At 48.5% G+C, this 266266-nt stretch overlaps 1 protein-coding gene across 1 annotated transcript; it reads left to right on the top strand.

The window, feature by feature from the left end:
• The first annotated feature begins 82270 nt into the window (after positions 1–82270).
• On the top strand, positions 82271–238391 carry LOC119402407 (probable cytochrome P450 12c1, mitochondrial). The gene is made up of 9 exons (XM_037669547.2): positions 82271–82397; positions 131603–131840; positions 160686–160876; positions 164547–164748; positions 177873–178035; positions 205681–205850; positions 219885–219963; positions 231158–231388; positions 238208–238391. The coding sequence occupies exons 2-9, from the start codon at positions 131644–131646 to the stop codon at positions 238328–238330; spliced, it is 1356 nt and encodes a 451-aa protein (XP_037525475.2). The 5' UTR covers positions 82271–82397; positions 131603–131643; the 3' UTR covers positions 238331–238391.
• Positions 238392–266266: the final 27875 nt, after the last annotated feature.

Genomic DNA, 266266 nt, shown 5'->3' on the forward strand with positions numbered 1-266266 from the left:
GTACACACACAACTTCTATTACACATGTCAACCAGTTGAACAGCAAGCACGGTGCGCAAGCAAGCTATGCGTCAGCAGTCAGTCGAAGGACGCAATGTTGAATGTTCTCGATGTTCGATAACGTTCTCGAGTGCAGTGAACCTGAACACCGACTGCAAAGCTAGCGCAAACAGTCAAGATTCACCAAATGTCGAAGTAAATGGCATCTCGCACGATGTCACTGCGCTAATGCAACTATGTTTACAGATCCGGACCTAGCGAACACGCCCGGGCGTGACACGAAAAGAGACCGATGAAGCCATGAAGAGAGTTCGCGAGCACATGGCAACATTGGCCGTACGTTTCATTAGTTACACCGCTAACCGCGCAGTCGATCCATACCTGTCGATGACTCGAAATCACTTCTAATATCCCCTTGAAGAAACACACACACATAATGCCGTTCTGCCGAGCGTAACACGGCCCTGAGGCTAAAAGATCGGTCACTTCTCAACACACGCTAGCAACGCGCCGGACGGTCTGGAAGGGACATGGCCGCCGCCACCCAATGTTGCCCCCGTGCAGCCTACCTTTGCGGTACTCTGATTTTCCAGTGACTCTAGCCCGCACGTGCTTGGCGCGTCTTCTGCGACAGCGCGGACAGAGCCTCTACGCATGGAGGAAGGAATACTAAGGAGAGACCCTATCGTATTTCAATGCATTGCGAAAAGTGTGGCGGAAGTGACGTCAGATTTATGGGGCAAACAAACCGGTATGGGGCAAACAAAACAGCAGACGCCCCGCGGCGTGCTCTCCGCGGTGGTTAGCTTCTGCGCAGATTTGTAGTCCCGGCGTAAACTTAGCGCGTATTGTGCGGTTCGCACGCAGTAAAATGTTGCAAGCAGACGTTTACCAGGCTGTTCGTGCGTGGCAGGCCCGAGCGCTGCGTGCTGAAATTCTGCGTGGAGCGTTTTTGTGCAACAGTACAGAATACCGGTACGTGCCGTGATCAAAAACGTTCAGCCCCTGCATCATTGTATTCGAACTCACAAGCAGTGACTTACGCGTTCTGCTGGGCGTTAGGCCTTCCCTTTCTCGTAGCCCGATTTCCCGATCTGTTGCCGGATCAGCGGTTCTTTGTTCGTGTATATGGAGTGAGCGTAGTAGCTATTCGGCGCAACGCCAACCTATAGTTGACGTAACTTCACGTCGAAAAGAGGACACCGCTGTATTGTGTACGCGATCGTGCACGTAAAGTTTGTAATTCCAGTACGCACACAACAAGCACGCAGCGAGCGCACACCGCAAAATACATACATCACGTAGTCCGATAACAACAACATTAGTTTATTGCCCTTTCGTTGAACGACACAGCCTCTAAAGACGTACGATGCCTTCGGCGCATGTTATGTACGGCGCGTCAGACGCCAAAAACAAAAGTTCAGTGTGTTCCGAATTGACACAATGAGTAAGAAGCAACAGAGCGCACATCCGAGACCTTCGCATGCAAATACCATGCATTAGTGATCAGCAGTGAAGCGAACGTGTACGTACACATGAAAAGTGACACCCGGTACTGTCCGCAGTGCACGCGATTTGCACTAGGTATACGCAACAGCTGGGCATTGCGTAGCTTTCCTAAAGAACACACACAAGGAGCAGCATGCGTGAATCGACTGCGCCGCGCGGCGCCGCTGGCATGGCGAAAAAAAAAAGGCTCGAATCGCGCATGCGCTTGCGAACGACACGGCGGAAATCGCGAAATGTTTCGAGGCTCCTTCGCTAGGAGATGATGCGGGTGTTTGCGATGCGGAGGCTTCACGAACGTGACGTCAGGGCCTCTCCTTATTTTTCCTTCCTCCATGCCTCTACGTACCTGCGCGGTAGCGTACGTTCGTATCAAACGTCGCGTGGTGAAAATCTGTTAGAAACAACCATACTTCTTTCCTTGGAATCCAATGAGCCGGGATCAAAGAAAAATTCGTATCACCCCGAAATTCGTATGAGCCATGACCGTATCACCGAGGTTCCACAGTAGCCCACTATCGTCGGTATTCAGGAGTAACCTTTGTATTTGGCTCTTATAGATTGGAACATTTAATTTCGGCTTGAATTAGCTCATAAAAGAAGTCTAAAACAATGCGAATGTACGGTATAGCAATATTTTGTGATAAAATTAACATCATCCTTCTGCCTCTGTCGGCGCCGTCCTCCGTCACATGCGCGTAATGGCAGCGACTAGACTTGAAGAGCGAGTGGTCCATCCTGGCAAAACGCGCTCTATTCTGGATTGTCGGCAGCGTTTTCTTGTTCTTGGCATCTATTGAAGGCCTTGAAAAGTGCTCCAGCACTTCTTCGGAGCTCGTTTTATGCCGTGCCGTTTCGGATAACCTCTTCTTCAAGGAATAGATCGGTGCCCAATACGTTCATTTCATATATCTTTTATTTCAAGTTGGTCGTCTTCGAGCGAAAGAACGACATGATACTGCAGCGCTAAACTCGAGAAAAAAAACGCTAAGAGGCAGAAATAAGTAGAAAAGTGGGCCTTTTACTCTTTATATTCGAGTTTTGCCATGTAACGTCATGTCCATCAGTAAATGCGAAATCGCCCTAGAAAAACTAATTGTGGAACGTAAGCACGATAGCAAAGCAACGAGGACACAAATGAAACAGATTGGATAAGTCCATGTTAGTTGTTTTGGTCACTATTGTTGACGCAGCGCTGGTCTAATGAATGTGGCTCAGTTCGATTGAAACAGATGCAGCATTTGGCTCATTTTTGATTAGAAACTGCCTTTTGAGTTCCCGTTCCAATCAGGAATGGCCCCATTTTGATTCCAACTGTTTTAGAAATTAAAGATACTTAAGTGCAATTTACGCTCCCGTAAAATTTTGCCCAGTTTCGGTTTCTGCATTTGGCTCTTTTTGAAAAAAAAAATTGGACCATCTCCCCGAAGGGAACCCTGATGGGATGCGAAGCAGCAGCGTTGCGCGCGGGTGGCGTCACGGGTTGAACGACGCTAACGCGGGTGCTGCGGTGGGCGCTGGAAGATTCGTTTGAAGCGAAACTCGGTGTAGCGTTTACTGGTGTAAACGTTTGTTTGAAACGTAGACACGAGAGGCGAGCGGGCGTTGGAGCCGGCAGCTGCGGGCGCTCCGGTGGGTGAGGGAGAGAGTGACGTACGCGCGCACCTGCGAGGGAAGCGCGCGAGGGGAGCGTGACGTCAACGCTCAGCTGCGGCGTGACCTACTTGGCACCGCTCCAACACCTGCGCCGAGGGAAGCGCGCTGCCTCGCGTTTGTGCGGACGGAGGGACAGCGTTACACAGGCTAGTCAAAGAGCTGCTTCGCATCTAAAAAAATGCCGCATATACTCAGCCTATCGAACCCAAAGGAAGGCTCGCAGGTGGGTCAGTAAAATACAGCAATTTACATTCGATGTTGCTCACAAGCCAGGAGCCAAGCTACCAAACGCAGATACTGTCGATACTGATTGTATCTGCAAATTCAGAAATGTGTGTTAACCAGCTTCTCTGGGATGGTACAGAAGAAATGATTTTAAAGAATAGTAGCATGCAGGTACCTAAGACGAGTCTCACAGAATATTACAGCTTTATCATGACTCTCCAGACTCTGGCGGCCACAATGGTTTCTGGAGGATATATTGGAAACTCAAGCGAAGATTTTTATGGAAAACAATGAAGCAGGATATTTCAGAATATGTCAGATATTGCCACCGGTGCCAAATATGCAAAGCAATATATAAGCCCCGCGGGAATGAAATCACCGTGACAAAGCAGTCGAACAAGCCGTTCGAAATTGTGGACCTTGATTTCGCGGAGCTCAGAAAAAAAAGTCACACTTTCGCCGCAAGGGCGAAGCAATGAATGCGATAGCAAGAAACCAATGCTATATGACGTGAGGCTCGCCAGTGGATACTCTCAGTTTGAACAGCGCTCCTGTTGCAAAGGCGGCCGAAGCAGCGAAGGAAACTAGCGTGCTTCAAGTGTCGAGCTGTGACACTTGATAGTTCGCGCTCATCTTCTGTTTGTTTGTTTAGCGGCGTCCCTTGAGCTCGAGTGACTTTAGTGCGCTCCGTAACATGAGCGCGGACATCACGGCGAAAGCTCGAAACATCCCTCTTGCCCTCACCACGAGAAAACCGCGCGAGCAGACAGCGGAAGAGCAAGGTTCTCCATGCGCAAATAAAGCGAGCGAGCGGGCGAGCCGACGCCTTTTAAATGCGCCCGTCGCGCTCTTAGCGCCATCTCGCTGGTAATGAAGGAACGCTTATAAGCGCCTGCCGTCTCTGAGTCCGTCCAGCGGTAAAGGGTGTGTATATAACGCTCGCCGTTAACTACGTAGAGGATCGGCGTTTCGTGGCGTAGTGGTTAGCGCCACTCGCTGCGGAGTAAGAGGTCCCTGGTTCGATTGCGCGCTTCGGAAGCATTTTTCTGAATTATTTTTCGTTGGGGCCTATATATATATATATATATATATATATATATATATATATATATATTATAAAGGCGTTTATTGACAGCACTAGTCGACGAAGCACAACGGCGACAGTCAAGACAGAGCGCGGGCTCTGAGCGCGAGGAGCGGAGCCGAAGGGGACGACCCACTAGAAAGCGTTCGAGAGGGCGACCCATTACAGACTAACAACGCTTCGCTACAATTACCCCGGGTACGAAAAAGGGAGCCGCCTGGCGACCTAACTGCTTGTCACTATGAGCGGGTCATGATAGGGCTTAAGGCGCTCGACGTTGACAATGTCGCGCCCTCGACGGCGCATGTCCGAAGATGGTTCAATGGGCTCGATCAGGTAGTTGACCGGGGATGTGCGTTCGACGACACGGTAGGGGCCGTCGTACTTGGGCAGCAGTTTGGAAGAGAGGCCAGGTGCAGTGGTAGGGACTGAGAGCCATACGAGTGCTCCAGGGCTGAACGTGGGCGAAGAAGTGGTGGTGTCACCGCGAATGCTCTTTTGCCGCTCTTGGTCATGCGTAGTAAACGTCTTGGCAAGCTCCCGACACTCCTCAGCAAGTCTGGCTGTGGCAGAAATAGGCGCACACTCAGACGGATCCGGCTTGTATGGAAGGATTGTGTCGATTGTGTGCGACGGGTGTCTGCCGTACAATAAGAAAAAGGGGGAGAAACCAGTAGTGCTCTGAGGGGCGGTATTATAGGCGTAGGTGACGAATGGCAGAATGGCATCCCAATTGGTGTGATCGGCGGCGACGTACATCGAGAGCATGTCGCCGAGCGTGCGGTTAAAGCGTTCGGTGAGGCCATTCGTCTGCGGGTGGTAAGCAGTAGTTTTCCGGTGAACAACGTGGCACTCTTTCAGGATGGCTTCGACGACTTCCGACAAGAAGACACGACCTCGATCGCTGAGCAGCTCCTGGGGTGGACCGTGACGCAGCATGAATCGGTGAAGCAGGAAGGAAGCAACATCGCGCGCTGTAGCCGCTGGGAGGGCGGCAGTTTCGGCGTATCGCGTAAGGTGGTCAACAGCGACGATGGCCCAGCGATTACCAGCCGACGTTAGAGGAAGTGGTCCATACAAGTCTATGCCAACGCGCCCGAACGGCCGGTCAGGGCAAGGCAGAGGTTGCAGAATTGCCGGCGACAGGTGCGTTGATGTTTTGCGGCGCTGACAATCAATGCAGGAGCGAACGAACTTCTGCACGTAGCGGTACATCCCTCGCCAAAAGTACCGTTGGCGAATGCGGTGGTAAGTTTTCAATACCCCAGAGTGTGCGCACTGCGGATCAGAGTGGAACGATTCGCATATGTCGGAACGCAGACTGCGGGGTATTACGAGTAGCCACTGGCGGCGGTCGCCGTAATTGCGTCGGTGGAGGAGGTCGTCGCGAACGGCGAAATGGTGGGCTTGACGACGCAACGCGCGAGTGGATGGTGTTGCCGATGGATCAGTCAGCAAGTCTATCAATGAGGCGGTCCAGTGATCCTTGCGCTGTTCAGTAGCGATGGTGTGAATGTCGATAGAAGAAACGGCATTGTGAGACACTGAGCTATGGGTATTGTCGTCAGGCAAGGGGGAGCGCGAGAGTGCGTCGGCGTCAGCATGCTGGCGTCCATTGCGGTACAGCACGCGGATATCGTAGTCCTGCAGGCGAAGTGCCCAGCGGGCGAGGCGACCTGAGGGATCCTTCATTGACGACAACCAGCATAGTGCATGATGGTCGGTGATCACATCAAATGGGCGACCATACAAATAAGGTCGGAATTTCGTAAGGGCCCAGATGATCGCCAGGCATTCCTTTTCGGTGACGGTGTAATTGGTCTCGGCTTTAGTAAGCGTACGACTTGCATATGCCACGACATATTCAGGGAACCCTGGTTTGCGCTGCGCAAGGACAGCGCCAAGGCCAACACCGCTAGCGTCTGTATGTACCTCTGTAGGAGCCGCAGGGTCGTAGTGGCGTAGTATGGGAGGCGACGTCAACAAACGGCGGAGCTTTTCGAAAGCGTCGTAGCACTCGGACGACCATGAATGGAGGGGCCCGTTACTTCCGAGGAGCTTCGTCAGAGGCGATATGATAGTCGCGAAATTTCGAATGAAGCGCCGAAAGTAGGAACACAGTCCTACGAAACTGCGCAGTTCTTTGACGGACGTAGGTTTCGGGAACTCGGTCACGGCGCGAAGTTTGCCTGGATCGGGGAGAATTCCGTCCTTGGACACGACGTAGCCGAGGATTGTCAGCTGCCGTGCTGCAAATCGGCACTTCTTTATATTCAGTTGCAGACCGGCGTCGCTCAAACGCGTCAAAACATGCCGTAGGCGTTGAAGATGGGTGGAAAAGTCCGGAGCAAAAACGACGACGTCGTCGAGGTAGCACAAGCACGTGTGCCATTTCAGGTTGCGCAGAACGGTATCCATCATGCGCTCAAAGGTGGCGGGCGCATTACACAGCCCAAACGGCATGACGTTGAATTCGTACAGGCCGTCGGGCGTGACAAAGGCGGTCTTCGGTCGAGCGTCGTCAGCCATAGGTACTTGCCAGTAGCCTGAGCGCAAATCGAGGGATGAAAAGAATTCGGCGCCTTGCAGGCTGTCAATCGCATCGTCTATTCGCGGCAGTGGATACACGTCCTTACGAGTGATCTTGTTGAGTCGTCTGTAGTCGACACAGAAACGCACAGAACCGTCCTTCTTCGCAGCAAGAACGACAGGAGACGCCCAAGGGCTGTTGGAGGGTCGAATAACATCGCGTCGAAGCATGTCGTCGACTTGCTCGGTGATTACACGGCGTTCTGTGGGAGATACGCGATATGGACGTTGCCGCAGTGGCAGGTGGGCGCCAGTATCGATGCCGTGTGTAACGGCCGACGTGCGACCGAGAGACGTTTGAGCGACATCGAAAGAAGAGCGAAATTCTTCCAACAGGTCCAGAAGTTGGGAACGCTGGACCTGCGTAAGGTTGTCAGCTATGGTGGAACCAAACACGTCAGCGGGTGATGAACCAGACATCGAAACAGCACTGAGCGTACTGGAACTGCGGCCGTGCGTGTCATCGGGTTCGTCCATAACTTGTGCGTCTTCGAGGGGTTCCACGCTGCCGAGACATTCCCCTCGCACCAACGTAACACTGTACGGGGAGGGGTTGATTACAAAAATAGAGGTGCTTCCCTGAGTGATTTGAACGGTCGCGAAAGGAACCAGCAAGCCTTTCCTCGTGCAAATACGGTCATATGGCGAGAGGAGGGCAACGGTGTCGGATAGACTGGCGCAGTAGACGGACACCGCCGTGGACGAGTTTGCAGGCAATTTGATGTCGTCTTTAACGAGTACCTTGCTCGCAGCCGATGGACTGTCTTCCGGCGTCAAATTACAGAATGGTGACAGCTCTATTTCGGCTGGTGCGCAATGAATGACGGCGTCATGGCGGGAGAGAAAATCCCATCCGAGGATGACGTCGTGAGAGCAGGCAGGAATTATGATCAGTTCGATGGCGTACATAGCGTCCTTAATCATGACGCGGGCTGTGCACACCGCTGTAGGGTGAATACGTTGGGCGCTGGCTGTACGGAGGGAGAGCCCGGAAAGTGGCGTCGTCACTTTGCGCAGTATTCGGCTAAGCTTTGCGTCCATAACGGATACAGCGGCTCCAGTGTCGATAAGGGCAGATGCACGAACACCGTCTACAAACACGTCTATCACGTTCGATGGGCTTCGCTGAGGGCTTTCGCAGTTCGATCGCGTCGCAGCCCTTGCCTCGTGGACTGCGACGACTAGTTTTCCTGGTCGCGTGGGACCAGACGTGGCCGCATCGGGGACAGTGAGCGGCGTCGTGGTGATGGTGAACGGCGGGTAGAGGGCGCTGGGCGAGACGGCGGTGACATAGGCTGCGGTGAATCGTAATACGGGCGGCTCGACTGGCTTGGCATGGTTGAAGCGACTGGGGGCGACTGCACGCGATTGCAATAGCGGGCGACGTGACCGGCGCAACCGCACGCAAAGCAGATGGGGCGGTTGTCGGAAGTGCGCCATCGGTTCGCCGGGGTGGGTCCCATCCATGGTATAAGACGCGGTGGACGGGGCGGCGGCTGATAGGACTGCATGGTGGGCTGCAGTCGTGGCCTAGGAATGACGTCGGCGTACGCAGCCGGCACACTCGCCTGGAAGGCCTGTGGTCTGGTGACGACTTCGGCGTAAGGATGTGGGGCAGACACAGGGATCGCTGGGGGTGGCCTGGCCACAACTTGCGCGTAACTGAGTGGCGCAAGCGCCGGAGGTGGCTGGTGGTATTCCGGCATGACCTCCGCGATTTCCTGTTGAATAGCGCGGCGTAAGGGAGGCAGCAGTGTGGTGGACGGCTGTTCAACATGCTGCGACTGAGGCAAAGTCAGTAGAGAAAACTGGCGGGCAATTTCCTCGCGCACAAATGACTTGACCTCGGCGAGCAAGCCCGAGTGATCAGAAATGGCCGACAAGCCAGCGAGGTCGGCGTCGCGTGATGGAGGTCGACGGGTCAGCAACCGCTGCCGGCGCAGCTCCTCGTAGCTTTGGCAGAGCGTGATCACCTCTGTCACGGTACGAGGGTTCTTGGCGAGCAGCATGGTGAAGGCATCGTCGTCGATGCCTTTCATAACGTGTCGGATCTTGTCAGACTCAGACATGGTTACGTCGGCCTTCTTGCACAAGTCGAGGACGTCTTCGATGTAGCTGGTAAACGACTCACCGGTCTGCTGGGCTCGTTCACGTAAACGCTGTTCGGCTTGCAGTTTACGTACGGCAGGCCGGCCAAACACGTTGATGATGGCGGTCTTGAAATCGGACCACGTGAGGAAATCGGTTGCGTGGTTGTTGTACCACAGGCTTGCCACACCCGCGAGGTAGAAAACCAGGTTGCTCAGCTTTCCTGCCTCGTCCCATTTGTTGGGTACGCTCACGCGCTCGTATATCGCGAGCCAGTCCTCCACGTCAGTGCCATCCGCGCCGGTGAATATAGGAGGGTCGCGGATGCGGGGGGAACCGGAGCATGGTGTCGGTACAGGGGGAAGCGTTTGCTGGGCGGCGTCTTGAGGCATGGTAGAGGGCACGGTACGGGATCGAAGCGCCAGGGGCATCGAACGGACCGAAGCTGGTTGGACGGCGCAGCACTCTCCACCAAATTATAAAGGCGTTTATTGACAGCACTAGTCGACGAAGCACAACGGCGACAGTCAAGACAGAGCGCGGGCTCTGAGCGCGAGGAGCGGAGCCGAAGGGGACGACCCACTAGAAAGCGTTCGAGAGGGCGACCCATTACAGACTAACAACGCTTCGCTACAATATATATATATATATATATATATATATGTATGTATGTATACGGTGCATGACGGCGGCGACGGCAAAATTCAGCCGAGACTGTCCATATAATTGCTATGGCAATAAAAAAGGAGAGGGACTGAGAAGAACACATGCATTTTTTCTGGCTATTGATGAATGTACACGAATGGTGGCATGTAAAACAGGAAAAGAAGACAGTAGCAGTGTCATATCGCTGTTCAATCGGGAAATGTTCAAAGACAATGTTATCGTTGCTGACAATGGACCCGTTTTCAGAAGAGAACGTTTGAAGGAATTGAGTGTACAGCGAAATACAGAACTAGGCTTCGCAGCGCCATATCATCCTCAAACTAACCGTATGACTCCAAGAGCCATAAGAGGCATCAAGCAGTCCATCTTGTTCGGAGACGCCCAGTAAAGACACGATCGCGGCTCGTAGCCATAACAAGAATGTCGTTTATTCGATCCGCACCCCTCCTATGTATCCGATGTCAGGGGCCGCTCCCATGCCCACATCACCATCCACTAGCGACTATACAAAGCACTCAGTGTCCACTACATCTTCCCTCCCGGGATCGTTACAGGTTCAACCTGCGCGGCGGTTTCACGGTACGGCGGTTTCACATCAGGCGAGGGAGGCATCTCTCCAGGCGGCACAAGTGATGCGCATGAAGCACTTGGTGACGATGCTTCCGGCGATGACCTCGAGGCTGGTGCTCTCGGTGGACTTTAAGCTAAGGTTTCCTGCGTTGGTGATGAAGCCATAGTTGTTTGTCCTTGGACATCTTGGTCACCCACGAACGGCGCCAGATGGCAACGGTTCCTCTGGACAACACCACTGGGAGTCTCAACCACACACGATATTGGTCGCTGAGCTGGGCTGAGAATACGACCGCTGCAACCTATATCTTTTATCCACACTTCTTCCCGTATATTGAGAGGAATCAGAGGAGTGGCACCGTGACGGCGATTGTAGTCCTGCGCCTGTTGCAACTTCGCAGCAGTATTCTGTGCTTGAAATTCCTCGTGATTAGGTAAGGCCGGAAGAAGTCGTTCCGGCAGAACCGGAAGACGAGTTTGCAGTCTCCTCCCCATAAGTAACTGAGCTGGGGAGACGCCTGAAACTCCAGGTGTGTCTCGGTATGCGAGCAGGGCGAGGTACGGATCCGAGCTTTTCTTCAGCATATCCTTCACAGTGCGCACCATGCGCTCTGCCTCCCCATTGCTCTGAGGGTATCGAGGGCTGCTGGTCTCGTGGCAGAATCCATACGCTCGTGCAAAGTTGGCGAACTCCTGGGACGCAAACTGAGGTCCGTTGTCCGTCCGCACAGCGTCTGGTACCCAAAGCGAGCAAAACTACTCTTGACTGCAGCAATGACCGCTTTTGCTGACGAAGTTCTCAATGTGACTACTTCGGGAAATCTGGAGTAGTAGTCGACAATCAGGACGTAGTCACGTCCTTCCAAGTGGAACATGTCGATTCCCAGGCGTTGCTATGGTCTTTCCGGTGTTGGCGTTGGTATCAGTGGCTCAGAACGCACGGCTCGAGTCTGAGCGCACTTAGCACATTGAGTCACAAGGTCTTCGATATGCTGATTGCAATGGGGCCACCAAACGCACTCTCGGGCGCGCTCTTGACAGCGGCGGACACCTTGATGACCTTCGTGCAGCAGTGAGAGGATGTCCTTGCGTTGAGGCGACGGGATGACAATGCGGCGATCCAGTAAGAGTAAACCATCGTACACACTCAGTCTTTCTCGCTCCTTCCAGTATGGTGCTAAATGGGTCAGAACTCTCTTCTTGGACGGCCAGCCTCTCTCACAATAAGTGATAATCGAAGAGCATTCACTATCTTGAGCTTGAAGACGACGGATCTCGTCAAGCTGACCTGCCAGTTGTGGAGGTAGATCCTTAAGAACTTCCCCTATATAGATTTCCAAGCTGCTGACCACTTTGGAAGTTGGCAAGTCGCAAGGCGCTCGTGATAGTGTGTCGGCTGTAGCTAGCAGTTTTCCAGGAACATACTTGACAGAGAACTGATAGCGCATCAGTTTGATCCGCATACGTTGAATTCGAGGTGGCAAGACGTCCAGATCTTTACTTGAAAGGAGGGCTACAAGCGGAAGATGATCGGATTCGACCTCAAAGCTTAGTCCGCGTAGGTATTGGTCGAACCGGGTGACAGCCCATGTGACAGCCAGAGACTCTTTTTCCGTTTGACTGTAGCGTCCCTCTGTAGCACTGAAAGATCTGGAAGCATAGGCGACGGCACGTTGAATTCCCGAAGGTTGATCCTGGAGTAAGACGGCTCCGAGGCCATGAGAGCTTGCGTCAGCCGATACTACAGTTGTTTAATGGGGATTGTACATAGCCATACATACGTCGGAGCTGAGCAAAGACGATGTTCTTGAACGCTTGCTCTTGGTTATAACTCCAACTCCATGCGTTGTTCTTGTTGAGGAGCGCACGAATAGGTGCAGAGATCTCAGACAGGTTTGGAATGAATCTAGCCACATGGTTTACCATTCCAAGTAATCGGCGAACACCACTGACATCGATATGTGGTGGAAGATCCATGATACCCTTGACTTTGTCCGTATCTGGACTAATTCCCTGCGGGCTGACGACAACTCCTAAGAACTTGACGGAAGGGACTCTGAATTGACGCTTCTTTTCGTTAAGAGTGACGCCCGCTTGAGTCAAACGCGTCAAGACTTCAGCTAGACGCTGGTCGTGCTCTCGACGGTTCTTACCGAAGACGAGTATGTCGTCTATCATGCTGACGACTCCAGTGATGCCTTCGAGCAATCCCGACATGAAGCGTTGGAAATACTCGGGCGCTGTCGCAACGCCAAAGGGAAGACGCTTGTAGCAATAGCGGCCAAAATGTGTGATGAATGTTGTCAGTTCTTCGCTCTCAGGAGTTCGCTTGATTTGATGGAAGCTGGATCTTGCATCGAGCTTAGAAAAAATTCGTGCCCCAGCAAGCTGGCCTAGGATGTCTTCCACTGTTGGCAGAATGTAGCGTTTTCGCTGGATGACCTTGTTAAGCTTCGTCAAGTAGACACACAGCCTGTACCCGCCCGATGGCTTCGGCACAACGACGAGGCCTGAACACCATGCGGTAGGCGTGTCAGCCTTGCGAATGACTCCTTGGGTTTCCATCTCATCCAATACCTTCTTCACCTGCTCGAGTAGCGGTAGAGGTATTCGTCAAGCCACACTCAAAGAAAAGGGGCGAGCGTCTTGAGCAACGCGAATATGGTATTCTTCTTGCACTTCCCCGAGGCCACGAAAAATTCTAACTTGGGGCGACGGAATACCTTCCACAGAGTCGAAAAACTGAACGATGCCCAAGTCTTCAATTGCCGGTAATGCTAGAAGTTGTGTCGTCTGGTTCTTGATGACATACAGTCTTTGCACAGAGACCTTGTCATGCCACTGCAAAGTAGCAGTGAAAGTTCAAAGAACTCACAATCTTTGATTTCCAGGACCAGACACCTCGGCGTCCACTTTATCCAAAACGTCTACCTTGAGGCGTGCGAGGTGACCATTCACATGAATGTCGGCATATCGTGCCTGACGCGTACTGAGCGCGTGAAGTTGAACTGAACCTAATAGCTCCATCCGATGCTTGGCCCGGCCAACAGCAATAAAGTGACCTTGCTTCTCTCAGAAATTGCAAGTGGCCTTGCGAGCTGGGCATTCTTTTCGAGAGTGTTGACCACGGCCGCAGTAATCGCAAGTAGACCGAGTTGGCTTCAATGACTTGCTGCGACGCGGTGACGCGTTCTTCGCGCGTTGTGCCGCGTCCACGTTTAAGCTGTCGAAGGCCCCGCTCTTGCTGAGACTTGCGCGGGATTGACGCTCTTTTTCGGCTGCTTCACGAATACGCGCTTGGCACAACGCTTCCTCAGCCGAAAGTTTAGTACATCGGCACAATTGATGCGACAGTGTCTCGCTCCGCAATCCTACGACAATCTTGTCTCGCACAAGTCGGTCTTCGACCTCGGCGTTGTTGTACCCACAACGCTTGACAAGATTCCGAAGTGCCGTAAAGAATTCGTCCACCGGCTTCCCTTGTTGTTGTACTCTGTGGTGAAACCGACGGCTCTCGTAAATCTCATTGACAGGGCGAACAAAATGCGAGGTAAGCTTAGCCTTGACTTCCGCAAACGGGAGGTTTTCTGGAGCAGACACTCCTAGCGACGACAAGACGTTACGTGCTTGAGAACCCATGCAATATAAGAGTGTTCGCACTTGCACCTCGTCGGTGGCTGTGTTGAGTCCTGCAGCAAAGGCGTAATCTTCGTACCTTGTTATCCATGTTGTCCGTTCCCCCGGGCTTGTGAAGTTTAACGGCAACGGAGGCTGAAGTCCCGGCGTACCGACGTGCACAACGTTGAGCTTGGAAGCATCTGCACCGGCTGTCGGGTCTGTCGAGTCCATAACTGCGCATTAGTCGCCCACTTCTGACACCATGTTCGGAGACGCCCAGTAAAGACACGAGCGCGGCTCGTAGCCACAACAAGAATGCCGTTTAATTCGATTCGCACCCCTCCTATGTATCCGATGTCAGGGGCCATTCCCATGCCTACAGCGCCATCCATTAGCGACTATACAAAGCACTCAGTGTCCACTACATCTTCCCTCCCGGGATCGTTACAGGTTCAACCTGCGCGGCGGTTTCACGGTAGGGCGGTTTCACATCAGGCGAGGGAGGCATCTCTCCAGGCGGCACAAGTGATGCGCATGAAGCACTTGGTGACGATGCTTCCGGCGATGACCTCGAGGCTGGTGCTCTCGGTGGACTTTAAGCTAAGGTTTCCTGCGTTGGTGATGAAGCCATAGTTGTTTGTCCTTGGACATCTTGGTCACCCACGAACGGCGCCAGATGGCAACGGTTCCTCTGGACAACACCACTGGGAGTCTCAACCACACACGATATTGGTCGCTGAGCTGGGCTGAGAATACGACCGCTGCAACCTATATCTTTTATCCACACTTCTTCCCGTATATTGAGAGGAATCAGAGGAGTGGCACCGTGACGGCGATTGTAGTCCTGCGCCTGTTGCAACTTCGCAGCAGTATTCTGTGCTTGAAATTCCTCGTGATTAGGTAAGGCCGGAAGAAGTCGTTCCGGCAGAACCGGAAGACGAGTTTGCAGTCTCCTCCCCATAAGTAACTGAGCTGGGGAGACGCCTGAAACTCCAGGTGTGTCTCGGTATGCGAGCAGGGCGAGGTACGCATCCGAGCTTTTCTTCAGCATATCCTTCACAGTGCGCACCATGCGCTCTGCCTCCCCATTACTCTGAGGGTATCGAGGGCTGCTGGTCTCGTGGCAGAATCCATACGCTCGTGCAAAGTTGGCGAACTCCTGGGACGCAAACTGCGGTCCGTTGTCCGTCCGCACAGCGTCTGGTATCCCAAAGCGAGCAAAACTACTCTTGACTGCAGCAATGACCGCTTTTGCTGACGAAGTTCTCAATGTGACTACTTCGGGAAATCTGGAGTAGTAGTCGACAATCAGGACGTAGTCACGTCCTTCCAAGTGGAACATGTCGATTCCCAGGCGTTGCTATGGTCTTTCCGGTGTTGGCGTTGGTATCAGTGGCTCAGAACGCACGGCTCGAGTCTGAGCGCACTTAGCACATTGAGTCACAAGGTCTTCGATATGCTGATTGCAATGGGGCCACCAAACGCACTCTCGGGCGCGCTCTTGACAGCGGCGGACACCTTGATGACCTTCGTGCAGCAGTGAGAGGATGTCCTTGCGTTGAGGCGACGGGATGACAATGCGGCGATCCAGTAAGAGTAAACCATCGTACACACTCAGTCTTTCTCGCTCCTTCCAGTATGGTGCTAAATGGGTCAGAACTCTCTTCTTGGACGGCCAGCCTCTCTCACAATAAGTGATAATCGAAGAGCATTCACTATCTTGAGCTTGAAGACGACGGATCTCGTCAAGCTGACCTGCCAGTTGTGGAGGTAGATCCTTAAGAACTTCCCCTATATAGATTTCCAAGCTGCTGACCACTTTGGAAGTTGGCAAGTCGCAAGGCGCTCGTGATAGTGTGTCGGCTGTAGCTAGCAGTTTTCCAGGAACATACTTGACAGAGAACTGATAGCGCATCAGTTTGATCCGCATACGTTGAATTCGAGGTGGCAAGACGTCCAGATCTTTACTTGAAAGGAGGGCTACAAGCGGAAGATGATCGGATTCGACCTCAAAGCTTAGTCCGCGTAGGTATTGGTCGAACCGGGTGACAGCCCATGTGACAGCCAGAGACTCTTTTTCCGTTTGACTGTAGCGTCCCTCTGTAGCACTGAAAGATCTGGAAGCATAGGCGACGGCACGTGAATTCCCGAAGGTTGATCCTGGAGTAAGACGGCTCCGAGGCCATGAGAGCTTGCGTCAGCCGATACTACAGTTGTTTAATGGGGATTGTACATAGTCATACATACGTCGCAGCTGAGCAAAGACGATGTTCTTGAACGCTTGCTCTTGGTTATAACTCCAACTCCATGCGTTGTTCTTGTTGAGGAGCGCACGAATAGGTGCAGAGATCTCAGACAGGTTTGGAATGAATCTAGCCACATGGTTTACCATTCCAAGTAATCGGCGAACACCACTGACATCGATATGTGGTGGAAGATCCATGATACCCTTGACTTTGTCCGTATCTGGACTAATTCCCTGCGGGCTGACGACAACTCCTAAGAACTTGACGGAAGGGACTCTGAATTGACGCTTTTTTTCGTTAAGAGTGACGCCCGCTTGAGTCAAACGCGCCAAGACGTCAGCTAGACGCTGGTCGTGCTCTCGACGGTTCTTACCGAAGACGAGTATGTCGTCTATCATGCTGACGACTCCAGTGATGCCTTCGAGCAATCCCGACATGAAGCGTTGGAAATACTCGGGCGCTGTCGCAACGCCAAAGGGAAGACGCTTGTAGCAATAGCGGCCAAAAGGTGTGATGAATGTTGTCAGTTCTTCGCTCTCAGGAGTTCGCTTGATTTGATGGAAGCTGGATCTTGCATCGAGCTTAGAAAAAATTCGTGCCCCAGCAAGCTCGCCTAGGATGTCTTCCACTGTTGGCAGAATGTAGCGTTTTCGCTGGATGACCTTGTTAAGCTTCGTCAAGTCGACACACAGCCTGTACCCGCCCGATGGCTTCGGCACAACGACGAGGCCTGAACACCATGCGGTAGGCGTGTCAGCCTTGCGAATGACTCCTTGGGTTTTCATCTCATCCAATACCTTCTTCACCTGCTCGAGTAGCGGTAGAGGTATTCGTCAAGCCACACTCAAAGAAAAGGGGCGAGCGTCTTGAGCAACGCGAATATGGTATTCTTCTTGCACTTCCCCGAGGCCACGAAAAATTCTAACTTGGGGCGACGGAATACCTTCCACAGAGTCGAAAAACTGAACGATGCCCAAGTCTTCAATTGCCGGTAATCCTAGAAGTTGTGTCGTCTGGTTCTTGATGACATACAGTCTTTGCACAGAGACCTTGTCATGCCACTGCAAAGTAGCAGTGAAAGTTCCCAGAACTCACAATCTTTGATTTCCAGGACCAGACACCTCGGCGTCCACTTTATCCAAAACGTCTATCTTGAGGTGTGCGAGGTGACCATTCACATGAATGTCGGCATATCGTGCCTGACGCGTACTGAGCGCGTGAAGTTGAACTGAACCTAATAGCTCCATCCGATGCTTGGCCCGGCCAACAGCAATAAAGTGACCTTGCTTCTCTCAGAAATTGCAAGTGGCCTTGCGAGCTGGGCATTCTTTTCGAGAGTGTTGACCACGGCCGCAGTAATCGCAAGTAGACCGAGTTGGCTTCAATGACTTGCTGCGACGCGGTGACGCGTTCTTCGCGCGTTGTGCCGCGTCCACGTTTAAGCTGTCGAAGGCCCCGCTCTTGCTGAGACTTGCGCGGGATTGACGCTCTTTTTCGGCTGCTTCATGAATACGCGCTTGGCACAACGCTTCCTCTGCCGAAAGTTTAGTACATCGGCACAATTGATGCGACAGTGTCTCGTTCCGCAATCCTACGACAATCTTGTCTCGCACAAGTCGGTCTTCGACCTCGGAGTTGTTGTACCCACAACGCTTGACAAGATTCCGAAGTGCCGTAAAGAATTCGTCCACCGGCTCCCCTTGTTGTTGTACTCTGTGGGGAAACCGACGGCTCTCGTAAATCTCATTGACAGGGCGAACAAAATGCGAGGTAAGCTTCGCCTTGACTTCCGCAAACGGGAGGTTTTCTGGAGCAGACACTCCTAGCGACGACAAGACGTTACGTGCTTGAGAACCCATGCAATATAAGAGTGTTCGCACTTGCACCTCGTCGGTGGCTGTGTTGAGTCCTGCAGCAAAGGCGTAATCTTCGTACCTTGTTATCCATGTTGTCGTTCCCCCGGGCTTGTGAAGTTTAACGGCAACGGAGGCTGAAGTCCCGGCGTACCGACGCGCACAACGTTGAGCTTGGAAGCATCTGCACCGGCTGTCGGGTCTGTCGAGTCCATAACTGCGCATTAGTCGCCCACTTCTGACACCATGTTCGGAGACGCCCAGTAAAGACACGAGCGCGGCTCGTAGCCACAACAAGAATGCCGTTTAATTCGATTCGCACCCCTCCTATGTATCCGATGTCAGGGGCCACTCCCATGCCTACAGCGCCATCCATTAGCGACTATACAAAGCACTCAGCGTCCACTACACATCTCACTTATCCAGACTTCTCAGGGGGGTTGGAAATGTGCTCTTGAAGCTGCTGTTCGTCATCAGAATTATTCTCATACACCCGCTTTAGGATGTAGTCCGTACTACGGTTACCATGGGAAGTCAGACTGGCTTCCAGCTGATCATCATCTTTGGCTCACAGATCTGTTAATACCTCATGGCATGGCACGGCAAGAACTTAATTATTGCCCGGAGAAACCACGGCCCGAAGGGAACGCCCCCAGGCTAAGTTGGTGGTTCCGCCCACGTAGGCATGAACGCAATAAATCTGCAGAAGAAAATGAAAAGGACAGGGTGGCCATGAAAAGGAACTATGAGCATGTTCACTCCACAAGGACACCTAACATAAACGTGGGAGATTTCGTCCTGTCCCGGAGAGGATTGCAAGGCTCAAAAGCTTCTTTCACCGGACCGCATGGTGTAGTGAAGACAGCCCACCAACAGGGAGTACTGAAGTCCATTTGGTAGAGCGGACACCACAGCACGACTGAAATGGCATCTGCTAAGAACGTGGTGCCTAATAAACCCAAGAGGGTTGACGATAAAGGGGGAGGCCTGTGTAACGGTCAGCGGAAGAAGAGAAATGACCTTGGCAAAGCGGAAAAGAAGTACGTTTATATCGAAGAAATAGTACAGAAACGCTTCTAAAGTCCTGTGTTAAACAGTTGCCTTTTCGTTCTAACAGCGAAGCACTTTAAGGCAGCCGTAATTTGCGCTGCTTGTCCTGTGTGGTCTATTAGAATGTGCCACAGAATTTGGGTAAATGCCACTACTCACCACTAGTCCACTAACAATGAAGAAGACAGCAGTTAGGCGAACATACGGGTATGTGCCACAGAAATGTGTGCGGCCTATCAGAAAACTGTCACCATCATAAACGGGTATGTGCCACAGAAATTGAGTAAATCTCACTACTCACCATTGGTCCATTAAATAAGTAGGCAACAGTTAGCCCAACACTAGGGAACGGGAAAGGCAACGGCGGTTGCGAGAAACTATCAGAATCATAAACGGTTATGTGCCACTGAAACTGAGTAAGTCCCACTGCTCACCACCTGGTCCACTAAAAAGGAAGAAGGCAACAGTTAGCCCAAAACTAGGGAACGGCAGCGGTGGCTGCGAGAAGACTCCGAAGCGATGGAAGGCCCGTATATCTATGAGAGGTGCAAACGCTTGATTTCAGCGCGAGTTTGTCTCTGGTTGGACATCCATGTCGTATCTGACTGTAGAGAGGTGCGAACCCTTGGTTTCAGCGCGAGTTTCTGTCTCTGGAGTTTGGACATCCGTGTTGTGTCTGTGATGGTGTGCCGTTTAACTCAAACCTGTCCGCGCTGAGAATCAACGTAGAAACAATCTAGCATCTTGTTGCTAAGGCCTATAAACAACCTAGAAGCAACCAGAGCAGTCTTCAGAATTGTCCAGTTTCGCTATTTCAAGGCTTGCGCGGCTTAGTGCTTAGTGCAAGCTTCGCCAATTTTTTGTTCGATATAAATTACAGGTTATCATTCGGGTGCTCCAATGTTCTTTTAAAGCAGCAAAGGTTTAGTTTCTTACATGCGCGAGCGACGGTAGTTGAAGTACATCACAACAACGTTGTTTTGTTCGTCGCAGTAAAATCAAAACTTTGTCAGCTTCAAAATTTATACACTTGTTCATTTTTATCGTCATTCATTCAAAGAAAGCGTCACATACACGAAAAACATTGTTCTCTCCCTTCGAGGACCATTTGTTCGGATTTTAATTAAAGTGCTCCCACAAATGCTACAGACTGACGCAGTCAAGCCGAAGAATGAAGTCTGAATGAAACAGACACCACACACGCCGACACTCGCATATTTCTGAAAAAAAAAATTACAAGCACAGAATAGACTCCAATCTGATGAAAATATGCGTCGCTTGTTACATATGTCGTATGACATAACTTAAAAAAGTAGAAGCACGGAAAATAGCGCAGCTGCATGGGGGCCATTTCAATAGCAAGCTGCAGCCCACGCGCCGTTTCCAGAGGTTTATTGCGACCACGTTGCATTTTTTTAAATGTAGCTTTTCAGACAATTAACAAACAGAAGAGGATCTTCTTTGTTACCAGAACTCGATATTACCTTCCTCTTGGGACATATTCACACAGTGCGTAGTACTTTCTGGGTTTATCCCATTTTTGTACCCTAACGGCAACGTTCAAATGAAGGTTGGAAACTGGGACAAGCGAAAGCACGGCGGTGTGAATAAGGATGAGTACCTCAGATAATGAACTACGTATCAACAATGACAACCCCGCATTGCTTAGTTTTACCAAGAATCGGCCTCTTGTTGTGCTTTATTAAGGCGTGCCACTGTTACAGCTATCATTTTCGTAGAAGACAAGGCGGTGGAGCGGAGGGCTCGGAAGGCAGCAGCAGCGTGGGCTGTCCATATCAATGTGTATATAATTGTAAACTCTGTATATTGTTCATCAAAATTGTAAATAATAAAACATTGTGTATATATGTATATATAACAACGTGTGTTACGTCTTCATATGATGGCAGAGAAATGGTACGGAAGATTCACGGTTCTTCCCGACCTTCTCCTAGCCAGCTCGTCAATCATCATTCAGTTAGTGGATATGGCGTGATTTTTTCTATTAGAAATATTAGTATGGAACTTGGTTGCTGCATTGGTGTTGCGTGAGGATATTATCGGTGTTGGAAAACGGATAGCCAGTATAAGCAAATACTTAGCCGTCGTTAGCTATTGCATTATTGCATTATTAAAGAGAAAGCATTAGATGCCTCATCAAAAGTGAAAACTGACCGGTGTGCCGCGTCGGCGTGCCCCGTCAACACGACTGATGCAAAAAATCATCATGTGATGAAGTCACCATCCCGCCAGAGTTCGCCAGAATTTGTATCTAACGGCATTATGGCGTCATTATGACGTCACAATGGCGTCACGTGACGTAACTTCAAGCGATGACGTTATCTCATGACATCGTAGCTTGGTCAAAGGTGGGCCGATCACGGAGGCAGTGCAAAACCAGGTGAGGTGCCTCCGATGCTGGTGGTGGTGGTGAAAAGCATTTATTTACAAGGAGAGGCGTGGGACCTCTTTAGAGGTTCCTACAGACTAGGTGGAGTCTTTATTCCGGGACCCCATTGGTTGAAGCCGCCGCCCTGGCTCTCTGTACCAAGGCCTGTTGGGCCTGAAGGTCTGAGCAGCCGAGCAGGGCCGCCTCCCAGTCCTCTCGGGTAGAGTTCGGGTGAGGAGTAAGGGCTGAGTTGTTTTGACAGGCCCACACCATGTGGTAGGTGTCCGCCACCTCCCCACAGTACTGGCACTGTCCTGTGACCGTAGGGTCGAAATGTTTTATGATTGCAGGACATAACATTGTGTTAGTCTGGAGTCTTAACAGGATGCGCTCATCTGCTTTCTTCAACCCCCTTGCAGGAGGAGGGTAACGGCGATGAATTTCCTTATAATATTCCAGAATTTCCCTATACCGGAGGAGAGGGTAACCCTCCCAGTCTGTCTCCATTGGGATTGACGGAGGAAACCCGGAAATGAGCGCTCGGGCAGCATCTGCAGCCTCATTTCCCCGCAATCCCTGATGACCCGGAGTCCAAATAATACGTTTCGGGTGAGGGTCCGCGTTCCTTATGCAGTTGCGCAGTATTTTGTAGGCTAAGGGTGAGATGTACCCTGCTACGTAGTTGCGACACGCGCCCCGCGAATCCGTAATAATGCATCTGGAATTACTGTGAGAGGCCGCAAGGGCAATGGCGACCTCTTCAGCCTGTGTTACAGTATACGCCCTAAAGGTTAGCCCATCCACCTGTGTTCCTTCGTGAATAGCAGCGGCTGTGTACCACCCCTCAGGGTTTGGGCCAGCAACGTCCACGTAGTAGACACCGCTCTTCTGTCCATATTGTAGCTCCTGCCTCACGTCGTGCGGTGTGTTCATCACTGCCCATTTTAGTGGGGAGAGGTCGAACCAGAAGGGCTGTGCGCCACAGTTCTGGTACCTTGACCCGCTCCTGTAGGTGGAAGTCATGTTTTATATGCAGTCGCGCAATTAGACTTTGGCCAGAGTTTGTTTGGGCCAACCGTGCATACTGGTTGAGGAGATGGGCTTCCCTAAGCTCTTGATATGAGTTCACCACACCCAAAGCCTTGAGACGGCTGTTGGATGTAGAGATAGGAAGATCAAGAGCCCTCTTTAACGTCTTCCTAATGACTGCTTCGATTTTTTCTTCCTCATGTTTGCGGAGGTAGAGGTAAGGGACGGAGTAGATGACCCTGCTGGTTACAAAAGCGTGCGCCAGCCGCACGCATCTTTGCACCGAAGTCCCCCCCCTCTTGTTGGAGACCCTGCGGATCATGCGACCCACCTGGTCACCTATTTTCCTAAGTTTGGTCAGTGTTGTGTCAATTCGGAGCTGTTGGTGAATGTATAGGCCAAGGACCCTGATCTCCTCCGCTCGTCTGATTGGGCCCGTAGGAAGCTTGATGGAGATATCTGTGTTGTCTTTAGACATGCCTCTGATGTGAAGGAATTCAGACTTGTTGGGCGTGCATTGGAGCCCGCAGCGCGCCGCGTAGGTGTGTACAATTTCTGCAGCTTGTTGCAGGCTGTCCTCAATGTTACCGAAGTTCCCTTGTGTTGCCCAAACCGTGATGTCATCTGCATAGAGGGCATGACGAATGCCCTCTATGCCCGCCAGCTGACGTGGTAGATGCATCATGGCGATATTAAATAGGATGGGAGAAAGGACAGCCCCTTGCGGTGTCCCTCTAGTACCCATTTGATACGGTCCGTATTCTGAGATTTCTATGCGGATCAGGGCGGCTCTGTCCGATAAAAAGTCCTTGACGTAATTGAACGTTTTCTGTCCAGAGTCGGTGTCACTGAGGTGTTCGAGAATGACGCTATGTTTAACGTTATCAAAGGCCCCCTTCAGATCTAAGGCTAAGATGACCCTGTCGTTGTATTTCATCACCACCGATTGGATGACCTCTCGGTGTAGTTCCAGGAGTACATCCTGTGCCGATTTATGATGACGGAATCCGAACATTGTAGGAGCAAAGGCCCCCTTCTGCTCTAGATATTCCGAAAGTCTGTCCCGCACCATCGTTTCCATCAACTTGCCCACGCAAAATGTTAGAGAGATGGGGCGAAGGTTGTCTGTGTTTACTGGTTTACCTGGTTTGGGGGACGCTGGAGGCAGTGCAAAACCCCGTTAGTTGCAGAAAGCTTTCGAAGGTTGGCAGGGCAGGACCAATACATCGCCTGGGAAAGAAAATAAGATGGATTTCGCCTTCCGGTCGCTTTAGGTGAGTGCATAAGGGACCCTGTAAGTTGTTCCTTTCTCCACCGAACTTACTGTTGTCTTGCCAGTGTGCTGAGGCATGTAGCTAACATATATACCGGTTATTGATGGACGAATCGTCATTTAACTTGCCTCCTTTGACGCTCACGTGGCCAGATATCCACCACACATTTATTTTTTCCAATTCTTTCTGCGAGTGGAATAGTCTCCGCGAAAGACAGATTGTCCCTGAAAACCAGCGATGGACTGGATTACATCCAGTCCATCCAGTCCATGATAGAATATAAAAGCTAACTTGTCACTACTTTTTTATTGTTATAGGCTGAAGCAAGGTGTGAGAGCGGGCTAGTTGGTATTCCATAATACTAAAACTTTAGCGCAAAACGAGCACGGCGGACAAAGAAACGACGAAGACAGGCGCTGTCTTCGTCGTTTCTTTGTCCCCCGTGCTCGTTTTGCGCTAAAGTTTTAGTATTATAGGCTGAAAACGGTTAAAACAGCTGTTCCCATTCCAGTATTTAAACACGATGATAGTACTCATTCGAATAAGTACAGACCTATGTCACTGACTGCAATTTATATTAAAATGCTTGACCGGGTACCCTACTAGCAGGCATTGACTTATTTAGACAATAACTATTTACTCATAGAAAACAAGTCTATTTTTCAGAAAAAGCGATCGCGCCTAACCCTGTAGTACGAGCGGACTACTAATCACAATACAGTGTGTAAATCTGTCTCTACAGATTCTTTAGGTATTAACTTTGCCAAAGGTTTTGGCGAAGTGCTTTATCAGAGCTAAGTGTTCAATGTTCAGAATTTACGCTTTGAAATCAAACAACGTGCTGGAACTAACGATTCATCATTAACAGAATTCAAGCCGTTTTAAGTGGCGAGTTGAAGTATAAGCGCCTTAAACACCTATCGCGAGTGCCTTGCGTGTCAATATTGTCACGTGGTCGTGACGTCGATGAAGACAGCAGCCGGCGTGTTCAAGATGAAACTGTTTATTTGGCGGAACTCGTGGCCGGGAAATGAAAAGTCAAACTACAGCAATACACGCTATCCACTGATAGCGGCGAACAGGGCGTCGGCCGTCGAAAAACTGCTCATGGCTGGGATGCGCCGTCTTTTATACATCATGCATCGAAATTTCCAGTCTTATCACTGGTTGTCGCGCAAGCACTGGATTAATCTAGACTATTCGCGTCCCGCGCGAAATCTTAACAAAACGATCTACTACAATCGCGAAGCTTCTCGAACACTGCGGCACGGTCAGCTTCAGGCGTTGATAACCGTCCTTGCTGGTCAAACCCGAACACATCAAAATAAATTATTACAAACTTGGGCTTCTCCTCTAGAGAATATTTGTTCGACTCTGTGGACGCTTCATTATTCTACCTGTTGCAGAAAAGTGTCGACTCAGATTGACGGCCGCGTTCGGTTGCTGTAATCGACGGGACGCAATATCTACTGATCCAGACTTCGACAACAGTCTAAGCGACTGTTTCTGCAGCAATATTCGTAAGGGGCACTTCTTCCAGCGAACGAGCGAAATGGTCGATGCAAGCTAATATGTATCTATGCTCTTGCAGAAGAGGCAAGGGGCCAATGATGTATATGTGGATATGGCTGAAGCGAGCATCTGTAGGTGGAAAAGCGTCTATTGAGGCGACTGTATGCCTGGGAACTTTGGCCTACTAGTATTTCAAGCAATTTAGCGCCCAGATCTGAACATCAGCTTTTATACGGGGCCACACGTATTTAGTGGTTACTAGGTAATCCGTAGCTTTCATTCCCGGGTGTGACAGGGAGAGAAGGGCGTCAAGAACGGCTCCGCGAAAAGCTGGTGGCACGTATGAACAACAGTGGTTATTTGAAGTGTTACCGACAACAGGAATGTCACTGCCAGGCATGCCAACTTCTTCAAGAACATGTGAGGTATCTATGGTGCGGAGCTTGCGGAGATGGCCAACATCGCGCTGGAAAGTGGACAAGTGTATGAAATCCACGTGGGGTCTGGTGATGGAGGTCGAGGCGACGTGCTGTCGAGATAGCGCATAGACAACAGCGTTGTCCTTGCCATTGACGTGACGAATGTCGCTGGTACACTCGGATATGTACGACAGGTGTTGAAGCTCGCAGGGACTATACAGGGTTTTTTTAGACAATACAGATATTGTATGTGAAAATACTATGACAGTCGGGCTCCTGTCGTTTTCGCACACGAACTGTGTGTCGAAGTAGAAATACTTGGCTCAACTAAGATGACATTGACGCAACAGGAAACTGGTTAAGTAAATTTTCATTATTTACTTGAGCGCAGTTGTTCATATTAGAAAGTTCTAGTGCATGATAATTTGTGGTATACCCATTTTTCAGAAATCACAAACGTTGCTCGTAGCTAGAGCTATTCGTAATCGAGTTTCAAGAATGACATCGAAACTGATCGCGCCTGGTGCGCACGAAGCGTGGCAACTCTGCCACATTGGACCAGTAATGCTCGTAACAGGGAAGTAAAAAATTTGAACCAAGGCGCGCTGAAGCAGAATTTGGTCAGAAAAATCGGGAAGCATTCTTAAATACACAAGTAGACGGCTTATTGTTTGCGTGCGATGTGTGGTGTTTGTCTGTATCTTTCTTAAACTATAAAGAGACGCGAAAATTTATTTCGCCTGTCTGCAAAAAGAAGGGCAGCAGTGGCTGCCCTTGAGTTTTATGCTTCCCAGACAAAAAAATGGTTGATATTCCAGTTTTCTTGTGCACAGCTTGAAAGAAACAGATAAACACTACACGCAAAAGTAAGGCAATGTGCTGGCGCAAGTGAGGCGACTTGCAGGTTTTCACGAAATGATACGGCCGGGGAGCTTTCATTCAAGTTTCATCCTTTTCCTGTCACGGGCAGTTCCAGTCTGACATAGCAGGGTTGTTGCACTTCGTGTGCGCCGGGTGCGATCACTTTCGATCTCACCCTTGAAATTTGATGATGAATATCTCGAACTACGTTCAAGTTTCAGGATTTCGAAAAACTGAGTATGCCATATATTATCATGCACCACAACTTTCTAATACAAACACATGAACTCATATCAATAATTAAAAAGTTAATTAACGAGATTTTGTTAATTAGTTGCATCAATGAAATTTTAGTTGAGGCAAAGTGTTTCCATCTCGACATAGAGCACGTGTGTAAAAGTGACAGGTGCCTGACTGTCATAGGATTTTTATTAAAAAATCTATATTATGGTCAGACACCAAGTCGTCTGAGCACAAAATGACTGATAACGTTAACGCACAGCTTACGCGTCTGTTAGATGTAGGTTATTCCCGTGATGGAGTGGCCACTGTCGCTGAGCGTTTAAAGAAGTCCATTGTGTTCAGAAAGAGATAGGAAGAAACGTGTCGTAGGTATACCGTATATTCATTGCGTATCTCACAGGCTAAAGAAAGTAGGAAGTAGATACGGCGTTAATGTTGTTTTCATGGCTGCCAATAAGCTAGGTAAGATGTGTGCCGCTGTGCAGAGGAAGAATGAGCGAGTAAAAGACGAGAAGCGAACCGATATTTGTTTCGTAAAACACACAAACAAATTCACTGATTGCCGTACAAGTGTGGTGTGCAGTAGAACCTCGGTGATACGGTCACGACTCGTACGAATTTCGGGGTGATACGAATTTTTCTGTGGTCCCGGCCGAGTCCCATTAGCTTGCAATGTAATGGAGTACGGTTGTTACGAACCTATTTTCACCCGGTGACGTTTCATACGAACTTACGCTACCACGCAGGTACGAACAGGTGCTGCCCGTGCTGTCGCAGAAGACAGGGCAATCACGCGCGCCGCGCATGACCGCGCGTGAGTTTGTCAGAAGTGGCCATCAGTAGCGCGTCGTAACCTCCGAGACATCCGAGACGTTGCGTGCGAATCTTGGAGGCCTCAATGCACCTTCATGTACCTTCGCGTTTAGATTACAGATGATGCTAACGTAGCGCTTTCTCTCTCTATTTAACACGTCGACGCGTGCTGCTGTTCTCGAGGCAGCGCCAGTGTACTTTGGTACACGTGCCTGCCACGTAGATGCAAGTCATGTCTTCGCTAAGAAGCTAGCCCTAGCAATATCAAAATGCACAACTGTCGGGGACGCGCACACCTGCCAACTCTTCCATTTCCACAGGAGATTCCCGAAGTTAGAGCAAACCTCCTGATTGTGCGGGCACGGCCGCAAATCTCCCGAAAAACATTCAAAACACCGCCGCGACAAGAAAGTAATAACTACAAAAGAGAACGCTCCTAAATTTTTCTGGCGTTCAATCGTGTGCAAAGCGCTCCATAAGTCATTTTGGACGCAGCACTCTGATGTCATGCGAAATAAGCGTACTAAGATTTGAAAGGGGCTACTAGCTGTCACGGGTCACAGAATACCTGGTTAATTATTTACACATGCGCGCACGCGCCGCATATTTACGAGTACAAGTATGATCATTGACATCTAAAAACATTACTGGCGGTCATTCAGAACTGTTCATGACGTTGCTGTGTCCCTGAGAAACAATAAATGAAAACTTACGTCATCTTTCTTTTCTCCCATATTAATTTTGCATGTTTTTTGTTGATGCGAATTTCGGATGATACGAATATTTTCAGTCACCCCGCGAGGTTCGTATCACCGAGGTTTCACTGTATAAGGTTCCTTTCAGCTGCGGCCGCTTCTACGTAGGACAGACGGGCCGCTGCATTAACCAGAGATTATTAGGACATAAAAGATCACTAACCGGAGCTTCACCTTCTAATCTATCTTTACATTGTCGAGAGTGTAAATACACGCCAAAATTTAATGAATGCGCAGTTTTGTACCGACATACGAATGAAGAAACGCGTCTGATGATTGAGGTACGGCGTATCGAGAATAGTGGTAGAGCACGTGTGAGCCAACCGTCGATTAACTTGCATAAAGATGAAATCAAATGCCTTAACAGTTATCTTTCGCGTAGGCCGCCACGTGTGCCTGATTTATAGGTTCATCTATTGCATGGGCATGCCCTGATAAGTTTTCGTGCCTTCTTTCTTTTCCGCCGTTGTGCATCTCTTCAGTTGTTAGTCGGCGTTTGTGGTGTCCTGACTTCATTCTTGTGTCCGTGTTTGCACCGCCTTGTCTTTTTAGAATGAACACTTACCAACTAGCTCAGCTCTCTGTTATTCTAACACAAATCCTTGTAACTCCGCTAGTACTTGACTAATTGTAAAATTTTTTGCGCCATGTGATTCGTAAAGCGTCATGCACTAACAGTGAGACTATTCCAATATAACTAAGAAAAGTGTCATTTTATACACATTTTGCAGATGTCACATAATTCATCTTCCTCGTCGCATCCCGTAGTTTTTACTTAAAGGCCAACTCCGGCGATTTTTTGGCCATGTCAAAGTAATGGTGCTTTTATATTCCTGAGACGCTCCTGTCACGGGTCCGATAGCAGAAACACTCGGCAAATTGGAGAATAATTTTAAATAAGCAAAAAAGCGCAACACCGAAACCGAAACCCAACCGAGCATACTGTCTTCGCGTGACGTATAAGTGGTTACAAAACCGGAAATCATGCAAGGCATGCCGGTCCCGCCAGCGCGTAGTATGAAAGCTGCGAAAGCGGCGAAGAGCAGACGCTCATTTGAAAGGTGACTCCGTCGGAAATCTTGTGTGTGACTGACCGTGTCACGTGCACAAGCTGAGCTGTCGGAAGATGACAGCTGCGATTCCGACGCATTTGGAGGCCAACTGTAATGGCCATTCCTCTTTGATGAAGTGGAACACACCTGTTTAGCTCTTTGCTTGCCTGGTTGCACATTTCACCGCCAGATGGCACCACCTGTCCAGGGAGCTCAAGTTTGTGGGGCCGTGATCGGGTAAAATGCTATCGCTGAGAAGTTCGCGGACTAACTAAAGCTTCTTAATATTGCTATGGGAAGAGTGCATAAGTTTGGCAATAGCGGCGTTCAACGTCGCGTTGGTACGGCCGAAGGAACTTAACATAAGCCAAGTATGAGCCACCTTTCGCACCATTAGGTTACGTTGTTTCGCACGATGCGAAGCTCACCGTATACCGATATAGGACCAGTCACGGTGCACCCTGTATATGCTACGGGAAGTGTTTCCGTGGTGTTCACGCATGTGCATTCTTTAGCCGGTACGGTATTACCGTACTTTCCGTGCGGTAAACCGGCATTGCTAGCTAAAACACTCTAATATAGAGACGCAGGGTAATCGTTAGGTACGAGTGTTTCGTGACTGCCAACGGGGAATTGTGTGCAGCCCACAACGCGACACCACTTGCCACCCATCGCACGCATTACCACAAGGAACTGAAATTCACACGCCCAGCCAACGAAGCGCTCGCCAAACACTCGCGATTGTTGCCTTGCGGATAGCAGACGCTCTAGGGGCCCCTCGGTTCCGTCACTTCCGCTTAACAAAAAAGACGTCACGCACCCAATGTTGCCAATAATTTTGGGAAGCGAGGTGGGGAGAGTCGGGGCAATCAATAAAATTCATTTGCAATGAATCTGCATATGTCTCCAGCTTGTAATTTGGCATATATAACGGGAACGTGAAAAGGAACGTACCCAGCGAATTTTATTGAGATCCATGGACCTCGAAAAATCGCCGGAGTTGGCCTTTAAACCGTATGCTCAGTAATGCCTGCGGCTGTATCTCAAGTTTAGCTAACTTGACAGAAGAGCGCAACTTATTTCATCATCAGGTTTGATGTACTTGCTTTGCATTTCGTATAACTCTTTGCCATGCGATATTGTGGTAACCTAACTTTTTATGCTGCAACATGCATTCAGTCAAAGCTTGAAGAAGCATCCCAGAACATGCATAATATGGGATTTGTTATTCTGTTCACTTTGAAATGATTTGTACAGTACAGAATACGAGACGGGAAACAAACAGTGCCGTGTGCTTCTTCGTTTTCCCTCTCGTATGTACAATATATTTCTAAATGAATGATGACCAATTAGCCCGGCTGTGCGTTCTGTTATTCTGTTTGGTATATTGGGTTTGTTTTTTTAAGCATTGCTAAGTGCACTTTGATATCTGATACATATTTTTGTTTTTCATGTTTGCTGTTTAATATTTTTCTCTGTTAAAAATTGACACAAGTACTCTCCCGGACAATTTGTGACATCGTTGGTTTTAATTTTAATTCTGTGCAAGGTATCATAATGTCATGTGCAATGTAAGCTCTGCAATAAAGTCCTGCTGTGAAACCAAGTTTGAAAGCTAACGTCATTTTTGTGGAAGGTGAAATGTATATTAAAATATCACCACACCTTCTAGGAATATGTATACCATAATGTGTAAATGACATATTTTAGTGCATTTGGCCTTCCAAGATCAAACATCCAAACAATGTAAAAAACGTCCCGCATTGAAATTCATACAACATCCTCTCAGCGTAAACAAAAGCGTGTAAAAAGCACATATGCTGTTTTCCACGTAAGGCACCACAAGTCGGCTTCGCCGCGACGCTCGGTCGCGTTGTGGCGGAGCTCGATCACAGCATCTAAAGTAACCCGCTTAAACAGGGGCGGCGCCAGCGGGGTGCGCGGGTCAGCTGCCTCCCTAATATTTTCGCCTGCCCCCCCCCCCCCCTCTCCCCCGCCGACAGCAAACATATTCAAAACACAGACGTTCCCTGCCCCTATGAAGGAACTTAATTTTTTTGGCTGCCTCCCCAATAAAAAAATATCCTGGTGCCGCCCCTCCGCTTAAAACGAGCAATAGTTATAACTGTTCGGTAAATATCGCGGATGACTAGAGCTAAGTGCTCTGGCTGTGCTAAAATTATCACAAAAGGCACGAACAGCCGGTGCATGTATGAGCAGAAAATGAAAAGCACGGGTACGCACGTACAGGGGCGATGCAAAGAAGCGCGATCAGCGCGGCGCGCTGTTTTCATCTCGCTCTGAGCTTGATGGGTATAAAGAGCTCCTAGAGTAGACCTTGATTGTACCACAGATGACTCTAGTAGCTTTTTATAGGCTACAACCGCTTGAAAAGAAATGCAGAACGCCAGGTTGCGTAGATGCCGTACTGTGTGCGTTTCTTTCCATCGCGCCTGTATAGGCCACATGAAACTGCACTATGAATGTTTAGCTCCCTCCTCACTGCGCGCCAGTCAGCAGAAAGTGAAGCCCTTCCAAAATAAGCGCCAAGTGTGGCGCCTCTATACGTGGCCCATGAAAGCAAGCCGCCTGTGGCGCAGTGGGTCAAACCATTATGAAACGCGCGATCTGCTGCTGTACCATCAGCGCTCCATGGCACGCTCACGCGTGTAGCACCGTAGGGCTACGTGACTAGAGGCTAGGGAGATATCACTCGGAATATTCTAGGGACAACACAAAAAAGTGGTCTGGCAACTTGGGCGTTTTTTGGTGGCTTATAAGTCGCTCCCTCCGAGGAGGAGGCGCGGGGAGGTCGCGCTCACTCACTAATCCGTGACATCGTAGTCACGTGACCCGCAATCCCCCCGTCTCCCCCACGGATTTCTCCCTCGTGTGAATACCCCTTAAACGACTCCCTTCTCGCGTTTCTTTCTATCTTTTTGCTTTTTTTTCCTTCGCGCGCCCATGCGTCGCTATGCTTTCTACTCACTCGCTGATTGTCCGATTTCCTTGCACTTGCCGACGAGCTGGCGGGCCGCAGCCGCCCGAAGGTCCAACGGCATTTTTTCTCGCTTGCTCCCGCTCACAGCGGCCGCTTAAAAAGAATCGCGTTCTTTTTCCTTTTTTTTATTGCGTCGGGTTTTCTCAGCACGGAATTTTACGCCGCGCATTAAGGCAAGCCGCGTCTGGCCAATTCGTTATCTAAAATTGTATACTGAGAGTGCATGTCGTGCCAATCAGTCACATCGAGGCCTTGCCGGCTTTCCCTTTTAGCTTAATTTTGATTTGATGGAAAAAGGACGTAAGAAAAGTCATTCTGTGGTTGAAGTGCTGCGTCAACTCGAGCCCAACGGTCTAAAGTGTGCCCTCTGCAGCATTCCGTTCGACAATGTATATCAGTCTACGAAACCAAGAAATCGTTGTTAACGCGTTCATAAATTTATTAAGCATTCTCAGAATTTTGTCCTTTCATATGACAACACATTTGTTCCTCCTGCACAGATGCATGCCCGCCAGCACTGAAGCAGAGTGAGCTTCGAAAAGAAATAAGAAGAAAAAAAATTCGGCAGATCTCACGTACCGTGGGAGTCGATGTCATGCGAAGCATGTGGCGGGTAGGTGACTGTGGCGTAACTTTTTTTACTGAACGACACGTTACAAAAAGACGCTAGAGATTTTTATATATTTTACAAGCACACATATATATGTTGAAGAGCCGCATATGTGTTAAATAACCAGTTGTTTACGGTTGGGTAACGCTGCCAATGGCAACGTGGGTATTACCAACACCGAAGCAGTAAGCTGATATGTAGTGCTTATACGTGTCCCGAGAACGCACGCACGTTTCACGAACCCGTGCGCATGTGTGGAAGAAATTCTTGACAGTTCTTGAACAAGGGCATCATCACTGTGATCAGTGAGCACCAGCAGCTGGTCATGACTTGTTACAGGATCCGGTCGTGATCGTGGTGACGAGGGGTCCACGTGTAGTGAAGTATGTGGTATAGTAAAGCTGTTGAAATTTGTAGATGCCTCGTTCATTTCGTCGACAAATTATCTGTCGACAGAGCCGGCGACATGTCCGAACCTGAAGCCACCCTTCGTGCTGGTGAGGTATAGGCCGTCGAGGCTGGTAGGCCTGGATAGTGCTACGTAGACCAACTTCAGTGAATGGTGTTTGTCATATTCGTAGACTACCTGGGCGTATGTGGCCTACGTATCCCAGTCTACAAAGCGGCTGTCAATTAATCTGGCATCATCCTCGGTCAGCATGAGGCCATCGCCCAGCCTCGTAAGAAATGAAGAGGACACTGCGTCGTTCTGGTGGACTAAGTGCACTTTACGGTGCGGTGATGTGGATATCATATGCAACATTCGGTAATGTATTCCTCCGGGGTCGAGCAATGCTTCAATATAGCTTGCTGAATCACAGGAATATAAATGTAATGTTTATTAGACTGCTATAAAAGAGGAGCCAACACTGGAACTACAGACGTTCATCTGATATGACGCCTCTATCGTAGGAGTACACGTCGTAGGAGTATCATGTAATGTTTATTGCTGTCTTGTAAAATTAGATAGCCAGCACCACAACCACAATTGACGTTGCACCGATAGTACGCCTGCGTAGGCTGTTTTTCCAAGCCAGTTTATAGACCTGGCGTGGCTCAGTGGTAGAATACCTGATTGCCACGCAGAATGCTTGGGTTCGATTCCGGCTGGGATCGTAATTTTCATGAACTCTAGAAGGGTACGCATTTGGGCTGGTTGGTTCATGATTACGGGAGAAAAACAGCGCTAAAAAGACGGGACAAGAAAGGTCACGAGACCACGGCGCCGTGGTCTCGTGTCCTTTCTTGTCCCGTCTTTTTAGCGCTGTTTTTCACCCCTAATTTTTATTATTTCCATTCGTTGTGTCAACGCTGCCGATGTTGGTTTTCCTTAACGCTCTAGCATTTAGGTTACCAACGTCTGTTCTCGCCGTTCCTGGGTAGATATAAACTGTCAGTCACCTGTGGCGCATACCCGTACACCGCGGCCCGTGGTAAACGGGTATGTGCCACACGTGTCTAGTGGAAAGGGTTTGACGACGTACGCGACAGGATTTTAACGTGATTCATCACATGACCCGGTAATCATATTCGTCAAATCCAATTACCCTCCCATGTAAAGTTTGGTCTACACCAAGTTAAGGAGGCGATCATGAGAGCACCCAGACGTAGGCGGCTAGATAGATAGATAGATAGATAGATAGATAGATAGATAGATAGATAGATAGATAGATAGATAGATAGATAGATAGATAGATAGATAGATAGATAGATAGATAGATAGATAGATAGATAGATAGATAGATAGATAGATAGATAGATAGATAGAAACGCTCAAAGTGCCAGAGGTTCGCTAAGAAATGCTTCGCATTTTACATGACAAAAGAAGCAAAATTGGAGTTTTTGTTCTCGTTCGTGGTGAATAACGTCGGATCGGGACTGTAACTCCTTACTCCCACCTTTTTTCCACATAAATGCTTCAAGAAATCAAATTGAGGACGCAGAACCTTATTACACAAACATAATTAACCGTAAGGGACTGTGGTCCAGATGCAGGTAGTATTAAGGAAGATTGCAGCCTAATCGGGCGCAAACGCGCGCTTAGGCTAATTTGCGTTTGCAGTGTACCACACACAACCTCTGTTTCCCCCGGTCATTGGCAGCCGCCGGTTCGCGAGTTGTAGACCTTAGTGGTGTGTCACTATAGGGGTCGGAACCCATCTCCCTTGTCGTACGCTCAATCCGTGCTCGGAGCGCGGGGCCCATCGGCGTGCTGTTACGCCTGCTGCTGACGCACGCGCACAATCGAAAACAAGCCGCACACAGAGGACATAAGCATAAGTGCTTCCGAGCCAGTAGGCGTGCGACCAAGGGAAATCCAGCGGATTAGGCGACTGCATGAATGCAAATACATCGCGTCGGCGCCTAGAACCCAGACGCGGTACACCGCGCCAGACCGCACAGCGAGAAGCAGCCGACCGGAACTATGAGTTGCCAGCAGCAGCCGTCAGCACCGCCAAGCTACGCGGAAAGGAAGCGACACAACATTGAAGCGAGGCGAAGTAATGCACTGAGCGGGGCAACTCGAACGGCGCTGCCCTCTCCTTCGGAATGAAGCGAGTTGGGAGGGAATGCGTCAGGTAAAACTAGCGATCGCTGTATCTCTGGTCCTACTTTCGATTTTCGAAAAATTCTTTCGGCTGTATATTCCTGGGAGGCGTCCGACTCATTCAAAGGTGTTTTTCACGCCAAGCGCGAGGAGTGGTTCATGATTCCTTGAAGATCCCTAAACATACGTAATGAAACCCAAAACTCAATTTGTAATCATATCTAACTGGTCGTAAACAGTGCGTAGTCCTTGATGGTTGTAGCTCATCGCACATAACAGTAATTTCAGGAGTGCCCCAGGGCAGCGTTCTGGGGCCACTGTTGTTTCTGATATACATTAATGACGTTGTAGATGAGATAGAGTCCCTTATTAAACTACTTGCAGACGACCGTGTTGTCTACAGAGAAATTAATTCAATATCCGACATAACAATCCTGCAGGCCAACCTTGATAACATAGCAAATTGGTGTCAGCGCTGGCAGATGAGCTGGAACATTATTAGGTGTAATCATATTCGTTTTTCAAATGAAGGCTTAGGACATCAAAGACAATACACAATTGAAGACACAAAAATAAAGACAGTCTCAGAGTGCAAGTACCTCGAGGTGTACTTTACTCTAAAACTTAACAGAACGTAGATGTCCAACACACAATATCTAAAGCAAGTAAAATGTTTTTATTCGCAGAAATTTCAAATCAGCGTCCAAGGAAGATAAACTCTATACTTTTTACATGTTAGGTGTACCCAAGATTACGCCTGTATGATTTGGGACCCTTATCAGGACTATTTGATACAAATTATAGAAAAACTTGAAAATGAGGCTACACGATTCGCCTCCAGTAACTACAGCCATTTTCAAAGTGTGACTGAATGAAAGGCATTGCTAGGGTGCTATGCAGGATAACCCGAGTTTGGCGAAACTCGGTATCTTTCCGAGCTCTGGCGACACCCCCTTTTGAACGAGCTAATAGTACGATAAGGTGAGATCCATCCCTCAGCGCGCGCTCCGTTCCATTGGTTACGATGGAACGCGGCATCACGTCAAGGGCGGTCGAGAAAGTTGGGTGGTGTCGTAAAACTAGAGGCACCTTCTTTCATTTGTTTGTCGTTCCACTGAGTGCAGACGTGCACCCATGCAGGAAAAGTGGCAGAAAGCTCTACTAACTATAGTTTTGATGTGTGCGTGGGCCGTTTGAATTCATTTTCAAGCGTTTAATGTCTGCAGCAAGTATCCTTTCGAATAAGCAGCACCGTGGCCTCCGAGATTAGTTTCGACCGAGCGCCTTACAACACCGCGGCTAGAGCTAATCGCCGAGGCCACGTGTATAATCACCATGGTCGGCCTGTACATTCAGCGCGTTGCTCGACCGGCGCTCGCCCTCGTCGTTCTCTTCTTCATCGTCTGCTCGGTCCCAGAGCAGGTGCGCCCGGCTGATTAGCTAATTGGCTGGGCGGTATACCTAGCTAAGTCAGGACGTGCTATGGTTAAGCTGATTAGGCCAAATCTTGCTAAGGCCGAGCTAACTAAGCCACGTCTTACTAAGACCATGCTAATGAAGCCGTGTAAAGCTAAGAACAATGTAATTGAGATCATGATAAATAACATGACGGTAATTAGGATCGTGTAATTAAAGCCAAGATAATCAAGACCTTACTCGCCGAGATCGTGTTAATTAGGATCGTTCTAATTACGAATATGCTAATTACCTCTGTACCATTCAGGACCTTGCAAATTAAACCAATGTAATTAGGGCCGTGGTAATTAAGACACTATTAGTTATGGTTAATTAACACGACACTAATTATGAGCGTGCTAATTAGGATCGTCTCATTAGGACTACGCTAATTACCTCTACTATTCAGTACCTTGCGAATTAAACCTGAGTAATTAAGGACGCTGTATTTAAAACATTATAAATTAATGCTAATTAACACGAGGGTAATTAGGAGCGTGTAATTAAAACAAATATAATCAAGACCTTACTCACCGAGGACGTGTTAATTGGGATCGGGCTAATTTTTATTATGCTAATTACCTATGTGCTTAATTAATGTCGTGGTAATTAAAACATTCACAATTAAGAAAGGACTATTCACTATCACGTTAGTTAAGACCTTCCCAAGCAATAGCACCAATATTGAGACCGAACTGACACGGTGATTACACCGAAGCAGACCAAGGAGACTGAGTAGACGAGCCACGTAAAAAGGTGGAAGAAGCTAGGTGACCACAAACTCCACCGATGGCCAAAGCCCTGCGCAAGCACTGCAAGCTGAACAAATTATTTTATATGCAGAGAAGCTGCTGAGTAGCGTCCACCGCATGAAACACTTGACAGGCACACCGGCACTATGACAGTCACGAGTTGAACTGGGGCCTTTTCAGAATCAACGAGTTTGTGCCCGAGTTCGCGCGTCAATAAGTTTGATTCATAACGCCCGCGGCGAAGAGCGGGTCCGCCCACCGCGTTCCCTCTTGCCGAGGAGCAGTGCTCACGCAACAACGCCAGCGAGCGGCACGATTCATCTATGAGCTTAATCGCACAGACTATGCACACACGCACGAAGAACTAAACGTTATATCATCACGTGGCTACGGTGCCTCGCATTCAGTTTCACCGCCCTCACGACGTACCACTCATAGCTATGAAGCAAGTGCCCCTGGTGGGATTTGCGGCGAGAAATGTTACTATTACTTGTTTGCGGAGACACTGTTTCTACCTATTCGCTAATACAAAAAATGTTCATACGTGTAATGTAAGTATAGCAGTAGCCTGTCCATATATTTATCTGTAATATTCCAGAGAAGCGAAACGAGCTGCGCCAGAGTGCTGCGTGGTCGCCCTTGTTGCCTTCGAGAGTGGAAATTTCCATGCATTAGGTGGAACGAAAGAATTTTCCGAAAGAGGACAAACGCCCACGAACACGCCCGTGGGAGACGCGATCATCAGTTGGCAAAAAGATAGCGCGACAATCACGCTGACGTCGCTGCACTGTCAAAATGTTGACTGAGTGGCGGCGCTGACGCGTTCGCACGCGGTATTCCTTTGAAAACCGCCGCAAATGCCGCGCATGCGTTTGTGACGCCATTCTCGTTCTTGTAGCCGTTTTTATCAACGATTCTATCGCGCGCTCCGCACTGTCTTCCTATCACGACCGTCGTAGGGCGGGCTCGGAGCAAACTCGTGTGCCCGAGAAGCTCGGGCCATCCTGCATAGAACCCCTGGGCTCGGAAACATTACCAAGAAGAAGAAAAAATTCGGCATATCCTGCGCCTTGTGGGAATCGGTTTCATGCGAAGCAGTCAGCGAAGAGCTGTCCATTCTGCATTTTTTTTGCTTTGAGCCAAGCGTTGCGAGTTGGATCGACATGTTTTTGTAAGTGGAGTAGTGTGCAGATTGTGGGCTTACCAGTCGCATCGACTTCACCGCCGTTTAAATGGTAACTTATGGTATGACGGAACGTCAGAACTCACGTTAGACCAGATGACGTCAGTTTTATCCAAACGAAGTGCACGATACGATGGGATCATGCGAATATCATTCGTTAACGAATTCCTCTGGGGTCGAGCAACGCTTGAATGTAGCTTGCTGAATCATACGAACACGTATGTAATGTTTATTAGACTATTCTAAAAGCGGAACCAACGCTGGAGACACAACTGACGCTAACATGACATGACGTCTGTATCATAGGAGTTTATGTAATGTTTATTGCCTTGTTATAAAATTACATAGCCAACACTTCAACCACAACCGGCGTTGCACCAACATTACGCCTGCATAGGGTCTTTTTCCAGAGCAGTTTCAAGACCTGGCGTGGCTCTGTGGCAGAATACCTGACAGCCACGCAGAATGCTTGCGTTCGATTCCTGCTGAGATCCTAATTTTCGTTCTTTCCATTCGGTCAAGTCAACGCTGCCGATATTGGTCTTTCCTAACCCTCTCGCGTTTACATCACCAATGTCTGTTCTCGCCGTTCCTGGGTAGATATAAACTGTCAATCACCCGTGGCGCATACCCGCATATCTCGGTCCATGGTATACGGGTATGTGCCAGAGCTGTCTGGAGGAAAGAATTTGAGGACGTACGCGACAGGATTTTCATGTTATTCACGTCATGACCAGACAGTCATATTCGTCAACCCCTCTTACCATCCCATGCCAATTTTGGTCAACATGAAGTTAAGGAGGCGATCACGAGAGGACTCAGACATGCAGGCGGATAGATAGATAGATAGATAGATAGATAGATAGATAGATAGATAGATAGATAGATAGATAGATAGATAGATAGATAGATAGATAGATAGATAGATAGATAGATAGATAGATAGATAGAAACGCTAAAAGTCTCTGTGATTCGCTGAGAAATGCTTCGCATTTAAAAACTTTAGACTCATTCCTTCACCGTATCTTTCATAATCAAACAGGCATTGAAAGCCGCACCTACCTCTCAGAACCATCCTATGTTTCGACTAGGCACGGCCACTACAACAAAGTACGCGCATTCAATTACAATACAAACCATTGTTCCATATCCTCTTTACCACAAACCGCACGAGATTGAAACGTGTTACCGGAAGACTATGTTTCTGCATCTGATAATCATTATTTTTATTCCCGCCTTTGTTTGCAATAATGCATAATTGTTCTAGCATTGTTTGAGCTTTCTGTTATCTTGAAAATATTGCCCTTCTGTCTTTTTCACCTTGTTTACCTTAGTGTTAACCTTCGTTTACATATTTTTATCGTTTATCACTGTAAAACGTGTAGAACATGGTACTAAAACTTTCTCCTCTGCGTTAATGCCTACGAGGCAACGTATGTATACTGTAAATAAATATATAAATAAATCTATCTAGACGTCTACGACTATGTGCTCTCCAGCCCGTTTCTTAATGGGATGTATTCCAAAACTGGTATCGCATTAGATGGCTGTATGACGAATATAAATGACAGGTCATACCATGAAAATCATGACAAGCATGTCATGAACCGCATGATTTACACGCCACTGTATTGGTGCTCTTGCGGCCGCTTCGGTAACTTTATGTGTACCACAATTGTTATGGACGGATAAGAGTGTACGATGAACGTGACTGACTGGTCCTAACGTGCAAATCATGACATGCATGTTGTGAACAGCATGGTTGGCAAGAAGTGGTCTCGGGCGCTCGCGGCCGTTTTTTTAAATGGATATATACCAAAATTGCTATGACGAGATATTGCTGTATGACGAACGTAAATGACATGTGATAACAAGAAAATCATGACATGAATGTCATGTACGGCATGATTTACATGCCACGCTCATGGCGGGCTCGCGGCCGGTTCGCTAGCTTGATATACACCAAAATTGGTATTGCGGGACGTTTCTGTATGACGAACATAAATGACAGGTGTAAACATAAAAATCATGGTGCGCACACGGCCGGTTCCCTAGCTTGATAACACAAAAGATGGTATTGCGTGACGCGACTGTACGACGAACATGAATGCGTAGGTCGGCAGGCTCACTCATGAGTGAACTCACTTAGACTCACTCAGACCCACATTGAGTCATGAGTTTGAGGTCAAGTGTGTCCGGTTGAGAAAAATGTTCGTGAGTCTGAGTCCGAGTTAGTCTGGATGAGGAAAATTTTGGTGAGCCTGAATCGGAGTGAGCCCAAAGCGCGAAATACATTTCTGCAGTGAGTCTGAGTGAGCTCCACATTTTTTGCCGACATATGGTCCAACTTACTCAACTGCAGCTTTACTGTCAGCTTATGTCGGCTAACGTTTATACTCACAGCCAGTCGAACATACTTCAAAGCACTAGCTTGCCTACGCCACCTCCATATTAATTGATCAGAGGCGTGAGTCATAGAGGGGGAGGTTCTTTTGACCTTCCCCCGTAACAATCTTTGACGGGAATTTGTTGATAAAGATTTCTCGTGTAAGTCATCTCTTTCAAGAAGTGTCCTTACTGGAATACAACCATTGCTAACCCTTATTTGAAGGTACAAGATTGAAAGACGCCAAATAAAGCATCAGTTATTTGAGATTTTGTTGTTAAAAAGAGCATTGACGCTATGGTTGAAAAAGTTCAATATACGGCAACGAACTCATGAGTCGACTAACTCTGACTCACTCAGGCTCAGATAAAGCCGTGAGTCTGAGTCTGAGTGAGTCCGAGTGAGTAATGTTTTGGTGAGTTTCAGTACTAGTGAGTTCGGTTGGGGGTAATTTTTGTGAGTCTGGGTCCGAGTGAGTCCGGATGAGGAAAATCTGGTGAGTCTGAGTTCGAGTGAGCCCTAAGACCTATATATATTTCATGAGTGAGTCTGAGTGAGCTTCACATATATGCGTCGTATGGTGGAAGGGACACCGTAGCGGCTAATCCACAGAGCGACGAAAGCTCGGGCTGTGGACTCCGCAGTTTTGTTTTGAAGAGGCATTGCTTCAGGCCGTCTTGTGAATCTGTCAATGCAGGTTAACACGTAGCGATCGTTCCCGCATGGAGGAAGGGGACTAACAAAGTCGACGTGTAGGTGGCTGAAACGAGCGTCCGGGGAAGGGAACGTGCCAAGAGGAGTGACAGTGTGACGATGCACTTTAGATTATTAGCACCTGAGGCAAGCACGTGACCAACGACGGACGTCTGCTATAATGTTCGGCCACACATTACGTGAGGTGATGAACCAAGGAGTGCTAGTCATGAGACTACTCGACGGAACGGGAGCTGTACGTAGGGACGAGAACGTCCTATCAACGTATCACAAACAAGGGGCACGTCACAGTCAGGCACCAAGACGTCAAACAAAACTAGAGATGTGCCCCGGTTTTGAAGCAGCTGGAGCTCCTCGTCATTCTTCTGGGCGGCAGCCGTGCCTGTGAAGTCGATGCTCGTTCGGCCGTATTGTGTTGCATGGATAGCAACGCCAGAAAGCACATCGGCAACGGCGTTAGTTTTTCCACTTACGTGGCGAATGTCGCTCGTGTATTCCGAGATGTATTCAAGCTGTCTGATTTCGCGGGGTGCGTAGGAAGTGCTGGTGGAGGCTAAAGCAGACATCAGTGGTATATGATTCGTAAGGATGTGAAAGACGCGTCCCTCGAGGAAATGGCGAAAGTGCTTCACAGCCAAGTAGATGGCGAGTAGCTCTCGGCCGCAGGTGCTGTAGCGGCGCTCGGTATAGGCAAGCTTCTTGGAAGAGAAGGCGATGGGCCGCCAAACGCCAGCAAGGGACTGTTGCAAGACGGCGCCGACGGCAGTCTCAGATGCGTCTACCATGACGAATGTTGGGGCGTCGCATTTAGGGTGGACGAGGAGCGTAACGCCGGCAATGACTTCTTTGATGTATCTAAATGCACGCTCAGCAGCATCGCTCCAGGGTTCCGTGGTAGTCGACCTTTTGACGCCCGTGAGAAGGTCGCTGAGAGGCTACAGTATATCGGCGCAGCGAGGAATGAAACGACGATAAAAGTTCGCGAGGCCAGGAAATTCACGCAGCTGCCTGGTGGTGCATGGCTGAGGAAACTCACGAATGGCAGTTACACGAATCGGTAGTGGACGAATGCCGTGTGCGTTGACGCGATGGCCGAGGAAGTCCAGCTGCGTGCCTCCGAACTCAGTCTTAGGGCCGTTAACAACGAGGCCGAACTTGCTCAGTCTCTCAAGCACTTGGCGTAGATTGTGCTTGTGAGCTTCAGTAGAGGTACTGAATACGAGTATATTGTCGAGATAGGTGAAGCAGCAGGTCAAGCCACGTAACACGTGGTCGACGAAGCGTTGAAAGGTTTGTGCCGCGTTGCGAAGACCAAATGACATGCATAGGTATTCGAACAAGCCAAAGGGTGTTATAATGGCGGCCTTCGGAATGTCTGCGGGTTCGACTGGAATTTTGTGATAGGCTTTGACCAGGTCGATCTTGCTAAAAATGGTGCAGCCGTGCAGTGCCGAAGTGAAATCATAGATACGGGAAATCGGGTAGCGATACGGCACAGGGGCCTTGTTAAGAACATGGTAATCGCCGCATGGGCGCTAATCACCAGTCTTGTTAGGGACCATGTGGAGTGGTGAGGCCCAAGGACCGGAGGAGGGACGGATGAAACCAAGATCAAGCATGTGCTCAAACTCCTTTTTCGCAACAGCGAGAAGATACAGTGCGAGGCGATGAGCCCGGGCAAATACAGGAGGGCCAATCGTGTCGATGTGATGTGTCACGCTGTGGGCGCCGAGGACTGAAAGGAGGGTGGTCGGAAGACATCCGGAATCTCGGCAATGACACTTGACCAAGGGTCGGGAACGGTTGTCTGTGCCTGAAGAAGCCGGAGTGGTGAAGCGCGAAACGCTCTGGATGGCTAAGCTTGTCTCAGAGTCCAGGATACGGCTATGCAGCATGTCGACGACGAGCCTATAGTGGAGTAATACTGAAAGGCGAGCTAGTTGGTACAGATATATCTTAATAACTTTTTCTAGCGCAGACTGACGTTGGTGTTGCTCCCTCTCTTTGTCCGTGCGTCAGTGTGCGCTAGAAAAAGCTATTAAGATGAGCTTATAGTGTCATAGGAAGTCGGCTCCGTTTATTGATTGGCGCACGTCCGCGATGACAGAGAGCACATCGAAAAGTACATCTGACGCCAATGTCAAGAGTCACCGACTTTTGGCTGTAAGTACGGATAGTCGTTCCGATTACCGCGAAGAAAGTAGGGGAGTCGAGAGGATGGCATCTTTCAGCCAATGTAGGAGGAAGGACGCAGATTTCAGCACCAGTATCGACGAGGTAGTGGTTCTACGTTACGGTCGGTAACGTAGAAGAGGCGACTGTCCCTGGGGCCGGGAACAGCGGTCGCCGTCACTGTTCGGCCCGGTCGTTTCCCCCGTACGAACAACGCTGGCGACAGTTGTTTGCAGGCGACCCGTAGCGACGGTGGTACCAGCAAAGGCCATCGGGTGTAGAAGAACGGCGGCCGGAGTGATTGGGGCAAGGGGGCGAGTTCGCGATGAAGGACGCGGCTGGTTTGTGCGGAAGACGGCGACCTGAGCTGTTAGTTGTTCCACCATTCGGGTGAGGTCCTCATTAGTGTGAGGGGACGCGCGTAACTGTCACCACTAGCTGTGCTGTTGGCGAAGGGTCGTGAGGGTGACGAAGCGTGGCCATGGAGGGAAAACCAACATCCATAATCTTGTCATCCAACTGAGCCAGAGATTCCAGTGTGGATGATGAAGACGCTGTCAGAATCATGCGGACCTGTGTTGGAAGTCACTGCAGAAAAATTTCCCGAAGAAGGGCGGTGTTCGGAGACGCAGCGAAATCGGGCGCCAAGGTTTGCATGTGACGCAGGAGGCCAGCAGGTATACGATCGCCGAGCTCCCCTAATGTAAGGAGTTGCTGCAGTCGATGTTGTTCGCTGTCGGTAGTGCGCCTGATGAGGATCTCCTTAATATGATCATATGGATGATCGGCTGAAGGAGAAAGTAGAACGTCGCGAACGACTGCAGCAGTATGAGGCGGAAGCGCTCCGATGACGTGGTCATACATGGTCAACTGCGAGGTGAGTCGATGACGATGGAACAATGACTACATGGTGATGAACTAAAGTTTCGAATCCAACGGCCAGAACTTAGGGAGCTTCCGAATGGAAATCTCGGACTCGTGGGGCGGCGGCGATGATAGCGGTACCTGCTCAGAGGTCACGACCGTCGGCTTCGGGAAGGGCTTTGGTGCTCGAGTTCGTGGCAGCTGTACGCCATGCGAGGCGACTGAGGCGAGCGCAAATCAGGAAGCGAGAGCGCTCGGCGAAGTCCGGGTCACCAATTTGTGGAAACAGGTACACAGATGTCGATGCCGTGAGACCACAAATTAATATTTTTTCTGGAACCATTTTACACAGACGCGAACAAGAACACGCGCGACCGTCTCGTGCTGGGAGCTTCGTCGTCATCATCTTTTCCAGGTCGGATTCTTGTAGCCCGCGCTAATGTGCTGCAACCCCAATACTCGCCACTGTCCACAAAAAAAGGCAACAGTTAGCCCAACAACAGAAAAGGGGAAAAGCAATGGCGGCTGCGAGAAACTATCATCATCATAAACGGGTATGTGTCACAGAAATTGGGTAAGTCCCACTACTAACCACTGGTTCAATAAAAATAAATAAGGCAACAGTTATCCCAACGCTAGGGAACGGGAAAGGCAGCGGCGGCTGCGTGAAGATCCCGAAGCGATGGAAGGCCTACGCCAACGACGACGTGCCCGTATGAAAAGTGCGAACGCTTGGTTTCAGCGCAAGTTTGTCGCCGGTTGGGCATCCATGTCGTGTCTGTGAGTGTATGAGAAGTGCGAACGCTTGATTTCAGCGCAATTTTCTGTCTCTGGAGTTTGGACACCCGTATCGTGTCTGTGAGTGCGTGTGGTTAAACTCGAACCTCTCTGCACTGAGAATCAACGTAGAAACAACCTAGCATCACCTAGGTAAAGCCTAGCAATGACCTAGAAGCAACCTACAAACAACCCTCATCACCAAGCTAAGGCCTAAAAAACAACCTAGAAGCTACCAGATTAGTATTCAGAATCGTCCAGTTTCGCTGTTTCGACGCTTGCGCGGCTTAGTGCTTACTGCAGGCTACGCCAATTTTTGTGTATATTGCCTCACACGCTCCTTTCTTTCTATGTTTTATGTCACTGGCCCAGTGCACGTGTAGCTGCTGCCTTGCGCAAACCGCGCTATAATGTCTGGGAACATTCAAGATTACTTTAGGAACATCTGTGAGGCTGGACCGCGCAAACGCGAAGTTAGTGACAACTTTATTCATCAAAGGGTGTGGAGCTAACGGGGGGTTCAGGCTATGTATGCTGCCAGGCCGTGCTTCTCAACGATGTCTTCAGCTCGTGCCAGAATCCGTGTCTTGACGTCTCGGTCTGTACTGAAGGGGTCGCCCTTTTCGGAGGTGCTCTGAGGGACGGGGGCGGAGCCTCGTTGCTTTTTGTTGTTGTTTGTTTTCTGACGTCATTTTCAAAAAGCATGCGGCTGCATGGGCTGCATGCTCTTTGAAGTCATCGTTTCTTTTTTTTTCTTCTTCTCGCGCGGGTTGGGACAACACTGTGCGGTGCATGGACCCAACAGCGCCGCCAGGCTGACACGGACACATTTGATCGCAGGTTTGATACCGACCCCCGTGATACCGACATAGTCTGAGGTGCTGCTGTATGGTCAGTTTTAATCGCGATTTGGCAAACCTCCGCGCCAAACTCGATCCGTATCGACCCCGATCGCGATCAAAAGTGTCACCGGTGAAAGCAAGCTCGACGGCACGCAGAAGTTCGAGCCGTCGTGATGTCGGCCGTTATGACGGTGGCAATGATACACGGCAATGATATACGGTTTGTTGCTTTTGTTCCTGCAACATTGCTCGATCTGTTGTTCGTGTGCTTGCGACGCGCGAGGAAAGAATGGAGACGACATACGACCAGCCCGCCGGGCCACCGTTTCAGTGTTTTATATCAAAACAACCAAGTAGCTGTCAGGTGGAACGACAGCCAGCGTGATGTCTTATACGTATACAACGCTTAATCCAGGATGCGGTCGACATTGGACACGTCCTCATTAACGTATTAACATCTTTAGCGCGCATTAACTAATACTCCGCTCACCTAGCCAACTCGTTCAGCAGTTTCAATTCCAGAGTTCGTTACTGAACTCAGCTGACGTCTGGCCGGCGCTCAAGCGAGTCCAGTTTCCAAGACAGATTCTTCGGGAACACAGGAGGCTTATGTTCAAAATCGATCACAACAATAACTTTGAAAATATTACGTGCGCCTCCAACGACCTGCGTATTCACCGTCGAACAGCCATCACCACGATGGCTCGAACTGCGTGCCGTCAAGCTTGCTTTCACACCGTGCCATAATACCGGCGTCACACGGAGTACTTTTGATCGCCATCGGTGCGGTACGGATCAAGATTGGCTCGGAGGCTGGCCAAATCGCGATTAGAACTGACCATGCAGCAGCACCTCAGACGATGTCGTCATCAAACCTGCGATAAAATGTGCCCGTGTCAGCCCGTCGGCGCTGTCGGGTCCATGCTCTGCAGTGTTGTCCCTACCCGCGCAAAAAAAGAAAGAAAACAAGAATGACTAGAAAAGATGCAGCCGTTTCACGCGAAAAAGAAAAAATTAAGAAAAAAAAGAGGAAACGGAAGTGACGCCAGAAAACGAATAACAACAAAAAGGAACGTGACTCCGCCCCCGTACCTCAGTGCACCTCCCAAAAGGGAGACCCGTACTGAAGAGAAGGGCCTCCCATTGCGCCTCGGTGTAAGGTGATGAGACCAGCTCGGTGGGCGGGAGATCCTCCGCGCAAGCCAGAGGATGTGGTTGAGCGAGGCAACGCCTCCACATAGGCAGCAGCGTGAATCAATGACAAGGTGCAGGTCTGCAGTCGGCGCCAGGCGCTCTGGGACCTCTTGGGAAGACTGTCGTGAGGGGGTCGGTAGACATACCGTTCAAGGCGATAGTGCTGGGCGATGTCATGGTAGGTGACCAGGGGCTCCGGCACTACGGCGTCCGACTCCGAGGAGCCCCCCGCTCGGTTGACGTATCCTACGCTGGGCAGCCCTCAGGGCTCCCCCTTTCCCCACTACTCTGGAACGTGGTCATCGACAGCCTCCTGTCATTGCACATGCCGCGCGGCGTTGTCATTCAAGCCTACGTGGACGACACCATCATTTTAGTGCCGGCGACCTCCCGTGATGCCCTCGGCATCTTGGTGTCGGACGTCCTGCGTCGCGTCACTGAGTGGTCGCCCACCGTTAAGGTGTCGCTGAACTGCGATAAGACCTTTTGCGTGCTGTTTGTCGTTCACGTTCGTTAAGAATGAAAGACTGATGCGTTCGCTCGGTCACAAAATAACTGTTTAATTATGAACAAGAAAAACGCGGCGCGAATACACAATGAGTTAGATGCTTCTTCTCGGCACGGAGGGCGATTTGCGACTGGCCGTCACCGCGTCGTCTTCGTCCTCCCTTCTCTCCCGGTGGTCACAGCGCTGTCCGGTGCCCTCGTTCTCTTCACCCGCAGGTGCCCTGCGGTGTCAGGTTACAGCCAGGGGGGCGCGTTCCGAGCTCGCCCGGAAGGCTGCAAAAGGGACCACTTTTAGGGGCGAAGCTCCTTAAGGCGGCACCCGTTCGTCCCTCGTAGTCGTCGTCATCGTAGTAGTGCGTAACAAGTCTTACGCTTTGACCTCCAAGGTGGTTCCGGTGAGATTTCTCCTGTGCGTTGTTGAACAATAAAAAATTCGCAGCGTGCGCGTTAACTAAAAGCCGAATTCTTCTGTCTCTCATTCCCCATTAGCAGCCATTGGCATGTTCCAGTAGGAAACGTTAGTAGAAGTAGAAGTGTAAGTGTTAGCTAAAAGCCGACTTCTTCTGTCTCTCATTGCCATTAGCAGCCATTGTTTACCTCCAAGGTAGTGCCTGGTGAGATTTCTCCTGTGCGTGATTAAACAATAAAAATTTTGTTCAAAACGCCGTTGATTGATGAAATAAACCAAAGAAAGACGCCAGTTGTTTTGTAAAGCAAAACGAAAGAACGCCAGATGTTTCTAAAGCAAAGCGAAAAGACGCCAGCTGCTTAACGAAAGACGCCACATGTTTTCTAAAGCAATGGTTTTCTAAACATTGAAAATCCACAGCGTACATGTAAAAATTAAAGTGAGCTGCAAGTCGTCATAACTCATCGAACCTTTAGTATAAACGCGCCCGATCTCACGTCGGTGATGATGTACTGGGCAGAATTCACGGAAGATTCACGGTTTACCGATGAACCTCCGCAGCTTCGCCCACTCATCATCATTCACTCCGTGGATAAGCTGTGATTTTTTCTTAAAGTGTAGTAGTAGTAGTTGTATGTAGCCACCTCGCCCGATCGTCAACGGGCGAGGTGGACCGGCAACGGCGCGAGGACCCTGCCGTACGAGAGTTAAATCACACTAAAAGACATACTTTGCGGGCGATACACTCTAGTGAGCTTTCAACTTTTCGTCTTAACCCTTTCGGCCCTGGCGGTGTCAATTGACACCATGACACAACATTTCCCCTAGCACCTCGGAAATGAATCCAAAACTCGCCATTCTTGGGGGGAATACTTCTTCAAGGATCCCCACTGCGTTTGACACCAAAATGGTGACATGCTTGCGGAGCTGGGAGCCGTAGTGAAGAAGAAGCTTGACCGAAGTCATGGGTGACGCCGTGACGGGTCAGCTGAGGCTGCTAAGCGCAATTTTCGGGTCGGCGTACTGAAGCTGTTTCAATGAGTATCACATTGAAAAATGGGACGTGGTTCACATTTTGCGTACTCTAGTGAATAGCGGGAAAAAAGATGCAATTTTTCTCATTTCACAACCGCTGAGCCCTGATGACCTAATTTGATGACATGTCTGTAAATTCATTAATAATTGCACCACTGGCTCAATTTTTCGTTTGTGGTCTTCTGAGGTCATAACTATTAGGAAAACAAGCACAAAAAATGTCAACGACCAAAATAAAAAATCCAGGGCTGAAAGGGTTAATGTACGTGATAAAGAAATTATTTCTACGAAAAACGCAAGGCACACCTTGAGCAATATATTTGGTTTTGGGACGCTAAATGGAACCATGAGGCGATGCGAAGCCGGAGCACTTGCACGATCGCGTTCCGTTGGCTTTCGTTGGGCATGCTACCGACCTCGCGTCGTGGAACGCGCGTCCTGTCTTCCCTCTAGCCTTGCCTTTAATTCGCACAGGGCGAGCAGGGAATGCGGTCGCTCTTGGCGCTCTTTCGCTCGGAAGCGGACTTCTTCCTTGCATTTCACCGATCACAAGTGATAATGAAGGGACCACGTAAACCAACAGTACAATAAAAGTTTGATGTTTAATATATACACGATGTTTCACACTCTTTATATTATGTACTGGGCGCATTTCACGGAAGAGTTTCACGGTTTACAGATGATTCCCTCTCCATGTTCCCTCCGTAGCTTCGCCCCACTCATCATCATTCACCCCGTGGATATGCTGTGATTTTTTTCCGGGCTGGGGACCATATTCAAACGTTCTGCCTCTTATGCCTCTTCTCGTAATTTCGTTTTCAAAACTGTTTTCCCACGGGGTTGGCGGTATGGAGCGCGTGCATCCCACCGAGCGCCTCATTGTGAACGAGCCGTCTCTTTCGTTTAAGGACTCCTTACGCGTCCTCGAAGTTGTTGTCGATCGGTGTCTCACGTTCTTCCACCACGCCGATTACCTCCGGCAAAAGGTCGCAGTTCTCTCCACCCGTGTAGCTTCGTTCTTTGCTATGCAGCGGTGTGCGTTCGCCCTGTACACAAGGTACCGACAATGTACCGACAAGTGATTCTCCCGGCTCTCACCTGTGGTAGTTCGGTGTGGTGGGGCGAGGATCACGTTGATTGCTGCCTTTATGTGCGCCTTATCACAATTCAGAGGGTTGCTCTCTTAGCGTTGACCCGCGCGTTTCGCACGACGAGCACGGAGATGTTGCAAGTCCTCATGCACGCGCCTCCGATTGACCTTAAACTTGGGCGCCTTAAAGGACCCCTCACCAGGTTTGACAATTTTGAGCTGACGAGCGCAATCCATGCGCTAGGCGTTCACGATTACGTCTGCCAAAATTTGCAACGCTACGCGCCGCGTAAATGGGTCAAATTTCAAGCTGAACGCTGCTTGCCCTTCTTCTCGTGTCCACGCGCCCAGAGAATGAGGGGATGACGTACATGAGAGAATGGCCCTACGTAGATAGTAGTGCTGTGACATCGCTCCTCTACGTAGACGAGTGTGCTCTGACGTCACCAACAGTAGCACGTGACACTGCGATAATTATTTGACACGACGCGTAGTTTTCGTAATTTGTTGCTTGAATGGATGAATAAAACTTGAGAGCAATAATGAAACACACAAACGGAATGTGTGCGTTTTCTTTTTTTAATTTTTACTGCGAATCGCAGCGAGATTCGAGACTAATCTACCTCCGTTTCGCACGCGTTCGAGTTCTCGCGCTTTGCGCATCGTGCGGACGCCACCCTTTACAACGAAACTAATTTTCTACCGCGTTCCAGCGCTCATTAGGCTCATTTATCCTCCCGCGTCTAACTAGATGTTCATGCGGCACACCGCTTGTCTCGCGTCCGTACAAATGTTGCAGCTTTCGTGCTCAGTAATAGGCACCCGTCACTGACCAGAGGGCGCGATGGAGCTCTTATCGAACGCCTGAGTGTTGAGGGCACCAGCCGCCAGGGATACCAAGAAAATGAAACGCTCGCTGGACACATCGACGCGCTCAAGTGTCTCCCTTCTGGGCGCCTCTTTCAACGAACGCTTCCTACGTGCGTTCGTAATCACCTCAGGGATGTTGCCACCGCCTTCAATGCAGCACAAACGCGTTTAGAACGCGCTCTTTTCAGGCTGTGCCAAGGCAGCAGAAACGCTACAAACGCGTTTCAAACTCACTGCATTGAGGCGATGGCAAGTCACGTTCAAGTCAAGGAGCGTTTCTGAACATAGAGGATGCGGAGGATAGACACTCGATTTTGCTGCGTCTACTCGCTAGGCTGTGTTTTCTGGCGCTACCATCGTATCTCGGAAACTGCATTGCAGGGTGCCTATAGGTTGAAAGCCAAGTGATCGGCGATGGCGCATTCGGCATAACTTGCAGAGATGAAGCGCAAAGAACGCCGCCACAACACCGCTCGCGTCTCGGGGGCTCGGGCTGGTTCTGGCGCGTCATGCGCTCGTGACATTTTGTGCGCATGACGTGTTCATGCGTATGCGTTATGTGATTACAGTGTTCTAGAAGTTTGTAGTGCGCTCACTGAGCGGCGGAGCGTGACGCACTTCATGTCGCCGCCGACAGGCGGCGCGGCTCCCAGCGTCACCTGAAACTTTCCGGCGGATTGCTGGGCGCGGCTAGCGCGCGTTGCTGTTTTGCGCGCAAGAAAAGTCAAAGTTACGGTGCGCAACACACGGAGCTTCTTTTGATGCAACTTTTCTGTGAGTTGTGAAATAAGTTACTGTCGCTGTGACTGATTTACGAAGGGTGGGCAATGTTTTAAGCGACTATTGCATAGATGAATGCTCCTCCACGTAGCCGCTGCAGTAACAGATAGGGCGTGTAGTTGGGGGGTTGAAGTTTTTTTTTTTGTCCTGCTGGTCGATACGATTTCAATGCCCTTTCGCCACTGTAACGATCATAGCGACTTCACTCTCGCCTTTCGAGCCCCACAACAACGCCTCACTTTTTTTTCTTTTTTTTATTCGCATATATGAGCTGAGGAGAATCTGTTGCTGGGCCTGTTGGTATACATACTTGAAGAAACGAAAAAACCAGCTTACGGACGCTTACACAAGAAGAGAAGACACTCGCTGAAACTAGCAACAGGTTTAATGAAACCACATAACGTTCCCTGATAAGCAAAGCGCGCATGCCTCGTACATAAAACACGTGTAATTCACAATAAGAGAGAATGACATCTGTAACCTCATTTTTTAAAAATAAGCAATCTCTTTCTTTGATAGTGACAGATACAGTAATTCATTTGTTCGAACCATGTGTTTCCAGATTTCCGCTTCAATCACTTCCCGTTCGTATTAATTGCGTGGTTCCTTTACCAATAATTTGCGTGCCTTTCAGATCAGGAGAACAGCCGCACACCCGGCAATGAGCAGGCAGATTTGCTCCTCCTCTTGGCCTGATAGACGTCTGAACTGATTTTATTTACACAAACCCCTGCATGCCTATGTATGCGCAAATGCTTGCCATGATTAACAATGCAGAAATGGTCACGACCAATAAACAGTCGACGACGACGTTGATCTAACAGGTACTGGAGCATCCCAAAAGGAGCCCAATCCCTACGGGTCTCCCGCTTCCTAATGACAGCTACTTCAGTCTCCCCTCTACATCTCCTTTTTCTATACGAGTATGGTTTTGCTGTCACCCCCCTCCTGTTTTGTTTTCCTTTTTTTGCTTTTATTGTTACCGCACTTGACTACGCGGTCACTCCTAGCTTCTTTGGGTCCAGCTGTTTTTGTTGTCAAACGCTGCCCCAGCAATTTCTCTGCACGTACGCTGCATGCCCTATGTGTACGACCGCCGGAGGCTGTAGCGCGTCCCTCCCGTTCAGATGCAGCGGCGGACCGTCTTTGAGACAGTTGCAGTTTGCGGACACACACAAATGCCGATCCTTCAGAAAAACAACCATACGTAAGTGCAGCAAAGCGGCACGAGTGGTGCCGATCGATAAAGGTCCTTCAAACGAATGAATGGCGTGAACATACACTGCAGGGGAATCAGCTTAAAAGAAGAATAAAATGCTCGACCCCCTCCTCCCTCTATTTTTTTTTTTGGTCTCTTTTAAGTGTCATTGGGGTGGCCCTCTTACCGCCTTCAACTCCGCGTTTGTTGATCCCCCCGGAACTACATCGTAACCAGCGTAACCCCGACCAGGGGACGCGCTTCGCACCCCGCAAGAGAAGTTTTCAGGAGAAACTGGCGGCAGCGCCCCTGGCGGGCGCCCAGGCTGTCGACGCGGAGAGGGCCATGGCGGCGCGGCGCAGGGATACGGCAGTGAGCCCACTGCCCCATTCTAGTACACTGTATATGTGATCCTTCCGCTCGCGTGCCGAAGAGGGCAGGGAAGGGATTTGGCTTGCGAAGGCTACGCGGGGCGAGCGGCGAGGGTTTGCAGCTCGCCTCCTCGCATCATGGTTTCGCGCCGCTACAAATTATTGTTTTTCTCAGCTTCTAACCGACCGATTAGAAAAATTCTTGCGGCATAATGCTCTTTATTGGGCTCGCAACAACTTGCAATGTGTAACTAAAATTCGTTAGGTCACCTGGTGAGGGGCCCTTTAATGCCGAGTTCCGACTTTTCACGTTGCACAGGCATATTGCCTTCGGGTCTCTCAACTTTCGATGGGCTTGAGTGGCGAACGCACACGAGCACGTGGCCCTCCATCCTTCTGTGTCTGCCGCGGTGCCTTCTATACGTCTAACGAGTGCGCAGGCCCGTGTAGCGTCCCGCGCTTCTGTGATCCACATTTATACCGATGGTTCCTTTACTCACACCTCGGCTGGCGCGGCGTTTGTTGTTTTAGGAACTCCCGATCGCGTCTTAGGCGTCGGACGTTTTCGGTTCATCCAGGCAACGTCTGCTTACACCGCTGAGGTCGTCGCGTTTCACGAGGCGTTGCAGCATGTAATTGTGGCGCAGTATAAACAGCCCGTCGCCTTTTATACGGATTGCTTGTCCCTGCTGCAGGCACTGGCTTCCCCTCGCAACGCCGAACCGCATGTGCTAACCATACGTGACTTGCTACGTCGCATATCGCGGTCGGTGCCGGTGCACGTTTTTCCCGTGCCCGTGCACGCCGGGCTGTTCGGCAATGAGATTGCCGATTTCCTTGCACACCGTGCTGCTTGTGTGGGCCTGGATCGGTCCCTGCCGCTCCCTTTCAGGGCCGTAAGGCATCGACTCCAGCGCGAGTTACTTGTCCTGTGGACGGCCCAGCCCGTTGGCGCGAGGTGAATACTCAGACGGAACTCTGGACATGTCTCATGTTCTCCATGCGTGTCCGCTCACGACTCCACACACCCCTCGTATAGAGGCTCAGGACGCCTACCACGGCGCCCTCTACGGCGTTATTCTGCGTTGCTCCCGCAACAGGGCGCTCTTGATCTGAGCAGTGAGGGTGCTCAGTGACAAGCTTCCTCACGCCTCTTGAGGTTTTACATGCCAACACGCATATGACTACACTTCACACGTATTGGGATATTGTGTGGTAGGGCTCACCCAGCGGCCATTCCGGTGGGGCCCTCGGGTCTCGGTGGGCCTACCCACACAAGGCCCCCTTTGCGGATTTGGTTGTGAGCGAACCAGTGAGGTCATCCTTGCTGTTGCACTTTCCGTTGTTACCACCGGCTGCGAGGCTGCCTGGACAGAACCTGCTGCGTGCTTCGCGGCATTGACAGACCTGTGATGGCCACGGCTTGGACGCTTGCCTACCCTTTGGGCTCCGCGTGCCAAGGAGCACTGTTGCGGTTTCCCCCTTTCGGGAATTCCGCATGTGCGCCGACCGGGGACTGTTTTCGCCTGTCCTTTGACTGCTTATTTTTGCTTGTTTATTTCTACCCTGTCTTCTTACCTCTTTTTAGGGGCGTAGCTCGTCTTAGTCTAACCTTGTCACGCGTCCGTTGGCCGGCGTATCTCCCGGCAGCCGGCAGTAAACGGCAGTATTTGGTGGTGGTGGTGTGCGGCGTGACTACCCTTACTGCGCATGCGGATACCCTCTCCACACACGTCCTCTCCACTCCCCCTCACCCCATGTCCTCTACCCCTCTCCCCTTTCCCTCTCCACCCACCCTCTCACCTTCCCCTCTCCCATACCCCTCTGCACTTCCCCTCTCCCCATACCCCTCTCCACTTCCCCTCTCCCCTCCCCCCTTTCCACTCTTCCTCTGAAACGCGGGCTAGACATGCCGAAATTCTCTCCTGCGCAGCGCCGCGATGAGCTCGAGCGCATGCGCGTCCCCTCCCCTTCTCTCTCCTCTCCTACGCTGTCCCCCTCTCGCCCGCCAGTCGACCGCGTTCCCCGCTCGCCCTGTGAGAATTAACGGCCAGGCTAGATGGAAGATACGACGCTCGTAGCGTCCCTCTTCGCGTTCCACGGCGCGAGGTCGGTAGCATGCCCAACGAACGCCAACGAAACGCGATCGTGGAGGTGCTCCGGCTTCGCATCGCCTCATGGTCCTCCCAGAGCCGTATATTAAGGGAATATACGGCTCTGGGTCCTCCTACGGTCCCCCGCCCCTATCTTGGCTCGCGGCGCTGCGGCGCCAACGCAGGCAGCGTCGCGAGGCAGCGCCGCGGCAGCGTCTTGATTGAAATAACCGACCGCTCGCGCTGCACAACCGTTCACTGACCACCCCGTATATATAGGCACTGGATTTTGACCTCCAAGGTAGTGCGTGTGTGCGATTGCTCCTGTGCGTGATTAAACAATGAAAATTCACAGCGTACATGTAAAATTAAAGTGAGCTGCAAGTCGTCATACCTCTCATCAAACCTTTAGTATAAACGCGCCCGATCTCACGTCGGTGATGATGTACTGGGCAGAATTCATGGAAGATTCACGGTTTACCGATGAACCTCCGCAGCTTCGCCCGCTCATCATAATTCACTCCGTGGATATGCTGTGATAATTTTTCTCTTTTCTTTTCACTTTCATTGGTAACGTTCTGCCCCTTCGCCTCCTGTCTGATTATTCATTAAAAAAAGCCTGGTGAGTTTCTGTTTTCGTCGTCCCAACACCTTAGGACCAAAATGCGTTACCATTGTCCAATACTTTCTTTATCAAATTGGCTTTTCTTGCAAATGTGCGCTTTGGATTATATCAAAACTCCTCTTCATTTATATTTATACTGGGGCTCCGGCACTAGGGCGTCCGACTCCGAGGAGCCCACCACTCGGTTGACGAATCCTCGAGCGTGTTGGTGAGCCAACTCGCTACCGGGGTGGCCCGAGTGGGCGGGGACCCAGACCAGTTCAATGCAGCGCGGTTCGTCCCGCAGCAAGAGCGAACGAAGGAGCCGCAGGGTGATAGGCGAGACAAGGCCTCGGGTGAAGTTCCAGATGGCGGGCTTCGAATCGCTGAGTACTACACTAGCTTCGGTAGACGTGGCAGCCAAGGCAATGGCAGCCTCCTCCGCCTCGATGGCGTAGGTTGCGCGCACGGTTGCGGCTATGACTGTCGACTTCGCAAGCACCGGCGAGGACGGCGAGACGCGAACGGGGCAAAGGCGTCGCCGGGCGAGGTGTAACGAGCCGCGTTCACGCAAACGACGGCTGGGTGGTTGGCGTACTTGTTACGAAGCATGGCCACGCGAGCTTGACGGCGGGCGTCATAGTGGCCCGCGAGCATGTTATTGGGTAGTGGCTTGATGTAGAAGACCGCCCGAAGGGCATGCGATAGTGAGGCCAGGACCGGCGGATGAGAGGAGGTATCGTGGCCGATGGAAGAGAGGATCCAGCGACCAGTCGGCGCACGACAAAGGCGTTGCACTTGAGCGGTACAGTGAGCTTCAACCAACTCGTCGATGGTATTGTGCACCCCCAGGCAGAGAAGGCGTTTCGTTGACGCGTTAGGGGGAAGACCGAGGGCAGTTTTGTATGCATGACGGATGAGCACGTCGATCTTGTCGCGTTCGGATTTGAGAAGGTGAATGTAAGGCAGGCCGTTGGTGAGGCGGGAAATGACGAAGGCGTCAATTAGGCGGTGCAGATCGCGTTCGCGCACACCCTCGCGCCGCGCTGGAACACGAGCCAGCATGCGCACAGTCTGCTGAACCGAAAGCGAGAGCTGGAGAGCTTTCGATGGTGTGAGTGTTGCGACGGTTGGATTGCAAGATCAACCCCAGCACGCGGAGATACGAGACGGCGGGAACGGGGGTTGAGTTGGCGTGAGTCATGATGCTGGGATGGAGTGTCTTGAGGCGGCGCCGGTCGGGGGGCCGTATGAGAAGGAGGGCTGATTTGGCCGCTGAGCAGGTGAGACTAGCCGCGTGCATATGGTCCATGACAACGTCGGTGGCGCGTTGAAAATTGTGCTCAATGTGCCCATCGGAACCTCACGTGACACAGAAAGTCATGCCGTCCGCATACAGGGTGTGTTTTAGGCCAGGGATGCGGTCGAGCTTTCTGGGAAGCGAGCGGAGGGCGAGGTTAAAAAGAAAAAGCGACAAGACTGCGCCTTGCGGTGTACCGCTAGAGCCGAGAGTGTACGTAGGAGACGGAAGATCTCCCACGATGGTTCGGCAGTACGACCGGTAACGAAGGAGCGACTGTAGTTAAATAGTCGAACGCCGGGGTCGAGGGATCCAAGTTCAGTGAGGATAGCCGAATGAGAGACCTGGTCAAACGCCTTATGAAGATTTCGGCTGAGGAGAGCCTTCGCGTGAGAAAGTGGATGAGCTGAGGAGGTCGTGGTCAAGCTGCAAGAGAACGTCTTGCGTTGAGAGGACAGGGCGGAAACAGAGCATAATGGGGGGAGGGAGGCTGTGGGCATCAACGTGCGTTTGCAAGCGCCCAAGAACGACGTGTTCCATGAGCTTGCCGACGCACGAGGTAAGGGAAATAGGCCGGAGATTCTCAATCGTGAGTTTCGTGCCTGGTTTTGGAATGAAAGCTACGCGCTCATGCTTCCACGACTGGGGGATATTGCCGGTGCGCCAGCAGTCATTGAGGAAAAAGTGCGGCGACCGAAGGGGCGTCGAGATTGCGAAGGAGCTTGTTGGGGACCCGGCCTGGGCCAGGGGCGGAGGTGGTGCGGAGCTTATGAAGCGCCGCGTAAACCTCCGCTTCCGTGATGTCGGCGTCTAGATCGGGGTTGGAGGACCCGGAATAGGACGCGAGAGATGGGACAGACCATGAGAGGGCAGGAGTTGGAGGTATTTGGCAGACAGGTCTGCCATCAGCGATGATGTGTCGCCGGGATAGGCCTGAATTACGCGCTGCAGTTGCTGCCGGATGACCGACTTCGTGGACGTAGGGTCGAGAAGATGGCGTAGGAGATGCCACGATGGCTTGCAGCCCAGATGATTGGAAAGTCCTGAACACAGCTGTTCCCACTGCTGGTGGGCAAGGGTGGTGGTGTGCGTTTCGATTTCCCGGTCGAGGGCTGCATTCGGCGACGAAGACGACGGTTGTGTCGTTGCTTATTCCACCGGTTGGTGAGGTTTGTATGAGCGGCCTGCAGGTGAGCAAGGCGGGAGTCAATCGCCAGATGGTTTGCCGTAGTGGGGATCGAGGCCGTGACACTGTCGAGGTCCGCCGGCAGCTGGTCAGTCCATTGCGAAAGGTCCTCGATGTCGGGAGTGGCGGAGTGCTGGCGACGCGCACGAAACGCGTCCCAGTCCGTATGACGGACAACGTGTGAACGCGGCTTGCACGGGGACGTGCAGACTTGCATGGTGAGGACATAGTGGTCGCTGCCCAGAGATTGATGTGTGTTGGACCAGCGTGCATGCGCACGTAACGGCAGTAGCTGAGATCTGGGGTGGTGTCGCGGCACACGCTGTTGCCGACGCGCGTAGGTTGCGTGGGGTTAGTGAGCAGTGTAAGGCGAAGATCATGTGCAAGTTGCCACAGCCTCGTGCCCGGGCCGTCGGTCTTGGGGTAGCCCCAGTCCAGGTGTTTGACGTTGAAGTCACCGAGAACCAGGAAAGGGGATTTAGCCGCTCTTACTGCTGCGGCGCGGAGGAGGGCGAGAAGAGATGAATCTTCGGTGACCCGGGAGGGTCTGTAGACATTCAGTATAAAGAGAGAATGATCTTCCCGTTTCTGAGGCAGAATGTCGATAAAAGAAAAACGCCAGGCCTGCGCTGAAACCGCAGCACAGTCACAGCGAAAGCTGGAAGAGCGGCGTTTCTAGAGCCCGTTAAGCTCTCTTGGGGCTACCATACAAGTACACTAGAAAGATACCCACTACGTCATAAATCAGAATTTTTGTGAAGTTGGGAAGCACCTACTAAGCCATTATTCGTCATTCCGCGGAGAAGCGAGGCACCAGCTACATGTCTGTAAGGCATTATGTGCACTTTGTTGACGCGACCACTGATGACGATGAAGAATTATGGCTCAGCCCTTTGTAATGGGTTGGAATCTTTAAACGGGCCACCAGTTATGTAATTTGCATTGGGTGACGCCCGGTCGCTATTTCCCCCTCCCGTCATGCTGTATAACATACGTTGACGTGGGAGAGAGACGGGGGGGGGGGGGGCGAAGAACTTTACTGAGACCCCGAGGAAATGGATCATGCGCTTATGGGCTTCCTTGGCAACCAATACAGGTGCACTTGCGAGGAACCCACTACGCTATAAATCAGTGTAATTTTACTGAGACCCCGAGGAAGTGGATCATGCGCTTATGGGTTTCCTTGGCAACCAATACAAGTGCACTTGCGAGGAAACCACTACGCTATAAATCATTGTAATTTTTGAGAAGTAGGGCCGCAGGCACTGTGCCATTTTTCGTCAGTCTACGGAGAGCGTTGCTACCTGCTATACGCATGTAAGGCATTATGCGCACTTTGTTGATGCTGTGCCCGATGACGATGAAGAATTATGGCAGAGTCCTTTGTAATGGGTTGGAAGCATTCAACAACCTACTCGTTGCGCAATTCGCATTGTGTGACGCCTGGTTACAGAATTCGAGTTGTGCGACGCTTGGTGCTTATTTTACTCTTCTACCACGCTATATTGCATATGCTAATGTGGTTCCTTCCCGACATGAAGCCTGTATAGGACCTTTTTGCAAAGCAGTTTCAAGCACCGGCATGGCTCAGAAGTTGAATACTGGGCTCCAACGCAGAGGGCCCAGGTTCGAACCTCGTTCCATCCTGGAATTTTTTTCTTATTTCGTTTTTTTTCTTATTTCGAGCGATACTGGTTACGGACACCGGCGGCGGCAGCGGCGGCGGCGGCGGCGGCGGACAACTACGGCGCCAAAAACGGCCGGTGAAATGATCTCATAACAACTTTCGCTGTAAAGACGTGATGGACCGCAGGTAAGGGTAAAAGACCAGATTGACCGTGAGCGTCCGCCGGGTGAGGATGGCCGTGACGGGATGGAGTGCGGGATGCTGGGCCACTTGATTGTGGGCAACGTAGCCCGACAGGCAAACAGCGGTGTTAGTTTACTGGAGCACGAAGCCGTCAGGTGTACCCGGACGGTCAAGTTGTTGGAGGTGTAAGAGAAGATGGCTGCGCTTGGGGCGAAAACCACGGCAGTTTCACTGCCAAATAGTTACAGTAGACCGGTCAGCCATGATTAGTGTTAGCAGAAGACGTCTCCTCGGCTTGCGATTGCGACGGTCGGGCAGCGGGGGCGGTGCTTGAAGCGCGGGTGCGAAAGGTTGGCTTTGCTCGGACGCTCTCGAGCATGAAAGCGTGCAGGGTATCGACCGTCTCCTGAAGTGATTGAAGGGACTTAACCGAGGGGAAAGCAGCAAGGTGCGTGCGCAAGGAGTTTAGAGCCTCGTGCTGCGTCGTTAGGAGTTGGCGAACAGAGTTGAAGCGGCTTTATAGCCGCCTCTCAAAATCCGCTTGGGGCGTTTTGATGGCTGTTTGGATTTCCTCAGAAAGGTGTAGAGACTTAAGAGGCGTGGTGTGCATTTTGCGCTTGCCAACGCACCCGTCGGCGGGATGAGTGTCCATGTCTGATGCGGAGGCAGTGGATGAGAGAAGAGTAGATAAGCGGTCGAGGGCTTCTGTTGAAGCGTGCTCAGCTGGGCTTGGAGGGACGTGATTTGTCTTCTGTGCCTCTAGCAGCGAGCCTTGTGCGGCGAGTTGTTGTCATAGAGAGGCGTTTTCCTTCTGCAGTGCAGCGACCTGCGGCGAGGGGAGCGCTGGTGGCGCGCCAGGGGAGGACCATGCTGAGTGGGTGGGCTGAGAAGCTGTATTGGACGCTGTCATAGCAAGGGATAGGAAAACTGAAGTCGTCTTGGCGGGAGGAAGGGGCAACTTCGGTGGCGGCGCAGTTCCGCGTGCCATTGCATTCTTAGGGGTCAGCGCAGCGTCTACGGGTTGCTCTGACGAGGAGCGATTCGCCGGTGCGAGAGTCTTCTGGCGTTGGGGGCGCTGTGCATAGCGATGTTTGCATTTAGAGCACTAATAGGACATGTTTAGGTGCGAGGAAACCAGCGAAACTCAAAAACAAGGACGAAGAAGAAGGCACATTCAAGCACACACCATCGCCGGACTTACAACCAATTTATTGACGCATCCACGTATATTTATACACCTCATCCCGCGCACGCGCGCGCTACATCATGAAGCCTATCATCCACCCGCTAATCAGTCACACTCATGTTCGTGATGCACTCTTGTCACGCCATGCCAATTGTGGTATATATGAAGTTAACGAAGCCGCCGCAAGAGCACCAAGAGTGTGGTGGGTAAATAATGCAGCTCTAGACACGCATGTTCTCACTTTAACGTTACAGCCTGTCATTTATATTCGTCATACAGTGATGTGATGCCATACCAATTTTTATAGACATCATGTTAACGAAACGGCCACGAGAGCACAAAGTCGTAGATCGCTAGATAGATAGATAGATAGATAGATAGATAGATAGATAGATAGATAGATAGATAGATAGATAGATAGATAGATAGATAGATAGATAGATAGATAGATAGATAGATAGATAGATAGATAGATAGATAGATAGATAGATACGTTCAAAGCCGCAGAAGGTCGCTAAGAAATGTGTCGCATTAATAAATGCCGACAGCCCAGCGCGTAAATGCCGCGCCGTTCGCATTTCTTTATCGCGGTAGTACGCGCGCGTGCGCGTGTAGGCACGTGAAAACTGCCGCTATTTCTTTGGTAATCAGTTAGGGAACAACGGTTTGCTTTATTTGGGGCTGCAAAAACACACGCAATGCATAAAACGCGCGTTACTTCACGTAAAATCAACACGGCGCCGCCGCAGCTTCAGCCACGCTGGGAAAAATATGGCGGCGGGCCGGACGGTCGCGGTACTTTCCCGTTCCAGCGATTTTAGGTCAACCCGTCTGCTAGCATATAGGACAGATAGGGCGTGCGGACGCACGTCCCATGTCGCTTTCACCGGATGAAGTCATGAGCCGCACTGAAATGGATATGAGACCAAAATATTTGTCCAAATCATGGAAAGTGCTAAATGCTCACCGCCTATTTATTTGCCGTGGTGTGAAAGATTATATTTCGGCTCCGTTATTGTGCATCAACGACACTTTGCGAAATCCTTTGGGTACGACATAAAACTGCATGAACTAGAATTTACGTAAGAACTGAAGTCCTTGAACTGAACGAATTGTGGCCACGACTGCACGTTTCATCGCTCTAAACCTTTCGCTTGCGCTGGTCGGGCTCGAGCGTGTTGGCGGCAAGCCGAGCTCCATAATATCCACAATAAGTTGCGCTAAGAAAAATTATGCTTGTATTTTGATCTCGCTCAACGTTACCACACATTATATACAATCGAAGTGAATTACGAACTTGAAAATACATTAACGCACACGCTAAGAAAATAAATAGATTATGCGTGGCTCTTTTCGGAGAGTTATGACTTGCCACGTATACGACTATCTTTAAAGAGTTAGTGACTCTCTTGGTGGGTCAGAGTTGGCGCGCTTTAGGAGAGTTCCCTGACCCTCTTAGGAATAGTGGAAGGACTCTTACCGGTAATACTCCTACGGGGGTCAAACGACACACCGAAGCGTCAGGCGACTCCACAACTATTGTAAGCTACTCAATTGACCCATGCTTTACTTCTACGCGACTACTGTTGGAAATAGTGAAGTAATCATTTTACGCAAGCTCAATAATACTTGCAGTTGTGCCCAGCGACTGCAAAAAAAAAGAATAGTTCCATTTTAGCATTATTTTAATGAAACTCGTCACAACACCACTTCTTTTTCAGCAGAGTAATCTAGAAAGCACGAAAAGGTGGTCTGTAATTTCCAATTAAGCAGTTGAGGTATTCCTTATTTACTTGCTTGTATGAGTATAGCGAACTAAAATGTGTGACTATGATGTGCATAGTGTCATGTGGTGCAAAATAAACTGCAGAAATCGGCATCATGTTTACATATTTATTCCTTATGATTATGAATAAATCAAAAAGTGGTGACGGCTGGAGGCATGAGAGTTGTGACTTGCTATGTTGTCGCTCCTGTTCAACGTGAGCAGCCATAAAAACTGTATCTGAAAAGCAGAACGTGATACTATGATGAGAAAACGGAATTGCAGTAAGAGTTTGCAAAACGTACACAATTAGTGATCTACAAAGAAATAATGAATGCTCACAGCAAAACAACAAATGCAAGTAGGCACGGTAAGGAACCAAGTTTTTTGCCGTTATCGCTTAAACCACAACTTGCAAATAGCAGTTTTTTGTAACACGTCACTTGGTGACAATCTTGCAGCACAAGATGACTTGAGCCTCTTTTAAACAACAAATCAAAGTGGCTTAGGCTCCTCTGCATGGGTGCCACTCACCTAGTTTCGTACGTCGTTTTGTCCAACCAAAGGAAATGTAGGACCGACGGCCTCGTTGACAGGGCGAACGCCGCTGTTGGTTTTCCCATCACAAGTGGCGAGGCGCCAGACCATAGCGACACCTCCGCTTCCCGTAGTGTGGCTGTCAACTGGAGTGAAGAGGCGGCAGAAGCGATCCGGGATTCTGGGAATAACCAACACCCCCCCCCCCCCCACACACACACGCACTCTGATTATTGTATTTCAAACCACCCTTTGTTCAACACACCGTTACTGTACACACATGTGACAAGTTTATTTAATTTTAAATAATTTTCCAACGACAACAAATTTTCACGTAAAAGTAGGCGAGAACCTCGTTTCGCAATAGGCACTGGCTATGCACGAATGAAAGCACTTCTTTTCTGAGAAATCGCGCTTCAAAATTTGCTTTCAGAATAAGCCCGGCTTTGCGCCGGCATATTCCGACACCCAAGCGCATCCGCTGGCAGTCAGGGGCACGTCGTGAGCGGTACTAACCGCGTGTTTTACAAACGTAACCCATCATTAAATACTCAGATAAACACAATACGGAGTACGAGCGCCCGAACGACACCCAGCGCGCGCGGACGCCCTCTACATCGAGATCAGACTTTCATATGCTAGAATTACCGCACATAGATCCCACAGTTACGTTCACACACTCGATTCTGTTATAACGTCAAACGTCATCGCACATGTAGGCAAACCACGAGAAGAGCAAACAGAAACGAGGAAAAAGAGTGCGCGGTGGCGGCGGTTGCAACAACGCATGCCGTCGAAAGTCTCAAGGTTTTTACGTTACCGGCGAGGCGTGTCCAACGTAAGAGACTAGAGCCCGTACGCGCTGGAAGCATTGTACTATATCTGCATCCTAAACTACCGTCTTTAACCTCTTCAGACCCGAGAAAAAAGTAAAGGTAAACTCGTATAAGCTCTTTCTTGTAAGCATTTGAGGACCACGAAACACTTCTCAAAAGAAAAAAAAAATAAAACTGCAATTTGCGAGGCAAAAATGGTGGGACCCATTTGGGTACATCAGGACTAAGCAGCGTGAAAATCAAGAAAGCAATATGTGTTTAGAAGGCAAAGAAACTGGTCACATTTAGCGCATTTAACGCGGCTTTTTCAACTGCGCCCTTGATTGCGCCATCTGATCAGATACGTTAGAGCAACGTGGTCTCGAAAATGCTCATGCATGTGAAATCGGGCATTATTTGGTGGTATTGAAATGACTTTGGTACGTAGAGAGGTTGTAGTAGACCCGCGAATTTCAACATCCAGCTCTACTGCATTTTCGACTTCTTGCATTTGCTTCACGTGTGCACGAATCGGCGTTTCTACAACACTGTTCGAACCAATGTTCCATAGAGGAATTTATAACCGCTAAGACCAGTAAGTGGACAAATGCCCGAATAATCGACCTTTTTCTACGGTTCTTGGATGTGGGCGCGAAAAGACAAGGACAGACCAACAAGCCCGCATCGCTACCCTCGTCTTTTTCTACGGATCTTTGCCCTGTAATTGGACACGTATCTGTCCGCAAGATTCACACCACCCATGTACTTGTTGTATGCTTTGATGCAATGTGGCAGAGAAACACACTTTTTCGTTTGCCTCCATTCTTTTTCTCCTCCTCGTTCGTGTTGTGCTGCTTTCCAAATAGGGCTTACTCTGTAGATTTCCAATAGGATCACGCCCTTGAACTTCCTTGCTTTTTGGCGTATCATCATTTTCATCATCATCGTAATCATCATCACTGCTGCTATCTGATCATTGACTACTGCTGTGCCGCTCGTCGAGAATGTCGTCTTCATCAGACAAGTCAATACATCTCCAAAATAGTAGCTCCTGCATTTCGTAGTTACACGGAAATTGCTTGCGACACAGTAGCAAATTGTATGTACTTTCAACGCAACGACCTGAAGTACCCAATTGGGTACATTCGTTAGTAAGTAGCGCTATCTCTGAGGCATGACATAGCAACAAGTCAGAACTTTTCAAGTGCCTCTAGTCCCTCGCGATCGTTCTTATTCACAACTTAACTATTTAACTGTAGTATTTCGTGAATGGAGAAAAGTTTGACCTCACATGGTCGCCTGCGCGAACTTTCATTGCGTATTGCCGCCATACTTGTTTTTACTGATAGCACATTTTTTATTTATTCATTATTCAGAGATTACCTCGCATTGCTCTAGGGCGTTGCAGCAGGGGGGGGGGGGGGGGGTACAGCAGAGATACAAGTAAGTCTTCATTTTCACAACATACTTGTTTTTCCGAAAGTTTGTTCCAGTCTGCTGCACACTTCGGAAAAAAAGAATTAGCGAACATGCATGTCCTGGGTCGGTATTCAAGGATATTGAATTTTTGATCGTTACGTTTTGAAAGATAAAAAAGGTGCCTTTAAGTAAGTATCCTTGTTTATGCCTACCTTGTTGTTATATATTTGAAAAAAACAGTTTGAGCCTTAACTTCCGTCGGCGCGAAGACAACTCCCAATTCAATTTTTCTTTCATCATTATGACACTGTCTGTTCTACGATACCTGCCCAGGACGTAGCTGGCCGCTCTGTTTTGAACAATTTCGATCTGAGAAGTGAGATTGGCTTCCGATGTATCCCATAGTGGGCAGGCATACTCTAAGAGTGGTCCGACACATGTAGTAAACGCATTTCGTTTTCATTCAATCTCGCGACATCTTAGATCTCGTTGAACAAAGTTCAGAGCCCGTCCAGCCTTACCAACTATCTCACTAATATGTACATTCCATGAACAATCAGCAGAAAACACAACGCCTAGGTACTTAGAAACATCAACTGTGGTAACTAACTCATTATCTATAGAGTAGTTATTTATCAGTGGTTCTTACTTTTTAGTGAAACACATATGGATGCACTTTTTAGCGCTTATACACCTCTTCCACTGTTTACACCAGTCATGTATTCTACTCAAGTCTCCCTGAAGTGCTGTCGCGTCCTGATCACAAGATATTTTTCGGTACACCACTCAATCATCTGCAAACAGTCGTAAGGTGGGCGTAATACCCAAAAAGCGGCTGCTTGAAGGTGCTGACAGCGGCGACTTTCTGCGGGTCCGGCCTCACGCCATTTTTATCCACCAGGTGGCCAAGAACCAAGGTTTCACGTTCTCCAAAGCGACATTTTTTTTTAGTTCAGTGTAAGCGCAGATTCCTCCAGACAGGCTAGAACGAGGTCAAGGCGATGATTATGTTCTTCAAATGTTCGGCCAAAAACCACCACATCATCCAGGTAAAACAGGCAGATTTCCCATTTGATGCCCTGCAAAACGGTGTTCATATATCTTTCAAATGTGGCGGGGGCATTACACAAGCCGAATGGCATAACATTAAATTCAAACAGATCGTCGGGTGTAACAAAAGCCGTCTTTTCTTTGTCAGCTGGACCCATGGGAATCTGCCAATACCCGGATCGCAAGTCCACCGATGAAAAATAGGACGCTGAATGCAGGAAGGAAGATGTTTTTCTTCACGCAAGATAAAGGCAACTGCTCAATCGCAATGTCAGGAGAACTGAAACTCGAGTCGGCATTCGAAGCAGCAACGAGCACGCTGGCCGTAGACCATGCCGGTAGAATAGCGTCTTTAACTACAACGAGGTTGTCGTCTCTGCTACGCTGAGGCTGCTGGGCGAGGGCAGACAACAGAACTTCGCCTGCCCCGCAGTCCACAGTTGCACGGCACTCTTGCAAAAAGTCAATTCCAAGGATAACGTCACGCGTTGAATGAGCGAGCACTGCAAATTCTGCCTTGAACGCCTTGCCAGCAACACAGACTGACACAGTGCACACACCTAGTTGACGCAAAGCCGTGCCGCTCACTGCTCGAAAGGTAGCAGACTTATCCCAATAAAACATAACCTTGCGGCCGAGTCTTGCCTTGAAAACTAAACTCATTACAGAAACAGTTGCACCGGTGTCTACCAGAGCCATCGTGGGAACATCGTCAGTGGGTACGTGAACCTTGTTACGAAGCATGGAAACTAATGGAGGCATACTTGTGTGCAAAGCGGTACGTCCAGCGACCTCGCCTCCATCGGCCGCGCCGGCTAGTTTCCCGGTGGCTCAGATGAAAGCCGCGGCCGGCGTCGGGGAGATGGTGACCGTCGCTGGCGCGTAGTAGGAGGTGTCAAGCTCCTCACAGAGGCAGGTGAGTCACTGCGGATGTTCGGCCGGTACCCGTGCTTCTGGGCAGTTGAATCGGAAGGCCAGTAGGTGTAATCGGGCTGTTGGTTTCGCCGTAGAAGCATCGCTGGTCGGTCAGAAAACGACGTGCGTGGGCGACGTCGCGATGGGCAAAACCGGGCGATATGTCCGCGAACGCCGCACTGGTAGCACACAGGGCGTTCCCGAGGCACATTGAATACTGCGGCGTGGTGAGGATACTCAGGGAACTGTTGTCAGTCGGACAGAAACGAATGCAGTTGGCTGTCGTAGCTATAACTGCTGAGGGGCGCCTAAGACGACTTGTCGTAAGCAGCCGTTGGTGGCGGAGCCCTCAGCCGTGGACTGCGGTTGGAGTAGCTGCGCTCGTCGAAACTCGCAGCATTGATGCTTGTGGATGGTGTACTACACTGCGGGTCTCCAGCTTGCACGGGGGCAGAGACATGGCGACGCAGTTCCTCCCGTACAATCTGACGAATGGTGGAGGAAAGGTCGGCAGGTAGGGAATTTCGGCAGACATCGACGATGGCAACGGTCGTGACGTTGGCCAGATGTCCGAACTTCGATGCGATGCGACGAGTTTTAAAGGCCTCGAAGGTTCAGCAGTGGTTAATCATGTCGGCCACACATTCCAGGCTCTCCTTGCCAATGAGGATGTAGTAGACGTCATCGGCGATGCCCTTGAGTATATGGCCCACTTTGGCTTCTTCCGTCATGTGGGCATCCACCGACTTCCAGAACTTCAGGATCTCTCCAATGTAGGTTGTGCATGTCTCACCGGTGACTTGAGCCCTCTGCAACAACGTCTGCTCGGCTCGTTTCTTCTTCGCTGCTGGGTCTCCAAAGCATTTCTTAATTTCCTCCACAAATTGGTCCCAGGTTGTCAAAGTGTCTTCGTGGTTTTCAAACCATACCAGCTCCGTGAAATCTAGGAAGAGCCCCACGTGAGAGAGCTGGCTAACCGAATTCCAACCGTTCGATCGGCTTCCCCGCTGATAGTAGCTTAGCCATTCGTCCACATCATCGCCGGGTTTCCCTGTGAAGGTCCGCGGCTCCCTGTAGTGGCAGGGCAACGTCCTTGCGTATGGTTGCTGGTTGTCTCCGTCAGAGCTCATTTCTTGAGATAGTGTGCCAAGCCCACTAGTCGACGGCTGCGGCGAAACTCGAGTCGCAGTTCTGTCGTTAGGGGACCGTGTCTCTCCTTTATCACTTGGTAGGAGCTAGCTTACCCAGCACCTCCACCACAATTGTGACGATGGAACGCGTTTGTTTACAAGATGGGCAATGCAGAGGTGTAGCTCGGCCAAGAGTGAACGGCGTCTCTCGCGAGCCAGTCCAGCCTTCAAAATTGGCTAGCGCGAAAATGGACAAGGACTGAGAAGGAACACTGATGTACAGGACAGGCGCTACTCGCAACTAAACTTTATTCAGAAACGTCTTCCTACATATATACACAGCCGAGTGGCGCGCGCAGGCGCAATGCACATGACAGTCGACATGCTAATCATGACCGGGATACCAAAACATATTCGCATTACAACCAAGTGTCTAAGAACAGTCTTTCCTTACTGCGCAGAACAACAGAAGTGTCACTGATACATTCACGGTCTTTCTTTTTAATATGATAAGCCTCCATTAGTTCTCTGGCCAGCGCATTCCCACTTCTGCCCAGAATTCGAATGCTAGACAGCACTGGCTCACAGGCACAGGTCCTACAATGCGTAGGCAGATGAAAAGTCAAATTATTCTTAACAGAGCGCTCGTGTTCCAGCCTTGTTCCCCTCTTCGTCGAATGTTTGCTAGCGCGTTTCAATATATATCAAAAATAATATAGGTCCCAATACAGATCCCTGTGGGACTCCTGAGGTGACATTTGCGTAACTCGATTTTTTGCCATTAACAACAACACACTGGCTGCGCTCCGATAAGAAATTTTCAATCAATTTGATAACCTCACTATGTTTGCCTATTTTCTGAAGTTTGGAAGCGAGAAGTGAGAGGGAAACCGTGTCGAAAGCTTTCCAAAAATCTAAAAACAAACAATCTATCTGGCCCTCAGCATCAATTTCACACCTTAAGTCGTGATAGAATTCTACTAGTTGTGTAGTGCAGGACAAGCCTTTACGAAAGCCATACTGTTCTTTAATTAGGATATTGTTGTCTGTGAGGTGATTCACGATAGCTGAGCAGATTATGTGTTCTATTAATTTGCATATAATACATGTCAGGGAAGCGGGCCTATAATTTTGGACATCTTTTCTCGAACCACCTTTATGAATTGGAACAACGTGCGCTTTCTTCCAGTCGTAAGGCAGCTCACTGGCGCAGAGCGACTGCGTAAAATAACAAAAAATAAAGGGAGACGATCGCACCATTTCAGCACAAGAGGTGAGATACCGTCAGGACCTACTGCCTTGGATTCGTCCAATTGCTCCAACAGCTTTTTGATACCAGGCACGCTGAGTTCTACCTGCGCCATAGGCGGCACATTACTAGCTGGGGTCGTTAAACTGTCGTTTTTCACTGGAAGAAATACTAAACGGGAGAACTCATTTAGAAACGTTGCCTTAGCTTCGTCATTCGTGACGACTTGCTTATTGCAAACGATTTCTGGAATGCCCAGATCACTTAATCCGCACCCCTTTAAATACTTCCAAAAAAGCTTAGGATTGGTTTTCAACCTTGCTTTTAGTCCTTTGAAATAGTTTTCTTTTGCGATCGTACTACTGAGCTTATAATCAAGCGTTATTTATGCCAACCTCTCATAAAGAGCCTTGCTCTTTGTTTTCTTATACTGCGCAAAGATTCGTTTCCTTTTTTGTATAATTCGTATGATGGATGATGTAACCCAAGGTTTCTTACGTTTTTTTTTTAAGTTTGGAAGAATGTACATTTGGTATATGTTCGTTTGCAAGCTCACCCAATTTCACTTTCAAGGTATTCCACAGTTCATGAATGTTGCATTCGTCCGCTAAGCATTCAAAAGTAGGCAGGTATTGAAGCAGTTTTTGGTTTATACTTTCATAATCCCCTTTATCATAAAAAATATCTTTCTATTCTCGCAAGAAGTGAATCGTTGACTTTTGGTCTTGACTGTCGCAACAACAGCCGAATGGTCGCTAATTCCTGGCACGACTGTTGTAGAGTTTGCTACATTAGGTGAGCTTGAAAACAACAAATCTAGGTTATTACCTCCGCGTGTTGGTTCTCTTACATATTGTACTAGACCATATCTCTCTAGAACCTTTTTCAATTCAGTGTTCGCAGCACAACGAGCAACAATGCCCCAATAATCATCCTGTCAACACAAGTCCGGCAGAATAAAATCACCACCGAACAATATCACTTCGCCAGACACTTCTGAGACAATCTCATATAAGGCACAAATTGCGCACAGATCAGAGTTCGGCGCACGGTAGACCGAGCCAACAACCAAACTAGAGTTGTTAGGCAACACGATTTTGCAGCAGACTCTTTCGATAGCCTCGTGACAGATATCTAGAGCGCTAGACTGCAGTGTCAAACGAACAAGCAGAAAAACGCCCCCTCCGTGGCTCGGCCAATCTTTAGGGCAAGCCGCGTAATCTTGTGGAAACACTTCGCTATCTCGTATAGTTGGATTGAGCCAAGATTCCATGCCCATTACGATATCTGCTTCCACTGATTCTATCAAACCAGCAAGCTGGTCTACTTTATTTGTTACGCTTCTGCAATTAACTAATAGGACAACAATATCTTTCTGTTCGTGAGCTTTACTTTTATTATTGGTCATGGTTTCGAAAACGGGACAACCTCCTGTTTTTCTTTATCCCAATGAAACGCTCTACCATTCACGATGAGCTTATCAAAACTCAGTTTAACTTTATTTTTTTGTCGACCTTCTTAACTTTAGTATATTGCCATAGTTCTTTTTTTCTGATAGCGCGCGTTTCAGTTGAGTAATCTTGGTCGATACCATACACGGTCCCTTTAAGTTTCCTGGTGTTTGACAGAATTACTCGTTTTTCCTTGAATGATAAAAGACTTACAATGATTGGCCGTTTTGCTTTACTGTCAAAACGTCCCACTCAATGTGACTTATCAACTGATTTAAGCTCAATGCCCAGATTAGTTTTACAAATATCTTGAATCAGCTGCTCCCGTTTGTCCCATGTTTCAAAGTGATCATTATCCTCTACACCGTAGAATACTATATTTATTCTACGGCTTCGGTTTTCTAAATCCACAACTTTCACTTCTAAATTTTTTACCTCATCTAAGAGATACTTAATTACATCGGCTTGCTCGGAGACCAATTTATTAACCTCCTGCATTTGTCGTTGAGTGTCGTTTAAGTTCTTGTTCATTTCTCTCATTAATGTTTCGTGTTTCGTCAGTCTTGCATCGATGGAATCTCACAATGGCAGTTTACTCCCAATGGCAGTTTGGCCATCCTGGATGTTTTTCAGAAAGTTAGTTATCTGTGTCACGAGGGCCAGGATTTAGCTCAACGTCGCATAACAACGTCGATAGTAACAGCAACAACACAAGATACAGCGTTCTGCTTAATAAAAAACAACAACAATTTTTCCCACCCCTCCCACAGACCCGTTTGTGACAAGGTAATGTCACACCTGCCAGAGTGGGTGGAGCCGGCACATCTAGTAGAAATATACGAGTCGTAAACGGACAGTTTCGACTAACCTGCACAAGCAGCAAAAGCGTGAGCCGCATGTCGGAGAACGTGCGGGCTGCAAATCCCACGGTGGCCTAGTGCTGCTCGCTTAAGTAGTCTTCTTGGTCATCACGTGGTTCCCAGCCAGCGAAGCGCGGCGGGACGACGCTTCCGATGTCATTTTGCCTGTTGTGCGAGAATAGCGGCTGTCTGTCGACGTTACCGACTGCCGCAGGAAGCCAGGTGATATCCGATGCTGCGCACAGGCCGGTCCCGGAACACAGCGTCACCACTCCAGCTTGACCGAAAGTAGATTCACGGAACGAGGGCCACAACAACGCAGATACCTGCCCAAGCAGCAAAAGCGTGCGCCGCATGTCGGAGAACTTACCGGCTCCAAATCCCGGCTCCAATAGATGGGCCTACGACGACATGTCGTTATTATTTTGTTAATCGACGCTTCCCCTAGCAGAAACATCCACTTTCGCCGAGCGGTATTCAACTATACGAGAACAGCGCACGTTTTTCAAATGTACACAAATGGGTGCCCACGGACTGAGGAGGTCAAGCCAACAAAATTGGCCGCGTATCTGCGTGCTTCGCTGCAAATGTCGTCTAAAGACGATAGAAGAGGCGCTGCGTGAGATATGGACGCCATCTGGCAATACGTCGGGAAACACGAGTGCTGTGTTGCGGGCTGGTAGTCCCGGCGCTGCGGCAGGCGAAGACCGGCGGTGACCAACGCGACCGGTGGGGACGCCGGCCAGCCCGAACACGCTGTTTGGCGCGATGCGCCGAAGGAGAAGAAACGTCCGTACTCAACGAGTACTCTCCACAAACTCTCTTACTTACACGTCGCCTGGGTAAAACAGGAATGCCAGAGCGGCGCCCCCTGTCATTCGTACAATGCAATACTGAACCGAAACCGAAACACAACATGAGCTTGTGCAGAGGGCACGGAGGAAGACAAGTTTCAGCGCAGTCGCATTTTCAGCGCACCTTAAGAAACTAGGGTTGTAATATTGTAGGGCGAGAAGGACCAGAAGGACCGTCACGACGAAAACCTGCCTCCTCAGCCGTATTCGCCTGGAACGTTGGTGTGGCTTCGCGTTCCCTCCTCCGCTCCTGGCCTTTCCACAAAGCTACTGCCTAAGTACGAAGTCTCCTACCGCGTCCTACGTCAAGCATCCCCAGTTAACTATATGATTGAGCCTGTTCAATCATCAACGGACCGCCGTCGTCGCGGCCGCGAGACTGTTCACGTCGATCGACTGAAGCCGCATTATGACCCACCAGTTGTACCTGTTCCTTAGGTCGCCAGGATGGCTCCTTTTCCGCGGGGGAGTGATTTGTAACATGGTAGGGCGCAGACAAGAACGCCTGCGATAGAAGAAGACGAAGACGGCTGTTGTTGGCACTCGCGCTTGCTCGGCTTGGACCGCTGATCGCTTCAGCTGTGGCAATCTTTTAATAAACGCGTTACTGTCTCAACGTTAAACGCATACCATCAAGGTCTTTAAAATTGCGTATCTATGTATTTTCTGTTAAAGGAACACACCGCCTAATACATACCTAGTGATGTTGCGCCTCATATATGCGTAATGTTTGCTTTTTGATCAACAATGTACACAAGTATGAACCTAGTCAGCCGTTCACGATGGCTGGCCCTTGGGCAAGTGGTTCAACTTTGGCCGAGTGGCTGAATCGAGGGACGTGCCGACAAACAGAAAGACAGACAGAAGGACAGACAGAAAGACAGACAGAAAGACAGACCAAAATTTCTGCGTTTAAGTTCCCCAAGAAAGACTATCGTCTTTAAAAAACCATTATATCTGGCGCGTATAAGTGTTCTGTACACACTTATTTTTTCACGTTCGCACGCGCGGAAGCATGCTGCACACTCAATGTCGATTATGAAGTAGACTAAAGCGCATCTCAAAACGATATCTTGCACCTTCAGCAGGGGAGACACGATGGGCGATATGCATCGCTCATTTTATCGGAGCTTGTGTAGCAATGCGCATAACGGTGTCACCTCGTTAACTGACAGTTTTATTTGGGCATCCGCAAGAGCCCCGCGGACGCAGGCTGCTGTTGGAAATGGCTGGCAGCCTACTTCCGCAGAGCTGCTGCAGACGCCCAGCAAAAGCTGAATAATTCGTATACATACAAAAGCAGTACACTCACCGTCAACAGGCGCACGTTGTACGTGTCCGCAGCTCCACGAATATTCTGGCCTCCAAGCGTCACATTGAGCACGGAGCCTCGCGTCACCGCCACCGAAGATGCGCATGTTCACTCGAACACAAAACTACCAAGACAAAACTGACGCAACCCGCGCAACCAACGCAACGCGTTCCAAGAGACCGATGAGACTGAGAGAGGAGGCGGATGCACCGCGCCAGCCAGGGTCCGTCGGCGAGCCGCCAAAACGGCGCCGAACGGCAAACGCGCGACATGTGCGGCCTAGAGTTACTGTATATGCTACCTTTAGGTAGCATAGTTGCGCACAGGTTCGGCTAGCAACACAGCTATGCGGTGCAGTCGCACTTCGTTTTTGCAGGCGACATGTATACCGTGTCGCTGATTACCATGTATGGCGTGTCGGAGACCAGCGATAAACATTGGCTGTCAATGAATTGTGTTAATACAGTTCGCTGCAGCGGCGGCGTCGAAAAATACAAACCTTGGCGCTAGCGTCAGCTTCTCCGCAATGTATGGTTGCTAGCGGCGTTACGTTTAGAAGACAGATGCGCAACTCTGCTACCTAAAGGTAGCATATACATGATATATTGGCCGGGAAAGAGCACATACACAGAGCAAAGAAACACACAACGACAGGACGGGCGGTGTGTGTTTATATACACACGCCGCCCGTAATTATATGGACAGTCTCGGCTGGTTTTTGCCGTCACTGTCGCCGCCGACATGCACTGTATATGTATAAGTATGTATATATATAAAAGTTTCAAAGAAAAATAATTCAGAAAAGTGCTTCCGAAGCGCAGGAATGGAACCAGCGACCCCTCGCACCGCAGAGCGTGGCGCTAACCACTACGCCACAAAGCGCAGAGCCTTCACGTAGCTAACGGCGAGCGTTATATACACACGCTTTACCGCTGGCAGGACTCCGAGACGGCAGGTGCTCAGCGAGATGGCGCAAGGAGCGCAACGGGCGCATTTTAAAGTCGTCGGCCAGCTCGCTCGCTTCTTCTAATATTTGCGCAGGGAGAACCTTGCCATTCCGCTGTCTGCTCGCGCGCTAGTTGCTGCCGGAGGGCAGATATTTCTACAGCGTAGCAGCGCGTCCATCACGGGCCGCTTTTCTTGCTATCGCATTCATTGCTTCGCCCTTGCGGCGAAACTGTGACTTTTTTCTTTGTGTGTTTCTTTGCTCTTTGTATGTGCTCTTGCGTGGCTAAATTATGTCATTAAGCAAGTACCAACAAGGCCAACAAACAGTCTGTAGCATATGCAGTAACTCTAGTGTGGCCTATACGGCGGCGCCTTCATCACGGAAGGCAATCGAAACGCGCTTAACAAGAGTCCAGTGACGCCCTTAAAAATGCTAAGTCTCTTTTTCTGCTTCTGTCTTCCAAAAGGGGTCAAATGAATACCCGAAGAGAGCCACGGTGCCGTGACCCTCTTTTGACGATCTTTTTATCAGACTGCACGAGGGGACGTGAAGTGCAACTCGCTCTTCGTGAGTTACCAGCTGATCTTTGTTGTCGCTGTCACTGTCGGTGCTTTCACAGCCTTCTATGTCCAGTGAAAAATCCTCGTCGTCAAGATGGTTTCTTTCAACATCACTGCTAAAAGCAATCTGAAGAATTTCGTCCACCGAGAGACTTCAACCTCTCCGCGTCGGTGTGTTTACAAAACATCTCGACTGGGAGGACATGTTGCTCTCAAAATTGTCAACAACGGCGCACAAAAACAAGGTGCGCAGCGCTGGCTATGAAAGCAACTCAGAGGTGAAGGACGACGTTGATAGCGTTCGCTCCACGATAACCGTCGAGCGAACGCAATCTCGAATGACAGAAACGTCGCTCTCATGATTCATAACAGCTTTTCTGACAAAGTTTAAAGCGCGGAGTTTTTAAGTATTGCCACTTCGAGATTGCTCAGTTATAGAAGAGGACATCGCATGCTCGCGCGACTTCCCGCGTTCTATGTTATGGGAATCATGCACTATAAGAACACTGACGAATGCTATATACAAGGTGATTCATTTAGAACAAACCTATTTCATTGCGCTGTAATAGTCTTATATATTATCCGATGTTCATACAGTCTGCAGTGAAAGATTCACGAAGGACTAAAAGTTATGTACAAGGCAGAAAAAAAGAATAAATAAGAAATAACAGCAACAGCAGGTTTCCGCGAAATTTCATACATTGAGGGGCTGCATACTGTTGAAGTAAGATGAGTTTGACGTTTCGGGTGCTCATTGCAACATCTGCTGTGGGATAGGTGATTATAAACTTGTGTAACCTTTACAAACCTTTAGTGGTCACGTTGGGCATGCCGCAATGCAATCAGACGTTTTACCGTTTTGGAGGCACAAGCCATCCCTCTCTGGAGAGCATCTCACGCGGTTTTCGTTATATTTTTTGTTGTACTTGTTTCCTTGCGTTCCAATAAAAAAAAAAACCGAAAGCCCATTACATTTTTGTCCATCCTAAATGTTTTGCCGCAAACCGGATTAAAATCGGATACTTTGTAACAAAACTGCAGTCTACTGAAATAGGTCAATTCTAAAGGAATCACTCTGTACAAGTAAAACGGCGTGACTGTCAACTGAAAAAGGTCAGACGGTAACATTGAACTAACCTACGTGGTTAACGCAATCTTCGCGAAGCTAGCTGATACGTATACGATGTGGGTTTGGATGCGCGAGTTGCCTGCCACGTGTTTTCACGAAAACTTCGCGTCTCGCAAGACCGAATCAGATTTATCGTGTCACAGATGGCCCGGTTTGTTCAGTGATGCGGGAAACGTGCAAAGTTGTAGTGTTCCTTTCCTCCCAACGCGTTAACAATCAGACTAGCACAGACTAACGAAGGAGCGGCTGTCATAGCTGTCAGTTTGTCGTCTGCTAACCCTTCTTGAGGGGGTTCACCTGACACCCGCTTGGTGGCGTGACAGTCAGTGGGCATTGCGAATATAACCCCGTTCTTTGAAAACCTTCGCCGTAGCGTGGTGGGGTGTAGGGGTTAGCGTACGCACTTGCTGATTGAATGCACGCGATTTCGAATCTCCGTGTGTTCGTTGTGAATTTTCTGTGGTTCACTTCTGAAGTTGATATGTGTATATAGATTATGTATGTCAATAAATATGTGTCTAAGCCTCCAAATCCCCGGTTAGTGCTACGATAATTTTTTGAGCTGCTTCATAGACCACCTATAGCTAGGACACGCCGTAGCTGGGACACACCATGCGTACCTAGGACATGCATAGCCACGTAGAAGACGGAGATCTCTGTATAACCAGGCGAGAATCGATGCGAAACTCTCCTCCCTATACTGAGTACCGCCTATGACATGAGCCGCTGAGAAAGCTAGCCCCCTGCGTTACACGCCGCTGGACGGATACAGACGGCGCTGCCTACAGGTTGTGCCGGCTAAACACACAGTCTATAGGCGTTACATTTTCCTTCTCGTTTCCAGCCTATAGACAGACGCTTTAAGCAGGACATGATTAAGAGTGCAGGTGCTAGAAACTTACATTATTCCTTTTTTCAAAAGTTTATTAGAGCGCAACCACACGACACATTCACACACCCACACACCCACAACCCAGACATCAACCACGCACAGCGCTGTGCGTGGTTGATGTCTGGGTTGTGGGTGTGTGGGTGTGTGGGTGTGTGAATGTGTCGTGTGGTTGCGCTCTAATTAACATTTGAAAATGATCTACCAACTAGCCCAACAACAAGTTCTTTTAGTTTACATTATTCCTCTTTTCACAATATCTGGACGAGCGAAGAATGAATGACTGAGCCCCACTTTCGTTTGGGTGAAGGGTCCCTTCTTGGTAACAATTCAAGGAACAGTTTCTCATCAGGTCTCGTCAACTAGTACCGACTATCGCTTATTTCCCGGTCTCACTCTCAAAACAGTTTTTTGGGCTTACAAAGCTTGTAAAGCAATTATAAAAAGTCACAGTTTCGCCGCAAGGGCGAAGCAATGAATGCGATAGCAAGAAACTAATGCTATACGAAGTGAGGCTCGCCAATGGATACTCTCAGTTTGAACAGCGCTCCTGTTGCAAACGCGGCCGAAGCAGCGAAGCAAACTAGCGTGCTTCAAGTGTCGAGCTGTGACACTTGATAGTTCGCGCTCATCGTCTGTTTGTTCGTTTAGGGGCGTCCCTTCAGCTGGAGTGACTTTCGTACGCTCCGTAACATGAGCGCGGACACCACAGTGAAAGCTTGAAACAACCCTCTTCCCCTCACCACCAGAAAACCGCGCGAGCAGACAGCGGAAGGGCAAGGTTCTCCCTGCGCAATAAGAAGAAGCGAGCGAGCTCGCCGACGACTTTTAAATGCGCCCCTCGTGCTCCTAGCGCCATCTCGCTGGTAATGAAGAAACGCTTATAAGCGCCGGCCGTCTCCGAGTCCGTCCAGCGGTAAAGGGTTTGTAATAACGCTCGCCGTTAGCTAAGTGGAGGATCTGCGTTTCGTGGCGTAGCGGTTAGCGCCGCTCGCTGCGGAGCAAGAGGTCCCTGGTTCGATTCCGCGCTCCGGAAGAATTTTCCTGAATTATTTTTCTTTGCGGCTTTTTTATGTATATACATACTTATACATATACGGTGCATGAGGGCGACGGCGACGGCAAAATTCAGCCGAGTCCGTGCATATAATTGCTATCGCAATAAAATCTCAAACAAGATACCATAGTCAAAGTGTTTAGCTTGTATACAGTATACGTAACTGATGACAACAACAAAAGATATTACTGACGAGCCTTCATTCATAGTATTTTTACGAATGTAAATCAGTAAACTAACTTAGAGCTTGATTATATTCAATATGAATTGAATTTCACTGAAGCATTTATTTCATAGAAGTCGCATGCCATACGCGAATTTGGGGCCCTGTGTCTCCCAAACACGGACACCGCATTATCCGTAGTCCCATGCTCTGCCTTAATCACACATTCAAAAGCAGGTGGTGCGCACATGTCGCAGAGGCAAATATTGAACAAAATGTCGCTTAGACGTACGCACGACATCAACAATTTGTAACCCCGTCGGAATTACAGCCACAGCTGTGCCTCTCAATGACTGTTCCCTCCAAAATTGCGGAGTGAACCGGCGAACACTAACCGAATAACCTCAGCACGATAAGCTTCATCAAGAGCGCAACTGTTTTAAAAAACGTTCTGTGCTTACTTTCCTTGAGACTGTGTTTTTTTTTTATCTGCTTGTGTTGTTCGTCAACAGGACGAGCACCTTAGCACACCTGACCGCATATGCGACAATATTTCGCCTAACGGTAAAAGCACGACACCCAGAACATTTACTCCGTGAACCGACTTAACGATTACGCAACGGACCCGTGTGCCAAATAGGCTCGACACTCGTGAGCACCTCGTACTACAATTCACGCGTTGCTTAAAAACATGATCGCTCTTCGGAGTTTTGGCCGCGTTTTATTGTTTTTTACGTGCAGACCAAACACTATAGCGCGCTGCGCGAGGTAGTCAAAATTGAATTGGACTGCACCCTGCCCCTTACACGCGGGTAAATCTGCCTGCTTTACGTTCGAAACGCAAGCCCTGAAAAGGAAATAAAACTTTTTCATTCATATTCAGTTCGCTATTCGATACGCGAGTAAGAATTAAAAGTACAAAAGAATAAACAAAACTCTGGAGTCTAGCCAACGAGGGCGTTAACAAGTTTACAATATATATATATATATATATATATATATATATATATATATATATATATATATATATATATATATATATATATATACACTCGCGACAATTCTTTTGCGAGTATTGGCTAACTGGCTCAGCTAGGACAAAATTTCACACACACACATAAATGTGCGTGTGTGCGTGTGTGCGTGCGTGCGTGTGCGTGTGTGTGTGTGTGTGCGTGCGTGTGCGTGTGTGTGTGTGTGTGTGTGTGTGTGTGTGCGTGCGTGTGCGTGTGTGTGTGTGTGTGTGTGTGTGTGTGTGTGTGTGTGTGTGTGTGTGTGTGTGTGTGTGTGTGTGTGTGTGTGTGTGTGTGTGTGTGTGTGTGTGTGTGTGTGTGTGAAATTTTGGCCTAGTTGAGCCAGTTAGCCAATATTCGCAAAAGAATTCTTGCACATGTGGGCCGACGCGACACACACAAATATTTGTCGCTTGCCGGAGTGGTTAACTAGTTAACTGGAGAATAATAAACAACATCAACGAAACAAATTCAGCAAAAGCGGGCGCAACAACCCCCATGGGATTTTGTCGTCATCGTGCCTCATGAGTAATTTACAGCCTGATGTCACAACGCACATCCATCGCGTCTGGCGAAGCACACCTGTCTGCCACTCTGGCCGAATGCGACGGTGCTTGTTGACGCACTGAGCTGACGCGAAAAACGGGTCAGGATGTTACTCTCGGCTTCATGTAGGCAGACGAAGCAGGGAATATTACCTTATTTTCAAATATGGAAACGATGTTTCAGCGTCAGTTCATTAAGATCTGGCGATGGGCTAACGTTTGCCAAGCCTTTCAGCGAAGTTCCAAGAATTCCAGCTCTGCCAATTGTGGGAAGTTCCTGGATATATCTTCCTATTCTTGGTGAGTAGAACCATTTGTGTCTTTTAGTAACGATTTTACTATCGTTCCAAATAACGTAAACTTCGCTCAACGGCAATCTAACAGCCCATTTCAAAACCATGGATTGGATTTTTGGTTAGTATCGAGATATAGTTGCTATTTTTCTAGCAGAATTTGAAGAAATAATCAAAGAGTCCAGGAGAACTATATTTCTGGAGCTCGGCAGTGGATGGGTGCGAAAAAAATGCAGCAAATGAAGATGACAGCTGTCAATGCATTCAGTAATTGTGAAATGAAGAATCTGTTAGACAAAGTCGCGAGTTGACATAGACTATTCGCATATAAAAATCATAGAAATATTGCAAATTTTCAGTCAATAAATTTGCAAGCGACATTCGCTGAGAGCAAATTCCCGAGTTTCACAAGAACAATACTTTTGATACATGCATTCAGCAAATATTTGGCCCAATGCATTGGTTTTCGTGTGACTTCATAGTTGAGCGCGTTTCTACGCGTTCAAGTTCTTACCAAGTGCTTGGTAATGATGTAATGGCAGAAGTACTGCTCATTAGGTGCAAGTTTTATCTTATGTTTTACCAGGTGCTAAAATCTAAAAAAACCTGCGCAAAAAAAGGCCCGTGTGACACAATGAGGTTATATCCTATAATTATATTACTTGTGCGCAATCGTTACCTGACGCATAGCGTTGGGAAGGACTGTTATTTAGGAAAGTTTGGGGTATTATTTATATTACATGCAGTATCTACACTATCCACTAAGCGAGGAGCACCGAAAGTTCATTCGCGCCGCATGTGGCTAAAAAATATTCTTGCTGCTTTGTAGATCACAGTAACAACAACAGCGTCATAAGGAGCGGCAGCGATGCCGAAAGGATTTGATCTATTTTTTGTACTTATAGACCACAATCTGGTGAATGCACTTATAAGCAGAATCAAGGCATGACGACGAAGGCGGGTATAATATTGCCACGCATCTGCTTTTGTTAGTTTTATCTAACAAGTCCGTTGCACGCGTAGCCGCTGCCTTGCGCAAGCTGCGCCCTAATGCCTGGGAACCTTCTAGATTGTGTTGGAATCTTCTTATACACGGTGGTCTAGTGGTTATGGTGCTCGACTGCTGACCCGAAGGTCGCGGGATCGAATCCCGGCCGCGGCGGCTGCATTTTCGATGGAGGCGAAAACGTTTGAGGCCCTTGTACATAGATTTAGGGGAACGTTAAAGAATCCCAGGTGGTCGAAATTTCCGGAGACCTCCACTACGGCATCCCTCATAATCATATCGTGGTTTTGGGACGTTAAAACCCAGATATTATTAGCATGTTCTTGTAAGCTTGAGCGAGCAAACGCGAAGAGCTTATATTATTCTGGAACTAATATGGCCACCAGTGATAATGCTCGAATGTTCAATGCCGCATGTATAAAGGCTGACGCGCTTCACAGCACATCAGAATATCGACGGCCGACGCTCTGTTCGCCGCTATCAGTGCAGAGTGTGTATTGCGTGTAGTTTGAAGTTCCGCTTCCCGGCAGCAAGTTCAGCCAAATAAAGCGTTTCATCTTGGACAAGCTGACTGCTTTCTTCGTCAACGTCACGACCCCGTGAAATCTGGTGGAGGTGATGCTTCTTCATGTTCCGGATGCCCCCACCAAGCCGTAAACCCAGTACAAGTCGCAAAGATGGCATGGACGCAAACGCCGACCAGTGAGACAGCCGCAGACAGCGAGGTCTAGCACTAAAGCTCGGGCTTCTACCCGATAGGACCCGAAAGACAAAGGCCATGACCACGACGCTGGCAACGATGACAGCTCCTGTTCCAGCGCCCGCGGCAGTCGTCCTACAACAACGCAGGGCCGCCAACCTTCCGCGGATTATCATTTGAAGACCCGGAAAGCCGGCTCCAAGCGTACGACCGCGTCGCCGTCTTCAGTGCCTGGACCAGTGTGGACAAGCTACGATACGTCTACATCGTCTGGGAAGACGCTGCTCGGACCTGGTTCGAGAACCAAGAGCGAAACTTGACAACGTCGGGTATTTTTCGCACCAGGTTCCTAGCCACCTTCACAAGCGTCGTCCGCAAGGAGCGGGCCGAGGCTCTGCTCGAAACCCGTGTGCAGCTGCGAAATGAAAACGTGGCGCTCGAGACTGTTCCGTCACGCTGATCCTGCCATGCCCGAAGAGAACAAAGTTCGCCTCTTAATTCTAAGAGTTAAGCAGGAGCTCTTCGCGGGACTGACGCGGAACCCACCAACCAGTGTCCAAGAATTTCACTCGGAAGCGACAAGAATTGAGAAGACGCTGGACATACTCAGCTGGCCATACAATCATCGCTTCACGTCACACTTGACCGAAATCCAAGCGATCTGCTCCAACGACATGGGTGAGACAATTAGAGATATCGTGCAAGAGGAGCTGCAAAAATGCCTGCCTTCGTCGCAGCCTCAACTGGATTCCATTGCTGACGTCGTGCGCCAGGAGATCCAGCAGTCGCTTGGTACCCCTGAACCGTTACAGCCTCAACCACAAGCTATGAGCTACGCTGCTGCAGCCCGACGCTACATCCCCCCCTCCGCGCCTACGTCATGACACCGCATCGACGCAGTTCCTTCGCCGGGCGCCGCCATCGACGCCATACCGCCCACCTGTCGGCCAGCGCTACACCCCGAGGATGACCGACTGGACCGACGTTTGGTGCGCCCCCGACCTTCGCCCACACTGCTGCCATTGCGGAGAGGCCACTCACAACTTCCGCCATTGCCGCTACTGTATTTGTACCGAGCACTGCTCCTCGGGCCTGCGTGGATTCGCCATCAACGCGCCACGTCCAGAACGAAGTGAACGGCCACGTGACATCGCCGACTATCTCGTAGGAGCGCAATGGTCCCCCCGAGGACCTTCCCGATCGCCGTCGCCAGGCCGCTACGTCTCTCCCCAACGCCGACCACACACTGACCTAATCCGGGGCCGGTAACCTAGCCCGTATCCAGAAAACTAAGGGCAGCAACCGATCGAGATGCGGTTGCTGTACAACGAAATGCCGAAGATCGTCTGACGCCGACGTCGACGCCGCGACGAAATCTAAAGAACACGCCGTAAGCCGAACGGAGGCCTGACGTCGAACCTTCGCGGCCCAAAGAAGACCTGACGACGCAACGTCGAAGTAGCGAGAGAAGCCGACGTAGCCGTGATCCGACACCACGACCTAACCGCAACGGACGACGACGAACTAGCAACCAGAAAACTAAGGGTAGAAAGCTAAGGGCAGCAACCGAGACCGCCTGGGAAAGACTCGAAATCCGGACAGCTGCACGTCACCTAGTAACGCCGGCAGGAATCTGCACAGCGAGTCTTCATTAACAATCGAATTTATCCCGCGAGCTTCGTAGTCCTACAGAATTGCTCGAGAGATGTCATCCTTGTTATGAACTTCTTAGGCCTTCATGGTGCTGTCATCGACCTCAGATCCAAGTCGATAACACTATCCACAGAAAAAGCACTACCGCCATACACGCCGCCAGGGAAGTACGCCTTGAATGTGCTGGAAGATCAGGTCACCATCCCCCTCTCTCCAGCGTCACCATCTCCGTCGGCACTCAGAAATCAGCAGACCTGCGAGGTGTCGTTGAAGGCGACCAGCACAAGTTGATTAACCGCGAGATTTGCGTCGCAAGCGGAATAGCAGAGTTGCGGGGGAGGGAAAGAAACAGTGATGCTAACAAATTTCAGCAACCAGTATAAGCGCGTGCACAAAGGCACGAAGGTCAAACCAAGCTCCCTCAACCAGCTTCCGACGTCAATCCTGGCCTTCCGAAGCATAAGTAAGAAGAGCTCTAGACCCTGCTCTTGAAATACAAGGAGGGCTTTTCGTCGTCGTCACGAATTCGACAGACCCGAGTCGCAAAACATCGCATCATTACAGAGGAAAGTGCCAGACCACTCCGTCAGAGCCCGTACAGAGTTTCGACGCTAAAACGCGAGGCCGTAAAGAAACAAGATTTAAGAAAACTTGAAATTCGACGAGATGGTGCATAGCTGCTGGGAAACTTTGTGCGCAAAAAAAGACAATTCACACAGAATGAGAGAGACAGGCTCTGCTTTTTTTCGTTATCATTGTAGTTTATGTGCGTATGCAGCTTTTTTCTCTTCCATGTTTTGTTACAAGCATCGGGACAATGCTTTTTCAGAGGGGGGCAATGCCACGCGCGCTCCTTTTGTTATTTTTGTCTAACAAGTCCGTTGCACGCGTAGCCGCTGCCTTGAGCAAGCCGCGCCCTAATGTCTGGGAACCTTCTAGATTATGTTAGAATCTTCTTATAGGCTAGACCGGGTAAACGCGAACAGCTCAGATTTTTCTGGAACTAATGCGGCCACCAGTGATATGGCTCGAATGTTTAATGTCGCTTGTATAAAGACCGACGCGCTTCAGAGCATATCAGATTATCGAAGGCCGACGCTCTGTTCGCCGCTATCAGTGCACAGTCTGTATTGCGTGTAGTGTGAATTTCTGTTTCCCAGCCACAAGTTTGGCCAAATGAAGAGTTTCATCTTAGACAAGCCGACTGCTTCCTTTGTCAACGTGACGACGCCGTGAAAATATTGACAAAAAAACCGCCAACATCATTACAGCAGAAATATCAGTTTATTCATTTAAATCCACGTCCAACAGTCGAAGGCTCACGGCTTTGCACCGTAGTAAGACAGAATACTCGGAGGAATCACGCAGGAAATTTGTGAAAATGTCGTAGAAGTATTTCGTCTTTCTGTGACGTTGATGCCCGGCTCCTCTGCGTGGCTTGTCTCTGCAGCGCCTCTGTGATTTGGGTGCTTCGGATATGACTCCGTTTCCTCAAAACGGCATTTATTTATTATTTATTTTATGTAACAATACTGCCAATCTCTTCAGAGGTTATAGCAGGGAAGGCACAGGAAAAAATACTATATGTTTACACAAAATCATATATGGTTGAAATCTCAAAATGTCAGAATTACATACAAAATTATACATTATACATTGCGATAGAAGAACACACAATAAAACAATTTTAGTAACAAATCATGGAAGAGATTATCGCCAAAAACAACTGCAAAAGGATAAGGCCGGTATACATTTGTAAACATAGCGTAGGATCAGCAAGTACACATTACTATTGAAAACATTGTTCAAACAATATTATTAACAACAAAATAATCGAAGAACATGTCACAATTAAATAACACACAGGGTGTCTTTGCTTAGAACGACAAAAGCTAGGTGGGTATTGCCCCATCGAAAACGGTACTACGAATCTGCCAGGTAAACCTGGTCTGACCACTGGTGCTCGCTTTACAGCAAACCTCTTTTAGTGGGTTTGTCCACCGATAGCACTGGAAATTCCAAAAGAGTAGCAAGACTTGCAAATTATCATCGGAAAAATTCATAATTATCCGTCTATCACTGTCCACTGTAATACGAAGGCCTCTCCCAATGATGTCTAATTTGCCCTGCCCTGCGCAAGCTGTTTTCGCTTTATTTGTGCGGACTTCTTCATCTGATCAGGAAGTTTTCAGGCAGCACTTTGAGGAGGAGCGTGAATTTAAAAGTATATGTTCTACACGCAAGTCACTAAATTCGATAAGGGCTGGGAAAGGCAGACACGGGGAACCCGCTCGGCAAATAAGCGTTATGCATTGGATATCTGTACATGGATGTGCGAAACAATGATATGCTAGATGGACTCATGTAGCCAGTGGTTGGGAAGCTGTGGTACGTTCAGAAAGATATTCACAGAGAAATGTCAGACTGTGGCTTGAATTCATTGCCGGGATCCGGCCACATCACACGCAGAAATAGCAAAATATTTATATTCAACGAAACAAACATTCTAAAACACAGTACAGCATCTTGAGTTGCGTCATTCTCTATACCACAATAGCGAAGACCAATTTGCAGCACCCCTCCGCAACAACCTAGCCAAAAGAAGCGCTTTAACGTTCTCATCTCGAAAAATTTGTACAGGGATCCTCTGCAACTTCTTTTTCTTACAAGCTGGCAAGCTTAGATGATTTTTGCTAGGTATCGCCATGCGCTTCATTGTACTGCTATGATTGCAACGCCTCTTGGGCATTTTTCATCATCACGCGAGGTTTCTAAAGGGCTTTAAAATAGCTCCGAATATTCAGATCAGGTTTGTGGGATGCCGTGTCGATTGAGGGACGCATCCCAACATAAAACGTAACAACTGTTTATTAACGGAGTAGCAGCAGCGGGGCGAGCATACCGACGCTGCGCTCAGTCGGGTAGCGAAGGAACGGTTACTTCCGAGCTTGGCAGCTTGGTTTTAAAGCCACCGTCGGTGACGTAAGCCTCCGGTGACGCTGTCCCTTGTCGGAGGCGTTGTGTAGCATGAAGCCGTGTCACGCCGGGCTAGATAGTGACGAGGCGGAGGCTGCGCCGGTTTGTGCGCAGTGTGTTGCCACATCAGCCCCCCCCCCCCCCCCCCGCGGAGTGCAGAGCCCTCAGGGTCTGTAGAAATCTGGGAGGCATACCAGACGTCCAGAGCGTGTCGTGAGCGGAGCGGGCTGCGACGTCGGCGGCTGTGGATGTATGCCTGTGGATGAAGTGGCGCTGTCCGGTTCGTTCGCAGCGATGTGTGCTAGAGCTGTGCGCGGGCCGTATTTCCGAGCCCGAGCCCGGCCCGGGCACGCTGACTTTGTCGAAGGCCCGCCCTAGCCCGACGGCAAAGGGCTGCGAGCCCGCCCGGCCCGGCCCGATGTACGAAAACACAATCCCGAGCCCGGCCCGACCCGGCTTTTTGAAGGTTCGCTGTGAAAACAAAGGATCATTTTCCGGTAATTTGGCATTTTATTCGGCATATCATATATTACCAAACAGCACCCGACGAACAGTCTCTAATAGAGACTGTTCGCGGCACTGTTGCATACAAGTAGACGGCCTCATGCCAGCAACAATGGAGTTCGCTCGCCAAAGCCATCACCTGTATGGGGTATGCCCATGCAAGCGTAGGCTTGCACGAAGGCGATCTACGTCGGGTCGCCAGTCGCTGTCGCGTGCATTTTCACTCATATGGATTTGGCCTTAAATCTAACGCGGAACAGTCGCGTGGCGCCGTCACTAGCTCAGGGGGTGTTACTTCTCTGTTTGTCGGAGTGCAACAGAGGCAGCGCTTTACCTGCTACCCTTTTGTTTAAAGTAGCGAATGGAAAGGAAAAGCGGTAAAGGGCGGTCCCGGTAAAGGCGCTGTATGCGTGCTGGAAAACAATTCCCGCTCATTCTCTATATTTCGGGCCTGAGTCGGGCTTCGCGCCGGGCCCGAGCCCGGCCCGATAAAACTCCAAGTAGTCCGAGCCCGGCCCGGGCCCGAGGTGAAAATACGTCGGCCCGCCCGAGCCCGGCCCGCGGGCCGGGTCGGGCTCGGGCTTTCGGGCTACTCGGAGCCCGTGCACACCTCTAATGTGTGCGGGCTTGAGCCGGTCAATCGAGACGCGGACGTCGTTCCCGTTCAGGCGCAGAGTGAAATTTTTGTTGTCGCGATGGACGACCAGGTAGGGTCCGGTGTAGGGTGGCTGGAAAGGCCTGCGGACGGTGTCGTCGCGGAGGAAAGCGTGCGTGCACGATGCTAGCTCCAAGAAGCCGTGTCACGCCGGGCTATATAGTGACGAGGCGGAGGCTGCGCCGGTTTGTGCGCAGTGTGTTGCCACATCACCCCCCGCGGGTGGTGTGGCACACCGGGTGATGTGGTGTTCTTCGCGACGCCGAAGAGCATCACAGCAGACGAAGGTGGCTGTGGTGCTCTTCGGCGTCGCGGGAGAATACCAGTATGTCGTCAAGGTAAACGAAGCAGAAGTCGAGGCCGCGGACGACTTCATCGATGAAGCGCTGAAAGGTTTGTCCAGCGTTCCTCAGGCCGAAGCTCATGAAGGGTAACTCGAACAAGACAAGGGGAGTGATGATTGCGGTTTTCGGGACGTCATCCGGATTGACGGGTATCTGTGTGTAGGTCTTCACCAAGTCTAGGACGGAGAACACGTGGCAGCCACGAATGCGATGGGCGAAGTCCTGTATGTGGTGGACGTGGTACCTGTCCGGGATGGTGCGTGCGTTGAGGGCACGGTAGTCCCCACAGGGCCGCCAGCCTTCGGTCTTCTTTGGAACAAGGTGAAGTGGCGAGGCCCATGGACCGTCAGACCGGCGGGTGATTCCTTCGCAGAGCATGGCCTCGAACTCTGCTTTGGCTATGCGCATGCGGTCCGGAGCGAGGCGACAAGCGCGGCAGAAAACCGGGGGGCCTGAAGTGGTCCGGATCTAGTGCACGGTGGTGTGCTGCACTTTGCGTGGCAGTTTGCTGGGGCGCGTCAATCCGGGAAATTCTGCGAGGATGGCGTGGTATGGCGAATGGTTGTCAACACTGAGTACCTTGATGCTTGGCTGTTGGGCGGTCGTTCGCTGGCCTGGTGTGGAATGTCCCGTTGTCGCGTCGATGAGGAGGTCGTGAGGCAGTCCGGAAGGAGGTTGTAGTGGGCCAGAAAGTCTGAGCCGATGATTGGCTCGGCGACGTCGGCGATGACAAAGTTCCAGTGAAGGTCACGGCGTAAGTTTCTGAGCTGGATGTGCAGGCGGAGCGAGCCGTACGTCTTAATGGTGGAGCGGTTTGCCGCGCTGAGCTCGAAAGACGTAGGCGGACGAGCACCTTGAAGATGGGATCGCGGGTAGCAGCAAATGTCGGAACCGCTGTCGACAAGGAAACGCTGCTTCGTGATTTGGTCAGTGACGAAGATGCGACGGCCTCTGGGTTGGCAGCTTGCGGCCGTCTCTACGAGCTGCCGTTGGCGTTTTCCGCATGCCCAGCGCAACAGGGTGGTTGACATTGCCGGGCTCTGTCCCCGAAGCGTCGGTGGTAGTAACACGGGCGGCCGTTGTTGTCGGGTTGCCGCGAGGAAGTGGTGTTACGGTCGCGGCTTTGCGAGTGGCGGCGCTGGTGCATTGGAAGACCTTCACCCAGGCGTTGTTCAATGAAGGTGAGCTGCCGATCGATGTCGTTTATACGGCGTGCAAGCTCGGTGGTGTTCAGCGGTGCGGCGACAGCCTGGATGGTGGGCGACAACTGCGGCAAGGAGATCTCGATGACGCAATCAGCGACCTCGGCAAGTTGGTCGAGAGGTAGCGTCAGCTGAGCCCGCAGAATTGCCTGAACGTGCAGTGGAAGTCGTTGGAGCCAGAGTGATCGCAGGAAAGATTCCTGGACTTCCATGTTACCCGCGAGAGCACGCATGTGGCGAAGTAACTGCGAAGGTTTGCGCTCGGCAAATTCTGCGGACTGAAGTTGTCGCACTTTCTGGTCTTCCGAGAGGGACAGCCGGCGGATGAGTTCGGTCTTGAGGTATTCGTACAGGTTGGCCGTTGGTGGGTTGGCGAGGATATCCCGGACCTCGTTGGCGTAGCGGGCGTCCAGGTGGGCGACGACGTAGTCGTAGCGGGTCCGGTCTTGTGTGATGCGCGCCAGGGAGAACTGGGCCTCGACTTGGGCGAACCATACCTCGGGCGAGTCCGCCCAAAATGGGGGAAGCTTGACAGAGACACGCCAGACGTCCAGGTCGGTAGCGGCCGCAGTGGTAGCAGCATCTGCGTTGACAGCGATCGTTAGAACGGAGCTTTGGAGGGCGTAGTCCACAAGAGGCTGCGCGGAATCGCCTGGCGAATGCGGTCCGTTTTGCATGCGCTGCTGTTGTTCCTGAAGTTGCTGTTGAATGTGTTCCACTTGCTGCCGAAGAGCGGCAAGGACTTCCGTGTCGGCCATAGCGGTGCGGTTTGTTCGGTTTCCGGGTCACCAGATGTGGGATGCCGTGTCGATGGAAGTACGCATTAAACATAAAACGTAACAACTGCTTATTAACGGAGTAGCAGCAGCGGGGCGAGCGTACCGACGCTGCGCTCAGTCGGGTAGCGAAGGAATGATGATTTCCGAGCTTGGCAGCTTGGTTTTAAAGCCACCGTCGGTGACGTAAGCCTCCGGTGACGCTGCGGTGGCGCTGTCCCTTATCGGAGGCGTGGTGTAGCATGAAGCCGTGTCACGCCGGGCTAGATAGTGACGAGGCGGAGGCTGCACCGGTTTGTGCACAGTGTGTTGCCACAGGTTCATTACCTTAACGGCCTCCCGGAGGAGGTATTGGATAACAGGTGGGTTCACATGTATTGTACGTAATTTTCACATGATTAGCGAATTCCATGGTCACGTGTTGGAACACAGATGGCTAGGCACTGACCGAAATATCAGTAGGAAGGCCGTTTCAGGCTTTGGCAGTTCAAGGAATGAACGAGCGGCATGGGCACATAGGTGTGCAATTGTTTTTTGCAAAAAATAATTGCACGACGATGCAAAAAATATTTGGGAAGCAGTACAGTTACTATGGGTGCTTCATTGAGTTTAGATGCGAAGCATCTTATAGCGGAGTTCAAACCGGTGGTGGTGGTGGTGTGCGGCGTGACCACCCTTACAGCGCATGCGCAAGCCCTCTCCACTCCCCCTCACCCCTCCCCCTCTCTACCTCCCCTGTCCCATTTCCAGTCTCCCCCTCTCCCTCTCCCCCTCTCCACTTGCCATCTTCACTTGCCCTCTCCACTTCTCCTCTCCCCACCCTCTCCCCTCTCCATTCCCCCTCTCCACTTTCCCTCTCCACTTCCCCCTCTCCACTCCTCTGAAACGCGGGCTCGACATGCCGAAATTCTCTCCTGCGCAACGCCGCAATGAGCCCCAGCGCATGCGCGTCCCCTCCCCCTCTCTCTCCTCTCCTACGCTGCCCTCTCTCGAACGCCTGACGACCGCGTTCCCCGCTCGCCCTGTGAGAATTAACGGCCAGGCTAGAGAGAAGACACGACGCGCGTAGCTTTCCTCTTCGCGTTCCACGACGCGAGGTCGGTAGCATGCCCAACGAACGCCAATGGAACGCGATCGTGCAAGTGCTCCGGCTTCGCATCGCTTCATGGTCCCCTTTAGCGGAAAATGGTGTAATTTTTTGTGTTGGCAAACTAAAAGATATCTGCTGGAAAACGTGGAAGGTCGATTTCACCTTCGAGATTCCACCTTCGAGAAAATTGAATTCGTAATCCGCCTATTCGTGATCGCGTCATCGTCTTTCGTTTGGGCCCTTCTATGCCCTACCTCACAAGTTGCTTGCAGCAGGGCACAAGCTATGCGGCGTAAGGAAACCATCTGCTTCCGCAGCAAAATAGACTTCTGTTTGAATTACCAAAACTTGAAATTCGGCGAGATGGTGCATCGCTAATGGGAAATTTTGAGCGTAATAACGAGATATTCACAAGAACGAGAGAGACAGGACGGGCGCCCATCTTGTCTCTCTCGTTCCCGTGAATTTCTGTTTGTAATAGCGTTGTAACTGGGTTTGTTTGGCTGGTGCTACGCCACAGCAATACGTGATACCCCAATCGTGATTCGCATGTATGTCATAAGCATTTATTTATTGTATCGGTAACTGCCGATAATTGTGACGACGAACCAACACGGCAGCGCCCATTCTGACGCGATCGCCCGCTTCGATCCGAACTCGCGCTTGCTACATGCCCACTGTCCTGACAACAATGAATGTCATGACAAGGTTATGTACCATCTCACGTTGCGGACAAAGCACCAGGTACATTTCGTCCATATTATCGCGATTAGCTGTTTGTTCAACCACATTTGCTAAGCCTTGTCCCCGAGAATTTCATAAATAATTCAGGAAACAGTGCAAAATAGACACCAATTCATTGTTGTCGAAGCGTCAGGACTTGATTCCAGGATAGCGTGTCATCATTCCGAGTAACAGTACCCAGATATAAATGGCGGATACCGTCAAACAACGGACATCGGCGCGTATGCGCCACAGGAAGCGGGTATAGTATAGTATAGCAAGGTATGGGAAAGGAACGCTGCCGGTTTTGAACGTCATCTGAGAGAAAGATGTTATACGCAATAAAGCCGATATGCCACCTCGAGTGGCGGTACAAATGGTGTTTCATCACTTTTATTAGGGGTGTGCGAAATTCGAGTCTCTGCCCACTTTTCAACACTGCAACACTTTTTCAGCATGGTCAGAAAATGCTGCCGATCGGTAGTCGAGGCTCCCGAGAAGACGCGAGCCAAACGTTATAGTGCCGCACGCGGCCTGGGATTTACAAGAAATACGCTAAGTCAGCTAAAAAGCGCTTCCTCTTCTCTCGACAAAAAATGCATACGGCGTCACAGGCAGGTTCGACTGCATTGGCTGATTTGAACATGGCGCGCTCGGTGGTTACAGCGGCGGCCTCTAAAGGCCGCCACTTGCCCGCGCGCGCGTGTGTGCGCGATCGCATTGAAAGTACGCCACGCGTACGAAAAAAAGAAAAGAAAATGTGCTCAAGGTCAGGAGGTGCGCGTGACATACCTTCTTCCCCCGTGCCATTCCCTTTGCTTGGCTTCCAGCGCTTTCGTCGGGGCGAGAGAAGAGAGAAAGCAATCACAGCGTGCGACAAATCTCTGTAACTCCGCTCGTACTGGATGGCACAGAAACTGCGACGCAATTTTGCCATTCGTGACTTTCGCGTGCAATACCTCTGTACAGCGCACAACCGATTACTCGCCGTTCTATCTTGTCCAATGTCGCTTCCTCTCTTCTTTCCTCGACGTTTCCTTCCTCTATGCGCCTGTTAAACCATCTCCATTCCCCGGTGAAAAATACGTGTCCCGGCTGCTTCATTGCCGCCAGCTGGCCCGCGTCAACACTGAAGCAAGGCAACAGGACCGCAAGCTTAACTATGATGCATGTCATCCCGCCGCATCCTTCAGCCCTGGCGATGAAGTGCTGCTTCTTGCACCCATTCGCACTCCTAGCTTGCGCGACCAATTTCAACTACGCTTTATTGGCCCCTACACGGTCTTGTAGCAAACGTCTCCCGTCAGCTACCGCGTTGCACCCGTTGTTTTCCCAGCGGACCGCCGCTGCCGGGCTGCAGAGATAGTCCATGTATCACGCATGAAGCCTTCCACAAGGCGTTCTTCTTCGCTTCACGATGACCATTCTCGGTCCACGGTCACGATGACCACTTTCGCGTGGGGGGGGGAGAGGAGTTAGTTTCGGCGTTCATTAGACACATCTACGCTTTTCATACATGTCCATCATAAAGGGTGTTCGTCGTCTTCATCGGTGTTGGGAACGCTGCTTGATTGCGAGATCTGTCGCTTGGGTGTGGTCGCCTCACCGCACCTTCGGGGCCTAAGAAAGGTCGCGTTAACCGCTGCGTCACAATATATATATATATATATATATATATATATATATATATATATATATATATATATATGTGTGTCGAGAAAAGATGATTCTAGGTCCGGGTAAATATACGCAGTGAAACAGACGCGCGTACGAAGCGATTATTGACGTTTATTGACGATAAATCGCTTCGTACGCGCGTCTGTTTCACTGCGTATATATATATATATATATATATATATATATATATATATATATATATATATATATATATATATATATATATATATATATATATATATATATAGTGTTACGCTGAAGCGGCGCCGGAGAAAAAGGAAGAGGAGAACGAAGTGTGTCTGTCTTTGAGGCAACTCAGTTGTGTGTTAACACACCCCATCTTAACAGTTTTTGCTGGAAACTGGTGGGTACAATAACGGCGCCCCCGACGAACGACGACGCACCAACCGCTGAGGCGCAATACGTGGAGCTTCGCCGAAGTCGACAAATTACTGGCCTGCCACCTGCGATGGCTTCTGAGGGCAACAACGACAACCAACCTCCTGCTTCCAGTATTTCATGGCAGCCCTACGTCGAACCTCGAACCTTCGCCGGACAACCTGGGGAAGTTGTGGACGCATGGCTCAGCTTCTACCAACGGGCGAGTTGGTTTAATGGCTGGAATGCTATCGGCCAGCTGAAAAATGTGGGCCTCTTCCTTAAGGAAGCAGCATCTGTATGGTTTGAAAACCATAAAGAAAGCTTGACGACGTGGCAGACTTACGTAGATAAAATGAGGAAGTGCTTCGGAGATCCGGCAACTAAAAAAAGCGCGCCGAGCAAACTCTCATGCAGCGAGCTCAAGTTCCCGGGGAAACCTGCAAGACGTATATCGCGGAAGTCCTCAAGTTGTGCAAGGCCCTGTACCCTCGCATGACAGAGGAGGAAAGAGTTGATATCTTTTAAAAGGGATCGCGGAGGACGTATACCAGTTCCTCATCGCAAAATACAGTCTGTAGTCTGTAAGTGACGTCATTATGCACTGCCGTTCATAAAAGCTCTGAAAGTTCCAAAAATTACACCAAAGTTCGGCCGCCTGTCCAACGTAACTAATGCCGCCAGTGTCGAGGTGCTCCCAGCCCCATCCGACCTCGCGACGGTGATTCGGCAAGCAGTGCGCTAAGAGCTCGACCGACGTGAGGCGGCTTCTCTTCCGACTCCTAAGTTCCAAGAGCCCTTTTCTCCCTGCGACTTTGGCGCGGCGTCCATCAACGCCGCCTTCCTTCACACCCACAACTTCTCGTCGCGTACTAGGGTGCCAAGCCCTTCTATGAATGCGCATCCGAGTTACCAGTTGTATGGTGGTTACGCACGTAGACCACCTGCAGTGTCTCAGTAGTGGGACTGCCGGGCCATGCATCCTTCTACTGTCAACATCAGTGCGTCCCGTGAGCGCCCCATGTGCTTCTACCGCGGCGTCCACGGCCACGTCTCTCGACTTTGTCCTCATCGCCGTCGCACGTCAGCACTGTCCTATGAGCGACCGCCTACTTTCTATCCGCGCAGCACTCAGCACGCTGACGGGACACACTGGCCCTCTGAGTCTGACATCAGGATAAACCATCGGATGAATTACCGCAGCGACTCACCGGCTTTTGTGCGGAGCTTGACACCACCGCCTTCACGCAACCGAAGGTACCCATCTCCTCGACGATGTCTCACGTCACCGCCGCCGGGAACCCAGGCGGCACGACCGACAGAGGTGAGGTCGTCAGTCATCTTCAGCTGGACACCCCTATGCCTCTCCCAGTCACCATGTGTTATAAGAAGATTTCTGTTTCTCTGGACAATGATATTACGCTGGCTTTAGTGGACACGGCAGCGAGTATCTCCGTTATCAGTGTGGACTTCAAAATCCAATTAGGCCATAAGGTGATGTTTCGGTGGGATAACGATAACACATTCCGTGCTGTGAGTGGAGGATTGCTCCGACACCTTGGTGTGTGCCCCGCGAACGTTTATTTCTCTGATAACAGGTATCAAGCCGAATTCCTAGTGCTCGCTAAATCCACGCATAATATCATTCTTAGTTAAAGTGTCGAGTTGGGCTTGTTGGGACATAATTCTGGCACACTGCAGTGGAAAAAACACGCAAAGGACGGAACACGAACGACGAAGACGAGCGCTGAACTTGCAACAACCTTTATTGGAAAAGTTTCACATATATTTATGCTGTCCGACGCAGACGTCATTCACTACACATGAGTAGAAACGCCAACTTTTTATCAGTTAGTATCAGAGATGGCACGCTTACACAACTCTCCCCCATTTAGGAAATGCGTTCTGCTTCTGTGATTTCTCGGGTGATTCGTCGTCAAAGATGTTGGCGTCTGCTGGTACTATGAACCGCGTGCTAAAAAACCACTTCTGCCTTTCAAGTCCGCCCACTCCAAGCTCGTTAAACGAGCTATTACCACGTCGTGCCTCACGAACGCTCTTGGCAAAGCTTGCCATCACTGTGGTTCAGAAGCGTTCGAGTGTCAAGCTGAAAGACTGCTCCGTGCTGGGTATCCCCACCCCCCCTCATTTCGGTTGCAGAGAGCCTGCTACAGAAATTGCGCCATCGCCCGCATATTTGTGATGCCCGCGCACCGCGCAGGCAGAAGGGGGCTGTGATACTTTATGTGCACAAGCTTTCTCACAACTGAAAAAAGGTGGCCCAGCGGTACGACGTGAAAGTGGTATTCACGGCATCACACAGGCTGTCTACGCTCTGCAGAATGACCGACCCAGAGGCAAGGAGCAGCAGGTCTGTGGCACAAAGCACAGGCTGCCCTTTGTTGATTGCGCAGAAGGGGTGGTTTACAAAATCCCTTTAAAGTGCGGAAAGGTGTACGTGGGCCAAACCGGGAGATGCGTAAACGATTGTCTAAAGGGAGCATGCGAACAATGAAAAAAAATTCGCGTGACGGAAAGGAAGTTGAAGGTTATCTAGCCAGTCATTGTATAACGTGTCAGGATGGCGCACCCGAGCTACATAACACTTCGGTCATTAAGAAGAGCAAAACGCGAATTACCCGAGAAGTCATCGAAGCAGAACGCATTTCCTATCTGGGGGAGAGTTGTGTAAGCGTACCGTCTCTGCTACTATCTGATAAAGAGCTGGCGTTTCTACGCATGTGCAGTGAATGACGTCTGCGTCGGACAGCATAAATATATGTTAAACTTTTCCAATATAGGTTGTTGCAAGTTCAGCGCTCGTCTTCGTCGTTCGTATTCCGTCCGTTGTGTGTATTTTGCGCTGCAGTGTGCCAGAGTCATTAGAGAGTTTGAGAATTCGGGCCCCAAGGAGCTTGGGGACCCAATAAGCTTGCGAGCCGCCAGGGCGCATGCGCAGAACCCAAGCCACTCTTGGGCTCTTGCACTCGCGTTGTCCCAAGGCCCAAAAACCGAAAAAATAGCGTGGGTCCCCAAGGCGTTCATATCTTAAAGCAAAAAGGCGCACTGCGGGAACAAGGACATAAGAAGGGAGGAACCGACGACACAAAGCGCAACTAAAAGAAGCCCGCCGAGCAAACTCTCATGCAGCGAGCTCAAGTTCCCGGGGAAACCGGCATGACGTATATCGCGGAAGTCCTCAAGTTGTGCAAGGCCCTGGACCCTCGAATGACAGAGGAGGACAGAGTTGTTATCTTCTAAAAGGCCTTTGCGTCCGCTTTTTGTCGTCGGTTCCTCCCTTCTTTTGTCTCTGTTCCCGCAATGCGCCTTTTTGCTTTAGGATATGAACCGTTACCAACTAGCCCAAATGGCTGTTTTGTTACAATATATCCCGAAGGCGTCTTGGGTCGCCAGCGAGACAAAGGAGACGCAGCGCGGGGCACGACGCAGTATGTCCCGCGTCTCGAATAATTTTAATTTCGCCAAGTGTCGCGCCCCGAGCGTGTGTCCCAACGCAGCCTGCGTTTGACCCAATTCTCAAACTCTGCTGATCATCCCAACGCAAGAGCAGGCTGCCCTACGCAGCTTGGGGACCCAGCGTCATGAGGGTCCCCATTTCTCAAACTCTCTATCTATTCTTAGACTACATTTCCTACAACAGTGCGGTGCCACTCTTGACTGCGATACCGGCGAGCTTTTCCTCCCTCCTCTTTCTTCGCGACCAACCTGCTATATATATATATAAGGAATGAAGAAGGAAGCTACGACTTCTGCTGGTTTGGCACTGTATATTTTCGCTAACGTTTCGGCTGGTGGGCCAGACTTTGTCAAAAGGACTTTTGTCTTTTGACAATGTCTGGTCCACCAGACGAAACGTCAGTGAAAATATACAGTGCCAAACCAACGAAAGTCGCAGTCTCTTTCTTCATTCCTTTTCTATCGGGGTCCGCGTGATTCCTTTCCCACTACTATATATAAATATATATATATATATATATATATATATATATATATATATATTCGTAAGGTATTCCCTGACGATGGCCGGACCCCGGCCGAAACGTTGGAACAATAAAAGTTTTCGTGCGTTCGTTCGCTCAAGCCAATTTTTATTAATCACTGGTTCCACTGAAAACACCTGCCTGATATATATATATATATATATATATATATATATATATATATATATATATATATATATATATATATATATATATATATTATAAAGACGTTTATTAGCGGGCACTCGGCGACGATAAACGACTGCGACAGTCAAGGCGGGGTGCCGACTCTGAGCGCGAGGAGCGTGCCGTCCGCGAAGAGCGGAAGAGGACGACCCACTAGTAAGCCCTCGAGAGGGCGACCCATTACAGGCTTCCAACGCTTCGCTACAATTACCCCGGGTACGAAAAGGGAGCCGCCTGGCGTCCTAACTGCTTGTCACTATGAGCGGGTCATGGTAGGGTTTCAGGCGCTCCACGTTGACAATGTCGCGCCCTCGACGGCGCATGTCCGAAGATGGTTCAAGGGGTTCGATCACGTAGTTGACCGGGGACGTGCGTTCGACGACACGGTAGGGGCCGTCGTATTTCGGCAGTAGTTTTGAAGAGAGGCCAGGTGCAGTGGTAGGGACCGAGAGCCATACGAGTGCTCCAGGGAGGAACGTGGGCGCAGAAGTGGTGGTGTCACCGCGAATGCTCTTCTGCCACTCTTGATCATTCGTAGTAAATGTCTTGGCAAGCTCCCGACATTCCTCAGCGAGTCTTGCTGTGGCAGAAATAGGCGCACACTCAGACGGGTCCGGCTTGTAGGGAAGGATTGTGTCGATTATGTGCGACGGGTGCCTGCCGTACAATAAGAAAAAGTGCGAGAAACCAGTAGTGCTCTGAGAGGCGGTATTATAGGCGTAGGTGACAAAAGGCAGAATGGCATCCCAATTTGTGTGATCGGCGGCGACGTACATCGAGAGCATGTCGCCGAGCGTGCGGTTAAAGCGTTCGGTGAGGCCATTCGTCTGCGGGTGGTAAGCAGTAGTTTTCCGGTGAACAACGTTGCACTCTTTGAGAATGGCTTCGACGACTTCGGACAAGAAGACACGCCCTCGATCGCTGAGGAGCTCCTGGGGTGGACCGTGGCGCAGCATGAATCGGTGCAGCAGGAAGGAGGCAACATCGCGCGCTGTAGCCGCTGGGAGGGCGGCAGTTTCGGCGTATCGCGTAAGGTGGTCAACAGCGACGATGGCCCAGCGGTTACCAGCCGACGTTAGAGGAAGTGGTCCATACAAATCGATGCCAACGCGCCCAAACGGCCGGTCAGGGCAAGGTAGAGGTTGCAGACCTGCCGGCGACAGGTGCGTTGAAGTTTTGCGGCGCTGACAATCGATGCAGGAGCGTACGAACTTCTGCACGTAGCGGTACATCCCTCTCCAAAAGAACCGTTGGCGAATGCGGTGGTAGGTTTTCGATACCCCAGAGTGTGCACACTGCGGGTCAGAGTGGAACGACTCGCATATGTTAGAACGCAGACTGCGGGGTATTACGAGTAGCCACTGGCGGCCGTCGCCGTAATTGCGTCGGTGGAGGAGGTCGTCGCGAACGGCGAAATGGTGCGCTTGACGACGCAATGCGCGAGTGGATGGTGTCGCCGATGGATCACTCAGCAAGGCTATCAGTGAGGCAATCCAGTGATCCTTGCGCTGTTCAGTGGCGATGGTTTGAATGTCGATAGACGAAACGGCATTGTGAGACACTGAGCTGGAAGTATTGTCGTCAGGCAAGGGGGAGCGCGAGAGTGCGTCGGCGTCAGCATGCTGGCGTCCGTTGCGGTACAGCACGCGGATATCGTAGTCCTGTAGGCGAAGTGCCCAGCGGGCGAGGCGGCCTGAGGGATCCTTCAATGACGACAACCAGCATAGTGCATGATGGTCGGTGATGACATCAAATGGGCGACCATACAAATAAGGTCGGAATTTCGTAAGGGCCCAGATGATCGCCAGGCATTCCTTTTCGGCGACGGTGTAATTGGTCTCGGCCTTAGTAAGCGTACGACTTGCATATGCCACGACATATTCAGGGAACCCTGGTTTGCGCTGCGCAAGGACAGCGCCAAGGCCAACACCGCTAGCGTCTGTGTGTACCTCTGTAGGGGCCGCAGGGTCGTAGTGGCGTAGTATGGGAGGCGACGTCAACAAACGACGGAGCTTTGCGAAAGCGTCGTCGCACTCCGACGACCACGAATGGAGGGTCCCGTTACTTCCGAGAAGCTTCGTCAGTGGCGATATGATAGTCGCGAAATTTCGAATGAAGCGCCGAAAGTAGGAACACAGTCCTACGAAACTGCGCAGTTCTTTGACGGACGTAGGTTTGTGGAACTCAGTCACGGCCCGAAGCTTGGCGGGATCAGGAAGAATTCCGTCCTTGGACACGACGTAGCCGAGGATTGTCAGCTGCCGTGCTGCAAATCGGCACTTCTTTAGATTCAGTTGCAGACCGGCGTCGCTCAAACGCATCAAAACATGCCGTAGGCGTTGAAGATGGGTGGAGAAGTCCGGAGCAAACACGACGACGTCGTCGAGGTAGCACAAGCACGTGTGCCATTTCAGGTTGCGCAGAACGGTATCCATCATGCGCTCAAAGGTGGCGGGCGCATTACACAGCCCAAACGGCATGACGTTAAATTCGTACAGGCCGTCGGGCGTGACAAAGGCGGTCTTCGGTCGAGCGTCATCAGACATAGGTACTTGCCAGTACCCTGAGCGCAAATCGAGAGATGAAAAGAATTCGGCGCCCTGCAGGCTGTCAATCGCGTCGTCTATTCGCGGCAGTGGATACACGTCCTTACGAGTGATCTTGTTGAGTCGTCTGTAGTCCACACAGAACCGCACAGAACCGTCCTTCTTCGCAACAACAACGACAGGAGACGCCCAGGGGCTGTTAGAGGGTCGAATGACATCACGTCGAAGCATGTCGTCGACTTGCTCGGTGATTACACGGCGTTCGGCGGGAGATACACGATATGGACGTTGCCGCAGTGGCAGGTGGTCGCCAGTGTCGATGCCATGCGTAACGGCCGACGTGCGGCCGAGAGAAGTTTGAGTGACATCGAAAGAAGGGCGAAATTCTTCCAACAGGTCCAAAAGCCGGGAACGCTGGACCTGCGTAAGGTTGTCAGCTATGGAGGAACCAAATACGTCAGCGTGTGATGAACCAGATGTCGAAACAGCACTGAGCGTACTCGAACTTCGGCCGTGCGAATCATCGGGCTCGTCCATAACTTGTGCGTCTTCGAGGGGTTCTACGCTGCCCAGACATTCCCCTCGCACCAACGTAACACTGTACGGGGAGGGGTTGATTACAAAAATAGAGGTGCTGCCCTGGGTGACTTGAACGGTCGCGAAAGGCACCAGCAAGCCTTTCCTCGTGCAAACAGGGTCATATGGCGAGAGGAGTGCAACGGTGTCGGATAGGCTGGCGCAGTAGACTGACACCGCCGTTGACGAGTTTGCAGGCACTTTTATGTCGTCTTTGACGAGTACCTTGCTCGCAGCCGATGGACCGTCTGCCGGCGTCAAATTAGAGAATGGTGAGAGCTCTATTTCGGCGGGTGCGCAATGAATTACGGCGTCGTGGCGGGAGAGAAAATCCCATCCGAGGATGACGTCGTGACAGCATGCAAGAATTACGATCAATTCGACGGCGTACATAGCGTCCTTAATCATGACGCGGGCTGTGCATATCGCTGTAGGGTGAATGCTTTGGGCGCTGGCTGTACGGAGGGAGAGCTCGGAAAGTGGCGTCGTCACTTTTCGCAGTATTCGGCTAAGCTTTGCGTCCATAACGGATACGGCGGCTCCAGTGTCGATAAGGGCAGATGCACGAACACCGTCCACAAACACGTCTATCACGTTCGATGGGCTTCGCTGAGGGCTTTCGCAGTTCGACAGCATCGCAGCCCTTGCCTCGTGGACTGCGACGACTAGTTTTCCTGGTCTCGTGGGACCAGACGTGGCCGCATCGGTGACAGCGAGCGGCGTCGTGGTGACGGTGAACGGCGGGTAGATGGAGCGGGGCGAGACGTCGGCGACAGAGGCGTAGGTGGGTCGTAATATGGGCGGTTCGCCGGGCTGGTGGCAGGCGACGCAACTCTAGGCGGCTGCACGCGATTGCAATAGCGCGCCACGTGGCCGGCGTAACCGCATGCAAAGCATATGGGGCGGTTGTCAGGTGTGCGCCATCGGTTCGCTGGGGCAGGGCCCGCCCATGGTGCAGGACGGGATTGACGGGGCGGCAACTGATAGGACTGGACGGTGGGCTGCAGTCGTGGCCTGTGCGTGACGTCGGCGCAGGTTACCGGTACATCCGCTTCGAAAGAATGAGGTCGAGCGGAGGCTTCGGCGTAAATGTGTGGGGCAGCCGTAGGGATTGCTGGGGGCGTTCTTGCGACCACTTGGGCGTAACTCAAGGGTGCAGGAGCCGTATGGTGCTGGTGGTACTCGGGCATGAGCTCTGCGATTTCTTGCTCAATTGCTCGACGGAGCGGAGGCAGAAGGGTGGTCGACGGCTGTTGGACGTACTGCGGGCGAGCAAAGTCCAGCAGAGATATTTGGCGCGCGATTTCCTCGCGCACGAATGTCTTCATCTCTGCGAGCAACGCGGAGTGGTCGGATATGGTCGACAAGCCAGCGAGCTTGGCGTCGCGCGATGGAGAGCGACGGGTCATCGATCGCTGCCGGCGCAGCTCCTCATAGCTTTGGCAGAGCGTTATGACCTCAGCCACTGTGCTGGGGTTCTTGGCGAGCAGCATGGTGAAGGCATCGTCGTCGATGCCTTTCATGATGTGCCGGATCTTGTCAGATTCGGACATGGTGGCGTCGGCTTTCTTACAGAAATCGAGGACGTCTTCAATGTAACTGGTGAATGATTCACCGGCCTGCTGAGCGCGTTCACGTAAGCGCTGTTCGGCCTGCAGCTTACGAACGGCAGGGCGGCCAAACACATTGATAATGGCGGTCTTGAAGTCGGACCACGTTGTAAAATCTGATGCGTGGTTGTTGTACCACAAGCCCGCCACACCCGCGACGTAGAAAACGAGGTTAGTCAGTTTTCCTGCCTCGTCCCATTTATCGGGGACACTCACGCGCTCGTAAATCGCGAGCCAGTCCTCCACGTCGGTGCCATCTGCGCCAGTGAAGACCGGAGGGTCGCGGATACGAGGCACACCTCGGCATGAGGTCGGTGTAGGCGGGGCCGTTTGCTCGGAGGCGTCTTGAGGCATCGTAGGCGGCAGGGTACGGGATCGAAGAACCAGGGGCATCGAATGAGGGCCGAAGTTGTTGTGAAAGCCCAGCACCCTCCACCAAATTATAAAGACGTTTATTAGCGGGCACTCGGCGACGATAAACGACTGCGACAGTCAAGGCGGTGTGCCGACTCTGAGCGCGAGGAGCGTGCCGTCCGCGAAGAGCGGAAGAGGACGACCCACTAGTAAGCGCTCGAGAGGGCGACCCATTACAGGCTTCCAACGCTTCGCTACAATATATATATATATATATATATATATATATTGTAAAGGCGTTTATTGACGGCGGGATCGACGGCGACGATGCGCAGCGACGACAGTAACGACAGAGCGCAGACTCGCAGACTCTCACGAGCAAGAGCACGAGGGGCGTGCTCTCCGAGAAGAGGGGAAGAGGGCGACCCACTAGAAGGCGCTGAAGAGGACGACCCATTACAACGTTCCAATGCTTCTGTACAACTACCCCGGGTACGAAAAGGGAGCCGTCTGGCGACCTAGCAGCTGGTCACTATGAGCGGGTCATGGTAGGGCTTGAGGCGCTCCACGTTGACAATGTCGCGGCCTCGACGGCGCATGTCGGAAGATGGGTCGATGGGTTCAATCAGGTAGTTGACCGGGGATGTGCATTCGACGACACGGTAGGGGCCTTCGTATTTGGGCAGCAGTTTCGAAGAGAGGCCAGTTGCAGTGGTGGGGACCGAGAGCCATACGAGTGCTCCAGGTAGGAACGTGGGTGCAGAAGTGTTGGTCTCACCGCGGATGCTTTTCTGCCGCTCTTGGTCCTGCGTAGTAAAGGTCTTCGCAAGCTCGCGACACTCCTCAGCAAGTCTGGCTGTGGCAGAAATAGGCGCACACTCAGATCGATCCGGCTTGTATGGAAGGATTGTGTCGATTGTGTGCGACGGGTGCCTGCCGTACAATAGGAAAAATGGTGAGAAACCAGTGGTGCTTTGAGGGGCGGTATTGTAGGCGTAGGTGACGAAAGGTAGAATGGAATCCCAATTTGTGTGATCGGCGGCGATATACATCGAGAGCATGTCGCCGAGTGTGCGGTTAAAGCGTTCCGTGAGCCCATTCGTCTGCGGGTGGTAAGCAGTAGTTTTGCGGTGAACAACGTTGCACTCTTTGAGGATGGCTTCGACGACTTCCGACAGGAAGACACGGCCTCGATCGCTGAGAAGCTCCTGGGGTGGACCGTGGCGCAGCATGAACCGGCGGAGCAGAAAGGAGGCTACATCGCGCGCTGTAGCCGCTGGGAGGGCGGCAGTTTCGGCGTATCGCGTAAGGTGGTCTACAGCAACGATGGCCCAGCGGTTACCAGCCGAAGTCAGAGGGAGTGGCCCATACAAATCGATGCCAACGCGCCCAAACGGCCGGTCAGGGCAAGGTAAAGGTTGCAGACCTGCTGGTGACTGGTGCGTTGAAGTTTTGCGGCGCTGACAATCGATGCAGGAGCGAACGAACTTCTGCACGTAGCGGTACATGCCTCGCCAAAAGTACCGTTGGCGAATGCGGTGGTATGTTTTCGATACCCCAGAGTGCGCACACTGCGGATCAGCGTGGAACGATTCGCATATTTCAGAACGCAGACTGCGGGGTATTACTAGTAGCCACTGGCGGCCGTCGGCGTTGTAATTGCGTCGGTGGAGGAGGTCGTCGCGAATGGCGAAATGGTGGGCTTGACGACGCAACGCGCGAGTGGATGGTGTTGCCGAAGGATCAGTGAGCAAGTCTAGCAGTGAAGCGATCCATTGATCCTTGCGCTGTTCGGTAGCGACAGTGTGAACGTCGATGGAACAAACGTCGATGGAACGTCGATGGTGAGACATTGAGCTGTGGGTATTGTCGTCAGGCAAGGGGGAGCGCGAGAGTGCGTCGGCGTCAGCATGCTGGCGTCCGTTGCGGTACAGCACGCGGATATCGTAGTCCTGTAGGCGAAGTGCCCAGCGGGCGAGGCGGCCTGATGGATCCTTCAATGATGACAACCAGCACAGTGCATGGTGGTCGGTGATGACATCAAATGGGCGACCATACAAATAAGGTCGGAACTTCGTAAGGGCCCAGATGATCGCCAGGCATTCCTTTTCGGTGACGGTGTAATTGGTCTCGGCTTTGGTGAGCGTACGACTTGCGTATGCCACGACATATTCAGGGAACCCTGGTTTGCGCTGCGCAAGGACAGCGCCAAGGCCAACACCGCTGGCGTCTGTGTGTACCTCTGTAGGGGCCGTAGGGTCGTAGTGGCGTAGTATGGGAGGCGACGTCAACAGACGACGGAGCTTCGCGAAAGCGTCGTCGCACTCTGACGAACATGAATTGAGGGACCCGTTACTTCCGAGGAGCTTCGTCAGCGGCGATATGACGGTCGCGAAGTTTCGAATGAAGCGCCGAAAGTAGGAACACAGTCCTACGAAACTGCGCAGTTCTTTGACGGACGTAGGTTTGGGGAACTCGGTCACGGCCCGAAGCTTGGCTGGATCGGGAAGAATACCGTCCTTGGACAAGACGTAACCGAGTATTGTCAGCTGCCGCGCTGCAAATCGGCACTTCTTTAGATTCAGTTGTAGACCGGCGTCGCTCAAACGCGTCAAAACATGCCGCAGGCGTTGAAGATGCGTTGAGAAGTCCGGAGCGAAAACAACGACGTCGTCGAGGTAGCACAAGCAGGTGTGCCATTTCAGGTTGCGCAGAACGGTATCCATCATGCGCTCAAAGGTGGCGGGCGCATTACACAGCCCAAACGGCATGACGTTGAATTCGTACAAGCCGTCGGGCGTGACAAAGGCGGTCTTCGGTCGAGCGTCATCAGCCATGGGTACTTGCCAGTACCCTGAGCGCAAATCGAGAGATGAAAAGAATTCTGCTCCTTGCAGGCTGTCAATCGCGTCGTCTATTCGCGGTAGTGGATACACGTCCTTACGAGTGATCTTGTTGAGTCGTCGGTAGTCCACACAGAACCGCACAGAACCGTCCTTCTTCGCAACAAGAACGACAGGAGACGCCCAGGGGCTGTTAGAAGGTCGAATAACATCTCGTCGAAGCATGTCGTCGACTTGCTCGTTGATTACACGGCGTTCTGTGGGAGATACGCGATATGGACGTTGCCGCAGTGGCGGCTGGGCGCCAGTGTCGATGCGATGCGTAACGGCGGAAGTGCGGCCGAGAGAAGTTTGAGCGACATCGAAAGAAGAGCGAAATTCGTCCAACAGGCCCAGAAGCTGGGAACGCTGGACCGGTGTAAGGTCGTCAGCAATGGAGGAACCAAAGACATCAGCGGGTGATGAACCAGACGTCGAAACAGCGCCGAGCGTACTGGAACTGTGGCAGTGCATTTCATCTGGTTCGTCCATAACTTGTGCGTCTTCGAGGGGTTCCACGCTGCCGAGACATTCCCCTCGGACCAACATAACACTGTACGGAGATGGGTTGATAACAAAAATTGACGTACTGCCCTGAGTGACTTGCACGGTCGCGAAAGGCACCAGCATGCCTTTCCTCGTGCAAACACGGTCAGATGGCGAGAGAAGTGCAACGGTGTCGGAGAGACTGGCGCAGTACACTGACACCGCCGTCGACGAGTTTGCAGGCACCTTGGTGTCGTCTTTGACAAGTACCTTGCCCGCAGCCGATGGACTGTCTGCCGGCGCCAATTCAGAGAATGGTGAGAGCTCTATTTCGGCTGGTGCGCAATGAATGACGGCGTCGTGGCGGGAGAGAAAATCCCATCCTAGGATGACGTCGTGAGAGCAGGCAGGAATTATGATCAATTCGACGGCGTACAGAGCATCCTGAATAATGACGCGAGCTGTGCACACCGCTGTTGGGTGAATACTTTGGGCGCTGGCTGTACGGAGGGAGAGCCCAGAAAGCGGCGTCGTCACTTTTCGCAGTAGTCGGGTAAACTTGGCGTCCATAACGGATACGGCGGCTCCAGTGTCGATAAGGGCAGATGCGCGAACATTGTCCACAAACACGTCAATCACGTTCGAGGGGCTTCGCTGAGGGCTTTCGCAGTTCGATAGCGTCGCAGCCCTTGCCTCGTGGACTGCGACGACTAGTTTTCCTGGTCGCGTGAGCCCGGACGTGGCCGCATCGGCGACAGTGAGCGACGTCGTGGAGACGGTGAACGGCGGGTAGATGGTGCGGGGCGGGACGTCGGTGACATAGGCGGCGCTTGGTCATAATAAGGGCTGCTTGATGAGCTGGTCAGGGTTGATGCGACCCGAGGCGGCTGCACGCGATTGCAGTAGCGTGCGACGTGACCGGCGCAACCGCACGCAAAGCAAATGGGGCGATTGTCGGAAGTGCGCCAGCGGTTCGCGGGTCCCATCCATGTCGCAGAACGGGATGGACGAGGCGGCTGCTGATATGAGTGCACTGTGGGCAGCAGTCGGGGCCTGGGGACGACGTCGACGTATGTAGGCGGCACAGCCGCGTCGAAGGCCTGTGGTCCGACGACGGCTTCGGCGTAACTCCGCGGGCCAGCCACAGGAATCGCTGGGGGCGGCCTGGCTACAGCTTGCGCGTAGCTTAGTGGTGCAGGCACTAGAGGCGGCTGGTGGTATTCGGGAATGACCTCCGCGATTTCTTGCTGAATCGCTCGGCGGAGAGGAGGCAGAAGTGTAGTTGGCGGCTGGTCAACATGCTGCGGTGGAGTGAAAGCCAGCAGAGAGACCTGGCGGGCAATTTCCTCACGCACGAACGACTTCATTTCGGCGAGCAAGGTGGAGTGGTCAGGAATTGCCGACAAGCCTGCGAGATCATCATCGCGTGATGGCGGTCGACGGGTCATCAAGCGCTGCCGGCGCAGCTCCTCGTAGCTTTGGCACATGGTAATGACCTCTGCCACTGTGCGAGGGTCTTTGGCGAGCAGCATCGTGAAGGCATCGTCGTCGATGCCTTTCATAATGTGCCTCATCTTGTCAGATTCCGACATGGTGGCGTCGGCTTTCTTACACAAATCGAGGACGTCTTCAATGCAGCTGGTAAAGGTTTCGCCGGCCTGCTGAGCTCGTTCTCGCAAACGCTGTTCGGCCTGCAGCTTACGAACGGCAGGGCGGCCAAACACTTCGACGATGGCGGTCTTGAAAGCGGACCACGTCGGGAAATCGGATGCATGGTTGTTGTACCACATGCCTGCCACACCCGCGAGGTAGAAAACCAAGTTGCTCAGCTTGCCTGCTTCGTCCCATTTATTGGGGAGACTCACCCGTTCGTAAATCGTGAGCCAGTCCTCCACGTCGGTGCCATCCGCGCCGGTGAAGACAGGAGGGTCGCGGATACGGGGGACACCGGGACAAGCGGTCGGGGCAGGAGGCGGCGTTTGCTGAGCGGCGTCTTGCGGCATGGTAGATGGCACGGTACGGGATGGAAGCTCCAGGGGCATCAGATGGAGAACGAAGTTGTGGGGACGGTACAGCACTCTCCACCACTTTGTAAAGGCGTTTATTGACGGCGGGATCGACGGCGACGATGCGCAGCGACGACAGTAACGACAGAGCGCAGACTCGCAGACTCTCACGAGCAAGAGCACGAGGGGCGTGCTCTCCGAGAAGAGGGGAAGAGGGCGACCCACTAGAAGGCGCTGAAGAGGACGACCCATTACAACGTTCCAATGCTTCTGTACAATATATATATATATATATAGATATATATATATATATATATATGTGTGTGTGTGTGAAGAGACAAGGAGAAGACAGGGAGGAGAAGAAGGAAGACAAGATGGCGATCAATAAAGCCTCAATAAACTACCGAAGGCGCACGGCTTTCGTAGACTTTTGCATTCAGCGCAGCCGGGTGCAGAAAGAAATGTGGGCGACCTTCAACGTGGCACAGCGAGACGTCCATCCCAAGATGGCAGGAGGGGCACGTGCCCGGTGTGCCACCCCCTGGCTACGGCCCTGGTTCGCGCTTGTCGTGTTATTCCTTGCGTTTGCGAACACGCCAGGAATAAAACGCACTGATAAATCTAGACTGCCGCACAGGACAAGCGCTAGTCCTGTGCATCAGTGTTCTTTCTTTGTCCAGTGTGTAATCCGCGCATGGGCAATGGCAGGATTTTAGTTTGGTGGTGCAAACCAGTTTGCATCGCGGTAGAGTAGAAGGGAGCTGTAGTGTCCGTTAAGTTAAAAAGGGTAGCGGCTCGGGCTAGTTGGTAGGTCATGACAATTAGTCTTGGAGATGGCGTTGGCTCTGGTGGGACTTGGCGAATGCGATAATAAACCGGAGCTCGGGAGGCTCCGCAGGGGATTCGACTGGCTGCCATTGTCGTGTGTACTCTCTCTCTCTCTCTTTCTACATGGTGTCTGAAGTGGGGTGCGGATGATCTTGACACTGACTAGGCAACGTCGCAATTTGTATTCAGCAGCGCTCAGCTGCGTAGGTCGCTAAAGCGTCCCTACCTGCGCTGAGCCACGAACGACACCAACGCTGCGACGTCTTCACCCACGGTGAGCTCGCCTACTTGGTCCAACGCAGCCGCTCCGCCATATTCGACAGAACATGCACAGCTGCGTCCACCGCCACTGTTCGACGTCGAAAATCTCGGATCATGGTCAACGTGGCTTCTACAATTCAAAGACTACTCCTACGCCACGGGACTATACCCTTATGAAAATGAGTCTTGAGTGTCTAGTGTCGACTAGGTGCGCTCCTAATGAGTCACTAGACAGACATTAGACACGCGAAGCCTAATGTCGTTTAACATTAAGTGTACATCGGAGAGTCAAATGACCATGTGCACTTTAATTTCTGGTGACTGAAGTGTTCAGACTTTCAGTTGCCGTTCCTACTGTCAAAACGCGCATCACAACAAAGAAGTTAAATAGCCTTACTCGCCACCGTAAAATCAGTTTATCACAATAGACAAGTTCGTCTTTCAGAGACTACAAGCAATAAACAATTTGTGTTGCAATGTACACAAATATCGTGTTTCAGTAGAATGCGTAAATATTTTACATATATCGCCCATGCACCGGCGATCGAAGAATTGCTGACGACCGCAGCAATGTTCATTATATTACCTGCCGTATAATAGAAGTAAGCATTTCCTTATTTTTAAAAGGCATGAGTCGATCACATATGCAAATATGAACAGATATGATCAAGTGACACTGCGAACACTCGCTCAGGGGCCCGTGTTGCCCATTTGTCCAGTAGAAATTAACGGAGGAGAGTGGGGATTACCCGCACGGCGTCGCGAAGGATTTTGGGGGGCGGAGAAGAATTGGAACTGTGGACAATGGGTGACGTACAGAAAAAAAGTTCGTTATTGTTGTGATAAAAATTAGGGACTGTTCTTATGCATGGTGCACTTACATATATGTCCAAAACAGAATGTTGTTGGTTGCAAAGATACGCGGACAAGCGTTTTTCCCAACCTCAAACTACTGTCTCTATCTCTCCTCGCTGTTGCAACGCTGGTCAGAAGCAGCCGACAACCAAAGTTCGATTTGGCCCAACGTCGCGTACATCCTTCTCCCGCCCCGCCTCCTCGTAATGTCGTCTCCACGCGACTCTCTTCCGTTCTCCACGGCGTCAACTCCTCTCTCCCTTCACTCCTTCCTTGTCCCATTCACCTCCTCTGTGTGCAACGTTGGGTGTCGCCTATCACACCCTACCCATTCCCTCCTCCTATCATAATCCCTACCTTTTTCTATCCACGGGAGAGGGCAGTAACTTGAAACAAAAAAGCGTTTCTTTTGACAAAACAAAATGTATAGTTGTATAACAAAATCGAACAGCCATAACACATTCCCAACATGCACACACGGGTTAAAAAAAGCCATACACTTTTTTTTTATGTACAGTGACAAATAAAAACAACAACATTGCTTTATTTTCTACGGAGCGCTGTTTGAAGAGAGGGTCAGCGCGCACCAAGGAGATATTTATATTTGTTTTGATTTATGCAGCGTCAATTCGCGTTTTTGCACTTGTGAAAACGTCGCACCTTTTACGTGCGCCTCACAGTCAAAATAGCGCCTTCGTCTTCAAGTGAGCGCTCGTCACCCTCCACCTTTCCCGACGACTCGCCTAGGGAGCTTCTGACGAATTTCACTAGCAAATGGCTGTATAAGCCTGAGACGGCCGCTCGAACAATGAAATGGCCGTCACATGAGGTACGGAAGGTTCACAAACCAAAACTAAATTCGAAACGCGCGCCGAACCGGACTATTTCGCGGAGCAGTACATGTGCAGTAGCTCCGCCCCCGTAGCCTTCCCTTCATTGCCAAGAAAAGTTGTCCTTGGGGGCGCTTTAGTTGTTTGACGGGTGCGCGATGCGCGCGGTTTGTGTGTGTGTGTGCCATGCTGTGTTCTGCAATGCTTCGTTACCACGTTTATCGATTATGCACGTTGGTTACTTGATTCAATGTCAAGTGTACCTTCCAAGACGATCTAGGTCCTAGTCTCGTGACTGAAGGCGAGTGCGGACGTACAGCAGCCTTTTGACAAGACTGTCGCCGAGTGTACGGTACATTGTGGACTGTAAAGCTGAAGAGTGCACAGTGGATGCCTGATTTTGGTAAGTTCTAGAATATTTCTGAATTACACAGCTAGGTTACTTCATTACATGACGTCTTTTACGCAGGAACCGAGTGTGATCGTATGGGCGGTGTGTTCACTCTGCGGGGATGATGGCCAGAGGAAGGATGATAGACAGGCATGTTTTACGCTATGCTCAATGCTTTCTGTGCACTTTATACGGTTGTATGAAGCACTCACCATGTGCGTTCACTACCTACAACTGCAACGGGTGGATGAAGGCGCGTTGCTTTGCTCGATACTCCGCTCGCTTCTGTAACGCAAGCGTTTCTTGTCATGGCGCTCTTCTTCCTTGGCTGTTTTTCGATTCCAAGAATGCCTGTCGCTCGGCCCGCCCGCTTCCCGCTGCTGCTTCTCTTCTCGGGAACTGGTTGACCTTGGGGACGCCTGCGCGATGTATGTGTCGCAGGGAGGGCAACACTCGCCCTTTTGGGCGTAGGGGACCGGAGGGGGGAGGTGAGGTAGGAGGGAAGGACTGAGAGCATGGCTCTTTCCCGGAGAGGGGACAGGTCGCGACCGAGGAGAGAGAGAAAGTGGCCCGCTCTTGGCATTCCGCCGCTCAGAAGCGATCGTAAACCGAAGGAAGAATAATTTGCAAGATTTTTTGTATCCGAGTTGTGATTCTGTAAATAAACTTCTTAGCGTCGTCGAAAGTTATTGAAATCGACTACAGCTGTATACTGCACGAGATCATCGCCTGAAGCTACTTGTACGATGGCTTATCACTTCGGAAATAGAACTGCTTTAAACATAACGTTCATCGCCTAGCCTTCTCATGATGCAGGTACAAATGAAGTAACTTTTCAGGAAACTCAGTAATAATTGGCATGTAGTACGCGGGGAGGAAGATATAAAAACACGCTGCGGCTGCACATGCGCGCGCGGTGCTCTTCAGTGGCGTGTGTTTGTGGCTTTCTCCGCCACTACTGCACCGCGCTTGTTTTTGTTAGAAGTTAGTTGCACTATGGTTAGGATTTTAATCTGACTGTGCAAGGTCGTTGCTACGAGAAACGAACTTGCGTTGGGTGAACCCACTTGAAGATAATACAAGTCAGTGAATTACGTTATATTCTGGTACTAACGCCATGTGTACAGTAATTTGAAAGAGCACAAGATGTATATAATTATCAATTCTAGACAAATATGCCAGTTGCGTTTGGCAAGGTGCCCTTTGTTGCAATATTTGTGTTTGAGAAAAATGATGTGAAATATTTTTCCCGTCGTTATATTGTTTCCTGAAATGCGATATAAGATGCAATTTTGACTAACTCTAACTTCACAAAAGTGCTTTTTGTCAACTACCTGCACGGGGCCTTGGCAGTACATCTAAGTGTTCTAAGGTGCACGATGTGTTGGATAAAGTTTTCTTTGCAACTCTTATATATTTACTGCGATCTTTTGTGCAGGATACACATGCATGGATACACATACATGGATTCCCTACAAGGACCCTGCGTATCAAAAGCAATCTGTCATCAGTGTTAAGTAGACAGATTAAACGAAACGAAGATATGACAGGTGTACACCATATTTTTCTTTCATTTAACCTCTGCATGTTTCCCAGTCAATAAATGTTTTTATCCATTTTCTTTTGTTGAGAAATGTCTTTGTACAGCACAAGTGTCGTAGAAGGTGCATACATGCACTTTTGTATGATGCTTGGCTGCATGTGTATCAACCAGCAAACACATTGTCAGGCACAACTAATATGTGATTCCGTACTATCATCCGGACATATCATAAATCTTATCATAGTTCTGTTTCAGGAATGTTATGAATGTCATTGGCCACGAAGCACAAGCTTGGCCGAGGGTCATTGCAAACAGGATGTTTCATACTCACAAGAAAGTCACTCATAAGGACACATTAGAATGACGGTGGCCAATATGTTTTTGAATGACATTATGAGTACATTAAAACAATTCTGAAGAAATACATTAGAGAATCAAATGAGTGTTGATGTCAAAGGTCGTTTCATGCTCACTAGACTATCACATGTTAATACGCATCGGACTATCACATGTTAATCCGCATCAGACTATCACATGTTAATACGCATCAGAATGATCGGCCAATATGTTTTTGAATGGCATTTCAAATACATTACAAAATTCTAAAGGGACACATTAGAGCGTCAAATGACTGAAATGTCAGAAGTCATTAGACTTTCTTTTTGAACTCGTCTCACATTTTCATAAGGGTATGCTGCGGAGCAGCAAGTGCAGGTGCGTTCCATGCTTTACTGCATGGGGCCTCAAGGAAGAGTCGTGTTAGCGTCCACGCCACTTGGAGACGCCGCCCTTCAGGACTTGTCAGATTTAAAAAAGGCTATCGGTGATCACTTCGTTCATCCGCCGAATGAACGTTATGAGTGCGCGTTTACATCACCGCGTTCAAGAGCACGGTGAGTCCGTCGGCGCTTTCTTCACGACTCTGCGTACAATGGTTAAACGCTGCAACTACAGCTCAAATAGCGTCGAAGGAAGACTTGTTCGGGACACTTTATTGTCGGTTTGCTAAATCAGAAGCTCTCGGACCAGCATTGCAGCAAGCCGATGTTAACGTTGAAAGAAGCGCTCACTTACGCTCGCCAAGACGAAGACGCCGAAAAGGAACGCCAACAACGTTTGCGTGAAAACGCCCCTCCGCTGGACGTTGACGCCATGGGCGTTCGTCGACAAAAGGAAGCATCAGCAACAAGGCAGAACAAGACCTGCGGCTTTTGTGGTCACGCTTCACATGCGCGTTCCGACTACCCGGCTCGTTGCGCAATTTGCAATTACTGTTGCAGATGCGGGCGCTTCGAGGTTGTGTGTCAAAAGAAGAAAGGAGTGGCAAACAAGCCGCAACGCAAGCCCTCTGCCAGTTCTATCGAACTCAGTGCTGTGACCAAGAAGCATTTGAACGCCAAGTTCATCGACGTGCTCGTAAACGGACACTCAGTTTCTTTCAAGGTGGACTCAGGTGCCGAGGTTTTCATGGATCCCAGCTCATTCCCTGGTGTGCCCACAAGGTTACAACAACCTGAAGGAGAGCTAAAGGTCTCGTAAACCACCCCATCACTGTTTTGGGTACTTTCAGTGGGACTCTATTCTGGAAGGGGCGATCTACCAAACAGCTGCTTTATGTACTCGCCGCCAAGATGGTACCGCTGCTTGGTTTTCCGGCCATTCAAGTCCTAGGCGTCTGCAAGTTCTTGGATGTCATGTCTGAAGAACAAGAAGCCTCCAGCAATCTTCATCTAGATCCCAGCCTTTTCCGTGGGCTTGGGATGCTGACAGAGGAGTATAATATTCGGCTTCAACCAGACGCCACGCCATTTTCATTGAGCGTCGCTCGCCACCTTCCCTACCTCTGCGCAGTGTGGTAAAAGCGGAATTTATTGGAAGCTGATGGAGTAATTCGCCTCGTCAGTGCACCAACCGAGCGGTGTTCTGGATTGGTCGTCGTACCCGAGGCGTCTGGCAAGTATAGGCTCTGCGTCGACTTGACGCGTCTCAACAAGGTGATCCTTCGTGAACGTCACATCTTGCCGACGGTCGATCAATGCCTCGAAATGCTGGGGGATGCTACCATTTTTAGGGGCGAAGCTCCTTAAAGCGGCACCCATTCGCCCCTCGTAGTGCGTAATCAGTCTTAACGCTAGTACCAGATCTTGACCTCCAAGGTGGTGCCGGTGGGAGATTTTTCCTGTGCGTTGTTGAACAATAAAAAATTCGCAGCGTGCGCGTTAACTAAAAGCCGAATTCTTCTGTCTCTCATTCCCCATTAGCAGCCATTGGCATGTTCCAGTAGGAAACGCTAGTAGAAGTAGAAGTGTAAGTGTTAGCTAAAAGCCGACTTCTGTCTCTCATTCCCATTAGCAGCCATTGTTTACCTCCAAGGTAGTGCCTGGTGAGATTTCTCCTGTGCGTGAATAAACAATGAAAATTTTGTTCAAAACGCCGTTGATTGATGAAATAAACCAACGAAAGACGCCAGATGTTTTCTAAAAGCAAAACAAAAGACGCCAGCTGCTTAACGAAAGACGCCAGATGTTTTCTAAAGCAATGGTTTTCTAAACAATGAAAATTCACAGCGTACATGTAAAATTAAAGTGAGCTGCAAGTCGTCATAACTCTCATCGAACCTTTAGTATAAACACGCCCGATCTCACGTCGGTGATGATGTACTGGGCAGAATTCACGGAAGATTCACGGTTTACCGATGAACCTCCGCAGCTTCGCCCACTCATCATCATTCACTCCGTGGATATGCTGTAATTTTTTCAAAGTTGGACGCCACATCGACTTTTCATCAAGTAAAGCTTTCCCTTGAGTCGCAAGAGCACACTACTGCTTTCGCCGACTGCCATTTGGGATAGCGTCTGCACCCGAATATTTCCAACGTCAGATGTCACGGATCCTTGAAGGCCAGGCGGGAGTTGTCAATATGATTGACGATATCCTTATTTTCGGCGAGACACGCAAAGAGCATGACTAGCGTCTGCAGCAAGTTCTGGGTTGGCTAAAAAAGGCAGACATCACACTGAATCGGGAGAAATTCTGCTTCGGAGCTAGCAGCGTCAAGTTTTTGGGCGTGATCGTAGGCGCTCAAGGCATCTCACCGGATCCGGATAAAATTGCAGCGATTCAGCATATGTCACTTCCCGAAGATGTCTCCTCAGTTCGTCGTCTACTAGGACGTGTCAAACATGTGGGTCGCTTCATGCCACATGTCTCAGAGACAACTGCTTCAATTCGCGCTCTTCTACACAAAGATTCGCATTAGACATTGGGACCAGATCAGCAGACTACCTTCGAAAGCCTCAAGTTGTTGTAGTGCTCGGACCTCTGCGTTACGCGCTACAATACTGCCTACAAGACCACTGTGTCCGCTGACGCAAACTATTTCGGGTTGGGAGCCGTATTGTTGCAAGAGCAGCCTACTGGCCAACGCCGAGCGTTTGCCTTTGCTTCAAGGTCGCTGACGTCCATAGAGCAACCTTACAGCCACACTGAGAAGGAGGCCTTGGCTGTTGCATGGGCAGTGCAACGATTCGAGGAGTTCGTCCGTGGTCTTCAATTCTACATTGAAACAGATCATCAACCTCTCGTGATATTGCTCGGCTCTATGGATGTGGACATGTTGCCACCCAGAATTCAGCGTTTTCGCTTCAAGCTGGTGCGCTTCTGCTACCAAGTGATCTACGTACCTGGGAAATAATTGGCCACGGCTGACACACTCTCGCACGCTCCTACAAGACAAGTTTCAACCCTGGAGTCTACTCCAAGAGAAGTTGAAAACACCGAGCTTTTCGTCCAGGAGACCATTCGCGCTCTGCCAGATACCCTGTCAGCACACCTTCACGAGCTTCGTCAGGCACAAGCTAGTGACGCAGAATGCCACTTGCTCCTCCAGTACTGCATGAAAGGCTGGCCCAGGAAGACTCGTGTGGCGACACATGCAAGGAAGTACTGCCAGTACCGAGGCGATGTCAGCATCGGTGAAGATCTACTTCGGAAGGGTGTTCGGGTTGTGATTCCGGCATCATACCAGCAGCGCATATTGCAGCTTCTTCACGACGGACATCAAGGGATAGATCGCTGCAAGTCTTTAGCTAGGGAATCTGTATGGTGGTCTGGCATAAATTCCCAAATCGAGACTATGGTGATGAACTGCTCTAGATATGCTGAGACCAGAGTTCAACGCGCCGAGCCTCTGCTTGTTAGTGAGACTCCTCCTTGGGAGGTCGTAGGTATTAACCTGTTTCATCTCAACGGCGGAGACTACGTGCTCATCGTAGACTACCGATCCAGTTTCCCAGAGGTCCTGAGCCTGCGCACAACAAATACGCCCGCCGTCGTATCTGCCATCAAAAGCGTGTTCGCACGTTACACCATTCCAAGGGAGGTTCGCAGCAATGAAGGGCCACAATTTGCAGCGAAGGAATTCGCTGACTTTTCTAGAACCTACGGCTTCCGTCACATTACAAGCAGTCCCGGCTTCCTGCAATCCAATGGAGAAGTGGAACGTATGGTGCGGACGATCAAGGACCTTCCTTAAAAAACTGAATATCTCTACTTGGCCTTGCTGTCGTATCGGGACACCCCGTGCATCAACAGTTTGAGCCTTGCACAGCTTCTCTTGCTCCTCTCACACACACACACCCTCCCTGCCGACGCCCACGAACCCGCGCTATCCAGTATTTAAGACTGTGAACCAAGTAGCCTAGCAACGAATTTTGTTATCCTTACTACCCATTTTTATCTGTGGAAAGCCGAGGACTAAGGGCAGGCAGTTTTAGAAAGCACGTCATCGCCTCATTTTCATATTTGCATCCCCTGCGGGGCCTGTTTTTATCGACATAGCAATTATTGAATACTGAACCCTCTCGATGGGTTTTTGCCGTCGCCGTTGCCGTCATTGTCCGTATAAAGTCAAAAGTGATGACATACCGCTGCGCACCGTATGTTCTACCCACAAGTAAAAGCTCGCAAGCGCTGGCGACGAACGCGGCTGAAGCGGAGACGAAACAAGCTGGCGGTCTCCGTCGCACGGAAGGCGTATACGATAACATCCCCCGCCTGCGAGGCCAGCCGTTGATTGCTCATCAAGAAGAGAGGAAACGCACCACCCGTCTTTCCTAAGGAGCATGAAGGGACACAATGGGAGGGTAGGGCGGGGAAGAGGGCTGCGTCGTTCGAAGGATGCGGTCTCTGGCGCGTGCGCTATATCAACAATCATCAGGAGGTGGCTCGTAAACTTGCTGTGCTCTCAACGCTTACTTCCCGTTTTGATAACTGTCAGCACAATAACTGCTTCGGTACATGGAGCAGCCGTGCTCCCTTAAAAAAGCGTGTTGTTTTGTTACGGGAGACGGGATCCAAAAGAGTTAGCTGCTAGCCTTACTTTGTATAACATTGCAATTCGTTGCTATCGCATTCATTGCTTGGCCAGCACGGTTAAGGGGGTGGGCTGCTGACTTCGTCCCCCTGTTGAGGAACCCTGCGCACGCCTGTCTTTGATAATTTTGGTGTTCCAGAAGGCCGATTTGGTGCCCTTTTCGTACGTTTTCAATCATCTTTCACGAAAAACTTATTTGAAATCTACAGCCTTCTGTATTATACTGCTCGTTTGTTTGAAAAGCGAGCGTTCAGCCGTCATGGCACTGTTTGCTGGGCAGCTACAATTTATAGCGCATCAATTATGCGCATGTTTGCACGGAAACCCACAAAGCAGCATTCACTCCTTTAGGCTGGCTGATTAGTATCAACAATAAATTTGTATAGGCACGACGGAGTCCGCTTTAAAGCGTTTGTAACATCACGATGTCTCCCAGGGGGCGTTAACACGTGCGACAAATTTCCAAAGCTTTGTGCTTCAGCTGCTTTCGCTAGCGCACCCATCGGATCGCAGTGGTGGGGGAGACGCGGCACAATAGAATCGATTGGGAATGGCAAAGCAACCACATGACTAAAGCGGTCACTCGCACACGTTCTAGAAAGAATCCAAAGGTAACTTCACGACATCTCAACGAGACTACGCTTTGCTGCAGCGGGCCAGATGGCAGCTCTGTGAGCTTGTATACGGCGGCTTTGACTTGAGCATGTTCGCAATCACAGAATGTACGAACAGCTGCAGCATGGACGCAATAGCAGCAATTAATCTAACCGCTAGGTATGCCGTAGAGCGAAGAATAATAGCATCAATAATGCGATTGCGGAAAGCACACGTCTATCCGCGATTCCAGCGCAGGCATGGAATCCATGTCTGCATTCCATCTGCCGATGTCACCAACTCTGCCACTCTTAGTCACCGTACTTCATCTACAGCCACTGAACTGGCTGCACTACAGGCTGCTTTTAATTATATCGTAGACCAGACAGCTGAGTCTTGGGTCATCTTCACCGACTCAAGAGCAGCGCTGCAGTCTCTGAAGTCTCCACGCACGCAGGACCAATTAGTCATGGACATCAAACGCCTATGCAACAAAGCCTGCGACCTCCATCACCGCATTGATCTGCAGTTGATACCTACCCACTGTGGAGTACAAGGCAACGTCTAGGCTGATTACGCTGCCAAAGCTAACACGACGCCTCGAGAGAAATCGTCAAGACACCTTTCTCGAGAAAAGATGCTGCGACACTCGTTCGGCACACGCTTGGCGCCTCCAGCGATCCCTCTGGAAAGATGCTAGTCACCAGTATGGGCCTCTTTACATGATCGATTCGTCGTGTGACTTCGATATGCCGCGAGACCTAAACAGACAAGAGGAAACATGCTTGCACCGCACCAGACTCAACGTTGCATACACTCAGTACTTTAGGAGCAAAATTAAACTGTCGGACTCATCATTGTGCGTCCAATGTAACGTCCCAGAAGATTTCTATCATGTTCTTTGTGAATGCAAGCGATACGCATCAGAGAGACAGTCTCTGAAGGCGGCCTTACATCTGTGATGGGGCTCGTGCTTAGAGTTGTGACATATTCCGGGCCCATGGCAAAGCAGCACCTGTGCGCTACGCGCCACGAGAGCGCTGTTGACTTTCTGCGGGCCGCGAGTTTGAACGCAATTTTCTAAACAGCGTAGTCTACGTGTGTGTGGCTGTATGTCCTATGCGTTTATCATTGTATATATCATAATCGTTACTCACCACCTGCAGTGCTGAGTATGTCAGGCGAATAGCCAAGAAAACATCTACAGTTTTACAATAAAACGCTTCTCTCTCTGTCATATGTCGTGCGGCGTCGATAGATCACGAGCGCAATGCGTTGAACGTGTTGTGAAAGCACGCATCTATGATACTGAAGCAGATACCGCACTTGCATCACTGCTATAAGCGCCGACCTGCACCAGCTGCATTTGTTCAGCGTGTTCTACGCTCATAGTGAGGTTTAACACTTGGCACTTAGTCGCTATCCTGTACCGCGCACTCCAATGCGTGCGGTGTCTTTTGCACACACTTTGATGCCGCTGTATAGTGCCGTTATGGAAGTTCCTCTTGCGAGGCGATTCGTTACAAAGTCTGAAGAATGCAAGAATGGGGGGTTGATTTGCGCCTTGTGGTTTTCACACAACGGTTATTTGAATGATCTTGTGGATGTATGTTTGACCTACACGCAATGAGATTGACTTATATGCAAATAAGATTCTAACAGCTATAGCACCATGGTACCGGTGCTGGATCTAACAGAACAAACATTCAGCTAATAGATGCTGGCTCTGCGTCAGTGGCGTAGACTGAAATTTTTTTCAGGGGGGGGGGTACGGGCCCGGTGTGCCCCCCCCCCCCCTGGCTACGCCACTGCTCTGCGTACGTCTCTTGTTTTCTTTTATTCAACCAGTTTTAAGATTTTAATATGATTGTTAGCAGAAGTTCTTTTTAGTCGTCCTGCACCCCATGCATTACCTATGCCTCTATATTGTTTTTCTTTTTTTGCGGTCTCGTTACTGCACGAGCTGCCAAGGGAAGCTCTTCTTTATTCTTGCTTTAACTGTCTGCGTAATTCTTCGACTGTTTACATACTTATATTCTACTTGAATTTACTGTTATGTACAGGCGATCGGATGAGAGAAAATATATAATAATCCGGTCACGTCTGGAGTATACCATAACAAAAATTTTGCTTACTACTAAGTAAAAACGAAACTGAGTTCGCATTGTATTAACGTAAGTTATTAGTAGCCATCTTAAATATGATAGCAAGGTATGCGAGAAACATTCTCATACTAAATGCTCCATTTTTCTTACGAGCGTCCCAACGAGCCGTTTTACGCTATTTTACATAGGCACTGGGTTTAATTGTCATAGCTATTAGGGGTTACCGTCGCGGTTGACTAGTGATTAATGTGCCTGACTGCTGACCCAAAGGTCGCGGCGGCCGCATTTGGATGCAGGGAGAATGCTAGAGGCCCGTGTGCTTATATTTAGGCTTTAGAACCACAGGTGGCCGAAAGTTCCGGAGCCCCTTCATTACAGTGTCTCTCATAATCATGTCGTAGTTTAGGGACGTAAAACGCAACAATTAATATTAGCTCTTAGGTGCGGCCTGTATCCTATCCGGCCTGTATACTTATTCGCTGTGTTTTATACGGAATCGCTTTTTTATGTTACTTAGATTTAGCTGTTTTTCTTGTTTATGTTTCCCTAAATTACTTTACTGTTACCAGAGTCATTCAATGCTGCTGTTACTAGTCACCAGGTGATCAGAGCTATAAGTGGGAATAGTTGAAAAGCGGCGGTGCCCTGCGGTGCCCTGTGGAACTGTGCAATGTTTCTCAAACGTTTCTGGGCAGCACATGTCATTCGTTCCGGTGATCCGCTAATGCGAAAGCCGTAATACGTTTACGGGCAAGTTAGAACTCCACAGCGGTATTTTCACCATGGCGCGGAGGCTTCTAATTGAAGTTCTCGTGATCAGATGGCAACCCGCTAGCTGGTCAGCAAGCAAGGCCGCGACTCCCATCAATTACAAAAGAGACAAGCAAAAACCGCTCTCAGCGATGTGTATAAAGAGCTGTCATGCTAAGCAGCTAAAGTAACTCCATGAAGTTGTTTCGGAATGAAACTAAATACTTTGAGCATGAAGTAAAGAACTTTTAGGATACTCACAGAAATTTCATTCAAATGAAGCAAAATTGGTCGCAGTTAATAAATTTTAAAGCCAGCACTTTTGTTCACAGGCGTTTAGTGCTACATTATATATTTTTATAACAAATTTGCGAATGTGTCGAAGTATCTCAAGATACAATTGGAATGTATCGTATCGGATATAATCAGTGTTGTAGTATCTTGTATCTGTACCTCAAATACTTCTTGACTGAGAATCTTGTATCGTATCGCGATACAATTTCAAACTATCTTTGCCTAGCACTGCCTGTAGCAAAAGGAGTGTTGCCCTGCTGAGCACGGGGGTGAAGGTCCAATTCTCGGCATGGAGGAAGGAAAAAGTTAGGAGAGAGCAATGCGCAGTAAGAGGGAAAGAAATAGAGAATAGCAGGTCAGGCATTCCCACGCCAAGCTTCGCTTGCCGTTATTTTTCCGATAGGGGAAGGGCTCCCCATTAAAAAAAAATGCTTGAACACGAAAAAAATTAATAGTCATACAAAGGACAGTGCTTGTCTTAGCTAGTTGGTTGAACATCATGAGGAGGGTTTCCATCCAAACGCACTCACAAAGACAAAGGAAGATAGGCAACACACCGCGGGTGTGTCGTCTCGCTTCGGTATCTTTGCCAGTGCGCTTCGCTGAACACCCTTCTCACGGTGGTTACAGTGTCGATGACACCTCATACTCGGCCGACACGATAGGTTTCAATCTGCGGTGCGCAATCCTCCCTCCTGTATACATATATATATATATATATATATATATATATATATATATATATATATATATATATATATATATATATATATATATATATATATATATATATATATATTGTAGCGAAGAGGAATGCCCAGCGCTGCAGCCACATCGCCAGCTTGGCTCGAGGCACGAGCGGGAGCTGCCCAGCCTGTGTTTGCTGAAACGCTGCCTGCGCCTGTTACAGATCTTGCTGTCCCTGCTCGGACGCTTCCTGCCCAGTGTTTTTATTATATTTTCGTCGTATTATATTATTATTTATCGTCGAACCGGTGTAACCGGTTCGACGATGTAGTTTACAGGTGACGTCTGCGCAACGACACGGTAGGGTCCCTGATATTTCGAAGCAAGCTTGGAGGAGAGGCCAGTAGGGACAGCTGGAACCCAAAGCCACACAAGGGATTCTGGAAGAAAGTGAGGATCAGGGTACGGGTGGTCATCGGCACGACGAGATTTCTGTTTCCATTGGTCTACTGTTGTAAACGAGCGGGCGAGCTGACGGCACTCCTCGGCGCGGCGGGCAACTTGAGAGATGGGCGTAGGTTCGGATGAATCGGGTTGGTATGGCAGAATGGTGTCGAGGGTGGTAGAAGGTTCGCGGCCATATAAGAGGAAAAATGGTGAAAAGCCTGTAGTCGCCTGTGGAGCCGTGTTGTAAGCGTACGTCACGAAGGGCAAAATTAGGTCCCAGTCAGAGTGATCAGAGGCAACGTATTTAGAGATCATGTCTCCGAGGGTGCGGTTGAATCTTTCTGTCAAGCCATTGGTTTGAGGATGGTAGGCGGTAGTAGTGCGATGAACGATATGGCATTCGGCAAGGAGTGCGTTTACAACCTCGGAAAGGAATACACGTCCTCTGTCGCTCAGAAGTTCGCGGGGTGCGCCGTGACGGAGAATGAAGTTCCGCAGGAGGAAAGATGCTACGTCACGGGCTGTGGCAGCAGGTAGAGCGGCTGTTTCTGCGTATCGCGTCAAGTGGTCGACGGCGACGACTACCCAGCGGTTTCCGCAAGCCGTGAAGGGAAGAGGTCCATACAAGTCAATGCCAATGCGGTCGAAGGGCCTGGCCGGGCACGGTATTGGCTGGAGCGTACCAGAGACGTGCGGAGTAGGAGCTTTGCGTCGTTGGCACTGTGGGCATGACCGAATGTACTTGCGCACAAATGTGTACATGCCTCGCCAATAGAACCTCGAGGAAAGTCGGGCGTATGTTTTGAAGACGCCCGCATGTGCACACTGTGGATCAGCGTGAAAGGCTGAACATATTTGAGCCCGAAGATGTCGAGGTATCACTAGCAACCACTTGCGGCCGTCGGACATGTAGTTCCTGCGATAGAGGAGGCCATCACGGATCTCAAAGTGAGTAGCTTGACGACGCAAGGCTCTAGGAGCTGAAGGAAGAGTCGACGGGTTGGAAAGGAATCGGAGCAGAGCGCTGATCCAGGCATCCTTGCGTTGCTCCGACGCCATGTCGCAGTCAGCTGGGAACGAAAGTACTTCGTCCACGGCAGATAGGCAGGCAGTGCTGTCGGTTGATACAGGCGAGCGTGATAGGGCGTCGGCATCGGTGTGGCGGCGGCCCGACCTGTAGACAACGCGCATGTCGAAATCCTGCAACCGCAAAGCCCAGCGAGCTAATCGGCCGGAGGGGTCCTTCAACGTGGATAACCAACAAAGCGCATGGTGGTCTGTGACTACGTCGAAGGGGCGGCCATACAGATAAGGTCGAAATTTACCAAGAGCCCAAATTATGGCCAAACATTCCTTCTCTGTAACAGAATAATTGGTCTCTGCTTTAGTGAGGGTGCGGCTTGCGTATGCGACGACGTACTCTTGGAATCCAGATTTGCGCTGCGCGAGCACGGCGCCGAGTCCAACACCGCTGGCGTCGGTGTGGACCTCAGTCGGAGCAGTAGGGTCGAAATGACGCAGGATTGGCGGAGAGGTGAGCAGATGGCGCAACTCTTGAAAGGCATAGTCACAAGCGTGCGTCCAAGCGTAACTTTTCGAGTCGCTCCGTAGGAGCTGATTCAAGGGAGCGGTGATGGACGCGAAATTCCGGATGAAGCGGCGAAAATAGGAACAGAGGCCAAGGAAGCTACGAAGTTCTTTGAGAGTTGCAGGTTTAGGAAAGTCAGCAACTGCCCGAAGCTTGGCGGTGTCGGGAAGAATACCGTCTTTGGATACAACGTGGCCAAGGATGGTGAGTTGCCTTGCGCCAAAGCGGCATTTCTTCAGGTTGAGCTGAAGGCCAGCGTCAGTTAGGCACTGAAGCACTTCCTCTAGCCTGCGGAGGTGCGTAGGAAAATCTGATGAAAATACAACGACGTCGTCTAGGTAGCAGAGGCATGTTTTCCACTTAAGACCTCGCAAAATGTTGTCCATCATGCGCTCGAATGTTGCGGGCGCGTTGCAAAGACCGAACGGCATGACACGGAATTCATAAAGGCCATCGGGTGTGATGAAGGCCGTTTTAGGTTGGTCGTCAGGCGCCACGGGGACTTGCCAATAGCCGCTCCGTAAGTCAATAGAAGAAAAGAACTCCGCGCCTTGAAGGCAGTCAAGGGCATCGTCAATTCTCGGTAAGGGATAAACGTCTTTTCGAGTGATTTTGTTGAGACGGCGGTAATCAACGCAGAAGCGAATCGACCCATCCTTCTTCTTAACGAGGACAACTGGAGATGCCCATGGGCTATTCGAAGGCTGGATGACGCCACGCTTCAGCATGTCAGCTACTTGGTCGTCGATTACCTGGCGCTCTGTCGTAGACACACGATACGGTCTTTGTCGCAGTGGTGCGCTGGTACCCGTGTCTATGCGGTGACGCACAGTTGACGTACGACCGAGGGGAGCATGCTGGCAGTCAAAGGACGAACGGAATCTGTCGAGGAGATGTAGGAGCTGGGAGTGTTGAGGAACAGTCAACGTGTCGGCAACGGAGCTGCTCAGGACATCAGGCGTAGGCGTCTGCTGCGAGGAGTCACAGGTGACTCCGTCGACTTCGTGTTCGGCGGTGGAAGCAGTTGGCATGTCAGTGATGGTCGAAGGGTCGACACCGTGTACACGTCCGACGCACTCACCGCGAAGGAGTGTTAGAGGCCATGACAAAAGGTTGGAGACAAGCAGTGTGCTGACACCGTCACGGATTTCCAAAAGGGCAAAAGGCAGCGGTGAACATTTGCGGCGGACGAAGATAGGAGATGGCGTAAAAAGTGCGCTTGACTCGGCGATACTGTTGCAGGACACCGTGGCAAGGGCAAAGGAGTGCGGCGGTATCGTAACGTCTTCGGCAAGAAATAGCTTGTCCTCGGCTTCACGAGCGTCAAATAACGGAGCATCGCAAAGCGCTTCAAATGCCACTTCCGCGCGAGAACAGTCGATGACGGCTTTATTAGCTGATAGAAAGTCCCAACCCAAAATGACGTCATGTGAGCAAGAATGCAGGACTAAAAATTCGACGACGTAGAGGATATCGTTAATTACGACGCGAGCAGAACATGCAGCGGCCGGCGTGACGCGGTCTGCGCTGGCGGTACGAAGCGATATGTTGGACAGCGGCGTCGTAACTTTTTTGAGCAAGCGGCAGAGTTTGGCACTGATAACTGAAACTGCTGCACCTGTATCGACAAGGGCGAGTGCAGCGACGCCATCCACATACACGTCAATAACGTTCGTCGGTGAAGGGAGAGGCCTTGGTCTTTTCGCGGGTGACGCAGTTCCTGCCTCTGGAACTGCGGCAATTAGTTTTCCCGCTCTGGCGTAGAGGGACGACGGCGCATCGGCGATAGCGAGCGGCGTCGAGGCGATGGCGAGCGGCGGTTGGCAGCAGGATGGTGGTCGGTATATGAAGACATCTGGCCGGGGTTCCGAGACGCTGAGAACGATGGCCGCGGTGACACATACGGGTCAGGTTCGAAGGTCTGGTGGTAGGGACGTACTCGACGACGGCAATATCGAGCGACGTGGCCCGGTAGCCCACACGCAAAGCATATTGGCCGGTTGTCGAAAGTGCGCCATTGTCCGCTACCCTGGAGGTACATGGCCTGATCGAGGCGGGGTGTTGGTCGTAGTGGCACGGCAGATGGTAATGGCGCAAAGGACTGAGGCGGCGACCGTGCGGCAACTTCGGCGTAGCTTAGGGGAGCATGTACCTCGGCACAGGCGACAGGGGTCGGCGCCGGTGGAGTGTCGCGGGCAGAAGGCAGAGCCGCGCAAACTTGCTCCTGTATCACCTGGCGTATGTTTGCTGGCAAAGGCGATGGTGGTTGGCCGGCTGTTGATAGCAGCGAAAGCTGACGAGCGACCTCAGCACGGACAAACTCCTTTATCTGGGAGAACAGTGACTCGAGGTGAGGAGCGCTAGCCACGCTCGAGATGGCTTCGTCAGATACGTGTTGGCGGCGCGTGAGAAGACGCTGTCTTCGGAGCTCGTCGAAACTCTGGCAAAGCTCAATGAGTTCAGAGACAGTGCCAGGGTTCTTAGAGAGCAGCATTTGAAAGGCGTCATCGGAAATGCCCTTCATGATGTGGCGCACCTTGTCCGCTTCGGCCATGGTCGGGTTGACCCGGCGGCAGAGGTCGAGAACGTCCTCGATGTAGCTGGTGAACGTTTCACCTGCCTGCTGGGACCGGCTTCGTAGGCGTTGTTCTGCCCGAAGTTTGCGCACACCAGGGCGGCCAAAAACTGCTGCGATGTTGGTTTTGAAGGTCGTCCAAGTGGGGATATCGGCCTCGTGGTTTTTATACCACAGCTTGGCGACGTCCGTTAAATAAAACATTACGGTGCCGAGCTTCATAGGATCGTCCCATTTGTTGGTAGCGCTGGCTCTTTCGTAAGATTCAAGCCAATCCTCCACGTCTTTCTCATCGGTGCCGCTGAAGATCTCGGGTTCGCGCAGAAGTTGGGCACCGGGACATACCATGGGCGGCGAAGCCGTGGGGGCTGCCGAGTTGGCGTTGTCAGGCATGACGGGAGGCAACTTTCGACTGCGTAATTCCAGGGCCGGGGAAAACCACAGCAACCTCCACCAAAAATATAATAAAAACACTGGGCAGGAAGCGTCCGAGCAGGGACAGCAAGATCTGTAACAGGCGCAGGCAGCGTTTCAGCAAACACAGGCTGGGCAGCTCCCGCTCGTGCCTCGAGCCAAGCTGGCGATGTGGCTGCAGCGCTGGGCATTCCTCTTCGCTACAATATATATATATATATATATATATATATATATATATATATATATATATATATATATATATATATATATATATATATATATATATATATATATATATATATATATGTATATATATATATATATATATATATATATATATGCCCTGATGAAGGCCGGTCCCCGGCTGAAACGTCGGATTAATAAAAAGTTTTCGTGTTGCACGTCCTCTACTTCGCAAAGCATTGATTCGACTGGATCCAAGGACACTTCCTGCCTCATATATATATATATATATATATATATATATATATATATATATATATATATATATATATATATATATATATATATATATATATATATACATATATATATATTTCCATTGAGGCACACATAACCACGATTAAAACGTTCATTTGTTCGGAAGAGACGTGACCTCCTCAATACCACAAAATGAGTGCATATTAAATAAAGAACAACTTAAGGCTGCTGGCTATAGCCATCATGGGGAAAAATCTCGTATTAATATAGATTTCTTAGCAATGAACGCTAGCAGAGAACATGCGTGACATGGTTACTTCGCCTAGTTGGAATTCGTTCAAGTACCAGGTGGTTGCTGATTGGCCCACAAGTTGATGATTCCAAGCACTTTAAACAGGCATTCAAGCACAAACATATTAAACAAATCAAGAGGCGCTGAGTGGAATCATTTCAAAAAAAAGCTTCTCATACCTTTCAGTGCGCGCTGCCTCCGCAAGCACAGCGAGGTGTCTGCACGCCTTATCGGTGCAGTCAGCATTATCTGAAAGGTGTCAGAGCTACGCGATACATTCCCCCGTTTAAGTTTTAGCTGTTCATCACAACAGCATCGTGGAAGCAAGATGGTGTGCCCGCTCATTGAAGGGTTTGTGTTTGTGTTTGTGCCTGTGCTTGAGTGCTTGGCAGAATGCTTCTTCATTTTGTTAGTGATCGATTTTTTAGTGCAATACATCGCAGCATTAAAACTGCTAACACTCGTGTATTTTTGCTCGTACAAAGCACTGCGTCACGGGGAACATGAAACATTACCATTTGACAAAAAAAAAAAGTTATCTCTATGGCTCATCTTGGTAACGAAGCTTTCGATGTAGATTTATTTAATGTTGATTTTTCTCCATTTCAGGTAGATACAACATCAGGAATCAGAACGAAGCTGCCTGGGACATGTACCATCGGTACGGCCCTGTTGTAGGGGAACAACTTCCTGGAAGAAGAGTTCTTGTGCACCTGTTCAACGCTGACGACATTCGAGCTTTGTACCAAGAAGAGGGACGGATGCCATATCGCATGGGAGCACTTCCGTTCAAGCTCTACCACACAGATAGGACGGAGTACTTCGCCAACGCTGGCATACTCAACGCGTAAGAAGTATTTCTGGTTTATTGTCTTTATTGCCAGACTTAAACATCGTCATCAGCCTTACTGCGCTCACCGTAGGGCAATGTTTCTCCTACTATCCCGGTCCTGTGCTTGCTACGGCGACATTATCACCGCGAACTTCATCGCGCCTGCCCATCTAAATTCCTCTCTCTCCCTGGCGCGCTTGCCTCCCTTTGGAATCAGTCTGCTACTCTTAGTGACCAGCCGACATCTTCACATCTCGCTACATGCCCTGCGCATTGTCATTTCTTCTTCTTGATTTCTACTAACGTCTTTTAACACGCGTTTGTTCCAGGACCCACTCTGTTGTCTTCTTGTTCCTTAACGTACACCGATCATTTTCCTTTCCATGCCTCGTGGCGTGGTCCTCAATATAAGTTGAACCTTCTTCTCAAGCATCCATGTTTCTGACCCGTACGGAAGTACCGGCTCTTACATACTTTTCTCGCCAGGGTTCGTCATTTATAGTGTGATGGTACATGCCAAATGCGTCCCAAACAATTCATATTCTTCTATTTACTTGACATCTCGAATACGTACCACTAGTAGCGTGACATGTTCCCGCGACAATCACATAACAGTAGTCGCATGACGCGAAATCACGTAACATTTATTCTTTTTTTCAAGTCAAGTCAAGCCACTTGACATCTTCCCGCAAAAATCTCTTAACGCCACTCCCGTGACATGTTCCCGCAAAAGAAATCGCGTAACATTTGTCACGTGCCATGTTCCCGCCAAGGCCATGCCTTTTGAGCGGGGCAGGGACGCGGGCTTGGGAGGGCAGTTTCCTCATCGGGAATCCGAAACCTAGCTCCGCTGTTGGTTCCAGCCTTACACCACTAGCGCAAGCTAGTGCAAATTTTCAACAGCGGAGTTGTTTAAAGGGACTGTCTACCGCTCGGAAAAACTTTTCTGATTGTGGTGAAGATGAGAAGATCGTTCGTCACATCGGCGGCAACGAGCATGCTTTTGCCCAATAAAAAAGGAATTATATTTTTAATTTGACGTTGAAAGTCATGAAAGAATGACCGCTAGCGTCACCCAAGAGCGATGTGGTTCAATCTACTGGTAGGACAAGAAATTCTCGCAGGTAGACTCATTTTGCTTAAAAACAAACATGTATAACTTGAAATTGTATTTTACGCACTTGAGACACCATTCGGATGCGTCAGAGAGTAATTTTTTTGCAATTTTTTTCTCACGCATCCAAAAAGGCGCCCGGTGGCACTCCTTGCGGCGCCATCTTCGATTTCGTCTGCTGCAACTCATGCGCTATGCCATGCGGCTCTCCGCGTTGGTCGTACTGTGCCGCTGTATTGTTGTTAGGATGCCTCACATGTGCTGCGCTGTGAAGGCGCGCCTTTATTGTCTCTTTTTGATGCATCGACTTAGCTTGAATTGCGGCAGCAGTGCTAAAATAAACGCATAGACTGCGATTACAGCAAAACAAGTGTTCTGTAAACGTATTATAAGGCTTCATTTAACCGCTAGCGCGTTGAAAACGACTGTTACATTCATTACAATAGTGTTCAGCGAAAATAAAGTGATCTTACAGAAATCACATGTGCTTTTGGTTTTAATTTTTACCGGCACTACAATCGTCGTCATGTCCACCAAACACTGTTGTGGGCATGTTTCACGCCAATGGAAGAAGACCGAACGCAGATCTAAAAATTCTGTTTTAAAAATTTCTACTCAATTTCCAGAGAAATCACTACAAGGTTGGACACTTCAGACGGTACGCTTTCTATTGCGGTACAAAACAGAAAAGCGATGAAGGATGGTAGACAGCGCCTTTAAGCTTTTCGTTGCACCGGGTAGTGCAAACAGAAATTATGATCATTATGAATTGGCATGCGCTCGCGTCGTCCTCTTCTCCCCCTTCCGCTTCGCTCCCCCAGCACGTGCGCCAATTCGTCCGGCGTAGACTTTAATAACCCTGATGTTACGTCAACGGCAAATCTGTTACGTGACTAAAAATCACGTAACATCTCGCAACAACCAGTTATGTAACTAAAATCACGTAACACCACGTAACAACTAGCCACGTGTCTAAAATCACGTAATATTCCGTAACAAATAGTCATGCGACTAAAAATTTTGTAACATCTCGTAACACCTAGTCACGTGACTGAAATCACGAACCATCACTTAACAACTAGTTACGTGACTAAAATCAATGTAACATTAAATAACAACCACCCACGTGACTAAAATCACGTAACATCACGTAACAACTACTCACGGGACTAAAAATCACATCTAGTCACAGATGATAAAAAACATCTAGTCACATGACCAAAAGTCACGTAAATCACGTAACCACTAGTCACGTGATTAAAATTAATGTAACCTCACGTGACAACTAGTAACGTGACTAAAAATCACGTAGCATCACGTGACTAAAATCGCGTGACATCACGTAACAGCAAGTCAATGCCATGTTCCAGCCAAAAACCACGTAACAGCACGCAAAAATCTAGTCAATAACGAGAGAAACGAGACGCACTGCTGTAATCCCCTATGTTCACCAGCTGTCACGTAATCTCAAGAACGTGGCACTTCGCGATATTATTAGGGTAGTCTTTTCAGTGCCGGATAAGCTCGGGAAACTGTGCGCCATGACGAATCCAGTTAGATCAGAAAAAGTTGGTTGCACAAAAAAGCATGCAAAGAAATTTGTTGATTGCAACTGTTTCGCAATTTATCGTGTTCCGCTTTCTTGTGGAAAGCAGTACGTCGGTCAAACCAGCAGATGTGTCAATGAGCGATTAAGAGAGCACCATTAAAAATCGAATAGAGTAGCGCCTGATGGGTTTCTAGCACTCCACGTTCATGCATGCGGTTGCCGACCATTGTTTCATAACACCGTCATTGTTGGTCAACATAAAGAAGAGATCACCCGTCTTGTAGTTGAAGCCGAGCTTATCGATGCGCTTGGTGAATTGTGTGTGAGCAAGCCATCGATAACATTGTTACCTAAAGAGGTTGGGTTCTTGCGCAAGCGGTGATTTACAGTTTTATCCTGTCATGATTTTGCTTAGTGAAGTGGTGTTTTACGCATTATCTGAGTGATCCCACGTGTTCAGCTGTCTGCCTGATTTTGGTGGTATATAAGTGGTCTGGTTCTTGAAAATAAACATGTTGTTGCTAGTGGCGCTGTATAGTGTTCCTGTGCGCCTTCTAGTGTCCGTGTTTCCTTTCGCGCTACACCAAAAGTCTTTCAAGTGACTAAAGTCATGTAGCATCACGTAAGAAATAGTCACGTGAATAAAGGCACATAATATCACGTAAGAACTAGTCACGTCACATAACGTAACAACTAGTCAAGTGACTAAAATCACGTAATATTACGCAACAACAAGTCCCATGACATGTTCCCGCCCAAAACCACGTAACAGCCAGTGAGGTTACTGAAATTAGGAAATCACGTAATAGCTACTCATGCAACACGTGCGTAGTGTGCGGAACCGACCAAAACGGCAGAATAGCCAAGCCTAGCGATTCTTAGTACTACTAGCAAAAACTTAACAACTCCAGAAGCTTGGCATCGCTACCAAAAACCACGGCCGGACTGGAAATGCGCCTAAAGCGGTATTCACACGAGTGAGAAGTCCGCGGGGGACACGGAGGATTGCGGAGCACGTGACAGCAGCGTAACGAATTAGTGAGTGGGCGCGACCCACCTGCGCCTCGTCGGAGGAGACGGGGACCTTTTCCCCAACAGGACAAAGGATCCCGTGCTGTGGGGGAGAAAACGGATTTTCGGGCAGGTGTTTGGGCGCATTTGCTCCTACCGTAGCAACCGTTTTACAGTCACTTTGCGGGTTTGTTGTCCGCAGCCACGGCAGCCGCGATGGCCAGACTTAGCAAAGGTGCCGCTATTTCTTTCTTTTTATTACGATAGCAATTATATATGGAGAGTCTCGGCTGGTTTTTGCCGCCGTCGTCATGCACCGTATATATATATATATATATATATATATGTATATATATATATATATATATATATATATATATATATATATATATATATATATATATATATATATATATGCTTATTTAGAGAACGAAAATGTTTGAGGCCCGTGTACTTAGATTTAGGTGCACGTTAAAGAACCCCAGGTGGTCGAAATTTCCGGAGCCCTCCACTACGGCGTCTCTCATAATCATATCTCGGTTTTGGGACGTTAAACCCCAGATATTATTATTATTAGAGAATGTGTCTTCCCCAACATTCACGCGTCGCCCGCAGCAATTCATAATCTTTACGTCAAGGTATAAAATCATCAGGGCTCAGTGTTTGTCAGAAATTTGAACGCATTGCACGCTGACCCAGAGCCGTAGTCCAAGTGTCAGCTTATGATATATTGTTATTATCTGTGGGAAATCAGCCTGCATTTCTTTTCTAACTAGCATTGGGGCTACAATAGCGAGATTGTGTATAGCGGATTTGAATACGTTTGGTGCACTATATGAATGATGTGTGAGGGAGATAGAAGATAATTATAATGACGTGCAGTTCCGTCAGCTGGCCTTTGAAGGCATGGGTGAAAATAATTTCGACGCAAGAAACGATGATATTCGCCAATCCACCATGATATTAGACCTTACAAAGCGTCGAATAATTACAGGACGGCCATTCAAGTGCAATTAAGAGTTCTGTATCACGAGAGCGAAAACTTGCTTTTCGACCTGGCGTTCTATATGCAGGATAGTTCGCTATTTTTCTTATATACTAATGGGGTGCTCTGAATACATAATTTTCGTGCTCTTGTGGTGGTATTAAAGCAAAATCGACAAGAATTTTCTGTCCGTTGAAAAACGTCAGGAGTGAAAGGGTTGACAGCGCAGCTGTTTCTGCTCGCAGCTGGTCCGGTGTCGGGGACAGAGAGCTCGGCGGGTATGCGACACAGAAAGCGGGTGTGTGCCAAGTCGCTCCTCGCATAGCATAGCTATGCGTAGTATGCGCAGGGGTTTTATGAAGGGAATTGAGGATGAGGAGGAAGGAAAGGAGGAGGACAGAGGGTAAAACATGGCCTTGTATAGTTTAACAAAACTTGAAATTCGGCGAGATGATGCATAGCTGATGGGAAGCTTTGTGCGCAAAAACAAGACGATTCACCAGAACGAGAGAGAAAGGACGGGCGCTACAGATGAATGTAGCGCCCGTCCTGTCTCTCTCGTTCTGGTGAATTGTCTTGTTTTTGCGTACAGAGTTCCCCTTGTATAGTATAGTTAAGCGCCAGAGAGAGTGGGTATGCGTCCAGCAGCTCCTAACACAGCATAGGCATGCATAATATGGTATAGCAAGGGGGTGAGAAACGGAAGCGAGGGCGAGGAGTTATTTGAAGGGGAGGAGGAAGGGCAAAGCATGGCATAGCCTTGTATATTATAGTTTAGAAAGGGGACGGAAAATAGAAGTGACTGATGTAGAGAAGAAGACTGATGTATGGAAGAGGAGGAGGGAAAAGAGGAGATTAGCAAGTAAACCATAGCATGACCATGTACAGTACAGCATAGCAAGGGGTGGGAAAGAGAACGAATATTGAGGAGAGAGGGAGAATAAAACATTTATTTCAAACAAGTTGAGTCTCTAGTGGTTGTACATCCTAGTCCGGAAGACCATTGGCTCTTGCCGCCGTCCGGGCTCGGTCGACCAGGGCTTATTGCTGCCCTGGGTAAGAGCTGGACAGGGTCGCCTCCAACTCGACTCATGTAGGATTATGTTTGGCCGATATATTGGGATTGTCTTGGCACATCCAGACCATAGGGAATAAGGTGGCCGTCTGGGGACACAATTTACATTGCAGATTGTACGCCGAAGGATCTGTTTTGGACAATATATAAGGATTTGGAAAAGATACTGATTGTAATCGTCGCCACGCGACCTTATCTAATCTAGGATCAGGTGAGGGTCGAGTGTGACTACTCAGCCTAGTGTGTTGCAGGATATTGGTATAGGAAAGGAGGGGCTGGGGGCCGTCCTGGTCAGCGAGAAGTTGCGCTGTGGAGGAAGCAGCGGAGGTCCGGTGTAAGAGTTCGTGGGCGGTCGCGTGAGCAGGCTCATTGCCTCGAACTCCTGCGTGCTCTGGTACCCATAGCAACTGTATCCACTGAACCTTTTGACGAGTGGCCGCAGCCTGCTGCAGTATTGAATGCGCTAAGCGACCGACTTAACCTCTTGCGAAATTACGATACGCCGCCTGGGAATCCGTGAGGATAAAGGTGGCTTTTGCATTACGCATGGCTAAGGCTATACCGGCTTCTTCCATGGCTGTAATGCCGATTCCGGTAGCCGAGACGCAGTCCACAACCTGTCCGCTGTTTGCCACGGCTGCCGTGGTGCGGTTGTGCATGGGTCCTGCGGCATCTACAAAGAAGACATCTTCACAATCCGAATATTTGTTTTACACTTTGGCTCTGGCAGCTCGCCTGCTTTCGTGGTGGACGGGGTGCATATTACGTGGCAAAGGGCTAATACTGACTTCCTTCTGCCATTCTGGTGGTAGTGACAGTTTATGGGCGACCTGAATTGGCGGATTGATGCCGACGGCGTCTAGCGTGGCGCGACCCTCTTCCGTACGAGCGAGTCGTATAACTTGGTTAGTGCGATGAGCTTCGGAGAGCTCTGAGGCTGTATTATAGATGCCCATCGCAAGCAGTCGGTCATTCATGGCCCATGGTGGTAGATTAAGAGCTTTCCGATATGACGTTCGTAGGAGGCGGTCTAATCTGACTTCATCTTTTTACAGGATGCGCATATACTGGAAGCTATAAGTGACACGACTGATCACAAAGGCCTGTAAAGACGCAGTATGTCCGCTTCCTTCATGCCACGGTGTAGATTGCAATTTTAGATATCATTCGGGAGATATTGGTACAGGTAGTACGGAGCCCTGATTATTAATGCGTGCTCCGAGGACGCGGATGGTGTCCACTTCGTTGACCGGGGATTGAGCAAGTTGTACGTTAAAAGGAATGTGGTTGCCACGTTGCCCAAACCAGCTATTCTGATTTATTGGAGGAGCAGCGAAGTCCACATGTCCGACCGATGCGTTCCACAGTATTCGCAGTCCGTTGAAGTGCGTCTTCCATTTGTCCCATGCTCCCGGTGTTGGTCCATATAGTAACATCAGCGTATATTGCGTGCTTGATTCCGGGTATCTCGTTGAGTGCCCTAGGAAGATTCAAAAATACGTAAACAGGGGGTGGGTGCTCGAGCCGACGTTTCGACAAGTGGACTTGTCTTCTTCAAGGCTGGAACTGATTTGGTTCAGTTCCAGCCTTGAAGAAGACAAGTCCACTTGCCGAAACGTCGGCTCGAGCACCCACCCCCTGTTTGCGAATTTTTTCATCGCAAGCCTCCATCTTCCTGCCGTTTTCTAGGAAGATCCAGTAATGGGCGAGATTACTGCCCCGTGCGGTGTTCCAGAGTCTCCAGTTGGGATTGCGGCTGATTTAGCGTCGCCTACTCGTAAGTCAGGTGACGGTTGTGCAGGAAATTGCGCATGTAATTGTATGTACGTTCACCGCTGCCTATTCTAGCCAGGTTGGCCAGGATAGCCGAGTGCCGGATAATATCGAAAGCTTTTTCAAAGTCAATCGCCAGAATGGCAAGCTCCTGTTGCGTGGCTCCACTGGGGCGATCAATTACATCGTGCTTTAGTTGAAATAGAACACCTTGTGCCGATAAATGCGCTCTAAAGACAAACATTGTATTCGGGAAGAGGCCATGTATTCAGTGAGCCTAATGTGGAGTGTCTTCTCCATTACCTTGCCTGCACAAGAGGTCGAGGTTGTCAATGTCGATTGGCTTTCCGGGTTTGGGAATAAAGGTAATCTAGGCCGATTTCCATTCCTGAGGAAGGATACCATCGACCCAATACTTATTAATCAGGTCAGTAAAAATATTCAGCATCTCGTCACTTAAGTTGGCCATAAAGGTGGTAGTAATTTGGTCTGGACCTGGAGCCATTCCACGACGCGTCATATCAATTGCCGCTCTAATTTCCCAGCCGTGAAGTCTCGGTTCCTTTCCGGGTTTGCGAGTCCGCTGTATTTGGCGACGTGGTCAGCGCTCACAGCGGTATTGATGTATTTGTCCTCCAGATTTCGAAAGAGTTGAGCAGTGTCTCCTGCAGAAGCATGGATTGCCCACTGAAGGTTTCGCGGGCAGCTCCACGCGATTGTTCCGGGTCTATGAGATACACTGCAAACGGGTTTGAGCATTTTAGGGAGTTTGGGGCTCGACGCATAACGTGCATCCTAAAGGTACTACGCAAACCTCCTTCACAAGGAGGTTTTATTTACATCCTTTGTTAAGGGAGTGATTGCATGGAACTAACAGTCTTTACAAGGTACTTTTGGTCTTTCTATTCAATTCATTTCGGGGGCTTGAAGGGAGGGCATTGGGAGTTTTTTCTGCTTCTGTTAAGAGCTTTTAAATCCTCCTTTTGATGGCGGCCCCAGAGCGGTCGCGAGACAAAAAATTTTTTAAGCACTATATTAGAGTTTCACGAACCATTTCTGCTATTATTTATCGCTAGGACATATTAGAAAATGGACATCGATGTATTTATGCACAGTGATGACATTTACATACAAGTACGCACAACACAGGAATCGAACTCGCGGCCACACGCACTGCAAGCAAACACCATAACCATTACACTACACCGCTACCACTTGCTCGCATGCTTTTTTTGTGGGCTTATATATGTACCAATGTATGTACACAGCGGCTGGTAATTCGTCCGCGGAACTACGAACTTCTTTTCTTGTACCAAAGGCGTGTGTTTGCGCTTGAATAAGGTCGATACCTAATTTGTGGGGCGTCATGCAGGCCGACGTAAACACCTTCGGCTCCGAATTCGTTGGTTCGTCGTGTCGCGCGGCTAGAAAAATGATAAACCTGTGCCTTCTCGAGTGCTTCTCGATATATCGACAATGCTTCGCTCACCCGAAATTTGTGAATACCAGCGCGACAAAGGTATCCTCAGATGACCGAACGTATGTGCATTCCATGAGCGCATGCTGTGGAGCAATTCTCGTTATTTCTGCCGACGCGAGCTGAACGCGTCTAGAAGCGGCATCGTGTTTTGAGCTGTTGGAAGACCGCCTGGGTTCGCACATGAAAATTACACACGCAGAAAATTCCAGAGTTACAAGCAAATTGTAACGCGCTTACATAAAGTGCGTTTATTGCGCCCGTTCAGCCGCGAGCTGCACGCAGGCGCAGCGGCGCCTTCTGAGCAGCTGAGCGCTTATCTATTTTCGCAATTAGCGCTTATTCGCAATGCCCGCTTCAGCGCGGCATTCAATGATCCTCTATAATGTATATTCAATATTTATTTGCTTTCATGCTCGGATACTACCTACATTTCTTACTAATTAGCTTTTGTTGTTAAGCATCACGCCACCACGTTAAAGCGAATGCCTAACGCGTGCCCCAAGGTCAGGGACAACCTCCTCAGTTTACCAGTGACAGGTCTCCCACAAAACAAAAAAAAAGTTAATGTACTTGCACTTCTCTCTTGTGAACGTCCATGTGTACTTGGCCCTCCCCTTGCACAGATGATGCAGTAGCCATTAAAAAAACATTACCCTCTTCCTCAATGGAACACCTGTTCTTGAGAAAATATGGTTCTGTTGGATTACTTAATCACAGCAGCAGAGGTTGGCTTGCTTGCCATTCAGAATTTCACAATCCTAACACAGAAAGACGAGGACTGTGGCAAATATGCAGAAAACTAGAATAACTATCATATGTGCACTCCCTCGATCCCCTGCACACTATGCTAAATTTTATTTATACAACAGCCACCTTCAATTATGCTACTATTGATGAAAGATCATCCAATCTACGTTAGAACACAGTGATTACTTTCTGTCTAACTTTCTGTTGCCTATCTTTGTTCTGCAATGTGTCATAATCTGTGAATCATCTGTTCAATGTGTTTGGTAATAAAACACAAGCAGTTACGTTGAGCAGACAGTGTTTCAGCAATTTGTTTTGGGAGCGCAAGTTCATTTTTTTTTTTCAATTTGCATGCACGACAAGTAGCCATACTTCAATTGATACAAGAACCAGTGGTTGCAACATTTTATTGGAATCAAAACAGCAGCAGTTCTCGTGTCAATGTAAGGATATAGGTATATATTTCCATCGTCACGCATAGAACCTCCTCCCAAAAGTGAACACGTGGAACAACATATACTGTACAGCCTAAGCACTATACATAATTCACAGCAGTAAAGCAACACGAGAGTAGACTATAAAAGCTCATTATGATGCCCAATGACGTGCGCACTTCACCGTGCCAGTATGTAAGTACAATCCAAAGAAATAGCTTACCCAAGGAACTCGGTGTCAGCCTACACATGAAGGCCACTTATCTAGTACAATAAGGCTAGCATCACTTTTGAGAAATATGAAACCGTGTAGACAGGCAGTTGTACAGTTTTTTATTGCATTAGTTTGCCCTATGGCATCAAAACATGTCGCACATGGTTTTGTTGTTCAGTTTCTTACGAAAAAGCCCAAAATAACTTGTGGTGTTGACTGTAGGTCCACTTACCAAGATGCATAAAAGCATTCAGCAATGCCCACAAAATGACAAGGTTGCCTTCATATGTTGCTGTACGTATTTACTCACAGATACCTGGAAGCCATCGTAAATTTCTGGAAGTGTGCTTGGGTACTTCTCGGCATAATCACATGACTGCAATGTACCAATACTTCTAATATGCATAACTAGTAAAGCTATGTTTTAACGTTTTCATGCCAGCTAGTGCCATCTGTAACACAAACGTTCTTCATCCTTAATTCCTCACTTGATGGCTTATGTCTAATTACCACATTGAAAATAATCTAAGCACTATGGCTGCAACGTCAACTTGGAATTAGGCAATCACATGCACTAAATAAAAAATTTCCTATAAATAGTGACGGGTCGCTTTGCACATTGGATCCTAGGACTTGATATGCCATGGGGATGAATAAAAATTGAGCACACATGTATAGAGGCTGTAAAACAGTCAGGAGTTAAGTAAGTTCATAGGTAAGGAAAACGTGAAAACGAAACCACAACACATAGCAACAAAGGGGACGGAACGGCATGCTACTAACAACTGAAGTTGAACATGTGCTTGGCTTTTTTAGTCATGTTCATGCTCTTTCTGTGGATGTGTGATTGATTAATCTTGTAATTTTTTGTACTGTGTGTTTATATCATTCTGGGGTTTTGACTAAACTTCAGTTGCTAGTAGCGCGTCATCCTGTCCCCCTCATTTCTCTGTGCTGTGATTTTTTTTGCACCCTCTTTAACTATGAATATACACCAACTCGCTCAACTGCCCCTGTTAGGACTTATGTTCGCTGAATAACACTGGATCCACTCAGCGTCTTTTTAAACAATGCGAAATTTTCAAATGCACATGATATCAGAGTATTGCGCATAACACTCTGCATCAATACCAGTGTTGGCCCATATGTAATAAGATGTACGAGCTGTTCAACATAGTGTAAAGTGAGGCACAACAGAGTGTTCCCACATTCATGGGTGTCGGCAGGGGTTTGCACAAAGGGCACCTGCCCCCCTCAAGAGACACCAGCACTTGACCCCACCCAAGCTACATCAATGCTCTTCCGCTCACCAGGCCGCTACTTTAGGCCGCCTTGCACCCCCTAAGACAAAATCCTGCCGACACTCATGCCCACAATACACTTGTCTTGAACACAGACCGGTGGGCAAGCAACACTTGCTGCTTTGCCAGAAGTGTATTCCTGAAAATTACACAAAAAAGAAGTCCACTAAGACTTCTGTATCAATAAAAATGAATGTCTTACAAAGGACTCGCACTTGACTATCCTTATTGCAGACTTTTTGGGAAAACACTAAATAAATACAAAATTGAGATGCTGCTAAGTATTTCCTTGTGAGCTTTTCACTTAGTGCGCACGGGGCGAAAGCAAACGGAGGTAAAAAAGTTCGGCAGATGCCACGTACCGTGGGAGTCGATGTTATGCGAAGCATGCGGCGGGTAGTTGACAGTGGCGTAACTTTTTTTACTGAGCGACAACGTTACAAAATGACGCTAAAGATTTGTATAAATTTTATACGCACACATATATAGGTTGAAGAGCCGCATGTGTGTATATACCCAGTTGTTTACGGTTGGGTAACGCTGCTAATGGCAACGTGGGTATTACCAACACCAGAAGCGGTAAGCTGATATGTAGTGCTTATACGTGTCCCGAGAACGCATGCACGTTTCACGAACCTGTGTGCATGTGTGCAAGAAGTTCTTGACAGTTCTTGAACAAGGGCATCATCACCGTGACCAGTGAGCACCAGCAGCTGGTCATGACTTGTTATAGGATCCGGTCGTGATCGTGGTGACGAGGGGTCCATGTGTAGTGAAGTATGTGGTATAGTAGAGCTGTTGGAATTCGTTGATGCCTCTGTCATTTCGTCGACACATTGTCTGTCGACAGAGCCGGCGACATGTCGGAACCTGAAGCCACCCTTCGCGTTGGTGAGGTATAGGCCGTCGAGGCTTGTAGGCCTGGATAGTGCTACGTAAACCAACATCAGTGGGTGGTGTTTGTCGTATTCGTAGACTACCTGGGCGTATGTGGCCTATGTGGCCGAGTCTACAAAGCGTCTGTCAATCAATCTGGCATCATCCTCGGTCAGCATGAGGCCATCGCCCAGCCTCGTAAGAAATGAAGAGGACACTGCGTTGTTCTGGTGGACGAAGTGCACTTTACCATGCGGTGATGTGGATATCATATGTAACTTTCGTTATTGTATTCCTCCGGGGTCGAGCAATGCTTCAATATAGCTTGCTGAATTATAGGAATACAAACGTAATGCTTATTAGACTGCTATGAAAGCGGAGCGAACACTGGAACTGCAGATGTTAATCAGATATAGCGCCTGTATCGTAGGAGTACACATCGTAGGAGTATCATGTAATGTTTATTAGTTTCTTGTCAAATTAGATAGCCAGCACCACAACCACAATTGACGGTGCACCGGTATTACGCCTGCGTAGGCTGCTTTTCCAAACCAAATTATAGACCTGGCGTGGCTCAGTGGTAGAATACCTGATTGCCACACAGAATGCTTGGGTTCGATTCCTGCTAGGATCCTAATTTTCATTCTTTCCATTCGTTGAGTCAACGCTGCTGATGTTGGTTTTACTTAACTCTCTAGCATTTAAGTTACCAATGTCTGTTCTCGCCGTTCCTGGGTAGATATAAACTGTCAATCACCTGTGGCGCATACCCGTACACCGCGGCCCGTGGTAAACGGGTATGTGCCACACGTGTCTAGTGGAAAGGGTTTGACGACGTACGCACAGGATTTTAACGTTATTGATGTCATGACCCGGCAATCATATTCGTCAAATCTTCTTACCCTCCCATGCAAATTTTGGTCTACGCCAAGTTAAGGAGGCCATCATGAGAGCACCCAGACGTAGGCGGCTAGATAGATAGATAGATAGATACGTAGATAGAAACGCTCAAAGTGCCAGAGGTTCGCTAAGAAATGCTTCGCATTTAAAAATGCGAAACACCACCAGAAGTGTAATCTTGTCATGTTTACCATTATCTGGGCAGTTTTTTATGTCAGTAAAGTTATCATTATAAGTACACTTTAAAAGGGTTGTGAATGTTGCAAGGTCTTGATCAACCGCACCTACTCTGTTTAAGAGCCAAGATTGGGCAACTTGGTATTGAACCATGGCAAAATAAGCAGCGCACTTCTAATGAGGATAAACTAAGGCCTGGGCACAATAACAGCGCTCTCACTTTGTCAAATTGTGTCAACAGTCATGATACTATGTATTGACCTTAAAAACTATGGCAACATAATGCAAAACAGCAAACTAATGAGAGGGAATAAACAAGGTGTGTCAACAATCTTGTTCAACAGACTCAACAGCTGACTTATATCAATGCGATTAAATTAGCCTTGCACATCTCCTAATGTCTAAGAATATGCACTTGTAACCTTGGCAAATTCCACTGTTGACGTGTAACCAATGAAGTTGCATTCCTTCCATGCCATTGAATGGCCATTCATTCTTTTCTGTTTTCACTGCTTTATGATTGTCATTGTTTTCACTAGCGTAAATGTTCACCGTTTTTTATTTTGTCACTTTAAAGATCACGTAGGTGTTTTGCCTTTTAATGTGCACATGTTTCTTCTGCTTTGTCTTTCTTGTTTCTTTTTGTATGCGTATGTGTTTTGCCTTTGAATGTGCACACGTTTCTGCTGCTCTGTCTTTTTTTTTTTGCTCTACTGGGTCTTGTGCACTTCTCAAGCTACCATTGTCGCTTTTAACTTGAGGCCCATTTCCTGTATTTTGCTGTAATAAAGATTTATTCATTCATTCAATACCATAAAATGCATGTGCTTCACAATACACACTGCACTTAACAGATGTCTGTCACATAATATGGCCGTCATTGTATAGCTTTAACACGATTTATTCGTTCTAGCTAAATGAATCCAAGCTAATGATGTTAATGTACCTTGATATGCTATTTCACTGTTCCTTGATGCATATGTATCAAGGTACAGTGCTTATGTACCTTAGTATGCTATTTCAGGAGACGGGCAGAGTGCGCAATGCAAAATTGTTGCCGAAAAGTCTTTTCACTTCCTGATAACCTGTGCTTCGATGGGTTCTCACAGTTGCATGGCGGCAGAAGGATGTCCAGGGTAATTGACTGTATCCAACGTAGATGCTGCAAAACGAGAGCGCACGGTCTTGTCACATGTGAATGCACGCAAATTGACACTATGACGAATGATCAAAACAAACAAATGAAGTTGGAGAACAGAAAAACAATGTTGTCCTTTATGCACATTTCATCACGTGACAATGTCATGACCGCGGCCTTTTGCTCTAGTGTATATTCCCTGAAAGCATCATACCTCATTCATGCTTTATCGCAAGCAAGAAAATTATATCGTGCAAACAACTTTATCAGGGCGCATTCGTGGGTCGATTTACTGGTCGTGTGAAGCATGAGTTATATTCACAGGAGTTCCAAAACGTGCATCACACATCATTGCTATCCGAGTTTAATGACTTTTAAATGAGAAGCATTTCTCAAACACTTCTGCGACTGAACGGATCTATCTACCTATCTAGCCGTCTACGACTCATTGCTCGTGTGGTCGTTTCGTTAATGGTATGTATGCCAACATTGGTGTGCCATGACATGACTATATGAAGAACACAAATGACAGGTCATAACTTGAATATCGTGATATGCATTTCATGAACGACATGATTTACACGTCACTCCCTTGGTTCTGTTGCGACTGTTTCGTTAACTTGATATTTACAAAAATAGGTATTGCGTCACAAGAGTGTATGACACACATAAATGACAGTTTCATGACACGCTTGTCATGTACGGCGTTATTTTAAGAAGTCTCGGGGCGCTAGCGGCCGTTTCGCCTGCTTCATATACACCAAAATTAGTATTGCGCAGCGTGACTGTACGACCAAGATAAATGACAGCTGGTAACATGAAAAGAATGACGCGCGTGTAGTCCATACACGCGTGTCATTCCGTACACGCAGTAATGGAACAGATGTCCGATCCTGTTGTCTCGGAAGCTGCCGGGGACATCTCGCAGTCTACGGAAGTAACAGAGGATGTCTGGAGAAATTGATTTCTCTGTATAGATTCTTGTCGAAGACAGGCAATTTGATGCTTCTGTTTTTAAAATCAAATACGAGCATTATTCGCAAATGAACGAGTCTAACAACGCAGGCCGACGACTCGAAAGGTTCGAAGTGGACTGCTCTCGCTTCAAGAGGAGTCGCCATCTATGTACGGACTCCCTTGTGTGCGTTAGTGTTGAACGCTATATTCCGGAAATAACGTACGTACGTAAGAGCTCGGGCTACGTTTTCGTTCTGCACACGCGCTGTTTGGGCACGCAACGCTAGCGCTAACGCTAAATCCTCGCGTTTGCTGTTTTCCACTATACTAAAACTGCCTATGGAATGCATACGGCTCGAAGTAAGGGGACATTACTCGGCATGGAATACGTAATTGTCCTTTTTCAAGCGAATATACTTTGCCCAGCGCCTTGTCTAATGGAGCTATGGTGTTCCTGCACCTGCATTTTACCGGTACTTACCTACGGAACAGAAACCTGGCGGCTTAAAAAAAGGGTTCAACTTAAACTGAGGGCGATGCAGCGAGCAATGGAACCGTAAGGGACAAGAAGAGAGCATAGTGGGTCAGGGAATAAACTTGTGTTAAGAACATCATAGTCGAAATCAGGAAGAAGAAATGGACATGGGCAGGGCATGTAGCACGTAGGCAAGATAAGCGCTGGTCATTAAGGGTAACAGACTGGATTCCAAGACAAGGCAAACGCGCGAGGGGTACAGGAAGTTAGGTGGGCAGATGAGATTCACAAACTGGCGGGTATAACTTGGCCGCAGCTAGCACAGGACCGGGAACACGGAAGACGCCTTTCCCTGCAGTGGGCGTAGTCAGGCTGATGATGACGATGATGATGATTTCTGCAGATTCCAACGTTGTTGCGGCCGCATCATGTAGCTCTCGCACTATATAGCGCAGGGGCCTCAAACACGCGGCCTGCGGACCTCTCGCTAGCGGCCCGCGGCCCGCACTTGACTGTCTTTATCCCATTTTTCAAAGTTTCTTTATAAGCACGTTTTTGAGATACACAGGCGTGACAGCTCTAAAGCACCTGAAGTGGTGTAGCGCATTACGGGAAAGAAGAAACGGCCGAGCAAACCGACACAGGTGGACAGAGCGCTAATATCCAACTCAGTACGAAGAACCAACTCACCCAATCTTCAACACTTGAGGTCTAAAGCATATTTTTTTGTGAGGTACCCCCTGCGGTCACCATGTGTTGATACACAGCTGTGAAACAAAACTATATTTCAGAATCGGCATCCAGATTGTAGACAATTAGAGGTAGCTACAGATATATTGTTGGAATCCTGCCGCCAAATCACCTTCAGAAATGAGCCATATGAGATATTGAAAAGGTATTCTTTCAAATGGCAACGTTAGCTGACATTTTGTACAACTATTCGTCCCCCTCCCCACCCGCTCTTACCTTCGTCACTGCCCTGGCCCTTGCGGGAGTACATTTTCGTGAATGCGGCCCGCTGGCTGAGGTGAGAGTGACCCCCAGTTATACCGGAACAAGACAAAAGCTCACACGTCAACAATGTGAGGACACAAGGCAGGCTGTGCATGTCCTCGAGTCACATGACCAGCGTGAACCGTCACGGAGCCACGGAAAAAGAATGTCTTTATAGTGATTCTATGTAACCAGACTCCGCGCAGACCTTCTGTTTAGTGGACTGCTGGAGCTTTCAAGAGCGCGTTTCCCCGCTTTGTAGCTCTGTGATGGCTCTTCCGATAATAAGTGGTATGTATAAATTTATTATAATGCATTTATAACTCGATTACAGAATAACATTTCAGATACAAAATAATAACGAATGCAAATAAAGCGCAGAATAGCGAGGTGTTAACTACATAAGCGCCTGGTCTATTTACATTTAGCTCGCCCGTTTTAGATAAATCAAGTAGCCCCTTATACAACAAGGAAAAGAAGATCAGTCCTTGTCCTTCATAAAAATAGTCCAAATAGCTTACCACACCTAAAACATTCGCCGATCCCACGCCTTGTGGGAATCGGTTTTATGCGAAGCAATCAGTGAATGATTGTATATGCTGCATTTTATGGCTTTCAGCCAAGTGTTACCAAGAGGATCTACGTGTTTTTGTAAGCGTAGTAGTTGTATGCTTTGCCAGACATCGGCTACACTGGCGTTTAAAGGGCAACTTATGAACTGACGTAATGTAAGCACTCACTTTTTAGCACAGACGTCAGTATTATCGAAAGGAAGTGCACTTTACGCTGTGACGATGTGAATATCACGCGTAACTTCCGTTAGCGCATTCTTCCACGGTCGAGCAACGCTTGAATATAGCTTCCTGAATCATAGGGCTCGTTTTTCTTTGTTAGACACAATATTATTGAGAACTTACAGGCAATAATGCCCAGGAAAGTATAGGGGATGTTGTTTCTAGTAATTAGACTATAAACCTGAAGAAAGCAAAGTGGACGAAAAGATAACTTGCCGCCGGCAGGGACCGAACCTGCGACCTTCGAATAACGCGTTCAGTCCTCTACCACTGACTTACGGAGGCGGTCATCCTCCCGTCCATTTTATGGGGTATATATGTGCATTTAAACCTCGGAGTGTTAGTCAACGCCGATCGGAGCCATGGCTGCGAGTGTGGAACACTCTTTATCTGCCTGTTGGCGTCACGTAACACGTGAACTATTTACGAGCTGGCAGCTCGCCAATAATACCTCGTATACTACCTGAAGGCATCAAGCCTGCCAGAACGAGACCCTCGCTGTGAATGAAGTCAAGAAGATGGGTATTAACACTCTTTTTTCTTTGTTAGACACAATAATAACGAGAACAAACAGAAAATAATTTCAAGGAAAGCAGAGGGGATGTTCTCTGTAGTAAATAGGATATAAATGCGAAGAAAGTAAAGTGAACGAAAAGATAACGCCATGGCTCCGATCGGCGCTGACGTACACTCCAAGTTTTACATGCAGATATATACCCCATAAAGTGGACGGGAGGATGACCGCCTCCGTAACTCAGTGGTAGAGCATCGGACGCGTTATTCGAAGGTCGTAGGTTCGGTTCCTGCCGGCGGCAAGCTACCTTTGCGTCCACTTTACTTTCTTCACATATACTAATTGCTACAAATAACATCCTCTATACTTTCCTTGGCTTTATTGACTGTTAGTTCTCATTAATTTCCTGAATCATAGGAATATATGTGTGATGTTTATTAAGCGCAACCAACAGTGTAAACACAATTGCCGTTAATCCGGCAAGACGCATGTATCAGAGGAGAATACATGTAATGTTTATTGCTTTGTTCTAAAATTAGATAGCCAGCACTGCAAGCACAATTGACGTTGCACCGGCATTACGCGTGTATAGGCACTTTTTCCAAAGCACTTTCAAGACGTGGCCTGGCTCTGTGGTATAATACCTGACTGCAGCACAGAATGCTTGAGTTCGATTGCTGCTGGGATCCTTTTTTTTAATATTTGCATTCGTCGGGTCTGCGCTGCCGATGTCCGTTTTTCTTTAGATCCTCGCATTGAAATTACGAATGTGTGTTCTCGCCGTTCCTGGGAAGATATAAACTGTCAATCACCTGGGGCCTCTACCCTCTTATACTATGGGCCGTGATATACGGGTGTGTGCCACACGTGTCTGGAGCAGTGTTGCGGAATGGGCGCCTCCATTCCATTCCAATTCCATTCCGGGGAATTGGAACTTACCACAATTCCATTCTTTTCACTTCCTCGGAATGAAAAAAATTAGCCCATTCCTACTCCGGGAATGGCCGGGCAGTTCAATTCCATTCCCGTAATTCCTCAACGTAGTGAAGGCATATTGATAGTTTTATCGAGTGAAGAATGAACGCCCTATGTAGATGTCATCAGATGCATTAAGAACTGCAAAAGTACGCAGAACACGTTACCGAGGTCGAGGGACAGTAGCTTGGTGACATATCTCGTGCGTACAGCCATTCTACTAATTCCCATCGGGGCAGTTCTCCCACTACTTATAGTATTTGCATGGTCAGCATGTTTGAATGATTGGTCATCTTTTAATATTGTTTAAGCTTAAATGTGCTGCTAAAATGACGACATAGCGCATTTTTATGCTGACAAAAGTGTTCCAGAAGACTAAGCAGTTTTGCCACGCGTCTGGTGCGGTCGTGAATATGGAGAAAACCAAGATCTGGTTAATGGAGAACAAAACCCTCTAGTTCTGCTGGTATTAGGTGGAACAGTGCACTGCTCGGTCACCTTGTGCCTTTGCATCGAATACGGAATAAGGACAGAATTCTAGTAGGCACATTGCTTATAAATGTGCGGTACTTGTAATCAGCCAAGCCATTTCGAAAATATTGCTTCAATATTGCATTCCAGGCTCTGAATTACTAATGACTGAAGTTTCAAAATCAGCGCGTAGACGAAAACGTGCTCTATATTCGGAAAAACACGTAATTCCATTCCCATTCCATTCCGCGTAAAAGGCGCGTAATTCCATTGCCATTCCCTTCCTCCAAGCGTTCTCCCCATTCCATTCAGGGGTCGCGAAAATATGGAATGATTCCAGAATCATTCTCATTCCGGAGTGGCAACTCCGCAACACTGGTCTGGAGGAAAGGGTTTCACGTCGTACGCGACAGGATTTTCGCGTTATTCGTGACCACACCGTCGTATTCGTCAAACCCTCTTACCTTCACATCCCAATTTTGGTCTACACAAAGCTGAGGAGGCGATCGCGAGAGCACCTAGACGTAGGCGGCTAGATAGATAATTATGTAGATGTACTCTAAAAACTAGTAAGGGAATCGCAGGAGTAAAAAGGCCGAGTTACTCTTCAGAGCATTCTTTTACTATCGCAAAGCGTCGTATGGAGTGAAATGCGTTGCTCAGTCTATATAACAGGAGTGAGTGAAATGTTCTTGTACTCCACCTCTATCTGAGAGAGTGGAATGCCCGTATACTCTTCTGGCATGAGAGAGTAAAACGCAGTTATACTCCTGGTCCTGATGTATATCGATGTCGTCTAATGTGAGAATACGCATTATTTGTTAGTGACCTCTTGTGTTCAGACTAACGCAACGGCCAGTCTGACCGATGTACATTTTTCTACATAACATAAGCGAACAAAAAACAACTGCAGTCCTACACTCTACAAACGGAGAAGCATGTTTAATGTTGCACTGAAAACGATCCTTTTTTGTCGACAATTTACGATCCAGCTTGGCACATATTTTCTCGAGTTTGTTTGGCGCAAAAAAACACGACATTTAATATGTACCTGCTGCCAACCTTCGTTAGATTGTGTGCTGTTTTGTGCGCATGGGGTATCGAGACGCATTTCTTCTTATTTTCTTCAGAATCCCTGTCTTTTTTTTTTGGCTGCGTCTTAGACAGGCCATTGCGGACATTACGAACTAACTTCTGTGCTGTTCTTCGCAGAACATGCTCCTCGTAACCTGAACTTGTCAATCTAACAACCTGTTTATTGAAACTTCCACTAATATTTTCCGGACGTGACTTGGCCAAAGTCGCGCGCAGGCACGAGTAGGCTATTGCCATTTTTTACTGTTTTTGAGTGCCCGGAATAGTAGTTGAGCAGGGGCTTTTCTGATCGCGGACTGTATGACCAGCACACATGGTCCGGCCTACGTGTTAACGCCAAATCTAAAAACTGAAGTTGCCCGTCGCTTGGCACTTCCCAAGTAAATTCTAGCCCCCTGCTGCATTCCTTGAACACTTTTAAGATATCTCCTACCGCTCTGTCAAGCACACTGTGTTTTACAAAAACCAAATAGTCATCCACATAACGAAATATTTTCATTGCAAGGCCATTTAGGTTTGCTTCAATTTCTTGGTTCATCGAGGACATTCACCGAATTGATAAAAAGTAATTTAACTGACATCAGCATCATTACGTTGTGACATGTACATACCACGATCATATTATCTTCTTTTTTTTCCTTCTCCTTTTCTGCCCTCCTCCTCCTAGGGCCTTTCTGTCCTCACTCCCCTCCCCTATACAGAGTAGCATGTAGGCGCCTTTAGGTACGCCGGCAGAATTCTCTGTTTTTCATTAAAGAGCTTTCTCTCTCTCTATTGGTTCACGCATCCTAAGAAAATTGTCCTCAGTACTGCAGCCACCTTTGACCCGATACATATTTCAGACTTTTGTTTGTACAATTCCCCATTCCATTCCACAAAGGTTGACTGCAAGTAAAATGATAGTATTTCAAGAAATGTTCCTACTGGCACGCCACATTTGTTGACAAATTCCATTTCATCATAATCATCAGTAATGCACTGTCTTACACGTGACATTAAGGGACCATGTGGAATGCTATAATATAAGTCCTGGACATCAATGCTAAAAAAAAACGCCAGGCCTGCGCTGAAACCGCAGCACAGTCACACCGAAAGCTGGAAGAGCGGCGTTTCTAGAGCCCGTTAAGCTCTCTTGGCGCTACAATACAAGTACACTAGAAAGGTACCCACTACGCCATAAATCACAATTTTTGTGAAGTTGGGAAGCATCTACTAAGCCATTATTCGTCATTCTGCGGGGAAGCGAGGCACCAGCTACACGTCTGTAAGGCATTATGTGTACTTTGTTGACGCGACGACTGATGACGATGAAGAATTACGGCTCAGTCCTTTGTAATGGGTTGGAAGCTTTAAACAGCCCACCAGTTATGTAATTTGCATTGAGTGACGCCCGGTCGCTATTTCTCTCTCCCGTCATGCTGTATAACATACGTTGACCTGGGACAGAGAGGGGGGGGGGAGGCGAAGAACTTTACTGAGACCCCGAGGAAATGGATCATGCGCTTATGGGCTTCCTTGGCAACTAATACAAGTGCCCTTGCGAGGAACCCACTACGCTATAAATCGTAATTTTTTAGAAGTAGGGCAGCAGGCACTGTGCCATTTTTCGTCATTCTACGGAGAGCGTTGGTACCTGTTAAACACATGTAAGGCATTATGCGCACTTTGTTGATGCTGTGCCTGATGACAATGAAGAATTATGGCAGAGCTCTTTGTAATGGGTCGGAAGCATTCAACAACCTACTCGTTGCGCAATTTGCATCGTGTGACGCCTGGTTACAGAATTCGCGTTATGCAACGCTTGGTGCTTATTTTACTCTTCTACCACGCTATATTACATATGCTAATGTGGTTCCTTCCCGACATGAAGCCTGTATAGGACCTTTTTGCAAAGCAGTTTCAAGCGCCGGCATGGCTCAGAGGTTGAATACTGGGCTCCCACGCAGAGGGCCCAGGTTCGAACCTCGTTCCATCCTGGAATTTTTTTCGTATTTCGCTTTTCTTGCTATCGCATTCATTGCTTCGCCCTTGCGGCGAAACTGACATGAAGCCTGTATAGGACCTTTTTGCAAAGCAGTTTCAAGCACCGGCATGGCTCAGAGGTTGAATACTGGGCTCCCACGCAGAGGGCCCAAGTTCGAACCTCGTTCCATCCTGGAATTTTTTTCGTATTTCGTTTTTTTTTTTTCTTATTTCGAGCGATACTGGTTACGGACACCGGCGGCGGCGGCGGCGGACAACTACGGCGCCAAAAACGGCCGGTGAAATGATCTCATAACAGCTTTCGCTGTAAAAATTGCAGTTACCAGGGTTTGAGGTTGTTAAGAAGCCAACCAAAGAGTCAAGAGTTCGGTACACAGAAAAGGTCCGACACTTTCAAGGTAACAAGCTCAGTTTCAAGAAAAGTAGAAACGTTAAGATGCCATGAGTTTCTTTCTGACACAATAGACCTAAATGGAACATGAGGCTTATGTGTTTTAGCTGCAAAAAAAAAACTCAAGGTTCAAGTTGCTCGAGCGTTTCACTAAAGAAGCGAGCTGTTCAAGATTGTGGTTCAACAATAACGCGACAGCTTCATCTCTAATTTTGCTAGCTTTTTTGTTAACTCGAACAAAATTCTTTTTAACTGCCGTCATTTCCTTTTCCTGGAACAACGCTTCCGGCAAAATAACAAAACACCCATCCTTGTCTGAGATAAGGAACCGTCAGTCATTTGTAATACCATACTGTACTAATTGTCTTACATGCTGTTGCTTGCCACCGGAGGTTGCCGTCCTCGTTAATACATCCACGCATTCCGTGGTGAAGCGTGGTCGCTCTTCATCTGACACACGTCGGGCAAGGGTCTTGGTCAGGGCAACTTTGTCTGGTGGGGTGAAGGTTGGCTCGAAGCAGAACTTGGGTCCCAATCCGAAGATCCTCTTGTGGTCATCAGGGACGGCACAGTCTCCCAAGGTGATAACTCTCCCTTCCAACCTCTTGGGTTTTTTCGGCCTGGGCAAGTTTGGGCGGCTGTTGTACCATAACCAGTGCGCTACTCTGTCGGACGTCCTGTACCAATCCTTGAAGAGTTTCCCGTACGCTCCTGTTTGTTGCGAGGCGCAGGCTACTCTGAGACAATCCTTGAAATGCCTGGCTTGCCTCCACCATTCCTCATTCAAAATCCTGCAGATTCGTTTTGTGTGATTGGACGAAGGTTAAATGAAACCACACATTGCCTGTAGTTCCTTGGGGCACAGGTTGTACCTTATATGCCAGGATGCCTCTCTTGCCTTGCAAACGCAACCCGCCATCATTGAAGCCATGGTACACGGGTCATATTGGTTGACGAAGCCATAACATAGAAAAGGGCCCGATGTAATGGAAATGAAGCTCAGTAAAGTTGAAAGTTGGGCCAGTTTGTGATAGTCATGTTTACGTGGGAAGCCGTGCGCTTAGACAAGGCACGACAAGGAACGAAGACAGGACGACCGCTGCACTCGCACCTGGTTTATTTCGAAGAAAACATAGTTATTATACATACTGCAGGTGTACCACGTACGAACATGACTTTCAAGTTACAACGGTTTTCGATGATTTTCCAAAAAAGACACTTCGCTATCGCTCAGCACTACGGATGCTTGGCTGATGCAATCATCTTTTCTTTTTGTGATATGAAAGGCCTCGATCACTTCCCTAGTTTTCTTCGAAACTATGTTTTCTTCGAAATAAACTAGTTGCGAGTACAACGGTCCTCCTGTCTGTCTTCGTTCTTTGTGCCTTGTCGAAGTGCACTGCTTCCCACGTTAAGATGCTTTCAAAATGTGTTTTTCATCTTAGGTAAAACGCATTCATATGCCTCAGTTCAAGTGACGTTTGGCAAGCATGGACACATGTCGTAGGGTTCAAGGCAATCACTTTCGTATCGCGGGGACCCGGGTTCAAAACCCAGACATGGGAAGAAAATTTATTTATTATGCCTTTGGTACATACGTGCCAGCTGTAGGTGACGCAGGTTTTTGGAACACCATCTCTAGCTACACGGCTCAGTCCATACAAGCTTCGCTTCAAGAAAGAAAGCATGTGGAACTTAACATACCCAAAAGTTTGTCCGGTGTAGGGACGGTTGGCTCATGAGGTCCCGCTTACATTCCGTAAGGTTCACATTGCACAAACGGGCCGATATTTTTATGTGCGGACGGGAGAACATGAACGTTGGCAAGAGAAAGAAACCGAATCGAACGTGGTGATTCGGCGGAAAGCGTGCTGACCGTGAGCAGAACGAAGCCTCCTATAAAAAGAAAGGACCGACATTACGTCAGCGAACGGTCAAAATGCTGTGTCCATATGAAATGCTCTTCTTAGAATCGATGAGAATGGAGGACGCATGAGAATGGAGGACGGAGCGCGCATGCTCCATAATCCGAAATGTGACAGTCGTATTTTTTAAGGCGGCTGCACCTTTACAGTCGTTTAGAGCCGTTTATCGATATTTCTGCTGTAATTTTTAGTCTTTTAATGCTGCTTTGGCTCTATACACCACATGTCAAAGATTACAATATCATAATTCTTATTAGAGTTAGGTCATCATACTTTTTTGTTATCGCCGTTATGGCCCATGTGAGTGTTGGCTACATATGATTGGTGCTGCCAAGTATGCGGATATATATTGTGCGTGTTTCCCTCAATAAAGTGTCAGTCTTAAGGAAGCGCCTAATTCTCCGTGTTACTTCCTGTGTTCGTCTCGTTGGCGCTTTATTCCTTCAGTAACACGCACCAGCTTGCCCAGCGAGAAGTTCTGCTTGAACCTCAAGCACATCGCGTCCGGCGCTAGCTGATTGGTGGTCTTGAAATCACTCTTGCTTTAGATATTGGTTTCTGTAAGACGAGCGCCGAAATCCTCTAAGTGACGAAGAGGATGATGATCTGGTGTATGGATTGCATTCAAATCTCGGTAATCACCACAAGTCTCTCAGTCACCTCTTTCCTGCTTTGGTACGAGATGTCGAGGTGAAGAGAGCTGGAAAAAGGATGAAAAATTGCGTGGGTCCCTTACACTATTCCTAAAAGGACTCGAAGAAGAAAACTTGAGCGCCGCTGCACTAAAGACTGAAGCGTCCTGTCAGAATGAGACGAGCTGTTTGGCTCCTCGTGCCTTATTTTGTGCTCATCGAGCCACCTCTGGCGTTGCATATTTCTTCCGTCTACCACATATGCACATAGGCCCTGGCTCAACGTCTTTCATAGCGCGCAATATCGGCTTTCCGCTTTGCTCCATAGCCGTCAGTAGGTCGAGCCACATGGACGCCGCTTCTTTTTCTCATACTATCCAAGTAGCTAACACCGCTGAGCAGAAGCTTTTCATGAGATCTGTTTCTATTCTTTGAGGAGGAGAGGCGAATAGCAGTACAGCGCCACAGCGCCACTGTCGGATATCGAGGAATCGCTCGTGAGCGAACGCTTTCAGTGAGCTGTGAAGCCGTCAGCCGTGTAAAGGCGAGGCACTTAACTCATATATAGAGAGCAGATTTTGCAGAGAGCAGCGTCTCTATAAATGACGAATACGGGTAGTAGGAGCGTATTATCTTCCATCACTGCCTCTAGCGGAGCGAAACGAGTCTATCATATATACGAAGGAAAGCGAAGGAACAGCCACTGAGCCAACTGTTTGAAGCGGCTTAGTGAGCAGATTCACAAGGGGCGAATTGCCGCCGAGCTAGCCAAGTTAGCGGCGCTCTAAATACGCCATAGCCACCATGTTTAAAAAAAAAACCTTTGCAGAATCATGAATCAAGCCTTCTAAATTCGTGGATATGAGAGGCAATCACTCTTGGATGCGAGTTTGGACTACTGTGTACTGAAATACATACAGCTTTTTGCAATAATCATTGCGGAAAACTTGATGCTTGAATGGGCTAGTGCGCCGTTCTACGCGAATACATTCCGCTTGGGATGGCGATGACTCTGGGCGAAGCTCGTATTTTGTAGCGTTAGCTACACTTGCCTACTCGGAGCCGATATCGCGTGGTTCCTCATGAGCCGTGCTGCGCATGCGCGAGGATGAGTGCGGAGCCGGCATCTCACACGCTCTCCGCCAACGCCGCGCGCGGCTCGCCGCTGCTGGTGGCGGAGAGCGGGAGGAGTGGCGTCGTAGCCGGGCAGACAGACTGGCGCCGGCGCGCGCGACTCGCCGCTGCTGCTCTGCGCATTCGAGAGGGGTGACGTCGTAGCCATGGCGCGCGCAGCTATTCGCCTTCGCTGTGCAGTCGCCGTCTGACAATGCGCTGGTGCCGCTTGATAGCGCCTCTGACTGACGTTTGCAGGTGGGTAACGCCATGCAGAAGGAGAGCGCAAATGCTGCTCAACGGCGCAGAAGAGCCGAGAAGCTTATGTCATCGGATCCCGAAGTAGTTGCCTGGCAATTAGCGGTTCAGCGTACGAAGAATGAAGAAGCAACCTGACGTTGAGCAAAAATAAATATGCATGTGCCAGATAATACGTATACCGTGCGTGTGTCATTGGAGCAGCAGTAAGCATGACAATCAAGCTAATCCTAGACAATCTGGAAAGCTCAGAATAATCAGCTGAACCTTTGCTAACGCTACGTATATCCGGCATAGCCGAGCTAAGCCACTGCAATATTTTTTTTAGTTGTAACCGGCTATAGGCAAACTATTTATAATAGGCTAGTTCCACTGGCGCATGTGTAAATTTTATCAAAGCCAAACAACTGTCTTATGCATCAGACAGGTAACAGACTCGAGTGAATCAGTGAGCCATTCAAATGAGCCGATTTATCTCGGTGAGCAGAGTTCTTTCGTGTCACTCGCTAAAGTGGGCCATTTTGCCCATTTATGGTGCCGGCGGTGTGGTCGAAAACGAGGTACAGACGGCTGGCACGAGGGCCGATGTCGTCTGCCACCATTTGCGTCTAAGCGGCGTGCTTCCCGTCCACGAACAGGACTGAGTGCAGTGAGTGGCCTGTTTGCAAAACGATGGCGGCCCCAACAGAACTGTAGGAAATGAAGGCGGGCCTCTGTTTTCGTAAACCAAGCTCGGGGGGTTATTTTGTCAAAAGTTCGGCCGATGAAGCTATGCGGTGGGGACAGGAGGCGTACATGTGGCGTCCTGCTGCTAGTGTAGTCTCCCTGTAAGCAGTAGTGTTAACGTGGGGAATGGATATTGTTCCATAAAGTGCAAAAGTCCTTCACCATTTTTAAGAGCTTATATATACAGAGGAAGGCGATGTGTCTTTACAGCTGGGAGGAAGAGAGTAGCCTGACTTTTATAGACCAGCAATAGCAGGTCCGAAGAGAGGCAGGGAAAGGGAAGCCCAGTCCTGGGGGAGTGAGCGAGGTAACAGGCCGACAAATGCAAATACTTCGAAAGCAGGGTCACTTGAAGTCGTCTGTATGGCTGGTGGCTACTGAGTTATAACGGCATAGCAGGCAAACGCAGTTAACTCTGAAGGATCAAACTCATTCTGATTTGCTCATGTGTGCACAAAGTTTTTCCTAGCGCTTCGAGAAGCAACCTGATATATGCGAAGCAGTACCCGTCTTCTCTTTGCTTAAACGCACGTGAAGAACGATTGCTTCGCCATCACAATAAAAACCTCTACGATATTGGCCTTTCTTGCTAACGGAGAAAGATTTAACGTGACGTAACTTTCGAAGTGTTAATTTGACGGGGCGTTTTTGCTTCATATTATGGTAAAAAAATTGCAAACATTGATCTTGCAGACACAAAGCTCGGCTATATTTTGCATCGATGGTACAGATATGAAATATTCATTCTTTGACATTTCAAATGTAGATGTTGCATTCCCCGCAGGCAGGGAGAAGAATGGCGCCAGATAAGGAGCGCGGTTCAGCCTTGCACCTTTAGACCTCGGACTATTCAGTTGTATGCTGAAGCAATGGGGCATATTGCTGACGATGCGTTGGAACTCATCGCTAGCGACCGGGATGAAAATGGAGACGTGCCGGACTGTTACACCATCCTGCAGAGATGGGCGTTGGAGTGTAAGTGTGGTTTGGTATATTATTGCTTTCAATGCGTGAAATTAAAAAGGATAACGCGCCGTCATTGCTTGTTTTACGAAAAAAATACGATGCACTGATTGCGCATGACAGACGCTCATATTATATCAATAAATAAGCGCTTATTTCTGGTAGTTCCATATATTGAAAGTATTTTTAGGGAAGTAGGAACGGCTTCACTGTGTTCGTTGGTCGTATAATACCAGTTTTCATTCCGAAAGTACGCGACTCCGGAGTGGTTACCTTGTCGTTGCAATTATGCACTTATTTTGTTTGCTTTCAATAGGATTATAGGACCTTATTATAGAAAATGCAGGCGTGCAGGCGTGAACACACGAAATGGACAACGCCAATGCTGTGATGTCTTATTTTTTATTGTTATTTTATCGTGCAAGTTTTGTCATGGAACTTGTTTACTAACTTGTTCAACTTGCTGTCCTTTCGACCTCCACAAAATGTAGTTCCGATCTGAACACGCTGGAAAATTTGGTGCATAATGAAAACAGCCATCAGTCTATTTTTCACACCATTTCCATCAGCATAATCAATATTTGTTGCAAGAACCCACAATACGTTTGTTTATTCCTGCGTGCATTGCACGGGTAAACTTTTTCGATACCATCCTGAAACTACGGCGTGGGCACGTTCAACAAGTGTCCTCCGCTAACGAAGCAAAACAAGAAGCTGACCCACTTCACACCCATCAGTGTCCGTGACAATTTGATACATTATTGCATCAAACTTCTTCAACTTGCGTACAGATCAACGAGTTGTATTGCTACATCGAAACCACCCGGTGGCTGAGTGGCTATCGTGCTCGGCTGCTCACCAGAAAGACGCGGGTTTGATCCCGGCCGTGGTGGTCGCAGAACCCCAGGTGCTCGAAGTTATCGGCAGCCCTTTATTACGGAGTCTGTCATAGCCTCAGCCGCTTTGTTACGTTAATAACCATTAACCAAGTAACCTACAACATTCCACTTCATTCCACTTCATTCCACGCACTCGTGTTCGCTGGAGGTCTTTCTTGGCTCAGCTTGAAGGTCAAACGCACGCACACAGGCGTTTTCTAGGTTCGTACCGGGAGGAGTAGAGCTATCCTTCTAAAAATCACTTCATCTCAAGAGTATGAAGTTGGGCATGTTGGTAATGCATAACTGATCCTGAGAGTGTAAGATTTTCTGCGGACATATCTACTAGCGCAAAAACCACACAAAGGACGAGGTAAAGACGGCAGACAGGACGCAGCGACAGCATGGCGCTGCGTCCTGTCTGCCGACTTTACCTCGTCTCGTCGTTTGTGTGGTTTTCGCGCTAGTAGATATGTCCGCAGTTAATACGCACGAACTAGCCCAACTCGCTTCTCTAATACTAGTAGGATTTTCGCGCATGGCAGCTGTGGGCTTCTTGAATGATTTGTTTTTCGCATTTCGAGAGTATATATGTGTATGCTCCTCGAAATAAACCTTGTTAGAATCAAGTAAGTGCTCGTCTTCGTCCCTTCTCTTGTGCAGTGTCAAATTCTGCGCTACGTGATCAGTTACACTTCATGTCAGCAGATATAACTTTGGTCGCAATATGAGTTTCTTCAGGGTACACTTGCTCTACGACCTTAAGAACCGACGATATGGTCCTTTGGTTCCTTTAGGTGATTAACTTGAAGTGATGTCTGATTCACTTATATAGCTTTACTATTTTTATTCACTTGAATTTTTGTTTCATTAACATTTAATTAACTTTAGTTCACATTTCATTCATCTTGAATTTCACTTAATTTATCTTCGGTTGTATTTAATTAGCCCTATGCGCTACCTAATAATTTTTTTACCTCTCGAGACCAAAGGCATTACTGAGGGACAGTGGGAACAAAATGCATGCATACATACATCAGGCAAAACAAATACACTGGGTAATATTGTCACGTGGTCGTGACGTCGACGAAGACAGCAGTCGGCGTTTGCAGGATGAAACTGTTTATTTGGCCGAACTTGTGGCCGGAAAATGAGAACTATAACTACAGCAATGCACGCTGTACAATGATAGCGGCGAACAGGGCGTCGTCCGTCGATCAACTGACAAGCGGTCACGCGCGTCGGCTTTTATACAGGCGCTATCGAACTTTCCAGCAATATCGCTGGTGGCGGCGTAATCTCTAGACAAAGCTGGAACATTCGCGTGCGGGGCGCAATCTTAACAAACCGATCTACTACAATCGCGATGCTTCTAGAACACTACTTCGTAGACAGCGTCGAGCGTTGATAACCGTCTCTGCCGGTCAAACCCGAATACATCAAAACAAGACAAGAAGTGGGCGTGGCAATATTCACAATAAGGTAAAACAGGCTTTTATTTAATCAGATGACGTCGATAGTCGGTGACTGATGCGATTTCAGCGGGAAGGTGGTACCACTCGATTGCGGTGCGCGGTAAAAATGACTCCTAGAATATTTTCGTTTTTTAAATGCAAGAGTTACTTTATGGCGATTATCAATGCGATGGGACACATACTGCGGTTGAAGAATGAATCTATCATGAAGAGTGGAATAATAGTATATGTTGTGAAACAAGGTCAATTATACGGGCGAGTTTTCGACGCGCACCTAAAGATGGAAGGGGAAGGATGGCGTCATGGCTGATATGCTAGCAGTGCGGTTGTAGTTAGAGAGAATGGAGCGAACCGAGTTTACATGCGTAGGGCACAGAAGCAGCGTATTCAAGCTTTGGACAAATTAAGGTTTTGTAAAGTATTAGCTTACAAATGGCGGAGAGGCGGAAAAGTTGCGACGTAGATATCCTAGCATACGGTTTGCGTTGTACATGTTGTATTCTGCGTGCACTGTCCAATTCAGATTACATGGGGTGTGAACACCTAAGTATTTATAGTATGTGACAAATTCTAATGGAACACCGTCCAGAAGATAAGAGGGGGAGGATTGTTAGCGTTTCGGGTGACACGTATATTCGATTATGACACACATAATCATTTCCGTTGGCACGCAGAACTATCACATGGAATCACATGGGATACCCTTATGGCACCAATTTAAGCAAGACAATTTGCTCTGTGCCGTCCTGCACAGTTCCACATATTGCGGGACTGGCTGTTCTTTAGCTGCTCGTTGGCATTACGGCTCCCTGTGCTACTCTTCTTTGATGCCGTATACAGTTATAGCACCATTAGCGCCATTGTAAGAGCAAAAATACCTCTCCATATTTAATACCTGAACTTTCTTCATCTAGATTAGTGAAGAATCGGGTTGAACAACAACCAAATTATGTCAGCACATTGGTAGCGAAATAAAGGGGCGCAAGAGGAGTGAGCTTGAACGTTGTGACTAGCCAAAATAGAGCCACACCGGGACAAATCAATTAGCATCGAATGTAGTGCAAAATTTTTCGAAACATGCTGAAGTCTGCAATTCAATCGTACGTTAAGAATGGCCCTGTGCAGGAACCTGTGCATACGAAAACATGTAGAGGCTTTCAGCAGTATGAAAGTCGGTAGCACCGAAAATGTCACATAATAATAAGTGTATCAAGCAAGCGTAAAAAGTTACAATTTGGAAAAGCGACACGAAATATGCTATACGTAGGTAAGAGTATGGCGGTTGAGAATAAGCATTTCAACTGATATAATTTCTTTTCTTTTCTGCAGCCGTCATGTTTGTCTCTCTGGACAGGAGACTGGGTCTGCTAGTTAATCCGTTGCCGCCGGACTCGGACGCAGCTGGTATAATGAAAGGAATTCTTACACTATTTTCTGACATGGACAAACTCGTCACAAGATTTCCGTACTACCGGTATTTTCCTACGCCTACCATAAGGAGCTTCCAACGTGCCGGGGATTACCTGGTCTCGTAAGTACAGTTTGGTGATTTGTGTGTGTACGCGGGCATGTGCTTTTACAATGCGCGGATGGCGCAATTTCCGTATTTTATGAGAAAACACGCAGAACAAAAAAAGAGGTGATATATGCCTTAGCTATGCGGCAATCACAGCAGTGAAGATATTTAACCCATACAGCAGGGGTCTCAATCCCGTCGCCTGCAGGCCTTTCGCTAGAGGCGCGGCCCGCACATGACTGTCCTCGTCTAATATTTTTTTTTATTTCTTAATAAGCACGCTCGTGAGCCCTGATCCCGCAACGGACAGCTGTCCGCACCAGAAAGTAACTTGGAGGACAAGGCACACGGACAAGTTTCTCTTCGAATGTCTTTGGCTCAGGTGACTTCTTAGTGGCCCATGGTTGCCGAAGGTCATTTTGCTCAACGCGGAAGCGACTCTACGTGGTGACGGCCGTCGGTTTCGAGATGCCCGTCCACACTTCAGTCATTCTGGAACTCGGCATCGATAATGTCATGTAGTTGGGACGGCTAAAAAGGCTCCATCAAGACTGGGAAATATGGTACTCTTTATCTGGCGAACTTGTGCCGAAAAATGAAAAGTCAAGCTACAAGCAATTCACGCTGTACACTGATAGCCGCGAGAACTGTCGTTGGCCGTCGAGTAATCTGATCATTTGTGGAACGCGTCATCTTTCATACATCAGTCAACGAATCTTTCAGCGCTATCGCTGGAGGTCGTGTAAGTTCTCGAATAAACTTGACTATTCGGGTCCTGTGCGTAATCTTAATAGAATTATTTCGAACAATCGCGATGCTTCCCAAACATTGCGGCGTAGTCTGCGCTGAAGGCTGCTAGCGGTTTTATTGCGACAGCAATTATATGGACAGTCTCGACGAGTTCTTGCCGTCGCCGTCGCCGTCATGTCCTGGTATGAAGTCCAAATTGATAAGACCGCCCGCGCGAGCAGGGGCGACGAACGAGGCCAAAGCAGAGATCAAACGAGCCGGCCCGTTTCCGTCGCTCGGTGGGTGCATGCGATAACATCACCTCGCTCAGGAGGCCTGCCGTCAAAGCACACAGGAAACGCCCCACCGTCTTTAAAGACCATAAAAAAAGATGCGAGGTGGGGAGCGGGGGCAGCTGTCGCGCGAGCAGCCACTGCTTTGAACTTTGGTTTTAAGGGCGCGGTCGCGATCGCTGGCGCGCGCGCTATCGCGAAAGCCATCACAACGGCCGGCTCTTATACCCTTCTACGTGCTGCGCTCTCAGTGCGATGTGACTATGCGGAGATTATCTCGCCCTGGAGCGGCCGTATTCTCTTAAGAGACACCAGCGTTTTGTAGTTACGCGGAAACCGGATAAAAAAACAGTTAGCTGCCAGCCTCACTTCGTTTAATACTACAATTTGTTGCTATCGCATTGATTGCTCCGCCCTTACGGTGAAACTGTGACTTTTTATGGGTGACACCTGAGTACATGAAAATAAAGCAATAAACGCGCGTGGCAATATGTATATCGAATCCTCACGCCAAATGCGCTTCAGAAATGAAATATGAGAAAGGCCTCCTTTAAAATGGCAACTTTCGCTGACACTTCGTTGAATCCCCCGACGCTCCAAGCTTCTTCAATATCACGGCCCTTGCGGGACTAAAATCCGTGACTGCAACCAGAGGCGTAGCCAGAAATTTTTTTCGGGGGGGGGGGGGGGTTGAATCATAATTTATGTATCTTCGTGCGTGCGTTTGTATGTGCGCGTGTACATATACGCCAGCAAAATTGAAAAATTTCGGGGGTGTCTGAACCCCCCCCACTACCCCCAACCCCCCTCCCCCCTAGCTACGCCCCTAACTGCAACTGATAGAGGCTACTTCACATCATAGGATACCTCACTTGCGACGTCCAAGGTCCGACAAAGATGCAATAGGCCCTTTGTGAACACAATTTTTTTGCGCAGACACACCTAACCTCCTTACGAATTCGCGCACACGGCGTGGACGGGGAGACAAAGCGAATACTGAACATTATACACAGGAGGGTGGCCCAACTGCTTATATTTTATTATTGCGATAGCAACAATATGGACACTATCGGCGTGCTTTTGCCGTCACCGTCATGCTCCGCATAAGGTCCAAACCGATAACATTGCCCCGGCCATTGTATGTTCTATGCGCTAGTAAAAGCGCACGATCGCTAGGGAAGAGTGCAGCTGAAGCAGAAATGAAAAAAGCCGGCCGCCTCTGTCGCACGAAAACCACATGCGATAACATCACAAAGCGTGCAAGGCTTGCAGTCGTACACCGCCGTGCAGTTGTCAGCTGCTCAAGTTCGACAGTTAGAGTGCGGTCATCAGTACAAATTTTCCTTTTCCGCCCTTGCTTTTGTATATACCTCCTCAAATGAAGAAGCACTTACTACTCCGCGGTTCAAATAGCCACCTCTTGCGATTCTCTCTTTTAAATTTTTTGGGGTTGGAGGAGGGTTAACAAGCAGAATTGCAATTCGGCCTAGTTGCAACAAATTCATCCTTCGCTTAGTCGCGCAAAACACACAGGGACAAGAAGAGACTTACGAGGACGTCCTCGTAAGTCTCTTCTTGTCCCTTCGTGTTTTGCGCGATTAAGTGAAGGGTTAACAAGGTGTACATGAACACATTGCAGGCGGTTGCTGCCCTGACGAATAAAAGCGGTCTTCTCGAAACGTCGACTCCAGTGACTTTCTGAGTCCTACGATCTTTCATTACTTCAAGCCTTGATCTTTCCGCAAGCATCCCTACTGCTTGGGTATGCGTTACAAGGTTCAAAAGGGCTTCCACTTCGGCTTGTTGGATCATTAGGACGAGTGGTGTTGCGCATAGGACGGGACAAAGGGAAGAACACGACAACACACACGGGGCACAAACAGTGAACAGTTTATTGACGACAGTAAAGGCACTCTTTGACACATTTCCAGGACAACATTTCGCATTGCAGCAGTGAAATTTAACAAAAAGCTTATGACAGCGGTGCACATTCAAATCACGAAAACATCACCGTAAACGTGGTGATTTACCAACAACAACGCGCATGACAGCGGTGCAAAATAATTGCAAAAAATATCAGCGTACACGCGCCGTGTCTCTCAGGTACGCTAGTTACTTCTTAGATAAGGAGATGGAAGCTGTTCTAATGCATCGGCCGTTTAGACTTGCGAAGGTGTGGGCTTCGATAATGTGGAGGGTCAATTGATCTTTGCTTCTCGTAAAAATTATGCACTGCTAGAGCTTTCGCGCACAACCGCACTTGATGCAGTGAATTGCTAGCCAGTCTTGTCTTTTACGTTATTCGCGTGTGCACGAAGTCGGTCATTAATACGACGACCTGTTTGTCCAACCTAAAAACGGTTGCATGTTAAAGGTATCTGGTAGACAACGCCTTCGGCGAACTTTGCAAAAAAGATTACATGTTTCTTGATGCATGCTTTACTTGCAAGAGCATTTGGGTTCGTCATTTTGCAAGTTTTTGTGGTGCCGAAAACACGACTCGAACATCGGCTCTCTGAGTGATCTTTTTTATGTTGTGTGAAAACCTGTGGATGTAGGGAATTACGGCAAATTTCGTTTTTTCTTGTTTGTCACTTTCTTGGTTGTCGGAGCGTGCGTTATATCCAAAAGTTCTCACATTCCTAAGAAGTTTTATCTGCGACGGACGCTAATAAGGGCTTAGGGTAACCAGGTTCTGAGAGGCGGGAAGTTTGTTCACTGACACTTTGGCTCATTAGGTGGGAGCAAGACTTATCAAGGGTGTTTCTTAGGAAAAGATTGACAATGGCTCTTTTTTCAGTTTTGAGTGCGCCTAGTGGAAAGGGAGGATAGGTCTGGGTTCATAGAGCCAGCCCACGTGGCTCTCTTTCAAAATGGGCGTGACGTGAAGAAAGCGAATGCTCTCTCCACTGGGCAGTTCATGGCTGACCTGCAAGGGTTTCAGGCTTTCCCTTGCAAGAGCCAGTACTTTTGTGCTTTCTTGGCTAAAGAGTGCCGCGTTGCATTCTAAAAGAAACAAGTGGTCGTCTACAAAGCTTAAATATTTAACCACTTTAGTGGATCTAAGGTCAGCGGCAAGAGTAGTGTCTAAGCGTGATAAAAACAGGTCGCTCAGGATGGGTGCAACGCACGAGTCGATGCATATTCTTTTCTTTGCTAGTAGGAATTTGTCCTCCCATTTGAAAAAGGTGGACTTGAGGTAGAAATTAAGTAGTTCCAGAAATTGTCCCCTCGAAATACCGGTTTCGGTTTGATAGGCTATTGCACCAAATTCATCCATAGCTTGTTCGACACAGCTTAATAAGCCATTATGGGGTATACTGTAACATAAGTCTGTGATGTCTGTTGAGAAACCTTCAAGGTTGTCCATCTCGTGAGAGCTAATAAAACGAAGTGCGTCGTTTCAGTTCTTAGTAAGCAAGGGATCTTCAACGGGTAAAAGTTTTAGTTTTTCTTATAAGCATAGTGCTATTGACTTCTGTCACGCGCCATTATCGGCAACAAGGACCCTATGTGGAGCATTCAACTTGCGGGTCTTCATCGTGAAGAAGGTGATCCTTGCCACTTTTGTCTATGCTTTTTTTACATGCGCCAGGTTCAACCGCAAGCAAACTTTCTTAGTATTTCTTTTTTGTTTTTTTTTCATTGAAATTTCATCGCGCCTGTCGAAGCACTTCATTATCGCCTCAGTCGCTTTTCTGTTCAAAGTGCCGGAAGGTAAAACCGCGAATCCATCCTTCCTTACTGAAAAACCAAAAAGACGCGTACCATCACAGAAAAAAGTAAGGACAGGACAGAAAGGGCGTCAACTCGCAACTAACTTTATTCCCAGAACATCAGCGTCATATATAACCACAGCGACCCTGCATGTAAGCATGTACCAACTAGCCCAACAAAAAGTTCTATTAAGTTCCATCCTTCTTTATCAGCCTGCAACGCTCATAACTCATGGTCCGTTAAGTAGCGAACAACGCGTTTCACAGGCAGCGGAGGGTTAGATTGCTAACATTTGCTTAGAACGTCCACGCCTTGGGCAATACAGCTGCTGGCTTGGTCGTCGGGAGCGAAGTGGGAAACCTGGCGAATGTAGGGGATAAGTTCTGGGGGGTTTCCTTTGTCCCGAAAAGAAAGTTTTGCTACTAGGGCTGGCACTCGATATATGGTAGAGGCACTTCTTCAGCTAGACGGACGGGGCACCTCGGTGTGCGATTTACTTTTCGAACATCATTTCGGAGCTGTCTTAGTTGTAGTTTCCACACGAATTCCGTGATGAGGCCTCCATATTTTGCGCTCTGTTTGTGTTATTGTGTTCCTTCCTTTGTGCCGTCTTATGCGCAACACCACTCATTAAAAGGTGTCACGCTTTTTCACGTTACGGGCGCATATCTTCCTCAAATTTGTCAAAGTACTTGCCAAAGAATGATTACGCATTAAAAATCTAACAACAGGGTAACGTCGCACATCAGGGGGCGAGAGTTGATGCCTGGGTGGAGACAATTTCTTTTCGGAGCCATTTATTCTTGGACAAAGTGGCAACGCTTCTTGGAAACTTGTGCGGGAATCCTCTTTTATTAAAAAAAAATAGTCTGATGTATAAGCGAGCCGTGTGCACATGGCTGAATATTTCTTTTTTTTTGCGCAACCGCCTTTGATATACACGCGGTTACTTTGTTCATTAAGTGGACTTCCTGTTATTGAACAGTTATGAGTAGAGCCTGTCATAGTCTTGGTTGTCTGTGTTCGTTGTCATTTTTTTTTTTTGCGCAAACTTATAATATCAGCAATACGAATCCCACTACCCAGCAAAACATTATTCTTCTCCGGCTAGTTTGTGGTTTACAGCATTGACTCTAAGGCACGAAATAACGAAATCTGAATTACAGCAATTATTTAATTTGTCATTTCGATTCCCAATAATTCGGCCACTTATTTCTGAACTTCGAGGCGAAAAATAGGGCTGTATGCAACCAATTGCCTAAAAATATGGAGGACCTCGCGGAAGCAACCAGCCGCCACTTTATTTATAAAAATGTCCACGTTGTATATTTACATTGCGAGAACTGCATGAATTCTAGCAGCAGATACTACGGCACCGGTCAATGGCAGCTTAATGGCGTTGCCAGACCATACATGTAAAATTTCTGCGTGAAAAGCAGAACGAAAAGACTAATAGGAAGCATCGCGACAGGAACTTGGCTTAGAACAGTGAATAAAAAAATAAATGAAACGAAGTTTTCCTTCGTTACCAACTTGCAAATTCACCAAGCATCGTAAATATTCGCAATGCGAAGCTAGCGAGTAAAGAACGTGAAATTTTGTTGAGCTTTTGCTTGAGACTTGCTTCTTCTAACATTAAAAAGAGACGTTTTTGACAAAGCCTTCCATCAATTATACCCAAGCTATTGGTCTCGTATTTCGTAACCTTCATCCCATTCCCTCGCCTCATGCTTTCTATTGTGATTTACGTCACGACATTATTGAACTTTCTGGCTTTTTAAAGTGCGAGTCATTTGTCTTGCAAAGCTCTTCGCAAAGTGATTAAACTCCAGCTTGGACTGAGAAGATCTGCAGCATATTGACACAAATAAAAAAAACATTGCCCATCCCTCTGCCATAGGAATCGGTATAACACGAAAGTAAAACGTGTCTTCACAGACGTAGTTGAGCGTTTGTTGTGCACTGTTTCGCCCCGAGGGCGAAGGAATGAATGCTATAGCAGCAAGTTGTTGTCACGCGAAGAACGGCAAGCAGCTCGAAACTTCCAACGCGTTGCTCAAGCAGAAAGGACGCACGGAACGAACATACACAGGATGAGCGCGAACTAACAACTGTTACAGCTCGACAGTAAATGCGCGCTGGCAAATACAAAGGAGGACGAACGAAACGAACGCACAAGTATACACAGGACGAGCGCGAACTGTGACAGTTGTACTTTATTTCTTTCTGATCAGCGCGCTCCTTTCGCAAAAGCGACCGCTGAAGTGAGCGAAGTGACCTTCGTGCTCTCTGTAACTTCAACGCAAACTTGCGGTGAGAGCGCAAGACGTACAAGATAAGCGCGCGCGCACGAGCGACCACGCCCTGTAGAGGCGCACGCTCAGCTCAACGCGTCGGGCGACGACATTTAAAGCGCGCCCTTTGAGCCCTTCGCGCCATCTCGCTAGTGATAATGAAAACACGCTGATGTATCACCGATCTCTGAGTACCGCCACCGGCAAATGGTGTATATAAATAGCACGCCGTTAGTGTGACGAAGAACGTGCTGTCTGTGGCGGAGTTGTTTCGCGCTGCGCGCTGGGGTTCGAGGGGTCGTAAGTTCGACTCCCGGTGACAGAACTTCTAGCTTTTTCTTTACCTTATGTTAGTCTTTATATTGTGCAATGTCATATCTATGACGGAAATGCGTCGGTGGAGCCGTGGTGGACCCCGGCATAAAACACTTTCGTGTTAAAAAATACTTCTTTATCAACGAAATACAACCAATTGTGGTATTCCTGCTCAAACGACATAAAACGAAATGAAATGTAGGACATGAAAGTACGTTAGTGAAAGAAAGACGAAATTGATGAATTGATTCGTAGATCTCGCGCATTTCTCGGGTTCGACACGGGTAGCATAAATGCTTGCCAAGTACGAAATTCAGACACTTGATTGTACAGCGACAGCTCGACGCACGTATAACTTCCCGTAACGTAACACAACCATAGTGCTTCGTAGGGCTATCTGGGATCGAAGACCTGGCCTCTCCTTGAAAAATTTCGTTGTGCGGGTTTCCGGCAGCTTCCATTGAGTGTTTGTCTCCGCTCCTTCTTATCAATTCGACTTCTTATTAAGATAACAATTATATGGACACTCTATGTGCATTTTGCCGTCGGAGTCGCAGCGATGTTCCGTATAAACGGCGTGCGGGGCGATAACATCTTCTCGCGCGTCGTATGTTCTATGTTCGAGTGGAAACGTGCAAGGGAAGTCGACAGTATCGACCCAAGCAGAGAGGAAACGCGCCAGCCACCTTCTATCGAGAGGAAGGACCATGGGACTGCGGCAGGAACTGCGGACTTTCAGTGACAGTAGAAGAACTTGTTTTTGGGCTAGTTGGTGTCTTAGTTTGCTGAACATATCGTAAGTGGCGCGAAGCTAGGAACATGAAAAAGGGCCGGAGGAAAGAGACAGAAGAGCGCCAAACTACCAACTGTTTATTGCCAGCGCAGGCTGAAAAACAGGTAAACTTCCACACATGCGCAGTGGAGTGGAAGAGTTACCCCGAACATGACATCACGTGAGCAGTTCCTTAAAGAAGGACAACTCAGACGGAAAGACAACAATGGATGTGTCACTGACACAAGCGGACCATTTACTTCTAATATGATACGCCTCTAGCAATTCCCTTGCTGTTTGATCTCTGCTTTTGTCGATAATCCTAGCTTGCGCAAAACGTGGCACACACGAGCATGACCTGACATGTGCTGGAAGGTGCGCACCATCACTCTTACCTATGCTGTTGGCATGCTCCCTGAGGTGGTCGTTGATACACCGACCCGTTTGACCGATGTAGGTCTTGCCACAGCTCAGGGGAATTTCATATACAACCCCTTCGGCACAACGCCTGAAAGCTTTTACCTGCCTCTTTTGGCACCCTTGCTCCTTAGCACGAGAGATTCGTCGGCGCAAGTGCGCCAGTTTATTCGGAGCGGAAAACACAGCAGGGATTGCGAACCTAGCGGCCACCTTCTTGAGGTTGTGGCTCAACTTGTGCAAGTACGGCACCACCTGTGGTTTGACGCGCTCCTGTTCTCTCTAGTGCTCTTCCCGAGTGCTGAAGTTCAGCTTCCGTAGCAGAGATTCGGCAACGGCATACTAGACCGCCCGAGGAAAGCCAGCCTTTTCCAGTCTGCCAATCTGATTACACAGGCTGGTCTGCATCATGTGCGGACACGATCTGCGCAGCGCGGATTCAAGGCTATGCTGAGCAATACTACGTTTTACAGTCTTAGAATGCGCGGAATCAAATGGCAAAAGCTCTTTTTTACTGCGTGGCATGTAAGCACAGCAAACATGATCGCTTTTCACGGCCAGGTTAATGTCTAAAAACTGCAAAGCATTGTCGGTTGGAAGCTCATGAGTGAAGGTTAATCCTTTGGAATTTGTGTTAAAGGCATTTAAAATGAAGTCCACCATTTCATGGTAGGGCACTGTGCACGTCTTGTCTAAAACAATTAAAAAATCGTCAACATATTTAAAAACATAAAAAGGATGTGATGAATTAGAAACACATTGTAGTGCCTGGTCAATAAGGGATAAAAAGATGTCACATAAAATAGGTGCTACACTTGACCCGATGCAAATGCCTTTCTTTTGCAAATAAATGTTTGCTTCAAAAGTAACGAAAGTACTCTTGAGGTACGCTTCCAGTACAGACATGAAATTAGTTACCGACATTTCAGCACAAGCAACAAAATTAGCCTCACCGCTTTTTTCAATACATAGCTTAACAGCAGCAAAGAGCTCAGGGTGTGGAACTGAATAAAATAGATCAGTCACATCGACAGAAAAAAATACCCTGTGTTCACTTTGCAGCGAAAGAACTCTACAACTTCCTCAGAATTTCTTATTAGAAAAGGGTCATTGATGGAAAGGCACTTGAGCGACTTTTGCAGAAAACTACTGACATGCTGTTGCCACGCACCTCGCTCACTAATTATCGTTCGGAAAGGAATGTCCACCTTGTGCGTCTTCGCGCTGAAAAAAGCTATCAAGCTATCCGCTTTTGACTTGGAAATCTGCTTAGCCAAACGTTCAGCGCCGACTTCCTCACAGAGTTTGCTAACATTCCTCTTCACTTTTGCCAAGCTCACTTTAACGCTCTTGAAATTCTTATTAACAGCCTGCAAGGCTTTTTCATTAAAGACAGATGTAGGTAAAATCACAAACCACCCTCTTTGTCCGACTGCATTAACCGTAAGTCATTGTCTCTGAAAAACGACACAACACGATTAAAAGCGCGCACATGGTGTTCAGTTCCTGGTCTTGGAGCACATCTCTGAAGACAGTCGACACCGTCCAGTAAACATCGCTCACGTTGCTCCAACGAAGCTTTGCCTGCAACTCTTCGGTTTACAGCGGTACTGATGTCGGCGCTGAACGTTTGGCTAAGCAGATTTCCAAGTAAAAAGCGGATAGCTTGATAGCTTTTTTCAGCGCAAAGACGCACAAGGTGGACATTCCTTTCCGAACGATAATTAGTGAGCGGGGTGCGTGGCAACAGCATGTCAGTAGTTTTCTGCAAAAGTCGCTCAAGTGCCTTTCCATCAATGACCCTTTTCTAATAAGAAATTCTGATGAAGTTGTAGAGCTCTTTCGCTGCAAAGTGGACACAGGGTATCTTTTTTCTGTCGATGTGACTGATCTATTTTATTCAGTTCCACACCCTGAGCTCTTTGCTGCTGTTAAGCTATGTATTGAAAAAAGCGGTGAGGCTAATTTTGTTGCTTGTGCTGAGATGTCGGTAACTACTTTCATGTCTGTACTGGAAGCGTACCTCAAGAGTACTTTCGTTACTTTTGAAGCAAACATTTATTTGCAAAAGAAAGGCATTTGCATCGGGTCAAGTGTAGCACCTATTTTATGTGACATCATTTTATCCCTTATTGACCAGGCACTACAATGTGTTTCTAATTCATCACATCCTTTTTATGTTTTTAAATATGTTGACGATTTTTTAATTGTTTTAGACAAGACGTGCACAGTGCCCTACCATGAAATGGTGGACTTCATTTTAAATGCCTTTAACACAAATTCCACAGGATTAACCTCCACTCATGAGCTTCCAACCGACAATGCTTTGCAGTTTTTAGACATTAACCTGGCCGTGAAAAGCGTTCATGTTTGTTGTGCTTACATGCCACGCAGTCAAAAAGAGCTTTTGCCATTTGATTCCGCGCATTCTAAGACTGTAAAACGTAGTACTGCTCAGCATTGCCTTCAATCCGCGCTGCGCAGATCGTGTCCGCACATGATGCAGACCAGCCTGTGTAATCAGATTGGCAGACTGGAAAAGGCTGGCTTTCCTCGGGCGGTCTTGTATGCCGTTGCCGAATCTCTGCTACGGAAGCTGAACTTCAGCACTCGGGAAGAGCACTAGAGAGAACAGGAGCGCGTCAAACCACAGGTGGTGCCGTACTTGCACAAGTTGAGCCACAACCTCAAGAAGGTGGCCGCTAGGTTCGCAATCCTGTTGTGTTTTCCGCTCCGAATAAACTGGCGCACTTCTGCCGACGAATCTCTCGTGCTAAGGAGCAAGGGTGCCAAAAGAGGCACGTAAAACCTTTCAGGCGTTGTGCCGAAGGGGTTGCATATGAAATTCCCCTGAGCTGTGGCAAGACCTACATCGGTCAAACGGGTCGGTGTATCAACGACTGCCTCAGGGAGCATGCCAACAGCATAGGTAAGAGTGATGGTGCGCACCTTCCCGCACATGTCAGGTCATTCTCGTGTGTGCCACGTTTTGCGCAAGCTAGGATTATCGGCAAAAGCAGAGATCAAACAGCAAGGGAATTACTAGAGGCGTACCATATTAGAAGTAAAGGGTCCGCTTGTGTCAGTGACACATGCATTGTTCTCTTTCAGTCTGAATTGTCCTTCTTTAATGAACTGCTCACGTGATGTCATGTTTGGGGTAACTCTTCCACTCCACTGCGCATGTGTGGAAGTTTGCCTGTTTTCCGGCCTGCGCTGGCAATAAACAGTTGGTAGTTTGGCGCTCTTCTGTCTCTTTCCTCCGGCCCTTTTCCATGTTCCTAGCTTCGCGCCACTTACGATATGTTCAGCAAATTTCAGTGACAGGGCACGGTCGCCCTATCTTGACAGAAATCAGCAAACGGTTCGTACCGCTGGTTGTGCGATGTTCTCACCGCTCACTTTGCGTTGAAGCAATAGACAGCATGGCAGTCGGATTGCTCGCTGCAGCGCCCACGTTTCCTTACTTGTTTAGGTATGCCATGCCAGGTGCTCAAGGAGTTAACTGCTTGCCTTAATTTGTGTAACGTCCCAACTTGCTGCTCTCGTATTCTTTGCTTCGCCTTTGTGGCGAAACTGTGACTTTTTATCACAATGTACTAGCAAAGTGCAAAATGAATTATATAGACGAAATAATAACTCTACTACATACTTGCCTTTGGACGTTAGGATTGTAAGATATTACCTAGTCCGAACGCTCGGCGCTTCGTAGCGCAGAACAGTCGATATATAATTATAACTTAATTAACAGAGGATATATATTTATAACTTAATTTAAAACTTCTCAAGATATTCCAACTTCTTTCTGTAAGAATAACATTCCTTACCTATAGACTCCTGTTTTTTTTTTCGCCCTGTTCATTAAATATATATTCATCGCGCAGCACGTGTCAAATATTTTCATGCGAAAATAATACCGAATCTAGAGAAAGAAATATTCAGTAAACATAAACACACCAGAGTACAGTAGCTAAAATAACAAAAATAAGAAATTTAACGTGACCAAATCCAAAACTCTGCCTCCTCACACAATTAGCCTATCGTGGTTGCCCGTAGTCGCGCGCGCCGTATCATTACAGGGGATCAGCCGACGGTTCATGCCGTTGTAGATGTTCTGTCCTCATCGCAAAGTTGGCGTTGAAGCTATAGACAGCACGAAGGTGGCTTCGCTCGCTGCAGCGGTCACGTTTGCTTACGCCAAAGTTTTGTTTGAGTTACCGCAGCTCATGTGAACGGAGGCCCCGCCACGGTGGTCTAGTGGTTATGGCGCTCGACTGCTGACCCGAAGGTCGCGATATCGAATCCCGGCCGCGGCGGCTGCATTTTCCACGGAGGCGAAAATGTTTGGGGCCCGTGTACTTAGATTGAGGTTCGCGTTGAAGAACCCCAGATGGTCGAATTTTCCGGAGCCCTCCACTACGGCGTCTCTCATATTCGTGGTTTCGGGACGTCAAGCTCCAGACATTATTATTATTATCAGCCTTAGTATAGGTTGCCCCACCAAAGTGATGTTTACCCAAAGTTATCTTCGTTTGCACTGCGTGTGATATTTACAGGATTTACTTGTTAATTTATTCCTCGACCGCACATTCCCATTTGCAGGCGCATGTTTCACATGATAAAGAAAGCAGCAGAAGAGGACAAATCAAAGCACGATAGCAATCAGAACTGCACCATCCTCCGGCACCTCTACAATCAGCAGAAAATGGACTTCAAGGAAATGTTTACTTTCCTCCACGACTTTGTTGTTGGCGGAACGGATACGGTAGGGTATTCTTATTTACGGTCATTTCTATTCTTCTCATTATATGTGCAAAAAATACATTTTTATAAGCGCTTCTTTATGTAGAAGGTAATTTCTTTTTTTTGAGCACGTGATACGTTCGGCTTTCCTTATCTTGTCATCGTTGTATTTATGCGTTTTTTCCTCAGATGAGCTCTTCAGGCGGCATTTTTTCTAAGGCTACAAAGTTTCCTTCAAGAAAGCGTTTCATTGATTTCTTTTGCAGGTATGATGTGGATCACAATTCTCTGTCCCATTGTAGCGCTGTTTACGCGTCGTTCATAATTTTAGAGCGCAGCTCTTAAGCATCCGTTCCTGGGTTGAGCGGCGACACCGTCGCCGTCGGTAGCGTAACCAACAGACACGAAACAAAAACGAGAAAGAAATACCCAGGATCGAATGTGATTTGAATCCGGGCCCTCTGCGTGGCAGTTAAGTCGGTTAAGTATTCTACCACAGAGCCAAGCTGATGCTTGAAACTCATTTGCAAAAAGATCCTATACAGGCGTCATGTTGGGCAAGGAATCGCGTTAATATACGTTGCCGAAGAGTAAAATGACAAGCATTCATCACACAATGGTAACTGCGCAACGAGTGTGTGGTTTATTGCTACCCACCCACTTTAAAGTGCTCAGCCATAATTCTTCATCGTCATCAGCCACATGCACATCAACAAAGCGCACATAATACCTGACAGATGCGTGGCGAGTACCTCGCTTATCAGCAGAAAGAAGAATAATGGCGTAGTGGAGGCTTTCCTACTTACAAAAATTATGATCTATGGCGTAGTCGATACCTTGCGGAAAGCCAAATCTTGGAACACAGTTGGCCTTGCCCCAAGAAGAAGCTGCGCTCAGAATTCGCATTTGGCAGTATCGTAATCGTCGGGTGATATTTTTTGCTCTCAGGTTTCTTTCTTCTCAATTGCTGTGCTAGTACACGTAATACGATGCATTCTGCGAGAAAAGACTGCAGTAACTTTTAAACTGTGTGCGAGTAGTGAATTTCAGAACTGAATCGCACACGAATCGAATAGTACAATAGGGATGACACCGAATCAATTACGAATGCAAAACGGATACTGCTCGAATGGTTAGGCAACCATTTCAAAAATAGCGCCAGAATTTCACATTTTATTTTAAACATTCACCAAGCTTTAAGATGGGAATATTATGATTAGCTTTAACCAACATAAAATAACACCATTACATAAAGTAAGGTAAACTAGCATACAGTAATGACCAGAGCCTTCGATTTATTTTGCAACTTTAGATTTAAATACAGGAGTGACTACCGTATTGAAGATAGTACATTGTTACAGCCATTTGGATAAGACTGACACGATAACTAAACAATCCTCAGCCGATCACCACACACATAGGCAAATATGTAATGAAACAGATAAACCAGTTATCACAGCGTAGGCCTTTGCACAAAAAGTAGGTAAACATCAGTTTTGAGTAGTGTATCTGACCCAACAATTTACACAAAAACAACACTCGCAGCTGTTGCTATCGTAGGAAAACCTTACGCTCGCCAAATTCAGCAGAATATCAAAATTATTTCATACGACGTGTCTGTATAGCCTTCTTGCAATGGCACGGCAGTTGGCGCCAGTATCCAACTTGCACGTGATGGGATGGCCCTCCACAATGTAGACCATTGCGCTGCAGTGATCAGTGGTTATCGCACCGACAGTCAATGTTTGCAAAAAAAAGGTCATCGTCTTCGGCTCGTAGCTCTCGTAATTGTTGGCTGACCTGTCGCGGAAACGTGGGCGACCCGCATATTCTAGCGCAATTATTGAGCCTTCCGCCCCTTCGGCGTGTTTTTCCTCTTACTGGGCACTGTGATGTGTGGTGCGCGTTCGAAGTGTGCGCCTTTCAAAAGTGCGCAACATGAAAAGAATAGCGCGCGAAAACGGTGGCCACATGAAGGACGACGACGACGACGAATACCTTCATGAGGGCACGAGGCACAGGTTCGACGGACAAGTGGCCCAATAGGAATTCACCACGGAGATTCCAGGGGCCAATAGTTGGGCACCACGAAACTTGAGCATCGCCAATCGGGACGGGACATCTTTACCCGAGACCGAGGAAAAGCCTGGGTCGAAGAAGAGCCAGGGAATTCGAAGGGAACCAGACAAGTGGAACGTTGGCACCGGACCGGGCGCTGAAGACAGGCCGTCGAGTTTCGGACCCGAGCCTCCAGGACTTGAACCGGCCGGAGCCTCCTGCCGCCGCGTTCCCGAGCGAGGGCACCAGAGCCATGGTACGCGAACTCCTGCCCAAGGCCTGCGGACTCCATTGCCGGCAGGCATTATAGCAGCAGCAGTTGTTGGGCTACGGGCCCGAGCTGCGCATCCACGTGCCTGGCCAGCTTGCCCCTGGCGTCTCATCGTGCCGGCCAGCAGCCACCGTTTCCTCTTCCTCCCCAGCCAGCCCACATCAACTGAACAAGCCTGAGCCACCACGTTCCGGTTGCGTTTGCATCAAACAGCCCTGGTGAGACCGAACTCTCATTATTCCCCGCTCCGCTGCTCAGCCGCGTCAGAACTCCACTGTCTAGTTTAGGTCTTTGAACTTGAGTTTTGTGCGTCGTAGGAAGTGTTTCATCGCGTGCAGTGAACGTTTTGTTAAGTGTTTACTTGTGTATATTATTTCTCCTTCAGTGTATAATTAAACGTTTTGTGTGTTGTTTGGTGAACCAACGGCTTTGTCCTCAATAAAGCTCTCCTAAGCTCGGTCTTAGAGAGCTGTCGTAAACAGAAAAAGAACCTGCATCACAGGCACATGTTACACGGTGCACTGGACCACCAAATTTGTAGCAAACATTTTTTTTTCTGTTGCTACTGCGTTTACAGTAGCGTCTTCCAGGGCTGGGCAAAGATACTTTGAAATTGTATCGCGATACGATACAAGATACTCAGGCAAGAAGTATTGGAGATACAGATACAAGATACTACCGCAGTAATTGTATCCGATACGATACTTGCCAATTGTATCTTAAGATACTTCGATACATTCGCAAATTTGTTATTAGAGACCCCCTAATGTAGTAGCGAACGCATATGCACGAAAAGGTTTGCTTGAAAATTTCTTTAATGTGACCAATTTTGTTTAATTTTAATGAAATGAGCGTTAGTATTTCAGAAGTATTGTCCTTCTTGCTGCAAGTGCATTAGTTTACTTCCGACAGAACTTTTGGGGTCTGTTTTGGCTGCTTAACAGGACAGCTCTTCATTGATAGCGGCTCTTGCTTGTCATTTCTGTAATTGATGGGAGTCACTGCTCAGCTTGCCGACCAGCTAGCGGGTTGCGATCTAATCACAAGAACTTCAATACGAAGCCTTCGCACGATGGCGCAAATACCGGTGTGGAGTTTTACCTTCTCTGTAAAAGACCGTTCACGCAATACCGAACCACCGGTGTACAGTATAGTAACAACGTTGCTGGCGATATTTTTCGTTACGCACTGTGTATGCGTAGAGCTCATAAAACTGCAATGACTTTTCATATTCTGCTTATCTGCTGGCGTAAAGGGTTCGTTATCAATATATTCACTAACGTGCAATCTTCTAACTATTTTTCTTCAACGAGAGAATATGTTCACCCCAGAAATGCCTAATACCTATTGTATTGTCACGTGGTGGTAAGGATAAAGAAGGCGGCAGTCACTCTGGTAGAGACTAAACTGCTCACTGGACAAACTTGTGCCCAGAAAACTAAGCAACTCACAATACAAGCAAAGCACTCTGTACACTGATAGCGGCAATAAATGTCGTTGGCCTTCGGTATTCTGATCACAGACGGAACGCGTGGTCACATCTGCGATCGAACCTTCCAGCGTTACCGATGGTGCTCGCGTAAGCTCCTGAATGAACTACAGTGCTCGCGTCCTGCGCATAATTTTAATAATAATTGTTGCAGTTTTACATCTCAAAACCACGACATGATTATGATGGACGCCGTAGTGGAGGGCTCCAGAAATTTCGACCACCTGGGGTTCTTTAACGGGCTCCTAAATGTAAGTACAGGAGCCTCGAGCATTTCGCCTCCATCGAAATGTGACCGCCGCGGCTGGGATTTGCGCGTAATCTTAACAGAACAATCTGAAACAACTGCGAAGCTTCCGAAACATCGCGACGTGTCTTGAGCTGACCGCTGCTAATAATGTTTTTGCAGTTTAAACCCGTTCCCACCAAAATAAAGAAATGAGAGCGCGTGGCAAGCTGCACAAACCGTCGCAGCACAGCGCTGCTATTCACGGTATTGCCACCTATATGTCCGATTAACTGGCGTAGTAATAGTAAAAAAATTAGGGAGGCCTAAAAAAGGAAAACAAATCAAATATATCTAAATAAAATGGAAAAGTCGTTCTGTATCAAACATTCATCGCGAATAAGTATTGAAACACAATACAGGCGGCACCCTTAATAGCTATGACAATTAATCGTGAAGCATCTTGAACTTACTTGTTAATGTAAGACAGTAAAACATTTGGTGCCTATCAAAATTGACTGAAACGGCTCGTTGGGACGCTCATGAGAAAAACGGATCATTTGGTATAGCAATGTTTCTCGAATACCCTTCCTAACAACTTGAAGATGGCTCATAATTATTTCCATAATTATAATGCAAACTCAATTTCGCTCTTTCACTAAGCAGTAAGCAGGATGTTTGGTACTGCATACTCAGTGCGCGCCCACATGATTACATATTTGTTTTCAAAATCACCTCGCAGAACAGTAAGCTAAAGCGAAATATAAATGTGCAAACAGTAGCAGAAATAAAGCAGACAGTTCAATGTAAGAGTAAAGCAGAGAACTTATTTTGGCAGCACGTTACAAGAGGCGTATTTGTGCGACCAGACCGGAAAAAAAAGGCTAGATCCCCAGGTAATGTACGGGAGGCCAAAGAAGGACAACTAAGAAAGAACTTGTGCTAACGATCAAATTATGATTTCAAAAGCTCTTTGAATAAAGATAGCAGGAAGATAATAATAATAATTGTTACGGTTTAGCACCCCAAAACCACGATGCGATTATGAGAGACGCCGCAGTGAAGGGCTCCGGAAAGTTTGACCACCTAGAGATCGTTCAGGTGCACCTAAATCGAAGTACACGGGCCTCAAGTATTTTCGCCTCCATCGAAAATGCGACCGCCGCGGCCGGAATTGGATTGACAGCAGGAAGAAAAAGATACGGTACACGAACATATATTCTGTTAGAAAAGCGCTTCATCTATTAGATCTAGCATCGGTACTAGTGGTGCTACAGTTAGGATCTTATTTGCACATAAGTCAATCGCATGTAAGTCGAACTTACATCCACAATATCCTTCATATCGGTGATGTATGAAAGCCACGAGAAGCAAAGCAGCCCTATGCTTCAGATTTCGTAAGGAAGCACTGCGCAGGGGAGCGGCATCAGAATTTGCGCGATAGTCGCCGCACGCATTGTGGTACGCGGCGCTGGACAGTGGATAAGGGTAAGTATCATGACACTGGCACACGAAAAAAGAAAAAAAATTCGAGAAAACGAAAGGCACGTGAGCTAAGCTGGACGTTCGCGCGCTTGTTCTGTCGTGACTACGCGAGCGCTGTCAAGTTGCTCTGCTCCACCAAAACGGACGCGCACACTTCATTGCCTGCCTTCACTGGTGGACTTCGTCGGAAAAATAAAATTATGTCACTGCGCTGAGTTTTACTAAGGCGTTTTAGTAGCACCAGTACCAGCTTGAGAAGCGGATACTATAGGAGTATCTTGTATCTTAAGATACACGATACATTATTGAATGTATCGGAAATACAGATACAGATACTCGTCTTGCGAGACGTATCGCGATACAGATACAAGATACCCAAAGAGTATTTGAGATAGTATCTAAGATACATGTATCTTCGATACTGCCCAGCACTGGCGTCTTCGATGGAACCTGTAGCTCCACTTATCTTTCAGAAGTGTTCTTTGCCCTGTTCATGCGCACCACTATCAATCTTTGCTGCAGGCTCTTATCCTATGTGCCCAAAATGATTCGGGTGCGCAACATTCGGTCTTCCCAGTTCCAAATTCACAGTTCTTCCTTCACACCCGCACTTCCGTTAGCCACTCGTAAAGCGTCTCGCCTTCTTTTTGTGTCCTTGAAAGAAAACGAAAATGTTGGAATGTTAAGTTCATTGCAGGCCTGTAGTGCTGCTCAAATTTGGTAATCAAAACTTCGACATCACATCTCTCCTCCGCTTCCTCAAACCTGAAGGTTGAAGGCCCCGCCTCCGCTCAGGGGGGTCAGTGAGCCGTAATTCGCACGACACAAGCCAGCAACGCTGGGAACAAGAACCGTTTTAATTCACGACTCAAAAGAATCACCACCGGCCTTCCAGACCGGCACAACACGGCACTAACGTATACAGGAGAGCCAAAAGCCCGGAACGAACAATCCCCGCCGACTGGCGGTCAAATGGGACCTACGCGCGAAACATAACGGCAGGAAAGCAAACTCACGCGCAACTCGCAGTAGAAGACGAGCCAACGACTCCTATTAGCGGACGTCCCAAACCGGCGTGGCCTCTGCTCTGCAGCACTCACGGAGGAAACCGTCGCGCCTAGTGCGACCGTCGCGGCATCCCATCGTCCTGCCGCCCACCAAAGAAGCCCCCGGGCTTGTCTCACCTCCCTTCTTATCCGCCAGCCACCTTCACGCCCCCTGTGGCTTTCCGCCGCTGCCGCTCGTCACGCGCATGGGCAATGCGCGTGTGGTCTCCTCCCCCTGCTTCCAACGTGCGTGCTGCAGATAAGGGCCTATCGGCCCGACACTCCCCCCCACACAAGAATGGACACTCCAGTGAGTGTCATTTTCCACCGACTACTAAGGGCAATAATCAACACCACAGAAAATAGAAAAAGGGGAAACTGAGAAGCAGTTCTGCATTAGTCTACACAGTTCGTCGGGCACCACAACAGTTCATAATGTGTCGCATATCCTTGTCTACACAGTTTGTCGGGCACCACAACACATCACCGTTCGTCGCATGTCTTTGTCCTGCTGTCGCATGTCCTTGTCTGCACAGTTTGTCAGGCACCGCAACACATCACCATTCGTCGCATGTCTTTGTCCTGCTGGTTACACCGAACGGAGCCGGCCCACACATCACACCACATAACCATTCGTGCCCTGTCTTTGTCCCACCGGTTGCACCGAATGGAACGTGCACGTAGCGTGTGTCGGCGTTCACAGCAGCCTGTGTCGGCGTTCCGTGATGTGTGCCAGCCTTGTGCTTTGTCGCAGGCTAGTTGGCACTGAAGTTGCTGCGGGGTGTTCTGCGAAAGGCAAGGTTATTACAGTGGAGCAAGGTTATTACAGCAGGACAACAAAAGGGCACCGCATCCTGATTGACAAACAGCGAATACCCAGGACAGCAATGTCGACGGCAGCGGGGGAATGTGTTTACGCGTCTAGCGGGCGCTCGTAGTAAGCTTTGAGGTCGCATACGTTTACAGGGCCTGTTACTCGACCACCGCGTTTGTTTTTGAGAAGGTATGCTAACCTAGAAATTTGCTTTGCAATCACGTAGGGACCGTCCCATCGTGGTGCGAGGGAGGCAGCAAACCCTTTTGCTGCATCACTGAGTGGATGCGTGCGCCGGAGCACCTCATCACCAACCGCGAACTCTAGGGGTCGCCTGCCCTTGTTGTATTGATTGCAATGTTCCAGGCGGGCTAGTTCCAAGTTCTCTCTGGCCTCCCGCAATGTTTCGCTCCAGCGACTGGAGAGATTTTGCGCGAACGTCGCGTAGTTACAGCGCGGTGATTCGGAGTCATGGGTGAGCTCATGTTCGATAGGAAACTTGAGCTCGCGACCTAATAGAATGGCCGCCGGAGTAAAGCCAGTTGAACGATTCACTGTTGTTCGCGTGGCGAATGCCATTTCCTGTACGCGGGCATCCCAGTCCCTGTGCCGGTCAGTGAAAGCCACCAACATTGTTTTAAGGTTTCTGTTGACGCGCTCAGTAATGTTGGCCTGAGGGTGGTAAGGTGTCGTTCTTTTGTGGTGTACACCAAGAACTTTGCAAGTGTCCGCAAATATTCTGCCTGTGAAATATGTGGCATTATCTGTTATTAGCTGCTTTGGAAAACCGAAGCGAGTGAACGTCTGCAGCAGACAATCCCAGATTACTTTTGAATCCAGCCGGCGTAACGGGTACAGCTCTACCCATTTCGAAAAGTGGTCAGTGAGTACTAACAAGTATCGACACCCCTTAGCTGATCTGGGGTACGGGCCCATTGCATCACAGCAACGATTTCCCATGGGTACCTGCTTTCCACAGATTGCATGAGGCCCGGTGGTTTGCCCCCCCTCGGTTTTGCGGTCTGGTAGGCAGGGCAAGTTTGGACGTATGTTATGACGTCCTTTCTCATGTGTGGCCATGTGGCGACGCGACACAACTTTTCAAAAGTTCTCTTGCCATCACTGTGACCAGCGAGGCGTGTGTCATGAAAGTATGCCATGAAAGTTTTGCGTAGCGTCCGAGGAATGAAAACACGGAACGGGGACTCGTCATCATGAGTCTCAAGTGAGGGGACGTAACGCAAGAGCAGGCCGTCCTCGGCTTGCAAGTAGCTGCCATAGGTGTTTGCGAACCGTGTGTTCCCGGTGGAAGTAGCAGCGCCCAGGCCACTGCATATCTGTTTGCACTGGTCGTCGCTTCTCTGAGCGTCGAGGAGCTGCTGTCGTGAGACCAGTGTTCCCCAGACTTCTTCAGGCACTGTCACAACCAGGACCTCGGCGGCTGGTTCACCATCCCCTGACAGTGGCGCTCGGGAAAGCGCGTCAGCCACTTTGTTGCCAGTCCCTTTCCTGTACTCCACTCTGTAGTTATTTTTCTGAAGAGAAAGGGCCCACCGGGCCAGACGACCGGATGGGTTTTGTAGCTTTGACAGCCATGACAGCGCCTGGTGATCGGTTTGAATCGTAAATGCAGCTCCATCGAGATACATGTCGAATTTCTTCAGTGCGAATACGATTGCAAGACATTCTTTCTCTGTTACGGTGTAGTTCCTTTCTGCGCCCGAGAGCGTGTGGCTCGCAAATGCTAGCGGGTAAAGCATCCCTTGATATTCCTGGAGCAAGACTGCTCCAAGGCCATAATCGCTTGCGTCGGTCTGTATTGTGAAGGGTAAGTTTAGGTCAGGGAGGCGCAGCCGTGCTGTATCAGCAATAGCCTCCGACAGAGCCTGGAAGGCTGCCTGCTCCATGTTAGTCCAAGACCAATGGGCACCCTTGCGCAGGAGCTGGTGAAGTGGTCTTGCCAGATCGGCGCAGTGAGGAATGAAGTGACGGTAGAAGCCCGCCATACCCAAAAACCGTTGCAGGCTCTTAACGCCCGTTGGTGGTGGAAAATGCAGGATGGCCTGAAGTTTCTGTTCGTCTGGCCGTATTGTGCCTTGCTCGACAATGAAACCTAAGAGGTTGATCCTGTTTGAGACCAACTGAACTTTCCGGGGGTTGACGGTGATGCCTGCGTCCTGCATTCGTTGTAGTACAGTGGTTAGGTGGCTCAGGTGCTCGTCGAAGGTTTGCGAAAAGACTACCACGTCGTCCATGTAAGCCATTGCGTAGTTGAATTTGGCATCTCGAAGCACAATGTCCATGACGCGCTGAAATGTGGCCGGTGAATTGCACAATCCGAAAGGTAACCTCGAAAACTCGAACAATCCCCTGTGGCAAGTAAATGCCGTTTTCTGAGCATCGCGCTCTGCTAACGGGATCTGCAGGAAGCCTCTGCTACAGTCAAGGGTAGTGAAGAATTTGGCGGCTCCAAGGGAGTACATAACAGAGTCGATTGATGGGAAGGGGTACGAGTCTCGAACCGTGACGGCGTTTAACCGCCGGTAGTCAACGCACAACCGCGCAGAACCGTCCTTCTTTGGAGCTAAAACAACTGGAAACGCCCAGGGACTGTTGGACGCTCTTACAGCACCGGTGACGAGCATTTCGTCGAGGGCAGCGTCCAGAAGTTCACGCTTGTGGACGCTCAGGGGACGAGGATTGAAACGGATAGGGCGGACGTCGCCTGTGTCGATCCTGTGTTCCAATACATTGACCCTGCCCGGAGCCTCTGTGAACATTGCCGCAAAGGGCTTTAGGGCTGTTTCGATTCTAGTTTTTAGCTGTGATGGCCCTTTGAAGGATTCGATAATAGTAAAGAAGTCCTCCCTGGCCTCGAAGAACGGATGCACATTTGTTGCAAGCAGATCAGACTGGGGTTGTGGCGAAGTAGTCAAAAACGCGAGTGGTTTTGCATTGATGCCATGGCTGTAGGTGCCCGTACGGACATCAAGCACGATTCCCGACTTTGCTATAAAATTGCGTCCCAAAATTACGGGGCAGGAAAGTCCGGGTAGGTGTAGGAAACGTTGCCGAAGTTTTCGCCCGTCGAGTCTAACCGCTAAACGAGCTGCAAGCGTAGCCGGGACAACATGAGCAGAGGCCACGCGCAGATTAGTGCTTACCCTTCGCAAAGTTAAGCCTTTCGTCTCGCAGGCATTCTTAATACGATCCCCGAAAACGGAAACAGCTGAACCAGTATCTAAAAGAGCCGGGACCTTTACTCCTGCCATGGAAACCATCACTAATGGTGCTTTATCGGCGTGGGCAGCGAGACGAGTGAATGTAGACGGACGATTGCTCACCGTATTGTCGAGTACACCATGGCTGTTATCGGGCGGAGAGCACTTCGCAGGAGCGTTGGTTGCTTGGTTCTCTGGCAGTTGTCCGAGCGGGAAGGGATGCGGCCTTGTCCCTTTGGGCGTGCGTTGCTTTGTCGAAGGTTTGCCGCGGCTGTGATTCCTGGCGGCTGGATGATGTGAAGACCAAAACACCCGGTGGCCAGGCCTCTGCAGCGCGGCTGGCTGCTCTTGAAGACGAGTCGTAGACCACAGATGAGCCGCAGTAGTTCCACCAGGACCTGCGTAAAGTGAGATGACCCCGGGGGGCGGTGGAATGTTGGCCGGCGATTGGCATGCGCTCACCATCGCCGGCCCCGATCGTTTCCCCGGCGGCCAGAACGTGGTCTGCTTGGACACTGGCTCCTATAGTGGCCCCGACCTCCACACTGGAAGCATACCGGAGGGTTCCTACTTGTACCTCCGGCACTAGGATGGGCGGCGACCGCTACGGGCTGGCCTTGGGTCGAGGCGCCCGGTATGGGTGTCCCACGTTCCTGGGTAGTTGACGGGAAGGCGGACGGAGCAGGCAGATTGTGGTGGCTGAATGGGTCTAGAGCCCTTGGTGGGGTCATCGGAGAGGCCATTGGGTTGGAACGACCGTGCCACGCACAGGATGGCTCGAGAGTGGATTCAGGCGGTGGCGGTGGTTGGTACGTGAGCTCCGCCAACATCGCGGCCTGAATATCACCCGCTGCTGTAGCGAGGACGTCGAGTGAAGGGAATGAACGACCCCTCAAATACGCCTGAAAACGCGGATGCGACTGCTTAATTGCCCGAATCACTCTTTCCACTTCAGGTGCCGAAGGGTCCGCGCGGTCGTAAAGCTCCTGTAAGGACCGTATGTATTCTTGGAGGCTTTCCTCCTCAGCCTGTGTACGGCTGCGAAGTTCATCTTTCATGCGAACGGCGTAGTCGGGGGGCAGAAATTCGGCACGGAATAGCTGCTCAAAGTGAGACCAACTTTCGAAAGACTGGCGACGACGCCAACGTGCGGCAGAGCCAGACAGGGCGACGGGCAGAACGCGTAGCAGAAGAGTCTCATTTGGGAGGGCTTGCGCGTCGCGATAGTCTTTTAAATCTTGCAAAAAGTCTGCGACCGATTTCTTGTCTGTGTGTCCCTCGTACGTAGGCACGGCCAGCGGTAAGCGAAAGGTGTCGGCTGGTGTAGCCTGGCGTTCTAGCAACGCGGTCAGCTGCTCGACGATACGAGGAGTATCTGGCGCGGACGCGTCCTGTTTCCCCTTGTCGGGCATTATATTAGACTTGAGGTCCGTAGGGCTTTCACCTTCGCGAGCTGTAACTGTACCGGAACGCAAGAGCATTGGAATATGCGCAAAGCATATCGCGAGTGCGATGGGCCGGCAGGACGGGGGCCTAATGCGTGCGGTTCTCGCGGTGCGAAAGCGAACTCAAACGAAAAGAATAATACTGCATGAGGAAACCACGTTGCAAGGAACGAAAGGAAGGTCAGCTACGTGCGAAAACCACGTTGGGCGCCAGATGAAGGCCCCGCCTCCGCTCAGGGGGGTCAGTGAGCCGTAATTCGCACGACACAAGCCAGCAACGCTGGGAACAAGAACCGTTTTAATTCACGACTCAAAAGAATGACCACCGGCCTTCCAGACCGGCACAACACGGCACTAACGTATACAGGAGAGCCAAAAGCCCGGAACGAACAATCCCCGCCGACTGGCGGTCAAATGGGACCTACGCGCGAAACATAACGGCAGGAAAGCAAACTCACGCGCAACTCGCAGTAGAAGACGAGCCAACGACTCCTATTAGCGGACGTCCCAAACCGGCGTGGCCTCTGCTCTGCAGCACTCACGGAGGAAACCGTCGCGCCTAGTGCGACCGTCGCGGCATCCCATCGTCCTGCCGCCCACCAAAGAAGCCCCCGGGCTTGTCTCACCTCCCTTCTTATCCGCCAGCCACCTTCACGCCCCCTGTGGCTTTCCGCCGCTGCCGCTCGTCACGCGCATGGGCAATGCGCGTGTGGTCTCCTCCCCCTGCTTCCAACGTGCGTGCTGCAGATAAGGGCCTATCGGCCCGACAAGGTATTTTACGACTTTCAAGCTTCTTCGCCTACGATAACTAGCAACGCGGCTGCTTGAACATCCTTTGGCTGCTTGTTGAATTTTGTAGCAGTGGAAAAGGAGCAGAAACTCTCTTTTCCAAGTTTTTCACGTAATCCAAGGGTCGTGCAACGCCTCCATGGGCTTCGCGGGCGGAAGTAGCACAGACGCCATCGATGATAAGCTGGGTTTCGCTGACACCATGCAACCAGGCCAGCAGTCGGGTGAACACCAACGTTATTGCGCTTTTTGGTCAGTGGTGTATGAAGAGAAGAAACAGGACGTTGCAGGTCACGTGACAATGGGTGTGTAGCGCCTCAGAATACGGCGCTCGTCAAGGAAGAAGAAGTTGGCATTCGGCCGCGCGGCGGGTGCAGCGCGATAATAAAAAAAATCAGTTCGAAAACTGAACGCTGTCAGGGCTGGATCTTTCTCGTGTTAGCTCCGACAGTTAATGGTGACCCGATAAAGAACACACAGCCCCGATCATCCTGCATGGATCCCGCCGGCTCTGCCACCAATCCTACCGGTCCTGACGCACAAGAAGACGCCAGACCTAGCGGTGCTGCGGTCGCTGCGATCCAACATGTCAACCTGCCACCATTTTGGCCCAACAGACCCAGCACATGGTTTCTGCAGGTCGAGGCGCACTTCTGTCTACGGCAAATCACCAGCCAACAGACCAGGTACTGTCATCTGGTGTCCTGCTTACCTCCGGACGTAGCCGACGACTTAGCTGATATTTTAGCGTCGCCGCACCCGAGCCATCCCTACGACACGTTGAAGGCAGCTATCATTTCCCGCAAGTCTGAGTCCGAACACAGCAGACTCCAACAGCTCATCACGGCTACAGAGCTCGGTGACCGTCGCCCATCACAGCTCCTGCGACGCATGCGCCAGCTCCTTGGCGGCCCCTCCGCCCCTCAAGAGGAGAAGCTGTTGCGTGAGTTGTTCCTCCAGCGCTTACCGCAGAGCATGGTCCCGGTCCTCGTGGCTGCAGGAGATGTCCCAGTAGACACACTCGCTGAAATGGCTGACCGAGTGGCAGACTACTCGCGGGCACATAGCCTCAACGCCGTTACCACACCACCACCGGCCCCCGCTGCAGACCCGGCGCTTGCGAGCATCGAGAACCGTTTGGACGCCCTTGTCAGGCGCCTCGATGGCTTTGTACCTGCGCATCGTCGACCGTCATCCAAGTTCCAGATACACAGTCGCACGTCGACGCCCCCACGTTCTCCGGAACTTCGGCCAACCGACGCGCCGCGGGACGTCTCATCCTCAACCGTGTGCTGGTACCACCGCCGATTCGGTGCCTCTGCTCGCAAGTGCACTCGCCCGTGCTCCTGGTCGGGAAATGCGACGACCGGCCACTGACGGCGGCAAGTGGTACTGGTCGAAAGTCGTGCCGCCTTTTCTATGTTTCTGATAAGGTCACTGGCGCTTGCTTCCTAGTCGACACAGGAGCCCAGGTTAGCGTCATACCGGCCTCGTGTGCAGATCGCCGTCGCAACGAACAGACCTGCCCACTCCAAGCGATCAACAATTCCGCCATTCGCACATACGGCCAACGCTCTCTTACACTTGACCTTGGACTACGCCGTACGTTCCGCTGGATTTTCATCCTCGCTGACGTCTCGCAAGCTGTTCTGGGAGCTGACTTCCTCAGTTTTTTCAACCTTGCTGTGGACATGCATGCTCATCGCCTCATTGATCTCAACACCCGCCTCTCCATCAACGGTGTACTCTGTACTTCCTCCTCAACGGGACTGCGAGCTCTCACACCTGCTTCGCCGTATGCAAAAATACTCGCCGACTCTCCCAGCATCACGAAGCCGCACACCAGAGAGTCACCGGTGAAGCATTCCATCACTCACCACATTGTGACCACTGGACCTCCCGTTTTTACACGACCCCGTCGACTATCTGGAGAACGCCTCGCCATCGCCCGCCGTGAGTTTGAGCACATGCTTGAACTCGGCATTGTGCGGCCTTCCTCAAGCAACTGGGCGTCGCCGCTCCACATGGTGCCGAAGAAAGATCCTGGCGACTGGAGACCATGTGGGGATTACCGCGCTCTCAATGCCCACACCTTACCAGACCGCTACCCACTTCCTCACATACAGGATTTCACATCAAATTTGGCTGGGCGCACAATCTTCTCTAAGATTGACTTAGTGAAGGCTTACCATCAGATTCCTGTAGAACCCGCCGACATTCCGAAGACGGCCATCACCACCCCATTCGGTCTGTTTGAATATGTGAGGATGCCTTTTGGATTGCGCAACTCTGCACAGACCTTTCAGCGCACTATCAACGAGGTCACGCGAGGTCTCGATTTCGTATTTGCCTACCTTGATGACCTCCTTGTAGCAAGCTCATCCGGCCCTGAGCATGAAGCCCATCTGCGCACCCTGTTCCCTCCGCCTGGATGATTACGGTCTCGTAATTAATCCCAATAAGTGTCTCTCGGCGTCGGTACAATAGAGTTCCTAGGCCACCTTGTCACTCCACAGGGTATCCAACCACTCGCCAGCAAAGTGAAGGCTATTCAAGACTTTCCACCCCCGACTTCACTGAAGAGACTCCGAGAATTTCTGGGCCTACTAAACTTCCATCGCCGCTTTCTTCCAAAGTGTGCCACATTCCTAAAGCCCTTGACCGACCTATTGGCTAAAAAGAAAGACCCGGCTGCGCCACTGGAGTGGACCGAGGACGCTGCATCTGCCTTCTGCACTGCCAAGAAGGCTCTGGCAGATGCCACCATGCTCATACATCCCGTCCCTGATGCCCCAATTCGTCTCATCACCGATGCATCAAGCGTGGCAGTTGGCGCCGTTCTCGAGCAGCACGTATCCGGTTGGCAGCCCCTTGGTTTTTTCTCGCAAAAACTGAAGCCACCGGAAGCAAAATACAGTACATTTGCCCGGGAACTCCTCGCGGTATACCTCGCCATCAAACATTTTCGCCATTTATTGGAGGGCCGGGACTTTTACGTCGTTACAGACCACAAGCCCCTGACGTTTGCCTTCCATCGCAATCACAGCAATTACACTGCACGGGAGATCCGTCAACTATGCTTTATTTCTGAGTTCACTGTGGATCTCAGACACGTCCATGGGCCGGAAAATGCTGCTGCTGATGCACTATCCCGCATCGATGCCTTGTCGACCCAGCCACCACTAGACATGGAAGAGCTTGCAGCTGCCCAAAGCAACGATCCTGAGCTGCATCGTCTTCGCTCTTCATCCACGTCTCTATCGTTTACGGAGTGCCCGCTTCCATTTTCTACTTTATTAATAACGTGCGAAACGTCTACTGGTGTCCCTCGGCCCTTCGTGCCTTCAGCTTTCCGTCGGGCAATTTTTGATCAATTGCACAACATGAGCCATCCTGGTATTCGTGCGACCCAGAAGCTAGTCACACCTCGTTTCCTTTGGCCAAGCATCAATGCTGATGTCCGACGCTGGGCGCGAACCTGCGTTGAGTGCCAGCTTGTTAAAGTTCACCGTCACACCGTCACGGCAACATCCCCCTTTCGGCCTCCAGACGCAAGGTTTTCTCACGTCCATCTCGACATCGTCGGCCCTCTTCCGTCATCGCAAGGAGCCTGTTACCTGCTGACATGTGTGGATCGCTTCACCAGATGGCCGGAAGCGTTTCCCATTTCCGACATTACAGCACCAACAGTTGCTAAGGCTTTCACAAACGGCTGGGTGTCGCGCTTTGGATGCCCTTCTGTCGTCACCACTGATCGAGGTCGTCAATTTCAATCGGCCCTTTTCACCGCACTTGCCAATATCCTGGGTATTCGACACATCCACACAACTGCCTACCATCCTTCCGCCAATGGCATGGTCGAACGGCTTCATCGACAACTGAAAGCTGCCCTCACTGCTCACCAGCCAAGGGAACGTTGGCTCGACCACCTCCCCTTCGTACTTCTGGGCATCCGATCAGCATTGAAAGCGGATCTCGGCTGCTCATCAGCCGAACTAGTCTATGGCGTTTGCCTGCGTCTTCCAGGAGAATTCTTCGAGCCATCATCGCCACCTTCCACTCACGATGCCTCCACGTACATTCGAGAGCTGCGCACCACGTTTCGGGACCTTGCTCCTGTGATTCCTGCCGACCGACACCCCAAGTCTGTCTTCGTCAGCCAGGATCTGCATGACTGCAGTCACGTCTTCGTTCGGCGCGACCAAATACGGCCACCACTCACACCAGCCTATGATGGCCCATTCCGCGTACTCCATCGTACACCTAAGACGTTCACGCTGGACATCAATGGCCGTGAAGACGTCGTGGCTGCCGATCGACTGAAACCTGCGTATATCGCCGCTCTCGCGTCCGCGGGGCTTCAATCTTCAGTCTGGATGCCCACATCCAAGCATGTTCACTGGGCGACTCCTATGGCTCTAGTTCTACGGGGGGGAGCCCTGTAGCGCCTCAGAATACGGCGCTCGTCAAGGAAGAAGAAGTTGGCATTCGGCCGCGCGGCGGGTGCAGCGCGATAATAAAAAAAAATCAGTTCGAAAACTGAACGCTGTCAGGGCTGGATCTTTCTCGTGTTAGCTCCGACAGGTGCTTGGTTTCGATACCCGTAAGGCTTTAGAAACGTCATATTAAAAAATTCGGCACATCCCATGCCTTCTGGCAATCGGTTTCATGCGAAGCAGTCGAAGGGTAGTTCTATGCTGAATTTTAGGCTTTGAGAGTTACGAGGTGGGTCGACGTGTTTTTGTAAGTTTAGTAGGTGTGTGCACATCGTGGGCTTACCAGCCACGTCGGAAACACTGGCGTTTCAAGGGCACTAACAGACAATAATACCAAGGAAAGTATAGGGGATGTTATTAGTAGTAAATGTAAGGTAAATGGGAAGGAAAAAAAAGTGGACAAGAAGATAACTCGCCGCGGGCAGGGACAGAACCTGCGACCTTCGAATAACGCGTCGGATGCTCTACCAACTTCGCTACCGCGGCGGCCATACTCCCGTCCACTTTATAGGGTATATATGTACATTTAAACTTGGGCAAGTCAGTCAGCGCCGCCAGTAGCCATGACGGCGAGTGTGGAACACTCTTTTTCTGCCTGTTGGCGTCACGTAGCGCGTGAACTTATTACGAGCGGGCAGCTGACCAATAATCCCTCGCATAATACCTGAAAGCATCAAGTCTACCAGAACGAGACCCTCGCTATGAATGAAGGAAAGATGTGTTAATTTTAAGCGCTCGTCTTTTTCTTTTTTATACACAATATTAATGAGCACTAACAGACAATAATGCCAAGGAAAGTATAGGGGATGTTATTAGTAGTAAATGTAAGGTAAATGTGAAGAAAGAAAAGTGGACGAAAAAGATAACTCGCCGCGGGCAGGGACCGAACATGTCCCCTATACTTTCTTTGGCGTTATTGTCTGTTAGTGTTCATTATTAGCTCCAGGTATGGAAGCGCCGTTTTCTTAATGGGAGCGACACGTGCCTTGGAGATCAGCAAGATTGGTCGTTCAGCCATGGTAGTAACGGCATAGATCACGGTTCCGTACGCGGCTGGGCTGGCATCGCAGAAGCCATGCAGTTGCATTTCACTTGGCAACTTCCTTCCTCCGCCGAGATAACGAGGAATTCATATTTCCTGCAGTCGTGAAAGCTGGCGAACTTTGAACTGGTGAAAGCTGGCGAACCTTTCGTCTCGCAGGTCGTCGGGTAGTCGCTCGTCCCAGCTTATTCCGCGGGTCCACAGTTTTTGAAACAGTATTCATATGGCAATAGTGTACGGTCCGACGGTTCCGAGTGGGTTAAATACTCTCGACGTCGCATGTAAGACGAACCGCTTAGTGTCTAGCTTCTCTTTCATAAAGTCTAACAGTCGGTCGGCAGAAGAACTGAACTCGCCCTGTTCGGGATTTTAAGCAAGTCCACGAACTTTAACCGATTTCCCATGAAGGAACGCCATTTCTTGAATAGCACACTCCTGCTGGCGTTCCAAGGCAACCTTAGGTTGGGTAAATTTGTGGACCATTTGCGTAGGACCATTCCAGCTGCCTAGGAATTTCTAACCGAGCTTATCCCCGTGAAATTATCATTGTCAGGCTCTTCCTTCTAACAACCATATTTCAGCGAAACTTCTACCTCCTTTCTACCCTTTGACGCGAATGCAGCACCTCTCCCCCTCAGCTTTCTTTCATATTCACGGACCGCTTTCCTCTTTCATATTGGGAGATCGATATTCCTTTTTCCTTGTGAATCGCCCAATTCAGCACCCAGGCCCCTCCTCCTCTCTCCCATTTCCACTCCCGTTTTCGCAGTTGTCCTCTCCTCCTCTTTTGTTTGAGTTGGAGGAGAGGGTACGAAGCATATACACACACGCGCTAGGGAAAGCATTTGCAGACTTGAACACGACTCCGCCTGTCGAAAGGTCGGCCCCAGCGACACCCCGTGTTCACGAAGTTTCAAACGTACTTCAGAAGTTGCACGAACTTAAAAAGCCGCCTTTGCTGTAACCCGCCTAACAAAGCGTAGTTGTTCGTTTTAGGACAGGATTGACTGCTACTGTTTAGTCTCGAATGAGCGGTCCTTCTCGAATAAGTGGTCCTTCTTATTTGACCCAATTGGAAGCGGTGCTGCTCATTTTCTCGGAACTACTTACCGTAATGCCTCTCACTTGTACATTGTTGCGTGAATTCCGCAGTTTTTCATGTGTGAAACTGACGCATCTAACTGCAAAATTGCAAAGAAAAGGTTTCCTTTCTTTTTTCTATAGGATGAATGTGTTGTTCCGGGTTCAGCGTTTTCGCTTCAGGATTTCTTGTGTTTCTTTAGGATGTTCTCCAGCGAAAATACTCACGTGTAGTTTTTCTACTGCAAAATAATTCTATTTGCCGCAATATCGTTGCAACGGGTCTTCAGATACATTAGCCAATTCTGTCGAAGCGCTCGTGGTAGCTTCCTTGTGTTACCTCTGCCTGCTTCTCCTAGCTGCTTCATGCTCTCACATGTCTGCACGACTGATGACCGGTCGTTTACATATTTCTTCGCGTGTTTACGTGCAAATCACCGCGTTGGTGGACTGGCAGGCTATGAGCAAGATGTGAGTCGTAGACGTAGACTGGTAATACGGTTCACAGATGTTCCCGGCAAATTATCCTTTTCAGCGTTACGGTTTGATGCCGCCTGAATGAGGACGTAAAAGACGAATCTGTCGCACTGTTAAAATGATGTACCTCAGGAACTGAGTCTACATGAAAATATTTCGATACATTAGTTGTCTATGACTGGGTGCAATGCACAGTTAACGATTTTACAGTTTAGATCAGTGACAACCCACAGCACTTTTGTACCATAGTATGGTACCAAACAATGCTTTCTGTGGCCCCATTCATATGGTTGTCCTAGCGAACATCAGTCATTACAAATTGTTGTCTATTTCTTTGAATAGCTGCTGACTACATTGATTCATGTTTTTGATTCCAATCTTCCATAAGTATTACCTTTCTTGCCGTCATTGCCCGGTCTAAGCCAATTTAAAAGGACAGTACGAAGACGCCTTCTGTTCCTCGAATAAAATACGTTGCGTCTCCTAGTCCTGTCCCTCTGCGAGGAAACTGTCGCGGAGACAGTTTTGTCGTCGTAGTTATATTTCCTAACAAAGGGTATTAGCTGGCATCCGCAGGTTGCTACACTTTCGCCTATACTGTAAGAAAAAACACAGTCGTCTTTTTTTAGTACATACAGACTTATCTCCCTTTTTAGGCACGCGTTAACTCTGATTGGGAGATTAATATACTCTCTTGAAGAGCCGTGGGAGGCCCGCCTCTCCAAAAGACAGTTAATGTGGAATTTTAAAGAATTATATATGTGACAAGCCAGGACTCACCAATATCAGTAACGGGTTTTATTTCTTCTTCCTAAAGTGTAGGTGTGGATTACGCGAACTGAAGCTACAAAAACTCACAGGATCACTTATGCATTCGTCTAAGACAACCCAATGGCAATAGCTACCCGGTGCGGTCATGTTCAATTATCGAATATGATGATAATTAATATTTTCGTCACCCTTCGTGTTGTCCGCTAAGACTACTTCGACGGTCATTTTTCTGGTTTTTGGAGGCATATAGGGCTACTGTTGAGCTACTGTTGAGCTCTTAGGAGGGCAACAGCTTTTAGCCAAGCGTTGCATCCATCTTACCTTTCTCTATCATGTGAAAACCTGGCAGCACATGGCAATACAAATCCTAAAAACGGTAGGAAGGGGAAGATGGAAGCTTGCGATGAAAAAATTGGCCGCGTATCTGCGTGCTTCGCTGCAAATGTCGTCTAAAGACGATAGAACAGGCGCTGTGTGAGATATGAACGCCATCTGGCAATACGTCGGGAAACATGAGTGCTGTGTTGCGGGCTGGTAGTCCCGGCGCAGCAGCAGGCGAAGACCGGCGGTGACCAACGCGACCGGCGGGGACGCCAGCCAGCCCGAACACGCGGTTTGGCGCGAAGCGCTGAAGCAGAAGAAACGTCCGCACTCAACGAGTACTCTCCACACACTCTTTTATGTACACGTCGCCTAGGTAGAACAGGAATGCCAGAGCGACGCCCCATGGCATTCGTACAGTGCAATACAGAACCGAAACCGAAACACAACAATGAGCTCGTGCAGAGAGCACGGAGGAAGGCAAGTTTCAGCGCAGTCGCATTTTCAGCGCAGCTTAAGAAACTAGGGTCTTTAGAATTACGTATGTATGCATCTTCTATTAAAGGAACACACCACCTAATACTTACCTAGTGATGTTGCGCCTCAGATATGCGTAATATTTACTTTTTGATTAACAACGTTCACAAGTATGAAAAGCCGTACCAGGTCAAGCTGGGTGGGCGGTAAGCAAGTGGTTCAACTTTGGCCGGGTGGTTGAATCGAGCGACGTGCTGACAAACAGAAAGACAGACAGACAGGCCAACATTTCTCCTTTATCCCAAGAAAGACTATCGTCTTTAAAAACCCTTAACAGAGGGTGCGTGTTTGAGCCGCCGTTTCGACAAGTGCGCTTGTCTTCTTCAAGGCTGCAACTGATTTCTCTTACTCAGTTCCAGCATCTAACTTGACGAAACGGCGGCTCGAGCCCACACCCTCTGTTAAGGGTTTTTTTTTTTTTGCATGGCAATACAAAGTTCCTTAAAACTTTATGAGCTTCGGTTAGTATCAACGCAAGAAATACAGGTAGCTTATATTCCTTTAAGGTCACTCAATCGTAAAATGAGTTCAGATCAGTCTAAGTATGACTCAATATTTTAGATCGACCGTGGAATCGTACATTCACGTCTACATGTGCTGTTTGTGTTGAGCGACGCCCACGCCGTTGTTATCCGGTTCCTGTGTGCATTTGTCTTGCTTTCTGTAGACGCCTTGGCATGCTGATTGGTAGTCCGTTTCAACCAGTGGCCATGATCTATAAATGCGGTATATAATTGCCTACTAAAGCTCGGCGTTGGTTCATTAAGCGATCGGTTGGCAATACCGCTTCGGGTTGTCTCTTTCTGTGTCCCGTGTGCTTTTGCGGCTACCTTTGCTAATCGTGAATCACCAACTGGCCTACACCCACACTCTTCTAAGGCCGTTAGGCATTTACCTAAGACGACTCGAAGGCGAAAGCCACCGTCTTCTCGTTCTTCTTAGTAGATTGTATGGTATTCTCGAAGTAAAATTGTCATGATGCAACGGGTTTAAGAACCAGTTGAAGGAAGGCAGTGGCTCGAGAGAAGGCTGGAATATGAACGGTACGCATGCTCCCTCCTAATCCTCTCTATTTCCTCCGTGCCTCACAGGTGGCTGAGAACCCGTTGCGGTGATCTAGTGGTTATGGTGCTCGACTGCAGACTCCAAGGCCGCGGGATCGAATCCTGGCTGCGGCGGCTGCATTTTCGATGGAGGCGAAAATGCTTGAGGCTCGTGTACACAGATTTCGGTGCCCGTTAAAGAATCCCAGGTGGTCGAAATTTCCGGAGCCCTCTACTACGGCGTCCCTCATGATCATATTGCCACGCGTGTTACTTTGATGCATTCGGGCTTCACCCGCAAAGACTGTTTGCAACGCTCCGCGCAAACCGCGCCGCCATGTTACAGGAGCCTCACGAATGTTTTAGCTCATTCCATTAAGATTGCGCGCAGGACGCTAATAGTCTAGTTTCTTCGAGAGATTACGTTGCCACCAGCGATAACGCTGGAATCTTCGATAGCACACGTATAAAAGCCGACACGCTTTACCGCTTGTCAGATTATCGACAGCCGACGCTCTGTTCGCCGCTATCAGTGCACAGTGTGTATTTGCTGTAGTTTGGCTTTTCGTTTCCCGGCCACCGGTTCGGCCAAATAAAGAGTTTCATCTTCGACACGCCGACTGTTACCTTCATCGACGTCACGACCGCGTTACAATATCGTGGTTTTAAGGCGTTAAAGCCCAACATTTATCATTAGAAGTGGCTCAGTAGTAATCTCACTTTCCAGCTGCGAGTGTGATCGACGTCGTGCACAGTTTTGTTCACCCGGCTCAATTCGGCTGCTTTCCTGGCGCGACGTGAGACGCAGCGGAATGCGCGGCGGCCGTCTGGCACATGCACGCCTGGTTTGTCTGCAAGCGAAGCGTCTTTGCGTGTGAACTCTTCCGATGTCCTCATAAATCTGCAGAGCCATTCAACGACTCGGATCTGTTATGCTTTATTGGTCAATAGCGAAAAACAAATTTGCCTTCCGAGCCGGAGCACCGCAAGCACCAGAAGAATGTGCCGTAAGTGCTGCATATTAGGAGCACCAAAACTTCATGGCTTTTCCTGCTAAACTGCCGGTTGATCTGAGCTGCAATGTCCTCAAGCAACCTTCAAAGATAGTTGACGCCGCCAGCCTTTTGTAATTTACAAATTTCGTTCATGATAATGCGCAGGAGATGTTCTCTGCTGTACCGCCACGGTGTTTTCCAACGAAATAGTGGCGCATTTGTTGGTTGTGACATATGTAAAATATCTATGCGGAGATTATGGGTACTTTGTTAAGCGCATGGCTTAACGGAAAACAGAGCAATCACCTGCGGTGAAACGTTGATATAATCACTTAGAATTGATACTTTCGAGGCAGCAGAAAGATTCAAGATTTCTGTGATCAGTGAGCGCAAGAGCGTTCTGGAGGCAACAGTGTCAAACATACTTGCTCCAACACATGTGTCGACAAAAAGAAAATACCGTTCGCAATTTATTACGCAAGTTGTGCTGTCTACAAGACCGGAGCCGTCGATGGGGAGAGTCTGGCGAATGGGCGGGGCAGTGACGTCGCGGCGCTGCGATGACGCTGGTCACGTCACCGTCACGCCTCCGCTCCGGCGGCGTCCGCCATATATAGTCTTTCCGCGCGACGGGCGCACGGCTGAGGCTATGTACGCGCTGTTCATTCGTGAAATCTAGCCCTCCTAAACAAATTGCGAAAGCGAAATTGTGCAAGAACATTGTTATACAAATTTAATGAAGAATATGGAGTGAATTAAACGTGTCTAAATCACCGTGAAACTGAGTTGTGCACGCCGATTCGAGTCGACGACGTTCTACGATACGCGCTGTGCTGTTAGAGCTCAGCTCTTAGGCGTCTGTTCCTGCGTTGTTCAGCATCGCCGTCGGCGTAGTCGGCGTAACCGATAGAGCGAACGAGGTCGAAAGGCAGCGAACGTGGGTTCTGTCGATATCAAAAGCCACTGGCCTCTAACATCGCTTTCTTCCTCCGTCATGCGTGCTCGCCCTTCGGTCGGAGCTCGTGCGGAGCTCGGAGCTCGGGCTGGTGGGTGCGCTGCTACTGTCTCGCTTATCGTGACGGGGATGTCGATGACGCCTGCAATGCACAGAGTGGCGTGCGTAGCACTCGAGAACTGGCAGTTTCTGTGGCAATATGTAACGAATGTTCCAATGCGGATAGCCAGAAATTCACACAGTTCGCGTTGCCTCAACACAAAGCTGCGCTCAGAATTCGCATGAGGGAGTATCGTGATCATCGGTGACTTTTCGAGCTATGAAGACCTGTGGGTTTGCGTCTATCTTGTTTTTTTTTAAATGCTAAGCATTTCTTAGCGAACTTCTGTGACTTTGAGCGTATCTATCTGTCTATCTACCTATCTAGCCGCCTACGAATTTGTGCTCTCCTGGCCGTTTCGTTTACGGGGTGTATACCAAAATTGGTATGGCATAACGTGACTGTGTGACAAACACAAATGACTGGTCATAACATGAAAATCATGACACGCATGTCATGTACAGCATGATTTACATGCCACAGTCTTGATGCTCTTGCAGCCGTTTCGTTAATTTGATATATACCGAAATTGGTGTGGCTTGACAAGAGTGTATAAATAACAGTGTATAAATAACGGGAGTTAATGTCAAAATCATGACACGCTGGTCATGTATAAGATGACTTACGTGCCACTCTCATGGAGCGCTGGCGGCCGTTTCGCTTCCTTCATATACACCAAAATTGTTATTGCGTGATGTGACTCTGTGACGAGCATATATAACAGGTGTGATTTTTGGAACACGTCACTATACAAGTGTTACGTGAGAATCATTGCATACCACGCCGGTAAAGTCTGTGCACGTGTTCTGGTAGCAAAGCAGAAGATAAAGAAGAGGACGGATTGCGTGCCGGCTCATGATGATGACAATTTTTATTCGCCACTAACGGGGATTCTCCAAGCTTAAACAGCTCTGCTCTTCAAAGAAACAGAGATACCAGCGCATGTAATTGTATTAAGGCCACAAAAGCGCAAAATCGGGCGTACACAAGCGGCTTGGGGATCTCGAGCCCTGAAATTCCCTCTTAGAGAATTTTAGTGCCGGAACCCCAAAGTGCCTTGCGTACGTAAGCCCCTTACGTTCCTTTTTATAGTCCATAGGTGCGGCTGAGGGTACAAGGGAACGTAAGAGGGTGAATAAGGAAGCGGCTTGGAGTCCCCGGCACTAAACCTCTCTAATAAGAGAAAAAAAAAACTCACAGGGTCCCTTATGCATTCGCCTAAGACCACTCGAAGGCGAAAGCCGTCTTCCTTTTCTTCAGTTGATGTATTCTCACGCCCCCCCCCCCCCCCCCCCGCTCGAAAGCTTTGTGACCTAACATTGTTTTGCACTGCCTCCAAGATCGGAGGCACTGCAATCTTTCTACACCACATCTGGTCATGTGCTGAAGTCATCGCGTGAAGTCACGTTATTCGACGTCATGAACGTCACAATCTTTGGTCGTATGGTCACGTCATTACGTGATGATTTTTGACATCCCTCGTGTTGACGCCGCCGACGCGGGACACCGACGCCGCGGACGCCGGCGGTCAATTTTCCCGTTTGCTGAGGCATCTAAGGTTTTCGTCAAAGCAGGTGCAGGGCCCCCAGTAGGCGCGTGTTAAATGAAAACAATACCTCGTTCGGCTAGTATGATAGCGGACACCCTGTTGGTTTACTTTACAAAACCATTTTTCTGCTCAACTTCTTCGCGCTCTACATTTCCTAATCACGAAATTTCATCGAGCACATAAGGGCCCCTTGCTATAGTGGAAGATCTTCCTGCACGAGCACAGACATCGTGCACTATACGTGCATGACTAAAAAGCGCAAGGCACATTCGCTTAGCACACAGGCACAGATTAGTTTACATGCGCGAATTAAACGTGAAACTGGTAGCATGTGCACAAGCGGCAACATAGCGGTAAATGACACCATAGGCTGGCAGACACAGAAATGCAGACCACATAACATACAACACGTGCCAGATAAACGCCGCTGCTGACGCGCGGCGGAACTAACCTGCGATATCGAAATAAATCTTCCCCTCATAACATCACGGTAACATCCCAAGCTCGTGCTAAGAACGCGCGATAAATTACGTAAACGCAACACATCACGCTTGACACTTACAGCGAGATCGCTGCAAAATTTCAATCTGCCCAAGTGATCAAACGCGAACCATAATACCCCTTTCTTTCAGCGTGACAAATTTATTTTTAAAGTTTTTGCGCCTGAAAGGGCCCCATTGCACACAAATAACAAGTTTGTGTTAATGGTACGCTGTTTATAATACCAGCAATATTCAAGCTAAATACTCAAGTACGTATCTCGCATAGCACGGAGCAGTCGGTCGGGGTCCATTTGCTCCGTCTGATGTTTCTGATCCAAAGGCGTCGTCGCTTCTTTTCGTTCGGAAGCCTAAAAAGGTAGAAGCCCTGCGCGCTGCTGTTTGAACAGCCAACCGCGCAACAGCAGCCCATCGCACGCAACAAATTCACGCTTGAATGCGAGGAGCAGTCGCCATGAATACGCGCGGCTTCGCACAAGAGCTTCGTCACCTACGCGCGCTCCTCAGCGATCCTGTAAGTGCGGCGCGCCGGCGCCTCTCCGTCGCGGCAGCGCCGGACTCCGCGCCACGCTGTGGCGCTGTCGCCACTGCCGCCCGCCGCCGACGACGAGGGTAGAGCGTTTACGTCACGAGAAGAGGGCAGCGCTGCGGCGGTGCTCGGAGAGCGGCGAGATGAAACAATCGCCAAACTCTCCCGAAGGGTATATATGGCTCTGTACAAGACAGCAGAAGTGTATGTCGATTGTAATGCGTCTGTACTTAAGAGCAGAAGGTTTACTTCCCGCACCATAATGAAGAGTGCGCAGTAGAAAAGTGAAACTTTATCTATCACGCTTTGTTATCGGTAAACTAACTTTTATGTATTAGCCGTTCAGGAGAATCGCTCTGTTACTTACCTAACTGAATTATGCTGAATGCTGTAAACACAGACTTCGTTTCCTATATTCCTCGTTTCAGACATCCGGTGCTGCCACCTACACATTATATCGGTTGGCAATGAACCCAGCAACCCAAGAGAAAGCACGACAAGAAGTTCTCGCCGCTACAAAGGACTGTTCTGGGACGTTTCCTGCACACGTTCACGACCAACTACACTATGTCAGAGCCTGCATAAAAGAAACACTTAGGTGGGTGTCAATTAAAAAAAAAACTCCTGCCAGCTTCACCCGGTGAAAGCCGTCGAAGCAGCGAAGTTAATGCCCCCTTTCGTCAGGCTATTGCATTTCTCTGTTTTTCAAGTCTTTTCCAAGTATTTGTGTTGTTTCATTGTTCTTTATTTGTTACTCTGTGCTAAGCTATGGGGTGGTAGTAGTGCTTTATTTCACTATTGCATCTGCTGCCACCCCTTTCGTCAGTCATTACGTTTTGCACCAAGTTTCGGGAGTTTACACTGAGCATTTCTTTGTTCTTCAGGTTAACACTTTCGTGACCGCGGAAAAATCGGTTGTTTTTTGCTAGTCCAGGAAATATATTTTTTTCCTGCCACAGAAAATAATTGATGCTAAGTGTAGGGTATCAAATGATATAGAAAGAATTGCTCTTTCCAACAGTTTTAATTGCCAACAACGGACTTATTCCCGAATAGAATAAACAAATTATCAAACGAAGAAAATTGCATCAAAATGAAAAAAAAAAGAATATAAAAACATCAATGCTACTCTGCAAAGGCTAAACATTAAAAAAATCGAAATTTACGTTTTGAACGCAAAGCCCTCGTAGAATAATAGTGGAAATATAAGCTCTGTGTGTAAAAAGATTATTTACATAAATACAAAAATATAGGCACTAGTGCCTATCATGCCACCGAGCGATGCAGTTTCTCGACGCGGTGAAACAAAGGCTGGCTGCACATGTTACGGGAAAAAACTTTTTTTGTTCAACTTTCCTAGCATAGTTTGCAGTTGTGGTATTTTTCAATTTTCCTGTGTATTCGTTGAAATGAGCAGTGTAGCTTGTTCCAAATCTGCAAAAATCCATATTTGTACCCTCATTTGACCTCTTTCTCCCTCATATACTGCCGAATACCATACCGACCTTCAGATTTCACCATTTTCTCATCCACTGAAAGGTTCCGACGGGGTTAAAAAATAGCGTAGAAGAATCGTTCATGTGTTGCAATAGAGAAGACACGTGATGAAGCTTCTCGTGGAATGCGACGGTCTTCTTCTTTAGATCAGAGACACTCAAGATGCCTTGAACCCTTTTCCGTGGCATCACTGACGGTGGACAAAGGCCCGGAAATATGTGTCGTCGACACCAACACCTATGCAAGTGCGGGATTTCAACGATTACCATGTACACATGGAGTGCGACGAACTTGCTCATCTTCTCTTCAGTAACCTCCCTCCATGGATCCATCCTTCTCACTGTATGTTGGCTTTTCCAAAGTATGCATCCACGCATACTTATCTGTGTGGTTGCATATCTCTCTGACGACTTCTCAGCACACCGGAGCGTTGGGTCAAAGTCCGCTCCGCGCCGTCTTCGCGGAGAGAACTGCGCTCTTTCTGCAGACAGCGCCAAATGCTCCCGCCCGAATGAAGTTCACACTTTGCAGATAAGAGCTGTTATTTTTAGTACGCACCAGATACGTTTACATTGACGCGCGGCAGCGATAAAACGACCCGAGGAGAAGACGAAACTTACCGGCGGATAGCTGCTGATATTCCGGGGAGGTTTGACGCACTTTCGACGTCCGCCTGGCGAATCGAAGTAGTCTTCCGTGTCTGTGGTGCTACCGTCATCCAGAGATTTCCGCTCATATTAATCTGAATCCGTCGAAATTCGCCGTTTCTGTGGAGCACCCGCGAGCGGCGTCGACGCGAAGTCCGAAACAACGAGCGCTCACCTACCCAACTGCGAACGAGCTTTAAAAATCTCCACGCGGTAGAAAAAAGAAACCCACAAACAGAACTGATAAAAGACATGTTATATTACCCTTTGTATTGCGTTAGCTGTCCAGAACCGCTCAGAGAGTGCCAAAACTTGAACTTGAAGTCATCGATAACATACTATCGATGGGAATAGGTGCGGTCACGAAAGTGTTAAGCTACGGTGGTGTTCCAATGCGGCCATGCCCACTTCACCCGGCCACTCGGCCAAAACGCGTATTGCCATCACGATTACGCTGGAACGCAGTGTTAAAAGTGCTGCTGCTGTGCATGATATGCCCGCCTCGCTAGGAAGTTTGGCGAGGCGGCGTTGCAGGTACAGTACGGTCCACTGTTAAAGGGAACACTCCAATGAGCACCTTTCATTTTGCTGGCCCTTCAACAGCAAGTGGACAGGGAAATATTGTTCATGCAGGGGACGAGTCTGTCAAAAAGAGGCGGAACTGTCAACCACCAGTAGTCTTATGCAAATCTAAGCCACTATGTTTTTGAAAGAGAGTGAAATCCAAAGATGCCCTGCACGCAAGTGTTCCCTTTAACAGTGGACCCGTCTGTACATCCTGTTCCACCTGGGCAAACGTACAACGACGCTCCTCACCTTCTCCCCTCTCTCGCGACTCTCGGCGAAGCACAGGCATTTCCCCTTCCTACCGAGCTTCACGCTGGCCGCATCGCAAGTCTACGTGACGCAGCGGAGAACCTGCGGGGTCACGTGGCTCTGCGTGACGACCAGAGACCTTCCACGGACATGGCTAGCACCTAAACAATTCCACAGTTAAAAAACTGGCATGTCAGTCGCATATGTGCTGTTGTAAATTTTACCTGCTTATTGTAGAGCGAATGGGGAAACAAGGCAACTCGCACGTGTCTATCAGCACTCCGTTGAAGTCGAAGGAAAGCCGGAAACCACAGTGGTTTTCATATAGCGGGCCCATTTTTTGCAAGCCACTGCCTGCGAAATTCGTATAAGCGCCTGTCCTCTGGTCCTATTTCTTCGACCTCGTCCTGTGTACTGGGTAACACACTTTGTGTGAGATTCTAAAAAGACAGGGCGTGCAAACACGGACACAAGAAGTCAGGACACCACAAACGCCGACTAACAACTGAAGAGACGCACAACGGCTGAAAAGAAAGAAGGCACGAAAACTTATCTGCGCATGCCCATGCAACATGCGAACCTATCAATCCGGCACGCGTGGCGGTCTACGTGAAAGATAACTGTTAAGGCATTTGATTTCATCTTTATGCAAGTTAATCGACGGTTGGCTCACGCATGCGCTACCACTATTCTCGATATGCCATGCTTCAATCATCAGCGTTTCTTCATTTCTATGCCGGTACAACACTGTGCATTCATCAAATTTTGGCGTGCACTTACAATCTCGACAATGTAAAGATAGATTAGAAGGTGAGCCTCCTGTTAGCGATCTCTTATGTTCCAGCAATCTCTGGTTGATGCATCGGCCCGTCTGTCCTACGTAAAAGCGGCCGCAGCTGAAAGGTATCTTATACACCACACTCGTACGGCAATCAGTGAATTTGTTGGTGTGTTTTACTAAACAAATATCGGTCCGCTTCTTGTCTTTTACTCGGCACAAATATTACCTAGCTTATTGGCCGCCGTGAAAACAACATTAACGCCGTATCTAGTTCCTACTTTCTTTAGCCTGTGAGATACGCGATGAATGCACGGTATACCTACGACACGTTTCTTCCTATCGCTTTCTGCAACCATGCTCGGGCTTGACACAATAGACTTCTTTAAACGTTCAGCGACCGTGGCCACTGCATCACGAGGATACCCTACATCTAAAAGACGTGTAACCTGTGAGTTAAAGCTATCACTCATTTTGTGCTCACACGACTTGGTGAGGGCTGACTTAAGGCAAGACATGGCGATGCCGTTTTTTACAACCTTCGAGTGCTTCGACGAAATATTTAACAGCGGTTTCGAAGATCTAGGAGAATACTGCCAGCACACGTGGTTCTTCTGGAACGTTAAGGAAATGTCTAGAAATTGTATTCCATTATTCTGAGGCACCTCTTTAGTAAAGCTCAGCCCTCCTCCATTTAATTCAAATTTTTCGCTCACGGAAGTGGTGGGCTCTGTGGTGGGCGTCTACCTATCTCCATCTTCGTAAGAAGCGCAAAACCACACACAGGGACAGCTAGAAAGAAAGACACTACACAAGCGCTTGACTGGCAACTAAGCGTTTATTCGGAAGCGCGACATATAAAAAGGAAAGAAAGAAGACAACCAAAACAAAAGCCCGCGTGTCATATCGGTTATTACTCATCCATTCTTGTCCAACACACCATCCAAAAAACGAAGTTCCTTCTGCGTAAGCGCGATAGACGGTGCACTGACACAATCAATATCATCCCGTTTCATTTCTGCAGCTTCAACTATTAATCTCGTTAACATATCTCTGTTGCGATACAAAATGCAGGTGTTATCAAAGTATGGCACACAGCCACAATCCTTGCAGTGGATAGCCAGGTGTCCATCCACGCCTTTCTGCACCTTATTATCATGTTCTTTTACTCGCTCATTTATACATCTTTCAGTTTGTCCTACGTATGCGCGGCCACACGACAGGGGTATCCTATACACAACAGTCTGTGCGCACTGAACATAGTCATTGTGATGGTTAATTTTACAACACTTTTTTTTTCTTTCTGAACAGGGCAAGTTTCACTACACAGTTTAGACAACTTCTCTGGTGCAGACATGACCACTCTTACGCCAGCCTTATTTCCAATCTTCTTAAGATTATGTGCTACGCCGTGGATATAAGGAATAACAGCACACTTTTGCTGTTGCAGAGATATATCATCACGTGGTCGATTTTGATTCTTGAGGTCCCGATAGAGTGATTCGGCGACAGCCGCAACGAGTCTAAGTGGGTAACCTGCCGCCTGCAACCGTGCAACCTGTTGCTCAAAGCACATACGTGCCACAGACCTCTTCACTGCTTTTGTGTGTGCAGAGGAGAAAGGCAACAAAGGTTTCCCGCTCCTGGGCTCATAAAACCGTAATGTCAGGTCAAGAAACTTAAGTGCGTTAGAATTTCGCATTTCGTGTGTTAGCCTTAGGGGCCGACAAGCTGTTTCAAATTCTTTAAAGACAAAATCAGCGCAACCTGGAAACACATTGAAATCACATTTCAAAAGAACCAAATAATCATCCACAAACCTGAAGATTTTCAAAACATTAGTTCCTAATAACTTGTCATCAAGAATACGATCTAAGTGGGCCATAAAAATTTCACTAAGTACAGGCGCAATAGCAGACCCAATGCAAATTCCCTGCTTCTGAATGTAAATATTGTCATTCCAATTAACAAACGTAGACGTTAAGTAAAGAGTTAATAAGTCCAAAAAACCTCGAACAGACATTCCACAAGCATTTTGAAAAGACACAGCACCATGTTCAAGAATACACTTCTCAACAATCTCCTGAAGCAAATCGTGGGGTAGGGAATAGTATAAATCTTTTACATCAATGGAAAACCCTTTCACCTGTACCTCGGCATTAGACACTAGAAATTCGACAATCCGCTCTGAATTCATTGTGCGAAAAGGATCATTAGGTTGCACAACGTTCAACTTTTCTTGCAGAAACAGGGCAACACTCTTCTGCCATGAACCCTTTTCTGAAATAATCACTCGGAATGGCATGCCTTCCTTGTGCGTTTTCGCACTAAAAAACATATCTAAGCCTAACTTGTCGCTTTTCACAATTTGTTTGGCCAGGTCAGGTAACTGGAGACTGTTGCACAAGTTTTTTGCAGCGGTCCTAACAGACCTAAGTGGCACTTTCGGCTTAGAATCGAAGACTGAGGCAATTGCTACTTGCGCTTTCTCAAAGTAAGTACCCCTCGGAAAAACGCAAAACCCACCTTCTTTGTCAGAAGGAATGATGCAAAGTCCTGATTCCATGAGGTAGGTGACCACTTTCCGTATGGGCAACTGTCGACGCTTGGGTTTGAACCTATGGAGCACATCAACGTTCCTTTTCACTGTCCGGAGCAAATTAACCATCACAATGACTATGTTCAGTGCGCACAGACTGTTGTGTATAGGATACCCATGTCGTGTGGCCGCGCATACGTAGGACAAACTGAAAGATGTATAAATGAGCGAGTAAAAGAACATGATAATAAGGTGCAGAAAGGCGTGGATGGACACCTGGCTATCCACTGCAAGGATTGTGGCTGTGTGCCATACTTTGATAACACCTGCATTTTGTATCGCAACAGAGATATGTTAACGAGATTAATAGTTGAAGCTGCAGAAATGAAACGGGATGATATTGATTGTGTCAGTGCACCGTCTATCGCGCTTACGCAGAAGGAACTTCGTTTTTTGGATGGTGTGTTGGACAAGAATGGATGAGTAATAACCGATATGACACGCGGGCTTTTGTTTTGGTTGTCTTCTTTCTTTCCTTTTTATATGTCGCGCTTCCGAATAAACGCTTAGTTGCCAGTCAAGCGCTTGTGTAGTGTCTTTCTTTCTAGCTGTCCCTGTGTATGGTTTTGCGCTTCTTACGAAGATGGATCTATACCAACTAGCCGGTTACACTTGTTTATTAAGTTACCTATCTCCATCAAGTCGATTTGACCATAAAAGACTACAAAGCATCCTGTCATCAACTCCCCACCCGTGCGTTATCATCGGGGACTTCAACGCTCATCATACACTCTGGGGAAGTAGGAAGATCAATGCTAAAGGCAGAAATTTGGTGTCCTTCGCCTCCGACAATGAACTTTTCTTGTTACATGGCGGCACTCCAACGTTTCTCCGTGGTTCAATGTATAGCAGCTGTCTTGACTTGGCGTTTGTCTCACGAAGCCTCTTCAGGCATGCTGGGTGGTTTCCGGACATCGAAACGCACGGGAGTGACCACATTCCCACATATGTCAAGATTGAAGGTTTATCCCCTTCCAAGCTACACGATAGCATTCAAAGAGTGGATTGGACAAAATTTCAATCTCGCATGGAAGAGCAGTGTCAAACGAATAGGTCACTTGACTTAGAGGAAACAATCAAAAGCACGATACACGACACTACGCGCACTCTCACGTGCTGTTTGATATTAACGGAATTCGACATAGTGTTTGAGCGACTTCGAGCAATTCGCCGACGTGCTGAACGAAGACACCGACGCAGTAGGAGACTTGCGGACCGCTCGATGTCTACAGAAGAAGGTCCAGCGCTGGACAGATAAGCTTGAATCGCAACGTTGGACTGCTTTCTGTGAGTCGCTTGACCCTCGTAAACCTCTATCGCACTTGTGGAGGACGGTACGAGGTCTGCGCACAAAACCTATTCAGCGGTCGCCATTCAAGGCTCTAGCCCTCTCCCAAAAAAGACCAGACATAGACGTGGCCGAATAATTCTGTGCCTCATTATCTGGTCAAATAACAGCAGCAACCAGCTTACTACTCTCGAGCAGTTGTCCGCAACCACGTGATCCCCGCATGGATTTGCCATTTTCCATCCACGAACTCAAGGCAGCACTAGCTTTGTGTGTACACACGTCGGCACCAGGGCCCGACGGAATTTCTTACAGAGCCCTGCGTCATCTGTGTGAGCACGCGAGAATGTTTCTCCTAGATATGTACAATGAATCTTGGAGAGATGGCTCGCTCCCGCCAAGCTGGAACACCAGTCGCCTGGTTCCACTATTGAAGCCTGTCAAGTCACCGTTGGAGCTCTCATCCTACCGCCCGAGTGCATTGGCCAGTTGCGTAGGCAAAGTTATGGAGAGGATGATCCTCGGATGCCTGGAATGGTACTTGGAGGGCAACAACGTCTACACAGATGCAATGGCAGCATTTCGACGTGGTCGATCATCGATTGATAACGTCGTTGACCTGGTCACCTTCGTTCAACACGAGAAAGGCCGTAAGCGTCTCTGCGCTTCTTTGTTTCTCGACGTCAAAGGGGCGTGCGACAATGTTACACATCAAGCCATCCTCACCGCTCTCGAAGCGCTAGGAGTAGGTGGTCGGATGTATCGCTGGATACGTAGTTATATCTCAATGCGATCCTTTTTTTGTGAGCACCGAAGACGGCCAAACCTCTCCACATTACAGCTACCGTGGCGTCCCCCAGCGCGGCGTACTCAGTCCTGTATTGTTCAATCTTACGCTGATTGCCCTCCTTGCGCACCTGCCAAGCACAGTTAGGATATCAATGTACGCGGATGATATCTGCATTTGGACGTCCGCCGTAACACGCCTGCAGTTGCGAGCGAGAATTCAAAGAGCTGCCGCTCAAACTGCCCGTTACCTCCGTAATCGAGGCTTGGAGATTTCTTCCGAGAAATGCGCCCTCGTGGCTTTTGCCGCAAACCTATGAATAATTACGACGTTATCATCAATGGCCAAACCATACCGTATGTTCGGTCACACAAGTTTCTGGGTGTCATAATCGATAGGGATCTCTCATGCAGCCATCACGTATTGTACATAAAAAAACGGTTGATCGGCATCTGTCATCTATTGATGTTCTTCGCAGGGAAGACTTAGGGAATGTCACCAAGTGCTATGCTACAGCTGTACAGGGTATTTTGCCTCGGCTTCCTGCGCTACAGCTTGCCCGCGTTAACCAATGCAAGCAAAACAAGCCTACGAATACTAAAAAGTGTTCAGGCCCAAGCGCTCCGAATTTGCTTAGGCTTTGCCTCTCGGTGGCTTCTTGTGATGGTGAGGTTAGTCACGTCGCAAGGCGTGTGACGCGAGGAAGATGGAGACAGTGCGGAACACAGGAAGTTATATTCAACGAAAGACACACATTACAAGTACAGTAACTAGACGTCGTGCACGCGGTTCGCAAACATAACAAAAAGGAGTAGGCAGTCTCACAAATCTGTGCCGTAGCCCGGTGCCTTAAGGTGGAACCCGTTGCGTACTCGTGGTGCAGCCGTCGCTTGGGTACACAGGTCAGCGTCCCGCTGCAGAAGGCATCGCCAGGCCTAGGCGTAGCCGCACACCGTCATCGACGTCGGCTCGCTGGACATGGTCAGCAGCTCCGGGGTCTCGAGGACGCTCGCCGCGCCTGAGATGTCCGCAGGAGGCCTCACCCAGAACTCGTGCCGGGTCACGCCGACACGCCGTGCCCCGAGGACGTCAGCGGCTCGAAGACAGGAACCCGGCCTTCTGAACCTCGCGCGTAGTTGCGGGTTCGCCCTGGGCTCTCTCGCTTCGTCTTGTCGGCTCGCCGTTCCAACAGCTCCGTTCTGCGCGAGCGTAGAGTAGAGTAGAGTAGAGCCTGGAAGCTATGGCTCATACCCACACTGGGGGATTGGCCAAGAACCGGTTAGTTTTTAAAGGAAAAATTGAAATTAAAGTTCAAACTTTGTTTATTTAATACTAAAGAAGTATAAATGAATTAGAGTTAAAATTATACTATTAATAATAAAATAAAATAGAATTGAATCAATAAAACCGATAATTTTGGGGAATAATAGAAATAATATTTTGGAAAGGTAAATTTTACAATCTAAATCTTTTTGAACCTTTAAGAAACTCCTGCAATGCATCAGCAATCTTCCCGTCACTGTGGCCTAGAGAAAAAGCCCCGAAAGACAGTACATTTTGTTCATTTAATTCTAATCTAAGCAGACGGAAAACAACACCTAAGGTATTTTTGCGCAAGGTAGAGTACCTCTTGCAGGAAATGAGAAAGTGCTTCGTTGTCTCATGTATCGATGCGCGAGCTTCAATGTCCCTTCATTTTCGTCATCTTCTAGGGGATGCAGCGCTGTCGTCTGCTACACTCGCATTCTTTCAAGTTGCTTCATCACACTTCTATAGCGATCGCCAGAGACCACCTCATCAAGACACACATTGACATCGAAGCACTCAGGACACATATAAGACATCTTGCTCGGACTCCCCGCCACCACCTTGCCTCTTTACCAGTAGACCGACCATGCACCTCTTTTTGCCGAATGGTAGCCGCGTATCGCGAGTCTTTGCCAACATGCTTCACGCCCGCTGCGAGATCTTCAATTCCTCCGTGGTGCCTGACTCAGCCTATTATCAGCCTGGCGATACCTGGCATCCGTAAAAAGGCAGATGTGTCGTCACCGGCTCTTAAACAGCTCACTTTGTTCCTGTTATATGAGAAGTACCGAGGCTCAATGCACGTATACACCGACGGCTCCGTTATGACGAACAGCTCAACCGCAGCTGTCGTGATACCTGTGAAAGCCACAACAATCAAATTTAAGACCTCTCACCTTACGACATCGACAGCAGCGGAGCTCGCAGCGCTTTTTGCCGCATTATGTTTCATTACTGATGAACGGGCACAAAAATGGATGATCTTCAGTGACTCAACGGCGGTACTGCAATCCCTTCTGTCACCTTTACGCCGCGGCCCGCACGAGCAACTGGTATTTCAGATCGCAGAAGAGACTCACCATTTAATTGAGAAAGGCCATGAAATAACTTTTCAATGGCTTCCAAGTCACTGTGGGATTATCGGCAATGAACGGGCCGATCGAGCTGCCCGTTCAGCCCATACAGAAAGCAGTCAAATAATAATACCGCTCTCTAGAACTGACGCTGCATGGAAGCTCCGCGTGCTTGCTCGTCAATGCACCACGTCGCAATGGAACGAGCCGCATTTCAAGCATGCGCGACTATATTCCCTAGACCCAACTCTCAGCCTTCAAATTCCTCCAGGCCTTCGCCGAGGTGACGCTACCCTCCTGTGTAGGTTATGGTTGGGTGTCGCATTTACGCGCGAGTACGCCTGCCGCATAGGAATGGACGACACCACATCATGTGACCACTGCGGCAGTGATGAAACAATTCAACATATTCTGTGCGACTACCGACAGTACTGTTCACAGAGACAGTCACTTTGCAACGCGCTCGATAAGTTGGACGACCGCATTCTGTCGGAAGAAAGAATCCTGCGCCATCGACCGGACCAAACGTCACAGAAAAAGGCTGTGCAAGCGCTACTGCGCTTTCTGCGTTCAACCGGTCTCTCAGAACGGCTCTGACTGGAACGTCTTCCGTGTGTGTGCATGTGTGCGTGTTTTTTTTGTTTTCATTTTATCTCTCTCTCTCTCTCTCTCTGTCCTCTTTCTTACCCCTATTTCCCCGCCCCTGTGCAGGGTAGCAAACCGGTCACTCGCGCCAGGTTAACCTCCCTGCATGCGTTTTCTTTTCATCTATTTCTCTCTCTTTCAACCAAAGATGAACGCCTACCAACTCGCTCAAGTTTCCATTCTTATATCGTGTAAGAACGTTGTCCCTAGCACGCGCGTGCAGGGTACAGTTAAGGCCACGACAAGGCGGGCTCGATGTGAATCAACGTGCAAAATAACCTTCACGCACTGAACGCGACATGGGATACAATGTTTGAGTAGATGCGCCAAGAAAGCCTGTGACATAATCACAGCAGAATCAGGCCCAATGTATGGGCCTTTGCTAAGAGAGCACCCGAAACTAAAGGAACAGATGAAGGAGAATTGCTAATATGATAACTGTTGGGGTTTAACGTCCCAAAACCACGATATGATTATGTGAGACGCCGTAGTGGAGGACTCCGGAATTTCGACCACCTGGGGTTCTTAAACGTGCACCTAAATCTAAGTACGCGGGCCTCAAGCATTTTCGCCTCCATCGAAATTGCGGCCGCCGCGGCCTGGATTCGATCCGGCGACCTGCGGATCAGCAGTCGAGCACCATACCCACTAGACCACCGTGGCGGGTAAGAAGAAGAATTGCTGAATCCATGACAATGGAAGTGCTACATACACGGAGTAGGGATCAACAAAAGAGTTGTATACTACATTAAAGATCCCAACTTAGGAAAACTGAAACTCTCAAGAGAAGACGCAATCGGCCGCTTTGTATTGAACTGCTCGACATGAGCATGGGAAATCAACAAACAGACGACCTGATAGCTGGGTCAGTTGTTACGATTCGTAATAACTGCGCAACAAGACGGGGACAAAGAAGAGTCAGACGACCCTAGCGCTAACTCTCTACTACCTCATCTCAGGAGAAATGGGACACATACTTTTTCGTGGCAGGACCACGCCGGTAGTAGGACGGAAAACTAAATGAAAATGAAGTGGAAAAAAATTAATATCAACCTTTCAAACACGCAAGTAACAAATTTTGTCAAGAAATCTCTGTGTACATCGCGACACGTTCTGCCAAAAGGGCAAATTCCTTATCTTAGTGTGATGGGGGGCCGGCTGACGCTTGTGCCACCCAGGTTTCAATATAAAACTCGTTTATGATTTCTCTGTTTGTACTTGCATGGCAGTCGAAAGGGTGCCTGTCTGCGCTATCTAAGGCTTACAGACGCAAGAACTACAATGATCAACACTTTAAGGAAAGTAGTATTTGGGAAGCATTTCTGCCACTGTACGTTAATCACGATCTGAGGAGCCGTTCTCGATGTGTGAATGAAATGGACATGTCCTTTTCGGCGGAGCGCATTCAGTTGCTCGAGAAAGCGGCGAGTTGTCACGCCATCGCGCTCTTTACCATTTCGACGCCCCGAACCACGGTGTAAGAATGTGGTTGCAACATAACCGTGGAACACCAACTCAATATTTCAGAATCGGCGTACAGATTTTAGTCATACTGGAGGTCAGTATCAACATGTTGTTCGAACCTTGAGGCCAAATCTACTTCAGAATATGATATATTGGACAGGTCGCTTTTCAAATAGCTCTCATTTAATACGAACAATCTCCCCTTCCTCCTTTGCTCCTACCTTCTTCACTATCTCGGCGACTGCGAGATTAAATTTCATGACTGCGGCCCGCTAGACGAGGTGAGCTTGAGACCCCTGTCCTAGGCACTATACTGTCAACTAGGGCACACTGCACCGTTTGCGCTTATTACCAACAGAGGAACTTCCTTCAGCTTTCAAGTACTGGATGACACTCAGCGGCGCCGTCCACGGCTGAGCGACTGGTTACCATTCACAAACAAACGGCCCAACAGAACAGCTCAAGACCATCGCTGACAAGCGTTCAATAGCGAATCGCAATACAGTGAAACCTCGGTGATACGAATCTCACGGGACCACCAAAAATATTCGTATCATCCAAAATTCGTATCACCAGAAAGCATAGAAAATTAGCATGCGACAAAAGAAAGCTGGCGTACATTTTCATTTATTGTTTTTCAGGGCCGCAGCAACGTCCGGAAGAACCCTGAATGATTGTCAGTTAAGTTTTTAGATGTCGGCAATCATACCAGCACCCGTAAATACACGGTGCGTACGCGCGTATTTAATTGATGAACCAGGTACGTTTTAACCCGCGACAGCAGTAGCCCCTTCCAAATTTTAGTACGCTTTTTTCATGACACCGTAGTACTGCAGCGAAAGTAACGAAAGAAGCGCTATGACGCGATGGACCAAGGCCACAAAATTACATAACCACGGTCCTGTGTTATGATTTTGTTATCGCGGATGTGCTGGGGATGTTTATTGGGAGATTTACGGCCGTGTCCGCACAAGTGCGACCTCAACGGTCGCGCATGTTGACGTTGTGAGGCTTGACTCTTTCGCCAAGACCGTCATCGCCTTCTTTCGGTCCTCGTCCGCCTTTAGAAAAAGTGTTTTTCTTACACCGTGATTCTGACGATTTGGCGGTGCGGCGCGCATGCCCACGCTTGCGTTCCCGCGCTCGCACGTGCTTGGCGCGTCTTCCGCGACAGCGCGGGCAGCCCCTCTTCGTACCTGGACGGTAGCGTACGTTCGTATCAAACGTCGCTGGGTGAAAATCTGTTCGCAACAGCCGTACTCCATTACATTGCAGGCCAATGGGCCTTGGCCGTGACCAACGAAAAATTCGTATCACCCCGAAATTCGTATGAGCTGTGATCGTATCACCGAGGTTTCACTGTAACTGGGAGGGCAGCGTCCTTCCTTTCGTTGCCTTTGCATATAAACCGAGTGGGGTAGAAATGTGGGCTTCTTGGTGGTAAGTCATACTTCCACAGGTTGTGACAAGTGCCACAGGTTGATCATTATATCCACCACACGGTACATTGACTTACACTATCGCAGTCTTCATCATATTTATGTATGTGTCTGCCACACAGCCCCATCAAGTTGAAAAGACGACATTTTCGCTTTAGAATAAGCGGCATTTTAGCCACCTAATTGGCAATATTTCTGTCGGAAACCGAATGGGAGTAGCTTTTATTTCTTGGATAATGTATATGCCTATTATTAGAGTTTATTAACGTGACTGTTTTATTCATATAACAGATTTCACCCCATCATACCAGGCGTGAACAGGAAAATAAACCATGATGTCGTAATGTCAGGCTACTGCATACCCGCCAATGTAAGTATGAAAAAAAATCACAGCATATCCACGGGGTGAATGATGATGAGTGGGGCGAAGCTACGGAGGGAATCATCTGTAAACCGTGAAACTCTTCCGTGAAATGCGCCCAGTACATAATATAAAGAGTGTGAAACATCGTGTATATATTAAACATCAAACTTTTATTGTACTGTTGGTTTACGTGGTCCCTTCATTATCACTTGTGATCGGTGAAATGCAAGGAAGAAGTCCGCTCCCGAGCGAAAGAGCGCCAAGAGCGACCGCATTCCCCGCTCGCCCTGTGCGAATTAAAGGCAAGGCTAGAGGGAAGACAGGACGCGCGTTCCACGACGCGAGGTCGGTAGCATGCCCAACGAAAGCCAACGGAACGCGATCGTGCAAGTGCTCCGGCTTCGCATCGCCTCATGGTTCCATTTAGCGTCCCAAAACCAAACATATTGCTCAAGGTGTGCCTTGCGTTTTTCGTAGAAATAATTTCTTTATCATGTACATTAAGACGAAAAGTTGAAAGCTCAGTAGAGTGTATCGCCCGCAAAGTATGTCTTTTAGTGTGATTTAACTCTCGTACGGCAGGGTCCTCGCGCCGTTGCCGGTCCACCTCGCCCGTTGACGATCGGGCGAGGTGGCTACATATAACTACTACTACTACACTTTAAGAAAAACATCTGGCGTTCTTTCGTTCTGCTTTTACAAAACATCTGGCGTCTTTCGTTGGTTTATTTCATCAATCAACGGCGTTTTGAACAAAATTTTTATTGTTTAATCACGCACAGGAGAAATCTCACCAGGCACTACCTTGGAGGTAAACAATGGCTGCTAATGGCAATGAGAGACAGAAGAAGTCGGCTTTTAGCTAACACTTACACTTCTACTTCTACTAACGTTTCCTACTGGAACATGCCAATGGCTGCTAATGGGGAATGAGAGACAGAAGAATTCGGCTTTTAGTTAACGCGCACGCTGCGAATTTTTTATTGTTCAACAACGCACAGGAGAAATCTCCCACCGGCGCCACCTTGGAGGTCAAAGCGTAAGACTTGTTACTCACTACTACGACCACGACCAAGGGTCGGTTTCTTCGTATACCTCCCGTAGGACGCGAAATTCAAACGCTCCGCCGACGCAAGCGCCGACAGCGCCGAGAACGCTATTGAGTTACGCCCCTTGCAGAAGGCCGCCAAGCTCAAAGGGCGATGACGTACCGATTACGTTGCTTACGTCGTCAGGGCAACAGTAACAACAGCCGCTCGCCTCCACCCCTCTTTCTCCCCACCCCTCTTTCTCCCATGCCGCGCGCCGTTTTTTATTTTGTACGCTTGCTTTTTCTCCTCTCCTATGCCCCACGCCGGGATTTTTTTTTTTTTTTGTTCGCGTGCGCTCGCGCGTGCTGTGCTTGGCCGCGCATTCGCGTTTGCCCGCAGCCAGCATGTGCTAGAGCATAAAGGATGAATCCACCTACAACATTTCTGTTACCTCTTTTTATTGTTCTGTTTCCGAAACTCAAGATTTGCATGCAATGGGGCACGATACAAGTTCAGGAGAAGAACAGAAGGGAGGAATTCACAGTGTGTGCATGACTAAACACAAAAGTTCATTGTAAAATTTAGAAATTAAAAAATCGAACACATTGAAAAGTGTAGGCCCTGTGACGTACACACATATAAGAAACACGATTTTCATTTGGTGCAATACCGAGCAAAGTGCAGAGGAGCCTCTGATGAGAGGTAATCATGTAGGTTAAAGAAATGTCAGTGCATGACAAAAACATAACGAAGCGCGAAATATGTAAATATGAAATATTATTGCAATGATTTACTTATTAACCGTTGAAATGATACGAAACACAAAACAACCACTTACATATTTGCTCAGATTTTGCACAAATATACATGAAATGCTGGACACCTTCACCAGATAAACAAAATGAAAAAGATAAGATTTAGCACAGTAAGTAGTACATTGCGCTAAAAAGAGCAAGACACAATATATGGTACTTGAACACTACTTGAAAGTTAGTTGATGGCAACGGGATGCAGGCCATGGTCAGTTTATGCAGCAGCAACGACCAGGTGAAATAAGCCTATACGCAGCTTTTCTTTCACCGGAAATACAATGCCTAGCTGAATATAACGCCACTGAAGGGAGGACGTCATATTGGGTACACTGAGCACTTCATTGTGATAAACACAAACAGTAAAATTCTGCATATAGGACATGTCTCATGCCTACACATGAATCCTTAGAGCGGTTTTTCCATAGGTAATAACAGAGACAATATATAAACACACAAACTAGTCTTCAGCCGTAAGTACATAGCATATTCACGCACCGAGAAGAAGCACTGGGGGCAGGGTAGAAAGCTGGTCCACTTGAGTTGCGGATCGAGACTTCGCAGAGCGCTGATTCTACAGCTGTTAACCCCTCCTTGGGCAAACGCATCAGTTCTTGCCTTCTCGAATACTCCAAAAAGGTTTGCGTCCTGAAATAAAGCAATTGAAAACTATTAATTCCAACGATACAAATTACGCAGTCGCATGAGGCAAACGTAGTTTCGTCGTCTCGGCTCAGTGCAAGCTGCGATACATTAGGCAGTTTTAGAATAGCGTACGCTATGTTAGCGCTGCGGCTCGCTATTTCCGTCACTACGGGAGCCCGCAAGCGGTTAGCGTACGACGCATGCACAGTTGCGCGAAAAGCCAACGCAAAGCTTTTCGTACGCTATTTTAAAACTGCCTATTGAGTCTCAGAAACGCGTATTTAAACGATGGCGAGTGATAAACAGGCAAAAAAAAAAGCAAAACGCACTTCCATCACGCAGTTCTGTCATAGACGCAAAAGTTAAACTATGAGTCTCAAGTGCTTTAATTTCATCCTTCTAGGAACAGCGATATTAACAGCAACATCGTGCTTTTCACGATTCAGCCGTAATTAAAAAAACAACTGTGTTGTCCAACTGCAATTCGTAAATGTGTGGCTGCGAACGCAAGCCGCATGCTCACCTTTAGTTTTTCGGAACCTCGAAGAATCTTGCGGAACTCGGCCGGTCTTGAAGTATCCGTGCACCGTTGCATGATGTACGAATGGTGCGTGCCGTTAACCACCACGGCGGCAAGAGCGCACAACACGCAAACACCACAAAAACTCCACACGCCGGCCAAAGCTCGCTTCATGTAACGGAACATCACGAAACTTTATGTCAAGGCCAGCGACTAGGACGGGCTCCTGTACGGCGGCGACGGAGCACGGCTGACGTAACGACCACTCCGATAAGTCCCAAGAGCGAACAATGACCCGCCAACCACAACGGGAGACTTGCAGGTGTCCGCCAAGCATAGCCTGCCTGCACGGCCAGCCTGGTGCCCGCTCTCAACACTCGCTTCGTGCTACAACGGAACTTTCGAGGAATTCAAAACTAGCGTCGCGGCGCGCGCGCGGCCTCCGCGGCCGGCGCGGGGCGCACAGCTTTGCCGGCACGGCGGCAGGCTGCCATTGGCTGCTTTAATTTTGAATCTCCATGAACACTAGCGCCAATTTCACCTTCAGTTAGGGCCCCTTTCAAAAGGCCGCCGAACTAGCAAATTATTCAAGATGGTGTCCGTGACGTAATCATGACGTAATTCTTTGGGACGCCGGAGCGGCAGTGTTTCCGGGTATTGCCACGACGACTACGAGGGACGAACGGGTGCCGCCTTAAGGAGCTTCGCCCCTAAAAATCACAGCATATCCACGGGGTGAATGATGATGAGTGGGGCGAAGCTACGGAGGGAATCATCTGTAAACCGTGAAACTCTTCCGTGAAATGCGCCCAGTACATAATATAAAGAGTGTGAAACATCGTGTATATATTAAACATCAAACTTTTATTGTACTGCTGGTTTACGTGGTCCCTTCATTATCACTTGTGATCGGTGAAATGCAAGGAAGAAGTCCGCTCCCGAGCGAAAGAGCGCCAAGAGCGACCGCATTCCCCGCTCGCCCTGTGCGAATTAAAGGCAAGGCTAGAGGGAAGACAGGACGCGCGTTCCACGACGCGAGGTCGGTAGCATGCCCAACGAAAGCCAACGGAACGCGATCGTGCGAGTGCTCCGGCTTCGCATCGCCTCATGGTTCCATTTAGCGTCCCAAAACCAAACATATTGCTCAAGGTGTGCCTTGCGTTTTTCGTAGAAATAATTTCTTTATCATGTACATTAAGACGAAAAGTTGAAAGCTCACTAGAGTGTATCGCCCGCAAAGTATGTCTTTTAGTGTGATTTAACTCTCGTACGGCAGGGTCCTCGCGCCGTTGCCGGTCCACCTCGCCCGTTGACGATCGGGCGAGGTGGCTACATATAACTACTACTACTACACTTTAAGAAATATCCACGGGGTGAATGATGATGAGTGGGGCGAAGCTACGGAGGGAATCATCTGTAAACCGTGAAACTCTTCCGTGAAATGCGCCCAGTACATAATATAAAGAGTGTGAAACATCGTGTATATATTAAACATCAAACTTTTATTGTACTGCTGGTTTACGTGGTCCCTTCATTATCACTTGTGATCGGTGAAATGCAAGGAAGAAGTCCGCTCCCTAGCGAAAGAGCGCCAAGAGCGACCGCATTCCCCGCTCGCCCTGTGCGAATTAAAGGCAAGGCTAGAGGGAAGACAGGACGCGCGTTCCACGACGCGAGGTCGGTAGCATGCCCAACGAAAGCCAACGGAACGCGATCGTGCAAGTGCTCCGGCTTCGCATCGCCTCATGGTTCCATTTAGCGTCCCAAAACCAAACATATTGCTCAAGGTGTGCCTTGCGTTTTTCGTAGAAATAATTTCTTTATCATGTACATTAAGACGAAAAGTTGAAAGCTCACTAGAGTGTATCGCCCGCAAAGTACGTCTTTTAGTGTGATTTAACTCTCGTACGGCAGGGTCCTCGCGCCGTTGCCGGTCCACCTCGCCCGTTGACGATCGGGCGAGGTGGCTACATGCAACTACTACTACTACACTTTAAGAAAAACATCTGGCGTTCTTTCGTTCTGCTTTTACAAAACATCTGGCGTCTTTCGTTGGTTTATTTCATCAATCAACGGCGTTTTGAACAAAATTTTTATTGTTTAATCACGCACAGGAGAAATCTCACCAGGCACTACCTTGGAGGTAAACAATGGCTGCTAATGGCAATGAGAGACAGAAGAAGTCGGCTTTTAGCTAACACTTACACTTCTACTTCTACTAACGTTTCCTACTGGAACATGCCAATGGCTGCTAATGGGGAATGAGAGACAGAAGAATTCGGCTTTTAGTTAACGCGCACGCTGCGAATTTTTTATTGTTCAACAACGCACACGAGAAATCTCCCACCGGCACCACCTTGGAGGTCAAAGCGTAAGACTTGTTACTCACTACTACGACCACGACGACTACGAGGGACGAACGGGTGCCGCCTTAAGGAGCTTCGCCCCTAAAACATCTGGCGTTCTTTCGTTCTGCTTTTACAAAACATCTGGCGTCTTTCGTTGGTTTATTTCATCAATCAACGGCGTTTTGAACAAAATTTTTATTGTTTAATCACGCACAGGAGAAATCTCACCAGGCACTACCTTGGAGGTAAACAATGGCTGCTAATGGCAATGAGAGACAGAAGAAGTCGGCTTTTAGCTAACACTTACACTTCTACTTCTACTAACGTTTCCTACTGGAACATGCCAATGGCTGCTAATGGGGAATGAGAGACAGAAGAATTCGGCTTTTAGTTAACGCGCACGCTGCGAATTTTTTATTGTTCAACAACGCACAGGAGAAATCTCCCACCGGCACCACCTTGGAGGTCAAAGCGTAAGACTTGTTACTCACTACTACGACCACGGCGACTACGAGGGACGAACGGGTGCCGCCTTAAGGAGCTTCGCCCCTAAAACGTCAGCAAGATACATGGTTTTACTTGTCAGCTATATAATGAAAAGAGTGCGTTCCTGATAGCGAATGTTTATTGGCTTACGCATGCATTGTCCCGGTGCTAGGGGAAAAGAACGCGAGAATACCGATGCTGCCACCAGCCGTTTCATTTTGCTGGCCAAATTTTGTCGGGCCTGTTGATTTTTTATGACTAGGAATACGTGTCTCTGATGCCCACGCCTACTGAGCAGGCTAAGTATAATGCTCGAACACGACACCCCGGCTATTTTGAGTAATTATTCTGAGAACGTCCCAAAAACTTCCGAGTGCTATTAACCTTATTAGAGGATGCTACCATGACGTTGTCGCATGGTGTCGCCGTTTGATCAAAGGTGGATCAATTATGGAGGCAGTGCAAAGCCAGGTGAGGTGCAGAAAGCTTTCAGGCTGTGGCGAGAGAGTATCAATAGATCGACTGAGAAGAAACATTTGCAGTGGCTTAGCTCGTCTATGCCAGGATATACGTAGCGTTAGCAAAGGTTCAGCTGATTATTCTTAGCTTTCCAGATTTTCTAGGATTATTAGCCTTCTTCAGTTCATACTTTGTACGCTGTACCGCTAATTGCCAGGCAACTACTTCGCGATCCGATGAGATAAGCTTCTCGCCTCTTCTGCGCCTTTGAGCAGCATTTGTGCTCTCCTTCTCCGTGGCGTTACCCACCTGCAAACGCCAGTCAGAGGCGCTATCACGCGGCGCCAGCGCTGTGTCACACGGCGACTGCACAGCGAAGGCGAATAGCTGCGCGCACGCTGGCGCCAGTGTGTCTACCATGGCTACGACGTCACTCCTCTCGAATGCGCAGACCAGCAGCGGCGAGTCGCGCGCGGTGGTGGCGGAGAGCGCGTGAGATCGCGGTGGCCGAGAGAGCACGGTGGCGGAGAGCGCGGAGAGCGGTGAGCCAGCCGTGTGACATCACTGAACCTTGCGCATGCGCAGCACGGCTCATGAGGATCCACGCGAATTCGGCTCCGGCTAGGCAAGTGTAGCTAACGCTACAAAATTGCAGGCAGTTTGCACTAAGTCGCGGAAAGCTTGGTACAGCGAAGCACTGACCCGTCGCCGCTCGTACTCCCAGTCGACCGACACGTCTGGCTTCGAGATGCGTGGCTTCCTCCTCGGGAGTACGCAGCCAAGCTATGCACTATAGAGCGAAGGCTGCGCGCCAGGCAGACAGAAATTAGCGCCCTCTTCCTTTTCCTCAAGAACCACTTCATCATCATCATCCGTCGGTGGCCGTGGCTTAGCTAATGCGTATGCGTGGCTTGGCCAGGTGGGGCGGTATCTTGTCGTTGGACGACGAGATGCTTGCTTTCTTTTTCTTTCTATCTTTTGTTCTGTCTCTAGTTCTTTTTTCTCTCTATCCTTTCATTGTGTTAGAGCGCGTGAAAGACGAGAAAAACTTGCTAAGGCACACATATGTATCCTCTCATACGTGTGCCATAGAAAGTTTTTCTCGTCTTTTACGCGCTCTAACATAATGAATGAATAACAACGAGTCCGGTTTACTATACTGTCTCTATCGTCGATGTTCGCTGGGTCTCTCTTTCTTTTTCTGTCTGCATTTCGTTCCCTCTATTCACTTCTCTCAATCTGTATGTGCTACGCTTTGCTTTCGCCTCTCCTTCTTTCTTTCCTCCTCACCATCACATTTCTCCTCTTCACGCTCACTACCTTTTCCCACCCCCTTGCTACACTGTACTAAGAAGGCTATGCTATTATCTGCTAGCATGCCTGGGTAGTCAAGTGGGTAGGACTCTCGCCTTTCGATCTTGGGCACGGGGGTTCGAATCCCGCCTCGTGAAGAATTTTTTCGACAAGAACTATTTTTCTCCTTCTTTAAATCTTTCCTTCCGTCTCTCTGTTTCTTTCTCTCCTTTTTTTCTCTCTGTACTCGTTCTGAGGTAGCCGCACAGTGGCACATACCCGTAAAGATGATGATAGTTTTTTGCGATCGACTCACCAGGAACGATTTGCTAAACAGCTTCGCTGTGAAAAGAAGCTTCCGACATTGAGTCATGTTAGGAGAATGCATAAGGGACACTAAGTTTTTTTTTTGTTTGAACACAATTACCTACGCTCGCACAGAGCCTGGGACATGCGCCTCTATGAAATATAGGTTTGCTACTATTTGAAAGCATCAGAGAAGAAAGTAAGCTCAAAATATTGGCAGCCTCTTGCAAGCTTGTCATGCAGGAAGTATACAGCGGTTCATGCGCTAAATATTGCCTCAGATTCATGACACTTTCATTGAGTAGAGCATCACGTGTATTTTGGTATTATTATCTTATACTCTAATTCATTCGCTTATCTGTCTCCCTCATATACTCCCCACTGCAACACAAGCGAATTCCATGAATGACGTGGCTTGTGCAGCAAATTAAGAGGATTTTTTGTTAGTAAAGAAAACAGCGCAGGTACTGTCGAGGACAAAGTGAGGCACACAGAATTTTCGTCTACAAAGAGCTGGTTTGGCACCCACCCCACTTAGTTCTTATTGTAGGGAAGATGAAACAATAGAGCACTTTCTCATCTCTTGTCGAAGGTTTTCCGCAATAAGGAAGCGATTTTTAGAAACATGGGCATGCATCATTGGATTAAATTTGACACCTTATTTTCTTATTACCTAGAGTTACAGCTCATAATGTTTTCTTTTGTATTACCAAATTAATTTTTATGCGCTGAAAGTCTATTCCACCCCCTTTTTTTATTTAAAAAATTATTCTGACAAATAATCTTGTTATAAAACGACGAAGTTTGCTCTGTTCTATATTTTAAATGTTTCAGCTAAGCTACCCGATTCCCCTGGGTCGGTGTGAGCCAAAATTTTAGGATCTGCATCTACATCAACAGTAGAGAAACGCAGCAGCGCTGACTTGTTGAAAGTGAGCGCTGCTTTTGTCCGCCGTGTTCGTCCTCATCGGTATCTGGGCTGTTACCTCTGCTGTGTTGAACCAACAAGCCGAAGTGAGAGCTCTGTTCATTCTTGTGTTTATCGCCCTGTGGTCTTCTGTCGCCGTAGTTACGACGGTGGAGACCCACAGGATATCCTTTCTTAGTCGTTCACCTTGCGATATCCAGCCCGAAGGTATTTGTATCAAGCTGCTCCTTTTCAGATAAATCCAATAAAAATTCGATAAACACTAGCCGGTAAAATTTTTGACCATTCGCAATGGTCCGACAAAACAACGATTTTAACGGCGAATATGACCGTGTTCCGTTCTTTATCGAAAGGGCATGTTCCAAGCGGTCACTGATACATCGGCCGGTTTGGCCGATGTATCAGACTTTACCTCACGTCAGCAGTATCTCGTAGACCGCACCCATCGCACAGATGGGTCACGCCTCAGTCAGTTGCGTGACCCATCTGAGGTCTTCACACCAGATGTCGCAAGTCTGTTGGACCTCAATGACCACTCAACGACTATCGCAGTCCTTCAAGTATACTAGGCTACTGTCGCTGCAAAGTGGAGACAGACAGTTGAGAGGAATCTTAGCGATGCACTCCAGTACTGACTTCTTTTGGTACAGCGTTCAAATCGCCGCTTTCGAAAACTATGCGCCGATTTTTAAGTTAGTGTTTCTTGAAGCTGACGGCGAGAGCCAACTTATGAGTGATTTTGCGAACCACGAAATCAGTAACATTGCTGAGCCCCAGCCGTTTTGCAGACTTCACACTATCCACTGCCCAGTTGTTTCTCGCGGCGCGCTGAGTCTTCTGACTCTACCTGTTTCTACTGGGAACTTCGAAAGGGCACTTTCAAAGCTCAGAATTATCAGTCGAAATTAGCGCGCTTCCAGAAGTGACAGCAACCTCGTAAAGTATGTTTGCGTAAAGTATGTCTGCAACAATTTTTAGGGTTTCAATACGCACAGACGTAGGTGTTTTATATTCAAGCATCTGTGTTTGTGTGTATATGTATTTGTGCGTTCAAACCATGCAGACATAAAATACACTTCGGGTGCTCTGATGTTTTCGTGTTCAGATATCATTTGATCTAAGCTTTTGGAGTATAGACTACAATGCAGAATGAAACTCTGAATTTCGGAGAATTGCAGATTTACGAGCAATAAACTGCAATAAACGCCGAATTTTTGCAGGAAAATAAACTTTGAGAAACACACTTCAAATTTCAAGAAAAAAAAAAAGAAGCCAACTTCGCACTAGTGGTGCCAAGCCTGAAGGAAGTGCGGAGCTGGGCGGCCTTCTTGTTTCTCTTCAGTCTTTCTTTCTTTTCCTCTCTTTTTCTGCGCCTTTTTTTCATCTGTTTATGTCTATTTATGCACCTCTCTCGCTCTCTCTGTATATATCGCTTTGTCTTTCTTGCTCTTCCGGTCTTTATTCTACTTCCTTCCCTTTCTTTCTCTCCCTCTCCTTTGATCTTTCTCTCTCTATTTCTTTCTCTCTCGCGCTTTCTCTTTCTCGTCCTTTTTGTGCTGTGCTTTATTCTATCACCTCCTCCTCCTCTCCTCCTCGCGCTCACTTCCCTTTCCCACCCCCTGCTACACTATTCTATAAAGGCTTTGCTATGCTCTGATGCGTGCCTGGGTAGCCTATATTGGATAGGACGCTCACCTTCGGATCGAGAGTACGCCGGTTTGAATCCCGTCTAGCGAAAAACATTTTTCCGCCGGGAAGTTCTCTCTCTTTCTTTCTCTCTCTCTGTACTCGTTCCCTCACCCATCAAAGCCATTACAGGCCGCTCCGGAGACATTGGCGCACGTGTTCTGGGAGAAGAGGATGAATGATGATGGTCATTTCTGTTCCCGCGGATCAACGCTTGGCTTAAACAGATCCGCTGTTTACAAACTCCCAAAACGTGGAACTCTATCTTAACAACTAAAGCGCACCAAAAGGAGAGGAACACAAGGAAACGACGTGGACGCACCGCTTTTTCTTTGTTTTCGTCCTTTCTTTCTGTTCCTGTCCCATCGGTGCGCTATAGTTCTTAACATGGATTGCCAACATGCCCAAGCTCACGTTCTTTCAAGTGGAAGTTTAGTTATGAAACAAAGAGCCCAATTTTTTTACTATCATTAAGGCACACAGTATCGCCATAGCACAATACGAGTGCCGCCTACGCTTATGTACAACTAAAGCTTCATTGAGTGCAACATGAGAATCCGCACAATTACCTCACCAGCCACTCTCTCATACTTTGCTCAGTGTGTATAAGCAACCATTTCATAATTGCTTGCAATTCAGAAAGGTATTCAACTGAAGACGGTTACAACAATAGAAATACCACTTTGCAGACAGTATTGCGGACTGAGCCATTCGTAGCTGGAAGACTGGACGAGAATTTTACTCGGGCGTCCGAGTTCCTGCCCGAACGGTGGCTACGGTCAAGCAACGGCAATTCGCACAAGACAGATGATGACACGTGGCAACTGCACCCATTCGCCTCCCTCCCGTTCAGCATTGGACCGAGAATGTGCATAGGCAGAAGGATCGCCGAGATGGAGATCACAGTTCTTGTAGCCAAGGTATGTTTGAAGGGTTTCACCCGTTCTAGGTAAATGTCCAGCGAAAAGAGTGCTTGAAGAAATCTGAAGATCTATCGCGCATGCTGCGATACATTACAAACGTGGTTTCTTGGAAGCATAATCTAACTTCTACGGAACCTGTAGAATTACCTAAACAAATATTTCATTACCGCCAAAATGAAAAAAAGCTGCTGCTGCTCATCGTTTCCGCTGTCGGATGCTACAGTAAGTGATCGAATTAAGTAATTTATTCGCAAGTGCACATATCAGAGAATCATTTCTAGTGACAAAGAAGATTTTCCTCCGGTTATGCATGCATAAGACAACCGGTTTTTTTGTGTACGAGACTTGCACATTGCAATAGGTACTCAATTTAAGTTAACGCTCTATTTCCAGCCTTTACTGACGCTTTTCATGGTGTTGCTCATGACATTAAACTACTCAAACACACAAGTGTCAATTAGGATACACAAAACAAATACAGAATGCATTGAAATTTTACGTTATCTAGAATACTGTCTTCAGTCGAACAAATGCAGGAAGGTACCTGCCACCGAACGCTGTACTAAAAGGAAATTCGCATGTTCCTAGGAATACTTTACCACAAAACTTCCTGAAATGTTTACGGCCTTCTTTCACGGTTGTAGTCATGTTTCTCAGCGTAGAAAGCGCTCGATCTGCCGTTCTGCGCAAACCTGGAGCCTGATTTGCGAGCCCTATTTGATTTGTACCGCTAGTCGTTGTAGTTTTCTTTTCTTAGCGATAGTAATATTTCGCGTGCTCCAGGCGTATCTACGTCGGCAGCACCACCACCGTTTTTCTGGGAGGGAATAAGATAGATAGAGAAAAGATATTCGTTATTGAAAATAAAATAATAAAACCTATAATGGCTTCATCCAGCCATGAGTACTGCAGTAGTGTTTGTCGTCTTCTGTATTTCTCTTTCGTAGAACACAATCAGGGGCGCTATTTATTTTTAATGAGTTATTTTTTTAATTTAACCTATTTATAAACAAAAGCCATAATTTTAAGCTCTAATATATCGTGAGGGGGGGTGGGAGAGATGTCTTGAAATGAAAGCAACACAACGTCCAAGAGAAGCCGAAAAATAGGAACGAGGAGTTTTAAATGCGAAGCATTTCTTAGCGAATCTCAGGCACTTTGGCCGTTTCTATCTACGTATCTATCTATCTATCTATCTATCTAGCCGCCTACGTATGGGCGCTCTCCAGGTCGTGTCCATAACTTGTAATATACCAAAAATTGGCATAGCAGGGGATCAGTTTATCACAAACACGATTCAGTGGTCATGACATGAATAACGCAAAATGGCTGTCGCATACGTCATGAAACTCTTTCTCTCAGTCACGTTTGGCACATACCTGCATGCCAGAGTTCATGTTAAGCGGGTATGCGCCACAGGTGATAGTCTCAACCAACACAGTAACCGCAAACACACAGACAGACGCGCAAGGAAAGTAATAATAACAATATCTGATGGGGTTTTATGCCACCAAACCATGATATGAATATGAGAGATGCCGCAGCGAAGGGCTCCCTAAATTTTGACCATCTGGTATTCATTAACGCGTACCGAGATCGCAGAGTAAACGGGTATCTAGCACTTTGCCTCCATTGAAATTCGACCGCCGCGGCCGGGATCGAACCCGCGACCTTCGGGTCAGCAGCCGAGCACCGTAGCCGCTACACCACCGCGGCGGACGCAAGGAAAGTGACGAAGCTAAAAACAGAACACCCCTGCAAGACGCTCAACTACTATCCGCTCGTCCACGTAGTCCGCAACGTGGAACACGTGGATTACGCAAAAACCGGGGCCAATGCTTCCTACAATAAATCTGCCTAGAGTAACAGGCCTCTCATCATTACCGGTGACTTCAACATTGGTTTATAAAGACCCAACAATGCCAGGTCCTTATACTGCATGAAAGACGGCCTGGATGTGTACAGGGCATCGATAGACCTCGCTGCCACGTCCTGGACAGGAGGCATCATGATCATTTCATCGTAAGAGGTATCCCGGATTTCCACCAGCTGTGCTATACCTCGCACTTCACTACTCTTAGACCCCTCGTAGCCGCGATCACGAACGGATCCCATTAACAAGTCCGGTTCAGCTGCTGGTGCTCACTGATCACGGTGATGATGACCTTGTTCAACAACTGTCAAGGACCCCTTCCACACATGCACACGGGTTCGGGAAACGTGCGTGCGTTATCCATCATAACAGACAAGTACAAGCATAACAACTGTAACAAATGCCACTGTGACTGTAACGTGTGTGTAGTGCGCCTGCGCGTGCCACTCGGCTGTGTATATATCTAGAGAAACTTTCCTGAATGAAGCTTAGTTTCGAGTACCGCCTGTCCCGTGCATCTGTGTTGCTTCTTTGTCCTGTTCGGATTCACGCTATCCAGTACTGAAGAATATAAGCACTACGTACCAGCTTACTGCGTCTTGTGTTGGTAACACCCATGTTGCTGTTGGCATCATTACGCAACTGTAAACAACTGGTTACATAATACATATGCGACTCTTCAACATATGAGTGTGCTTCTACCACTTCCACATTTCTCTAGCGTCATTCCGTAACGTTTCGCTCAATGTGAAAAATTGCGCCACAGCCACCACCGCGCGCATGCTTCGCGTAACATCGATTCCCACTGTGCGTGGGATCTGCCGAATTTTTAAGTTTCGCGCCGATATCTCTGCACATTAGGTCACGGATTTCAAATGGTATTTTTCGTGAAGAAAATTTCAACAGCGCGGGAATAAACATGGAGCACGAAAAGAGAGCTGTCCATGTCAGCTCTCTTTTCGTGCTTCGTGTTTATTCCCGCGCTGTTGAAATTTCCTTCACGATGAACTACCAACCCGCCCAAACACTCACGTCAATTGTATGTTTCGTATTTCGGCGACATTGGCTCAACGAAACTTTTTTACACTTGGTATATTAGGTCTATGGCTACCTTCCCTCTGTGCAGGGTAGCATACCGGTTATACCAAACTGGTTAAAATCCCTGTCTTTCCTCTCTCTCGTCTTGCTTCAGAGGACAACATACTTTTTTTTTTGGATATAAACATGAAAAAAAATATTATTGAGGAGGTATGGTTTCAGTAAAACCAAGGCAAAGGAAATAGAAACGCGCTCGCCTCAACGAACTCCGAACAAATCATTCTAAGTGTAAATGTCACATACGTGTAACAGGCAGCACACGAAAGCGTGCAAGACAGCTTAGTTGATCACCTGGGAAAATGGAATGACATGTCCGAACTCATTGAAACTTCTTAAGGTTTTCCTAACTTATTCTCGCTTCGCAATACCGAGAAATAGCTGTTGTGGTTTTACTTCCCAAAACCACGATATGACTGAGGGAACGCCGCAGTGGAGAGCTCCGAAAATTTCGACCACCCGGGGTTCTTAACGCGCACCTAAATCTGACTACATGGGCCGCATTTCGCCTGCATCGAAATGCGGCCCTAGCGGCCAGGCTTCAATTCTGCGACCTTGAATTGAATTGAATACATCCTTATTTGTCCTGAATTATAACAGGAGCGGGAGCAGAGTCTTACGGCCATAGAGCCCGACAAGTGGCCTCTGCTCCTTATTACAGTTTGACACGCAGGCCACTGAGCACCACAGTATATGACAAGTACACTCTCTTATATTACAGAATAACGCAACAAGCATTATCATAGTCTGATTATATATGTGAAATAAAACCTTAACAGGTTCATCACGTAATACAAATTGGTATTGTATGGTTTAACAAAACTTGAAATTCGGCGAGATGGTACATAGCTGATGGGAAATTTTGTGCGCAAAAACAAGACAATTCACCGCAACGAGAGAGACAGGACGGGCGCTAGGAGTGTCTCTCGTTCTGGTGAATTGTTTTGTTTTTGCGCACAAAATTTCCCATTATTCATATTATAAGGTTCTGGAAGTCAAACACAGAAACTTCATTAAGCATATTAAGCATATAAAGCATACAATATTATGGTATGCAAGAATGGATTTGATAATAGTGTTAGAAGGCATGCAATTGGAATCAATGAGACCATGTACAGGATTTAAGAATGCAGGTATTTGATATTCGACATGTTGTTTACCATAAATTTTCATAGATTTTGGGATTCTCTGACGTTGCTGACACCTGTTGTAAAGTGTATCGTCAGGCATGTTCTGAATACACTAATTCTTGTTTTCTTGAACCCATTGCAGAAGTTTGAAGTGTTATAGCTATGTTATCTTTAGCATTGCATATTTTTCAAAGAGCGGTTTAGTTTTCAAGTCCCTGATAATGCCATGATATTGTTAGAATGCTCGCAAAACTTGAAGAACTAGTAGTTTTTTTAGTGTTGGTGCGGTAGTACCTCATGCCAAAATACAGCATTTGTTTTAGAATACAAGCTATGTGTTACTCCAGGCAGCTTCATCTTGTAACAATCTTCCCAACCACGTTTTCGGTATTGCTGACGCGCCGCGGTTGTCTTGCGGTTATGGTGCTCGACTGCTGACCCGAAGGTCAGCAGCCGAGCACCATAACCACTGGAACACTAGACCATAACAACCTTTCCTTCAATCTGCGGTGGTCTAGTGGTTATGGCGCTTATTTCGTTATTGTAGTTATAACCTCAAGTCCACCGCGGCGGGTCAGCAATACCGAAAAAGGGACTGGGAAAATTGTTACAAGCCAAAGATGCCTCGAGTAACACGTAGCCACAAAGTGTATTCCTTCGTCCAAACAGACCTTTGCAACTATTTCTGTTTGATGAGCGGCATGGGGAGAGCTTGTGCATGTGGGCTGTAAGTGATAGGTTATATAAGTATCCCCATAAGTGGCTCAGGGCCGTAGCCAAGGCCTTACATGACGGTGGTTAGCACTGATAAAAATTAGGACAGAAGAAAGACACACTGTACACATAGGCGCAACGGACCATATTGACGTTTAATCCTTTCGCCAAGCTGAACATAAGCATCTTCCGAAAACAACAACACCGATCGCGTGAAATGCCTTACAATCAAAGCATTTGAAAACAATACAGAGCACCATAAAGACTTGAGATAATAACAATCCGTTGCACCTTGCGCATAAAGTGCTATTCTTTGTCGTACAATCTTACGGAAGTTTACTAATACAAACATCACTAATGTAATGAATATGCTCACTATCAATTATTAGACGTATTACTTCACATTTGCTTTTAGCAACAATAATTGTGGTGCCAAAAAAATTTCTATGCCTGCGCCGAACACGCAGCAGAGTCACAGCGAAAGCTGGAAGAGCGGCTTTTGTAGAGCTTGCTGTGAACTCTCTTGGGGCAAGAAATACAAGTACACTTGCAAGGTACCCACTACGCCATAAATCATCGCAATTTTTGTAAAGTAGGGAAGCACCCACTAAACAATTAATCGTCATTCTGCGGTCAAGCGTGGCATCCGCTACACATTTGTAAGGCATTATGTGCACTGTGTTTGCGCTATGGCTGATGACGATGAAGAATTATGGCTGAGCCATTTGTTATGGCTCGGAAGCATTCAACGACAAGGTTGTTATGTTGCGTAACTCGGTGGCGGCGGCGGACAACTACGGCGCCAAAATCGGCGGTTGTGAACTCATAAAAGCTTCCGCTGTAAAAGTTCTTTGCATCGAAGTTCTCGGTAGGGCCGCGGAAGAAAACCACCTGGCGACGTCTTCTAGTCTTACTGCAATGGCCTTTTCGCCGTTCAAGCACGAATTGTCCACCCATTAAGCAGGAGCTTGCTTTTCAGGCAACCCTTTCAATATCACTTAAAGTAGGCAGGCGGAATTTTAAACGTACGCCGCCCGAGTACCTTTTTTTTTTCCTTTTGTAGCTGCCTTCCCCACCACCTTCTGCAGCTCCTTGGCGGACATTTAAACGTAAGCCGCCCGGTTTTTCTTCCCGCCTGTAGTTTCCTTCCTCGCCACCTTCTGCAGCTCTTTGTGATGGCTGCACTCGCCCTCTCGCTTGGTTGTACCCCCCCCCCCTTTTTTTTCTTTTTTTTTTTTTCTTTGCAGCTACCTTTAACTCTGACATGGCAGACCCGAACGTGTTTGCAAACTTTCTTGAAATGTGGCAAGGGCTACACTCCTCTGCTTTCGAGTTTCTCTCTTTCCAGGCAGAAATTACCAACAGCAACAGACGCGCCACCGCTGGACACGACGTCATCACTAACCCCTTAAAACTAACACGCCAGGGATGACAAGGCGCCTTTGACAAAGATAGGTCCCCTATCGAAACGTCGGCCAGCCTGATCTGAGGCAATTTTCCTGTTTTGAAATCTATAACGTGTATCCATCCGTCGGCTCCCTTCTTGATCTTGGACTCCACTATCCACCAAGTAACATCTGTCGCAGGACAGCGGGATACGATGATGACACCCGGTTTACACTAATTTTTTTGTGCTTCTTTCGACAAAAACCCTTTATCTTCATAGTGAGTTCAGTTTTTCGCAAAGACTGCAAAGTTTGCTAGGTGCTCAAAAAAAAAAAAAAAAAAACAATGTGAACATTGTCACAAGCGGCTGTTTTCTTTAGAATGTGTGAGAACTTGTGAGTGTAGACGCAACCAAACGACTCAAACAGAAATGTGTTCCTTAAATACATCGCTTAAATGTATGTTGAGTTCATTTGGTAGTATCGCAAACAAACGAGCGCTTCGCTCTATTTTCCCTTGTTTCATTCTGATGAATGCAGAGAATGGAGAGAATGCAGAGAATGTCTTACGTTCATCAGGTGTCCCAACAAACATTCTAAATTTTCTTCTCTTATGCAGGTTCTCAAACGGTACCGAGTGGAGAATCATCATGGAGACATCGGTTTTGTAACACAGTTCACCGGTAAACCCGAAAGGCCAGCCAAGTTCCGCTTCGTCGAGCTAGAAAAAACCCTGACTTAAACTCCTGTAGTCTCGCCGTGCGGGCTGCCTAGTCATTAGGATGATTGCAGACTACACTGGATAACAGAAATGCATTCGAGAAATAAACTTCATTTTCGTGTTTAATACAAGCAAGGAAAAGTCCCATTGGTTGTTTTTGGTCTCGCACTACATACCAGATCACTGTCAGAGGCGGAACCAGCGATAATCTTTTAACTCTCAAAGACTTGGTCATGGCGTATCGGAAAGTTAGTTCTGTAACAATCGGCATGTCACTCGTTGCTGCCAGAAATTTTTTGTGTTCCGAAAAGTTCGCGGAGTGACATTTCACTCCGCGAACGCGGGCGACGTGCAAGCGAATTGGTGGTATCTCGTTGCATGTTGCCCGTAGAACGTCTCTTTGCCTTAACCAGTGTGGATTTGAGACGCTCCACGACGGTAGTTTGACAAATGGGGAATTTACAAAAGGCGAATTTACGCTTACGCCTTAAAGGGGCTGACTCGCTACCTCTTGACAAACAGCACTGGGAAATAAAATGTTGCCCGTCATTAATTGAGATGTTCTTCAGGGTTGGGGGGGACCCCGCGCCCCCTCCCCCACCGTAATTTTTTCGTACTCTCATGTACCGCCTATCAAAACAGCCGCCTGGGCCGTAAATCGTGCCGGAATTTTTCTAGAATTCCTTTTCACAGTCGAAAAGACACGTTGGTGCGAACATTGCTAACCTATGGCGGCCCTATATCGGGCTGTGTAGCGCACTACCGTCCGAAATAGTTTGCAAAACAGAGGCGTAGTGCCACGCATTGCCATTTTGCGACGCAGCGACACGCTGATTAACGGACTTCGCTCTCTCAAGCTAAGCCCTGCTACTGCGAAGGAGTAACTATTGTTGACAAACCGGACGCTCGGGATTAAACTGTAGATACGGTTTCGTGAATACACATTTTTGGAGGGAACGTCTTAAATGCGAGCGTTAATATTGGGTCTCGTTCCGGCAGACTTGATGCCTTCAGGTAGTATGCGAGGGCTTATTGGTCAGCTGTCGGCTCGTTAAAAGATCATGTGCTACGTGACGCCAGCTGCTAGAATGTTCCACACTCGCCGTCATCGCTGCGAGTGGAGCTGACTAACACTCTCGGGGTTTGCATGCACATAAATTCCCCACAATGTTGGCGAGGGGACGACTGCCGCCGTAGCTCGAATGCTAAGAGCACGGTGTTAGAATAGTTAGGTGGAGCGACGGCGTATTGGAATGAGGAGAAATCGGGGACCTCTTTCCCTTTCTTGCCGAAAGGAGGCGCGCGCGTGACGGTGGCCACCTGGCTATACCCAGCACAAACCTGACGCTTCTAACATTCGGTGTTTTAGCGTGTTTAGCAATATCGCAAGGCCCTGTGAGGATTGTGTGGTGTTGTAATATCATATACATAAGTTAGATATAAAGACTTAGTAGTGTTTTATGCATGACGGTTCGGCATGCGGCGTGAAGCTCATAAACACCACCTTCGGCCTCGGCAACACCGTGGCCTAGGCGATCGTGCCCGCATTTGTCTACAAATGTAAATCTGCAGTTGCGTGACGCGTGTTGAATTCACCCTTCATTTACTCTCGAAAGATTAATGTATTTGCGGTCAGCATCATATAAAGAGCAGGTGTCATGTTAAGGGGCATTTCGCATATGAGATCAGGTGAGCCTTCAGAATATTTTACTACGAACCGCTTATTTGCAAATTCCGTAAACATTTGCGAGAAGACGGATGCTTTGATGTAATGGAATAAAATAACTCTATTTAGGTCTTTCGGGGCGTGCACTAGCAGGTGACGCGCCGCTCCCACGTCGGAAAATACAGGATTCAAAGAGAATGCAATGAAGTGGGCGACAGCTTGTGGCCGATGACTACGAAGCCGCTCTTTGACATATTCAAAATAAATAGACTGCAAGATATATACGTTGTGGTGCGCCAAGAATTTTATCACAGTATTGGCACGATCTACGAATTTTACATATTTTTGCCTGAAAAAGCTGCTTTAGCTTGAGTATTGTATGGTGCGGCTAAATGATACGAAAGAATGTTTCCTCACAAGAACGTTTCCTTTTAAATGGCGCTTCCCGTGATTTGGTGACAAATCGCGCATCAAAATGTTTTTCACAAACAAAATTTGTTTGCAACTCGCGATTTTTCCGTGGAATAGCAGTGGCCACATTTTCAAGCGGTCACTATCCTTCGGAGCAGCGAAAAAGCAAATTTTCTCCGTGCACGATCTGTAGCCCGAGATGCATCGCGGCAAAGAGCACTTCTTGCCCATCTGGACAATATAAGTTGTGTAAATAAGGACACGATGAACAAGGATAAGCTATTTCAAATAGGCTAGCATTTAGGCGGCAGGCGTTTCGACTGACGAACGTACGTGCACGAATGGGGCCTCGTCTGGTTTGGCGTGTTAGTTTTAACGGGTCAGACAGTGACGTCACGGAATATGGTGTCACTCTCAATTCCTGTCATTCCCGAAATAAGAAACTGGAAAAAAAATGGTTAGGACGCTGAAAAGGAAACGGGCACGACCATTTCACGTTTGTGCACCCAGAGCAGGGCACAAAGTTCTACTTCTGCTACTGCAACAAACAGCATGTCTGTGACGAATAACGAGAGGCAGAATCAGAATGGCACATGGTGATTCATGATGGATTGGTCGGTAAACGGACGTTAACCTTCGCTAACACGCGCCAGCCAGCACGTGTAAACGTTGCAAAGGCAGCTGAATAACTAACACCGTGGACGGCTGCTTTAATCCATGCGATATGGTGCATGCACAACGACAACCCATGAAAGTAATTTCTAACCTACCATTGTCAAATGTGTTGCTTTCTTCTTACAAGCATCATATAGAGAGACGTCAACCCCCCTCATCCCCGCCTCCTTTTTCAGGGAATACCTTTTTCTTTTTGACTAACCCAGTTCGGGTCCGCCACGGTGGACCAGTGGCTAAGGTGCTCGGCTGCTGACCCAAAGGTCGCGGGCACGGTGTTCCGTTGTCGCGGTTTTGATTCCGGCCGCGGCGGTCGCATTTCGGCAGAGGCGAAATGGTAGAGGCCTGTGCGATGTCAGTGCACGTTAAAGAACACCAGATGGTCGAAATTTCCGGAGCCCTCCACTACGGCGTCTCTCATAATCATATCATGGTTTTGGGACGTAAAACACCAGATGTTATTATTAACCCAGTTTGTCGCGGCGGCCTCAACCAATTTGCCACAATGGCCTTATGTGTGCACGAGCTAAAATATTTTTGAAATTCGTGTTCACCTGTAAACTCCATATCGCTGTTCGCAGAAGCTATATTTCCTATCTATTTCCATCTGTTGGCTACCGCCACTGAATTTCTTGATGTTGTGCATTTACTTTCAAATCAGATTGATATGTGCGGTTACCCTGATAAAAAACGAACGGCCAGCCCAGCAGTTGAAGAGTTGTCGCAAATGCAGCTTTGTAAGCGACGCGGCCCCCGTTGAAGCGGCTGACCTGAAGCCTCGATACACCCAGTGCAGCCTGTCGGAAAAAACGTGAAGCGCGTCCCCATGTTCGGCGAGGAGGCTGCGTGGCGGAGGCGGAACGTCGGTACACCTAACCTATTCTAACATCGTGGCTAAGAGCATAGGGCACGTCATCCGAAGGTTGCAGGTTCGGTCCCTGCCGGCGGCAAGTTGTCTTCTGTCCACTTTACTTTGTTCACACCTGTATCACATTTACTGCAATACACTTAAATCAGTACTTGGGGCCCCACCCATCGAGCTCATGACCCCTTATCCCAACCCTTATAAATAAAGTTGTACTACTACTACTACTAGTACAATTAACGTCCGCTATATTTTCCTTGTCTTCATTGTCTGCTGGTTTTCATTAAGATTGTGCTAAGGATTACATCTTGCTAGCGGAGGGCCAAAAAAGAGGGTGATCAGCTTTGAAGGCTGGCCAGGGACACTTTGGTCTGTTGCCTCTGTGCGGACAGCGGGCAGTCGTTTTCGACAGAGACGGCCGTCTTTTTATCTAATACCCGTGACACACGGGCAAAAGTACAGTACTTTGCAGTAAGCCTCTTTCGTTGCTCTGAAGGACCGTTTGCAGAAAGAAGTTGCGCTGATGATACACGGCACCGCTATAAGTTCTTTTGGTGGTTCGTCGCCTCCGCCATTAGCTCCGGTTTCTCAAATGAGCGCCGCAAAAAAAGAGAGCGAGGAAAAAAAAAAGAGGCGATGCTCGCTAACTCAGCAGGAGAGACAACATATTAAAAAACACGCTGTTGGGGCTTTTGGTTGACAGCGCACGGTGGAGACTACAATGCACCTCACTATTTACGAAGCAAAATTCATTGCCGGAATTCAACATGGCGGCGCTAGCGGCTTGGTGCGGGCGCACAAAGGTTGAGGTTACTGTCCTAGCAGTGCATTTTCGGGGTGTCACGCATATTTACAAGACCAAAGGAACTATTAGGCGGCACCCACGGAGCTTTCGTTGAACGGTTGCATTGTGGAGTTCAGCACGCTGTGTGCGAGAGCCGTACTCTCTTTTTTCTCTTTTTTAACTCTCTTTTTCTGCTTCTATTTTCCAAAAGGGGTCAAGTGGATACCCGAAGAGAGCCATGGTGCCGTGAGCCTCTTTTGACTCTTTTTTTTTCTTAGAATGCATGATGCGAATAGTCAAGTTTATTCGGGAGCTTCTGCGAGCACTAGTGATAACGCCAGAAGGTTCGATGACTGATGTATAAAAGACGATGGCTTTCACCCATGATCAGACTGCCGGTGGCCGACGCCTGTGATCTCGGCTCCATGATTCCACTGATTCGGAATTCACCCATTTGTCAAAATCGTAGCAATCCTACGCCGTTGCCAGCCGTCGACTCTTGAACACCAAGTGTTCTCTTCTTTAGCGACTTGCCATGCCACCACCAAGTTGTGTTAACTTCAATGCTCTGTTCTGAAACTCAAGAAGCCAGTGGCTTGCAAAATTGAAAAATTAAGGCCGCCTCACCATAAAATGGCTCTGCATATTCGTGACTTCTGTAAGGCGACACGGCAGCATTGATTTTAATTGGCCACGCAACTGTGATGCCTAATTAACGGACGAGCACAGTTGTCCAACCTATTACTCAACCTAACAAAATGTACATTTTTGCGTGGCAGTGGCCTATTGGATAGGCTATAGTGCTCCCGCTCCGCACTTCCCTCTTATTTCTTTTTCGAGCGCCTGCTCTTATCTCCACTCTTATTTTCATCTTTCTTTCCCATATTCATTCCCCCTAGTGTAGGGTTGCATACCGAATGTTGTAATTCTGGTTGACTTCCTTGCTGTTCTCTCCTTTAAATTCCCGTCCCGCCCCCACCCTCCGCACTGCAATTCTTCATCAAGTTCTCACATGGTGCCTAAATTAACCTAAGGAATGGATTTGTACGTTATTATTATTGATCAGGCATCGAATGTCAGGGTCACTTGACTACGTTTCCATCAGCACTTATCACTGCTGATATGCCATCCCTAAAAGCTTGTTCAGCCTACACTGCTCATGCTTATACAGCTCTGTAAAGCGGCAGTTCCACTGCGCACGTATCTTGCAATATTACAAAACTTGCAGTATTTTGAACAAAAAGTAAGGCATAGTCGCGTGGGAACTGCGCTGAAGCACACATAAGAAATATTTTCATATCGTAATCCACTTTACGACTCTCCGACATTCCGAATTACAAACCGACTAACCATCATCGGTATTGCACTCACAAAAATAGAGTAAAAACTGTGAGGAACACCATGTGCGTAAACACCGATGTAACAGTCCGTTGTGATTCGCTATCGCCTTCACTGTCAAGAGCTGATCGAGTATGCCACCACTTGCACAGTTCACTGAATGTCATGAGGGACCACTACCGGTGTACTTGCTGCAAATCAATGAGCATGGTCTCAACGCCCCATCGACAACCATGCGTTTGCCGACTTGGGAGAGCGCCGTTTCATTAACGTGTCGCTCAAGCACCGTGAGATATCGCACGTAAAACATGCTTCAACACATTAAAAACAAATAACTTTGGAGCTAAAGGCCTTAAGTTTAGTAACACCCTCAAGAGTAAGCTATGTGATTATCGACCGGTACATGGAAAATTTAAAGAGCTTGCTGAACCTCCCCCTCCCCCCCGCCCTCCGCCATTTCTTTCCGTGTCCTTTAAAACGTCGACACACCTCTTGAGGTGCTTCCCTGTCACTGAGTTCATAATGCTTCATTGGGCAGTTCGAGATTACAGCGCTTCAAATTTTCACATCGGTAGGCACAATCTGCAACAAGTACCGAGTGAGTCAGCAGCGGCGAATTCCGCAACGCCGTGTCCAGATAGAACTGAAGAAGACGCTCGAAACTACATTAAGGGGCACGCCAATAGCCAGAGACCACCCGGGGGGTTTGCTGGTGATTAATAGAGCAGACTGCCCCGCACAGGCAGTGGCAGCAGGAAACCGAGTTCAGAGGTAAAGAAAATGGGCACAACAAATTAACCTGCTTGAGCATCGAATTACAGGCGGATGGCGATCACCGTGCTTGCCTGGTTTAACTGAATAAATTGAGCAGTGTATCGAACTTCGAAGTGATGTCTCAACGCAGTGGGCCATGTAGCCCTCTGGACGTTTTTGAAGTGTAGTCAACTTGCATTGCGCCGGTGGATACGATGCCCGTTGTTGTTCGCCAATCACGGTATAGGAAAGTTGTTTGCGTGTTCAGTGCACGATAGTGACTAAGAAGCAGCTAGTAGAAAACTTTATCAGAGGGTATGCATTGAGGTCCCTGCGTGCGTGACTGGCAAAGGTTCGGAGGAAGATGTACTGCGTGCGCGGCCGGCCGCTGAAATCGTAATCTCGGAAATCCCGTAAGGTTCGGCCCCAAGGCAGCAAGTATCGAGTGGCATACCGTACAAATCGGTGCAAATATAGCAGGTAGGGTGCTCTTAGAGTTCTTGCTTTACCTTTTCAGCCACTGCAGCGTTTGCGCGTTGGACCGGTCCCAGTAGCGGCGCAGCGAATCACCGAGGCAAACGTGCTGGTGGTCCCCGATTGTCGGTGGCGTGCGAGGTGTCTACGAGTGTAGTCAGCGCTTTTGACGCTGCTAGAGGACGGACGTGTTTTTCGTGGGCTCCGGAATGACAGCGTCAGATAAGTTTTTTTTTTATGCATGATTCGAGCTTGTTTTTTTAGTTATATGAGTGCATAAGCCACTAGATTGAAGCTTTGAAGCATAATAGGGCTTACAATTTTGTACTGTTTCCTGTGTGACAGTCGCCTGGGGTTTTTTTTTTTTTTCGTTCGGTCACCACGTGTCTGAAAGGCACACATGTGCTTTGAAGTATAGCATACTTGCGGAGTTTTGTGATACCATTTGACTTTAAGTGTATATAATCCGCCGTGTGAACGATCTAGCCATGGTCAAAAAGACCGTAAAGTGTTCAGGGTGCGGAATGGGATGGAAAATAGAGGTTTGTACGGATGAGAAGACAGAGGGAGCTGACGCCAAGTGTAAGCAATGCGAGTTAGAGGCGAAAATGGAAATAATGATGGCTGCCCAGAATAAGCTCATGGTAAGAATCGCCGAGCTGGAGATTGCGTTGGCGACAGAGCGGGAAAAAACGATGGCTATGGGGGAAAGGCTTAAGTCAGCCGAGGAGGGGTTAGCGAAGGTAGTCATGATCAACAAAGAAGCAAGCGACAGCGGGAACAGCGGGGCATCGACCCCCACAGTGGTAGACTCGAAGGGGGAAACAGGTTTGGAAAAGACAGTTGCAAGGGTCACATGACCCAGCTTCCGCGAAGTAGTTTTGGGAAGGGGAGGGGACAAAGCAACAGTGGCACGCGCTAGTAACCGAGGCAGTGGCCAGGTGCGGGACGGTCCAGCAGAAGAGTCGGAGCACGTGATAATCGCCGGGGACTCGAATTTAGTTAGATGCGAAGAAGCAGTCAAGGAAAGGGTGAGAGGCGACAAACGAGTTTTAATAGGCAAGTTCCCGGGACATAGGCTGGGATCAGTGATGAGACAAGCTAGCGCAAAACTCGCAACTAAGGCTAATGGACGTAACCTCGTGATAATCGCGGGAGGTCTAAACGACGTCTTGAATGAAGAATCAGCCGAACTAGCGACCACATTGGCGAAAGGGGTCGAGGACATGCGCGCCATTTCCTCTCAGGTGCACATAGTGGTATGCACAATACCGGAAGTACCAGTGAGGAATATCAACTTGCAAAGAGCGGTTGTCGACGCAAACAAAGAGATATGGCGAATTAGTCGAGAGAAGGGCTTCGAGGTAGTGGATATAAACAGGGAGGTGCACAGGTGGGGCGGTTTCCAAAGAGACAGAATTCACTTCGATAAGAGGCTTGGTCATGAGGTGGGCTGGCGACTGGCAGGACGCGCAGTAGCTTTTTGGGGGGGCACGCGGGCCCTTCGGTGCCCACGGTAGCTTGTAATGAGGAAAACAACCAAGGGGACTCAAAAACCAGAGAAAAAGTAAAAGAAGAGAGAAGGCGCGTGTTGCAATTAGTTACATAAACATGCAGGGTGGCAGAAAAAAGGCAAAATGGTTAGAGATTGAGGAGCAGTTAAGCAAGGAACAGATAGGTGTTTATGCGGTTACAGAAACACACCTTAGAGACTTGGAAGAGTCACCACATATTGACAATTATATTTGGGAAGGATGTAACAGGATCACCTCAGAAAGGAGAGGTGGGGGTGTTGGAATGCTAATTCATAGCAGAACAAAATTGGATAGAGTGAAACAAACGTGTTCAGAGCACATGTGGGTTTCGGGCACAGTAGGTGGAAAGAAAACGTGGCTAGGTGTAGCTTACTTGTGGACAGGCAATAACTGCAGAGAAAAGAATCTGGAGATATTGAAATGCATAAGCACCGATATTAAAAAATTTGGTCATGATCCAAAAAGTTCTGTTGGGACCACCACCATGTCATCAGCGCGATATTCTGAAAGCGCTGAACATGTTTTTGCGCGATACAGAGCTCGACGAGAGACTGTAAATAGTTTTTGGACATTCAAGGACTTACTTCGTCGCCACTTTTTTCCATCATCATCATCCGCATCTTCTCTCCACTCTCTATACTACCACTCTCCCCTTTCCTACTGCTGAGTAGCAGGCCAGAACATTGATTCAGGCCGACCTCTCAGCTTTTCTGCCATAATAAACCTTTTCTCTCTCTTGGTCATGATGCCGAAATAATCCTTCTAGGGGACATAAACGCTCACATTCATGACCTTGACGGATATTCAGACACCAATGGCAAGTTATTGCTAGATCTCTGCGAGCAACGTAGTCTTGAGATGGTTAACGTGGGACCTAAGTGTGAGGGGCAGATCACGTGGGAAGTCGGAAACCGGCAATCGAGCATTGATTATTGTCTCATGACAGAAGGAATATATGACAAACTTAGAGAGATGAGAATAGACGAGGAAGGCATTAACAGCTTGGGTAGGGATCATAAACGCATAATATTACAAATGCGATATAAAACTGAAAATAAGAACATAGAATCAAAGTTTGGCAGCTTGTATCTAAATGACAAACAGATAACAAATATAGCCGCAAGAGTCGAGGAAAAAGTAGACGAACTACCAGGCAAAGACTGGAAGTATAATGAGCTGCTACATGTAATCACGAAAGAAATGGAAAAAGATAAGAAAACTATTTGTTGGAAAGGAAAGAGAAAGCCAAAACGTTGGTGGAACAAAGAAATCCGGGAGGCGATCGAGAAGCGACGTGAGGCATCACGGGAGCACAGACAAGCAAAAAAGGAGAAGCGGCCACAGGACGAAGTCAACCAAATATGGGAAATATATTTAGAGCAAAAATCCATTGTGCAGAAATTAGTCGAGGCAAAAATTAAAGGTGAAAGTGAACGCTGGATGACAGAGATTCGCGAAAAGAAGAAGGCCGCGCCTAGGATATTTCGGAGCCACCTAAAAGCGCTGGGTAGGAAGTCTGTCACAATGCAACAACATATGGTAGATGAAGGAGGAAATCAATTGGAAGGGTATGAACCGCTAGGTTACATCCGAAAGATAACAGCTGATTCGTTTAAAAAGGTCGCCGAGGGGATTCCCCCAGTGAGTAAAAGTACGCAAAGGAGTGCAACCGACGAAGATGTAGTACTAGAGAATTTCAATTGGAAGAAGGCCGAAGGAAAAATTCCTAAGCGCACTACTCCGGGCTTAGATGGGGTTCCCGTCAGCCTCATTAACGAACTCGGACATGAAACTAAAGAAGCACTGCTGAAAGCCGTGGAAAAGTTCTTACAGGAGAGGGAAATACCAGACAGTTGGCGAAAAAGTAGAATGAACTTAATCTATAAAGGCAAGGGAGAAAAGGATAACATTCGCTCGTATAGACCGCTAACCATTACATCGGTGCTATACAGGTTGGCGATGCAGGCAGTAAAATTAAAAATAGAAGCGTGGGTAGAACAAAATGATATTTTGGGAGAACTTCAGAATGGATTTCGAATTGACAGGCGGTTAGACGATAATCTGTTTGTTCTTACCCAGTGTATATAAATATCGAAAATAGAAAACAGGCCCTTACACGTAGCTTATCTAGATATTACCGGGGCGTATGACAACGTTAATCAGGAAATTTTGTGGGATATACTGAAAGAAGTGGGCATAGGTGACGACTGTATACAGCTTTTGAGGGAAATATACCGAGAAAATACAGTTTGTATAGAATGGGAAGGAATAAGTAGTAAGGACAGCGTTGAAATTAGCAAGGGGCTGAGACAGGGATGTCCTTTGTCCCCGCTGTTATTCATGCTGTACATGGTGAGAATGGAAAAAGCGCTAGAAGGTAGCAACATTGGATTTAATTTGTCACACAAGCAGGTCGGCACGATGGTTGAGCAGAAGCTTCCAGGTCTATTTTATGCTGATGATATTGTCTTATTTGCGGACAGTCAAGATGATATACAGCGACTGGCAGATATATGCGGAAGGGAATGTGAGGCTCTAGGACTAGGATTTATTGCAACAAAATGTGGATTGATGGTATTCAATGATCACGAGGACCATGCGGTCTTTATACAGGGCCAAAAAATACCGAGGGTAAGCGAGTACAAGTACCTCGGAGTATGGGTAAATGAGGGGGATATATATATGGAGGTACAAGAGAAAGCATCGGTAGCAAAGGGAAGAGGAATGCTGCAATTATGAAGCACAGAGCTTTATGGGGATACAATAGGTACGAGGTGCTTCGAGGGCTGTGGAAGGGTGTGATGGTCCCGGGGCTTACATTTGGGAACTCAGTAGTGTGCATGAAGTCAGAGGTACAATCAGGAACGGATGTAAATCAAAGGACGGTGGGCCGCCTCGCCTTGGGCGCTCACGGGAAGACGACAAATGAGGCGGTGAAGGGTGATATGGGATGGACAGGCTTTGAAGTGAGGGAAGCGCAGAGCAAAATGAGATTCGAAGAGAGGCTGAGGAAAATGAAGAAGAGTAAATGGGCAGAGAAGGTTTTCAGGTATTTGTATAGAAAAAGCGTTGACACGCAGTGGAGAAAAAGAACTAGGAGGCTCACCAGTAAATATACGGCTAGCAGTGCGGGCGATATGGCAACAAGGAGCATTAAGCGGAAGGTCAGAGAGGCGGAGAGGACTTATTGGATGGCAGCGATGGAAAAGAAGCCGGCTCTGAGTAACTACCGAAAGGGAAAAAAACGAAATAAGGAGGGAAAGGTTTTATGATAATTCAAGGGGAAGCGCTTTACTGTTTGAAGCAAGGTCGGGCTGCCTTAAAACGCGTAGTTATAAAGCGAGATTCAGTAACGAAGAAGAACATTGTACATGCTGCGGGGGAACTAAGGAAACGATGGAACATGTACTGATTGAATGTGGCGATATTCACCCAGGTATACGTGTGGGCACGAGTCTACATGAAGCCTTGGGTTTTAGGGACAACAATGGAAAGCTGCACACGTCCGCGATAGAAATAAGTAAGAGACGGTTAGAGTTGGTGGCAGAAAAGTAGAGATAAAGAACAAAAATAAATAATGGGGGAAAAATAAGGTCATTCTGCCTTAAGAGGCAGAGAGATGGACCGTGAATTTATATTTTTTTGGTATAATAACATAGATTTAATCAATGTAGATAAGGTATTAGGCCAACATGAAACAAGGAAGCTTTTTTTTTTTTTCTTCGAGCCTGGTGGCAGACATGTCACCGCCCCGTTTTAAAGGGGACGCTCAGAGCATCCATCCATCCATCCAGGGCCACGCCTCCATAACTTCTTATTCGTATATTCAATAAAGGAGCGTGCGTTTCTTCAGCGGGCGTGGTCGCTTCGTGTCAAGCGTGCTTATGAGTCATGGCGTTTGAGGATGCCGGTATATATCGCCATGTTTTTTTCTTACGCGGGTGAACTGCAAGGCTCACACTACATACAGTCTGGGGGCGAGAGAGCGCTGCAGAAAGGTTACACAACGCCTTATGTGAGCGATAGTGCATAGTAGACGCGTTACTTGGGCGTGGAATAGCGCGGGAGAAATATTGTACGATCTGTAATTCGCGGCACGAACAACCCTGTTGTTACATTGACTTAAAAATCGTCCTCAAAAATTCTGCTGCGTTGCATGCAAAAAAAAAACCGAAGGCATTCTATCGGCCTATTGCGAACAATTCCTCCTTATTAGGTTGCACATAAACAAAGATGCGTTTTGCTAGGCCTAACAGCTCCAGTGTTTAATGACTGTCACCAATATATATATATATATATATATATATATATATATATATATATATATATATATATATATATATATATATATATATATATATATATATATGGGCAATTGGGACAAACGACGACACACACTCGTAAAAAAAAGAGAGTCAAAAGGGAGTCACGTCTGCTTGACTCTCTTTCTGGCAGCCGATGACCACCTTTTTTTCTAAGGGGAGTCACAATGCTCTGGTCGACGCTCCTGAATGAAATAGATGACTCCCTTGCTCCAAGGGAGTCAGTGATGGTTCTGCATATACAGGGTGGGTTTTTTTTAAAAAGAAAGCTTCACTGGCTGCGACCAAGATACAGTTCGCTGCTTTGGCTTGTGGTATACCGAAAAATTTTGGTTGAGAATATATAACATGGATTCGTAAAATGTGGAATTACGCACGTATTGTGTTATGGCTTCAGTTACGATATTGCTGAAACGGCGCTTCGAAAACGTCTACAAGTAAACAGGGTTCTTAAAAAATCTTGCCCCCAAGCGAAACATTGAGAATTATGACAACGTTTAACAATGGCAGCGCTGACAAATTTGCGAATCTTCGCACGTTTGCAAGCGAGGTTTGTAGATTCCTACGACAGCATGTATGGCAGAAAACATACATTTATTAGTGAAATGGACGTGCATGGTGTTGAACGCACTGGCGATCGGGAACACATCTAACTCGACGGCCGTAAAAACATGTGCCGCAAAGCTGGCATGATAACCGCGCAGACCGGTTATCAAGGCGACGCTTTACCGCGTCTCCTAAAGAGCGGCAATACTACCAGAATTATAGCTCGCGTGGTCATCATTTCTGCCCGCCACAGCTAAACTATATCTTCACGATAATCCGCGCGGGCCACCAAATCGCTCAGCAAACGTTGAGCACAGCTAGTCACGCACACACGGCCTCACCGCACTCTCCCTAGCCCCTAGAGCAGGGGATGCACGTTCACCTGCGCCCCCTCCCACCGTACAGCCCTTACAGACACACACAGGGCACGCTTCGCCTCCTCCACCCTGATATTATTCAATAGAGCTTAACTATGCATGGATGTGTGTTCTATAGCACCAAAACAAAACCGAAACCATTTAGGCGTTCGTGGAGGCTACTTTAATCCAAAGCCGAAGCCATCAATACGAGACAGCCATTTTGGCCTGGCGTCGTTAGACGGCATTGTTCGTGATCCGTCTCGTTGTGGTTGTTCTTTAGTCCGCCAGAATAATCTGTGTCGTCAGGCGTGATTGCAAGTGATTGTTTTGCGTGACTTTCTTCGTGCTATGCATTCGTGGCGTAGTATCGTATCGTCGGCTCGCTCTTGCCGTGTCTGGCTGATCGTTTTGCGTGACTTTCCTTCCGTGCTATGCATTCGTGGCGTAGTATCGTGTCGTCGGCTCACGCTTGCCGTGACTGGCTGAAGCAGTGTCACTCAGTGTTTGGGAAAAGCAGCCTCCGGACGGAGAAGTCCCTGCAGTAAGCTTCGTTTCGTCGTGACCTTGCCTGAGCAAGATGGCAGCGCATGACGGATCCCAGTGGCACCGACAGACGAAGCCTGTGGACGACGCTCCTACGGTCGTTATAGATTTCAGGTGAGTTCTGCCGACTTCTGCCTACAACTCTTTTATTCGCTTCACACGTAGCTTTGCCACTTGTCTTTCTGATGTTCCAGTTGCACGGATTTTGCTATCGTGTTTCAATGGCTTGGCAACGACGAAAACCGCACTGGACTATCCAGTAGCGGGTAAAACGGAGTGGTGCGCGCCAATATCGTGTTTCCTTATTCCATACATGCCAGAAAAACATGAAATTGCGAGTTGAAATCTCGGTTGCAAGTCGAGTGTGGTGACACGTAGAGCAACGTTGCACCGATATATATTTGAAGGGTAATTAAGATCAGCTGATCAAAATCTAATGCACCCGGCCCGAACATGCCTGATATCCAGATCATGATTTTGGCTCGTGAAACTCTAGAATTTAGTGTTTCTTTCCTTTGCTACCCAGACGTTGAAACACGTTTATACGTATTATTCGCTGCATATTCGAACTTCTCGCCGTGTTTGCTTGTTTGTGTGTGTGTGGTGTGTGTGTGTGTGTGTGTGTGTGTGTGTGTGTGTGTGTGTGTGTGTGTGTGTGTGTGTGTGTGTGTGTGTGTGTGTGTTTGTGTGTGTGTGCGCGCGCGCGCGTCTGTGCGTGCGTAACTGCTATAAAACTTTGATGCAATAGCTTTTGTAGCACGGTTTCATTTAATTGAAACAGTGGTGACTTGATCTTATGATGCTAAAAATTATCATGCAACAAAGGTAAATGTGAGTTCACTTCAAAGTTGTAGTTTTTTTTTTTTTTTTGTCCACAAACTGCATACGAGCATAACCTCATCCTCCTGTGATACTTGCTTTGTCTAATGTGGTGTGGTGCTAGTACCTAATAGTAAACACAACACCGGCTAGTAATAATGGCAGTAAACATACTGCTCAAACGCTGTGTTTTGTGGATATTGGATGCCTTTGTTATACCAGCCGTGGTTCAGTTCGTTATTATTTTCAACACAAAGATACAGTCTACAGTGATGTTGTGGGCAGTGGACAAAAATCCTTTAAAGGGCCCGTAAACAGGCTGCGACTTTTTTTTTACACCCGCCAAACAAGCTCGCTAATCCTTACAGTAGACCGCGGCTATCACGTTTTCCGAATATTACAGCGCTGCGCGCCGCGCAGACCCTTCATTTCGAAAAACAATTCCCGCGCTTCTTTCCTACGCCTGACCAATCCTCCTCGTACGCGCAGTGACGTCAACTCGGCGATCGCCGAGTTGACGTAGCACTGAGCTCGTCGATTGGTTTAAACCAGGTCTCAACAAACAATTGTCAAGTTAACGTCAGTTCCTGTTCCAACCCACCGCTACGAAACTGCGCCTTGTTTTTTGGCCCTGCGGTGATGCGGTTTCGGCCACGCAGTTGTCGCGCGTATATTCCTCGCACTGCATAGCACCTGCACGCACTTCGGCGTAGCGTTGTTCAGTTGCCGGCTGCAAATCGAGCGGGGAGAGGGGAATCCTCGGTAGCTCGGACGGGTCGCGCTTGCTCGCGCGGCAAGCGGGGTTCTCCAGGCTTTTCTCTCGCGCCCCTTCGACGTCTCGGAAAGCAAGCACGCATTCCTGCTGCATTGTGAACTGTCACAAAGGTTTAAAAATAGTGAAGAGCCGAAAACTGCCCGTCAAGTTACGGAGCACATGCGACAATATAAACAATGAACAACCAGTAGCCGCAGCAAGCGGAAGTGCATTGCGGCTGATCGAGCTCGCCCATGACATCAATTGTTGACGTCGTGTCACGTTGCCGAAGTGGGCGGAGTCACGACGACGGGCTACGCCTTTTCCTCCATGTGGCGGAGAAGGGTGGTGAGGCCGCGCGAAAATTTGAAACCAGCTGAAACGGATGTTCTAACCCCTGTAACTTCCTTATTATAGCACGTACCCGCAAAATTCTTGCGGCAGCATGTTCACATAGCAAAAGTGCGCATATTTCTTTTCATTACAATTTTTGGAAATCGGGGTTGTTTACTGGCCCTTTAAAATGGACTTGGAAGCGTTACGCTGCGAAGCCCAAAGACGCGGGTTCTATTCCTGACGCCGGCAGCTGCATTTAGAAGGGGGCGAGATACAGAAACTCCCATGCCCTCTGATTTGTGCACGTTGAAGAACTCCAGGTAGTTGAAATTAATCCGTGATCTCCCACTATGTAGCACCGCTTAATCGCATTGTGCTTTTCGCTCATAAATCTCTAGCAATTATTGCTTCGTCATTATACCTCGAAACACTCGCTGTATCCTATTTGAATTCTATTCGCCATAGTCTGCAATGAATATTTAGCACTTTTTACAGCAGGGTACCTCATTTGACATTCTTTTACAATGCACCTTAATTGTCCCAATTTCGTGCCATAATCAGCTGTTGTTTTTAATATGTGTATAAGTCACTTCAGCACTGTTCCTTTTTGTTTGACCGCTTCTCGTCACCTCGATTGTTTGAGGTTTGAGGTGATGTTTGTGCTGCACAGTTTGCCCGAGTTTGCTCCCAACCCTCTATACTGGTCAACGCTGGCTGGTGGGTTGTCCTTCCAGACAAACGGAAAAACGAGACCTTTGCCTGTTGATATAGATCTGAAGAAAAAATGGCACATGAGGCCTTTAGAATAGCTGCACCTTCGTGCAGCTGTTCTGAAGCCAGGCACTAAAAGGGCACGCTCACAATGATGCGACAGAAAGAAGGCAGTGAAGGCAAGCCTAGTCTTGTCGTACATTCACCATATTTCGTGTAGCTGTATACACATTTTGCCGTTTTCTTCGTTAAACTAATAATAACATTTGGCGTTTAACATCCCAAAACCACGATATGATTGAGAGACGCCGTAGTAGAGGGCTCTGGAAATTTCGACTACCTGGAGTTCTTTAACGTGCAGCTAAATCTAAGTACACGGGCCTCAAACATTCTCGCCTCCAACGAAAATGCAGCCGCCGAGGCCGGACTCGATCCCGCGACCTACAGGTCTTCGTTAAAATACTGCTAGTCTAGTGGTTATGGTGCTCTACTGCTGACCCGCAGGTTGCGGGATCGAATCCTGGCCGCCGCGGCCGCATTTTCGATGGAGGCGAAGATGGTTTAGACCCGTGTGCTTAGATTTAGGTGCACGTTAAAGAACTCCAGGTGGTCGAAACTTCCGAAGCCCTCCACTACGGCGTCTCTCATAATCTTATCGTGGTTTTGGGACGTCAAACCCCAACAATTATTATTATTATTAAAATACTGCTGCCATGCTATACAGGGTGATTTTTTTTTCAGACAGTACATATCTTTTATAAAAAGCTCTATGACAGTCACGCTCCAGTAGTACTCTAGTTCGAGGCGGAAATATTCTGCCGCAACAAAAAATGCGTTGACGGGACTAATTAACAAAAACCCGTTAACTAATTTTTATTTATTGACTTGAGGGCAGTTGTTTATATTAGAAATTTGTAGTGCGTGCCGCTTTATGGTATACCCATTTTTCAGAAATCATGAAAGTTTTACGTAACTCGAGATATTTATTGTGAAATTTTAAGGGCTAAATCAAATCTGATCGTGTCCGGCACACAGAAAACGCGGTTTTTCTGTTACGTCAGACCGGAGCTGCCCGCGACAAGGGAGTGACAAAATTTGAATGAAGGCGCGTCGTGGTCGTACCTTTTCGTGAAAACTGGCAAGTCATCTAACTTGCGTCAGCGGATCGCCTTACCTTTGCATGTGGCGTTTGGTGCTCATTTCTTTCTTTCGAGATGCGCGCATCCGAAACGGCAGTAATATCAACCTTTTCTTTCTATGTTTACAGATAAGTACCACACATCGCACCGAAATAATAAGCTGTTTACTTGTGTATTTCTGAATGCTTGCAGATTTTCCTGATCACATTCTGCTTCGGCCCACCTTCATTAAACTATCATCACCTTCTTTTCACGTGTAGCTCCGAGCTTACGTAACAGAGAAGCGACGTTTCCTGCATGTCAGGCGCTATCAGTTTCGATTTCGTCCTTGAAATTCAAGGATGAATATCACGAATTACGTGTAACTTTCGCGATTAAAAAAATGTGTATGCCATAAATTGGCACGCGATACAACTTTCTAATATAAACAACTACCTCCAGGTCAGGAATTAAAAGTAATTAATGAGTTTTTGTTAATTAATCTCTTCATTGCCATTTTAGTTGCAGCAAACTATTTCCTTCTTGACATAGAGTGTGTGCGCGAAAACATCTTGAGCGTGACTATTATACAATTTTGATAAGAAATATGCGTTCTCTAAAAAACATCCTTCTAATTGTACGGAGGTCATGCAGCGGAAACAGTTGCAGCTGGCTAAGGGAGTAACAGACCCTCAAAGTACAGCAAAGTTAATGAGTATCCCTGGTTTTGTTCATTGCCATGACACTTAATGGAATCTGGTGTGGGAGCGCTGCCCTTGGTCAGATTAAAAGGTGATCGATCTGTCTGTCATCATGTGTTTATTTTTGTGCACTTGACTATTTCAGGTTGCTTCAAGACTGCACATTGAAGCTCTACAGCTGCATTTGACCAGGAAGCCTCCTTGGAAACTCGTGTCTCGAGGTAGTCAAGACGTGTCCAAGAATTCGGGATAGCCACGCTTAAGGTCTGGCCGTGAGTGGTCTCGAATCAGTGCAACCCTGCTGTCCTTTTCGCCAGAATGCCACCTGACCCTGACATGGTCTGGGAACACGACACTGCCAAGCTCATGCACGCAAGCTGTGTCACCTATTGGGGTCCTGTATCTCAGATGACTACATGAGAATCCTGTACTACATGAGAACTACACATGTTGCATGTTTTGCGCTGTATGCCACATAAAATATGTAATGGATGTCGCAAAGAAGTGCTTGATGGCTGGCCATTGATTCCTATTCATAAAAACTGACTGCTGGCTATGCTAATGTTATGCCAGGTCTAGTATATTGCCGCATTTGACAGTAATGAACGATGTTAGCGAAACTATTGCTTTTCATATCTCACTCATTCTGACAGTAATGTGTCTCGCTGTATTTCTGGACGGTGTTTCTGTATTTCAGTTCTGTACAGAACTCTCCATACCACCGCTAAATATATATTTATATATCATACCTTATATTATAAGGTACTTGACACACGACGTACGTTTTAGCATTAGCATAGTGCTAAAACGTACGTCGTGTGTCAAATGCCTTCCTACAGTATCAGGACCTTCGTGATCTTTCTGTAGCTCTTATATTTAAGGGTCATTCCATGCCAAGTGTCCCAGACGTGGCGCTCGCACATCGCAGCTTTTGCTGATAAAATTTGTGCCTTTTTCCTGTGCCACATGGAGTATTGTGGCAAAACATTCTTGCTCGAAAAAATTTTTGACGGTCCTGGCACCCCCTCGAATTTCGCTTCTATTTATTAAACTGTACCTAATAGAAAAATGTGTATAAAATCTACTTTTGTGTTGAGCTTCTAAACTGCGCTTGCGCTATCGCAGAGGTTCTGTTTAGTTGTCCCATTCATTATTTCCGAATTTTGTGTTTCACTACCAGCTACGTAGCTTCAAAAACTACAAAAATCTTCAAAGTTCGTGAATTTTTTCTTGAGCTATCTGGAACTCACCCTAACCCATATTAATAATAGCCTGAGTTCCAGGAAAGTGTATTTTAGTACAGAAATGTTTAGGGTAAAATAGGACTTCAGATCTTTCCCAAAAAAATTGTGAAATTAGAGAAAATGTACGATTTGTTGCATGTTTGACCATATTTTTCATACTGATGCGGTCAAAGTAAAATCTCGTCATGCGGCGTTTGATAAAAGACTTCATTGTTAAGTAATGAAAAAAGTCTTATCAAATCATTTTTTTCTTTTAAGGAAGAAAATAATTTTTGAATTTGGCCCCTCCGAACGCGCAGTGCATTTCATTTTGTTGCCACTTCGGCCGCAAAGCACGTGGTAGCCCTTGCAGCTGACACTCGTCACAGGCAACGGCCAGATGCGAGATGTATGTCAGTGGCTCGTGAGTGGTCGAAAGTCTGTCACGTTGATGTCAGGGCGACGAGTAATGAATTCGCGTTACAATGTGAGCTTGCTTGGCGGGCCCAATGGGAAGTATGGACGCCCGAGAGCAGCCTATGGCGTCGTTGGCACAATTGTGCTAGAGGCCGTCTGTACAACATGTATACCCTGAGAAAGAAGTGTGTACAGTGTGCATTATTTCTTTCAGTATGTGTATGCTAGTTGTGCAGACGTCCCTCTAGGACATTGTGCCAACGACTCCAATGCTGCTCTCGGGCGTCCATATTTCCCATTGGCCCGCCTAGCAAATGCTCATTGTAACGCAAATTCATTACTCGTCGCCCTGACAGCGCGACAAGACTTTCGACCACTCACGAGCCGCTGACATACATCTCGCATCTGGCCGCTGCCTGTGACGAGTGTCAGCTGTAAGGGCGACCACGTGCTTTGCGGCGAAGTGGCAGCAAAATGAAATGCACTGCGCGATCGGAGGGCCAAATTCAAAAATTATTTTCTTCCTTAAAACAAAAAAATGATTTGATTAGACTTTCTTCGTTACTTAACGATGAAGTCTTCTATGAAACGCCACATGACAAGGATTTTTACTTTTACCGCATCAGTATGAAAAATACGGTCAAACATGTGACAAATCGTACATTTTCTCAAATATCACAATTTTTCGGAAAGATTTGAAGTCTATTTTGCCCCTAAACATTTCTGTACTAAAATACACTTTCCTGGAAATCAGGCTATGATTAATATTGGTTAGGGTGAGTTGCAAATAGCTCAAGAAAATTCACGAACATTGAAGATTTTTGTAGTTTTTGAAGCTACGTAGCTGGTAGTGAAACACAAAAAAAAATCGGAATAATGAATGGGACAACTAAACAGAACCTCTGTGATTGCGCAAGCGCGGTTTCGTAGCTCAACACACAAAAATAGATTTTATACACATTTTTCTATTAGGTACAGTTTAATAAATAGAAGCGAATTTCGAGGGGGTGCATGATTGTCAAAATTTTTTTCGACCAAAAGTGTTTTGCCACAATACTCCATGTGGCCACAGGAAAAATGCACAATTTTATCAGCAAATCTGTGATGTGCGAGCGCCACGTCTGGGACACTTGGCATGGAATGACACACCACACACACACACACACGCACACACACACACACACATATAATATATATATATATATATAATATATATATAATATATATATATATATATATATATATATATTGAGAGAGCGTAGGCATCGGCAAGTTGGTAATTCATGTTTGACTTTTTGAGCGCGCAAAGAACAGGGACGACAAACGACGCGGACACAGCGCTGACTTCCAACATATGCTTTATTTTCTACAGTGGTACATATATATATATAGACAACAAAAAGCAACGCACGCAGGCGCATTGTACAGGAAGGCTTCATGTAAAACCACAAATAAGTATGCATGATAAGCAATCAAACAACCTGATACCGGATTTTTTTCTTCTTTAAGAGATCAAGCGGACATTCCTGACTACCACTATCGTCTAGTCACCCTGTGGGCCTTGCTTAGAAAGTCTAGTTCTTTTGTGGATAGGTCAATTGAGGTGTGCCATAATGCACATGTCTCCCAAACTTGCAATCTCGCCGCTTCAATTATTCACGTGTTGTTTGTGCCTGGCTCCTGTCCTGTCCGCAGTTGCACTGCGAATACATGGGATCGCACCCCACCACTTCTGCAGTGGAAAGCCAAATGGTCCCACACCTCCAGTTCGCATGTTTATTTGCCGTTGCTCACGCAGCCTCTCATTCGGCACACCGTCCCGTCTGCCTATGTATTTCTTGCACAGGACAGCAGTAAACTCTAAAACGCTGTTGTTCTCCACATTTAACCAAGCTTTCTTTGTGCTTTTTTTGGCACCTGGGTTTTAAGAACCACTGTAGGAGGCCTTGCACCAGATTATAAAGCTTGTTTGGTGCTGAAAGGACTACTCTACGTTGGCGTTGTTCTATCTTTTTCAGCCTAGGTGAGACATCGTGAAGGTCGGTATGACGGCGCATTTCTGCTTGACAGGCTCCGTTCTGGTGAAGCCTGCTCCCTCACCCTCGCGAGCATGTTTAACAGTCCTTGAGAAGACCCTCCGCACAGATGTGACGACAATACTGAGGAAACCCGCCTTTTTCAGGCAGTCAGCTTGCGCCTGGAAACTACACGAAACACTTGTGAGGACATGAGCGGCGAAGCGCATTCATTAGGGTTAATTTTGCAATACCCCTTTTAAACTAGCTTGGCGTGGCCCGCAGAAAACGGCAGAAGAGGCTTATTGGGCCCTAGGCTCGTACGACCAGCAGACCTGGTCTCGCTCGAAGAACATTAGTAGTCAAGAAAACGCAAGGCGTTGTTTTGCGGCATTTCATGCGTGACTGCGAGCGGTTGCAGGAAACGCGTGAACAGATCAAGTACGTTTGAAGAATCATTGCCAAATTTGCCTGGACTTGATTCTAGAAAGACAACGTAGTCGTCTACATATCTAAACACCTTCTTTACATTTGTGCCTGTAAACACCCCCTGTAACTTTCCTTGGCGTTATTGTCTGTAGTTCTCATTAATATTGTGTCTAACAAAGATAAACGAGCCCTTGAAAAATCATCTGCTTTCCTTCATTCATAGCTAGGCTCTCGTCCTGGCAGACTTAATGCCTTCAGGTAGTATGCGAGGGATTATTGGTCAGCTGCCAACTCGTATGAAGATCACGTGCTACGTGACGCCAACAGGCAAAAAAGAGTGGTTCACACTCGCCGCCATGGCTGCGATTGGCGCTGACTAACACTCCTAGGTTTAAAATCAACATATATACCCCAGAAAGTGGACGGAGGATGACCGCCGCCGTAGCTCAGTGGTGAGCATCGGACGCGTTATTCGAAGGTCGCAGGTTCGGTCCCTGCCGGTGGCAAGTCATCTTTCATCCACTTTACTTTCTTCACATTTATATTCTAAATACTACAGATAACACCCCCTGTACTTTCCTTGGCGTTATTGTCTGTTAGTTCTCATTAATAGTGTGTCTAACAAAGATAAACGAGCCCTTGAAAAATCATCTGCTTTCCTTCATACTTATTTGTGGTTTTACATGAAGCCTTCCTGTTACAATGCGCCCTGCGTGCGTTGCCTTTTTGTTGTCTATATAGTATATATATATATGTACCACTGTAGAAAATAAGGCATATGTTGGAAGTCAGCGCTGTGTCCGCATCGTTTTCAGTCCCTGTTCTTTTGCGCGCTCAAAATGTCACACACACACACACATATATATATATTGTACACTGTAAACGAAAATGTACCCAGCTGGGAGGTCTTGGGGGATGATGCTCCCGCCTAACTCCGGTGACCTCTCCCCAACTCGAACATCGGAATTTGCCGGAGTATATACGTTCATTCACCGCCGTTCTCCTCCCGCGGGCGACGGATGGGAGGAAAAGGGGCCCTTTCCCTGAATATACTCCGATGCACGTGCCGCAAATACGTCGCGGCATCGCTCAGCGACGTTCATTGGCTGCTGGAGGAGTGACGTAGGCAGCCTCGCGGCCGAACCGGTTTCCACCAACACCTCCTAGACAGGTTTTCAGGCCTGCGAGCAAGAATTTGAGGACAAGCCGCCGGCCGTCCAACCCGTCCGACGAGTTCGCTTGCCTTGCATTCCATCCCCTGTCTCCTCAGTGACCCTGCCTGAAGCGCGTGTGTCCCCGTCGTAGTGCAGCGAGGATTGTCCGAAGCCTTCGGCCGCGTTCGGAAAAGGAAATCGTTCCATGACCTTGCGGACATTACAAGCGACTACAAGCGTCAACGAAGGTTGTCATCTCATCGACAGCAGCAAGTTGCGCTGCCCTAATCGCGTGATGGTGCCGTGCAGCAAACGACACATTGTGATCTCGCGAGTGGCGAACAAGCGGACGGTCGCGGGTGCGGCGCAAACCTGGTGAGTGAGCTCTTGTTGAATTATCTGCGTCATTTTTCTCGAAAAGTGCTAAAATTGGGTACTGTTATGTTGATAACCAAAGAGATTACGAAGACTAGGTTGGCATTACAGGATGGCAGTAAAAAAATCCAGCGGAAATTTAGAAAACGCGTTTAAGAGTATACGTTTGTTGGGTAGTTGGTTCATAATCTTCAAAAAATTAGCTAGCGCGAAATCGACAAGGACTGAGAAGGAAACAATGATGTACAGGACAGGCGCTGTCCTGTACGTCAGTGTCCTTCTCAGTCCTTGTCGATTTTCGCGCTAGCTTTTTTAATATGGATAACTGCGGTAACTTAAACAGAGCACTGTAATATTCGGAGCGCAGATGACCTAGCGATATGCATTCATGGAAAACATCGTAGTTGTGGGTTAATTCAATAAGAGTAATTAAGTGATAAGTAAATCTAGTTGGTAAAGAGATATTGTTGGCTTGGTTAGTATAAATAAAAGTAATTTTGTCCGCTTCGATATTAATATGCGCCAGGTCGGGGTCTATCATTAAGTGTTAATATTCTCGATCTTTCATATAAACGGAACTAATAGGAATGAAAAACTGAAACCAGTATTAATTTTTATATATTTAACGAATGAGCTAGAGAAATGTGTTTGGTACAGATTTTTAGAACGCTATACTGGCTCATTTCATATGATAAGTGAGTGCTCATTTCATATGATATGAAATTATTTCATATGATAAGTGGCATCTGAAATATCAATGTAGGAATGTAATTGACACTTCCGAGAATGTGGTCCGTCCATAAAAGAAAGGGAGAGAGGGTGTCGAGACCAGTCTGTGGGTGATGGGGGAATGCGAAAGGAAGGCAGGGGTCGCTTGGCACAGAAACGGGTGGGGGTGGAGGCGCGGACTAATGGCATGTGAGTGCCAGAAAGGAGCAGGCGCTAGTTGCGGGGACGCGGTGTGGATGTTGGCTGCGCTTCATTGTGCTCTCGTCGCTTGTGTCCTGCGCTGCCGAAAGGCCCGGGAACCAAGCCCGAGCAGACAGGCTGAACTGCAGGTGGCACAAACAGCTATGCAAATAGGGATAAAGCTGGGGAGTAGATACCGTTCCATCGGTTCCCGTCTGCAATCGCCGTTGCCGACGGCCTTGTTCGCGCACCGGCCGCCAACGACGGCCCTCGTGCATCAAGCTACATGAAATACATAGACTGAAGATAGCTCTTGAAATATTAGAATCCGCGACGCATCGAAAAGAAAATGAAAGCAAAACGGGAACAGGAGTTTGCACGATGTACACCGGAGGAACAACATGTGCGATCGGCGAAGCATTGCGTAAAGAAAGCCGAAGATCGAATAAGAGACTAGGGTATCTTTTCAAATGTTGGGAGACAATGTTAACATGTAGACAGAATAACAAGGTATTAAATATTCGGCAGATCCCACGCCTTGTGGCATCTGTTTCATGCGAAGCAGTGAGCGAGGCTGCATTTTTTGTGTGTGGGTGTGTTGGGCCAAGCGTACGAAGTGGATCGACGTGTTTTTCTAAGTGCAGTAGTTGTGTACACATCGTCGTCTTACCAGGCAATAACTATTTTGAAAAATGTCCGTTACGAAAAGTTTCATGACAGAGCGGGCGCAGCAAATTAAAAAGCAAGGTACAACGCCAACTTGCTCGAAGCCTGTTTTGGAAAGCAGAATAGAGGAACGCTTTCTTATGGAGCGGTCGTAAGCTAAAACTGGAAGCGCCTAATATGCGGGAAATAGGACAATAAGAACAGATGAAAGCAACTGTAATAAACAGTAATGATTTTTTAAAATTAGCAAGTTAATTGGAGAGGCATTCGTTGATACTTTCGTCGAGAGTACTGAAATTCGCTCATTTTAGTGAAAAAGAAAGTTTTGAAAGACTGGCCGAAGTAGAGGTATCGATTTATAATTGTATGGAAAAGTTTCGCGCGTTTGCACTTGTTCGCGGCGCGGAGGTGTGTTTTTATCATAGAGCGGCTCGGCGAACCAGAGTACGTGGGAGTGCTTTTTATATTGACTTCTTTGTGATATTGTGTACTTTGTGTGGTCCGTTTAATTAGTGCTGCTCTGTCAAGTTGTCGTTAATTTTAGTATTGACTATGCGTAAGAACCTGGGTGTTCTCATGGACTGCCACCCTGTATGTAATTTATTGAGTATCTGTGGCTTCAGTGTCCTCAGTTTTCGTGTTTGTGGCATGACTTAGTTCTCATGTACTACTTTTTTGCTAAATATGCAGGAAGAAATCAGATGAATCCTTGCTCGTCAATGAATCTGATGGACGGTCCGTCGGGATGGTTTCCGGCGACTACGCTTCCTTCGTTTGTTGTGCATTCTTTGCAGCATTCTGGGTTCATTTCGACACGCTGCGCTAAAACTGAGCGCGTTGGTTTACGTGATCTGACTTGCTCTGTTTTTTGGTGGCCTTTGCATATTTGTTTCTTGTATTGCTTTCCCAAATGCTGGCCATGAACAGAAAACTGCAGCTTATTGTGTAATACGAAATAATAAGAACTCACGTGTTCTCTGACTTCATCTGCTAGAGGTCTGTGGATAAAACCAGTGACTCTGCAGTGTTTCGATGAGAATTCCCTTATGTAACCAACGCGTGACACGATCAGCATAGAGTGAAGAAACTGTAGCAGCGAAGCAAAGAGAAGAATATCCCGATCATCTCACTGAAATTCCGTCGGACGGAGTAAGGAGATTCGTAAATACTCCGGAGGTGACACGAAAAACTCCGGATAGCCGGAGTGAAAACAACGGCGAAAAATACTCCGAAGGTTGCCACGCGTCACTCCGGCCAGCCGGAGTGAAAGAACGGCAAAAAATATTCCGGAGGTGCCGCGCAAAAACTCCGGCCAGCCGGAGTGAAAGAACAGTGAAAAATACTCCGAAGATGCCACGCAATAACTCCGGCCAGCCGGAGTGAAGGAGCGGCAGAAACACTCCGGAGGCGCCACGCAATAACTCCGGCCAGCCGGAGTAAATGCTTACCGGAAGACCGGAGTATAAAAAACTCCGAATGGGGGGTCGCTAGAGGACAAGCATTTTACTCCACCTGGGAGTAATTTTTTTTTACAGTGTACAGAAGCATTAGAACACGTAATGGGCCGTCCTCTTGAGCGCCTTCTAGTGGGTCGCCTCTTCGCCTCTCGGAGAGCACGCCCCTCGTGCTCTTCGTGAGCCTGCTAAGCTCCCGGTCCTAGGCAGTCCGTGGTCCTGCCCTGAGCTTCCTATCCAAGTCGTGTCACCCTCACCGGTTCCTTCAAGGGTGTATACGTGCATCCTACTGCGGGGTGCGGCCGAATCGGGCGGTGCTCTTAGACATTGCAACTAATGTCTCTTCGTCTCCCGGCCAGGCATATTCTGCCTGGTCGGCTTCCCTTGCTAACAATGACTTGCCAATCGATCTTTTTTTGCGCAGTGGTGAACAGCGTTCTGTGGCCCTGGTTCCAACCAATGGGGAATCCATTCGCATGAAAAACCCGAGAATAATTCAGGAAGAGCTCGGAAGATAACTGATCATTTCAACTGATCACCGAGGTGCGTCAGTTTGGACGTGTGGCAGTCTGTGCTGCTCGCCGGACCAGCCTGCATCACAGACTTCT

This window comes from Rhipicephalus sanguineus, chromosome 8 (genome assembly GCF_013339695.2).
Source record: "Rhipicephalus sanguineus isolate Rsan-2018 chromosome 8, BIME_Rsan_1.4, whole genome shotgun sequence".
Taxonomy (NCBI): Eukaryota; Metazoa; Arthropoda; class Arachnida; order Ixodida; family Ixodidae; genus Rhipicephalus; species Rhipicephalus sanguineus.

Coding starts and splice junctions, on each gene's coding strand:
- LOC119402407 (XM_037669547.2), top strand. CDS start 131,644: ATGTACCATCGGTACGGCCCTGTTGTAGGGGAACAACTTCCTGGAAGA. Junction 178,036..205,680: donor TTGTTGGCGGAACGGATACG/GTAGGGTATTCT, acceptor TCCTCGTTTCAG/ACATCCGGTGCTGCCACCTA. Junction 205,851..219,884: donor TGCATAAAAGAAACACTTAG/GTGGGTGTCAAT, acceptor TTCATATAACAG/ATTTCACCCCATCATACCAG.